This window comes from Biomphalaria glabrata, chromosome 6, assembly GCF_947242115.1.
Source record: "Biomphalaria glabrata chromosome 6, xgBioGlab47.1, whole genome shotgun sequence".
In the NCBI taxonomy this organism is placed as follows: Eukaryota; Metazoa; Mollusca; class Gastropoda; family Planorbidae; genus Biomphalaria; species Biomphalaria glabrata.
This window is the reverse complement of record NC_074716.1, coordinates 15,646,249-15,890,041: the sequence shown is the minus strand read 5'-3', so window position 1 is coordinate 15,890,041 and position 243,793 is coordinate 15,646,249. Positions and strand designations below refer to the sequence as shown.

Here is a 243,793-nt window from a genome sequence, read left to right as displayed (position 1 = left end):
AGCCAGGGGGGGTTTGAGTTTAAAACCTCCTACCAGGGGATTATTTTTACAGTTAAATCCCCCCTCTTCTACAAAACAAAACAAATATTGTAAACGACAATTCTCAAATTCCAAGAGCATAGCTAAGGAGGGTTCTGATTTTAAAACCCCCTCCGAAATTTACGATAAACCCCTCTTCAATATAAGACTATCCATACATCAGTCACCAGATTCTATGATCGTAGCCAAGAGGGGTTTTGTGTTTAATAAAACCCCCTCCGGCGGGGTTTGTAGCTAAAAACCACTCTTCAATATGAAAAAAACAACAAATTACACACTAAAAATTATGAGCGTAACCAAAGAGTGTTTTGAGTTTAAACCTCCCTCCGGCGGGGTTTGTAGCTAAAATCCACCTCTTCAATATAAAAAAAAGCAAATTACACACTCAAAATTCTATGAGCGTAGCCAAAGGGGGTTTTGAGTTTAAACCCCCCTCCTCCAAATTTTTTTTTTTAAATTTAAACCCCTCCAGATGGTTTTGAGCTTTAAATCCCCCTACAGAGAGTTATGAGGTTGAAAACCTCTCTCTTCAATATTATTCTAAAGCAAACTAAATTCATCAAATTCTATGAGCGTAGCTAAAGGGGGTTTGAATTTATAAAAAAAAAAACTCCAAAGATTTTTTAGTTTAACCCCCCCCCCAGATAATTTTGACGATAAAACTTCCCTTTTCGATATAAAATCTAAAGCAAACTACAGTCACCTAATTCCAAGAGCGTGGCCAAGAGAAGTTACAAATTTCTACCAGTGGCTGGGCTTCATTAATAAAGTGCAGTGAATTGAAAAAGACTAAATGTGGCTCAACAAAGATGTCTAAGACGGATTTTAGGAGTCAGTTATAGAGATCTGGTCTCAATCAAGAAAATCCTATGCCAAACTGGGAGTCGACCCCTTAGTAAGGTTGTGACAAAGCGTTGCATGAGGTTTCGGGACATGTTCTCTGACAAAATGAATTACGCATATTAAGAGTTGCGATGACATAGAGGCCATTACGAGGAAAGCGCAAACAGGAAAATCATTGTATAACTTGGCGCCACACTTTCATAGAGGACCTCAGAATATGCATTTTGTTGGCTTTCAATACCGGAAATAGTGTTTGGCGGCGGGGCTCCGCCCCGAACCACGTTGGGTGGGGAGTCTACAATTTTCCCACTAACTCCAGAAAGAACCTATTCTAGGATACAATAAACGTCTTCCGAAATAATGAAGGGTCAGAATGTAATAAAGATTAATTATGTATACACACTTACGTCAGGTACCCATCAGAGCATGAGGGTGGACCGAGAGTCGCCATAAAGGTCTTTAAATTAAAAATCCCAGTTTTCATCGAGATTTGAATCCAGGACCGCCGTTTGGAAGCCATATAGTATATATAATATATTAAAGGTAGGCATTAATTAGATACTATGGGTGCCGTTGTCACAAACCGCCTGTATATAGAGGTCGCTGTGGGTGGTTGTGTAGGTCATTGTCTAGTGGTTGGATTGCTGACAAGCAACTCCAAGCCTCAGTTCAGTCTTTTGATGACAGGAAGACAGGAACCTCTATCTAGCACTCATCAAGAAGACTCAACTCAATCAGATATTTAAATAATTTATTAAACTACTGAATATATGTACATGAAATTCAATAATGTTCATTAGATAGTCCTACACCGCACTACTCAGTTTCCTATCTCAGAAAAAAAACAAAACCAACAAAAAACTTCACTACAATAACTTAAAGAAAAACTATTCTCTCGATAAAATCAAGTCACTCACTCATAGCCCTCTTTCCAACTAACTCAAATTCACTTACATAGGTCACATTCATTTACTACCATTCACGCCCCATGTTGACCAGGATCTCAATTCTCATGATACCCATGGTCAATCATGAAAATAAAGGAGGTCAATTGAACACCCAAATTTTAGCCCAAATATTACTACATAATTATGATTAGTGACACCGTTCAGCATATAAGGTGGAAAGCTCTCTCCATAAAAATCCGTCATAAGCAACTTCCACAGCATCTTCCCAGCTAGTGATTTGGATTTTAGCTCTTCTAAGAAAAAGCGACACCATGTTATATATGGACGGCCCTATTAGCTCTTTTCAGCCACGTTATGGCTGTCTTTGGTAAACATGCATCCTCTCATCTAAGGATATGTTATGCGAATTTTAAATGATGTTTGGTACTCAATCCCTTTGTGGGTGAGTGCCAGTGCTGGAAAAGATCTCTCTATTGGTGACGACTTTGGTATGTTATTTCTAGGATCCTCTTTTCGACCTTCATGGATATTTCTAAGTCTCACGGGCATGGGTATTCATCCACATGATGTCCATCACATCCCGCAGATTCTAACGATGTCTCGCTGATAAGTGTCATTTCTTTCCGTTTACTGCACTGGTCCTTACATTCCATATGCCAAATAAGGTTCGTTTCTTTGCACTGATAAGTAATATTTTGGGCTCAATCATTAATACAAATTTATCTCATAAAGGCATTGTTAGTTTGGTTTCAAAACTGAGGGACTTTAGTTAAAATTCCATTGAAGGAAATAATTTGTGTGCATGTAAAGTAAAGGTAGATCATTTAAATTCATACTGGGCACAAAATAACCTTGTAAACTACTGTCTAAGATCATTTCACACTGGGCACACAATTACATTGGTGAACTGTTGCTGTGCACTATTTCACAGCACTTCATGAAACACATTAAGCATCCAATGCTGATAATTTGAGAATACTTTCCATGTCTTAAGAAGCATTTAGGTCTGAGCCTATTAATATATGAGTTAAGTGAAATTTTGTCAAATGCATTCTAGATAAAAGTTTTGGATAGAAATTACATAATAAATGTCATAGAAATTACATTATATTTTTTTCATTCATTTTGTTTTTTGGCATGTTCAAACTATCATTTCAATATTTTCTCTTTATATATATGTAAATAAAAGCCTTCTATGCTTATACACTAATTATCTGATACCAAATCTAATACTCTGTATCTAGATTATAAAAGTGCATTCAGACAAGAATACTCATAATTCTGGTTATTAAAAAGATAGTTGGAATCAATTTCATTAGAACAAATACTAGATATTATACTTGATTTGAAAGATTTATTTTATAAATTTTTTTATTGATGTTGTTTTTTTTTTTTACTTCAAATGAAATTCTGTAATATTGTACCAGTATTAATTATAATACTCTCAGAGTGTCAATCACCATTAATTTCCCCTAGGTTCAAAAGTCATTCTTTTTTAACCTCCAAAATAATCTTTCCAAGATTCTGGTTGGACTCTATCATACTATGTGCTTTAGCAATGTCACTTAATGGAAAAACTTGCTCTATAACAGGCTTGAAGGTACCATTTTGAAACAAAGGAATAGCTTTTTGCATGAATTCTTGTATCAAATTTTCTTTATACTGAAAAACAAAAGAACAAAAATATACAAAAGAATCTCAGTATTTGAAGATTTGTCATTTATTTATCAATGTGTTTATAATATAAACTTTTATTTATCTTCACTAATTGATTTCATATGGTTCTGCAAGGTTGTCATTGCCGGAAGTGGTGATGGATGTAAGCACTTCACTACCTATAAAATGTTTCCTAATGACATGCATCTCAAATAGCCTCTGATAACCAGTCCAACTCCTGGCCTTCTCATATGGCTCAGATATTGAGTACGGTGGAACTGTTCTCACTAACAGGAGAGGGACAAAGGGGAGTAACTGGCGCCTTAACCAGTAAGCTTTGGGCAGGAGGGGCTCATTAGCTATGGCTGGCTACCCACCAGGAGAAGGAAAACTCTGAATTCAAACCTCTGTTGCCTTGCAGCTATACCCAATTTTGGGAATGGCTTTGGGAGTCAACCCTGAGGAAAAATTAGGAGCTGGCGACCCTAAGGCAGTTTGCAGCACTCAATGCTACATTTTGGTAGAACCTGCGACATCGCTGACCCCAAACTGTATCGGCACTGCTGTTCTTTTGGATACATCAGCTGCGTTGAGTGGGGGAAACTGATGTGTGGGTGACATTGTTCCGACCACAGCTAATGCCCAGGCATTCATCTCATTTCCATGAGATGATCCATAGTTGATTTGCGACTGAAGGAGGCCATATAATAATGATTTCACATGCATTTATTTATTTTGAACATTTAAAATTACCAAAACTACTTACATTAACAGACCGAGATCTCAATGTTGTAAAAGTCATAGTTATTCGTTTAGCTAGAAGTTTTCTAAGATCAGTATCTACTTGTGAGCCACCTTGAAAAAAAACAACATCTCAAATCAATTTTACATAAAAAAAAACATTTTGAAACGTTTTTTGGCATGTTAAAACTATATCTAATTTTTTTTATACTAAAGCATTCTATTACCTAAAAATCCATAGACTACCCATCTGCCATCCAATCTGATACTTTTGAGATTATCTTCAAACATTGAAGAGCCAACACAGTCTAATATCAAAGTTACTCCTTTGTCTGAAAAGATTATCAATTAAATATTTTTAAAAAATATTTAAATCAATGATTGGCAACTATATATATTCTTTTATTTATTCTGATTTAGCTGCTGAAAGTGAAGGCAGTATGTACTGAACTTATAGATAAGTTTAATTATCTCAAATCTTATCTAAAAGCCATAATCAATTAAAATGCTGGGTGTAGAGATCACAGTCTTGTAGCCCCAAAAATATTTATTTGTGTCAAGTTATTGAAATGAATATTTTGTTTTGATTGAGTGTAATTCTGGTTATAATAATAATTTTACTTCAATTAAAATAATGCAGAAACAAATCCAGAAATAAAAATTCATAAAACTTTTATCTATAAATCCAATCAGAATACTTTTACAAATTCAAATAGTAATAAAAACAATAAAATAAGTATAATTGTTGAGCCAAAAAGATCTAGTATTGAACAAACAAATGAACTTTTCCTCCTCTCTAGTAGGTTGAATAAACATGACATGTAACATACAATAATAGCAGAGGTATGGTGACAGGATTTAGTCTGGTACCTGCTAGCTGCTAGGTGATGGCGCCGGGTTGGGGTCAGTGGTTTGAATCCTCGTCTGGTCCTATCTTTTTTTCACCATATTTTCTTCACCTTCTTCTCTTAATAATGTTGGAACTTTATTTCTGATATAATTACATATTACATTTCAGGTTTATTCATAATTTGTTTCAGCACTAAAAGCTTCAAACTCCATTTATGTTTCTCCAGTAGGTTGCTTTCCCATGTAGATGAGTTGACTCGAAATTACTCAAATGGAAATTTCAGAAACTCTGATGTATATATTCTTTACTATTCCATTAGCCACTCGAAAATCAAATAAGTTCAAACCAATCTAGTTAAACCTAGAGATTTCTTTAGATAGTAAACACTTCTGATCTAAATTTATCTACATGAGTTGATTATTTTTTTAAAACCATGAACTCAAAAGTCTGCAGTACTATAATTCTAATTAAAATTAATTAAACTAATTTTGAAAAAATATAATTAATATAATATATATGAAATTAATTTTAAAAAAAATTGAAAAAAAAAAAAAAACACAAAAAAAAACTTACTATTGGTATGATGAAGAACTTTCTCAGCAATTTTTTCAGTTTTATAATTGATAGCTGCATCAGCCCCTAGAAATGTGGCATACTCAATTTTTTTATCATTTCCAGCAGTTGCAATGGCGACAGCTCCTGCTCCTTTCACCAACTGAATAGCTGCTGTGCCCACTCCACTTCCACCAGCATGTATTAGCACAACATCATCCTTGTTTAACTTTCCTTTTTAATTTGATAAAGAAGTATATATTTTCTTTGGAAATACAAAAGTTGTTTAAACAATGAATATTTTAATGAACTAATGAATTATAGGAGATTATAATATTATTATACATCCTACCACTTCTTTAAATTTGATTCTATCTCCTTTAATTAATTAAAAAAGAAGTTGTAATTTCAGTTTTGGAAGACTGTAAGAAACATTTGTCAATATTTTGCATTAGTGAACCCAGTTTTCAAAAGCACTGATTGTTTTATGTAATGTGAATGGAAAGAGAAAACAACCATGCAGTCTATAGGGCAGATGATGTAAAAGTTATCTGTCTCTGTGGCCCACAGTTAATGAGGGTGTCATATAGCCAGCGTAATGACCAACTGCCTTAACTTTTCCTCAACTAATGTCAGGTAACCATTAGTGCTGGGTGGACTCAGAAGCGCCCTTGAGATCCCAAAATTAAAAATCTTAGTGGTACTAAAAATACTCACCAATCAAGTAGAGCAGCTGAAAAGCTGTAAGCCACACTTCTGGAATTGCTGCAGCTTTAATGAAGTCTAAATTTTCAGGTATTGGGATAAGAAATTCATGTCTGCAAATGACATATTCAGCATTCCCTCCACCTAAATAAAAAAATGTTTCAAGGTAAATAAAAATATAATAAATCTCTGGTTGAAAATTCATTGACATTTGTAGTGCTTTTACTACAAGATTGCGCTCACAATGAGTGTCTTAAATATTGTAATGTGAAAAAAAATATATTGTTATATTAGCTTACCAAAGATAACAAATAAAATGACACACACACACACACAAAGTATGAAAATATATTTCCATTGGTCTGTTATGAAATTCTAAATAACATTCTAAATTGTGTCAGACAAAAATATTCAGAAAGAAGTATCTGAATCTTTATTGTTTCCACTAAAATGTTCGGATAAATAACTTATATTGGTAATATTTGATATATAACCAATAATCGATAACAAGTCAAAACACACAATCTTGACCATTTTCTCTCACAATGCACACCATGAAAAAATTGCTGCATGCAATGCATACAAATATCTTCATGTCACTAATTTTAAGTGCATGCTCACTGGCGTACTTGAAACCAGGTTGTTATATAAAGAATTATGCATAATAAGTTTAATAAGTAGATCATTTTAATAATAATTTATATACATTCTATTTAGATCTATATTCTATACCTGTAAAAAATATCCTGTTGCCTAACAATCACAAATTAAATTTAAAAAAAAATTAGATAATCTTCTAGTAACATATTTCAATTCAACAGAAAGATATTTAAAAGAACCTTGGAGATAGACAAGCAATCAGTTCATCAATCTGTACTAAAATGTTAGCTGCTCTAATTAGTATCTGAAACTTTATTATTTCCACTAAAATGTTAACATAAATGCCTATTATTGGTAATATTTAGTAAATATTTTTTGTTTAGCTTTGATGGAAATCAGTAAAAAAAAAAAAGACAGTTGAAACAGAAATACCAATGCCACTTACCAGTTAGAAGAGCCATAACCCTGAGGCCTTTACTTAAATTAGTGGGACAGCCTGGTCCTAATTTATCTATAACACCTGCAGCCTCCAGACCTAATATGGTACTAGCTCCTTCTGGGGGGTCATAATGTCCCATTCTCTGTCAAATTAAATTTCCAGAATATATACTTATTCTAATATGGGGATAGCTAATTTTAATAGACAAAATAATTGATATCATAATGACAAAGGGAACTGAGGATTATGAAAACCTAATTGTCTTAGAGGTCTTTAGTAAAATATTAATGTTAGTTGATAAATGTTCTTGCATTGAAATAGTATTGTCTCATAAACACATCAATGCCAGGGTAACCAGAGGACAAAGGAGGACAAAACCTTACAATGGAGGACAAAAAAGACAAAGTAAACTGGATATATTTATTTGATTAAACCTAAATCATAGGCTATAATGCAACTTTATCACATATATTTCTCAGAAGAAAGGACTTTTTTTAGTAGTTCGCGCTAACATACCCATGAAACCCCAAAGACGAAAAAAGACGAAAAAAAGTTTTGACTTGATGAAGAAGCATGCGATGATGTTCTTATCATGTTACAGTGTTTTTTGCTGGCAACATGACATTCTAAGTCGGTGCTGCCCTTGTTTACAACCAACAAGTAGAAATCACAAAACAACACACTTAGATTCATTTTCCCATCAGCAAAACACAGATACTTAGTCTTGATTTGATCTGAGAATTTACTTTTCCTCTTTTTTTTTACTACTATCTCTGTTAGCTGACATCTTGAATACAAATTCTAATTATTAATTACAAACATTACAACAGTGAGCATGCAACATTGATTGGTTTTATCGGTCATTTATCATGTCACTCATTACATAAAGGTTATACTTATCAACACTGTTAACATGCATTATGCAGTGAAGCTTTACATCTGTTGATTTTTTAATGTTATTAAGGGAGTGTTTATATTTAAACCAGAAGATATTAAGTATTTAATTCAGTTAATAGATTGTATACCATTACAGTAAACAAAAATGAAAAAGCCGGACATTTTGATACTTTAGAAAGACACAACACGACCCCAAAAAGGAGGACATGGCCTCATTTTGCAGAATTTCTGGTAACCCTAATCAATGCAGACATTTTTTTAAATGGTGTATAAGTAACAAGCAAAATGATCTAAATACTTTTTGGGTACTTGGTATTTTTAGAGGGAAGTAAGTACTGTTAGGTAAGTTTTCCACTATTACCTATCACTCTATGAAGCAGCAAATGATTAAATAATGATTATCTACTTCTGTGGCCAACAAATTATAACAATGTCATGTGGTAAAAACTACTTTCCCAAGGAATGCTTACTTGAGCTGCATAAACTAAACAATATCTTAAAAATTCAAGCCTTCATTGCAAATGAAACCCAGATATGGAACTTGTGATACACTGGAAGTGTACTGGGCAGCATTACTGAGACCAGAATAAAAAAAGGAAGGTTTCAGCTTCATAGAAAAGATTCTTAAACAATTCCTATATCAGGATGAAGCATAATTACTTTAAAGGTCAAGATGAAGTAAATGTATGTATGTTAATGCATTATATCTACTTTGAATAAATTAAAACTGTAGTGGCTATAAATATAATATATTAACTACCACCCATGAATATAATTTGTCATAATTTTCTTTTAACACATTTTTCTTAAGAACAGACTGGAATCAAAAGATTTAAATTAAAAATAATAGCATCATACTTGAAGTGTATCTGCTCGGTTTATAGCAGTAGCATAAACTTGTACACGTACTTCCATTTCCCCAGGTTCAGGAATTGGAACCTGTGACACATACAAATTCTCCACTCCACCAGGAGTGTACTGAGCAGCGTTCATCATTTTTCTGCAGATAATATTTAAAAAAAAAATAATAAAGCTAATGTACAAAAGCATAAATTTTACATGAGTCTATAGTCAAACAAATTACTAAATCATATATCTTCACTTCATACTCCTCTTGTATTTATAAAAAAAAAATTGCTCTAATTAATATACATATTTTCAATGTTTAAAAACATAAACAGAAGGTTTTAAAAATAAAATAGCTTTTTTTTTATAGTCCTACAAACACCTACATGACCAAACATGACCAAGATTAGATGATACTATTACTAGGAGCTTATAAGGAGCAAATTATCTTCTTTGAAAGAATATCTAAGAATAAATCTAGAATCTTAGACTTCAACTTCAATGAAATTCAATCAAGTGCTTTTTAACATAGATCCATCTAGACTAGATATCTATTCTAGGCTTTAACTACTAGGGTCTAGATCTAGAATCTAGATTTAACTAGAATCTAGACTAGATGAGTAGATCTAGATCTAGATCTAGTAACAATTACAATCTAGTTAAAGTTAAAGTCCTTAATATTTATTTTCTGTTAGTGTTACACTTTGACGGTGACAGTGACTCATTGAAGTTTGACTCATCACTGTGATGGGTGATTTCATTTATTACAATAGGGGATCTGGAGGGAGGTAGATTTATATTATATTATAATAAAGACCTACATTTAGTCTTTTAGATCTAGAGTCTATAGTAGGATAGTATTCTAGAATATTCTAGATCTAAGACCTATTTATTCTATAAAAATATGTGAAGTGTTTTGATTACAGAGTGCAAAGGTTAAGCTCTTCATTCTTTGAAGTTCAAAATAAAACTAATCTGTGCTCTCTCCTGTAAAGTGTAAAGAAATCTTAAATGCTCATGTAAACAAAAGTCAATGAATGGTCTCAAGACTCAACATACGTGCGGTCTAGTCAGTCTAGATCTATTTTATTATAGATCTACCTTTTACATTAAATCTAGATCTAGTAATACTAATACTATATATAATAGTATAGTAGTATTATATTATTAATATAGTCAACATAGATAGATCTATACCTTTTACTTCACGCTAGTTGACTTATTTAAATTTTAAAGTTAAGCCAGCCAGTTATGACTCATCATTATGATTATGAGTAATATCATAAATATGAGTTAAGCCAGTTAAGGCCTTAAGGATTAAAATTAAGGGTAAATGAAACTTAACTTACCTTGTAACCTTAGGCTTAGGCTTAGTCAGACGCTTAGACTTTATTTTAGACTTTCATATACTATACTATATAGATTCTAGATTAATACTTGTTACAATTAGATGAGCTGAGATAATTCTAGATCTATATAGAAGCAAGAATGACTCAATAAAATTGGTCTCAATCAGGTGTTACAGCTTTGAATATTTATTACTTTTAATTTATTTAATTTAAAAATTATCATGTTTATCATCTTATGAGACAACATAAAAATCACATGTTCATGTTATAAATTACTTAATTTTTCTTTCTAATTGTGCTGGCTAGGGCTAGGCCAAATCATAATGAACATCACAGCATCTAGATCTACTTCTCTTTATCATAAGGATGGCCTCTCTTATTCCAGATGCTAAGACAAATTCGTTCAAGTGCTCCTTCTTCCCTAGTGTCATTAGAGACTTGAATGGGTTGCCTGAGTCAGCCAGTAAAACCAATGGCTTGGCAGAGTTTTAGTCACTGATTAACATGCATGACTAGATTGACACATGAAATGCGTAGGACATAATTATCTTCTTTTTTTGAAGTAATGTCTGTAATTTATAAGATATGATAAGATATCCTGCTAAGAACAGCTGCTGACTGGGAAAAGTGTTGGTAATGGGTTACGCAAACTGTTACAGCACCCCTACATTGAAATTCAAGGAAAGATGAGATTACTCTATAAGCTTTATTGGTCCCTTTCTTTGCTACCTTTTTTTCATCTTTTTTTTTCTTTATTAAAATTTTGATAAAGCTGCTGAATATAGATTTTATAGACTTAAATGAGAAAAAAACAACTTTGAAATATATTTTTAAGTGTGTGTGTTTTTTTTTCTGTGCAATCATTGCAGCTATGAGAAACCCTGGTCGTTGTGGAAGGCATCGGAGGCAAAAGCATAACATTAAATCTGGTATGTGCATAACCTACTTTGTTTCATAATGAAAATCACAATATTAATAAACTAAAACATACTTTTTTTTTAATGTCTCTCCTAATTTATCTTACCTTTCTCCCTACTTTCAATACTAAATATCATATGGAAATCTGGAAATAAAATCCTATTAACTAAAATAATTTTTTTTTTCTTTTTAATCAAACACTGGAGTGCTAGATAAAAGAGACCTTATCAATGTATCTTATTAAATGAAAAGTAATACATATGTTGTATTATGTTCATTTTCTAACATGTTCACTCTAAGAGGAAATTAATTTTCATCAACACTAGAATTTTTTTAGATAAATTAATCATTAAAGATTGTTTTAATAACACCTTCAACTAACCCTCTATGCTGGCTGTGCTATGTTGCATGCCCTTAATCGTTGTAAGTTATGTCATGAAAATCTTTTTTTTTTAGAATATAAATCTTGATCCTAATAGAATATAATACATTTGAATCAGAGGTAGACTATTGGTATCAAAGTAATTTAATTTTCAATGCAAAATTTGTTTACTATGAATGAGAAATTTTTCTTAACTTTTTCATTTTTTCTAATAAGTTATTTCAGAGTCTCATTTACCTGAAATCATTAGATTCCAACAATGGATGAAACATTCTTTGCCTGGAAGGCAACATAGTGATTGTAAAACTCACTTAGAGCCAGCCCACTTCACAGGTTTAGAGCTTTATGAATACATATTCTTATTTTTTTACTGTTTTTTTTTTCTAATAATATTTAAGAAAAAAAGCTCTTTAAAAAAAAAAGAATTTTTTTGTTAAAAAATTTCATCTTACAGACACTGGCAGAGGCTTAAAATGTCTCTATCGCATTGAAGAAGGTGATGTTGTTGTTTCAATACCATATCATTTGCTGATTACAACTAATTTAGTCTTCAGCAGTGACTTACAACCTATTATTGAAAGGTAAGAATTTGAAGTACTGTAAATGTAAATATATATTTAATGGTAATAATAATAAAACGGTTATTTAAATACCTAAAAAATAAAAATAAAATCTAGTTAAAATCAGCTAATCTTTTATGTACAAATTAATCTATACTACTTTTAGTCAGATTTAATTTTATAGTCTTTTTGGGGGCGGGGGGGGGGCATAGTGTGCAAGACTAAGTCTGAGATAGTGCATTTCAGACCTCCAACAAAAAATAGTTAATGGGGTGGGGTGGTATTCTTCTTTTATGACTAGTGAGCTGGTTTACAAGTTATTCTTACACTTATTTTTCCCAAGTCAGGATACCAAAAGGGGGGGTTTAAAGGCCATTCGTTCTTTTTGTCATAAAGAACAGGTTCTGTTTGATTTACTTAATAACACATTAAGACCAGGAGCTGGATTTTATTGTTTTTTTCGAGGCATTTAGAGGAAAGTGGGAGCTAATCCCCACTTCCGACTCAGGCATTGACAGTCTTTGTAGACCAAGTAATTAAAAAAAATTTTTTTTTCAGAGTTGGCATCATGTTCACACCACAACAGCTTCTGACGGTCTTTTTGATTAGTGAACTATTCAAAAAAGAACATTCTTTCTGGCATCCTTACATAAGCTTACTTCCAAATGTATATTTTTCTTCTGTTTATTTTTCACCTGAAGAAATGAAATTACTAACCAAAAGAGCACATTGTCTAGCTCTTGAGTATAGAGAAAGGTAAGTGTAATTTACAGAAATGGTAAAAATATTTTAGAGAGTTAAAAAGAACAATTTTGGCTTAAATCCATATGAAATATTTTTATCTAGATTTGAAGGAGCAAGAAAAAAAATTTTGGAATTCATCAACACACATGTCCCATGGTGTGAAGGCAAAGTGAGTCTAGAACACATCAAATGGGCATGGTCAACAATTGACACACGTTCAGTGTACCTACTGACAGAAGAACATCCCTTACTGGTTATTGATCCAGAGGAAAGTCATGTTGCTCTTGCTCCATTGCTTGATTTCTTAAACCACAAGGATACAGCTCAGGTTCAACGTTTTGACTATGTAGTTTCTTGAAATGAAAATGATATATAGATATTACCTTTTACCTTTACCTATCCCTTAGTCTGTTGGACCATTGGGGCATCAGTCAAGATTTATCTACTGTCTTTCTCCATTCCTCTCTGTCTTTTGCATTAGTTAGAACTTCTTTCAATGGCAGGCCCGTCCATTCTTTTATGTTGTCTTCCCATCGCTTTCTTTGTCTGCCTCTTCTTCTTTTTCCTGGTACTGTTCACTGGTATTACTACTACTATACTTTTAGAATATACAATGCTCTTATTTCTTTTAAGTTCTACAGAGTACCATCTTTGGCTAGTGCTTATTTTCTACACATTCTATAGGTAAGGGCTGGCATAAACCCAGGATCCCTCAGCTATGAGATAATTACAGATGATAAATACAAGAAATATGAACAAGTGTTTATATCATATGGTCCACATGACAATACAAGACTTGCTATCAATTATGGATTCACTCTGCCAAATAATATTCACAATGTCTTTCATTTTTCATTAGGTAAATATTTTATATTGTGACCACTTCAAAAGCAAATAGTTAAATTATAGAAAATTATTTAAAGAAAAAAACCATTTCTAATATCTCTCTTTGTTAAAAAAAAACATAAAAGAGGATATCAAGGCCTGTTTAAATGTAGATAGTGCAAGCTTGGGGAAAAAACAAGCAATTATTCAAGAAAATGGATTTGATCTGTAAGTAATATATTTTACTATCATATGCTTTGCTTTACCTTAGTAAAGAATTGTATATATAGGTACTTATATTTATACTAAGGTTTACTGGCTACATAGTAGCTGTTAAATGTTTAACAGTTTGAGTATTTATTGTGTTAAAAATCTATCTATATTTTTTATTGCAGCAATTTGTTTTGCAATAAAGATGGCCTGAGCTGGTCTCTGATGGTTGCATTAAAAATTTTTACTATTCCAAAAGAATTTTTGTAAGTCAGATTTTAAAATTATAATGTACACAAGAATTGAAACATTTGGTGAAAACAAATTATTTTTTTTATTGCTAAAAAAAAATTATAATAATAAAACAATCTTATCACTTACAAATAAAAAGATTTTAAAAATTATTTGTGTGTGATGTTTTAAATTCACTTTCAAAGTTGAATCCATTAAGATTGGTAAATGTAATTATGAAAGAATGATCTAAATGAAGTACAGTCAAACTTTGATATACTGGACTTCTTTAACTATTGGTCTTGGTTATTTTGAAGGTTTTCATAAGTCTTATTGTAATTTAGAAATAAAGTTAGGTAAGAATAATTTGTTGGCATTTTTTTCTCTATCAAATTTGTATTTCTATAAATCAGTGATCACAAACAATAAAATATAAAATTAACACTAGGTAAAGAAGCTCTAGAAAAAAAAAATTGACAGTCCTACATATCTTGGAGTCACATATGACACGAGACTAACTTGGAAAAAACAAAAAGAAAAAATCCAAAGATTATCCCTTGTGAAAAAATTAGCTGGCAGCGACTGGGGAGCTAATCACAATCTAAAAAGACATACAACAGTTACATCAGACCCACTCTAGAATACGGTGCCACAGCTTGGGGCTCAACAGCCAAAACCAACTTACAGAAAATAGACAAGGTACAAAATATAGGCCTTAGGATTATGACAGGGGCTATAAAAAAAAACACCCATTAGAGCTATGGAGGAAATAACTGCCCTGGTCTCTTTGGATGAACGAGGAAAAAAATAAAATCCTTAGACATGCACCCACTCATATCTAAAATACACAAGACTGGCACCCAAAATTGACTAAAAAGAACTCATTTTGTTTAGGATCACAGAACCTTAAAAAGAAATACCATTTAGGAATTATCACTATTGAGTCGATGAAGCAGCATAATGCTTTTCTTCCCAGAGTTCTCTCCCTCCTATAAGAGACAACATTGAAAGCATAACCAAAATATCCAATCACAACCAAAGAGAGTTCAAAGAATTAGTAAACTCTTTTAAAAACCCATTACCCCAACAACCAATGGGTCAGAGTCTACACAGACGAATCCTCCCAAAAACCCAATACAAATGGAGGAGCTGGCATACTTATTGAATGGCCCAATGGAGAAAGACTTGAAAAGTCAATTGCAACTGGCGATCTCTAATGGCCATAGAGCAGAAAGGCAAGCACTAGAACTAGCAGCTACCACACTAAAAAACAACCCATTTACACCTAACAGCCAAATTCTCTTACTGACAGATGCCAAAACAGGCCTTCAAAGCCTGAAAAACTCTGATACTTCTTATATACAGCAACTCAGGACAGCCCTAGTAAACCTTAACATCTAAAGCAAGGAAACTGTTCTTCAATGGATCCCAGCACACATTGAACTAAAAGGCAATGAAAAAGCAGACATACTGGCCAAAGAGGGAAAAATGAACAAATTAATGAATATCCCTCTCTACCCAGAAGAAATGGTGAAAATAATAGAGAGTAAAATAAATAAGAATTGGACCAGCTTCAGATCAATTTTATTAAGTTTTTGTATCTTTTTCATCATGACACCAGTGTTGGAAATTAAAATGGCCCACATCCATTGGTGATTCTGTTGGTAGATCGTTAAACAGTTATGATAATTATTAAATAGTTTATTCAATCATGTTAACTATTAAAGACAAGATAGCACCACAAGATGTGTAAGTTAAGCTGCCAGCTATACAATTTCTAAATTTTTTTGTTTTATTCTCAAAGTATATAATCAAGTACAAAAAATGTATTCTCAGTTATATAAATGTATACGCTTTGATAAAGTCTATTTAGGTTTGTGCCATCATTAGGACCCCAAAGAAACCTAGGTGTTATGTCAAATGTGTGGATTTCACATTAATTAAAAGATGCACAAGAACACTATTGTTGAATTGACTAGAATACTTTAATAAAATAAACAGTTGCATCTCTGTATTAAATCAATTGTAATAGTTTCAATAGGACTAAAATTATCAATCCAAACAAATAAACAAGAGCAGAATAAATAAATAAAATCTGCTATCATTTTCCTACTTTTATTTTCTAATTTTATGCTTATGGATAATTATAATGGCCTTAAGATAAAATATGGAATTTCCTCAGTTTATCTAGCATTCCTAAAACTACTCGAAGATGTGAAAACATCATACTAGTCTAAATGTTCACTTCAAACAAAGTAATATAAACCACATTACAATACATGCCAATTTGTCTTGTGACGCTAGGTATTAGAAAGGATTTCTCACAATATTGAGGAATAAAACAATATTTACTCCTGAACACTGAGTTCTATACATTATATTATAAGAAGCACTTATTCAAAACTTATATAACAAACATTTATTTGGTGAGAAATATACATTTTTATGCAATTTTATTGATCTCGTTATTCTATTAATGGCCATTGTAGCAAAGGATTTTTTTTATGCAGATCTTTATGGAAGACAATATCTCATGATGCTTCAACTTCCTCAGAGTACACTAATCTTGCTTCTAAGTTGGCAATAAGATTATTAACAGAAGCTCTTTTGAAAGTTCAACATCATCTACAGTATGTGGTATGTTAATTTCTGTACAAATCTCTTACATTTTTAAGCACTAATTTTCAGTGTAAAAAAATACATAACATTCTCTCAAACAAATGTTTGTTTCTTGAACTTTGAAGGTGATGCAGCCGAAATCAACACACTTTCACATTGCAGAGAAGCTTGCATTGGATGATGTACATATTTTACAGGCCTCTTTAAAAGTAGTTCAGTCACAATTCATTTCTTGAATAACATGGCAATGTCTACAAGAAAATATAACAAAATACAGCTTAAGGGACATTTTTCTCATGGTAAAAAAAAAGTTTAATTTATCTAAACAAGATTTAAACCTAAAGCTTGTAGTTTAGCCTAGTAGTTTAATGATTTGCTTATTTGTAAAAATTTGTGTAATTATGACTGACATTGTAATATATATTTGACAGTAAAGAATGCCACATTGAAAACATTTATTTAAAATAAAATTTACAAACCATTTTGAAATGTGTGCAATTGGTGTGTTGAAAAAAAAATATTTTGTTGCTTTTTGGTAAAAAAGAAAGGTAAAAAGATAGTTAACAAATCTTGATTATTTTATTTTTTTATATATTGCTAGTCAATTATTGAGCAATATGCTGCAAAAAAAAAAACCCATAAAAAACATTAATCTCTTTTTTATTTCACTATTACATAACTAGCTAAGTGTAAAACCAAGCCATTCTTAGTTTAAAAGTACCTAGCAATGGCAATATCAAAATATGTGTCATAATTACATATTTTTCTGCTGCTGCTGTAGGCTCTATGATGGCCTGTGAACATTTTCAACAACTCTTAAGATGTTTTTAGCTTGGCGCAGCAAAGGCATGTCTATCATTTGTCCTCTAAAAACAAAAGCTCCCTGGAAATAAACAATACAAGCCCTTAACGAAATTGTTAAATGTAAATAATTATGGTTGAAACTTTTTCTATACGCTAATATGTTAATTTAAAAAAAATATACAGAAAAACAAATAATTTAGAATGTCTAGTGTGATTTTGGGGTCCTGGGTTTGAATCTCGATGAAGACTGGTATTTTGAACTTCGGGATTTTTAGGGTGCCCTTGAGTCCACCCAACTCTAATGGGTACCTGATTTTAGTTGGGAAAGTAAAGGCAGTTGGTCATTGTGCTGGCCACATGATACCCTGCTTATTAACCATTGGCCAAAGAAACAGATGACTTTAACATCATTTGCCCGATAGACTGCAAGGTCTAAAAGGGGAACTTTCCTTTTACTTGTGATTGTGTGACCAATGACAACAAATTTTACTACAAAAATTAAAGGGATAAGAACTAAAAGTAAACTAAAAGATGGAAAACACTGAAACTTTCAAATAAGATAGTAACAAATATTCAAGATAGTCCAACTGTCACAGATTACATTATAGAATTGTTTGTACATTTCACATTTAAAAGAAATATAAACCCTCGACATAAGTCTCGGGATTTACCCCTCAAATCTAGACACTTGTCAGCACGTCAGGATTTACCCAAGGGACGTAATTATGATGTTTTAAATCTATTGGTTGATTTGAAATTAAACAAAGACATTTTTTGAAAAGAGCGCCAGAGAATTGGCGGGGTAGTAGAAAGGGGAGTCGATAAAATTATGTCCTTGTAGACAGTCACGTTTCTGAGAGCTCTGTTTTAAAAGCCTTTGTAATAAGTTTCATGTTTATTGATTTGTAATTTGTACATAAGCTGTACTTACGTTATATTTAAATAAAGTTCCAGAGTTTTGTTTTATCAAAGAATTGTTAATTGTGATTCTAGATCGTCATTTATTCAACTATTGAATTCAAGTAAAATCCCCGGCATAACAACACATCGTAACATCGAGACATCTAAATGTTGTTACATCTGGCACGCCTGTGTTGTTACATATGGCACTCTCCGACAAATAAAAGTTCATGGACAACTTTTAACGAAATTTATTCAAGATCTAGGACCAATTTCTAAAACTCTTCAAAGGAACTTCATTCTTATTTAACGGAGGACAGAATTTCTGTGTTTAACAGGTCAGTTGGTTATCGATAATTCTTTTATAAAGATTTTCGTTAGAGTTACGTCTAACTCACGAAATCTATTATTATATGTAATTGGCAAAAGGAATAAGACCAATATACATAATAACTGGCAATATTAAAAGACCAGTAAAGCAAATAACTGGCAATAAAAAAGACCAGTAAAGCAAATAACTGGCAATATAAAAGACCAGTAAAGCAAATAACTGGCATTATAGTCATTATAAAGAAGACCAGTAAATAATCATTTGTGCAGCACAAAGTAAACAGAAGACCAGATTTAACCAACTGTTAAACCAGTAAAAAGTACATCGGCTCAATAGATCTATATATCATACGACTCCAGTAACTACAAGTCTACTGTCAAGAATTTATTAGCAAATTGAGGCTTCAAGAACTTTGTCACTAGATCTATATTATTATTAGATTCTATATCTGAGATAAAGCCAAAATCCAGATATTGAACATTTTGCTCCAATACAAGAAACTAACAAAAAAATTAAATATGGCTTCCAGTTCTAGAACACAACGATTCTTCGAATTGATAGAATTAGCCAAAGAAAAGCACATCCCAAAGCCAGACCAGTGGCAGTGGGCAGAGAAACAAGAAGAAAAAGAATATCAAGAGCAGGAATCTGAAAAACAAAGGCAAGAATCTGAAAAACGCATGCAATTAGAAGAAAAAAAATTGCAAGACGCCGAAAAACAAAGGCAAGAATCTGAAAAACGCATGCAATTAGAAGAAAAAAAATTACAAGACGCCGAGAAACAAAGGCAACATGAAAAAGAAAAAATGGAATTCGAAAAACAAAAGAATGAAAATAAAGAAAGCATTCCAATTCAAGGTCACTCAAATATGTTTGACAAATACAGATTAATGAACAAAATATCGGCTTTCAACGAAAACATTGACAATATGGACTCGTATCTCATAAGATTTGAAGAAATAGCTACAACATCCGGTCTACCTGAAGCACATTGGTCGAGCTCACTCCTCACCCATTTGACTGGCAAAGCTGTCAACATTTGCTCACAACTGTCCATCAATGAACGCAGCACTTACTCTGATATCAAGGAAGCTCTACTGCGTCAATACGGAGCAACTTCAGCCAACTATAGAAAGAAATTCTATAATGAAAGGCCACAGCAAAATGATGATCCTCAAATTTTTGTAGCTAATATGTCAATGTGGTTTGATAGATGGGTATCCATGGCCAAAATAGAAGAAAGTTACCAAGCTCTTCGTCAACATATTATTATCGACAACATTACCCATGCTCACTCAGAAGATATTCAATCCTACATTATAGAGAGAAATCCTACTGATATCCAGACATTAACCAAGATCATCAGACAATATAAAGCAGCCTATCCAAACAAGTCAGTCAAACCATCTGTTGAAGAAAATTTTGTCTGTTTTGCTCAAGACAAAAATGCAGGATATAAGTCAGATGACAAAATCAAATGCAACAAATGTCATAAACTAGGGCATTTCACGTCTCAATGCCGCAGCAGAACCACAGAATGTTCATATTGCCATAAAAAGGGTCACCAAACTCATGAATGTTGGAAAAAACAGGCAGTCTCCAAAAATCAAAATTTTGATAGACCCACATCACCAACTCAAAGATACAGCAATAGAGAGCAATACAATCTCAACAAAGCACCTGGAAATAATAAACCAGATAACAAACCTCGCTACAGAAGTCATTCACAAGACTCCAGACCACAATATATGCCAAACAGAAGCCCATATAACAGAAGCTATTACAATGAGCATTCAACTATAACAGTCATTGCAAAATCCAATGGTCTCAAATTTTATCCAGGCTTTGTAGGAGACAAGAAGGTGGAAGTTCTTCGTGACACCGGAAGCACGTCCACATTAGTACATGAACGCTTCGTACACGCAAACCGTTTCACAGACAACCACGTCCAAGTCACTGCATTCAACGGAACTGTCAGCAAGTTACCTGAAGCCATCATTTATGTTACTACACCATTCTTCAGTGGTCAAACAAAAGCATTAGTAACACCCAATCTACCAGTGGACCTAATCATGGGAAACATAGAGGGAGTTAAAGAATGCACTCCTCGAGAACTTACTGAATGGACAAATGCCATAGAGCAAGGTCAAAAATGTTTAGCAGTAATGACAAGATCCATGTCCAGACAACAAGAACATTTGGCACATGAACAAGTTAGCCAAAATAATCACATGGCTACCTCAATTACTCAAGCTATGCAGAATGCAACAGAACCAGTTAATAGTCCAGTAGCCAGCAACAATCAAGAACATTCAACATGGACACCCCCAGTTACATCATGTCCATCACTGCCTACTACATGTCCATCCCTACCTGACAATACAAGCCCATCCCTACCAAGTACTTTCCCATCCCTAACCACTGATGATGACTTCATACATCAAGACTTGAATAAGACTGCATCTGCATCAAATAATATGGTATGCATTGAACATTTTTGCTACAATCAAGACAAGTCTCATGAACCAGAAGCAGATACTTATATTCAATCAACTTTGGCTATACCAGACAAAAGTGAAACTATTCAATCTGACTCTACAACTCATACTAGTATTCCTCATTTGAAAGAATGTGAGTCAACTCAAGAAGCCATTACAACCATGAACATTGGAAGTCAAAGAATATTACAGGAATACATGAAAGGAGATCAAGTCAAATTACTGTTACCAGATTTCAGTAACAAGCTGTTCTACAAATGGCAAGGTCCATTTCACATCACCAGAAAGATTTCAGACCTGCTTTATGAAATCCACATCAACAAGGTTACCAGAGTATTTCATGTTCATATGTTTGAACATTACCATGAAACAGATAATGAAGACATCAAAGCAGAAGTTGATAATTTTACAAGCTTAGCAACTATTCCTGAGGAAGAAGAAGAAACATCATCAACACCCATTCCTGAGATAGATGTTTCATTACCAGCATCAAATCAAATTGACATTCCCAAGGTCATCACTCTGGATGACATAGCACTACAGCAAGTGAAGGACAAAGTGTTTACAGACCATGCAGATTTCTTTACCAGTGTTTCTGAGACATTTCCAGTACTGCAATTTGAAAGCAACTCAGAGAGCAACAACATTGACAACACCAAGTTTCATCCTCCGTCCACTCAAAGGGCAACTTTTCTTCAGAAAGGAACAAATGAACTTCTTCAACATTGCTGTATTGACCGATTGAACTCAGACATGTTCAGTCATTGCTCTATTGAACATTCTAATGCAAAGCATTCTGCTACCATTGTTCTACAGCGTCAAAGTTCATCAACCAGAAAATTGAGTTTTGGTTTCGGACAGTTCTTATTTTCACCAAACTCAAACGCGGTTCAATCAGACATTATCTGTGAGATCATTATGACATGGAGACAACAGCTTCATAAACTGAAAGACCTTTTCTTCAAGTTTAGAAAACGCACATGCACATCCATGTCGGCAATTCAGAAGGGTTCCGAACTTTACATTTCTACTCTACATATGTACTATAGCATATTTAGTGCCACTTGATCCATTATCATTCATACTCGTCAAGGAAGAACAGTATTCAGTTGTACTTAATCAATTAATTTGTCTACTCATTTTTCCACAGGAGTTCTATATCAGATGTTATATTTATTTCAGCACCAAGCAACCCACTGAGGAAGGTCACTCATTCAAGATACTTTGTTTATTATGTTTCAGCATCTTTGCATATGACATGCATTAGTCATTTTAATTTTTAAATCATGTACATTTTATTTCAGGTATTTTATTTCAGGTATAATATTATTGCATATATCCTATTATAATAGTACAGATACATGACAGACAATTGGAATTTTTCATTGCTTAACACATGTTGAAGTTTGTATCACATTGAGTATTATTATTCAGAAGATTGATCACAACGAGTATTTTCTCAGAAGATTGTCATGTACTATCACAATTATTTTTTCTATGTCAATTTTTCATATGCAATATATTTTTCCATGTACACATTTTCACAAATGAGTTATAATGTCATATTTTAATTTCATCATGAAGCTTCATAACTTATTCAATTCAAGATTTAATTTATCCAAGTATTATGCTTTGTACAACTTTTGATATTGTTCATGACAAGCATTGTCTCATTTTCATAACCACTTGAATAGTGAAACAGGTGTTCAAAGTCATCAATAATTTTTTATTGTTATCTCCAAGTTGACTTTATTTTTCAGAGCATTGTCATATGTTACCTCAAAAATTTTTCTATAATTTCATGTATGGTATTTTGTGTATATTTAAATATTTTTAATACATATGAGCATTTCTATTACCATACAAATGCTAGATGGAGGGGGGGGGTAATATGTCACAGATTACATTATAGAATTGTTTGTACATTTCACATTTAAAAGAAATATAAACCCTCGACATGAGTCTCGGGATTTACCCCTCAAATCTAGACACTTGTCAGCACGTCAGGATTTACCCAAGGGACGTAATTATGATGTTTTAAATCTATTGGTTGATTTGAAATTAAACAAAGACATTTTTTGAAAAGAGTTAGCGCCAGAGAATTGGCGGGGTAGTAGAAAGGGGAGTCGATAAAATTATGTCCTTGTAGACAGTCACGTTTCTGAGAGCTCTGTTTTAAAAGCCTTTGTAATAAGTTTCATGTTTATTGATTTGTAATTTGTACATAAGCTGTACTTACGTTATATTTAAATAAAGTTCCAGAGTTTTGTTTTATCAAAGAATTGTTAATTGTGATTCTAGATCGTCATTTATTCAACTATTGAATTCAAGTAAAATCCCCGGCATAACAACACATCGTAACATCGAGACATCTAAATGTTGTTACATCTGGCACGCCTGTGTTGTTACACCAACATTTTTATAAAATGATGTACTAAATAGAGAATAAATACTGAGAACAACTATTTTACTTTTCCTGATTTTTGATGCTGTTCAAATCCTTCGATCAATTCATGTGCCCACTTGACCTTGACAGGAGATGGGGTGAAAGCTTCTTGAACAGTTTGAATTTGTTTTGGGTGAATTACTTGCTTACCAGTATAACCCATTTTTGCCCCTTCAATTGATGTTCGTTTAAGGCCTTCCAAATCTGAAATTTTAAAAAACAACTAACGCACTAAGAAAACAAATCTAAAACTTCACACAATTTAGCTAAACAAGATTTCAACCTAAAGCTTTAAGTTTATTTCATTCAAAAACGCAACCAAGAAGCTATAAACACATCTTCTAAAAACAAAAAAGCTGTTTCAATTTTGGAAAGGTAGCAGGAAATGGTGTTCTATTACTGGTTGGTAGGTGCTAAAAATTATTCAATATATTCCTACTTGGTATAACCTCTAAGTGACCTTCTAATTCTAGTGTGTATAATGTCAACAAAAAATGAAACCTACCTTCAATATCAACATGAACCATATCAATAACTTGGAGTCTAAATGCTTTTGCAATGGCAATAATTTTCTGACGAGCATAAATCAGTTCTTTGGCATCAGATGTTCTGTCTGCACCTACATGATAAATTACTACTTAGCATACAATATAATCCAATAGAACTATCACAAGCAATAAAACCATTCACACACCTGTCATACACTGACCTACCTATGTCGGCTACAAAATCATCAGAGCCAAAAACAACACCATCCATTCGAAAAATACCTTCCTCAGAATATTTGGCTGCTTGTTTCATTATATCTCTCATATTCATTAACCCTTGAGTGCTTTCCACATATGTGATAAGATAAGGACAGTACTTGCGATTCAGTTTCACAGACTTCAACCTTTCTGTGAACTGAAATATAGCATCTAAGTAGGCTCAAAACAATGAGTTTGACATGTTTTTTTTTATAAAACTAAAATCCTCCAGAAAATCAATACAAATAAATGTGTGCATTATATGATACTCACAGTTACTAGCTCTTGAACATGATCAAGTTTAGGTAGGAGTATAGTTTGAGGGAGACGCTCAACTTTTGCAGGCTCTCCAATATCAGACCCAATGATGGCTCCTAAATCATCTTCCATCAGCTGGCTTGAACACGAGTTTACTCTTAGGGCAAGGTCCACATTTTTAACAATTAAATACTCCAAGGCTTCTCTGATATTCTTTCTTGCTTGAACCTAAAAAGCATAAAATTAAATAAGAACATGTCTACTTGTAAATAATAAATATACTTAGGTATGTTTATTACCCACCTTCATGTTGATAGCGACACCATCTTCACATTCTAAAACAGCACAATCTACTCCAAGATTAGGAATTTTTTTGAGTTTCTTTGGATCATGACCAGGGACGTACATCACTGTACGCCTAGGTATGTAAGTTTGATCAATATTTGACACTGTGGAGTATCCCATTCTAATCATAGAGATCACTCTATCTTTGCATCTGTCTTGAACAATTGTATTTAATTGTTTGCAAAAATTAATCAAAAATAAACTTTGCCTTGTTGCCATTATCTGCTAATAGAAAGCATATGATGTATAGTGATTTCTTACACATTATATACAAATTATTGCATTAGAATTGGGAAAGTTTGTTAAAAAAATTAATATGTTGTAATTTTTTTTTACATTTAATTGTGATTTACATTTAGGAGTTCTAAAAATTTGACTATGTCAGATATTATAAAGATAACTATACTTCACAAGTTTTAAAAACAACATTAATTGTTTCATAACCCAGCAGTATTGCTGGAGACAATGCTGAAGATAAACCCTCATTTATGCAAATTTCATTGCCAAAATAAATTTCATAGACTGTATACTTGTGTAATCTCAACAAATGGATCTAGATGTACCTTGAAATCAAAACTAAATCTTAACCAGGATTTAAATTTCTTGGTCCAGAAGCCAAGTGTTTTATCAAAAGAATCTAGATTACAGACAACAAAAAGAATTAGTTTTTAAAGAATGATAAAATCAGAAAGAAATGTCAATAAAGTCAAAGTCATAATTGCAGTATAGATCTATATAATAGTTATCTAATCTTATCTTATATAATATTTAATATAATACACTATAGTATATACAGATATTACATGATACACAGTATACACTAATTATAAAGAGTCAGTAAATGAGTAATAGCGGCCTTTGCGTCTAAGTTATTGATAGACTAATTTTATGCTTTCTGGATGGCTGCCTGGTCGTGCAGTTTGCGTGCTGGACTGTCGTTCGGATTTATCGACGGTCGAGGGTTCAAACCCTGCCCGCTCCCATCCCCTGTCGTCCTGCAGGAGGTTTGGACTAGGAAGTAAACTATCTTCAATTCTGAAGGAACATCCGAAACATGTAAAACATTTTACAAATATTTCTACATTGTTAGATAGTCTATATCTATATATTTACTTATTTACGCCCTATTCTACATCTAGATTGACTAAATTCTAATGCGGAAAATCAAAATGACTTGACTTGATGCATTAAATTTAAAAGGGTCATTATTTATTACATTATGATTATTATTAATCTGATTATTAATCTTTTTTTTTTTATGTCTATGTCTATACTAACTTTCTCCTGTACTGAACACTCTTTACACTAATGACATAAAAAGCATCTATGACTCGAATCAGTTAAACTCATTAAATTCGATGATGATACTGCCATAGTAGGTCTTATTTCAGTAGACGAAACTTGGTATTGAAGCTCTATATAAGAGTTAAAAAAACTAAAGAACTTACAACAGATTTCAGGAAGAAAAAACAAATGATACATGAACTTCAGATAAAGACTACATTGACAAAACAAGTGAAGTCATACAAATATCTAGGTGTCATCATTGATAACAACCTTTCTTGGGAAGACCACCTTGGAACTCTAACAAAGAAAACAGTCCAGCTGGTATTTTTCCTATACAAACTCAATAGCCAAATAGCTTTAAACTAAATAAGAAGATCCTACGGCGTGACTACACAAAATCTGATAACATATGAGATAACTTGTTGGCAAGGCAACGCTTCATCTAAACTGTTGCGCCTCTTAGAAAACATTATAAAAAGGGCATCAATAATCATACTATATGCACAACACTACTACATTTAAATGAACTTTTTGAACAAAAATGTCTAAAAATGCAGAAAAATTTTGGAAGACAACAGCCACATGTTCCATAATAACTACTTCAAGTTGTCGCGAAGTGGGCGACTTCTGTCAAATAAGACAAGAATAGAGCAGTACAAAAACTTGTTCGTTCCTTATTCGGTCAGACGCCACTCCTTGATCAGGAAACATGAATAGGACCAAGATGCCTGTGTGTAGTCGCTGAATGAATTCTTTATGTTGTGTATGTTTCTGTTGTGTTGTCTGTATATCATAGTATATGAGAAAAAGAGTCCTTGTATTCAAATCATGAACAAATCTCCATAAATAAGTCATAATGATATGTGATGATAAGTTATATATATACTAGTTATATAAGTTATAGACTAAAACTTAGACGACTTAGTCTTATTCAGTTATTGAGTTATTCATTGATTTATTCAACAGAAACTCACTTAGATTTTAAATCTAGACTCTATTAATCCTAATCCTTAATCCAAGCCTAGATCTAGCTATAAACTAGATCTATAGATGTCTAGATTGAGACTTTTTGAGTAGATCTAGTATTTTAGATCTAGATAGATCTAGATCTATAACCTAAATCTATAGTTGCAGGACATATAGAATATAGTCTATAGTCAATATAGACTCTAATGATATAATGTTATATAGGTCTAGATCTTTAAGAGATCTTTTAGATCTAAAGGTATGAAAAATATTTCTACATTTAATAATTGTTATAATTTAAATAATAATAATATATTTTATTAACGTTAAGAAAATATATCTAATTATTCTAAAAATATAAATAAAATATAGATCAAAATGTTAAAAATTATTTTTGTGTAAAAAATATATAAATTTCCTTTGTGTATATATTATAAAACATTTAATATGCTTTTATATTAAATATCACAATGAATGTTCCTTTATCAACATGGCGTCCATAGCGACAAAAATGATGTTCCTGTAAACACATTATAACAACAGGCTATAGGCTAGTATATGTTATATGTATTATGTATAGATCTATATTTGTGATTGTTACCATATTTAAATATTAATTAAGTGTAAGTTATCTGCATAAGGCACGGTAATTATTATTAGTTTTGTGTAATTATTCAGCTAGATCTAGACTTAAGACTATTTATATTCTTATTTATTGTTAAATATTTAGTCGCCATTAATAATTATTTAGTCAATTTAGATTAGAAAAAAATATTTTAGATCTAAGTAGTATGTCTAAGATTCACTAAATCTCACTAAATGTAATAAAATTAATACCATATAATACAGTATAATCTTCAAATACAAAAACAAAATTTAATAAAATACTCTGAAAGACACAAAGATAAAGGCACATTCCTCGTCCCATATGCTAGGACAAATTTGTACAAATACTCCTTCTTCCCTAGTGCTATTAGAGCATGGAATGGGTTGCCTGAGCTAGCCAGGAAAACCAGTGACTTGGCAGAATTTAAGTCATTGGTTAATATGCATGACTAAATGCATGACGCGTAGGACGTAATCATCTTCTTTTTTGAAGTAACGTCTGTATTATATAAGATAAGAAGATATTATTAATGAAATTATAATTATTCATTGTTCTATACCAGCTATAGCACTATAGTGACTATAGTGTCATCTAATGATCTAGAGATGTAATTTTACCTAAAGTTAAAAAGTTATATTATATACTATATATATATAGTCTCTATAGGATGATATAATTATCTTGTTTGAAGTAACATCTGTAATACATAAGATATTAAATTTATATTTATTTACTCATTTAATTATTTTAATATACAATAATAAATCCTAAATATTTAACTAAGGGATTAAGCATAGAATACATTACCAGATAATTTGGGAGCGAAATCAGGAAGCATGCCAATCATGGGAGCTATTAAAAATAAAAGGGCTTTGTTCTGATGTTGCCTAGCAAGGATGCTTTTACCCCAATTGTAATGGCACGATTAGAAATTTGGTGCAAAAAGTTAGTTGTTTCATAAAAAAGGAAAAATGTTTTACTTTGATACAATGATGTGACAAGTAAAAATAAGACTAGGATTTGAGGAAGAATAGCAAAAAAGTAAACAGACTACTTTTGATGGCTTTAGAGAGATCTAGCTTGACAACATTTGATGGTTCCTTTCAACTTGTAATTGACATCTATTATAATAGAGTACCTTATTTGTATTGTTGGCCTTTGGTTTGTGTTATTTTGCTATTTGAGTGTTACCTTCATTTAGACTTATCCACACAAGACACAGCATGGAGGCATCTAACACAAATATTGAAATAAGTATCTGTCTTTACAATAGAACATTTAAAAAAAAAAGAAAAATGGTCTTTAAATTTCAATGTGTTCTACGTAATTTCAAAGATTGCTCCACAATAGTTTTGTTAAGCATTTGCTCTAAATCCTACTTCATGCATATATGAATCTCCTTGTAATGTTTTGTTTCTTGCAAGATAGTATCATAAGTTTTTTAAAGGATTTCAATAATTTTTGTTTCAAATTGCTCTTCACAATTAAAAGTCTTTTTAGTGTTCCCACCTTTAACTGTAAATTTTCACTGATCCACATGGTGTTCATTGCTGAGAATGTCCTTTCAGTAGTAGCATTAATTCCTGGTGAAAACTAAATGAATTCAATAATCTTTTCTAATTCTCCATAGAGCACATAATTCTTCTGAAAATGAAGGAAAATTTCAACCCGCATCAAGCATTGATGGTTGTCTTCTGGTAATTCCAATCCAAAATGTTCTCTGAGTATGGGAACTTTGCCACAAAATTAATTTCATCAAATAATTATTTAAAATTGATCTGCATAGGAGGAAGTTTGGATCAAAATAATTTCAGGATTTCTGAAACATTTTCCTATGATGGAACATTTTTCAATTAATCCAACTTAATGAAGTCAAATTAAGCATTTCTTTCACTACTATTCTACACAATTTAAAAAAATGTTTACAATTCTAACCAACACAGTTTCTTTTCAAGTAAAAAGTCACATGATTTCTTCTTTGGGAAGGGACCATGCTTCTTTACTTTCATTTGTTAAACAATTTGTCGAAAGCAGAAATTACTTTGAGAGCAGAACTGTTGCATGGAATAGTGTCACAATATGTTATATAAAAAAATACAGCCACATCTCAGCCCACTGATTTTTTTATTTCAATTATGGTAGAGTACTTCTCTTGGGACAAGAAATAATATTTCAAACCAGGAAAATAAATTCCATAGCCTAAAATTCTTCTATATTCTAAATTGAAAGATTTTTTTTTAAAGATTCTATGCATCTGGGGTAAGAGCATAAGTAATAATAAATTTTAACATATGCTATCTCCAAAGTAATTGTGCAACAATTTTTAGCAATTTTTTTTAAAAATATTTTATACCATTTATTGTATGTTTTCATTTTAAGGTAATCACAATGTCTGAAGAGAAAAAAGAAATTCCAGATGAAGCTTTGAATGAGACTTTTAACCCAGATGAGAAAGAATTAACTTCCCAGCCACCTAACCAACCTCCAGATTTACCAAATATGTCTTCATCAAGCACATCCATTTCATCCCCAGTTACCCCAACTCCAATTGTCTTTAGTTTAAATCATCAGACACATCATAAAGTTCAAGTTCCAAAATCTACAGTAGAGCTTCAACCACCAACAATGTTTGGAAGAGTAATTGAAAATTCTGTTACTTTTTGTATTGACACATCAGGTAGTATGTTTAAATATCTTGATGTTGTTAAACAACATTTGATGGAAACACTGTTATCTTTGGCTGCTCGGGAGTACCAACCCATGTTTAATTTGATTGACTTCAACTCCCAAGTAACACGATGGGCTGATAAAATGGTCAAGTGTACCCCAGAAACTGTTGCAGTGGCAGAAAAATGGATCAAAGAACTCCAGGCTAAGACAGGAACTAACACTCAGGATGCTCTGCTGACAGCTTTGTCAGACCCTTTATGTGAAGCAATTTATCTGGTCACTGATGGGCTACCAGATCAATATCCAGAAGATGTTTTGGATAGCATTGTTGGAATTTGTGGAAATAGGAGAGTTCACTGCATATACATAACTGGGGAAACAGCTGATGAAACTGCTACAGAGTTTCTTGAGGATCTTGCTGTAGAGACATTTGGTTCATTTCATATTGTCACACTTACAACACATGGCTGTATAGAGCGAATCACACCCATATATCGATCTGACCATTCTCATGAAAAAATAGTTCAAACTGTGAATAACACTCTTAGGCCAAATATAAAAAGGTGCAGTATAGCAACATCATTGCAAATTAATCCAGAAGAAACCTTAAATATGGTCCCTTACACAAGAGCACTTTTGTATAACTGGGGCCCTCATATTTCACCACTAATAGGTGTTGGTCCTGCACGCTATTATTATCCATACTATTGGTCCAGATATCGGCCAGCTAAGGCATGGCTAAAAAGCCAGGAACAGTCTTTTATGGATCCATTGTTGGGTCTTTCACCAGCTGCAGGTAGTTTGTTGATTGGTAAAAAAGTAGTAGCCAGAAGAATTGATGATGGATTCTTTTACAGAGCAACTGTTCAAAGTCAGGTAAGCCTTTCATCATTCTTGTGTTGAGCTTTGTTCATTCATGTTTACTATGGGTATATCAAAATATTTTTCGGGTGGAAATATGATTGTATAAATATTTTCAGTCACTCTATCAAATGTATTTTCAAAATTTTCAAAGCTCTGATAAAGAATTTTAGGCACTGTATGAATTTCAATTATGTGCTCAACATTTGCATCAAAATTGTTAAAATAATTGCAATATGTTTCATAAAATTCTAATATGAGGCTATTTTGGGGATGACGCCAAACAAACAGAAATTCAGTATTTCAGCAAAATCTTTACCAAAACCAAATTCAAACATAATGACTCTTAACAAGGGAAGTAATTTTATTTATTTCCCTTGTTGAAGTGTAAATCTAACTCTTAGATTAAGGCATCCAGTTCCATATTACTTCAAATTAAGCACATTCATTTGTATTTTGAATACATTGTTGTATACATGCATAATTAATAAGTATACACTAGTATATAATCAACCATGATAAAATTTTGTTTTATACATTCTGAATTTAATATATTTTTTAAAATCAGAATTTGTCACTATACTGACTTATGCCAAGCTACTTTCTATATGCTTTGTAATTTTCAGAATCTAGATGAAAAATTTCTTGTTGCATTTGGTCCCTGTAAGCATGGAAAGTATTTACAAACAGAATATCAAGACACTTATGTTTTTGATATTGTTGATTACCATGATGCTTTGCATCATTCGATCATCACAGGTGATAATGTTTTGGCACCCTGGGAGCCAGATGGAGAAAGATTTGCACCAGGTACAGTTATTGAAGGCCATGAGAAACGACATGCAGAAGGTAAGCTAAACCACTTGCTTCTCAGATTTATATGTTGTATTATATTTATTGTTGAGTTTTTGAGTTAAATTTATTTTTAAAAGTCAGTTGTGATCCACACTGCGACTGAAGGGGACCCCATGATGGGATATTCCCTTCTTTCTGAATCATTAGTTACATTGATTAAAGGCCACCAAATCAATATAAGAGGACTGGGGACAAAATTTTACTAGCAAAGTCTCACATGCTGAAAAATTACAATACAGTACCGGTACATAATATAGTCGCCAATAGTACAGTACCTATGTAGGTACTATGATTAGAAAAAAATAATATGGCATACAGCACTAGAGGTGGACAGGCCCATTAGCACGATATGGTTGGGTATATGTAGTCTACACTTACGGCTCCTAGGCCTGTGTATGGCATACTTCCAGGGCCCCATATACTGTTAAGGCCTCTTCTGATAAAGGTTTTATGTAATGTAAAAGTACTACAGCAATTATCTAACATATGTTCTTCCATTACAGGTCCAGATAATGTACAATTGACAGTATTATTTACTCATGGTATAACTGAAAAAGTTCCTCTGAACACAGCAGTTTGGATTCCACCATCTGTTTATGACAGGTTATCTTTGGAGCTACAGATGCCAAAGGAAGCTCGTAAAACGTTATTGTCCTGCTCTGATAATTATCCTATTGATAATCTGCCAGGTAGAGAAGTCTTTTTCTATCTTAAGATTTGAAATTGTAAAGTTACTGGTAATTCTGTTGGTATTTAGGAATGATTAAAGAAGTTACCTTTTTTTTTCTAAATCGAAAGAATATTTTTCAATACATACAGTTTTTTAATAATAAAGACACTTGTTAATGAATTCAAAATTAATTTATATCATTAGCTAGAAACGTTTGCCTTGTAATATTTTCACAGTGAAACTTAACTATCAATAGTGTACAATATTTTATATCACAGAAAATAATAAGAATTTTTTAAATTATGTTTTTGCAGGTTATCCTACATCCGGAACTTTAGGGGATCCACCAGAGTATCCAACAGCAGATCCTTTTATTGTCGAGTCAAATAGTTTTTTGTGGGATCAATACTTATATCGTTATCCACCATATCTTCCTGCTTACTACAGGCATTTCCCATTTGTTATTAGTAAACAAAGAAGCAAGAAAGAGGAAATACATGTCAGTGACACAGCTGAAGACCATTCAAAAGTTATCCCTGGAACCAATTTGACTAGGAAAGAATTAGATGACAGAGTCATGTCCCAACTAATGGAACATAGGCTTACCATGGAAGAAAAGGCTGACACTTTTGAATCCAAAAAAGAAGATCCTCTAAAACTTTTAACAAAGCGAGACAAAACTGATGAGAATCTTCTAAAAAGATCTGTACATTTCTGTGAAGAAAAAACTTCAGAAAACAAATATAATGAAGAGAAATATTTAAGGAAATCTGAGTTGGATGATTATGGGGACCATCAAAACATGATTGATTCCGGAGTGAATACAGACTCCAGCTTGTTGTTTTATTCAACTTCAGGTATTAGAGAGAGACCAAGGTGGAACTATTGGAGAAATGACCCCAGCCCTAATTACAGTGATGTCTGGGGAAGCAGTGCTGGAGGTGTGAATAGAGCTAGCAGTGTTGGTCCTTTTCGAGAAACTGCTCTTCAAGCACCTTTAGAAGCTAGAGATCAAAGAGAATATGCATTCAATGGTTAGTATTGTCTCAATTATACCTTAACTATAAAACAAATTATTATAACAATTCTATTTTTTCCTAATCTTTTTCTACTCAGTGTTTATAATTTTTCAAAATAAATAATAATAGCTATGTCATTTATAATTCCAGTAGTGAGCTCACCTATTTAGCCCATTTTAAATATAATATTTACATATTGTGTTCCCAGTAGGTTTTTCAGGCATTTGTAGGGACAAGGTCTACTCACTCATATTTATGTAACTCAAAGTTTATGTAGATCTTTGATGTCTTTATTTCAAAACAGAACAGCTGGATTTCATTGAAACCTAGCTTAAACTGTTGTTTTTTTTTCAGATATGCTTTTCAATTTTTCTTTTAATGGTTGTCTCCTTTTAGTCATTTCTTTTAAAGATGCTTCTGAATCAAAAAATATTTCCCTATCACTATTTTATTTATAGAAAGTTTCAAACACTAATTAACTATGCCATTGTGAGAGGTGGGGACACCAGAGTGAATAAATTTTTTTTTTTAAAGCAAAAAAAATATTTTTTTTTTTAATTGATAGTACCCTAGCTAGATACCTCACAAACTCTCTTCTGTAGCTTTTATGGCTTTAAATACTATAAATAATTTTACTAGAAATTTCATCAATGTGTACAAAATTTTACTCCATACTTTATATCACCTGCAAAACATAAAACAGGTTTTCGCAAATGTTGACAAGGGTGTGCAAGGTGTTTTTTCCAAGACAAATAAATCTGTAAATTCTTTTGCAGTTTATTTATAAATATGTATTTATCATTAATATAATAAAAATGATATCATTACTTATTTTTAATTTATGAATTTTTATTTCTTTCATAATGATTACATAAGAGCTAGGAAATGCAACAAGATGAATTCATGACATTTTTTTAAAAGAAGATACACCTTTGACAATGTCATTCTGGAGTTAACCCAACATTCTTATGTTGTCAGAACAGAACAGTTACATTTTTATCAAGTGGCATACCTACTATAAAATGTCTAGCTGAATACAAGCATGATCTTATGATGATCTAGTCCATTTCAAAAGTACATACCACACAGTCACAAATCTTTCTAACAGTTAAATATCACCTATCCAAGACATTCTTATATTACCATCTTTTTCACCTGAAATTTTCTTATTAGTAGAAATAGTACACTGTAGACGCCAAGAAAATGATTTTCATAAGCTCAGAATGCAGGAAGGAATCTGCAAGGAAAGAAGAAAGTGAGCAAACCTAGAGCAGATCAGTCATTAGTGAAGCTGAGGATACTGGAATGTCATGGGAGCAATTAAAGCAAGTGGCTCAGAACCGAGTTTGATGGAGAAGTATGGTTGCAGTCCTGGGAGTTCAGGGGATTAAGAGAGAGGGAGAGAGTGCAGGAAAACACTTAAGTGGATAATGGCTGGGGAAGGAGAGTGGCTAAAGAAATTTGGCCTAACAAGTAAAAAATTGAGAAACACTTGTTATCAACTTTAAATATGTAAATGCACATGGATTTCAGACAAAAAACTTTTGACATTGAAATTTTGATTTAGTAGGCTTGGCCCAATCATTTCTTGTGATGGCTTTTTTTTTTTAATTTAAGATATACATATTTTACTTTTTGTATGAAATTTTGAATGTCATCTATTCTATAAATAAATTTAAAATGTTTATATATAGTTTAATAATTAAATTTTTAAAAATATATTTAATTTAAGGAGAATGGCCAAGCTCTGCTTTTAAATTTGTGGATACTTTTGCAAAGCATGATCATTCAAGTACAGTTAAAACGTGTTTGATGGGACCTCAACCACCACCAAAAAACGAAAATTGTTATGAGCACCATAATTATACTGTACATTCAAAGTCTGTTGTCAATATGACAACTGAAGAGAAAGAAGAAGCCAGGAGAGCTAATAGGTAATACTACATAATTTTGTACAATCCTTTTAAGTATTAATATAAAAAGGATTTTTCTTCCTATTAACTTTGGTTTTTATATTCATGAAAGTCTTTCAGTTAAGTATATTTCAATGTATTCTGGGATGTAATTATTAATTAAACTAGAGATAAATATAATTCTAAATATTAACATATAATATATGTAAACTAAAACAAAATCTTTCTACAAGAGTGTAATTATAATTCAATGTTTACTATAATCTTTAGATAGAAGTTTAATGAATTCATTCAATATTTAAAACTAGACGCAGACGTGTTATAAAGAGGGAAGCAGACTGGCAAAAAAGGCTTGGAGAAGAAGACCACATAAAAGGACTAATGCAGGATCATCACAGAGAAAAAATTTTGATGCAAATGGAAAGAGATCGCCAGCGCCAAATAAAAGAGATGGCAGACATTCAAAGAGTGAGAGAAGCCAAAAAGAACATTAGTTCAGAACTGAGAGCTAAAATTGAAGCTAATCAGAAAGATGAAGCTAGTCGAGAAGAAAAGTAAGTTTTTATTAGCTGTAGTTAAGTTTTTCTTTAGTTTCGTTTTCAATTTAAGTATAAGATAATTATTTTTTTTTAAGGCGAATAGAAGCTTTAAAACGTCGACGAGAAAGAAGAGAACAAATCGACAGACAACGAGATAAAGAAATTGAAACAACTTTGGCTAGAAGAGAGGTAAAAAGGAGTAAATTTAAATTTAGATTGTATATAAAATAGTGTTTCTTTTTTGGCTTTTTTTTTATTAGAGTAATTTTTAAAATGTAACAAATTTTTACTATCCTATTTGACAGCTCATTAAAAAACAAAACAATGATGCTCGTCTTACTTCATGGACACAACAGCTGAATGAACAAGACTCTAAAGAGGCTGCTATTGAAAAGCAGCACAGAAATGCTAAACTTTTGCGTTTAAACCATTTCAGAGAACTGGAAAAAATAGCCCAGAAACAGAAAGATTTGAGAATAGCAGTCAAAAAAGATAGCCAGGCTTTATATAAGTCTCAAATATTTGCTTAGTATAATAAAGAATGCAACTACAGGTTTATTGCTAAGAAAGGAAGATCGTTTTATAGCTGCATATCACATATATAAAACTACTTTAGGTAATAATTTTTAGAATATTGTATTTTTAAGTCTTTTCTATAGAATAATATATATATATATATGTTTTTAATAGTGCCAAAATATTTGTATGTTTAAATTTCATATAAGTAATTACTTGTAAAAATAGCTGGAATTTTGGTAGTGCACTAATTTAATGTTGTTTTAAAGCACTTATTGATCCCTTCTGTGATATATTTGAAGTTAAAAATAATAACTGCTTATTATGATGATGTAAATGTTTCCACTTTTTTGTACTACTAATTTTATTTGTAATTTATCTAGGCTGTTACACATTTTAAAATATTTTCAAAATACAGTTACTGACTCTAGATATTCTGACCATTATAGGACCAGGGTTTCAGATTACCAACAATGGATTACTAGATATCTGTACTTCAAAGAATTTAACTGTATATGTCAAGAAAATTCTATTTATGATGTAATTAGATATTCTCTTAGACTTTTAAGTTTATAAAATAAACAACAAATATTGGTCTAAAAAATACAAGACATATGATTTCAATTTCACATACTGTACCAAATGAAATTAAAATACAATTGAAGCCTCCCTACATTCTAAAATACAGAATCAGTACACATTAATTAAATAACTTGATGTTGGTGCCTCATCAGATTACTGTGTGTATCTGATATGTGTTGAATTATCAAGAGTCAACTTTATATAATAATAGGCAAATCTGCTAATTAGTACACTAAAAAATAAAGCTCTGTTGTCAAAATTGTTTAAAATAATTTTTAGAAATAAAAGATTAACCATGATTGACCAAATAAAAAAATGTCTAAATAATAAATAATGAACTTATTTTGAAAGTAAATATATCTTAACTTTTGTACAATTCTAAGCACTGTTAATATTTTTTTTTTTTTTTTTTTGCATGTCTTTCACATTCTTGTATTTGCATATTTATCTCTGTTGAGGAGATCATTTACATGCTTGTACTTTACTCAGAACATAGCCAGTCAACGATGCTATTTTTTTTTCTCCTCATGTTTAATGAACTGTCTCTAAAATGTTTAAGCAATTATTTTTTTTTTTAATTTAAGTTTACAGGTTCTGATATTATATATGTATAGAGACAGTGTATAGGGGTATTCAAAATGAGATGATTCATTCTCCTCAGGAATTATCAAATGTAAAATTATTAAATATAATATTAAAATGTTAAATTAAATGTGAAGAAAAAATATTTTTAAGGGTAAAAAATGATTCTGCAGCTTGGCCATCAAGTAAACCATGCAAAACAAAAAATATGTATGTCTTTGACCTCTGTTACGAATAGATATATAAGTGTAATTAAGAAATGTAATTAATGTATTTATAGATATTTTTTGGATCCTATCATAACTATAAATTAATTTTTTTTAATGTATGGTTTGCAGAACAATGTGGAAGTTTCATTCTTATATCAAAAATATTAAAAGCTAAATATTAAGTAACAGTATCAATTATATAAGTTAGCTTATGTAATTGATACAATTGATAATTTTAAAAGTGAGACAGTGGTAAACTTAGACTATTTATTATTAATATATTTTTTTTTATATTCAACAAAAATCTGTAAACATGTAACACTTAATTGCAATGATGTTGATTTTATTTTATCGGTTGGCCTACCACGTAGGACCAATCACTAATTTTAATTAACTAGTGCTGGCACTGTTCTAATTGAATAATAATTTAGAAAATCTCATTCTACTTAAAATTTGAACTAAATCCAGCATGAAAATTATGTTTGAATGGTCAGTTATGATGGAAAAGCAAATTTTAAGTACATTAAAAATGTATAAGCCAAATCATTGATAAATATTGTTAAAAATATTACAGGCCTAAAATGATTTTTTAAATATTCTTGTTAAGCCTATACATTTAAAATATGTTAGAGAGAGACGTTTTGTTGGCCCCTTTCTTTTTATCAGGCATTAAAACATTTTTTTAAAATTAGGATACTTGAACTTCTATGAGTATGATGTCATTCTTTATAAATTGCATAAAATGATCCTCTTTCTAGCAATGATAAATGTTTTATTTATTTATGTATGACACATTGCAGCTAGTAAATTTTTGCACTTTTGTTTATTGTTTTAAAATAGAAAAATAAAAATATGCTTTAATATTTATAAATGTGTTATATAAAGCATAATTTTGTATTGCAATATTTATATGAAACTGTATGACAAACTGAATTACAAACATGTTTTTTTAGAAAAGAATCTACATGTAACAGGCATTGCATTACTGCTGCAGACAAATCTGCAGCAAAAAAAAGTTAAAATTGTACAATAAATTGGCAGTTAGTTAATGGTTTGGAATGGTTTGTAGGGTGCCGTAAAAGAATGGCAAAGCTGCAAAATGCTGGGTTGATCAAGATATCATTATGTAGGCTTGAATTTTTAGGCTTTAGGATGCAACTCGATTATAACCTCTGTTGAGAATTAGGCCTGACATCCTTAGGAATTCATTTCTTGCTGTCATCTTTCAAATCTTATTGAGAATATCATACATATTGCTGGCTAGCTTGGGCGCATGTACAAACAATGTCGAGTCAACTTCCACAAGATATATTGTAAATCCTGTCTACGCCCATGTTGTATAGTGATCTAATAAAGGACAGCTGAGCTGCAGGTCATCCACTTTTAAGCGCCACACAAAGCTCTTCAAAACTGACACCAACAGTTGGGAGAAAGAGGCACTGGATGGATCCATATGGAGAGCAATAATAAAGGAGGGATCCTGGATCACAGAAATATGAAAAGAAATGCTACAGTGTCTTGTGATAACAGTTTCCTAGTCTGTGACTGTGGACGTTCATCAAGGATTGGCCTCTTATGTCACATAAGAAGTTGCAAAGTGAAAAGATTCATCGTATTATAGACCTAAAATGCCATCGAAGAATATATACTGCATAATTAAGAAACACAAGACCAGCTCATTAGGTCATGTATTTTTAGCAAAATAAACACACTTTGTCTTTAAATTAATAATAAGGCTTCTTATATTCGAAACATAAGGTATGGGAGAGTGCAGTATTTTTTATTACAAAGCTCTGTCTGGTAAAAAGTTTATAGGCCTACACATTGTTTCTCCCATACCCAATCTATGATCAAGCTGAAATGTTGCAGAGCTATTTTTTGTTTACCTGACAAAACAAGAATCAATAAAATAAAGTAACCAATTAGTTAATTAACTAGTGGTAATAATTTTATTTGGTATGGAACAAGGGAAAGAAATTGTACTTGACAGGTGCAGTGGTTTAAGTTGAATTAGTCCCCTTTGTAAAAAAAAAAAAGGGATCACAAAAACATTAACAGAGATAGAATTACAAATATAAGCTTTTTTCTAAAAAAAAAAAAGTTTTTTTATGTTGTTCAGGGCTTTACCGTTTAGACATAAACAATCACATATCATGACTTAACACATGTCTCGTAAAATTGAATAGCTACTAGTTGTTTAATTATTATGTCATAAAGACCAATTTAAATACTAATTTATACAAGTGACCTAAAAATGGCTTAGGGGGAAGGAAGGCCTATATCACGCACATTATCGTGCATTACAACTTTAAAAAAAAAGTCTTACTGCTCTTCATCACTTTGAATATTATCTTGCTTATCTGGTCTTATTTGTCTATATAAAATGATGAAGTGTAAGTGTAAAATACAATTTATTATATTATCAGTCAATAGAAATGCCAAATTATAATATGTGATATAGGCCTATCATATAAAGTGCACAAAAACAAAGTAAGGGTAGGCTTAGTACGTAGGCCTAATAGCCTACATGCAAATAAATTTGGGATTTGTTTGACCATGGTAAAAAAAAAATTGTCATCTCATGCGCTTAAAGGTATCTAAGGTATATTGGTCACTCCATCCATGAAAAACAAATTTGTTACTTAAATGACAAAACTAATACTAACCCTAAATAATATTAAATTCACGACATTCAAAAATAAATCAACTTGTCACACAAATAATTGCTGACAAACCAATTAAATGACAAATGACATTTCCTCTAATTTTTTTTTTTTAAAGTTACATAACTACCTATTACATAACATTGCGACTATTTTTAAACCTAAGCCTAATATGGACAGTCCATTGGAAAAGAGATATGGTTTTTAAAATCAAAACTATATAAACACGCACATTACGCCTCTCACTAAGTCTTTTATTATTATTATAATACATCTTTTTTTTCTTATAATTATTTTGCAATTGTTTCGATGGTCCCGAATCCTTACTGCCGTCATGCAGTATCTTATACAGGCACAGGCGTTACGTTGATTACGAGTAGGTTATTATCAGGCCGTTAGGATCTTATCTTATATCATACAGACGTTACTTCAAAAAAGAAGATGATTACGTCCTACGCGTCATGCATTCAGCCATGCATATTAACCAAAGACTGTTCCTTGAGGTAGGCCTGAGTTTAATGTTATTGGTGTTGTAAATTCTAAACCTTCCAAACTGTGTAGTAGAGTAGTATAAAGATCTAGGCCATATGTCAGATGTAATAACAAATATTAGCTTTCCAAACAAGAGCGCGCTTTAAAACATTTTTTTTTTTTTACTTTATGATTTTTAAATGAACTTATTTGTATACTGATTATAATCTAATTTAAAGTTCGCATCATTGTAATTGATATAGGTCTGGATGTGTAAATCTAGAACTAGTCTAGATCAAACTCTTGATTCTAGACTAGAATAGATCTAGATTCTATATATTCTATAATCTATATAATATGGCATCTGGAAGCATATGATATGATGACTTCTATGAAGTCAAAACGGAGAAACAAATCTGGAAAGCCTGAATGTAGTTTCTAAAAATAGCATGTTTCGATTGTTTAAAAACAACAACCTACCTCTCTCTTTTTCTTTTGATAAATAAAGCGCTCTTGCTTTCCAGTCATTGGTTTAGTAGTTCCATGGGTTATCAAGACGAAGACTCATAGATCTGTATAGATTTAGATCTAGAACTTAGAAGACTGACTAGGGGTAAGGTGGCTAGACGTCTAATTCTTAAGTAAGTTTTAGTTTACTTAAAATTAAAATGTATAGTAATAGAGTCAATACGTTTTAATAATAGACGTCTATTACTATTACTTAGACTTAGACGACTTACTACTAACTTGACTTGTCTTATACTTATTAGCTCTAGATCTAGTATAATTTTAAATTTATACGTCACTATAATTAATTTATAAGTATACTATTACTAATCTATAATCTAGTATTAACTAGTAATACTAGACTAGTAGATAAATTTAGATTTAGATCTATCATCTATTATGTTATGTATTGTTACATTTGTATAAAAAATTAGTATAATAATAATATTAATAATAATAATATTTATTATTATTACAATAATAATAATTTATAAATCATAATAAATGAATAATAAATAATAACAATAACTTGTGAATAACTTTCAATAAGTTACAATAGATTCTAGATCTATATTTATATATTATTATTATTATTATTTTATATCATGATATCTACACTTGTCTCACTTGACTACACTGGACTACACTGAGTACAGTGTTACTACTACAAGCTCTATCTAACTATCAACTATAAAAAAGTAAACACTTAAAATATTTTAAAGTTAAATTAAAACTAGAGATCTATTCTATAGATCTAGTTATCTGTTATACTAGTCTAGATCTATAATATTTTAATACTGTAGACAGTGTAGTCAGTGTAGTGACAGTAGTGTATTATTGTATAGCTCAATAACAGTGTAGCAGAATCTTGTCACTCTTAGGTCTTAGTAAATCTACAATCTGAATCTACACTACATTGTCTACATTTAGTACATTAAATCATTAATATTCTACATCATCATGATCATCTACAATAACAATGGATTCTAGATAACTAGATCTAGATGATATATTGACAATGTTGTCAATATACTGCTTTATAGTTTCAAACCCTGCTGAAGGGGTTTTTAAACTCAAAGCCCTCTGGAGGGGTTCTAACTTAAAGCCCTGTGGAGGGGGGTTTATACACATAACCTCTCTTGGCTATGCTCATACTAGTATCTGTTGACTGTTGTATGCTTTAGTCTTATATTGAAGACGCTCATAGAATTCTTATATTGAAGAGGGGGTTTTATCACACACAAAAAATTCGGAGAGGGTTTTAAACTCAAAATCCCCCTTGGCTACGCTCATAGAATTCGGTGACTGTCGTTTGTATTAATTTTTGTTTTATAGAAGAGGAGGTTTGAACCTCAAAACCCAGTGGAGGGAGATTTAAACTCAAAACTGCTCTTGGCTGCGCTGGGGCAAGTGATGGTTTAATTTTAAGACACACACACACCCCGGCTACACCCATGCATTATATTTTTCTATTCATACTTATAGTCTCATACTTACTTGTAGTCAGTGCTTTTTTTTGTAAATAAATAGGTGCTGGTACTCAGTGATGCCTAACTTTTAACTATTAATAAATTAATAATAAATGTTAAAATATAAGAAAGGTAATAATTTTTTCCCCACATTGAACCGGTACCGTATGTACCCTCACAAAAAAAGCACTGCTTGTAGTATAAAAATAATCTCCATTCATGTCTAATCATGTCTAATGCATTTCTCAAACTGTACACCTCCTGATATTACCATATCTACATCTAAGAAGTAATTAGACCCTATGGCTGCAAAGTGGTATTTCTATTTTAGTTATAGATCTATGTTTTAATATTATTTGTCTAGAATTTTTTATGCATTATCTGTTCATGACTTTATGCAGGCTAAAAAAATGTCTGCGACAATATGTATTATTAAACACAGAGATGATCTTATAACAATCATGCCCATTACAGACATATGTGTCCTATATGTACCTTTTAAAAATGTTCTTCAGCTATTAGTATTGACCAGTGCTGCTTCCCTTTTATTTAATTCTTTATTTGACCTATGTATAATTTTGAATAGGAGAAATAGCAACTAAGCTAAGAGAATACGTTTCACATCTCTGATTGCAAAAACAGACTTTAATTTGCCTTGCCCCACTTTTTAATGATTTTTTTTATTAAAGGCTAAACAACTCCCCACTATTGTTTTTATGAATTGATGTTTTGAAGTACTCATGTTTAACAATTTATATTTTATGTAAACATTTTTTTAACAGTTTCACGTTGAATGCTGAAAAACATTAATGGAATTAGGAAAAGGAAGGATAAGAAAAGTTGGATTAAACAATTTGTTCCACGGTAAGATTTGTTTCTTTTACTTTTCATTTCAAAATCTTTTCATTACATCATCAAATTTTGTTTCTTCTATGACATTTTATGTTTATTTATGTTTCTCACATTTTTTTCATAGCCATTAAGTTGTAAGTAAACTAGTCATGAGCATTTTTTAAAATTATATATTTTTCAATTGTGGATTCAAAATGAGCCCATAATAAATTTTGTGAAATTCACTATTTGGGATCTCCAGTTTTAGTAGCCACTGTAGGAATTAGCTGCTTTTGTTTGTGTGTTGCTTGTTCATTTAAATGTGCAAATTTTATCCAAATGCTTTTATATCAATAACATTTTCAAAACAAGGATTAGAATCTTATATCTGCTTAGAAGGGGTATTCACCATAACTGGCATAAGCCAAGACCTAATAGTTTAATAAGTTTAAGATACTTTTGAAAGCATCCTTTTTTTTTTTTAAACTGAACATGCAAATTGTTTGAAACTACATTTTAATCATTTTTAAAAGGCAGTTCATGTTTTTTAATAGTTGTATGGGCTCTTATTTAAAATCCACAACTGTCAATGTAATTTATGTATAATATGTGTATGAGCCCAAGCTTAATCATTACTGGGACTGCCTGCAATACAAACTCATTTTGTTATAATTTTTAAACAATATATTGTTCATGGTTCTGGAATTCTCATTTATTGAATTAGAATTGATCAAAAAGGGATGAGATTACACTGAGAATTTTATAGGAACATGAAAAATGCACTTTACAAAAGCAGTAATTATAATATATATGAACTGATATCCATGCTTTGCTTTGCTAATTTAAAAAAAAAAGTTTGCATAGCCAATTTATTTCATGCAATTTGATTAACATTACAGTAGGCTGAAAGTTAAGAATTGGGTTTGGTGTAGTATGCTTTATTCTGTATCCTTCAATTGAATGTCCCTCATTATAACAAGCCTTCCAATTGCTCAATACATTTGAGTAGCCCTTAAGTTGAATTACTTTTTTTGGCTCCTTAACTTATATAAATATATACACACACATACACACGCACAAACACACTTATATATACACATACACATATATAATAGTTTGAAACTGACACATGACGCCCACCCCACCCCTTCCACATAAGCTGTAGCCCTTATGATGAAATATCTTTGTTGGCTCCTTACATTATAAATATACGCGCGCGCGCACGCGCACACACACACACACACACACTCTCTCTCTCTCTCTCTCTGTAAGGCACCTTGGGCAGGTTCCGGGGTGGAGTCCTGGTACCAAGAGTTTTCCTGCATTCTGGGTTGCATCCTCCTGATGTCATCCGGTCAGCTCATTTCAAATTAAGTCAGCACTGGTTGATCCTGAAAAGTGTGGGTCATTCGAAGCACATTAGTGCACGTCATTTCTAATAAGTAAGATCTTCTTAGCGTTAATCGTATCGTCTTACGATGCGAAAGTTTATACAGTTGACGTATACAAATCGTTGGTAAATGACTCGAAAGAATGTTCTGACCAGAGAAAGACTGGCAAACTCACGGTTGTTCTAGGAGTGGTATTTTGTTACAGACACATCAAAGTTTGTATATGTATCATCTAAAAGGAACTATGTTGTACTTATAATATGAAACTTCTCTTAATTTAATGTTTTTTTCAAACATCTCTAATAATTTTTTTCTTGCCCACAAATTATGGACTTATAACTACAACACAAATACAAGATGTCCCCCACAGGCTGAGAAACGGTGCGTTAGACCTTCGGTTATTGCAGTGTTTCCCAAACTTTTTCCTTCACGGAACACTTCGCACATTCTGAGTATTTAGCGGAATACTTTTTTTTTTTTAGAGATAATAATTCATGCAGTGGCCTATTGGTTAATAATTTCAGTAGTTCGTGGAACACCTATTCTGGCCTCATGGAACACTGGGGTTCCGCGGAACACAGGGAAACACTGGGTTATTGTAATATAAAGATAAACTTTCACCACTTTGCCCCCCCCCCCCAAGCCCTTTCATAATAAACAAACACATTCATACATATGATCCCTCAGCTACAATATCTACAGATAAAATACTGTTCCTTTTCTTATACGACGGAACAGTTCAAAAGAAAATTCCCTACCATAAAAGCCAAACACACAGACAAACACGCTGGGTCGTCAGTTCTAGAGCTTAGCTCTCTCCTTGAGGGGCTGTAAATGACATGAATACTTTGAAACAAAGAAAAATATCGATTGTTAAAGGACGAGAATTTCAAGAATATGGTAAATAGGTGGGTCAATCGCATTATTTGGATCGACCCTAAATTGGATGGATGACTTAGGTCTTCAATAAATACAATCTTATTCATCTCGACATCCAGATAAGATATTCCATTTTCTTTTAAGCGTTTAGTGACCTAATTATTACTTTCTTATAGTTTAATATATATATATATATTAGCGAGCTTTTTGTTGTAGGCTGTTTTAAGGAAAAGTAGCGTGTTGTTTTTTTAGTTGTTCGTCACAGCCATACAAAATGTTGGTTATGTTGGGCTGTAGTGGTAGTAGGGTCCGCATAAAATAAGGACATTAAAAAAGGCTGCGATTCACGGTTTCATAAGGGTGGGCACAGTTTCTACAAAGGAGTTGACGTTTGGGAATTATTCTTAAAATTTAAAGCTATGTGTCCTGTTCTTATTTGGAATATTGTAGGAGAGAGAAAATGTTTACTGTCCAGTTTGTTTGGGTTGCTCATTTCTTTGTAAATAGTTCGGCCTAAGCTTCTTAGCCCTTATTAGTGGAGTTACTCCTCTTATTGATTGCTGGCTAACATTCACTTCAGAGTGTAGTAATGAATTGGTCTGACCGGTTGTTCCATGGATGTCCATGCCTTTAATAGCCTTAGCCTTTTCATTTCCCATGATACCTTTGTTCCCATGGATCAGTTGTAATGTGGCTGTGATATTAAAAATCAAAATTATATGATCGGTTGTGATGGTTAATATTGTCAAATGAGATGCTGTTAGTTAATGCTTGAAGAGTAGATTGTGAGACTGTTAAGGCAACACTATCTGATGGTGCTTGTATTCCGTCATAGAACATGTTTTCTACTGTCACAGTCTGTAATGCATATATAGTGATTGCTTCAATTTCGTCCTGAAAATCTCACACCTTGTCTCCACACGGTGCACTTATCTTGGTGTTTATTTTCGGGAAGTACCAGTCGGTCACCAAGGCCAGCATTTATGGCTTGAAGTTTATCCATCGGTGCATATGTTGTTAGATGTTTTTGGAAAGCTTTCAATCGTTTCTAGGGTTCCTACTTCAAGTTCTGTTTTTGGGTAGATGGTGATTTTGCATTAGTTAATCTATAGTTTGTATCAGAGTTATTTGCTTCATTTGATTGAGTGTCCTACTTTTTGTGTAAGTAGTTTGTTAGGATGGTCCTCCCCCAACTCCCCCTATCTATCAATAGCCTTTAATGCCACCCTGTTACGCCTTAACTTAAGAGGTTCAATCTTTGAGTCTATTTCACGGGCTGCTGTTGGAGTAGTTCTCATACCTCCACTGATTTTTTTGGATTGTGTCTAATGATGATTGATAGGTTTTATTGGCAACTCTTTGTCAGGAAAGACAGTTGTCCATGACAGATCTGAAATATCTCAAGGATGTTCTTGTTGTGTGTTTTATTATATTTAGTCTTTGTGGTGCCTTTTTTTAAATCTGACAGAAAATATTTCAAAGGCGGTCTTAGATCTAATTTTACACCCAATCTTGTGGGATTTTCTTTTTTATTTATTAGCTGTGATTCTATTTTAAGATGTTTCTTTTTGTCGTTTTTGTTGCTGTGGCTAAAGATTGAATGAATCGAATTTTCTGTGTTTATTTCCATTTTCCATATTGTGGAATATGTAGATATGGTTGTAAAGGTTCTGTTTATTTTGGATCTAGTGAGTATTTCTGTGGTCCAAATTAAATGGTCATTTGCATAAAGTGCCTTATTGACCGAGATGAGGTCCGGAAGGTCATTCATGAAGATTAGAGTACAGCTTAGGGCTGTACCTTGTAGGAGACCTTCTTTTCAACTTTTATATACTGGAAGTGGCACCTTCGAATCTGGTTTGGATGGTTGTGTTTTTGAGAAATGCTGTGTTTATACTCTCTTCTTGGTTTGTAGCTCCACACAGCTAGTAGGACTAAACCGTTTAAAGTAAACTTGAAATAAATTTAAACTAGTTTATTTTAAAACATAACTGAATATAACTTTTACTGATAGATGTACTCAGACTCGAAAGTAGATGTAGAAACAAAAGTGAAATAAGAATTGAAACAAGTTGGAACTCTCTAAGAAAACAATATACGTCTTGCTGTCCACACGTCTCTTGCTTGTCTCCCCCTTTTCACACCAGTATTAATTCAGCTACCATTGACCACCGAGTGGTTTCATCAAAACCCACAGAGTTCACTTGAATAAAAACCTTTTCTTACGTGAACACTCCCACGCACACTTCATAACACCCTGATCCAGTTGTACATTCTTGTTTTCGTGGAATGGTAACAAATTTGTCACATACAAGTTACAATCAATAACTCCGTGTTTTTTTGTTATTCCTTCCTCTCTGTGTCATCAATTCTCTTTTTAAACCTGTACGATGCTATTGTTTTTTATTGCAAAAGATTTAGCGGAAAGTCTCAACTTTTAACAATTATCACATATTATAGGCCTATCATTCATTTTAGGTTGTTTATTCATATCAATATTTTGGCCTATCATTCATTTTGGGTTGTTTATTCCTATCAATATTTTGGCCTATCATTCATTTTGGGTTGTTTATTCCTATCACTATTCTCATTGACTATTGTGTGCAGGCTCAACGTTTTGTTTGTTTCTACCATCTTTGAGCTCCTATCAATGTTGTGAACTCTCTTGTCATTGCTGCTCTTTGGCCCATTAAGTGAACATGTTTGCCCTTCACATTCCTGCCTAGAGAGTCTTAGCACCAGGGTTAGCTCCGCCAATCAGCTGCTGATATTTTAATAGGACGTGCTGTGATGTCTTGCAGCTAGTTGTTGTTTGCCCAAATCAAACGTTGCTAATTGCTTATAGTTTCTTCTGAAAGGATTTGGTCGCAGATGCGGTTTTAGTTTTGTGGTGTTGGATTTGTTTTCTAAAGAAGTGTGTTCAAAAAGATTTTAATATCAGTTTTTAACTTTGTTTTTTTCTCTCTATTCCTTAGCATATGTGTGTTTGTTATACGAAGTCAAGATTTTAAAACATTTTGTTGTGTGTGTATCTTTACAGTTCCCAACATGTCTTGTTGTCTCTTTACATTGCTCACGTTCATGTGACTTATGAAGTTGTGGACATACAGGACCAACAAAACGTGTTCGCTCTTTCTGAAACAGTGCTCCATGTGTATATTACTGTATATATGTCTGTGTCATGTAAATATTGTATTCAAAATCCTTTAAGGAGAAAAAAAAATGGTAACAAATTCTTGGTTTATATACATTGAGATAGTTGGATGTTGAAGTACACATACTCTGAGATAGTTGGATGTTGAAGTACACATACTCTGAGATAGTTGGATGTTGAAGTACACATACTCTGAGATAGTTGGATGTTGAAGTACACATACTCTGAGATAGTTGGGTGCTGAAGTACACATACTCTCTACTCAGATGATTGTCTCTGATACCCATAGAACAGTCCGCGCTCTATTGCTACTGATCTCTGTGACTGTGTCTACACCAGTGTTTCTCAATCTTTCCATTTTCTTATAAATTTAGCGCAACCCTTCTCTTGTTTTAGTTTGTTTAAAAAAAAAGTATCATAGTTAAACACTATTTTAAATTTATTTTCAAAACTATTTTTAGTAGAAAGCTCTACTAAAGTATACAGACATCAGAAAAATGAAGGTTTAATTACAGTACTGATTGTACAGTGTTCTTGAAGAGCTTCTTGATATCAGGCATATTGATAAATGAAATTCTACTATTTGTAGGGGCAACAAGCCCCCTGTATCTAGATACGAGTAGATACTTTGACCTTGTTTCAACATAAAAACATCCTGCTTCTCACAAATAGATTGAAGGAGGCAGAAGTCAATTAGCATCATCTTGTTTTGAAATAGAAAGGTACTCTTCAGACAAAGTCGACCAGAAATCATTTAAAGCTTGATCTTTTTTTGTTTTTTTGTTTTGTTGTTTGATTTATTTTTGTTTGTTTCATATTAAAGACAGAACCTAGGTCAATTTAAAGCTCTAGTCACGGTGTTATAGTTTTGTTGTTTTTGTTTCGTTAGCAAGAAGTAATTTTTTTTCTCTTTTCTGTATACTTATGAATACTGTGTGTGTTGATGCTAGTGAATTGTTCCAATACTTCTTGGTACACCAATTCAAGGCTTGCGGAACCCTAGACATTTACTAACTCGTAACATTCGATTTCTGACGGTGACAGGTTGTCAGTGAGGGTAAGAGGATTTGTGAGCTCAAATAGGATTGTATTCATCGGATATTAGAAGTCAATGTATCACTGTTGTTCTGTTGCAATACAAGGGTGCTCACATTCTAGTATCTTTCGTATTCATCGGATATTAGAAATCAGTGTATCACTGTTGTTCTGTTGCAATACAAGGGTGCTCACATTCTAGTATCTTTCGTATTCATCGGATATTAGATTAGAAGTCAGTGTATCACTGTTGTTCTGTTGCAACACGAGGGTGCTCACATTCTAGTTTCTTTCGTATTCATCGGATATTATATTACAAGTCAGTGTATCACTGTTGTTCTGTTGCAACACGAGGGTTCTCACATTCTAGTATCTTTCGTATTCATCGGATATTATATTAGAAGTCAATGTATCACTGTTGTTCTGTTGTAATACAAGGGTGCTCACATTCTAGTATCTTTGTATTCATCGAATATTAGAAGTCAATGTATCACTGTTGTTCTGTTTTAATACAAGGGTGCTCACATTCTAGTATCTTTGTATTCATCGAATATTAGAAGTCAATGTATCACTGCTGTTCTGTTTTAATACAAGGGTGCTCACATTCTAGTATCTTTGTATTCATCTGATATTAGAAGTCAAAATGTCACTGTTGCTCCATTACAGTACAAATGCGCCCACTGGAGTCCCATAATTTAATAATCACCTTGTCAAATATTATTTCACTTTTGCTACCGGCCTTTCTGAAATTGCACACATTCATGGACATGTGAAAAATGTAAAGTTTGTTATTGCTATTTTTTTGCATGACGTGACTCTTAATACTTATGATACAGGAAGGTCAGTGTAAGTGTAACATCTACTAGCTCGTCACACAAAATGAAAAAAAAATGTTACTCGAAGTAACATCTGGAACATAAGAAGCGGAACTAAAAATAATATCACAGTGTTCTTTATAGCTACTAATGCATAATAATATAGGTAAGTGCAATTGCCCGCTCGCTCTCACTAGTTGAAAACCTACAAAAAGAATCTGTCTTGATTGCAGCCTTGTACATCTGCTTGTGACTTAGATTTTTTTTTTTGTAATTTCACTTATTCGTACGTTTTTTTTTGTTTTTTTTTTACACAAGAGAATGTCGATATTGGCTGTTTCCCTGGTAATATCGTATACTAAAGTTCATTCTCTTTTCTTTTTACAAAGCTGATATTAACCCTCTCTGGTTCAAATGTTGTACACGTTTTTTTCTCCCACTTCCCATTCGTGAATAAAGTTAAACATTTTGCACAATTATTCACAGTCGATGGCAATATATGAATCAATGAAAACAAAATTAACCAATTTAAGTTAATCAATTTTCGGTAATTAATTAATTGCGTTTTATATAGAAAAGGGAGTTGAACCTTGCAATATTGAGAGATATTGCAGTGAATTTGTGGTTCTACTCTTTGATAACATTTATTAAAATAAAGATGCAGGAGCTTGTTGAATGTAGAGCCGAGATTTTCCTTTCTATCTCTACTGTCTGTTGTTCTTTGACTTTTGTTTTCTAATTGTTTATGATTCAAGTCAGCTGTAGCTAGTGTTTGTTTAGGGCTATCACATTGTAGGGAACGTGTGGAGTGAACAAGTTATCCAGGGATAACATCAAGCTATGTTGATGTTCAATTTTGTAGAGAGCACACAATGCGTTAATTTAATAGAAATGTTATCGCTGGTGTATTTAGCGACAGCAAGAAAGTTTACCACTTACATGTTGAAAAACATAACGTTTTAAAAATATTTTTTTTATTTGCTAATTAGTGTTCGGCAATACTATAGAGAGAGACACGTATATAACACTGCGTTGGTAAAACAACAACATCTTATTAATTGTAGGCTAAGATTTGACAAACCATTCAGAAGTATTTTGGGATGCTATTTAGAAGTATAGCGAGATCTTATCTTTCGAGAACTGCTCAGCATAGCACCATGGAAATATGAAGAAGAGGGGCTGTTATGTTTAAAATATGGATTATGTTATTGTAAGTTAAAATGTCCTTATAAATAAAACAACGAAAACATAAAGGAAACAATGTCTCCGTTAGACATCTTATAGAGTGATCATTTTGCTCTTAATAACTAATAAATGTTAGATTTAAAAAAAACATTTTTACCCCCCCCCCCTTTTTTTTTGTTGTTTTTTTTTGTTTTCTACCTTAACCGAGAAAAAAATCCTGGTTAAGCGAATATACTAATGATAGTCTTTTAGATCTAGACTTAGAAGACATTATTTTTTAAAACATTTAATGATTAGGGCCAACGTGCGAAAATAACCGAAGAGGTAGAGTCTAATCAAGATAAGTAGTTTCTAGTCCTCTTGCCAAATTTAAATTATTTTTTTTTATACTTTGAAAAATGTATAACGGTCAAACTACAGTTTCCCAGTGTGGCCAAGTAGCTAGTAATTCTTTTCCCAACAATATAATTTATAGGCCTACATTAACTGTCTAATTTCTAGGACACTCGTTAGAGCTGTTTTCGAGAAACGTATTCACTCAGTAGATTCCAGGTTTCGCCCACTTCGAATGTGTGACGAATAGAGGTATTGTTTAAAATTTTTTTAAAAACAAATTCAGAGAAAACAACAACTAAAAATATAATAAAGGGACACAACTCGCCCCCTCCTTATGTATAAGAGTTCTCATACATACTATTGCACTCAAACTCACAGCTACATTTCACAAATATTTTGTGGTTTTACATGAACTGCATTTTTAAAACTTCATCTTTAGAAATGTAAGCATCGGTTTGGATAATGACGAAAGTATTACTGCATACATAGACCACTTTTACTCTTGTTTCTTTAAATGTGTATGTGAATGCGAAACATTTTACTACGGCGTCACACGGCTACAATAGTTACATGTACATTCTATTTTTAGAAGGTTACAAACACAGATCTGTATATATTATATCTAGACTGGACATGGAGATCCTTTAACACTACATAAAAATGTCGTAAAAACCTTTTTAAAAAACAAATGATACAAGGTCTTGTTTTATAAAGTACTCATATATGTAAAATGGTTTTTTTTTTTTTCAACCCTAACCCATGTAACATATAATTTAATGTTTAGATCTAGATCTAGTAATTGAACACTCTCGTCTCATAATTATTATTTTGCAAGGTAATCAATCAGTTTAAATGTACATAAGAGGATTAAAATCAACAGACGTGAATTAATTCGATCTAGTATTTTCGAAACATTATCTCAATGGAAACTAACAGAACATGGCTTTATTTCATATAAACATAGAGTTGAAGCTAGGTGCTGAAACAAATGTGATACATACATAGACTATATTAAACATAATGAATAGCAGCACCAGAGACCAAGTTTTTAAGAGAGAAAGTAGTGAATTAAAATGCTACGATAATAAGGGACTGCGCCGACCGAGGCTCGAACTAGTGACTCTGGAAACGACACCACCGCCTAGCGATAACGCACTAAGCGAACTTAACCACTATGCGTGAATATATAGTTTTGTGATTGATAGTCCATTAAAATACGCAAAATGGTATTGCATTATTTCTAAACTTTGAAAACTAAAGATCATTACTTTTCTAAGACAGAAAAGATCGATTTTCCCCGATTTGGGGCGACTTTCCTCACAGCTTGAAAAAAAGGACGTACATATCAATATATATATATAGGTCTGTGATGTTGATCATTATTGGATAAGTATTTGTTTCCGTGTTCCAGTCTGGGTCTAATCTATTTAGGCCTCTGGTTACAGCATACGCGGGCACGTTGCCCTGCCTCATCGTGGCGCCCGCGTGGAAACGGCCATTAGAGGAAGTGGCTAGGCTAAATGGGTAGCAACACAAGACTCCCGTGGGGATGCCCACGGGTAGACGAGAGTCCACCCATTGTACGGGTGGGGTTGTAAAAAAGTCCCCACGAACACGTCCCACATCCATGCGCTGTTCCTCAAAGGGACCGTTACATCAATGGCGGTACCCGCACAGCTAGCTTGGTACAACGAAGGAAAATGGCGGAGGCTCCCGGTGCCCTCGGCCTTCGGCCATGTGCAGCCAAGCATGCGTCGGGGCCAAAGGCATTGGAAACAGCAATGTTTTACATAGGCATTGACTCGGGTCTCTCTCAAACAGAACTGTGTTCTCACAGGTTTTTTTTTTTTTTTTTTACTGTTTGGCGTCCAAACAGGTTTTTTTTCAAACTTAGAGCTCGAAGAGCCTTCGGCTCAGCTCTTGGACATCAACAAGGTTACAGCATATGGTCAGGTCAGATTTCTTCGTGTATTGATAAATTGAGATTTCTGTGGGCTCATTTGTCAAGCCTTTGCCAGCTATGTAAATGGTCATGCTGTTAGAAAAAAAATATCATAACGGAATTCTTGAAGTTCTCGCCGTTCAAACAAAAGACATTTTTTTTAATTGTGATACAAAAGTTCTGTTTTCACCCCCGATCTTGTCCTGGCTATACGAAACTTGATTGTTATAGCTAGTAGTATCTAGTCAGATAGCATACCTATAGATCTTGAGTAGATATAAATCTGACACCTAGTTACCAAACTCTTAACAGTAATGTCCAGGTCCAGAGCAGGATTTAAGGGAGGGCAGACGGGGCTATCGCCTCGGGGACTCCACAAGAACCGGGACGCCATAAAAGAGAAAAATATATCGAAATTTCGATGGATGAGAAATTTAGTTTTTTTGTTTTGTTTTTTTTTAATTATTTTTTTTTTATCTCATTTTTAAACACTAACACTTTAAATCTTACGTTGGGTGGCAACAATGTCGTGATTGAAGTGCCCGCTGTAGTCGTAGCATGCACGGTGCAGCTCCGGATTTTCGACAGTGCATCTACCAAGGGCCTTACCCTCCACTAACTCAAACATATACACTTTTTTAAATTAAAATATGCATATTAATTTTTTTAAGGAAAGTAAGATTAAATTTACAAGGACTCTATTTCTTTCTTCTAAAATATAGCATGCTTTTAGATTGAAGTATTTTCATTCATAAGTGGATCTTTATTAAAGCTTTCGAAAGAGTGCAGGGGACTCAACAAAAATCTTGCCCGTGGCCTCCATATACTTCAATCCGGCCCTGTCCATATCTTACTCTTGAAAATACATGTACCAGTTCTTGATCCTTTTCATTTCAGCCTAAGCCGCTAATATCAAGTCAGCAATTTCTAGTTCGGTTAGCACAGAAGTTAAGATTCACTAAATATACAGATGTATGTTTATGGAAATAACAAATTATAGTCATCGTCACATTAAATAGGGATATTTACGATTTCATGTACATTACACTTGATAGCGTTGTGATATGCTGCTATAAGGCTTCTTTATTTGACTCACTTAAATATTGATGTTTTTTCTCCATGTTCATTATTGTTTCTTGTGTTCCCAAGTCTTGTCTTTAGTTTATTGAAATAACTTATTAAAAACTTTTTTACAATACCTCTAGTCAAGTCAGAACTTCATGGAGGGTGAGTGGGTGGAAGGTGGAACCTGGACGCTGATCTTAAAAACGGCTCTGTTTTTCTAGAAACTTAATAGTGGATGTATATCGCTGAGAAAAGAATTTCTAGCTCGTTGGCCACTCGGGGAAAACTCTAGCTTGACCGTCCTGGGATTTCCTTTGTAAGACATTATTGATTCAAGAGTTCAATAAACTAATGTTCAGAAAAAATTTGCACATCGTCTGTCATTGGATCATTATAAAGTGTAGTAGATCTATACATTCTCTTAACCAGGATTTTTTTTTCTCGGTGGGGGGGGGTAGCGAGGTTAAAAAAAGTTCCATTGGGTTTTTTTCTTTAACAGTCGCTCTATAAGTTGTATAAAGGATTATTGTCTTTCTTTAAAAGTACTTTTAATTTTTTTATTGTTTGTCATATTATGAAGAGTGAACATGATTATTTCATTATAATGTCCTATCTGCTTGCAATACATGATATGGGCTATTCTCTTCCGTCAGCTGTACATCCTGCTCATGGCGTGGTGTGGACTGATGGGAAGGCCATCTATCTAGCGCCTATAAAGCTACAAGGAAATCAGCTGCAAAATGCGGTCTCAGTCAAACTGGGCGAGTTCGAGTAAGTAACTTTTGTTTTTTAAACGTCATGACCCACACTGAACTACATTATACTTAGAACTAGTCTTATGTCTTCACGAGTCAGTCACGACCCACACTGAACTACATTATACTGTAGAACTAGTCTTATGTCTTCATGAGTCAGTCATGACCCACACTGAACTACATTATACTGTAGAACTAGTCTTATGTCTTAGGCCTAATGTGTATGGTAAAACATTAAAGGCGCAAAGAATGCTGCCTTGAGGAAAAAATATCAGGCTATAACATTGAAGTTAAGACTAGTTACACTATTATAAGGTTTCTTTTAATGTTTAGGAGGAGGTAATAATTCGTTCTGTTACCTCTGGACTTCAATATTTGCACATGTCATTCTGCTTTCTACCAAATCACTAAGTGTCCCATTTCGTTATTTCTTTGAACTTCGACATGAGCACAGACTTAGTCACACCGCGGGGCGTTCCCCTTGTGTTGACAAGGAATAAAACTAACCGCATTGCAGTGTTATACATCTGTATTTCAGTGTTAATCAGATTTTAAAAAAAGACATTATTACGAATGTTAAAACAATTAATTCATTAAATAAATGACGCCATTATATGTAAGTAGGACCTTTCATACTGTTTGCTCTAGAGACGTCTGCAACAAGATTGATTCAAAACCTTCTTTTCAAGAAATCTGAATACGCCTTCGCCAATGCGATTCTAGAGTTTATCAATTTTACTGACGTCAAAGCGATTGTGTTCCGACATTTAACAGATGGCATAAAAATATTATAATTAAAATAAATAGTAATTTTCTAAAATAAAGTTAATATTTTGCAATGCAGTGTGATACAATGCATTCTACAAAATACTGTGAAATATACGATGCAGTTTGCTGTAAACACGATAGCCCGAAATGAATGACACTCCTTAGAGTTATTGCATGTAACACTAACTTTTTTTTTTGTTCACATTGGTTTAAAACTAGTTGGTAAATAGTCTAGCTATGTAATTGTATATTACTAAAAAGAAGATTGAACAACGGTCCACCCCATGTCAAAAATATATATTCTAGTACCTGGAATATCTCATACCTTCACATTTCTATTAGTCTGTTTGAACGTTGGGGCACTACGCATGATCGGTCGACCGTCTTTCTTTATTTCTCTCTGTCTTTTGCCAGGATTAAAGTCTCTTCCACTGATAGTCCTCTTCATTCCTTAATGCTGTCCTCCTATCACTTTGTCTGCCTCTTTTTTTCCCTCCTACTGTTTCCTGCTGACAAATCTGTGCAAGCTTTGAGTATTTCATTACATGGCCGGACAGTATTCATCATAACGACCCAATCGCCATTGTGATCCTGCTGCGTTCGGATGTCCACGTTTGTAATATGGTTTTGGATGTGATAGATTCTAAGCATCAATTTACTATCACCCTTTCTGAATGACGTGATTTCTAGACTCTAGGCATCAATTTACTATCACTCTTTCTGAATGACGTGATTTCTAGACTCTAGGCATCAATTTACTATCACTCTTTCTGAATGACGTGATTTCTAGACTCTAGGCATCAATTTACTATCACTCTTTCTGAATGACGTGATTTCTAGACTCTAGGCATCAATTTACTATCACTCTTTCTGAATGACGTGATTTCTAGACTCTAGGCATCAATTTACTATCACTCTTTCTGAATGACGTGATTTCTAGACTCTAGGCATCAATTTACTATCACCCTTTCTGAATGACGTGATTTCTAGACTCTAGGCATCAATTTACTATCACTCTTTCTGAATGACGTGATTTCTAGACTCTAGGCATCAATTTACTATCACTCTTTCTGAATGACGTGATTTCTAGACTCTAGGCATCAATTTACTATCACTCTTTCTGAATGACGTGATTTCTAGACTCTAGGCATCAATTTACTATCACTCTTTCTGAATGACGTGATTTCTAGACTCTAGGCATCAATTTACTATCACCCTTTCTGAATGACGTGATTTCTAGACTCTAGGCATCAATTTACTATCACTCTTTCTGAATGACGTGATTTCTAGACTCTAGGCATCAATTTACTATCACTCTTTCTGAATGACGTGATTTCTAGACTCTAGGCATCAATTTACTATCACTCTTTCTGAATGACGTGATTTCTAGACTCTAGGCATCAATTTACTATCACCCTTTCTGAATGACGTGATTTCTAGACTCTAGGCATCAATTTACTATCACCCTTTCTGAATGACGTGATTTCTAGAATCTAGGTATCAATTTACTATCACTCTTTCTGAATGACGTGATTTCTAGACTCTAGGCATCAATTTACTATCACTCTTTCTGAATGACGTGATTTCTAGACTCTAGGCATCAATTTACTATCACTCTTTCTGAATGACGTGATTTCTAGACTCTAGGCATCAATTTACTATCACTCTTTCTGAATGACGTGATTTCTAGACTCTAGGCATCAATTTAGTATCACTCTTTCTGAATGACGTGATTTCTAGACTCTAGGCATCAATTTACTATCACCCTTTCTGAATGACGTGATTTCTAGACTCTAGGCATCAATTTACTATCACTCTTTCTGAATGACGTGATTTCTAGACTCTAGGCATCAATTTACTATCACTCTTTCTGAATGACGTGATTTCTAGACTCTAGGCATCAATTTACTATCACTCTTTTTGAATGACGTGATTTCTAGACTCTAGGCATCAATTTACTATCACTCTTTCTGAATGACGTGATTTCTAGACTCTAGGCATCAATTTACTATCACCCTTTCTGAATGACGTGATTTCTAGACTCTAGGCATCAATTTACTATCACTCTTTCTGAATGACGTGATTTCTAGACTCTAGGCATCAATTTACTATCACTCTTTCTGAATGACGTGATTTCTAGACTCTAGGCATCAATTTACTATCACTCTTTCTGAATGACGTGATTTCTAGACTCTAGGCATCAATTTACTATCACCCTTTCTGAATGACGTGATTTCTAGACTCTAGGCATCAATTTACTATCACCCTTTCTGAATGACGTGATTTCTAGACTCTAGGTATCAATTTACTATCACCCTTTCTGAATGACGTGATTTCTAGACTCTAGGCATCAATTTACTATCACTCTTTCTGAATGACGTGATTTCTAGACTCTAGGCATCAATTTACTATCACTCTTTCTGAATGACGTGATTTCTAGACTCTAAGGATCAATTTACTATCACCCTTTCTGAATGACGTGATTTCTAGACTCTAGGTATCAATTTACTATCACTCTTTCTGAATGACGTGATTTCTAGACTCTAGGCATCAATTTACTATCACTCTTTCTGAATGACGTGATTTCTAGACTCTAGGCATCAATTTACTATCACTCTTTCTGAATGACGTGATTTCTAGACTCTAGGTATCAATTTACTATCACTCTTTCTGAATGACGTGATTTCTAGACTCTAAGGATCAATTTACTATCACTCTTTCTGAATGACGTGATTTCTAGACTCTAGGCATCAATTTACTATCACTCTTTCTGAATGACGTGATTTCTAGACTTTAGGCATCACTTGGTGAAGCTTACATTGCTCCCCAAGGGTCACTTTCTGGCTAAAAAGGGAGGGGCGGAACGGATTTTTTTTTGGTTTTGTTTAGTGTGGAGCTAAAACACGAAAAAGGTTGAGAAACAACGCTCTAGCAAGTCTATGGTTAGAATGTGTGTTGCCGACATGCAGCATCTGCCATTCGGATTGGGAATGGCTTCATGTTAAAGTGTACATTCACGTGTATGTACATCCACAGCCAGGCAAACATTGCATTCATGGCACATTGACTTGTTTGCTTTGTTGCAAAGCTCGTTAATGTCCTCCATAACAAAGTAAAACAGATGTGACCTTTGGTGTGACATCATTTAAACGACCTTCCACAAAGAATGTGACCTTTGGTGTGACATCATTTAAACGACCTTCCACAAAGAATGTGACCAAGTGAAAACAGTTACTTGTCTGTTGTAGTGACTAGGCCTACATGTTGTATTAGCTTCATGTTTGTTGCACATTTTAGAGCTGTGTTGACATGGTGGCTTACTTCTGGGTTAGTGTACAAGAATGTTAACTGTTCCCCCCCCCCCCTCCCCAAACTGTTTCATGATTCATGCATTCAATACTCGGTACCTTGATGATCACGCACCAGGTGTTTCAATTCAGTTGTTCCCATTTGGGGGGGGGGGATAAGGAAATTGTAAAAGATCACCGTTCTCTAAATGCACGCGTGTGGTGGGGTCCTAGTCAGACTATGCGCGGTCCTGGTGATTGAATTATGTATCCTAAAACAACAACCTAATCACATGTTGATTTAATTTAACGTTATCAAAACATCTTATCTCTAAACGTCGCAGTGTTTGTGTGTCGCTATTGTCCCCGCCATGTTGCTATTGGCACCTCCATGTTTACTTGTTTGAAATTTATTTTTAAATTCGTGTCTGACACCTCGACCTTCTCTCCAATACATTTGTGTTGAGTCTATTCCTGTCGTAACGTGGGACGGAAGACATTGCCAGCAGCTCTTCTCACCCGGTATATTGAATGACCCCCCCTTCCCAAAGTCCACAGCCCTTTATAACTGAACGGATATTTTCTTCAATACTGTCACTCAACTAGACTTGTCAGTAAACATAGAACTAAAGGAATAGTGTCACTCAACTAGACTTGTCAGTAAACATAGAACTAAAGGAATAGTGTCACTCAACTAGACTTGTCAGTAAACATAGAACTAAAGGAATAGTGTCACTCAACTAGACTTGTCAGTAAACATAGAACTAAAGGAATAGTGTCACTCAACTAGATTTGTCAGTAAACATAGAACGAAAGGAATAGTGTCACTCAACTAGACTTGTCAGTAAACATAGAACTAAAGGAATAGTGTCACTCAACTAGACTTGTCAGTAAACATAGAACTAAAGGAATAGTGCCACTCAACTAGACTTGTCAGTAAACATAGAACTAAAGGAATAGTGCCACTCAACTAGACTTGTCAGTAAACATAGAACTAAAGGAAAGGTTAGAAAATGTTGAACATCACCATCAAGCCATTTGGTTTTCATTCTAACATGTTGTCGGCACTGCTGGACAGTTACACTCAACAAAATGCGTGGGTACTATGTGTCACGAGTCGAGTCTGTGACCTATTTCGACCAGTTTCTTGAAGCTCGAGTTCAAACCAGTGCAAGTGTCCAGCGTAAACAAGTTAATTTTAGGTATCCAATCAAAGAAAGGGGTTAAGGAAAAAAATAGCACACGTCAGCTTCTAGAAGGTCAAAGTTATTAAAATAATTAGGGGAGAAGTTTCCATGATTCTGGAATGTACGATTAAGAAAGGTATAAATTGAGGGAAAGTCAGTTAGACGGGGTCCTCGCTCAGTCCTCGATTAGTAATAAGTTTTGTGATATTAGCGGGTCCATTAAGTAAAGTTTTAGTAGTTGAAGTTGAAGTTATACTAAGTGAAGTTTTATGTATCTTTAAGTTTTATTTATGAAGTGTCAAGTTGTTATTGAATTAAGAAGTTAATTTGATGTGAAAGTTGAAGAAGTCATTAAAGAAGTTTGAAGAAAATACAGAGAGATGTTTCTTTCTTCATTTCATTGAATTGTCAAGTATTGATAATATAATCCCCGGCAAGTGTGATCGTCACACTATGTAAAAGAAAGTAAATAATGCTCATGTCAAAAGAACCTAGTTATGGACACCAATCGAAACTGCGTATTAGGGTTTGTTGCTGAACATAAAAATTATATATGTGTCAGACGCGAATAGCCCAATTTTCAGTAAACGAAATTACAAAAGTCATTTCTCTATAGAAGAAGTTACGAAGGCTATATAAAATACAACCACAGACCTATATATACTACAATAAATATAGGTTTTTGATTGCTAGTTACGATTTATTTAGGTAGGTGCTGTTTTACTATTACATACCAAGTATTAGAGTTTAGAAAAACCCAGGTTTGTTTCTTGTGCAACGCTATTAGCTAACACCTCATATCATCTCTCCATTAGTATATTTAGATCTATAATGTAATTCTAGTCTAGATCTATATATAAAAATCGAATAGATCTAGTAATAGTATAGATTCTATCTTGAGACTAGATTGCCGAGTCTATCCTATGCTATGCCTATAGTCAGTTTTTATTAGAAAAAGGTCTAGATATTAATAAAGACTAAAGTTTTTAATTGTTAGATTATTAGATATAGACATAAGACATAGATCTAATAATACTGTAATACGTATACTATACTCTATACTTAATCTACTAAACTAGAGATCTATCTATAGATCTATCTATAATCTAGTCAATCTAGATCTATACAATATTCATTATAATACTTCTACTTATAATGACTTATTTAATAAGTTAGTACTTAGACTTAGATCTATTATAGTTTATTAATAGATTTACTTTTCAATGCCTAGACCTAATAATAAAATTGCGAATGATGTCTATAATGACTGATTATTATTATTTTTTTTTATAATAATAGGCCTACTAAATCTAGGTCTAGACTCTACTTAAATCTAGTCTAAAATAATGACTGTCTAAGACTCTAGATGATTGAGAAGTTCACATAGAGGTGTTTTTAATAATACGGCATGTCGGCTGAAAGTAGGCTATATAAAGTGCTTTTTTTTTTGTAAAAATAAAAAAGAGGCTCCGGTACCTACTCAGTGATAGATTGCCTAACTTTCAACTAGTAATAAATTAACAATTAACGTTGAATTACAAGAAAAGTAATCATTTTTCCCGACATTGAAAAAAGGTGCCGGTACCCCGTACCGGTGCGTACCGTCACAAAAATATATGTATATCTCAATCTTCTTTCATTTAATTTTTTTTTGCGGGGTTATTGCTACTTAATACATAGATACCGGATCGATTTAAATAGGGCCTAAGTATACAAGCAGGATTTCGAGCATTGGATAAATTTATTTTTTAAGTAAAAAGTTTTATGGAAGAGGCAATATATTAGTTGTTTGAAGTTTGTAACTTCTTAAATTCAGGCTAAAAATATCGAAGCCTACATTTTTACACTAATTTCTAAACAATTAGAACAGATGGACTGACTTACAGTGTAGCTTGTGTACATCTGCAAAAACACAAACTCAGACTTTCAAAACTATTAAAAGAAAAACTTAGTGATTATTTTTACTGTATAATTCTATTATTATTCCTTATTAGAATTAGGATATAAACAAAAATTTGCCATATGACTTTATCTAACAGAAAAAAAATTAAACTTACGCCTATTTATACAGTTATTTTTAGTTACCTAGTAATATAAAATATATTGAACTAACACGTACATTCATCATAATGCCGCCATGCGATTTTTCGTTTATAAACATAGCATTATTTAGGACCAATATTTTACAAAGGCTGCTTGGAGAAATCAGGTATACCCATTAGGAGAAAAACGACCCCTTTACTCAAGAAAAATTTAAGAAACTAGAACAGACACAAAATAAACAGTGACATTCATAACAAAAGAATATTCAAAATTGATTAGAGTAACACCTTTTTAAGTAATCATTTAAAGTTTAAAATCACTACAATTTTTTTCAACAATTATTTTGTGTATGAAATTGTGTATCGGGTACATGAAATAAGCTAGTCCTAAAAAAAACAACACAGATCTTGTGTAAAATACTCATCAAATAAAGTACTGTAAATGTGTAGTTTCACGCGCTAGTTTCAGGTCTTTTCTTTTTATAGCCTCTATCGGGTTATATCCCAACTACCCGTATTTTTTGTGCAGAATTATTTTCTCTATCAGGTACACTTAAAATTATAGCATAATAATGTCAGTTTAATTTAAAAAGAGAACTGAAAAAATACAAAGATATATAGGGAAAAAAGCGACTTCCGGCCCAATACTTTTTAATCAAAGAAACGAAACGGACTAGTCCAACAAACCCTATTGCTGCTCGGCTAAAACTTAAAAATATGAATCTGAGAGAAATGGGAGAATAACATATTAGAAACGTTGAATGCTGTTATGATGGAGTTGTCTTGTAGCACAAGGCGATGGTGTCCCGATTAGGACGACATTTAAGATGTGTTCTTTATGATTAAAATAATTAGATATTTCAAAAAAAAAAATATATATAATAAACAATACAACTTTTTTCCACATTGGTTTAAAGAAGTTTTTAATTAGTCTGGAAACATAAAACGATTTCTGAATGAAGACTACAGATACAAGTTTCACCTATTTCTAGCATGATGAAGTAAATTCGTATTTTCAATAGCTTAATGGCTTTTTTTTTTTTTTTTTTTTTACAAATAAATGTGACAGACGTAGGGGCTGATAAAGAACACAAATACGAACAGTGCCGCTGAAAAAAAACAACAACAACAGCAGTAAAGATGTCAGAAAAATAGCTATTAGTTCATATTATATTTAGTAATATCACTTAGGCTAAATGTTTTCACAAGATTGTGTAGGCCTACTATTTGGTTCTGTTGTTTGTTACGGAGGGGGATAATGAATAATAATGTTAAAAACTTTACAATCGGCATGTAAGCTTTCAAATAGTTCATCATGCATAATAAGTTATTTGATAGACGAAAATAACTGTGTTGGATAGTTGTCCAGAACTTTGAATAATTATATATATAGACTTTATTGTTATTGTCATTGAAGGTACTTAGAAACTACATTCTCATTGTCACTAGCGAAGTACGAGATGGAATCAGCCAAGGGATAGATCTAGTCAACTGTGATTTAAGCTGTTTTGAAGTAGCTAACAGGAGTGTGTTGTACACGTTTAGCCCCCTGACCGCCAACATCATCGTTTAAAAGAGTCAACAAACATGCGCTAACCCGCTAGGCTAATAATAATAATAATACGTTTGTAAAATGTTCAGAAATACAGTAAGATAAAGGCACTTTACTTATTCCATATGCTAGGACAAATTCGTACAAATATCCTTCTTCTTTAGTGCCATTAGAGCATGGAACGGGTTGCCTGAATCAGCCAAGAAAACCAATGACCTAGTAGAGTTTAAGTCTGTAATTAACATGCACGACTAGATTTACATATTGATGTTAAGTAAAGTTCCCCTTTCAGACTTTGTGCAGATTATGTAAAGGTGATCTGTTTCGTGGCCTACGGTTAACAAGGGTGTCATGTGGCCAGCACAACGACCAACTGCCTTTACTTTTCCCCAACTAATGTGAGGTACCCATTAGAGCTGGTTGGACTCAGAGACGCCCGAAGATCTCGAGATTAAAAATCCTAGTCTTCACCAGGATTCGAACCCCGACCCCCAGTTCGGAAGCCAAGCTCAGCCACCGCGCCTCGTACACATGGATATGCGTAGGCGTTATTATTTTCTCCTTTGAAGGCACGCCTGTAATGTATCAATGATCCTAGCCGCATAAGTGTGAGCATAGGGCTGTTGACTTTCCACTGCCCAATCTAGATTGAATACTTTGGACATAGATGTTCTTTACTGTCATTGTAGTTTTGTTCTTCAATTTCTGAATCCATTGGTTGAACAGGTTCCGATGTTACCTAGGTCATTTATTTAGAACTATCTTTCATTGGATACACTGACCAAAAAAAAAAGTCATCTAGGAATGTTGATCTTTCAGCTTTCTCTGTCAAGAAAATGTCTCGTGTTTGCTTTATGTATTTGTCCGTCCATTCGTCGGTCTGTGACATGCACATTTTGAAAAAGGAATTTGGAGATTGATTGAAACTCTGACTTCGTTGTCGTTCTCTTCGTGATTGAACTATAGAACTAGATCTAGACTAGGTGCAATGGTTACTTTTGAAAAAAAAAAAAAGCAAGCCTGCATATGTACATATATTTAACCTACTTTAAAAAACGAAGTGAAAAGGTGTAGTCGAGGGTACTCGAGGCTTTGGCGCAGTCATTGTGGCGCGATTGTCGTTTTGGGGCAGCCATTAAGGCGTGAGAAGTTGACGACAATTTATAAAGCACATCTTTTTATAATACACATTTTTTTTGTTTCACTATACTGTACTGTAATGAATATACAGGGTGATTCAGAAAGAATGCGCTAAAACCATTTCGCTATATCGCTATATAGTATACGTTCTCTCTGTCTCTCTCTATTTGAATCAGCTTGTAGGAGGCTATTCATTCACGATTTCCTTCACCAAATTTTTTTATTTTTTTTTTTTATTTTGACTATTTTATGAAGGCTTATTGCGAAGTAAGGCTCGGGACATCTCTCAATGGACACGAGTTTGCACCCTTCTTGCTGAAATCCTCCGCCACACACATCATAGACCAATGTTATGGATTGAGCAAGACTTACACAACAAACTGAAATGGACACTATTAACTGTTTTTTTTTACAACAAAAAAATACGCTTCAACAAACACACATACAAAACATAAATATGTATCATTCTTTTGAAGGACATCATTAAAATGAAAATTTAAGGACATAATTAAAATGAACAGATATTGGCCATCCTGTGGATAAAACATCCCGCCCCAAAACGGCTGCACTAAAACGTCCTGCTTCGGTCGGTGTCTGGGATCTAGATCAAATCGTCTCGTCGTTGGAATGCCAAAGTTCATATAGGTGCAGCATCCACACAAGTTTGTTTATCAGTCAACACAAGATTGTTTATTTTTGTTATCATCAGACTGATTCTTCCGGCTTAATATTAATTCCTACATCATCTTTTAAAAGAACTCTTACAGTAGCATACGTTGTATGTACACTTATGATGACAGCAATATTTCCACATTATGACATCAGATGACCGAATGGAATGTAGCTCGAAAATGAAATGTTCACAAAACAAGTTGAGAAACAAAAACAAAAAAAAAAAGAACTTTGTTTTATTTAGTCAAGTCTTTGAATGAGGCCGCACACAAGATTGTAACAACTCTCTTTGTCGCCTGGTTTTTATTAGCGGCCCCCGAAAGGGGAAAAGACGCTATTAGTTTTGTGTGGCCTGTCTGTCCGTCCGTCCCGTTTAGATGTCAGAAACTAGAAGAGAAAATGAAAATCGGACATCATGATATTTTAGATCATTCAAAGTTCTGATGCAACGGCTACTTTTTTCTTTTCTGCAAGCGAAAAATCTAATTTTTAAATCAATTACGCAAGCAGTTTTTTCTTACACCATTTTTACAACTATTCACTATTAATAGTAACAAACACTGGAGGCTTTATAGTAAGGTAGACATCTATTTACCACATTTTTAACACATTTAGGCAAATAGTTTTAGATTTTTGATCAAAAAATATTATTTTTGACAATTGTATTTCTAAGTTATGTAAGTTCTATCATACTAAATACTACATTTACAAAAAAAAAATGTTATCTTTTTTTTTTAAAGAGAAAAAATATATTTACTATGAAAATAAGTTGGACATAAATTAAAACAACAATTAATAAGTAGTTTTTCATATTATCACGTGAACTGCAGGTTGCTATCAGAGACATGGAACACAAAACTGAAGGATTTTTTTTTACGGAAATGTTTTATTCTTGAGGCTTTGAATAAGAGATTGACTCATTACAAAACAATTAAATCAATTAGATACTCATTATGAGACATCAGTCAGGCCAGGTTCACATCTAACTTCACATTCACTTTCACCTATCCCTTGGTCTGCTGGATTTTGGGGCACCACACAAGATCTGTCAACCTTCTTTCTCCATTCTTCTCTGTCATTCGCCTTTGATAGAATTTCATTATGATATTCTTTCTGAAAATATTGAAACCTGCCTTTTTTCCTGCCTGGGTGGACCACTTCGGGGGGCCGATTTTTTTTTCAAATGGATCAAACTAGATCTAGTTAATAATCTCGCATTAAAAAATATTTTCAAATTAACATGGAAGGGAATTAACGCCAAACATTTTTATTTGTTCGAAAAGACTCTGACTGAATTCAAACATTCAATGTAATACCTTTGTGTATAAAGAAGGGAAGGGGGGGGGGGTCACTGGATGATCGGGAAATAGGGCGGCGTGGGGCGATGTTTCCCCTTCCTCCCTAGAAGGGTCTATAAATCTAGGCATCATGATGAATAGTTAAAGTGTCCCACAAAAAGGTGGAGTGAACATACCCCCCCCCCCCCCCGCGCTCTACCTTTCAAAGAGGACCGTGTCAAATTCAATTATTATTTTTTTATCACTTTGGTTTGAAAATATTTAGTATAATGTGAGTGCGCCATTTCCGAATATGTTCATTTATGACATCTCCACTCTAAAACAAACACACCCCCTTCCCCCGAGACAAACATTTGCTTTAGATGTTTATCGTAACTTGGTATGCATGTCATAAATATTTCCTTTGGTTTGTTTCAATGCGATTTGTTTAAAACTTTGGTTCGTTTATAAGCGTGATGCTTTGTTGTTCAACACCAACCCAGGACAGCTTGGTTTTCTGGTCTCTCAGCGCTCTACAGCCCCCCCCCCTCCCCTTTCACATAGTTTGGTGCAGAACATTCTTGTCTGCGTGTTTTGTACTTCTGTATGTGTACGACTGGCCTGCCTGTCAGTGTGTATACATATGTCGGGAGTGTGTGTGTATATGTGTTGTCTTGCAGTGGCCACCGTTAAAATGTCTGAACTGGTCTTGTCCCTTCTGTCAGGAGGAGACTAAAAGGTCATAAGGGCACGTTGAAGAGTTGACAGTTTTAAAAACAATTCTTTATGATGAGAAAAAAAAAAAGGCAATGACCTATCTCTAAACTTTTGGTGTCTTCACTGATGCTCTAGTCCAGTGGTCACATTTTCTTATATTATCTCTTAAAAATAAAATCCCCAGCCTCCTCCCTGCAAACATTATTTAAATAAAAGAGTATTTTAAAAGATTTTCACTGTAACCTACTGGTGCTGTCACAAAAAAAAAAAAAGCACTGGATTACATGATTTTGTAACCAATTATTTTTAGTAGTCATCACTTATTTTTATCAAATTATAGTAATGTTTTTAATGAATTTTACATTAATGAAAAAAATAATACATAAAAGTCCCCCTTTTATTTCCTACCCATCATATAATATTATGAACCAATTAATTGATCATATAGATATTACATGACAAGAGGCTATCTATTATGCTAGTATGTTTCTTGGGGTGAACATACATGAATAACCTGCCCAGTGTGCAGCCGGCATAAAACCCCAGTGCAAAGCCCTCAGCCCCCTGGTGGTCATCATCGAACAACGATGGACGAACTATATATCTATATATAACTATATATGTGTGAGCTTCATTAAATCATAAACCTAGATTAGATTAACTTGGATTTAATTAAAAAATAAACATTGTATTGATTAAGCTAAAGCTATTGATTTTATAATCCCGTTAAATGTTCAGTTCTGATTGTTTCCAGACATGTCAGCAGCATCCACTGGAGTCGAGATATCAAGTCAGAGTACTGCTACCTGTGTGTGGTGCACCTGCAGAATGTCACGGTGTGGAAGGTCAGCGGAACACAACCAAAACTTAGTTTCAAGCAAGTCAGGAAAATCAACGTCAAGCCCATACCTCAAGGTGAACAGTCATGCTAATTTGGTCAGCCTTAGAGATGACATAAACAATACCACATTCAAGAATATTGAAAAATGAATGTGACGTTGAAAGACAAATATTTTAAAATACTTTTATTATTTTTCAATAATTATGGTTACTGATTTGTGTAGCTCAAATTTGATCTCAATATTCCCATGCATGATGTTGGATGCTGGCTTGTGATGTTAGATGCAAGCTTGTGATTTTGGATGCAGGCCTGCAAAGGGTGTACCTAAAATAGCTCAATTTTTTTGTTCTCACTTTATGAAAAATTTGAATGTAAACCTAAATCAGATGGCTACACCATCCTTATGTCAGAAAACAAGTTATTTTTTTAATGCTTTTGTCAACAGGATGTCTTTGGAATCCTGTGAGTGATTTACTTTGCCTAGTCAGCAGACAGCAATGCAGTTTCTATTACAGACATGATCAAGATAAAGGGAGCTTTGGTTTTCCTTCTTTAGAAAGGTTCTTTATTTTTCTCTATCTATTAAAATGCAAAGAAGTATTTCAGTAAGCCACTTGTAGATTTGTATGCATCTAGCTTAATTTCAAAGTTGTTATTTCACACTCCATGTTTACATCTTTTCTTCTGCTTTACTTGGTGAAGTGTGTGAGAAAGAATCCTTATGAATAACAAGTAGAACAAGTTTCATAATCCTTGGCTTTTATTGAAAGTTTTTTTTTTAACCAACATTATAATGTCATTCCCCTGAATCACTGAAGTGTAAAATGAGCATTCATTACAGTCTATTGCTTGATGCAACTAGGCCAACACTGGAAGAGTGTTTCTCAATAAAGCTAATACTTAGGAAATAGAAATGTATTTAGTAGACATTTTATATTGTTTTTAGTTATAGTGTTCCCTCCATATATAATTAAGTTCCTTTTCTGAAGAAAAATAAGGAGAGGGGGGGCTGTAGATTATATGTTTTAATATGAGGGTAGCAGTAAGTTTAGTGTGTACAGAAAACATGAATTTCTTAGAATTTATTACAGTGACTTTCTAAGTCCTGCTTTACTTACAATGTATTGCCATCAAAAGAATTGTGTAGCTTTTATAACGGTGTACTGCAAACTATTTCTTGCAGCTAAGTAAATGTACATGAGAGCTTTGCCCCTAAACAGCAAGAACCCTGCTTGAGCTGTGCATATTTTAATTAATACCCTATCTTCTAAAAAAAAATAAACAATTTCAACTGCTTTCTTTTTTTAATGACTTCCTTATTAATTGTTCATTTCCTACTATGTGAACCTATTGTTGCAGCAATCAGATCTCATGTGGCTGCTGGTCTACTGATGGAAATAAACTTGTTCTTTGTGTAGGAGCTGTGCTCTTGGTATGTCTTTGTTGAAGTGTTTCTTGGGTTTTGATTTTGTTATCTCTAAGAAAAGTTGACATTGTTAGAAAACTTCTATGCTTCAACAGTACATCTAATTGTCAGAAAGCTGCTTTGCTACATATTTAAACAGCTAACATAATTGTATTAAACGTATGTGGAAAAGCTTATATTGAATTACAAAAACAAAGAAAACAAAGTGGATAGTTTTAAAATTAAAAATTAAACTTTTCTTTCCCCAACCTACCTTGAAGCCAAAAAAAAAACATTTTATATTTTGACACACACTGTTAAGTTTTTTTCTTCATTCTGCCTTACTTCCTATTCAGATATACAGATGGTCTGATGTCACTAAATCTATAGACAAGTTTGCTGCCACAGCTTGGCAAATACCAGGGTAAATCTGTATTTCTTATATAATTGTTTTTTATGAGATTTTGACTTCCATATTGCTTTGGCATAAAATATTTTATTTTAGCCTACTATTGTGCTGGTCTTGTATACCAGTACATATTATATTTTTATATAATGAATTGTATTGGCTTATCCAACATTTCTCAAATTTAGGACCAAAGAACTGTTGTATTTGCATTGTAGTTATAAATTCATAACTACAAAAAATCATATTACCAATGTTGAAAAAATTACAATAATGTATATATGGTGCATGGCAAGCCATTTTGATGACAGGTTAATACAACCTTTTGTGATAAACAATTTTTTTTACTATACTATAATAAGGTTTGTCTTCGAGTCCAAAGAATTTAAGATTAGTGAGGAATGCAGTATTTCCCGTGGCTGTGCAGCCCCTGCTGTGACCTACATATTTTGCCACACCCAGGGCAAGCATAACCATTGTCCTCGGGTGGTTGATTTAGATTTTATTTTCGCCGTCTGCGCCTGTCCTTTTGGTCTCAAAAGTGTATCCTGCAGCCTTTGTGAGTGACCTCCAGCTGTCTCGTTCTGAGGCCACATGCAACCTGGTGCTCTTTTCTATGTCAGCTAAGGCAAGTTGGCACCTAAGCTGGTCTTTGAAGCGTTTCCGTAGGACGCCTCTGTTACATCGACCACCTATTAGCTCATCAAAAAAGACTGTCTTTGGCATATGTTCTTCTCCCAAACGGGATATGTGCCCTGCCCAGCGTAACTGTCGGACTATAAGAAGTCCCTCTATATCCTTTTATACTCGTTTTGACAAGTCATTTGTGGGCTAATTACTGTATTGCCTCCAGCCTGCACAGAGTATTTTTAAAGTGATAATTGGCTTGTGCAGACCAATACCACTCTTTAAACTATACTATAGTATATAATTGTTTATAGTATAAATTATCATATCCCTTGCTGACTACATTTTATAAAACCCACTTAACTTCAACTGTTTTTTTTTTTTTTTTTAATATCAGACTTGATGGGCACATAATTTCTATCTCATCTGCAATGAAAGACTCAGTTGTTGTAGCTGCTGAAGTTCCATTAGAGGCATTATTCAAACAGCAGGATACACTCAAAATGCCAGGTATCTTTTCAATGGTCATTTCAAATCAATCAGATGATGTTTTTAGCAAATTGACTTCATCCAAGCTTGAAGTCTAAGTATAGAGTTTTCTGTAGATAAAACTTGAAAGAAAAGTAAAAATTATTTTCTTTCAACCTTGAATACAAGAACTCTTAGTACTAGTTACACTGATCCATCTTTATTGTGAAAGATGCGTTCCAGAACCAACTGCGATAAACTAAATCAGTGAAGAATAAATGGTATATTTATTAAGTATTTATACTCTATATTAAGGCTTTACAAACCCTCACACTTGCTTTTATGCTGCATGAACCTTAGTATTTTAATGTACATATGTGCAGGAGATAAAATACAGTAATAATTGAACAATAAAGTAACAAATCTCTCTCACGTGCACTGTACTGATCCAATCAGATGTTGGGATACAACACAAGGAACCAACTAATCCTGTATTATTTATAATTGTGGGTAGGCGCAAAGTGTCTCTTGTTAGAAATAATTTAAATTTATATATATTTTTATACATTTTGATATTTTTCATGTAAAAATTCATTTAAAAAATCTTCCCCACCAATTGAATTTAGCAGAAAATGTGATAAATGGGAGATTTGCATATTATTTTCCCCATATTTTTTACCTTTTTATTGGCAAAATAAAGAAGCTGTGATAGCTAATTGCAAACTGGCGAGGGATCACTGTAAATGTGTTCAAAACTATAAACTACTTCACCAAGTCTCTGCACATCAACTGAGACATGTAACATGCAGATAGAAATGGATTTTCAACTCGTGTATTTTTTTGTTTTAGACATAATAGGAGAGGCTCTGACCAAGGATGACATCATTCAACCCAAACTGTCTGTTACTTCAAGTTTATTTAATTTACAGTTCAATCAGGTACTGTACAGCTGTAGTTCAACCTATTTGTGCATTTAAAAGAAGAAAACAGAATCACAAAAACAATTTATAGAGTTAACACTGTTTTTTGTTTCTTTTTCAAAGACAGGAGCACAGACTGGTTCTAGTTTGAATTTAATCAATCTAATGGATGGTAATTCTGATCCAGTGTGTCTATCAAGTGTACCTCTGAAAGGAGTTCTCTCCCCTGATGTTATTCTTTTTGAAGTAAGTACTGTTATATTTCAAAATACTGTACCATACTCAAATTAAAGTGCCTGGTATAGAGATGTTCTAAGATAGCTGTATTTTTTTTAATCCTGAGATAATCATATAAAACAAAGTATATGTGATGTACTTCTTTAATTATTTCCTGACCTTTCAGAGACACAGCCAGTGTGTGGTAGTTGGAAGCAACAGCCAGAGTCAACTTCATATTTTTGTTTTACTAGATAAACATCTGGCTTACTGTGGGGATATTGTAAGTGAAATAAAGGATGTAGCTCAATCTTAGTCAATAATTTTATTATCAACTATTGCCATGCATTTATTTCTACAATATTGCCAACAAAATGATAGTGTAAACATTATTATTGAAGATTGTTCTTCTCATCTTATCTTATCTCTTCCTATGGATCCATCTGGTATCTGTATTCTTACCTCTGTGCCTCACATTTCTGGGCAGTCTCTTCTTCCTCTTTCTTTGGAGGTTCCAGGTGAGGTCTTGTCTTGGATGCATGCTTGCAAAACAGTATAGCCTATTCATTGCCAGAGTCTCAGAAACATCTTTTTCAATGGGCTGCTTCTTTTTTTTTTTTTTTTTTTTCTTAAATTGTATACTATTTAAAATCACTACTGATGAACTAACAAGCTGTTTGTATTGATTGTTTATTTAGCAACTAGAAAAGTCTCAAAGGCCCAAAGGTCTGTGTTCCATGTCCACCTATGTAGATGATCATGGTGCAGCATTGCTTATATTGGTTGGCCAGAGGGAGCAAGACGAAGCTGGTTTCCTCTCACCATCTTTAGATGCAGACTATAAGCTTACTCTCAAGTATATCATATTAAAATCAGGTGAATGTACTATTAGATAGTATCACTTGATAATTCTTTAATGACTCATACAAGATGATGTGTGTAATGTTAATTTTTAAAATTCTTTTTAGATCATGAAAGGGTTAGAAAGAAAGGTAACAGGACATCTGCCAAAAGCAAGTCATCGTTGGGTATAATAAAGGCTGACAGCATGCGAGATCAGACTTTTCATATAGATCCGAAATTGGTTCATCGCTGTAACAGTTTGAAAACTGACCAGCTTTCAGTAGATGATGACATTAAATGTTCACATTTGATCAAAGAAGACAACTCTTTAGTAGGTAAGGCTTGTTTTCATATCATTGTGATGATTGATACTATCCAAAAGGACCACAAAAGGTAACAGATAAAATGTTTTTGAACATAAACACTCTTATTGTGTGTATTCAGGACCTCTTACTTTTTTTTTAATTAAAGAAAAGATTCATTTTAGAAACTATTTTTTTATTGCACATTCACTTGTTTCATTTCTTGGTATTACCAATCTTCAAAAGCAAAGCCCTAAAGGCTTAAAACCCATCTGGTAAATTTTGAATAAGTTAATGCCTAATGGTGCATGGTTAGTATGTAAAACAAAAAGAGCTTCTGCCAAGTATTTAGAAAAAAATTATTTATATTTTACAAGTAAGTCAAAATTTCCTTTCTATCTGAAAGTTTCTTATTAAGATAGGATAAAGTTATTCTATTGGTCCAAAAAAATAGAAATTCATTTGTTATTTATGATTGTGCTTTATATTCTTGTACTTGGTCTATGGTTTCAATTGTTTATCTGTATCTCTGCAAGTTGGTCTTGATGCTTTCTAAAAAGCATTGGATATAAATTCCTTCTACTTGGTCTCTGGTTTGATGCTTTATGCTTTCTAAAAAGCATGGGATATAAATTCCTATGCTCCTCTTGCAGTGCATACATAACTTACTGATTAGACTTACATTTATAGTGAGAAAGGCTTTCCCTTATCTGGCAATATAGGTTCTGACAGAAAAGCCTGCTTCAATGCTTGCTCAGTCATCATTCCATTTGCAAGATGCTATAACTTTACTTTTGTGTTTTCGACATTCATTCTTGTTCTTGTCGATGAAGTGATTAATTCTAACAATGAGGTAAAACACTTTTAACACAAAATTATTATTATTATTTTTTAGATGGCTCCCAGTTTCATTTAACAGCACAAGAAGGACTTAAAGATAAAATGATAGAAGAAATAAATGACAGTTCAGAGCCACTTAATAGAGAAACACTTGAACTACAGACAGTTGATTTCTCCCACCATGATCCATGCTTCCATAATTCAAAATTACTATCTCAGTATGAATTAAATAACCCAAATGAAAGTGAAGAGCAACTACAGCATGTTTTTAATCAAGTCAACAAAGAGATTGGGACTGATCATACATGCAATCAACGGAAAGTGTCATCCATGGCTGTAACTTCTGATTTCAATAACTCTGAATGTCTTCCAACTAAAGAACTTGCTGCATCGAAATCTGAAGATTCTTTTGAGATAGAGATTAAAAGTAGTGACCTACCTCATGTCATTATTCCAGCTACTAAGTTTGACAATCATTTGTCTAATCTGATAGTGAATTATAATGATAGTACTTCCAAACTTCCTGAATTGTTATACAGCAATGTTTCTTCTGATTCAGCATTATTGGAGGAGATGAAACAGATAAACATGTCAACAGAGTTTTCACAGCAAAATTCAGCCAGTAGCATCACTGACAATAGGTCTATAAAAAATGATCTGTATACTTCTGAGTTTCAAGACGCTTTTGAACATACATTTCAGCAAGAAAGTTTAAACAATACATCTTCCCAGTCTGACAGTTTAGAACTTAAAACTCAGCTACTAGACAGTTTAGAACAAAGATCTCAGCTACAAGTCAGTTTAGAACATAAAACTCAGCTACAAGACAGTTTAGAACAAAGATCTCAGCTACAAGTCAGTTTAGAACATAAAACTCAGCTACAAGACAGTTTAGAGCATAAATTTCAGCTACAAGACAGTTTAGAATATAAATCTCAGCCACAAGACAGTTTAGAACAGAAATCTCAGCTACTAGACAGTTTAGAACAGAAATCTCAGCTACAAGAGAGTTTAGAATATAAATCTCAGCCACAAGACAGTTTAGAACAGAAATCTCAGCTACAAGACAGTTTAGAACAGAAAACTCAGCTACAAGACAGTTTAGAATATAAATCTCAGCCACAAGACAGTTTAGAACAGAAATCTCAGCTACAAGACAGTTTAGAACAGAAAACTCAGCTACAAGACAGTTTAGAATATAAATCTCAGCCACAAGACAGTTTAGAACAGAAATCTCAGCTACTAGACAGTTTAGAACAGAAATCTCAGCTACAAGAGACATTAGTCTCTGGTTTGGATGACATGGAGCTGCAAATTAAAGCACAGGTAATTGTTATTTTACATATTTCTTTAAAAGATATTAGACTATTACACTAAAGTTGTTTTTAAAAATAATCAAAGTTCACTTGTGTTATTATTATCTTAGCTAACCAACTCCATGCACAAATGGCACTTAGTTCTAGTTTGGTCCTAATCCCAGTTTGATCTATTTGTAAATTGTTTATTATGTGTACAGATTGTTTTAGTTGCCCTTAAACCTATTCACTAGGCTAGAGTTTAATGTTGCAATCCAATAATCCCTATTTTGTCTTTGCTGAAGTGATTTTATTAACTATTGATGTTACATCTATTGGTTTCATCTAATAGAAAGACTCTCTGAATGCTCTACACCAACGTCTACAAAGTATTGCTCAGTAAGTAGTCAACATTTCTAACAGTGATAAAATATACAAGCAAATATTTTATTAGTTATTGCCCTATTTTATACAGCCCCACACTTCTTAAACATAAGGGCTTATTTATTTAGGGCTATTACTAAATACAGTCATTATAGAAAATCATATACCAACTAAATACACATCAAACAAAATAAATAAATGCTGGTTTAATAATAGACTAAAGAAACTTTGTAAACAGAAGGAAAACCTATATAGAAAATTTAAAGAAACTAATGCAGAAAGAGTTTACAAAAAGTATATAAAAATTAAACACTTAACCCAAAAAGTAAGCAGACAGCTGCAGAGTGAATACATAAACAATGTAATATCTAAAGATAACAACAAAAACCTATGGTCATACATTAATTCTAAGAAAATGGAAACAACAGGCATAGCGCCATTAAAAGACGAACATAACATAATACATAATGATAATGAAACTAAAGCAAACATCCTAAACAAATACTTTGCATCAGCATTCTCAGCCCCAGTATCACTTACCAGCATCACATGTAAAATCCTAGAACACATAATATGTAGCAACATCATAAACCACTTAGACAAACGTAATGTCCTCACACCATACCAACATGGCTTTAGGAAATATAGATCATGTGAAACACAACTAATAGGACTAATTGATGATTTTTCAAAAGGTTTAGATAATAGTGAACAAATAGATGCTATCTTACTAGATTTTTCTAAGGCTTTTGACAAAGTTCACCACCATAGTTTGCTTAAAAAATTAAAATATTTCGGCATTAATGGTTCACTGCATCAGTGGATTAAAGATTTTCTGATAGGGAGAGAACAAACTGTAATAATAAATGGCTCTAAATCAACACCGATAACAGTAAACTCAGATGTACCTCAGATGTACCTCAAGGAACAGTCTTGGGTCCACTACTATTTTTAATTTACATAAATGATTTACCAAATTGCATTACCTCAGGAACAAAAGTCAGATTATTTGCAGACGATTGCATAATATATAGAACAATAAAAACAACACAGGACACAGATATTTTACAAAGAGAATTAGATGAATTACAGAAATGGGAATCAAATTGGAGCATGTCTTTCCACCCAGAAAAATGTCAGTTGTTAAGAGTAACAAAAAAACTAAAACAAATTAATTCCACTTATCTTATTCATGGCAAACCAGTAACACAGACTAAAAACGCAAAATACCTAGGTGTTATAATAAATGAAAAACTGTCATGGAATCCACATATTGATGAAACTACAAAAAAATCAAACAAAGCATTAGGATTTATTAAAAGAAATTTCTATAAATCAAATAAGAACATAAAACTAAAATGTTATTTAACCTTGGTTAGGCCAATAATAGAATATGCATCCTCCGTTTGGGACCCCTCAACTCAAGAAAACATTAAAAAACTGGAACAGACACAAAATAGAGCAGTGAGATTCATAACAAACGAATATTCACATTTGACTAGAGTAACACCTTTAGTAAAATCACTAAATTTAGAAAGCCTTCAGGACAGAAGGCTCAAAAGTAAAGTAGCAATCATACATAAAACACTGAACCATAATCTTCAAATACAAAAACAAAATTTAATAAAATACTCTGAAAGACACAAAGATAAAGGCACATTCCTCGTCCCATATGCTAGGACAAATTTGTACAAATGCTTCTTCTTCCCTAGTGCTATTAGAGCATGGAATGGGTTGCCTGAGCTAGCCAGGAAAACCAGTGACTTGGCAGAATTTAAGTCATTGGTTAATATGCATGACTAAATGCATGACGCGTAGGACGTAATCATCTTCTTTTTTGAAGTAACGTCTGTATCATATAAGATAAGAAGATAAGTCATTGTCTTTTTTTTTTTTTTTTTTTTTTTTTGCAATAAAAGTTGTTTAGGGTTAGTAAAAGGTTTTATAAGGTAAAGATTAATTAAGGCTAGTTTATCTTCATGTTAACTCTTTCTCTCTAAAGTTATTTCCCACATTTTGGTAGAACCATTCTCTTGGCTCAGTCATAGTGCACTATCATATTATGACTAAACTTCAATAACTTTTTTGGCTGTTATGTTAGGTGCAGAATTAAAATGAAATGCATGCTCTTTTTACACAAATTAATTTTTAAGGAACCCAAAATTATTTAAATTAAATGAAATTATAAATTTATAAATTATAACTGGAAAAGTCATCTAATTTAGATCTAGGTAATATTTTATGATCCAAATTGAATAAAATTATTTTTTATGATTAATATATTTTCACAAAAAATTTTCAATAACACATTTAAAAACACATAAAGTAAAAATTTTGACGCCTTTTTTTTTTAAATGTAATCTTATGTTTAAAAATAGACCATTTAAACACATTCTACTGAGTTCATTATGTTGAAAAAAAACTGGCTATTGAAGATAAGGTTTTAAGCAGTTTAAAACATTTTCAGGGGAAAAATGAAACAAAGAGTTAAAGCACTGACGATGGCAGCGTTAACTCTTTCTCTCCTAGTTGACGATGCCATAGTTGATTTGGCCTCATTAAATTAATTTTTTGGTTAATGAACTCTAATTTGTGCTATATAAAAAGAGCATGTATCCTTTTTTTATTTTATACCAAATAAAATGAAATCTGAAAACAGAGTTATAGAAGTTTAATCGTAACTAAGAAGTGAACTACAAATGAACAAAATGTATAATTCCGTCTGGTCATGGAAAGTAACTATGGAGAGAAGGAGTTAATCTAACAGAAATAGCCAAATTGATGATAAGGTTGTCATTCTGGACAGAAAGAGTGTCATGTAATAAAATGTGTCAAGGTTTTTCATAAACATCAGCACATTATCTTAGATTTAGTCTTGAAACTTAAAATATTTCTGGGTAAATATTTGAATTCAACAAAATTTGGATAATGAAAATAAACAATATTTTTTATAAGATTTCAAAAATCCCTGGCTACGCTTGGATGTTGAATCACTTAACATAAAATAAAATATATAATATACCACTCAACTCTAGTGTGAAAAAGAGTTAGAACCATTTTCAATATATTTTCTTAATTTTTACACTTGAAAGTGATCTTTTTAATTAGTATTATGATTCATTGCTTTTTGCTAGATCTGTAGAAGAAAGTCAAGTGAGTACAGATAGTAATCAGCGAATTGATCTTACAGGTAAAAATAGTATTGAGATCTCATTGGTCAGTTATTGGCTATTTAGTTTAAACTTTTTAATTAATGATTTTAGAATTATATTCATATTTTTTTTTAAATCTTATTTAATTATGGTAATATTCACTTTGTCATCCATTAAAAATCAATGTTAATTCTTAATTTAATAGTTTATAGTCTCAGATATATAAACATTTCACTATAACAGGAAACTTATCAAATAACATTTATTATTATTAATACAGTATTATCCACAGAAACTATTGAAATCACTTGTGAGAAGCCCCTGGGTGTTGAAAAGAAAATATTTCTACTGGACAATGGGCATTTACATTTGGAAACTGTCAAGTTGGCATTTGGTTTAGCAACAGTAGAGCTTGATTTAGGTCAGTTATCTTCTTTTAACATGTACAATTTTGACATTGTTTTCATATGCATTCCAATCTCAATAACTGCATTGTACAGGTTCGCCTACAGAAAAATAGCCTGCCTTACATATCCATGTGCCTCACTCTAAATTGGAATAAGCCAGGACAGGCTCATTAATGTGTGGTGTTTCACATGTGGGATATGGTGTCACCAGACAGATGGAAGGCAATAGGCTAGTTTTTTTTGTAGGTCACCCTGAATATTGGTTAAAACATATTTACTTTTGTAGTAGATCAATATTTGGCAATATTTTTAAAAAAATTTGTTTTTGTTTTTGTCTAGGTGGCTCCTCTTGTGTTTTGTGTGCTAATGTTGATGGATTTATTCCTCTCAAGTTTTCACCACACTCAAATATTAAAATTAAAGGACAAATCGTAAAAAGCTAGTAAAACTGTTATAATGATGAGATTATTACATTTATAGAAATTAATGTGTTCTAATTACAATATTTGTTGATTATTTTTATACATAATTAGTTTAACTGCTGAAACTGCTTTACAAAATATGCAATATTTGCCACTCCCTCTTAGCAACAGTTGTGTGTTGATGTTTTATGTGTATATTTCTATAAATAAACCATTTTTAAATCCTTGGCATGCTTTTGAAAAGTAAATTGTATTTTGTTTTCACTTTTTTGTGATGATTGCTATCACAAACGTATTTGAAACTCATGAATGAAATGTTGGTCATAACATTGATTTTCTAATAACCTTGTAAAATATTTAAATGTTGGGGTAGGCTACAGAACAACTTTAGCATCTTTTCTATTTTCACTAGAAAAGCATGACATAGCTAGCTTTAATCCATTTGATTTTTTAAAATTTGCTCTATATTTTCAATAATTTCAATTACCGGTATTTGATAAATAAAGTCATTGTGAGACTAAAATTGGTGCTAGTGTTGTTTTTAATTGTTTTTTTATCATGTAAGGAAGATAGTCTTGTCAATATTTAAATTGTGTCAGACAAAAAAAATTGAACTTTTACAAAGAAACTAAGGATAGTAGAAAGAGATAAGTCTTGGTTAAATTTAAATGCGCCATATTATTTGAATATCGATCACTCATTGTCAACTTATTTTGTTTTATGTATTCAGGTTGTTGTTTTTTACACAAAAATTGTTTTTTCTTAACACTGTGATAATTAAATACATTCTAATTAATAATAATTTGTTTAATCATTTGTATATATGTGCATGTCAATTATTTAGCCTATAGGCAAACATATCAAGCAACATGTCTACTTTTTCCAGTGTCCATCATTTCAACTACTATTAACTATATATTTTCTTGTTGTTGAATTACATTTGTTTTTGCATTTTATTCTTTTTTATTTTTCAATTGTTAAATTAAGAGACATAGTAACAAAAAATAAAATAGGAACCAATTATAAAATGAATAAAAGTAATTTCAAACTTTCAAATTTTGTAACATCCATAGCAATTATAAACAAAATTATTAGATTATTATTTAGAAGTCCAGGTTGCCTTGTACGGTATATGGTTTTGTATGGAAAGATGGTTCTCCCTATGAGATCATTGAATGCGTAGAAATCAGCAAATAGGTCTCTATTTTTCCATTGTTTGTGCCTGCACCATGTTTTCCCATGTAGATATCTCTACCAGCATTGTTTTTTTGCATTCAAATCACCCATAATAAACCTGATTGGGGGATTGTTCTAGTATGGACTGTAGAGCATTATAAAATTTCCTTTTTTTTCTTCCTGTGCACCAATTTTGGGTACATAACACTGGATGATAGTTAGTTTCCATCCCATTGCATTAAACCTTGCTGTCAGTAGCCATGAGGAAACTGGCTCCCATCCTAGCAAAGCTTTGATGCCTCTGATGACAGTAAAAGTGTATGATCTTCTTTCCAGAATATATAATGGTCTCACCAGATTTCAGTTTACTTAGACTGCTTCCATTCCAATGAATTTCACTGAGGCCTACCTAAAACCTTGATTTTGTACTTTCTCATTTCATTAGCCACTTAGTTAACTCTGTCCCTATCGTAAAGAGTTCCCTGGTTGTAGTCTTGGTCGTCAGAAGGTTTGTCTGTGTGCTAGCTTCCCAAAGGCTTTTACCAGTACACTTCAGACAGTAACCTTCCTGGCCAACTTCTAATTGATTGATGTATTTGTGGTTCCTATAGCAACAGTTAAGTGATGTGAGGTTGCTAGCCTTACAATCACCCCTCCTCCTTTGGGACTGGCAAGATAAGTTTACCCAAGTGGAGTTAAGCAATGACTTTATATATTCTTATTCTGCAGTTGTTTTCCTTTGGCTCCTTCAAAAATATTTTCATTTATTTCTGTTCTGTTTTTTTCCTACCATTCAATTCATTTATTTTTTTTTTAGAAAAATGTTTTTGATCACATTGTGAATTTCAGAACTGAACAAATTTATTAATGAATTGTGAAAAAGTTATCCCATAGAAAACTTACCACATTGTACAGGTATTAATATTTATATCAATATAATATAAAATGTGTTCATTTTATTATAACATAATGCTATATGTGAGTATTTCTCTTTTTAAACTTTGATTTGATCTGTTATATTCTGTTTAAACATTTTCTAAAATAAAAAAACGAGTGTTTTTTTTTCTTTCATTTTGTTTTCATGACACTATGTAAAACTTGTAATTGTAGTGGGTTTTTTATTTTTTAAGCTCATGACAGAATTGTTCCCTTTTTTATTTTGTTTTGCAGTTTGAAAATGCACATTTTAAAATATTTTTAAGACCCATTTCATTTTAAATGACACATAATTTTGATATTTTGTTTACTATTTAGTGAAATTCTTCTTTTTAAAACATGAATGTACATATGAGCTTTATAACCATTGTAGACCATAGGCCACTGAAATTAACTACACCCGGTTCATAGATCTCCAGATGTGTGGTATTTATTTACTTACTAATATCACCTTTTATTCCTGTTGAGATATTACATACCCAAAAAGCTTTCCATTCATCTGAATGTTTTCAGTGACAGATGCCCCATTTATATTTGTAGCCAAGTAACAATAAACCATTGGTGTTGCAGTCTTAGAAAAATTGTGTACTTAAAACACTGGCTAATAATTACCAAGCATACAAACATAAATGCTGTTAAATTGTTGTTAAGTGTTTTATAGATGTAATAATTAGAATCAAAATTATTCTTGTTACAATGAACATTATTGTTTTGTCACTGAAATAACTGTCAAAACTTACAAATAAAGTATTATTTGTATTTACCTTCTGGAACTTTTTTTTTTTAGTTTGATTTATTCACACATAACTTAAACAGTTGAAATGTATGTTTTCTCATACTATGTGATATTCTTGTTTCTAAATGTTGGTAAGAAATTTGTGGGTATTTTAATATTGGTAGGACTGACACAAGATGAAAAGGTGTGGATCAAGGTCCATGGCCTTTATCTGTGGCATTTTTCTTATTTTCTCATGTGACTAAATGGGCCAATCCTAGATACACATATGGCCTATATAGATGCAGGAGATTTCACTTGAGTGAACAAATTGATGAATAGCACATGTTTGAGGTGTTAAAGCAACATTGGAATCAATGGCCCAAGTAGAGTGCAAGAAATTTTAAACACTGTCAGCCCATAGGGATCATTGGAGAATATTTGGTGTATCCAATGTTGGTCATAGAGGTCAATCTCATCAACACAGGTCTGTGTGCTTCAGTGAGATGATACAATGACAAGTTGAATTTGCTAATGAGATTTTGACTCTGTGACGATGAGCATGAACTGTTCAGATAATGTGACCATGTTTTTAATTAGCAATAATTCTAAGGCATTGTAACAATACATACATTTTGCCATTGGAAAATCCACATTATTGTTTTAATATCATAATACATAATCATTTTAGGCCATTGAAGCCCACATCATTTATTAAAACATAAAGTTTTCATTGGAAGAAAGACTTCTGTTCAGTATTGCGAAAGCTTTAGAATAAAAGTTATGTATCAATGGTAAACATTGTCAGCTTATATATATATATATATACACACAAATGGAGCCCAAAAGTTGAATAGACAATGTTAGACAATGCCTTACAGTACTGTTTTGTCAAAATGAAACTACAAATTCGGGTATAGCGGAATTTAATTTAAAATATGAAGAGAAGGAAATAGGGAGTGACTTCCTAGTATTGTTAAGAGATTTGTATTTACACTTCTAGGGATTTGGACTGGAGAAAAAAACCTGATGCCATTTTATTAAGAACTTAGACAATTTTGATACAGCGAACATGTGGCAGAAGCGTAGTAAGGGATGCCCCGGGCGCCACCCACAGAGGGGTGCCAAAAAAATATTTAAAAGATTATATTCTGGAAATTTTCAATTTTTTACGGCTTTGTCTACATCAGATGCAGGAAAATATGTTGGTCACAAATGGGTCTGCGTAATCATGTCAAACATTTGCATTCTTAATTAATCTGAAACAAAGACAATGCCATTGTGATCGGAAATTATTTTTGTCTAAAATTGAGGATAGGGCCTACATGTTTAGCGTTTATTTCAGAAGTCCCCCAAACGATTCCTTTGATTAAAACATTCTGTTGGTAAAAGCAATATCTACATAGCTGAAGACTTTAGACATTTGCTCCGATGAGAGAACATAAGTCGAGTCAAATAAAGTTTCTAATTTTATTCGTTAAGTGCCACTTATTAATTGATTTTCTATGTGGATCTTCTTATCTTATCTTATATAATACAGACGTTACTTCAAAAAAAGAAGATGATTACGTCCTACGCGTCATGCATTTAGTCAAGTCACTGGCCTAACTTATATGTGATGTACATAGAAAATGGAGGGGGGGGGGGGGGCGCCAATAAAGTACATTGCCCCAGGCGCACGTTTTTCTCACTACGCCTCTGATATGTGATTACAACAGTGCCCCACAGTCCTGGACCTCCAAGTTATACAGCTGAACTCCTTCCTCTAGCTAGGAAAAATACACCATGTGAATTGGGCCAAATGCAAAACTTTAAATTCTTACATGTAACAGAAAAACATAGCTAAATGGTCCCAATCTTGAAAGTCTGAACAAGCAATATGATATACGAACTGCAGATAAACACTACATCGATACAACAAGTGAAGTCAACAAAAAGGATGGCTACCTAATCTTGCGGTTTGCGCGCTGGACTGTATTTTGGATTTATTAATGGTCCCGGGTTCAAACCCTGCCCGCTCCCATCCTCCGTCGTCCTGCGGGAGGTTTGGACTAGGAAGTAAACTATCTTCAACTCTGAAGGAACATCCGAAACATGTAAAAAAACAAACAAAACAAACCAAGTCGTATAAATATCTAGCGTTATAGCTGATAACAAGTTTTCGTCCAAAAAACCCACTTGAAACTATGATAAAGAAAACAGCTCAGCTCCTAAAGAAACTTAATAGCTTTTATTATAACTAAATAAGAAAATCCTGGATAATTTTTACTGCGTGACTATGCAAAATCTGCTAACATATGGAAAAGCTTGGCAAAGCAACGTTTCGTCTAAACTGTTGCGCCGCTTATAAAAAGAGGATACAAAAAAATCTCACGTACAACACTACCTTATTTAAATGAACTATTTGAACAAAAATGTCTCAGAAAAATTGGAAAAATCTTGGAAGACAACAGCCACCCGCTCCATCATAACTACGCCAAGTCGTCGCGGAGTGGGCAACTACTGTCAATCAAAACAAGAACCGAGCGGTACAAAAACTCGGTCAGACTATATCAACGCCACTCGTTGATCAGGAAACATGAAAAAATAAGATGTCAGTGTGTAGTCGCTCAATGAACTCTTAATGTTGAGTCTGTTTTATCTATGTGAATGTTTCAGTTGTCTTTATATGAGAAAAGATTTCTTATAATCACTACAAATTTCCATAAGGATCAATAAAGAAGACTTAGACTGATAATCAACTCATAAAACTGCTTTTTCTACTTATCTTAGGTGTTCCTTCAAGAGAAGATCTATACGCTTTTCAATGTGTTACTCTAGACGTGCATGTTAATTAGACACTTAAACTCTGCTGAATCATTGGTTTTCCTGACTGACACAAGTCAACTATTCCTTACCGTTTCATGCTCTAATGGCACTATATATATATATATATATATATATATATATATATATATATATATATATATATATATATATATATATATATATAAGAGATGCCTGTAGTGTTAAGTCTCGCTTTAAAAGCCGGCCGCAAACGTGGCATGGGCAGGTTTGGTCAATTGCCAATTGGCCTGCTTCTTCTCAACTTTTTGTTGGTTCGACGCTTCGTATTCTAATGGTACTAGGGAAGAATGAGCACTTGTAAGAATTTGTCCAAGCATATGAAATGTGCCTTTATCTTTGTGTTGAGTTTGTTTTTAATATTTATTTGTATGGTATGGTTCAGTGTTTTATTATTAGTGTTCCTTAACTACTCAACTTTTTACTTGTCAGAGGCTATTTGAGACGCACGCCAATCACTAAAAGGGTAAAGGCGACCAACTTGCAGAAAGGGCTGGTTAGCCTCCTTTGAGAAAGAAAACGCTTGAATCTAAACATCCGCTGCCTTACGGCTATTCCAAAACATAGAAAATGCTTCGAGAATCAGCCCTGAGAAAAAAAAAAAAAAACAGAGATGGCGATCCTTAGGTAGCGGCACACAGTGCTACAACTAGCAGAACCTGCGACACTACTCAAACTGTATCGGATACTTACCGTTCCTTTGTATACATTGGCTGCGTGGCGAGGGGGAGAACTGCTGTGAGGGAAACATCGTTTGATCATAGCTAATGCCCATTCTTTTACCTTGTAGCTCTCCACCATATGATGAACCATTCTACGACTAAAGGAGACCAACACATACACTTTTTTAGTCATCTGTCCTGAAGTGTACCGGGAATTCGATATTATGTTCTTGTTTGATTTGAACAAATATAAACAATAATGTTTTGTTAATAATGTCGTCAATATGGAGATTCCATGATGATAACTTTGCATCTATTCAAGGTATTTTGAGTTAGCCTTTGTACTTGGTTTACCATGAATTTTTTTTTTTTTTTACAAAGCTTATATCAACTTTGGTAAAAAGTTTGTAAACGATATTTCCCCGACACCCAATCTCGGATCAAGCTGAAATTTTTGCACAATCATTTCTTTTAACTGACAACATGAGAATCAATTAGAAAATTAACCAACTAGTTAATTAACTATTTTGTTTGGTATCTCGAACAAGGGAAATAAATTTTACTTGACTGAAGTGGTGGTATAAGCTGAAAAGGTCCAGCTAAGGATAGAATCATAGCGTATTTCACAAGAAATGCAAAGATACTTTCTTAACAGCCCCTTCCTATGACTGAGAGATGTTTGATGACCTGTTAGCTTATTCAATTTGTATTTTATTATTTTTTGAGGATCAACAAAATCGTATTTAACAAGAGGGCCTCACAATATTCCTTTAAAAAAAAAAGATTAAATTAAACTGATGTTTAAGTGCAAGTTGTCTATATATTCCCACTTAATATTCAGCTTTTTAGAAAAACCATTCAAAAGAAAAGTTCAGTGGATTATTGAAATTTAATGTCATATGATGCAGTCCTTTTGAAACAACTTTTACAGTTGTGCAAATGTAAACCCATTAAAATGATTGGAAGATTCAAATCAAGGAACATCAAGTAGATTCATGAATTAAAAATACTGTTCATAAAATAACAAAACATAAAGGTCATCCAATGATCAAATTCTGGACATAAATATCAAAACATACAGATGAAAAAAAATAAAATTTAAATATCAATAATATTAAAAAAAAAAAAAAATATTAAAAGACAACAATCAAAAACATCTTTTTAATGATGGTCTCAATTGCACTGAGCACAGATCAAAATGCTTTTATTTAAAAGATGATGAACATAGGCAAGTTGTATTGTCAAATTGGTCACCACATAAAATTTTTTTTTCAATATATCTCCACTGGGAAGATTTGCAGAGATGTTTCTTCTTGGCCTTCTCTTTTATGTGTCCTATTTACTTGATGGTCCAACAAGTTTATTAATAGGTTAGCACCAACCATGCTTCTGCTATCATTAATCTTTATTGTGATATCTCAACTTTTGTCTGCACTCCTTTGGGGCATTTCTTTTCTGCTCTTGGAATTTGTTGACAGATGACACCAGTAGGTCAGCACTTAAATGTTTGAAAGCTCACTAGTTTTTCATTTTCTTATAGTATTCTAGTTTCTATTTGTGTAAATACCAATCCAACTAGAACAAAATATCCTAACCAGAAAAGGAGTACCATTTACAAAACATTAACCTGAACAATATATTACATCATATCACCCTTAAAACTTTACACATCACAGCCAAACTATCCAAATGTATGCAGGCTATTAATCATATCATCATTTTTATTGTTTTCATAGACAATGTTGATTTTGAAAAAAAATGCATGTTAATGCATTAACAGTAACATTAATTTTTAAACTTCAATTATTTGATATGAAGTTCAAATTAATTAGGAGATATTGGTAAGCAGAATTTGGATGCAATTCAAAAGACCATCATTAGCAAAGTAATGAGAGAAGCTACATATTTAACAGGGAACCCAAAGAATAAATGTTGATTTCATCCAAATGAAGAGTTTCAATTTCAATGGAATAGGGGGAGGGAGAAGAAAGACATTTTATTATAAAAACATATTAATCCATCACCCCAAACTCATCTTTAAAACATTATGTTTTAGACAATACTTGGAAGTTAAAGGAACATAAAAAGACTTTCTTGTTTTACATAAATAATAGACTAGAAATTTATAATATAAGTCTAAAAATGTATTTTTAAATTGTAAAATAATAGAAATCTGGAAACAATTTTATTGTTTACAGTTTTTGTTTTTTTTGTAATTTGTATGGTAAACTATTGACAGAATCAATATTCCATTTTCATAAAAATTCATTAATATAGATTTTTTAATCAACAACACAAGAAGAAAAACAACACAAAATTGTTGGATACACTTATTTATCAAGGTATCTCAAAGAATGCATTATGTTTTTCTTACACACAACAATAAAACATCTAAAGTGTCATTTACCTTTTTGTTCCTTACTATGATTGTCATACTCATTATTATGGATATCTAATTAATCATTAATAAAGTGAACATGATTTTTGAAGAGAATTTCTAATTATGGCCAAGAGATCTTATTTATTTTCTTGATAGGTGAAGGGCTTGTATTCTGTGGAGTAAAAATGGAAAACTCACACTTTTTGCTAACATATATTTTGATCAAGTAAGTAAAGTAAAGTTATTCTTTCAGACCTTGAGATCTATGGTGCAGATGATGTGATGATCATCTGTTTCTGTGGCCCACAGTTAATGAGGGTGTCTTGTGGCCTGCACAAAGACCAACTGCCTTTACTTTTCCCTGACTAATGATTATGATTAGAGCTGGTTGGACTCAGAGGATCCCAAAGATCCAGAAATTAAAAGAAATCCGTCTTCACCAGGATTTGAACCTCTTATTTTTATAAAATAAAATAAAAATATTAGAATTATTCCAACCTAAAACTGTAAAAGTTTAAGAATTTGTTTCGTCCTAACCATATGTATACATCCCTTTGCAACATGGATAAAATCTAGTGTACAGAAATCCAGATTAACCTCATAATTTATTTTGAATTTTTATTTTTCATTATTAAAAAAATAAATAGGCAACCCTACAGGTCAGTGGTATTAAAAAAATATGTTGCATACAAACTTACAATGAACAGCAGTAGATTAACATAAACTTCCTTCTTTAAAAATGTTTATATGCTTCTGTATAATTAATGAGTGCAGATATATAAAAATCTTCATTTATATGTTTTAGTTGTTCCCTGAGATTTTAAGAGTATTACATCCTATCCCAAATCTCCAGCAGAACGGAGGGGAATGACAGTGGGGAATGGCAATGGGCAGGATTAAAAACCAGGACCATTGAGGCCATTGAAGAACAGACCTGAATGCAAGCAGACATATTTTAATTATCTAGTAAACTAAAATAGATAAGCACTTTTTAGAAGATAGATAGGTATATGTATATGTCTCTTATAGGCTAAACATCATTAATTCTATCAAAATACATGTCCTTATCTGCAAACTTGGAACATTTGTTCGGCTTCATGCATTTGGCAGGTAGAACTTCAATTTAATTCCTGCTTGACCTATTAAATTAAAACCATACTGCAAAAATCTACATTATATTTTATTGTTCTTTTGTTCAAGATCCATGTTCTTGGGATGCTACATAATTAATAGATTACCTTCAATAACTTGGACTATAAAATCTTCACCATAGAAATGTTGTTTGAACCACAATTGGGTTACGCCATGCATTCAATGGACAGTAATTTCAAAATATTTATGCTGTGATAATTAAAATGATGTCTGAAACTTCTATATGATAATTATATTTTTTTAAAAAGAACAAAAAATAACTACCAAGGAAAATCATGTCTACCTTTAAAAAAAATGACATTATATTCACTAAAAGTGAGCTCTGTATCCTCTGGCAATCTGTCTGTATTATTAAATATGTCACCTCTTATAAATCATTTGATACTAATTTAATCTGAGTAAAGTCTCTTTATTTAGGAAAGCTATGGGTAAATCTATGCCAACTATGTTACAAATACGCTTATTACAAAATGCTAGAATTGAAAAATAAATTATGATAATAAATGAAAAACATAAATTTTCAATGGTCTTAGGTGACCCTTGACAAATGGTCATTCGACCCCCCCCCCCCCAAAAGGGTCACAATCCACAGGTTGATAACCCCTGTTCTAATTGGTTGGAAAAACATGGTCACAGGCCGAACAACCAACCAAAGCTTCAAGAACAGTCAGGATTAGGAGATAGAAAATTGACAAAATAATAATGTTAAATAAATGAATTAATACAAAAATGTTTCATAAAACAAAAGACTTACAGTTAGCTGGTCAGAATGATTATCATCTTTAAAATGTCTCTTCCTGGAATTACAGCCCTGATTTTGGTTGTTAGAGCATTGTTTTCCTTGACTATTCATGTTACATTTTTCTTTGAACTCAGTCTCAGGTAGCTGATAAGTGTTCTTGGAATGACTCAGTTTAACAACTTTATTGTTGCCAGATGCAGAAGAAGGCGGGGGCTTGAGTCTATCACCAGAACCTTGAGCCATGGTAATCATCTGTTGTCTGAATGGAATTAAAATTATTATCTTTCAAAATCTCAGCACTCAGCAATTTTATGTTACGTATGCTTTACTAGAATCATCCTAGTATTTGATGCTTTTAATATTTTATAGTGCCACTGATAGTATAATCATGATAAGTAAGAACATTTATAATTAGAATTTAAAATATATCACTTCTGATATTAAAACTTTCTTTTTTATGTAAAATTTCATTGAAGGAAGGAGGAAATATTAAGCATGACAACAATAAGAATAAACGTAAGTCAACAACAAAATAATTTGTTTAGAGAAGTAAAAGACAAAAAGAAAAAAAAAAAAAAGAAAGAAAAAATCTAATTTTTAAAAAATCAGATAAATTATTTTTTTTAAACATTTTACTCTTGTTGCAAAAACTGTCTCACAAATAATTATTTTTGTTTACCTTTTTGCGGGTTGATCAGAGTCGTCTTTAAATTCTGAAGCTCTTTTCTTTGATGAAATTATTTGTTTTTTACACATTTCATTCCCTCTTCTGTTACTTCGATACTTCCTTTGAGGTAAGGGCAAAATGTATTGATTGTAAAGATCTATCAGGTCTTCTTTGTTAAGATTTTCCAGATCATAGTTATGTTGGTCTATGTAACGCTAGAAATGTAAAAAAAAATTCTAATAATTAATTTTTTAAAATATTAATATTCCTGAAATTCATTAATCATTAAATATAAATAATTTACTGTGAAAACTCTCTGATTTAAAATTTTTTCCCAATGCCAATATTCGTTTTCAAACATTCTAAAACTAGAACAGCAAAAACAGATAAAACTTTAACAATTCTGTGGAAGGGAGGGGTGGGGGTGTAAAAGCAAAAGTGCAATATAAACACTAAAAAGTCATAACTTTGTGTGTAAAAAAAAAAAATCATGATGGTTAAAGGGATATAACTGTTTTTTTTTTTTTGTTGAAAATTTAAGACTTAGTGTTATATTGCAATAACACAATAACAACAACATTTAAAAAAATAATGCTAGGGATCAAAATGTGTCTTTAAGATCACAATGATGAATGATACATTTGGCACTGGACCATTATTTTTTTGGCATAGTTTTCACACTTGCTTTAAAATCCTTAGACAGTGAAGCTGCAGTGATTTTCTTGATTCACTCATATTTGTAACTTGGTATACATTTTCATTAATTGCATTTAAGATCCAAAATATCCTTGGTAAAAAAAACACTTCAATAACTGAATTTATATATAAGTCGCTGTTGTTACTCAGTGTTAATTGCACAGGTGATTGCAACATCAATAGCCCCTTAATTCAGGGGAATATGCAAGTTACATACAGTATACAGACTACTAGTACTAGTATTTAGTATAATTTACACTAATTTACAGAGTTTACAGAGAGATAATCTCAGATATGGATCTAATCTATACACTAAATTTGACTAAATAAAATAAATTCACTAATAAACCAATAACTAAAAAAGTCAACTCAGTCAACACTCAAAGTAAAGTTAAATGTACTGAAACTCAAAGTAATGAAAGTAGTCTTTAGAGACTTTAGAACTGAAAACTCACTCTAACTCTAAGTTGTCACTCTAAGTCTAAGTTCTAATTCTAAGTCAAGTTTATGAAGTTAGACAGACAATTTATCCAACTTAGACTATAGGGAGTCTAACTAAGAAGTGAGTTCAGTAAGTGTCTAAGTGAGTCTAAGTCCTAAACTAAGTCTAAGTACTCTTATATAAAAAATTATAATATATTAAATAATAATAATAATAAGTCGTGAAAGTGTGATGACTAGACTAGATCTACTAACTAAAGAAAGTTAAAGTTAAAGTGATTGGACCCCAGATCATGCAGATGACCAGCTAACTATTGTAAAAAAAAAACAACGCAAAATAAAACTCTTTTGCCATATAACCTGTTTAAGAATATACAGCAAACCATCTTTTGACATTAAGTCTGGGTATAACCAATCTATTTTACTAGGTACTGAATTTGAAGGCAAGGTGTTAGACATTTTGATTTTATAAACATTGAGTAGGAGTTAAGTCCCATTAAGTAATCTAATAGAGTTCCGGTTTTTCTTTAGAAGAAAATAATTTTTCTATTAGATTATTGCTTTCGATTCCTCAATCTTTATTCGATATAACGATACCAATTTTACGAATTTTAACATTGAATACAATTTATATCTAAATAATTAAATATCAATCATGAAGTCTAAAATTAATACATATAGATGATAAAATAGACTATATTTCATTATGAAGTGCCTCAATATTTTCTTAAATTACTTTTTTTGTAATTGTTCTTATTTTCACCCGTAACAATAAAAGTATCGAAATTAGTTTTTTTTATAACTAATATCTATGATAATATCAACATACAAGTACTAAAAGCAGACGACGTGAATTTGAAATGCTCTAGTCTCTAGTAGATCTAAATTGACTAGCCTAGATCTAAACTATTATTTTATTAGAATTTATATTCTATAAGTATTAGATCTATATAGATCTAGACTCTATAGTCTGAGTTTAGAATAATCTAGATCTAGTTAAATCTAGTACAGGCAAAGGCCTTGAAAGTTGAAAAGCCTGAAAAGGTCAAGACGAGCTCACAGTAAACTTAAGTAAATAAGTCACTTGTACGTAGATCTAGATCTAGATAGGTTCAATAATTATTAGCATAGCTTAGCTACAGTATTAGCTAGAGTGGGGGGGGGAGGGGTGGAAATTTTAAAATCCCCCAAACGAGTGTTTATTACATTAAATATTGTTGTAATTCTCAAATGGCAGGCACTCAACGAAAGACAGGTCGACAGAAGTAAACGATGTATTTATTTATGATAAATGCAAATGAAGCATCGACAAATGGTACAGGTAATAGTAACTAGTTAGACTTGGACTTCGGCTATAAAGTCACAGGGAGTAATATGTCTAAGTTCTAAGAGTCCTACTTTATACCAGAACACAGAACAGACCACCGACACACTTCCCAATGTCGTTCCAGGTCTCCCAAACAGTTCTCTAGTATCACACAGGACAGCACTCAGCACCAGACTGTTCAGACTCCCATGACTTCTAGCCGGCTTCCCAACAGTCCTTCTTGTTTACGTTCACTAATGCGCTGGTGCGCACCTCAAGCACTGGTGCAAGGCTGGGTTACAACATTACCCCCACCTTAGTCTTTTCGTCCCGAAAAGAAACACGTTCACGGTTGATCAGTGCAGGTGGAGGTCGGTCAGTGGGAGTCACAGATTGCATGGAGTGTGCTTCCCACAAAGCCATCCACACTGTTCTCTGCAGATGCCGCTTTCTCCTTCTCCAGTTGACCAAGTTTCTCTCGACACGATGTCGCAAACGTGGCCTCTTCATCTTGACGGTCGTCGCTGGCGTAGGCCACCTGACACATAGAGTAGTAGTGACAGCTCTTGTTGTTAATGCAGTTGATTCAGAACTGCGCTTCATCATGCCCTTTCTAAGGATGACTTGTGAAAGAGCTGTAGACTCACATGAAGCCACGCTGTTTAACAAACTGTCAGCCTCAGCCGTCTCCGGGAGAATTGTCTGTAAGACACCACTACAGCGTTTAAGGTGCAAAAGTTCATCAGCTGCAGGGTTCTTCTGACAAACTTCAGGGCCTCTCTCGCTGGTGAAAACAGAAGTATCGAAGTCCACTGGTTTCAGACCCTCCTGACAGTTGCATTCCCCTCGTGAAGCACCGCATGTACAGTTATTGCTTACCGCCTGAATGCAACAATCGAAATTCAAGTTCCCCTCGTAGGCACTGGCAGATCGACAGGGGTCCTTAAGGTCCAAATTGACATGCTCTAATGCAGGCTCAAAGTTGTCCTGCTCTGTCCGGATCGTTGTGGCACTCAAAGCTGTTACAGCAAAAGTTTCAGTCGCGTAGCAGACATCTTCTATTGCTTCGACTGTCTCTTTCTGTTCATCTGTGTGCTTCTTATTAAGATTGGCGCATTCTTTGTAACTATCAGGACAGCCACAGTCCTGAATGAGTAACGGTTCATTGTTGTTGAATGATGTTGGACTCCTCTCTCTTACAGGATTGATCTGGCCTTGCATGTTACATATCAGTTTGTCCATAGAATGATTCATCGAATCCTGGAAGGTACAAAGTTCACGTAACCAGATGTGCAGCACCTCACCAATATCTGGTTCTACCTCAAAAAGGTAGGTCTCGGGATCCTCACCTTCATCAATCAAGTCCTGTCGAAGACTGGCTCTTATCTTTTCTTTGGCCCCAACGATCTTTAGCTCTCTGGCTCGGAGCTCCTCCTTTAACTGTTTGTAGCTCAGTTCGTCTAGCTTCCTCAGCGTTGTCATTCTTTCCTTTCGTTGAGCTACCTAGATCCCACTTCTGACACCAATTGTTGTAATTCTCTAAGGCAGGCACTCAACGAAAGACAGGTCGACAGAAGTAAACGATGTATTTATTTATGATAATTGCAAATGAAGCATCGACAAATGGTACGGGTAATAGTAACTAGTTAGACTTGGACTTCGGCTATAAAGTCACAGGGAGTAATATGTCTAAGTTCTAAGAGTCCTACTTTATACCAGAACACAGAACAGACCACCGACACACTTCCCAATGTCGTTCCAGGTCTCCCAAACAGTTCTCTAGTATCACACAGGACAGCACTCAGCACCAGACTGTTCAGACTCCCATGACTTCTAGCCGGCTTCCCAACAGTCCTTCTTGTTTACGTTCACTAATGCGCTGGTGCGCACCTCAAGCACTGGTGCAAGGCTGGGTTACAACATTACCCCCACCTTAGTCTTTTCGTCCCGAAAAGAAACACGTTCACGGTTGATCAGTGCAGGTGGAGGTCGGTCAGTGGGAGTCACAGATTGCATGGAGCGTGCTTCCCACAAAGCCATCCACACTGTTCTCTGCAGATGCCGCTTTCTCCTTCTCCAGTTGACCAAGTTTCTCTCGACACGATGTCGCAAACGTGGCCTCTTCATCTTGACGGTCGTCGCTGGCGTAGGCCACCTGACACATAGAGTAGTAGTGACAGCTCTTGTTGTTAATGCAGTTGATTCAGAACTGCGCTTCATCATGCCCTTTCTAAGGATGACTTGTGAAAGAGCTGTAGACTCACATGAAGCCACGCTGTTTAACAAACTGTCAGCCTCAGCCGTCTCCGGGAGAATTGTCTGTAAGACACCACTACAGCGTTTAAGGTGCAAAAGTTCATCAGCTGCAGGGTTCTTCTGACAAACTTCAGGGCCTCTCTCGCTGGTGAAAACAGAAGTATCGAAGTCCACTGGTTTCAGACCCTCCTGACAGTTGCATTCCCCTCGTGAAGCACCGCATGTACAGTTATTGCTTACCGCCTGAATGCAACAATCGAAATTCAAGTTCCCCTCGTAGGCACTGGCAGATCGACAGGGGTCCTTAAGGTCCAAATTGACATGCTCTAATGCAGGCTCAAAGTTGTCCTGCTCTGTCCGGATCGTTGTGGCACTCAAAGCTGTTACAGCAAAAGTTTCAGTCGCGTAGCAGACATCTTCTATTGCTTCGACTGTCTCTTTCTGTTCATCTGTGTGCTTCTTATTAAGATTGGCGCATTCTTTGTAACTATCAGGACAGCCACAGTCCTGAATGAGTAACGGTTCATTGTTGTTGAATGATGTTGGACTCCTCTCTCTTACAGGATTGATCTGGCCTTGCATGTTACATATCAGTTTGTCCATAGAATGATTCATCGAATCCTGGAAGGTACAAAGTTCACGTAACCAGATGTGCAGCACCTCACCAATATCTGGTTCTACCTCAAAAAGGTAGGTCTCGGGATCCTCACCTTCATCAATCAAGTCCTGTCGAAGACTGGCTCTTATCTTTTCTTTGGCCCCAACGATCTTTAGCTCTCTGGCTCGGAGCTCCTCCTTTAACTGTTTGTAGCTCAGTTCGTCTAGCTTCCTCAGCGTTGTCATTCTTTCCTTTCGTTGAGCTACCTAGATCCCACTTCTGACACCAATTGTTGTAATTCTCTAAGGCAGGCACTCAACGAAAGACAGGTCGACAGAAGTAAACGATGTATTTATTTATGATAATTGCAAATGAAGCATCGACAAATGGTACGGGTAATAGTAACTAGTTAGACTTGGACTTCGGCTATAAAGTCACAGGGAGTAATATGTCTAAGTTCTAAGAGTCCTACTTTATACCAGAACACAGAACAGACCACCGACACACTTCCCAATGTCGTTCCAGGTCTCCCAAACAGTTCTCTAGTATCACACAGGACAGCACTCAGCACCAGACTGTTCAGACTCCCATGACTTCTAGCCGGCTTCCCAACAGTCCTTCTTGTTTACGTTCACTAATGCGCTGGTGCGCACCTCAAGCACTGGTGCAAGGCTGGGTTACAACAATATTATGCAAAATGCAGGGGCCCCCATAGAGGTCAATTTATAAAAGCCTCTCGGGCCCCCAAATGATTGCAAATCATGAATTCCTAGCTACGCCCATGATCTAGACTAGATAATATTTGTGAGTCAGTAGATTGTCTAGATCTAGACTCTGTCACTCTACAGTCTACTAAAGACTCTAGAATCTAGATTAGGTCCAGAGGCATAGCTAGCTATATGCAGGTGGTGCAGACCACACAGGGCATCAAACATTCTCTCAACATGTAGAATATTTATTTCCTATATTCCCTTGATCCTTTCAGGATAATATACTAGATCTACTCTAGACTGAATGAATTAGAGATTATTACAGATTGTCCTGTAGACATTACTGTTCTGTTGTCATAGATAATAATAATAATAATAATAATAATCTTTATTATCCGTAAGGAAATTTGTCTTACAATAAATACAATACTGTAGACATTAATTTTAATAATTACAATGAATAAACAGAGACTTGAGTTGAAACTACTATCAAAATACTATCAAAATTTTCAAAAGTTATAGAAATTCTGGAGATATTGATAGGTACAGATGAAAATTCTTGTATTTGATCTGAAGTAGGCAGATTGATAGCATTAGTTGCAGTGAGAATTTTAATTGATCTCCTCTACCTTGGAGTTTTGATCCCTTGTATTAATGGAAATAAACAACTAGCTAGTATACCTTATACCTTCAAAAAATAAAGGATTGTCAGTTCGAGAGCGCCTTTGAACTGAATAAGCATTAAAAAATTTTTTTAGAGATATTTTTAGCTACTAGTCGGAAGGCCAGTATTACCTTTTGTAATAGTACAGAACCATAAGAAAAATGTGTCAGGCTAAAAAGATGAGGATTCTTTATGACACAAGAAATACATTAGTAGGGAAATTCATTTTTCTTGGAAGTGGATTATTCAAGAAAAAAACGTTATGATGTGCCAAATAAATATAAATTTTTGTTGATTTCCCAACTTTAAAATTGAAGTCAGTCTCATTTGTGTTCCTATTGACATGGATAAAAATTAATTTAGTCAGGAACGAAAGAAGCTTTTAACTGATTTGAACAGTTTCTTCACAAACCTTTGAACTTCCAAAACAAGAGTCTACTGAGCTCTTGTGTTTTATAAAAATAAAAATCAGTTAGATGATTCAGTCCTGATTATCGTGATCTTGGTTGGGATATTTCTAACAAGTGAGTAAAGTGTAGCTACATGCGTGTTAAGTTTCTTTAGATTAATGCTGATTAAGAATTACTGGGCGTCCAAGTATGGCAAATTTATGGCTGGCTAGTTTGGTAATTTTGGCAGTTGAACAAGAGATGACTAAAAAATAGATTTTGAAAAAAATTAGATATTTTTGCTATCAAGAAAGCATGTTTATTTGTAATATCTTTTTGTCTGATTGCTTTTTTGTGTATTAGCAATGCTCTAACAATGAATACACGCTTCTTTGGGGGGTAAAATTTTGATTTTTTTTTTGTTAGGGCATCATGAGGAGCTGCAGCACCAGGCATCATATACTCTAGCTACGCCACTGTCTAGGTCTAGTCTAGTAAATCTATTTAATCTATGTCATGTCATATTCTCAACTTAATTTAAATATAAAAACCTTAAACTCTAAAGATAAAATTAGTTATCTTGTGTCAGTATCTTCCACACATGTTAAAGAATGGTAGTTTGGTAGCACTAGTAGCAGAGCTCCAAGAGCAAGCATTATCAATATTTTGTTGCCAATCATACTCATTATGATAGACTTTAGACCATTAACAATTGCAGCATTACTACAGCAAATTGAACTAAGAAGCATATGGATGCCTTTTTTTTTTAACCTTCTCTACTTTGATATGGGCATCGGAATAAATAGATCAAAGGATAATATTAAAGTTTTAATGGTCACATAGACATGCTTCCACTGTCACTGAGGCTCTGAGCAGACAACCATTGTCCCTTCTTCTATTCCTACTTGACTCTAAACTTAGATCTACACCCCCCCCCCCCCCCCCCGGGTTAAACCATCTGCATTAGTGCCATTAGTCATTTAGAGATGGCATTCCCTTAAGGATGCAATGAATTTTATATCAAGAAGGGGAATTAACAGTTTCAGGTTCTATAGTTTGAGTATGCCTTAAGATTCTGTGTCAAACATCTGTATTGTTGTAATAAACTAATCTTCTAATCTTAGGGAACTTAAGTTTGGGGGATGAGATATTGGGGAATGTGGTAACTATTCACTTTCTGACTATTGAGTCTGAAAATGAAAAGATAATGAAATCGTTTTTAGGCTTCAGATAAAATGTTACGAAGATGACATATTTCTAAAGGCAAACATGCTTTGGGCTTTCAGAAATTTAATTACATCTGTACTATGGCGCTTTTAACAATAAAGATTTTCATGCTACTAGATCTAGTACAAAAACAGAAATCTAGGATGGTTCTAAAACACTGTTCAACATTGTAATAATGAACTATATTAGAATAATAACTGCTTGAATACCGGTATTAAATGAAAATGTAGAAAACCAGAAGAGATTTAACCATCTTTTCAGATTTAACAATTGGACTGCATACAATTAGGTATGTATGTAATATGACATTTGCTCATTTGATTGACCTTAAAACAATTCACTTTTTCAACACATTGCAATGAACAGACAATGAGTGTGATGTCTGGTATGAAAATATCTCTTATCACACAATTCACTGAATTTGAAGTAATTTGTAAAAAAATACTTCTCATCGCACATACAAACCATCATACTTAAAAGGCAAGTTCTATTTTCCAGATTACCAAAATGAAGGAGAAACTTTTTGTCAAATTTAAGGTAAGGTCATACCTATTTGGATCACACAAAGGTTAAAGTCAGAATAGTGTGAAGTATAAAGAGTGACCATTTCAGAGCAGGATTTCTAAGTGAACTTGAGTAGACTCTCATAAAATCAGAAAGTATATGCCAGGCTGTGGAATGAACAGTTGCAACTTAAGTTAACATGACAAACCTGAAGTACAAGCTATGAAGCCATTTACTGCGAACTTGAATTTTAGGGGATTAAAAGCAAAAAAATAAGCTACAAATATTGTTGCATGCAACATATACCAAGTCATTGTCATAAAAATTTTCAATAAAATATATTAAATAATCATCAATGATAAAATTTCCAATAAATTAACTAAATGGACAATGCGAAGGAGTAAACCAACCTGTTTTATGATGACTTAATTGAAACTGCTTTTGAGGAGGCATATTAGACATCCTTGGCTTATCTTTTTTTTTTTTTTCCACAGAAAATATTCCAGTTCTTGAACTGTTTTAAAATTACATTTAAAAAAATTTTAAATAACGTTTTTGAAATAATCTGATGGAAGGTCAACAATTCTTTCAGTTATATTCATCACATGATAAGGTAAGATTATTTTTAATAATAATAAAATGTTATTTATTTTTATTTATTTATTTTTTTTTGGTTAATAATATTAAATTTAAAAGCTATGCTACATGCATGTTCTTAATTTACACATTTGCTTTATCTTTATTTTGTAGTGAAATTTCTTTATATTACTATTTAAAATATTTTTGATTGTGTAAATACTGTTTAGGTTCGAGCATCTTTGATTATGAAAGAGCAAAGTAAAGGTAAGAATACATCAATTCTCAAATTACAAGCTTTTAATTAAGCTTCAACATTAATTTTTTAGGTACTTATAAACTTTTTGTAAACTAAATCCCTATAATAATATAAAAAAAACGGTTAAATGTAAAATGTTTTTTACTTTATTTACAAAATTTACTTCTTTTTAAAATAGTGATCTTATGAAGCATAGCTCAATATTTACAATATGTATCTTACATTTTGATATCTTGTGTCAGTTGCGATCTCAATGAAATTGTTACAATTTTCTGATGTTTGCCATATACAAGTATCATATTATAGAAATTGAATGAATTATTTTTTATTTAAACTTTGATACATATCCGAAACATACTTTTTCATCTATAAAAGTAAAATAAGCATATGTTTAATTCAAAATACTATTAATTTCAATGGAACTAAGCATAGAGTGAAAAAAAAAAGAAACAAAAGTTGAAATTTGATTTCACATATAATGCTATATGTAATGTAATTACAACTAAATGCTTTTTCTCTTTCAGAAGCAAATCAAATGGTTTGCCAGAAGTCAAAATTAACATATCAAAAAGAAGATGTGTCCTCATTGCATTCTAGATTACAAAGAGAAGCTGATAGAATACGAAACTGGAGACTACAAATGGAATTGGAACTTAAAGAAAAAGTTTGTTGATAACACTTTTTTTTTCATAAACACTTTTTTTACAAAGCTTATATCAACTTACTCTGTCTGTCTATCTGTCTGCTTGCTAAATAGTTTGTACATATTGTTTCTCCTGACCAAATCTTGGATCTAGCTATTTTGTATAATTATTTCTTTTACCTAACAACACAAGAATCAATAAAAAAAATTAACCAATTAGTTAATTAACTATTGGTAATTAATTATTTTGTTTGGTATCTCAAACAAGGGAAATAATTTGTACTTAACTGAAGTGGTGGTATAATCTGAATTAGTCCCTTTTACAGGTCTTCATCTAAATCTTAGTGAACACAACATGAAAAATAGGACTAGACTATAGAAACAATAGATTACTATACAATCTTCCATGTTCATAGGATCTCCACTAGCAGAGTGGTTACCATGTTGGCCTGAGAAGGCTTGAGCCATAAGTTTGAATTCAGGTTGTTCCCCCTTTTTATTTTTATAAATGCTTTTTTATTGTTTGTTTGTAAAATGTTTTACATGTTTCGGATGTTCCTTTAGAGTTGAAGATAGTTTACTTCCTAGTCCAAACCCCCCAGGACGATGGGGGATGGGAGCAGGTAGGGTTTAAACCCTCGACCGTCGATAAATCCAAACGACTTTCCAGCGCGCAAACCACACGACCAGGCAGCCATATTGTTAGTCTATTACAAATTTATTTACATGACTGATCCAAACTAATTGACACAAGCACTTTTAATATAAGCTTTTCTTGTTTTCAAAGTGTACTGAATAATTTTCAGAATAACATTAAACTTAGTTCAAATTATTTTTTTTTAATATTTCAAAATTTCATGATAAAAATATTTATCTTAAAGGAAGAACAAATGGTAAAAGAAGTAATAAAGCACAATGGATAGAATGATAAATCATGTACTCACAAAGAAAAAAACATTATAAATCTTATAAATCTTATCACTGGGTTTTTAATTTGTATTTGTTTTTTTATTTCAAAGCCAAATTAGATATGAAATGATTTCATAGTAAAAGAAAACTTTTTTGTATTTATGGGAAAAGAAATGCATTGTTATAATTTACCTTTTTGTTTAGTTTTTTGAGCTACAAAAAAACAACAACACTTTTTTTCAATTACCTATTCACCCTTTGTGATAGAAAGATTGTTAATGATGGCCATGAGTTGGCTTAAAATAACTATTTGAAATACAGCTTTAATGGAATTAACTTCACACACTTTGCTATTTATTGCTTTTTAAAAATTTGTGTAATAAACCTAATCTCTAAAATTTATGATAAATAGATTGATTTATATTAGATAAAGGGTCTCAAACTTATGATCACCTGAGACATTAGCTATGCACTAATATTTCTCCAAAATTCATAAGTTATACCTTTTGAAAACATTAAACTCTTTTACTTTTACCTTTAGTGTTTTTAGCTGGATGATTCATGTTTTAGCCATCTTAATGTAAGAAAAACTTGTTCTATTAAAATTTTTAATTATTTTTAGGAAAAAAAAATGTTTGAAGCTTCATCACGCATGGAAGCCATGAAAAAATCATTACTAGAATTTCAGGTAAAAATGTTTTGTGTTGTTTAAATTGTTGTGATGTTATACTGTTCCTAACTATTTTAATAAATTGATGCTCAAATAAGATTTTAAAAGGCACAAAAATAAAAAAGAATAAGGTACCTTATTTATAAACCTGGCTTTTGGTATCTGGTTTGGACTGTCCTCACGACGACACCGACTTTAACCTTGCATGCTGTCATCCTTCTTCAATCCTTCAGTAGGTTTGGGCTAGCGTATAATCTCTGTAATGTCTGCTATGTCTGAAATCTTCAAATCAAGCCTATATTTTCATCAATCTTTTATTTTATATAGTTTATTATATTATATTATGGCTATATCAGCACCATTAACATAAATTTAGTTAATTCCTAATTCAATGCCTTATCAACAAATGTTTATTATATTAGATTTTGCTATATATTTTACTAATAAAGAAAAAAAAATTGCTTAAGTTAATTTTATGCTGTAACAATTTATAGTAAGTCTCCCTGTAAATCGCCTTAATTACTCTTTTTCAGTTAAAAAATCAAAGGGCATCTAGTAAGCTACAAGAAGAACTTAAAAGTAAAGAAGAGCTTTTAGAAAGGTAATTCCATAAAGTGAGTTTTACAGAAAGCAAGATTATGAATAGTATCACCTTTTTTTTGTCATTATTATTTATAAAGAATCATAATGAAACTCCACCCTGGGACGAAAGCTCCCTTCCTACTAAAAGAGACCATATTGAAAATATAAAAAAAAAAATCTGACTACATTTTAACAGAGCTCAAGGAAATAGTGAACTGTTTTCTACAAACTCATTATCCTAGCAATCAGTGGATCAGAGTTTACACGGATGGCTCATCCCATAAAGCCACCACAAATGGAGGAGCTGGAATACTCATCGAATGGCCCGATGGAGAAAAACTAGAAAAATCCATTGCAACTGGAGAGCTCTCTGACAGCTACAGAGCAGAAAGGGAAGCACTAGAACTAGCTGCTACCATGCTAGCAAATCATCCAAGTACCCCACACAGTCAGATTGTCTTTCTAACCGATGCAAAAACAACCATCCAAAGCTTGCAAAACTCTGATTCCTCCTATATAAAACAACTCAGGACAGCACTTATAAAGCTCAACAACAATAGCAAAAAAACTGTTATTCAATGGATACCAGCACATATAGAACTAGAAGGAAATGAGAAGGCTGACACACTTGCCAAGAGTGGGAGAACAAACTCACAATGAAACATAGCACTCTATCCATAAGAAAGGAATAAAATAAATGAGAAATGGACAAGCTCTCATCCGAATTACAAGAAAGATGATTATTATAAGCTATCCCGACAAGATCAACATCTAATCTTTCGACTTAGGACCGGACACAACAGAATGAGACAACATATGTACCGGAAGCTCAAAATTGGAACCAGTGAAATCTGCCAGTGTGGAGTGTCAGAATGCTGACCATGTCCTCCAGGACTGTTCTCTTTACCAAGAGGCCTGTACAAAACACTGGCCCCAAAACACCCCAATACAAGGAAAACTATATGGAGAGCTCCCTGATTTGGAAACCACTGCGCAGTTCATCTCATTTATTGGTCTAGTCAACTGAACACTCCAGTATAAAAATGAGAATGAAGAAGAAGAAGAATTTAGAAAGAAAATTTTTGCTCCAATCTAAACTCATTAAAATTTAAGACAAAAAAAAAATTACAATGCAGCAAAATATATCCTCTAAGATAAAATAAATGCACTAACATTTTTTTTTTTTAAGTTGTAAAATATACAAAATTCTTATTGACAATATAATTTGCATTTACTCTGTAAAAATATGTGTCCAAATGTTGTGACAGTAAAAATTGAAAATACATTTAATGACTTGACTTTGCTACTAATAAAGTACAGAAACTAAAACAACTTAGAGACAGAATATAATAAACAATTCAAACTAAGATTATTATCAGAATAATATAAAAAATTTTTCTCTTTTAAAAATAATTGTAAACTAAACTTTCATTGTGCATTATAGAGTGTATTTATGACATTATGTAAAAAAATATTGTCAGCTATCAGCTTGTACTTACTGGTGTAGAAAACAAATGTTTTTCAAAGAGACAGTTAAAGAACTCTCATGATGTCAACAGGACTTACAGATGAAATGGAAGATGTCAAAGACATGCAAAGACCATGAAAGGATTTCTTAAATTGACCCAGCAGTAATTAAGTGCCTTTGTTTGAATTGAATGTGGCAGAATGTGTAGGTCATATTTGGGTTTGCATAGCTACATATAATGCTGCACTACCTTAATATTTGGACTCAATGACAAGCCTAATTAATGACATCATTGTACTTAGTGCACTGAGTGAGTTGATTGCAAAATTAAACTCAAATGAATTGTAACTTTAACTGATATAGTAACTCAAAGAAAAAAAGGGGGAAAAAATGCAGTTTAAAAGGAAAATACAAACTGAAATGAATAAAGGAAAAAATTAGAAAAATAACAGTAAGAATCTTCGTCCATTTATTTAATTGAACATTTGCTTATTTGGGGATGCAGTAGACTCCAATTTATAAATAGGAATATGCAAACATTGAATACAAAAATACATAATAAGGTCTCCGCTAATGGGTATTAAAATTTACTTTAAAGAAAAACTACATTTATAATTTGGTTTTATTTCCTTATTTCTAGGGTTAATTCAACAAGAGAATTGTGTAATTTACTGAAAAATCATGCTTCGAAATTAGAAGATAAACTCAATTATTGTAAGTAATTGAAAATAAACTTTCAAAAATGGTAATTTCTTTTTTAAAGATAATCGGTATCTTTTTGTTAGTTTAGAACTTTCAAAAGTCTTTGTTGAATAAATTTATAGAATAATTTAATTTTCTTTTACTTTTTTTTTTCATTTTTCTTTCAAATGTACACATTCTTAAATATCTCAGTATTAGAATAAGGCCGCTCTTGATAACAATGAAGTAAGCTTCTGTGACATGAATGTTATCCATTAATTTTATAATAATAGTGTTAAAAGTAGCTAGATTTTAGAAAGATCTGCATTACCACCATTATTTTTTGCCAACATTTATTTATAATAATCTTTAGGTCCATTATTCTAGTCTTGTTATAAAAATAAATTGAGATATTTAACAATATTTATTTAGTTGAAAATACAAAGATGGAGCTACAGGAAATCGAAAAACAATACTGTGACAATTTTGAAGTAAGTTATCTGTGGAAGTTGCTGTTACAAATGTATATATGCATTTCTTATTTCAACTTTTCTTTGCTTAAATTTTTTACTTTTGCATATAACCAAATGAGACTTTTGAACATTCTTTTACTTATAATATTTTTCTAGATGTTGAATAGCAGATTAAAAAATTTGCAAATAAGTGCTCAAATTACTCAAAAGAAATTGGAAAGCCAAGGTAATTTATGCTTAAAAGTAATGCTTCTAAATTTCCACATTTTTATTTATTTATCTTTTTAAATCTTTTTTTTATGGATGCAACATGAAATTCTTGTTGGTTAATGAACATGTGGCTAAATTATTGTTTTTGATATTTTTTTCTCTTGGATAATATCAAAATGAATTAAATACCAGTATAAAATATTAAACTTAGATCCTTCTGCACTGTTCAGAGAATTGGGGTGAAACTTTTGGTATGCAGGATTCATTCTATAGGAGGACATGCCCCACTAACTCAGGCACAACCTTTTTAATTGTTTGGGTGCTGGTTTGGCATAGGATTTCTTTGTTTGTGACCTGATCTATGTAACTGAATCCTAAAATCCATCTTAGCCATTTTTGCTGAGCCACATTTATTTTTTTACAATTTTGGTAGATGACTTCCATGTCTTGCAGGCATTCTTAGCTGTTGGGTTGACGATGTGTAGGTGTATTTTTTCCAAACATGCTGCAGCCTTTGGAAAATGGCCCTTGCCTTTCCTATTCTGCAAGCTATGTCATTATAGGCATCCTCATCATTTGCTGTGATGCTGCCTAGGTATGTGAACTTATCAAGCTTTTCAAGCTCTGATTACTAAGTCTAAAGGGGTTACCATTTGTCTTATATCCCGCTCGCATAATTTTAGTTTTATCAAAGGTAATGCAGAGGCCAATTTTGGGTGACTCTCTAAGTGCTCTGTAATTTCTTGTATGTATTTACTTGTACCTGAGTAGTGCAAAACTGATCATTAGCCATTATTGGTATTTGAGACTTTGTCTATGATATTTTGCAGAAGGAAGATTCAGTCCCATTTATTCCACCAGCAACTTCTCTTTACTTTTGGATCTACTTCTTATAGGCTTCCCCTACTATGCTGCAGTCATGTGCTGTATTTTTTTGGTCCTGTCTACTTTTGGCATCTTTCCTCTCATTGATCAGTTTCAATGTTTTGTCTTGTATCCACTGTTCTCTTGGATAATATGAATCTTACCTCCTTACAGTGTCTTCTGTACACTCAATAGTAGTATCTTTAAAGTATCTTTAAAGCTGACTTCTTCTTGAAGTGCCAATATATTTCCAAGAACAGTTCTTCCGTTTCAATTGGAACTATTCTGCAATATTGCTATCTTTGAGCTTATCCATGTTAAACTGTTGATGTCATGTGAGTTGTTTTGTTTGGAGTTTGCATTTGTTTGTTTTACATGTTTCGGATGTTCCTTCAGACTTGAAGATAGTTTACTTCCTAGTCCAAACCTCCCGCAGGACGACGGGGGATGGGAGCGGGCAGGATTTGAACCCTCGACCATCGATAAATCCGAACGACAGTCCAGCGCGCAAACCTCACGACCAGGCAGCCATCCACTGACAAAGTAGTGTTCTGAGTTAATATCTCCTTCTCTGTAGATACGTACGTGCAATGATGACCTCCATTACTTTAAGATGCAAATATATATATTTATTTATCTATCTATCTATCTATCTATCTATCTATATATATATATCTATATATATATATATATATATATATATATATATATATATATATATATATATATATATATATATAAAGAAGTATAAAATATACACAGCAGAAAATTGTTGATGGTTTTAGAATTTAAAAAGGCATAACATTTATTATTAGCAAAATTGTTAATAATTTTGACAGATATATACTAAAAAAAACACCATGCTCATTAGAGATAGTTGTGTAAGTTTTCAGGCTTACCTTCAGAAATTTAGTTGCATTTTGCCCTAACCTCTTGCTGTATGGCAGGGTTCCAATCCAGTACCATCATGACAGTAGTCTGGAGTGCATACTACATTATCAAGAAATCATTTTGATACATACCTAATATTCAACTTTGTTTTTATGCTTAAACTATTTTTATATTTATTATATTTACACTTTTGCCTTAGTAATGTACTATATGAAATTTAATATTCTTGTTAATTTTTCAAAAATTTATAATTCTAAAGGTGATTCCATATGTTCTTTTTTTTTTTTAAATTCATTTCTGACAATATTTCAAATATAATTTTAGTTACTGAATCTTATAAATGACTTTATCAAGTAATACATAATAGTAATACATAAATACAAAATAATTTTTGCATTTTATGAGTTTATATGAATATTTTGTTTCAATTCAAATATTTTTTTTTTTTTTGCTAATTATTTTCACTTAATGCCATTAAGTGAATACCTTAAAAGAAGAAAACGATCTGAGGGAACAAGAAATGTCTAGTAAATTAAATGCATGTGAGCTTGAGGTATGTTAATATGATTGTGTATATAGTAGTTTCTATAACCTAATTATCTTTGAAAATAAAATGTATGTTCCATTAATTTGTTCAAGCTCTATCATTTAAAGAAATTTAAATGACTCAACTTTCCTAATTACATCATGTACTATTTTACTTTAAATGAAAAACTTGAGCTTTGCTAAGTTATTTGTAATCATTTAGTATATTGCTTAAGGCTAGTCCCACTGAGTGTTTTTTTTTAACCAACATACAGAATCAAAGGTTCAAAAATCAAGTAGAAGATGCAAACAGTTCAGTTCATAAACTTCAAACAATTTTATCTGTAAAGAACTGTGAATTACATGATTTGACTACTTCTATTGGTAAGACATTTTCACTTTTTTATGAAAAATGGTAATTGAAAAATTAATACATTTTTTTTTTAGTTAAAATAATTTACATTTTTAAAAAGTTTACTTTTATGCAATAATTGTTACAGTGTTTACATTGAATAAAACCATGTTTATTTTATACATTTTTATTTAGATACACTTAATGAAAAAACTGCTAATCTGTCTAAGCAACTAGAAGTTAAAGAATTAGAACTGGTAGAATCGTCAGCAAAAATGTTAAATCTTCAGGTGGGTCAAAATGCAGGACTTACAAAAAAAATGAATAAATTGTATATTTCTTGTTGAAATTTACATATAAATGTAAAGTTTTCCTTTGAGGCAGTGGTTTATATCACAGGGTGTGTTAACTATGACCCATGGACCATATGATTAAACCATGATTTCTGTCAAAAACAAGAAAAAAAATCTTAATGATAGTTTCACAAACTTTTGGATAAATGAAATCTGCTTGCTACACTGTCTTGATCTTAAATGGGTACAATTTAAAAAAAAAAAAAAAAGCAAAAATCTTTATATATTGGGAGCAATATAACTGATAAAGAGAAAAAGAAAATGCCTGAAGTTAGTAAAAAAAAAATAATTTAATTTGAAAAATAGGTACCAGTGTACAAGAAAGCACAATTGACATTTCTAAGGGAAATTAATAACTGTTTCCATCTCACAGAAGAGTTAGTATTGTAAAAGATTTTTTACATGTTTCGGATGTTCCTTCAGAGTTGAAGATAGTTTACTTCCTAGTCCAAACCTCCCGCAGGACGACGGGGGATGGGAGCGAGCAGGGTTTGAAACCGGGACCATCGATAATTCCAAAGGACAGTTCAGCGCGCAAACCGCACGACCAGGCAACCATCCTAGATTTGAGTTAGTCAAAAACAATACTGCAGATCAGAATTTATTATATGCTTTTGAGAATTGTACTTAAAGAACTAAAATAAATTATTCTCAGCCATCATGCTAGTTTGGCCTAGGCTAAACATTAGTGTAGGATCTTAAGGAAAAGATAGTTATGTTCCTGGAGATAATGGTGTCTTGATTAAAAACATCAGTGACCTAGAAGTCAGTTCTTCTTCAGGATTTCATGCTTTGTTGCCTGAAAGAGCATTTCAAATAATTACAAAATTTGCTGACAAGTTTTTATAATAATTAGATTCACAAACATCTGTCAGCATGCATTTTCTTGTCTAAAAAAAATCTCATTAAGAAGAGGGAAATGATAATTAATAGGAATGAAGTCAAGAAAATCAGACTATGATATAATGAATTGGTTTCACAGTATAAGTACATTATACAGGTGTTTTTGTAACATTTTTTATCCCCCCCCCCCCCCCAAAAAAAAAAAAACAAAAAAAAAAAACTTTATAAAGCTACTCAAGAGTATATAAAATTCTAGTTTGGTGATACAGACCCAGATATGGTCACATTAAAACACAGCAGTCTAGTTACTGGATCTAGTTAGAGATATGATATACATCAAAACTTAAAAACATAAAAAGATAGTAGTCTAGACTAGAATAGTGGATCTAGTTAAAGATGTGTAATAAAATATTCTAGCATGGCCATATTGATTAGAAACAAAAAGATTTTCACATAAAACAGTGTGTAAAATGTTCCGGAACTCATTAGTAAAAATAATCGTGAATTTCCTCTGATGAAAAATAATATCATTCAAACTAGAGCTTTCCCTATGTGGCCAATTAGCTAGTAATTTTTCCCAAAGATATACATTACCTGTCAAATTTCTAGGAAAATTGTTAAAGCCATTTTGAGATCTTTGTCCAGGTTTTGCCCATGAAGAGTTAGCTGATAAGAATTTTTAATTAGAAACTGCTAACATCCCAATGCACAAAGGATGAAGTAATATGCAAGTCTAAAGCTATTTGTTTATAAATCAAATTTGATTGTTTTAATTATTATTATGATTCATTCATATTTGTACATGTATGTATAAATGAAGTAGACTATGTATGCAGCCAGCAATAGCAACTAAGTTTTAATGTTGTCTTTCATAAAAAAATGTTTACCCACCCATCATGTAGCTATTAAATTCAACTCTAGGGTGTTACATGGCCATCACAACATCCTACCACCTTTTCTTTCCCTTATAAGAGTTAGTTACCCATAAGTGCTGGGTAGAAGTATTAGCTACCTATTAATGCTGGATAAACTCAGTGAGGTCATAAAATCCCATCTTGAGCAATTGTCTTGTAATATGTAGTTCTAGGTTGAGGTCTCTTATGGCTCACCTCCATTAAAGTACTTAAGACTAAAAGGATATGGCTCTAATGCTACAGAAATGACAAGCCCCTGAAAGTCCACAAAAAGTTAACATAAATCATAAATGTTTTTCAATGTTATACATTAACAATACAACAATATATTTGACTTTGCTAGACCTATGAACTAAAGGTTGTTTAAAAAATATTAATAATTTACAGGAAGATAAAAACAATCTGGAAAATAGGCTACAAATATTAGAAACGGAATTAATTACCCAGAAAACAAATAATGATAGAACATCATCTGAAATGGTTCAGTCAAAAGAAGTACTGGAAAACAAACTTGAGAAAGTTCATGAAGAGTTTCAAACATCCAAAGAAAAACTAGATGATATTCACCATCAGTATGTATATGTTTTTTTATATTAGTTGATGCTTTCAACTTGATGTATTCCACACACAAAAAAACATATTAGGTTTAAATATTTTGAATTGCTCAAGCAATGTAATTATGTTCTTTTCTTATTAAAGCAATTAATTTCCCCCCAAAAAAGAGATAATCAAATTGTACTTTTATATTGCTATTAATTAGATTCATTGTCATATTATTTTCTCCCACTATGTCTAGTCCTGTTGTTTTCATTTTCTTAGATTTAATGGTATCCTTATATAGTAACCATTCATTCTTTATACAGCTGTCTACTGAGTTTTGGGGGGTTATATTTTTATTATGGTTTAGTTTCTTAAATTATAGACAACTATTTAGCTTTTGTATTAAGGGAATTCTTAAATGGTTGTTGTTGTTTTTAATTTAATCCCACATTTATTTATATTATTTTGTTGGGATTAAATAATCCAGAACTTTTAATTTAATTTAAGTTAATTTCTAATGCTATTCTAAGTCATGAAATCTTATTTTGTTAGAAATAAGAATTGAAACGTTAATGTAGCCTGATGTAAAAAAATCTATTTGCTCTAGAGGAATAGTTTCTCATTACTCAGTCATTTTATTTGGCTATTTATAAACAATATTATAATCTAATAGTTCAAGAATGATTGTCTAAGACTAGATTTTTTTTTAAGTTCTATAAAATTCAGCACTTTTACACATACTTAAATTCCTGGTACTTTTAAGCTAAGCAGAATGTCTTGGTCAGAGGAATTGGCTTTGATTTTGAAGAACTCACAATATTCAAATGTGAATAAGAATCTATTAGATTTGTAACCTTAGGGTAAACAATATAATACACTATAATACGTATATATATAATATATAAAACACTATAATACTGTCCTATAATTGTTAATATGAGCAAAATATTTTAGAATAAAACATTCACGAAAAAACTTTCAGTTTTGCTCTTTGTACAAACTTGTATATATTTCATGAGTTAAATGTTTGTATATGTAAAATTTGGATGAAACAAAAAAAAAAAAAAGATTATTAAGTGTGAATTTAATAAAAAGAAAGAACTTAAAAAAACTAAGTGAATTGATCATTTTAACAACCTTTTTAAGCATTTTTTACGAAGCTTATATCAGCTCACTTTGTCTGGCTGGTAAAAAGTTAGTACACGTTATTTCTCTCACACCCAATCTTTATCAAGCTGAAATTTTACACAATTATTTCTTTTAACTGACAACACAAGAATCATTTAAAAAAAATAACCAATTAGTTAATGAACTATTGGTAATTAATTATTTGTTTGGTATTGAACAAGGGAAAGAAATTGTAGTTGACAGATGCGGTGGTCTAAGTTGAATTAGTCATCATCTGAGGCTTAGTGAACACAAACATGAAATAGAAACAATAGATAACTATACAATATTCCATGTTCATAAACTCATGCTATCAGAGTGGTTAATGCGTTGGCTTGAGAAGTCTAAGAAGGCTTAAGTCCACAAGTTCGAATTCTGGTTGTTCCCCATTTTTTTATATACATTTAAAAAGCGATCACCCATATACCCCATTGTTTCTCCCCCTACCCCTTTCCAACTAGTCCAGATAAGTGATAGGATCATAGCGTATTGAGAATGCTAAAAGCATGAAATTGTGCTAAACAAAAAATATTGGTAAAAATATATCCCTACTCACACAGATTTATAGTCTAGATCTATACTAATTTAATTACATGACTTATCCAAACTAATTAATACACTTAATATAAGATTTTTTTTTTTTTTTTTTTTTAAGTTTTTTTTTTGTATTTTGCTTGTTAGAAACATATTTTAATTTTCAGACTTGACACCTGCAAACAAAAATTGGCAGAGACATTAACTATAGTTGATAATCTGAATAAGACTAATGGTAAAGTATGCAACATTTCTATTTATTTAAATCTGTTCTAACTAAAATCTAGGGGGTATTCAGAATCCAAGAATGAATAGAATCCAGAATTTAATGGACTTGCAAAATACAATGGCCACCAAGCCTATTTTTGTAAATGAAAAACTGCTTATTTTTATCTAGAGATACATGTATACTCCGTTTTTCTGTTATATATTGCTTCTTTTTGTCTCAGAAGGCAATGCATGTGCCCAAATAAGTCACTGGTTTTGGTTTTGTCTTGTGACGGGGAAGAATCTGGTGTGGCTAATCAAGCCAATTCTAGAGCGACAGACTTTGCCATGATTTGTGCATGTGTATGCATCTGTTTCAGGGCTAGCTGACAGGGCAGCTTTCTTTTTTTTTTCTCTTGATTTAAGGCCGCTTCATTTATTTTGTTCTTAGCAAGGATTGTCCCAGCATGCACAGTCTGTCTCCATGCAATCCAGGTCTTTGGCTATTTCTTCCCACATACTTTCGTTGATGTCTGTGGCTCTCATGTCTTGCTTGCAGACATCTCTATAGGTTAGTCTTGGGCAGTCCTTGAGTCTGACTCCCTCCACAAGCTCAGCATATAAGATATCTTTCGGGACTCTACCATCTGGCATGCGGGTGACCTGTCTGAGCCAGTGTAGTCTTCTTTGTGTCAGGAGAGCATACATGCTGTGCATATTGGCCAATCTCAAAACTTCGTGATTGGAGATATGGTCACTCTAAGAGATGCGCATTATGCGTCTCAGGCAGCGCAAATGGAAACTATTCAATCTGTGCTCTTGGTACATGTATGTTGACCAGCTTTCACTGCCATAAAGAAGAATGCTCACAACACAGGCATTGTAGACAAGGATTTTGGTTGCTGTGGTCAATTTGGCATTTTCCCAGATGGGCTTGGAGAGTTATGCCAATGCTGTAGTAGCTATTACTATTCTTTTTGTCAGCTCAATGTCTAAATCTAGGTTACTGGCAATTGTTGATCTCAAGTAGGTAAATTACTGCACCACCGTAAGGGTGTGGTTTATAAAATACTTATGTTATACACCCTCTAACATTCACCTATTGCTAAGGTTCATATTAAAATGGCAGCCAAGACTTAACTAATTATAAGGTCACCAGACGTCTTGACTTAGACGTGAAAGTCACGCTTTGAACTGTCTGTCATGCTTCTCATAAAATGTCTTTGCAGGACAGCCAATGTCCCGCTTTTATTTTTAAAAAGTTGATCAATGTCACTCTTTTGTTTTAAAATCTTTCTTAATATTATAAGCCGCCATTAAGCTACTTCTTCAACATTTAAATCAATTCACAGCCAGTAAAGGTACTTTTGTCTATCATATAGTTTTCCATAATAACAGTTTCCAAACAAATGTGAAGCAATCGTTACTAGGTTAGTGATGCCCAGTTTTTGACAGCATTGACTGATGCTTCCAGCCCACAATAAAGTGAAATTGTTTCCCCTAATGATACAATTCTTTGCACCTCTCTTCGCTGGAAATCTTTAAAAAAAAATTGTCAATTTAGATTTTAGAATATAGCAGAATTTGGGCTATGGACAGACCAAGTGGTAAGTTCTGAAGCCTTTGGTGGAGAGACTATTAAAATTATATCCTGCTTATAATTCATATTTCTTTTCACAAGAGAAGTGTCCCACCATAATCAAAAGCTTTTTTGAAAACCAGTGTACTGAATTGTGGGTGCAGTTTGTACACAAGATTGTGACAATATTCCATGCAGAAGGCCTACATTGTGTGTTTAATATTTGTATGTATACATTGTGATGTATTTTAAATTGTAATAACATCTATGTTGTTGAAATACTACTTGAAAAAATCTAAGCCTGTACTTTTTATGTCCCATAATCAATATGTGTCCTGCATTCGCTCCCCAAATATCTGGTCACCTTACCAATTATCAAGGTGCTCCCGTTTTTTTTAATGTAATTGACTTTTAATATATTGCACTCTTTCCTTTTTATAGATAATCTTTTATTAGAGAAAATCAACTCTGAAATGCAATTGGATATGCAAGATTTTCAATTGGTAAAATATTTACGATAAGTATTTATCATATGTTAGGTTTATTTGTTGTTTGTTTTTTATTTTTCCCCATTTAAAGGGAGAAGATTAGATTTGTTTGATCTATTGTCCCTCTGTCACATTAAGATCTGAAAAAATAGAAAGTTATTGAAAATCCTATTTCACTATATATTTTGTAGCTTGGACAATTTAAATGCAATTGCTATTTTTGTTCTTCTGAAAGTCAACCATTTTATTTTTAAAATAATTATGAAAGCCTTTTTTAAACAAAAACAACATAAAAATACTTTAAAAAAAAATAAGCTTATATTAAGTGTAAATGCATCAATTGGTTTGGAACAGTCATGTAATTAAATTTGTAATAGATCTAGACTAACAATAATAAATCTGTGCCATTTTTTTGCCAATTAAAAAACTATAACTGTATTCTTCACTAGTGGTCTCTGTACTCCTATATGTTTGTGAAATTTGGACACTGAACACTGAAGCGGAAAGATGAAACCAAGCTTTTGAGAGTAAATGCTAAAGAAAAATGCTAGGTATCAGTTATCAGGAGAAGAAGACAAATAAGTTTGTACTTTTACAAGTCAACACTCTGGCTGGCAAGAGGGAAGAACTCCTCAATACTGTGAAGAGATGAAAGCTGAGCTGGTTCAGTCATATTGTAAGACATGACTCACTATCAAAAGCCATTCTTCAAGGTACAGTGGAGGAAGCATGAAGAAAAGCTGGCTGGGTGACATAAAAGAATGGACCTGCCTCTCTCTTCATATCCTGCTTAAAAACAGCAGCTGATCAGGAAATATGGAGGGATTTGGTTAGTTGTACTGTCACAGCATCCCAACAACGAAAGTCAAGGAACAGATGAGATGACATGGTGCCCATTGCCTTGGCTATCCTGTTGTTGTCTTTATCCAGTAGCACATCATTAGAGATGATGGAGCCAAGATAACAAAAATGGTCCACAATTTCCAGTGGTGGCCATTAATAGTCATGTGCTTGTGTTCTGAACTAGTATTTTGGTCTTGGTTTGGCATACAGCAGATTGTTGCAATCACTCTGAGCTCCTTTGTACTAGTATATTGTGACTATATTTGCGTAATGCATGTCCTGTGGGGCATGACCTTTTTTCCCAGCAGCATCAAAGGAGATTATAGAATTCTTGGAGCAGGAGTGTTTGGTTGGCCTTAACTACTACTGTTAGAATGCCATCTCTCCCTGGAGATTTTCTATTTTTCATGCTATTTATTGCCTTTTTAAGATCATCAGGGCTCGTTAGTTCATCTAGGCATTCCAATACTGGAAGATCTGGTAGACTGTCTTCTGTAGTGTTCCGTCCATCGTTCTAGCTGCTCGTTTTGATCTGTAATTTTGTTTCTTTTTGCAAAGCTTTGTGGCTTTGTTCTGGTTTCCTTTGCCAGTAGAATGTAAATTGCTTTCTGTAAAGAATATACTGTCCGTCAGTCTGGTTTCTTGCAGACAGGGCACATCAACGTTTAGTCTGCTGATTTCTGTTTTCTTCTTCTTCCACATTCTTGTTATTATGTTGAAGCGTTCTGATGACTAGACCAATACACGAGATGAACTGCTCATTGGCTTCCAAGTCAGGGAGCTCTCCATATATTTTTCTTTCTATAAGGGTGTCTTTGGGGCTAGTGTCTTGTTCAGGCCTCTTGATAAAAAATGCAGTTTTCAAGATTATTGTCAGCATTCTCAGGTGACACTCCATATGGGCAGATTTTAGCTTCTGGAACATATGTTGTCTCATTCTGTTGTGTTCAGTTCTGAGGCGAAAGATTAGACGTTGATCTTGTCAGGATAGCTTATAATAGGTGTAGTCTTTCTTGTGCTTTGGATTAGAGCTTATCCATTTCTCCTTTAAGTTCTCTGTCAATTATGGTAGTTTGACGCATGTCATAGACAACTTCTGGATCAGTATTAAAGCCAGGACACAATGTCTGTATGTTCCAGCTTGAAAATTGCATTAATGTTGAGGGTTTTCTTTTGATTGTATTGGCAGGTGTAGGTGAGCAGCTTGCATTATTTTTTTGTCTTAGCACAAAGCACCCAGTGCAAGCTTTGGTGAGATAGCATTTTTTTGTCTGCTCAGCTTAAGGCAGGCAGTAACTATCCAGTGAGGCTGAAGAACCCCTCCTACCTTTGAGAGTGGTCCCTGTCATTTCAGCTTATGCCAATCAGATAGGAACTTATCACTGTAATTACCACTCTCCATGTTTTTTCAGAGACATTACTGTCTGATGGAGTGACATCTGCACTGCTGGGTGAAAGCCTGAGTGGTAAATTAGTAAGTGCTGGGCTGTCCACATGTCAACATTTGCCTCTCTTCCATACTGACAGGAGCAGTATTCTTACCACTGTACCCTGCCTATGGAGCTCCAAAACCAGATTTTATTTTTTGTTAGGGTTTACTCCCTTAGCCTTAGACTTTACAGGGACACACACAAGGCAGTGCAGCTATTAACCTATAGCTAAGGGATTGGTTTGTGGAAAAAACAGTATGCCACTGATAACACACTCACTTGGATTAAAGTCTTAGAAGTTGTTCTATAAAGTGGGTGTTATAGTGTTTCACAGTAAATTAATATATTATTTTTATAAATCCACTATCTTCACTGTCTTTTTATTTCTGTCCTTGTTTATTTTTTAAAAATTAAATATAATGGTTTTTTAAAACACTGATTTCCATGTCTAAATTATATTCAATCATTATTAATTTTTGTTATTTAATTTTTAGAATAATTTTAAAGTAATGATTGCTGAGGATAAAGAAGAGATTCACAGACTAAATGGGGAGATAAGCGACTTAAATGCCAAACTGGATAGAGAAAATCTGTGTAGAAGTAAATATCAGGTTGGACTATTTTTAACACTATTTAGTTATTGTATTTTGTTGCAATTCAATTTTTTTTAATCAAAATTAATTGTATGGGTGTTTTTATATATTTATTTATTTTGCAGGATGAAATACACACCTTGCAGATAAAAATAGATGAATTGCTTCTAGAACAAGAGGAAAAAGTTGAAAAAATAGATAGCCTTACAAAAGAGCTAAAAATTGCTCAAGTAAATTATTGATTATTTTAGCTTGATTTTAAAAAGGGTCTTTATAAAATATTGTTTATTTTAATGTTATTGATAGGGGAATTCAGACACAATTTTCAAGAAATAAATAAGTCTCAGAATTTAATAAATTTAATCTATTTTGGAATCACTGAGAGGTACAACTTGAGTGAAATTTCTGTAAATCAAATAAGAACATAAAACTAAAATGTTATTTAACCTTGGTTAGGCCAATAATAGAATATGCATCCTCTGTTTGGGACCCCTAAACTCAAGAAAACATTAAGAAACTGGAACAAACACAAAATAGAGCTGTGAGATTCATAACAAACGAATATTGACATTTGACTAGAGTAACACCTTTAGTAAAATCACTTAATTTAGAAAGCCTTCAGGATAGAAGACTTAAAAGTAAAGTAGCAATTATACATAAAACACTGAACCATAATCCTCAAATACAAAAACAAATTTAATAAAATACTCAGAAAGACACAAAGATAAAGGCACATTCCTTGTTCCCAATGCTAGGACAAATTTGTACAAATGCTCTTTCTTCCCTAGCGCTATTAGAGCATGGAATGGGTTGCCTGAGCTAGCCAGGAAAACCAGCAGTGACTTGGCAGAATTTCGGTCATTGGTTAATACGGATGACTAAATGCATGACGCATAGGACGTAATCATCTTTTTTTTTGATGTAACATCTGTATCATATAAGATAAGATATGAAAAATATAAACAATTTTATGGAAAAAAAAAACAACTCTTGACAACAGTAAAAATTATTTGTTTCTATGTGGTAACTAATTGAATAAAAATAATTGGTGAATTGGTGATAGTAATGTAATTGTAATTAACTTGTTTAATAATTTTTTTCTTAAATTACCTAAACAAGTGAAAAATGGAAATAGCAGCTTTCTATTTTAATAGTGCTTAAGTTCATCATGGTTGCATGATCATTCAAAACTGAAAGTTTTCCCAAAACATTTTTTTTAATATTTGTATTCTCTAGGTGATTGCTATTCATTATATAGTTATTGCTACTTATAATTTAGTGTTGTTTTTTTTAACAAATTAAACACATCAATGATCTATATATACACATCAATAAATACTTTTGTGTTATAGTTTGTTTATTTCAACTTGCTAAAAAATAATTAATTGAAAAAAAAAAAAATTAGTTTCTCTCTAACTTTTATAATGCAGAGGTAAATTAGGTTTATTTGTTTCAGTTGCTCATAGTTTAAAGCTTTGACATACAAAATCTATTTGATTTTTCACCAGACATATTAGATATGTTGCCTTAATGATTGGTATAGTAAAATCTGTTTGTTATTTAAGTCAGTAATTAGTTGCTGTGATATCTAAATATAGCCCTAGAAGTAGATTCTGACTACACTGGTAAAAAAGGCATTCAAAATTACTGAGGCTAATGCTAAAAATTTATTCTCGTCATTCCTAACTAGATTGTAAAATCAGTAGCAATCTTGAATTTTTTTTTGTTCATGCAATAATCTGCAAATAAACAGTTTCTATGCAACTGGATGATTTAACTTTTAACAGATAATGATAATATACCAAGATATCTATATATACATGCTCTTTGTGTTTTTAACCTTTTGTTTTTCATGCTTTCAGGAAAGAAACTCATTATTAGAAAGAACTCTATCAGAAAAAGAAAATCACTTACATAGTGTTGAAAGTGGAACTGGAAAACTAGAACAAAAGGTTAAGGATAAAAGGTTGTTTTTTTGGTTTGCTTAATATTTAAAAGTTTTATGGACTATTCATCCCTAAAAGTATTGATATTAAGAAATGTGGTTAGATCTTTCTCATTTTTAAAAACTATCTTTATTTAGTTTATTTATAAGCTATTCTAAAGCTAATAGAATTTGGACTTTTTGTAATAAATAAAGTTTCCTGCATTATTTCTCAACCCCCCCCCCCTTCCCCCTCCTCCTTATAAAACAGTTTGCAAATACAAAACTTGAAGGAGCAGTTACTTGATTGTGAAAAAAAAATTCAAAAAGCAAAAGGAGACTTAGACAGCAAATCTAAATTAATTAATGACATGACAGCTACTATCAAGGTATTTATATTTATTTTAGTTTACTTTAGTGTCATTAAAATAATGATATGCTTCAATTTGTTTGATTTTTGGTATTGTTTTGTAGCATTTGATATATGACATAATTTTTTCATTTAGGAGCTCAAGTCATCCACATTACAACAAAATAAAGAATTAGAAACTAGTGCATTAAAATTGGAAGCTTTTATGTAAGTATAAAAAAAAATAGCCTGAACCTTTTTCTTTTTTGTTAGAACTAAACAAATTTTCATTTAACAAATGACTCTTAAGATTTACTACACTATTTTACATAGCATTAGAGAAAGTTTTATTTTTTATCTAATAACTGATAACCTAGTTTTAAAGAGTCTGAACAATCAAGTGAAATTCAGAAATTGTCATCAATAGTAAAAGAATTAAGTGAAAAAATCACTGAAAATGTAGGTATAATTGTTACAACCTGTATTGTTATTTTCTTTTATATTTAAATTTTTGGGATTCAGGGTTTTAAACACACACACATACAAATCACATTAGTGTGCTGTACAGTACTTTTAAAAAAATCAAACATAGGCAATTACAATATATCTAAGTTATCAATATTTTTTTCTATCATGTCTATCTGTGTATCTTTCCCCTTTAAATTGTCTAAAACAGAAATATCCAGACATTTTTCCCTAAGGATTATAAATTTATGTGATTATCTAACTCCAAGTAGAGAGTAGTCATACTTGCTGGTATCCCAGTTTTACAAAACTTAAGAAGTATTTTAAGTCTAGCAATATTGTTTTCTGTTCAAAGCATTTCATAAAACAATCTTTAAAAGTTACCCTAGCAAACTAAAAAAAAATATTTAATATTTTGAGTAGCTGAAAAGTGAAAAGCAAATTGTCCAGCTTTTAATTATTACACATGGGGCTTTAGCTTAGATCTTTAATTTCTGTTAACAAAAACGTATAATAAATTTTAAATGTCACAGTCTTTATTTTATTTTGTTGTTGTATTAGTTGTTTTTTTTTTTGTTATATTATTATTGTTGTTTTTAGCTAAAATAGAACAAAACTGATTATTTTAAAAGCAACTTGATTGTCAAAAATTCAAATATATTTTTTTAAAATCACATTTACAATCAAAGATTTCAAATTGGAATTTACTGAAGTTTTTTTGTATTTATAAATCACCAAGGTAACATTATAGTTTTTGTCATCATAAATTCTCTTTATGAAGGATACATGAGGTTAATAGCATTGTATGGAACAAATTTAGTATGTCAAAAAGTCTTTTAATATTAAGATTTGATTGTAATTTTTTTCTATCAAAATTTTAAATGTATAATTTTACTTAAGATGTTAATAATTATATTTTTCATTAGGAAAATTCCTTAGAAATACAAACGAGCAAAATAACAACATGTTTAAAGCATAACAGAGAATTAGAAAAACAGGTAAGTGTATTTGCTAGGTTACTATTTTTCATATCATTATTAATAACTAAGTTCACTACATTAATGTTTTACTTGTATGCTCACTATTCTTGGGTCAATAAGCTATTCAGTTTTAGATGCTTTTGAACCTTTTTGTTTATTATGTTATCCAGAATCATTCCTGCCAACTCAAGAGATTGGTCAATGATCAATGAAGGTGTAGCTCTTTCATCTTTTTTTTTTAATTTTTAATTGAATTTCTTTTTATGCTGATGATAGGTCAAGTATTGTCAAATTATCTCAATAATTTCACTTGAAACTCCATTTTTGCTAAGAACTTTCTTTATTTTGATCTCTACCAATGAATAGTTTAGTTCTTTTAAGAGCCGTAATATCTTTTTCCTTTGTATTCTCCTTTTCATCATTAAATTATATATTTTTTTAACTTCTTTGCTTCCTTTTGATTATGTGTTTGATGTTTTAATATAGCACCTTCTGTATACTGTATTCCAAACTCTAAGGTTTTGATTAGAGTGTTTATTGGGACAGTTTTGTGTCTATTAAGTTTTATGTTGTTATTTTTAGTTATTCTCATTTATTCATTTGGCTCCCTTTTATTCCAGAGCTGAGGTCATTTCATTTTCACTACTGATAGCTTTCTTTGTCACAATTTCTCTCCATGTAGTGTGGTCTAGGGCTATGTCCTTTTCAGTAGTCAGCATCGATGTCTACTGCTTTGAGGGTTGGTTTGATTACATCCACAGGTGGAAGTGACAAGTTTTTCTTGTGCCTTTACCTGTCATGAGGTTCATCCTCCATCCACTGGATATGACTAAGTCAATGCAGGCAGTGTTGTCTGAGAAAACTGAAAATACTTGCATAAGTGTTACATGACTTTCTGCCATGCAATATCTAGTACTAAAGACATGTTTGGAAAAATGTAATCAAGTACTTCTTCTTCCTTAGCACCATTAGAGCATGGAACGGGCAGTCTGAATCAGCCAGGAAAACCATTGACAAAGTAGAATTTAAGTCTAATTAGCTTGCATGACTAGATTAACTTATGGTTAGAATGTTATTATTTTTGGAAGGAACATTTGTGATTTATAAGATAGGACTCTAGCTTCTCAAAATAGTCAGCTAGTATCTGGAGTTTTGACTAATTTAATTGAAGTTTTAGGCTCTGTAAAAAGGTTAAATGGTGTAATGTTGAAGAATGCGAATGTCGTTGAATGCTGGGTTCGTGCTTCCTGGAGTACTCCTGACACGTGACAAACATATATATCACAAATTGACTTAAGTCCGTTTCAGCAGACAAATATAGAGTTTATTTGACAACAACAATAATAATACTGCACTCCTTGTTAGTGCTACAAGTCAAGAAAATTTTATCTGCATAACAGCGGTATCAAAAATATCCAATATGTTAAACTCTCCAGAGCATATTACAAATCCCGTCCGCATCTCAGCGGGTAACACTGTACAGAATAATCCAGAATAATAATACATGTCTCAAAAAGACCACTGGCATCAACTGCCCAAAATATACTTCAAGTTACAACTCGACTAAAAAGCTACTACTCAAATCATATTTGAGTGCCTCGTACAGAGGATAACACTTGACTGACTTGACTGAACTCAAAGTCAACTTTATTCATTCTACTTCCTGTTTTCTACATCAGGAATTTCACGTGTCTTTTAAACTCTTAACATGACGTGAACATTAAATCAGGCAATGTCAACTGAGACTGTGACAGGCTCTATAGAAAAATAAGGGGAAGGTCATTTTGCATCTAGATGAGTTCAAACAACCTGACCTGTATTTCCTCTCTTATGGTATCCGAAACCACGTGACTTTAAGCAATTGAATTACTATTCAAATCAATAACTAATCTTTGGACAAGCCTTATTATTAGGATAACCACTTCTCCTTCATCTATCTACTGGTTCTTTGAAAAGTCTATCAAATTATTTTTAATAAATAATGTGATGTGTTTAGATGTCTCTGTATGCTGGATATGTCAATTAGTTTTCTTTGAAAAAAACGAAAACTCATTCTTTTAAAAAAACGAGAACTCATTAGTCTTTATTTTTTCTATAGCCCTTCTAAATTCCATTTAATAATACAAATAGGGGCAATAGGACTTCTGATGTCTAGTAGGTACACTCTGCATATGTCTTGTTTGGTAGAAACTTTAATTTTAAGCCAATCCTGCATGGTTTTGGTGTTTGAGAATGACAACATTGTGTAATCAAGATTTGTATAATTCGGTAAACTATTTTATGGTTGTGTGTGTGTTTCTTCGTATATTCCTCAATACAATCCATTGGTTTCAATTTTAAATGGACAACATAGTTGCTGCCTTGTTGGCTATGCACTCTTCTAGTAGGCAATATTTGACTTTTCTTTTCTCATTGTTTAATGTCTGGATTGCTAGTAAGAATATGAGTTGTCTGTAGATAGGTATGCTAGAAAAATAAATTGCTTATTCTTAAAAAACGTAAAAAAAAATGAGTCTGCTATTTTGAGCTGCAAGTATTTTCAAAGTTCTTTTACTCAATCTTTTTTTTTCCTTCTCAGTGCTATCATCTCAAACAACCAGTCTTTATTATTTGTTGTTATAGGTTCTCTTTATCTATTTTACCTTTTTTTTTGGGGGGGGGGGGGAGGGTACTCATCTTTGCCTGAGGTTTCATCATGGGCATAGGCCACCAACCAGCTTCCTCCAGGCATCTCAGTTCTGAGAGTCCATCTGCTTGGCATCTCTTTCCAAGTCTTGGCTCTATATATTTCTGGGCCTCCCCTCTTCCTCTTTCCTTGAGGATTAAGGTGAGAGCTTGTCTTGGGATATTAGATGAAGGGTTGCAAAGGGTGTAGCCTGTCTATTGCCAGCATTTCTGAAAAATATCTTCTTCAATAGACTACAACTTTGTACTTTGCCACAGTTCCGCATTAGGGGTCTTGTCTGGCCAGCAGATCATAAGAATTTTCCAGAGACCAGCATTAATGCGTTTTCAGTTGTCTGTTATGCAATACTCTTCATATGTACTCCTGATGTAATTTTTAGGCACTACTTAGTGTCTCAGAAGTCTCCATGCTGTCATATGCTTTCTCATAGTCTATGAAACTGACATATAGAGGAAAGTTCCAGAATAATGTGTAGCTTCATGATCTGTGCATGATCCTTTCTTTCCGTCTTGTTGGTCATGGATCTACTGCATTTTCATTTGGTTCAGCAGGATGACACTTTTATTGGAATGGACAACACTGTTATCCCTCAGTAGTTAGTTAGAGCAGGAACTAAGGTTGCTTTTCTTGGGGAGTTTGATGAGGTAGCCCTCCTTCCACTCTTTTGGCAATTCTTTTTCCCATCATGCAGAAGAGTGGGTTGAGTAGCTTCATGCTGGTCTCTTTAGCACTTCTGGGATGCTATCAGGTCCTGCAGATTTGTCTGTCTTCAACTGCTGATTACACTTATGATCCCTTCTTTATAGTGGGAGCACTGCACTTGAAAGACAGGCAGCTGGCAGTCTTTCAGCATGAGGATTTTTGTAGTGATGGCATTGGCTGGATCATCTTGTTCAATTCTTTTTCAACTTTAGTTTACAGTTAAAGAAAAGTTTGGGGAAGATTTTTTTTATCTGTTTTACAAGATCAGCCATTAACAGTAATCACAATATGCTGTATGATTTGATTTCATGGTTTGCTATAATTTACTGTCTTGTCTGCTTAAAAAGAGCAAAGTAAAGTACCTCTTATGAAGTTTTGAATTTGATAGGTGTATTTCAGTATTGTTTTTTGCCAGATGATACATTTGCAACTTGGTTATTCAATCCATGTAATTTTAACAAGGCTGGACATCCTGCTACTATTTGTTTAATTGATAAGCAACCTTCTTGTTAATTAATCAGCATTGTCCCCTATTAATGAATGACACCAAAAGTATAAAGCAGAATGTGGAATTTATTGCAATGAGGAACCTCCTAACAGAAATTTTGATCTTAAGTATTTTAGTCACTTTCTACTTATAGTTTGAAACTAATTTCTCCTTTGAGTTTTTTTTATTTTTCTTTGCACTTTAAAATAGTCCTTTGTGTTTTGAATTCATTTCTTCAAACCCTTCCAATGCCTTACTAGAAGATGACAACTTAGTCCTTTGTAATATTTTGACACATTTATCAATGTTGAAAAACAATAAAAGATCTATATAATTGATTTCTTCTTCTTCTTCTTCTTCTAGCCAGCTTTATTGCTGCTGAGCTGTGAGCTCTTTTGCAGACTGTGCCAAGGAAAAAAAGTGTGCTGTTTTCTTCAGTTGTTCAGCACTGCCATACAGGGTGTTGGTTATGTTGGGCTGTAGTGGAAGTAGGGTCTGCCTAAGGTGGATTAGGGAGGGGCATTCAAAGAGGATATGGTTTATGGTTTCAAAGGGGTGGGCGCAATGTCTGCAAAGGGGTAGTTGTGTGGAGTTTATTTTGTTCAGGTGGTAATTTAATAGTGGTGTGTGTCCTGTTCTTAGTTGGAAGATTGTAGATTGTTCTTTGCGGGGGAGGAAGTTAATACTGTCCAGTTTGTTAGGCATAGTCATTTCTCTGTACATGGCTCTGCCTGTGTTTCCTGATGCCCATTGGTTGAGCCACTCCTCTTTGTGATTGTTGACTAACATTGACCTTAGGGTGAGGTAGTTAACAGGTCTATCTGGTTGTTCCATAGATGAACCTGCCTTTGATAGCTTATCTGCCTTTTCATTTCCCATGATGCCAATGTGTCCAGGGATCCACTGTAGTGTAATATTGATATTTAATTTTGATATCATCTGGTGGATTATCACAATGAGTGTTGTCAACTCTCTTGGGCTGTTTGAGGTGCTGCTGTTAAGTGCTTGCAGAGTAGATTGTGAGTCTGTAAAGACAACAATATCTGATGGTGGTTGCACTCCTTCATATAATTTGTTTTCCACTGTCTGGAGTGCTATGGTAATTGCCTCAATTTCGGCTTGGAAGTTTGAGCAGTAATCACCACAGGGTGCGCTTATCTCAAAGTGTTTATTTAATAATTAATAGATCTATATCATTGTTGATTTTGTCTAATAATTTTCCATCATAAACATAAAATGATTGTTAAAAAAATAGATTTGAAAACCTTTTGCTGCATCTTTTGTCTTATAATTCAGCTAAAAAATGTTAGAAGTAAGCTGGAATGTGAAGAAAAGACTAATATTGAAAATGAAAAACTGATAAATAGGCTGCACAATGATCTAAAACTAATTATGGAGAAAAAAGAATCTGCTGAAAAACTTAACATCAACTATAAACAAGAACTGGAAACATCTATATTGGCTCTTGCAAAGGTAAACTAGTTTAGAGAATTACTTTTAAAGAAATTTAACTTATTGTATATGCATTTAGAAACATTCTTTAGTTTTTGTTTTGCAAGAATGACTTAGCAATTTTACAAGTATTAATTGAATTTTAAAAATGTACTAGATTTAAATTTATTAGGTTATTGCAAATGAGTGGAAAAATATATTTACTTAATAGAATACAAATTGAAAGTTTTTATTTTATGTTTTTGAGGAACAGGGATTTTAAATTTTAAAATAGCTTTCATAAAATAGAAATATCTTCTTAAAAGAAATTGTCTTATGCTTTTAAATTAGTCTGATAATTGTATTGTACTACAGTGAATTACCTTCATTAATGTAATATATCTGTTTGATTTATTTTATTCTGTATTCAAATTACCTATTAAATTATTTTTTAGTCTTTTAATTTGTATACTTTAAATTTTTTTTTTTAATTTGACATGTAACATGTTTTTTTTTGTTTCATATGATTTTGGTTGTTTTTTAAAAGGCAGAAAAAAAGTTGGAAGCTGCTGTAAAGGAGAAGGAATTGATGATTGCAAAGACAGACTGTCAGTTAGCTGCTATGATGGCTACTTTAGAAGATTATAGACAAAATAATCAAAATTTAATTATTGATAGAGATAAAGAAATTCAGACACTAAGAGTGAAACTACAAAATGCTGAGATTATAGCTCAGGGAAGTACTTTTTTTTAATAGCCATTAATACTTTGTGAAACTTGTTATTGTTGTTTTGGTCATTTGACTTGAAGACTTGAAATAAACATTTAGATTTATATTTATTTTTCAGGAACGAGACAAAGCTTTTACCGAGCTGAAACAAGAAATAGAAAAAAAGAAAACTGAAATGTTTTCAAGAGTAAAGACAGAGGTATTAATGTTTTTAATTGTAGATATTGAATGTGAACAAATATGTAAAGCATTCATTATCATCATCAAACTCCATTTGAGTGACAGCTTGAACGCTTCCAATACTAGATTTTCATATATAGATCATGCCATGTAAGAAAAAAAAAGGAAATAATTAGATTTATATTTATAGTAAAGTGCGAAGCTCAAACAGCCCCGATTTGTATAGAGGTTCGATCGGTTCACTTTTTATTGCTAAAACTATTTTATTTGAATGTTTACAAAATTACTACTATATTGCTACTGCGCATGCACCTTTTTTTCTTCACTTCCGATACATACTTTTTCTTTTTCCTTGTAAAGGCTAAGTTCATGATGAGGTCAAACTCAAGAGGTGTGGAATTATTTTTTTTTACTATCCAGTAGTGAAGGAAATGGGTCATGGGCTTATGGCTATTTTAAGTCTGATGGCTCATCAGCTCAAAGAGACTATTTGAAGTGGAGCATGAGAAAGGTGGCAGTAGATGGTGTTATTGCACTGGAGTAAAAAGAAAATGGCTTCATAGTTAAAATTGAAGATTAAAACATGTTTTAAATATATTTTCTTTGATCTGCTCGAGCCTTCCATCTGCCCGATCGAGCTTACTAACTAGGGGAGAAATCCGATCAAGGAAAAGTATTGTTATAAACCTGGTGGTGGCACAGATGGGGGTAGTGGTGTGAGTGTAGTCAGACGACGCAAATCGCCCCAGGCCAGCGCTAGACGAGCGGTCTACCGTGACGAGTTACGACGGTCAGCCGAGTCGTGTGTCAACAGGATGGTTCGGGAAGGATCGCCGTCGTGAACAGAGCTCAGGAGCGTCACGAGAGTTGTAGTCATCTGACCACCTAGAAACGTCGAGCGGCGTTCTGTCCGGTTCGAGAAGGCCAGTAGGGACCCTATATAACAGCGGTGGTGTCGCAGTCAAGATGGTTCAGAGAGGAGGTCCACGACAAGAGTTCAGAACACGGTCGACTACAGCACAGTTCAGCGGTGTGGTTCTGTACGGAGCATTACGACGGTTCAGTGCGGAGTACTATCAAGTACAGTTGAGACGAACGGCGTCTTGATCTTGGTCTGTGATCGAGTCCGACACAACGAGCCTAGTGTGTGAAGTCAGTCCTGAACTGTTGAACCCAGTGCAAGCCCGGAACAAGACGGAGAAGCCAGTGCAAGAGTTGATACGGTGGAACGGTGTTATCGGAGAGATATTTGTACAGTGTACGTGTTGCCAATTGTACAGTATTGGCTGTTATTTATTCAACTATTAAAGTGTTACGTTACTTTGGAGCCCTGAGTTGTCAAGTTCTTTAAGTTGGTGGTGTAAGGTGCAGTTTGCAGAGAGCCTGGATAGTGAGATTCGTAACAGTATGCTTGGCAATACCCACCCTACACCTTTTTTACTTCATATTTTAATTTTAACTAAGCCTAGTGATACATTAAATCAGTTTAATTTTTATAGAGAAAAGGACGAGAAATTCAGTTACCATCAGTTTTTTCATAGGTCAGACCGTTACGGTGCTATAAAAATCCAAACGGGAAAATTACTGCCAGTGGGCTTAATGCGATTGAACTTCACATTTTACCATATATTGTTGTTGTTTTTTTTTATTATTTACTAATTTTTTTAAAACACTTGAAATAATTTTATAGGAAACTTTAGCTCATGGGCGAGACATGAAAAAAGTCGATGGTGAAACTCTTACAAAAATAAAAGCATCATATTTAGCTGAAACTCCAGAAATATGTGTAGGTTTGTTTAATTATTAAATGTACAGTGGTCCTTTGACTTTCGTGGTTCCAACTTTTGCAGTAGGGCTTGTCTTAATATATTAATTGAAAAAAATTTCTGCATTTTTTTGTTTACACCATTGGGAAAAAAACTTGATGTACAAATTTGTAGAATGTGACATACAGTTCAGTACTGTATGGCACTTACTATTTAAGGAGTGTTTTAAAAGAAACAGCATAGAAAGGTTATTAAGGGAATGGGAAACTGTTATTTCAGGGTTTAAAGTGTTAAGGATGTCCTGCAATACTGTTCATATTCATACCCAAAAGTAGTGTACCTATATGAAATTAAATACAGGGTCTCTACTTCTCTGGAATTGAATTTTACAGATGGTATTGGAACATCTCTCCTGTGAAGTCGAGGGAAAACAGTATTATTTTTTACTTTCACAATTCAAATATATGCTTTAAAATTGTTCTGGATTTTATATGGCTGTTTTAAAAGAAACCACATTTTTTAAAATCATTTTTCCTTTTTTTTACTGCTGATGGAAAGGAATCACTTGAACATTGTGCATTTTTCTATAATTTGTAATTAGTTTTTTTAATTTAAACATTTTATCTGCAACCAATTTTTGAAAACAATTTTGATGCCTTTTTTTTTTTTAAATTTTGTACACCAAAAGCTCATTGATAGTTTTACTTAAAATGATTTTAATCTTGATCTTTCCACCTATGCTTTGAAGGTATTGTTTATTTTTAAAATGTCTCACTTATTTCTATGAGATACATTTCATTGGTTGGCTGCCTGGTCGTTCGGTTTGCACGCTGGACTATGGTCCCGGGTTCAAACCCTGCCCACTCCCATCCCCCGTCTTCCTGCGGGAGGTTTGGACTAGGAAGTAATTATCTTCAACTCTAAAAGGAACATCCGAAACATGTAAAACATTTTACAAACAAACATTTAAAACAGAAAAAAAAAACAAAAAAATTCTACTTTCTTCAAATTTTATTCCATTAGATCAATTTGAAATATAGAAAAGTTTTTTTTTAAGTTCTTTATTGATTTTCAAATCATACATCAACAAATATTATTGTAAGGAAAGTATCTTTTTATGAATTTCTTTCTTTTTTTTTTCTTTTCAGAATAATTTCTCTAACCATGTAAAAGATAGACTAATGACTCCACAAGTGCGTCTCATTCCTAATTGGGAAAATCAAAAAACTCCACAGCATGGTATCCTACGAAATCATAATCCTATTTCTAAAAGAAGAAAAGTAGCTTTTACACCCAAAGAGAGTCATTTATCAGATGATTCTGATGTTGTGGAACTAGATGTATGAGTATATTATCATCTTAATGTTAGGTTACTTTTTTTTTAATTTTTGATAGCTAAAGAGACATTATTTGTCAAAAACAGTTCCTTTTTTTAAATGTTTTTGAGTGCTAATTCCTTGAGATGTTATATTAAGGATAAACAAAAACATTAAAAAGGCACTGTCTTCAAGTTGCAATTAATGAAGGATGAAGTATTTTGTGACTACACAAGACAATAGAAAAAAATCCTACTAGAGAGAACAAGACAACGTACAACAAATTGACAGGGCTTATAAGATACAAAATTAAAACAGAAAAAAAGAAAAAGTGGACCACAACATGCGAACAACTAGATCTAAACAAGGATGGTCGAAAGGCCTGGACCCTTCTGCACCGGCTAGCAGGAAAGAAACAAATAACAAACCCCCAACCTATAAAAGACACTGACGACATAATAACAGAAAACCTTAAAAAGGCTGAAACCTTCAATAAATATTTTGCCAGCATTAACAAGTCAAAGCCAAGAAAACAATTGGACCAGGCCTTCAGTAATATCTTAAAGAAAGAAGAAAAAGCTCCAACAGTCAACTGTCAGATCTTTGACACTCCCTTCACTCTACATGAGCTCAATACTGCCCTAAAAAGCCTCAAGTCAAGAAAATCCCCTGGACCCGATAAAATAACAAATGAAATGATTCGGGGACTAGGACCACAGGCCCAAAACTGTATACTTAACTTTATCAACCATACATGGAAAACTGGAGACATACCACAGGAATGGAGAACCGCAAACATAATACCCATCTTAAAGAAAAATAAACCACCTGGAGACCCAAAAAGTTATAGACCAATATCTCTAACATCCAACATTGGCAAAATGGCAGAAAAAATGATCAATAACCGACTTTATTGGTGGCTAGAAAGTACTTGCTCACTCCACAATGCACAAGCTGGCTTCAGGAAAGCAAGTAGAACAGAAGACCACCTCTTTCGTTTTATCCAGGACACAGTAGAAGGGTTTCATGAAAACAAGCACACTACAGCAGTATTTATAGATTTGCAGCAAGCCTATGACAGAGTGTGGAGAAAAGGTCTATTTTTGAAGATGAAAAAAATGGGCATCCATGGAAAAATGTACAGCTGGATCAGAGCATTCTTAAAAAACAGAACCATCCAAACCCGATTCGAAGGTGCCATCTCTAGTCAAAAAAGTTTGGAAGAAGGACTACCACAAGGTTCAGCCCTTAGCTGCACTCTCTTTCTAATCTTCATGAATGACCTCCCGGACCTCATTTCGGTCAATAAGGCACTTTATGCAGACGACCTTTTAATTTGGACTACAGAGAAATATCCAGTGCTGACTAGATCCAAACTAAATAGAGCCCTCACAACTATCTCCACATATTCAAAATTATGGAAAATGGAAATAAACAAAGAAAAGTCAGTTTATTCAATCTTTAGCCACAGCAACAAAACAGCAAAAAGAAACTACATCCTAAAAATAGACTCTCAGCCAATAAATAAAGAAGAAAATCCAACATATCTTGGTGTAAAACTAGACCAAAGACTGTCTCTAAAACACTTTATGGCAGATTTAAAAGAAAAGGCATCACAAAGATTAAACATAATAAAACACCTAGCAGGAACATCCTGGGGAGCTGAAAAGAAAACCTTAAGACAGTTATACACTGGATATGTCAGATTTGTAATGGATAACTGTCTCTCCATACAAGTAGCTGCCAACAAAACCTATCAATCATCATTAGATACAATCCAAAACCAAGCCTTGCGGTTAATTAGTGGAGGTATGAGAACTACTCCCACAGCAGCCTGTGAAATAGACTCCAATATTGAACCTCTTAAGTTAAGGCGCAACAGAGCAGCATTAGAAGCTATTGAGAGATACAGAAGGTTGGAGGACGATCATCCAAATAAATTACTAACACAGAGAAATAGGAAAAACAACCAAAAAAAGCAAAGGACTCTGATCCAACTTACTGACGAACTAGCCCTAAAACACCACCTACCCAATAACAGAGAAAAAATTACCAGGTTTTCAAACATTACACCCGGACTAAACTACAAACAACCAACCATCAAAACACATTTACTAAATAACACCTTAACAAAAGAATCAAATCCACTGGAGCTCAAAGTAGGCACGCTTGAAACAATCGAAAGCTATCCAAAAACAGCTATCCATATTTATACAGACGGATCGGCTTTCAAAGCTACCATCAATGCTGGTCTTGGTGCCTTCTTGGTCTTCCCTAAAAATAAACACTTTGAGATAAGCGCACCCTGTGGTGATTACTGCTCAAACTTCCAAGCCGAAATTGAGGCAATTACCATAGCACTCCAGACAGTAGAAAACAAATTATATGAAGGAGTGCAACCACCATCAGATATTGTTGTCTTTACAGACTCCCAATCTACTCTGGAAGCACTTAACAGCAGCACCTCAAACAGCCCAAGAGAGTTGACAACACTCAGTGTGATAATCCACCAGATGATATCAAAATTAAATATCAATATTACACTACAGTGGATCCCTGGACACATTGGCATCATGGGAAATGAAAAGGCAGATAAGCTATCAAAGGCAGGTTCAACTATGGAACAACCAGATAGACCTGTTAACTACCTCACCCTAAGGTCAATGTTAGTCAACAATCACAAAGAGGAGTGGCTCAACCAATGGGCATCAGGAAACACAGGCAGAGCCATGTACAGAGAAATGACTACGCCTAACAAACTGGACAATATTAACTTCCTCCCCCGCAAAGAACAATCTACAATCTTCCAACTAAGAACAGGACACACACCACTATTAAATTACCACCTGAACAAAATAAACTCCACACAACTACCCCTTTGCAGACACTGCACCCACCCCTCTGAAACCGTAAACCATATCCTCTTTGAATGCCCCTCCCTAATCCACCTTAGGCAGACCCTACTTCCACTACAGCCCAACATAACCAACACCCTGTACGGCAGTGCTGAGCAACTGAAGAAAACAGCACACTTTTTTTCCTTGGCACAGTCTGCAAAAGAGCTCACAGCTCAGCAGCAATAAAGCTGGCTAGAAGAAGAAGAAGAAGTGACTACACAAATCTAGCAGCAAACCACATTTAATGCAGACAAAGCCATTGTATACTATGGGATCAGTTTAAGTTGTCTTCAGCAGCAGCTTTTCTTTGGGTCTTATATGTATGTTTCTTAGCCATTGTAAGAGAAGCTGTATGCTGCTAGATGAATGGAAATTAACACCTGAGTTGGTCTTTAAAGCATTTCCTTAGAGAACCGGTTACCCTTTCCTCCATTAAGGTCTCAAAAAAAAAAAAGATTTACCCAGTAAAAACATAAGTAGTGCCTTAAACACACCTGAGTCCACAGAACATTGTTATTAGTAGTGTTTTGTCTAAGTATGCCCATTATAGAGGACTAGCATCTTTAATTGTAAAAGCCTAAGTTTCAGGTTTCAGAGCTGCACAAAAAAGGATTGTAAGAACCAGTGCTTAGTAGATATGATTCTTTTTGGAGACAACGCCTTCTTCGCCATACCCATATTTGAAAGCTATTAAAATCTAGTTAAAACAAAAAGGTTTCTATTTCTCATAAATGGCTAAAACTTGATTTGTTCAAAGATAACAATTACAAATCTTACAGCTTTTAAGAAATTCTCTTTTCAAGAATAACTGTTCATATAATAATAAAGTAGAAAAAAAGACATAATGTATGAAGCAAAGCATCTGATAATTTATGAAATAAACAAAGTATCTAGATATTAAGTCATGTGTGTTGAGTCTATTACAATTAGAAACAGACTTAACATAACCTTAACTTATTTCCTTTGACTTTAAACAGCAACAGTAAAACATTATGCTGTGCTACGCTGTGACTACCATCTAGACCAGAAAATTTACTTTTGACGCCTCCTTAGTCAGCAGTTGGTCTGAAGAGCCCTTAAAGCTTCCACAGCAGAGTCCAAGGCAGAGCCTCGGGTGCCAAACATTAGAAACTCATTCTTCTTAAGCCTAGCTTGTACTGTTCCTCCTAGTAAAAAGATTGCAGGTCACAAAATTAAATTACGATTGGGTGGGACTATCCGTATCTGAAGTGTGAGAGTCATCAGACTTCACCTGAGGCAAATGAGCTGTGTTTCTGAATCTTTTACCGTTGGTGACCTGCATAATGTTAAGTCTTTTTCTTTTCAGAAATAATGTTGTTTTTTTAATTATTGTTTAGCCTATGTGAGCAAACTTTTTAAAACTCCTAATTTTTTTTTCAGTCGCACGTAATGAATTATGTTAAAACTCCCATTAGGCAAAACTGTTTATCAAAGGAAGAACTTTTAAAGACACCTGATCAAGTAAAAAGAACTCCAAGTCGGTCATCTTTCAACAAAGGATTTAGAGATCTAGATAATGTATGAGCCTCACAAAACTTTAAAAAAGAATTATTTTGAATAAATTATAAGCAAGTAAATGTTTTAAAAACATGCTTGATAAAAACTTTAAAAATATCTATAATTCAAAGGCTTTCTTTAAAAATGGCTTTTATATTATGCATCTCTCATGCTTACAACATGCTCATGGTCTCTTTTGTGGACCAGTGTGCAGAGTGGGTATCTGAGAGAAGGTTTCTATGCTGCCTTTAGACCTTTTGTTAGGTAGCCAAGTGATTTTGACCTCTTGTGTAGCCACGCTACATTTTAAATTGTCTACTCTGTATTCTATTTATTTCACTCTGCTTTTATATTCAAGGTAAAAATAATTGGCTTCAAAATTGTCCTATTATTGTGGTATGCGATTATTTCATCTTTCCTTAATTACTTTGATCCACCTAAGGCATAATCTTCCTGTCTTATGATCTGTTTTGCTGCAGAGAGGAAATTCTCTTTAATTGATTTTAATTTTTGTTTTCTGTGCTATCTTTTTAATACCCCTATCTTTGAAATTTTACTTATGTATGTAATCAACAGGATTTTCAAAGAAAGTATGTCCACGTTGTTAGTCTTATTTTTTAGAGCTTACATGGATTCTGATTTAAAATAATACATCTATTAAAAATATATAGACTAAACATTAATATACAATTATTTTTCTAAATAATGTTATAAAAAATATATATATATTTTGTCCTAATTGTAAAAATGTAAAACATTGTTAAATATTAATAGATCTTATGTGATAAAAAAATCCTAGGTTTGCTTTTTATGTTTCCTTTTTTTCAGGGGGCTAAAAAATCTGTACCTAGTGAACTAGATCCTAATGTTGCTCCATCTAGGAAAAATGTAAAACATACAGAAAGCGAGGTAATCCAAAAACAATTTGACCATTTATTCATCAATGGCGTCCATGTAATAGGAAAAAGCATTTTGAAAAGCTACTGTTAGTTTTGTGTGGTCTGGTCGCCAGCCCACTTGTAACCTGATGACTAAATATTTTAATTTAATTTTTTTGTTTCATATCCTGATGACTTCTGTGACAAGTCAACGATCAATTCTTATCGAAAAGAAATTTCAGTACATCTTTGCCAATGGGATTCTTAAGCTTAAATGTCTTTCTTATGTCAAAATAGTGAAAGCTCTCCAGAGTGGCATACCATTGTTCTGTTGACATCATTTACATGAACAAAAGGAGAAGTCTTGCTGAACACTAGGATAATCTTAGGATGATCAAGCCCATTACAATAGTTCATGGTCTAGTGTTTCAATCATCTCTCACATTTCCGTATAGGCTAGTCCTTTGCCCTTCTTAATTTATTTATTTTTATTTGACCTGAGGCCAGAATGAATGCAGAAAATGTCTGAACTAGAGCTCCACCAGTATAATGCCTTTCTGAAGCTTAGTGACCTAAATCTTGCTGGCAGAGCTAACAGCACTCATCTATACCCTATAGCAGGGTTAAAGAGGGCACAAGCATAATATTTTTTTTTATGGGGGCATCTCTAGTAAAAGAGAAATACTGTTTTACTTAATGATTTTCTTATGGACATTCCTAATAGATAATTAAAATAGGTTTTCAATATTTTCATTGTGTTAATTAAGTTTTAATGTTTTCTAAGGTTTTGGAAGAAGCAAGAGTAAACTTCAGAAAAACACCTTTGAAAAAGACATCAAAGTTTTTTAGCACATCACCTAAGAATAAAGCAGTAGTTACAGTGGTAAATAGAAAATTCAAATCAAAACCTAACTGCAATGAGGAATTAGCTTGGTTTGAATCAGATTCTGTATACGGATTTGTTTGTGAAGATTGATTTTATTTGAATATATTAGCTGTTATTTCAATAATTAGTGATAGATTACTATTTATTATCTCATTAAGGTAATGTGTATTAAATGTTCAAATTGTAAATCTTGATCTTGAACTACATCATGATGTTTATTGAACAATATTGTTGTTAAAAAAGATCCTAATAAGAAAATATTTGCTAATATCACTATTTTCCATTTATTAGTATGTCTCTATGGCATATTTGTAAAAGTAGGTAGTTACTTATATGTATTAGTTGCTGTAATTGTGCACAAATTTTATTTTTTTTTTCATCATAAGATTTTGGAAGAGTGCAGTATGTCATTTCACTTATTTTAAGAGTCTTGTTGCTGTTTATCATTGCAGCATAAAAATGAAGTTATTCTTAGCACATTTATTTTGTGATATTTATTTAAAATTATGAAATCATTTTATGTCAATATTTTCTTTTTTGTTATTTTAGGTTTAATTAAAAGTTTTGCTTTAAATGTATTATTAAAAAATAATTATAAAAAGCTTGTTGACTTTTTACAATTTATATACCTATATGGATGTATATATTTATGGATTCTTAAGATAAAGGTTTAAAATAGTTTTAACATGACCTAGTTAATTTAGAAACAAAACAGACTTTGAAGGGATAATAACAAATGTATGAATGTTAAACCCAAAAAAATTGAAACAAAACTTTTTTTTTCTTGTATTGTTAATAAAAAAAAATATATTAGTAATTTTTATTTCTCTTTATGTCTGTGTTTTTATTTTCCTGTTGTTTCATTATTTATCATCAATAATTTATACAAATCAACACTAATAGCAGTGGTATCAGGTGTACTTCAATGAGCAGCTCATAGGCCCATTAGTGTTTCCATGCTAAGAGAAAGAAAAAAAAACAACTTATTCGTGGTAAACCAGTTACATAGACTAAAAACTCAAAACATTTCTAAGTCTTATAATAAATGAAAAGATATGGAATCGACATAATCAAAACACTAAGGTTTATTGCAAGAATTTTTTCCCAATCAAACTAAGCACCTCTGTATTGGTTGAGCCTAAATTGTTTTGAAGGCTCTTCTAATGGTTGGATTGCTTTCGAGCCATATGCCACACCCTAATCCAGTAATTTAGTGACTGATGTTTTGCTTTGATTTTATTTTAGGTGAGATTTTAATACTAAACCATCACTTGACCCAGCGCAGCCAAAGGGGGGGGGGGTTGAGTTTAAATCCCCCACTTCTATAAAACAAAACCAAAAAAAAAATGATAATCCCCAAATTCCAAGAGCATAGCTAAGGAAGATTTCGATTTTAAAACCCCTCCCGAATTTACGATAAAACCCCATCTTCAATATAAAACTATCCATACATCAGTCACTAGATTCTATGAACGTAGCCAAGAGGGGTTTTGTGTTTAAACCCCCCTCCAGCGGGGTTTGTAGCTAAAAGATACCCCTTCAATATAAAGAAAAGCAAACTACACACTCAAAAATTATATGAGCGTAGCCAAAGGGGTTTTTAGTTTACCCCCCCCCCCCTCCAGCAGGGTTTGAAGCTAAATAATACCTCTTCAATATAAAAAAAAAGCAAATTACACGTTCAAAATGCTATGAGCGTAGCCAAACCAACGGGTTTTGAGTTTAACCCCCCCCCCCCCCCGAAAACAATTCTGGCTACGCCCATGATCAGAGGAGTAGGCTACGGAAAAAGTTTGAAGGGGGTTCGCGTTGATTTAACAATTATAGGCTGATTTTTAAAAATAATATTCATTTATTATGTTCAGTTTATAAATTTAAATACAAATCAATTAGTTTGAAATCTCTCTGTAACCATCATTGACATGGCTAATAATGTGAAACCCGATAGCCATTATGTATTACGAGTCGCTAAGTCCACTGATATTGCGAAATTCGCACAGTTTTTGCTACTCATTAAAAAAGAATTCCTGCCGAATGTTTAATTTGCCAGCCTTTACTAGGTGACACAACAGATTAAGAGAGATTAAAGTCATGAATAAACGAATGCAAGAGAAAAACATTTATTGTAATAGAAAATGTATAGAAATAAGCATAAAACGACCAAAATGTATCGACTCTTAATTCAAAATGTTGCACTTAATTAGGCCAAGTGGCGTAGCAAGGTACCCGTGGGCCCGGGTTCAAGAACAGCCATTAAGACAAATTTAGTGTGTGACAAAAATGAGTAATCTAAATGTAAAGACATTCCAATGTAAAGATCGTACCTTTTTTTTAAAAAATAAGTAATTCGAATGGATGGTTTTAAGATCATACGATATGAATGTGTGGGCATAGCATCGCATTGGTTTCAAAATCAACCACCGCTTGAAAAGAAAACAAACAAACTTCGAATGGATGGTTTTAAGGTCATACGATGTGAATGTGTGAGCATTGCATCGTATTGGTTTCAAAATCAACCACCGCTTGAATCCACTGTCGGAATAATTTAAATCGGCACTCGCTGAACCTCCAAGAAAACATTTAACATTTATATTTTATTTGTCCTTGACAAAAATTGCTTAGTATGGGGATCGAACCCAAGACTTGCGTGTCAACAACCAGTCATTCTAATATGTGCAGCATTTTGTTTTTGAAATAAATGATTCAGTCTTTTACAATAGGCCTACCTAGATCTGCATGTGTCTAACATGTTGGTTCTAGAATCTATTTTATTTCTTTCTGTTCTGAAACAGATGTTGTTAAATCTGAGTTAGTGCTTTTGGAGATTATGGCCTCATGAACAATCTACCCGCTGTCTCGCGCCCCCCAGCCCCTCTCCCCACCTCCGAGGTGCTGTCGGTGATAACGTTTAGAAGCTTAACGTGTAGGACAAAGGGTTTGTTGTGTCCTGCCCGAGGGAGAAGGAAAACTCAGAATTCAAACCTCTGCTGCCTCCAGATAAATATGATTTTTAGATCAAGGCATATTTGATATGAAATCCAGTCCGCGCTTTTTTTTTCCTCGGCGCTATTTTAAAGACACCATTTTGTCAGCGCTACTTTGTTGTACGAAATTTTGGCATGTAACCCAATTTCAGTTATGTGTGATTCTTAAAACAAGATTAATTATAGGTAGTTCTATTTATTATTCAAGTCTATCTTTGTTCGTCCATCCTCGGTATGAGCGTGAAAAGAACACGTAATGTTGCTGTCTCCTTGTTTCAAGTCTAAAACTATAAAATCATATAGGTCATGTTCACGTCGGATCTATTCAGACAAGGGTTAGCAGGCAGGACCTTTTGCTTTGATTGTAAGATATCGCAGCAGTGCCGGATTTAAGGAGGGCAGAATAGAGACGCTTTGACTCGACGACCATTTTCCCTGTAAATAAATGTTTTAACGGTTTACTAAAGCGATATCCAGTTCTTCCAAGAGCGTCTGAAAAGCTGTGCGGACTCGCATGTGTGTTATAACTCTTCTTACTCTTGATTGGAGCCTAACAATTTATCCAATGTGACAGCAGTCTGAGTGATAGCATAAACATTAGAGACTGAATTAGACATAGCTTAAGGAACTATCCGAAGGCTCTTCGAGCTCTAGGCATGTAAGCCTGTCTGGAAGAGATCCAAGTCAATGCCTATGTAAAGCTTTGCTATTTCCGATATATCTGGCACTCCGGGCGCATGGACTAGACTGCATGGCCGAAGGCCGAGTATACCGGGAACCTCCGCCATTTTCCTATGTTGTATCAAGCTAACCGTGCGGGACTCGCCGTTAGTGTAACGGTCCCTTGAGGAACGGCGCATGGATTATTGACAGGGACGTGGAAGCTCTCTTTCAACTCCGCACCGTGCAATGGGAAAGCTCTCGCATTCCCTTGGACACTCCCACAGGAGTTTTGTTTTGCTATTCATTTAGCCTAATCACTTCCTCAAATGATCGTTTCCACCCGAGTGCCACGTTGAGGCAGAATAGCGTACCCGGGCAGTACTGCGAGGATTATAGGACGTAACCACTGCCTGCTACACAAGTAAATATCACACTAGTATGTGAGGACTATTGGACGTAACCATTGCCTGCTACATAATTAAATATCACACTAGTACTCCGGAACATCTTGATGGGCTCCTCTCCAGCCAATAAGACAAATTTAGTGTGCGACAGAAAATGAGTAATCTAGATGTAAAGACATTTCAATGTAAAGATCGTACCTTTTTCTTAAAAAAGTAATTAGGCTATGTCATAACGTTTGATTCAGTTAGGACTGCATATAAGTTATAGTGTCTTAACAGAGTTTAATGACTTAAAAAGTGTTTCAAATGAACAAACAAATGTTCTTCCTACGTTCTAATGTGGGCCCTAACGGGCCATGAGTCATGGGCCCAAACGTAATGAGCTCCTTCGCGCCATGGTTGCTACGCCACAGCTGTGGGCCCCTATTGCTTGTAGGCCCGGGTTCATTGAACCCCTTCGCGCCATGGATGCTACGCCACTGCTTAGGCCTATTTAGCATACTTAGCAGATAAGTTTTCTGTTTTAAATTGCCTCGCTTTATCGTTACAAGGCAAAGACATTCCATTGTTTTAAGTTCAAAATAAAATGAACACTGCCATCAGGAAACAAAATTTACGGCAAAAGAGAGTAATGGAGAAGTGGACTCGTTTCCCTCTTCATAAGTTCATCAAAAGTTCGGATACTAAAAGTGATACTGATACTCTGAATTGATACAAAGCATTTTTAGAGTTTGCAAATGGACTTTTAGTAAGTTGTTGAAGTCGAATACAATTTATTAAAACTAAATTACCGTGTTTACGAATGAAACTTTGAGAGCTTTTTACTCTTTTTTGTTGGGTCTCCGCATGCGCTCCCCCAAAACCTTCCCTTTGCGAGGAAAGAGTCACGCTTGGCTTCCGGTTGGTCGTTGTGCTGGCTACAGAAAAAGATGACCTTACGAAAATTATGGAAGGGGTACATATATGTCAACAGTTTGGGAAACACTGTATTAGAGGATGGAATGTGTTGCCTGTGTCAGACAGGAAGACCAATGACTTGGCAGAATTTAAGTTATTTCTTAACATGCAAGACTATAGATTGACCTAGGAACACAAGACGTAATCGTCTTCTTTTTTGAAGTAACGTCTGTATTTTATTCATAGACTCTCTCTCTATCATGGGCGTAGCCAGGGGGGGTTGGGGTTCAACCCCCCCCCCCGAAATGAAATCCCCCCCGCAGGGGGGGATCAGAATTTAGTGAATGACTTTTTGCTTTGATTTTGTTTATTTTAGGTGAGATTTTAATACTAAACCATCACTTGCCCTAGCACAACCAAAGGGGTTTTGAGTTTAAAACCCCCTACCAGGTGTTTTTGCAGTTTCTTCTTCTATAAAACAAAACAGAAAAAAAATGCAAACGACAATCCCCAAATTCCAAGAGCACAGTTAAGGAAGATTTTGATTTTAAAACCCCCTCTAAAATTTACGTTAAACCCCCTCTTCAATATAAAAAAAGCAAATTACACACTCATAATTCTATGAGCGTGGCCAAAGTGGTTTTGAGTTTATCCCCCCCCCTTCAGTAGGGTTTGAAGCTAAAGAATACCTCTTCAATATAAAAAAAATCCTCAAAAATAAGAAAATATTCCTTCAGTTAAGTGTTCTACTTTTAATTTTCAGCACTGCAGTTCAAGTGATTATATGAAAACCTACTTATTAATTGTTATTTTAAATTATGTCAAACTTATATGCATACTAAATAGATTTTTTTCTCTTCAAAAAAGGAAAACATTATTTTTGGGTAAATGTAGTAGTTAGTAGGACGTAGCAATACAAATTTAAAATAAATATTTTTAACAAAAGTCTAAAACCATTTGCATAAATGTGTTTAAAAATATGGTATTTTGCTGCTTACCCTACTAAAGAGCTTCCCATGTTTGTTACTATTAATAGGGAATAGTTGTAAAAGTGGTGTATTTTTATGTAAAAACTGCTTGCATAAGATATTTAAAAAATTAGATTTTTAGCTTTTAGAAAAGAAAAAAGTATCCAATGCTTCAGAATGGACTAAAATATTATGATTTCGGATTTTCATTATCTGTTCTAGTTTACGAGATCTAAACGGGACGGACGGACAGACGAGAGACGGACAGAAATTTCACACAAAACTAATAGCGTCTTTTCCCCTTTCGGGGGCCGCTAAAAAAAAGCAAATTACGCACTCAAAATGTTATGAGCGTAGCTAAATGGGTTTTGACTCAGTTTTGAATTTAAACCCCCCTTCAACGGGGTTTGAAGGTAAAAAATACCTTTTTAATAATAAAAACAAAGCAAATTATATACTCTAAAATCTATGAGCATAGCCAAAGGGGTTTCGAGTTTAAACCTCCCTTCAGAGGGGTTTGATGCTAAAATATACCTCTTCAATATAAAAAAAGCAAATTACACACTAAAATTATTTGAGCTTAGCCAATCCAATTGGGGGTTTTGAGTTTAAACCCCTCTCCTACAGATGGCTTTTTAAAAAAAGTTTATTACCCCTCCAGATGGTTTTGAGTTTAATAAAATCCCCCTACATAGCGTTTTGAGGTGGAAAACCTCTATCTTCAATATTATTCTAAAGCAAACTACAGTTACTAAATTCTATTATCGTAGCTAAATGGGGTTTTGAATTTAAAAAAAACAAAAAACTCCAGAGATTTTTTAGTTTAATACCCCCAAAAGATGATTTTGACGATAAAACTTCCCTTTTCGATATACAATCTATATCTAAAGCAAACTACAGTCACTTAATTCCAAGAGCGTATTCAAGAGAGGTTACACATTTCTACCAGCGACGGGGCTCCATTAATAAAGTGCAGTGAATAGTCATCTGCCGAAATTGAAAAACACTAAATGTGGCTCAACAAAGATGGCTAAGACAGATTTTAGGAGTTAGTTATAGAGATCGGGTCTAAATCAAGGAAATCCTATGCCGAACTGGGAGTCGACCCCTTAGTAAGATTGTGACAGAGCGTCGCATGAGGTTTGCAGGACATTTTCTCCGACAAATGAATTACGCATAAGAAGAGTTGCGATGACATCCTAGTACAACTTGGAGCCACTGTAATAAGAAATAAAGAACACTGAAGAGTAACCTAAAACAAGGCTTTATTAAACTAGAACGACACATGAACTGACGATAGAGACTTGGACAGTAGCACACTAAATCAATGTTGTGAACACATTCTCACGACCTAACACAAACATAAACAAATAGTAACTATTTCACCACATTCACCCCGCCTAGAATTAAAATAGCAAGTATAGTAATATAGTAGGCCAATAGCATAAATAAAAAGAGAATGCCAGTGCATGTAATACAAAAGATCAAAAACGAAAAGATTCAAAGATGGCGACTGGAGCTTAGTTGTTTCCAATATGACGTCGTATATCGACCCGGGAAACAAAACGCTGCGGCGTATACCTTTTCAAGGAACCACTTTGCGTCAGCAATGACTGGAGAAGACCTCAAACTGTTACACAACAACCTCTGTCACCCAGGGGTCACGAGACTCCTCCATTTCGTTCGGACTAAGAACTTACCTTTTTCCTGCGAGGACGTCCGCAAAGTGGTAAACCAATGTAAAACTTGCGCTGAACTGAAGCCTAGATTCTTCAAACAGTTTTCAGGCACCCTCATCAAGGCTACCCAACCATTTCAGAGAGTAAGCATTGATTTTAAGGGGCCACTCCCATCTGCTACTCACAACAAATACTTATTAACAATGGTGGATGAGTACTCACGCTTCCCATTTGCCTACCCATGTCCCGATATGTCCTCATCTACTGTCATAAAGTGTTTAAATCAGCTGTTTTCCTTAGTTGGGATGCCAGAGTACGTCCATTCTGACAGAGGTACGTCCTTTATGTCGAGGGAGGTGCAATCCTTTCTGCACGAGAGGGGAATAGCTACAAGTAGAACAACAGCTTTTAATCCTTCAGGCAACGGACAAATTGAACGACTAAACAAAACTCTATGGAACGCTGTTACTTTAGCACTGAAAGACCTCGATCTCCCGATCTCAAGATGGGAGCTTGTCTTGAACCAGGCCCTATACTCGATTAGATCATTACTATCTACGGCAACAAACGAAACTCCACATGAGAGAGTTTTCCGGTTCAACCGGAAATCCTCCTTCGGGATATCTATCCCCACTTGGCTATCTAGCCCAGGTCGAGTGTTGCTGAGAAGAGAGAACCGATCTTCAAAGTATGATCCTCTCTCGGAGGAAGTCGAATTGCTGATGTGCAACCCCCAATATGCCGTCGTACGGTTGCCCAGCGGTAAAGAGGAGACGGTCTCTCTAAGACGCTTGGCTCCCACCCCCTCCCCATCCACAACAACAAGTGAACCTTCGTTCTTCCCTCAGAGTGAGGATAATGAATATCCTCCAGAAACTCAAAACACGGAAGTACCAGCCAACACCCCTACGGTGATACAAGAAAGGAAAGAACCCCTGGTAGGCTCTGAGGACCTCCGAGCGCTTCCTCTTGAAAATACCCCACTTGACGCTCAGGAACTCACTAGTGACTCCCAAACTGTAGAACAGGATAGTCAACCCCGTTACAACTTAAGAGAGAGAAGAACCAGGCCGAACTATAGAGTCTAGAGTTGTTCCTATATTGCACTACTTATGTTCTACATAAACTGGCATTGTTTATCTCTTGCTACTGATACTAGAGTTTACTTTTCACTTACTTACGTGCATGTTTACTTACTACACTATTTGTTAATACTTAAAACAGAAACTAGTAATTGTTTATAAGTCATACAACAGATACTGGTTTTTAGGTTTCTTTGTATCACCATTTATTAATGTTTACAAGAGAAATTAATATTTCGACACTGTTTATTGATCTATTGTATTACATGCACTGGCATTCTCTTTTTATTTATGCTATTGGCCTACTATATTACTATACTTGCTATTTTAATTCTAGGCGGGGTGAATGTGGTGAAATAGTTACTATTTGTTTATGTTTGTGTTAGGTCGTGAGAATGTGTTCACAACATTGATTTAGTGTGCTACTGTCCAAGTCTCTATCGTCAGTTCATGTGTCGTTCTAGTTTAATAAATTGTAATAAGAAATTCATTGAGGTCCTTAGAGCAGGTGGGAAGAGGCTTCGGACATTACCAGTGACAGATTTTTGTGGAAACAGCTTGAAATGCGCCGAACGGCGCGGGAGGGTCTAAGTCAGTAAGAATGGCACATTAGGTTTTTGAAATAAAACATTTTAGTAGCAGGAAAATGCATTTAGTTGGCTTTCAATACCAGAAATAATGCTTGGCGGCGGGGCGAAGCCCCGCGCTGGAGGAGCTCCTAGCGCTCCCCCAGACCCCTTTGCTGGCAATGGCGGGGAATCTTTAATTTTTCACTAACTCCAGGAAGAACCAAATCTAGGGCACAATAAACGTCTTCCGAAAGCATGAAGGGTCAGAATGTAATAAAGATTATGTACACACACACATACATAAATACATATAAATATTTTCCCAACCCCCCCTCCCTCCCTCCCCGAAAAAAATCCTGGCTACGCCCATGCTCTCTCTCTATATATATTTTATTCATAGACTCTCTCTCTCTCTCTCTCTCTCTCTTCTATATATATATATAGTCTATGATTTGATTAGCTAAGTCATGGAACTATAGGCTACTAAGTCATGGAACTATAGGCTACTAAGTCATGGAACTATAGGCTACTAAGTCATGGAACTATAGGCTACTAAGTCATGGAACTATAGGCTACTAAGTCATAAGACACGATCAAATCTTCCTTTATTTTGTTCACCGGATAGACACAAAAAGCTAGCTATTTATAGCTGTTTCCGCCATTATAATACAAATATACATTGAAACAGAAGAAACGCTTTAAATGTGTGCACGCGTCCATTCGGAATTTTCCTTTACAGTCAACACTAAATGCTCTGAATCATCATAATTTTTTCATTAAATATAGAGATCTAGATTATAGGCCTAATATTAATTTAATTATAGTCACAACTTTGGATAAATGCTAAATGGAACTAAGAATAAAATCTACAGTAGGCTACTAGACTATATATATCTAGATCAACATATGTGAGTACATCTAGATGGTATATTGCTATATGTTTATTTAAATAATTAGGCCTTGATTTAAAAAATAATTAAATGATTAATAAATCAAATCTAGATCTCATCTACATAGTATGCCCTACGCCTAAAAAATTTGAGGCAAAACAGCACTCACAATGTCAACATGCTGGTAACAGCAAAGTAAGAAATTCGACTCTGACCATTTGAATTTTCAGACAAAGCAGAAAAGGCCTTTTTTTAAAAATCTCCTACATTGCATAGCTGCCTCGTGTTTGAGACCAAAAGAAAATCCGCTGCCGAGGACAGACGCAGACGGCGAAAAGAAAATCTTAATCGACTACCGGCGGACAATGGATGTGACAAAATATGTAGGTCACATCTGGGGCTGCACAGCCACGGGAAATACTGCACTCCTCATTAATCTTCGGACTCGAAGACAAGTCTTATTATTTGTTTAGGCATTCTAATAATAATTAGTAATAATAATAATAATAACTGAAATACGAAAAACCGAAATGGAAAAAAAAAAAACACGAAAATATGGGAACCTAAGCTTGGAGATCAAGCGGATATGGAAGTTGTCTAAAGTAACAATATATTCTGTTATTATATCAACGGGGGGGATAATGATAACTGACCTCACAGATAGCTTGAAGGCCTTTAACATCCCTAAGAAGATTCTCGTTGCCTGTCAGAAAGCGGTAGGGGCCTACTGCTGCAGACCTGCCACATCACCAGAAAATTTCTCAGTGAACACTGTTAAAGGGACTACAATGAATTATCATATCTTATTTTATATAATACAGACGTGGCTTCAAAAAAGAAGTTGATTACGTGACATTACGTCCTACGCGTCATGCATCTAGATCCAGTCATGCATGTTAACCTATGACTTAAATTATGTTTCTCTTTTACGAAGCTCGACTCTGGCAGTGCCAAAGATGGAATATTTGTTCTTTTTTTTCACAAAATAAGGCCTAATAATAATAGGCCCTAATAAAGCTTGTTCGAGTCCGAAGATTAATGAGGAGTGCAGTCATTCACGTGGATACGCAGTCCCATCGGTGACCTACATATTTTGACACAAAAGAGGCTTAAGTTAACTTATTTGCCCAATGTTGTAATTTTTTTCTGCCTCGATAGAGTTAATTAACATAAGCCTATTTTGTGTCAATTATATTTGTCTTTTTTTAGCTGCCCCCAAAGGGGGAAAAGACGCTATTAGTTTTGTGTGGCCTGTCTGTCCGTCCGTCCGTCCCACTTAGATCTCAGAAACTAGAAGAGAAAATGAAAATCGGAGATCACAATATTTTAGATCAAAGTTCTGATGCAACGGCTACTTTTTTTTATTTCCGAAAGTGAACCATCTAATTTTAAAAATTATCTATGCAAGCAGATTTTTCATAAAAATACACCACTTTTACAACTATTCACTATTAATAGTAACAAATACGGGAGGCTCTTTAGTAGGGGAGATGACAATCTACCATATTTTTAACACATTTATGCAAACGGTTTTAGATTTTTTGTCAAAAAAAATATTTTTTTTTTACATTTGTACATTTGTAAGTTCTGTCATACTAACTACTACATTTAGGCCCATACAAATTTTTTAAAAACTATTTTTAAAGAGAAAAAAATCTATTTAGTATGCATATAAGTTGGACATTTAAAACAACAATTAATAAGTAGTTTTTCATATTGCAAGAACTGTACAGCGACACAAACCATGCACACACTCAGCCAAATGGAATTTTTTTTTTACTTGAGGATTTGAATAAGAGATTAACCCTTTACAAAACTATTAGATCAATTAGATATTAATTATAAGACACCAGTTTCACATCTAACTTCACATTCACTTTCGCCTATCCTTTGGTCTGCTGGACCGCTGGGGCACAAGATCTGTCAAACCTTTTTCTCCATTTTTCTGTGTCATTTGTCTTTGATAGATTTTCATACTGATGTCCTTTCTGAAAATATTGAAACCTGCCTTTCTACCTGCCTGGGTTTCCACACAAACTGTCTTTGTAACCTTGTTTTATTTAGCTGGTGAAGGTCTCTTGGTCCAAATGTTCTTTGATTGACTTGACCCGGCATGTTTACATATATGCATGTTTATTGTATTTTCTATACATTCTATAGAATGTCAGGATTTTGCACTTTGCTGGTAGCCTAACATAAACCTATAGGCCTATAGTTCTAATATATATTTCATGTTTAATGGTTACATGTTTTTCATTTGTTCAAAAATATTTTTTTTGGGGGGGGGGGGTAGCCTGAGCCTTCATCGTATGAACTATAAACTAATCATTGATATTGACCTGTTATAGATACTTTGAATTACACCGAGGAACAAAGAAACACACATTTAAATAACAACGAGAATGGCCAGCCCCGAAAGCTTCCTAGCCAGATCGGGTATTCTTCCCGGGCGCAAAAGCCGTGTTCCGAGCTTGCTTCAAGAAATTCAGATGGACATTGTCAAGATAAAAAGAGTTTCAAGCGACACTTTGGCGTCCCCGATGCTTCGGTATGAAAAACGTAGTAACATGAAACCTCAGTTAGTTCTGACCTCAAAACTAGCAAACAAGGTAGGTCAGCATCACTTGATCAATTTTTTTACTTTGTAGGCCCAGAGATCTACATTTGGTGGGCACGCAACATTTAGGCGTGAGAATTTCTGACAATATAATTTAAAGAACACAGCTTTTGATCATAAACATTGTGTTTATTTCACCACACTGTAGTCTATATATAGCATACATTCTCCGGCCCCCTCACACCAAAAAAAAAAAAAAAGGTTTTAAACAATTTTGATAATTTCATTAACGCATACATATAGCCCTAATTTAGTAATTATACAACATTAAATATCTGATCTTGTTAATTTTTCTATTTTAATTTGTCCTGTATTCACTTCATTTAAATACCTTAATTACTTGTGTTAGCACTGACTTGTCTAAGAATCATAATATATATCGAAATCGTACATGCAAAGTGCTTCCATTAAGGGAGACAGCGGAGATTTTAATTGATAAAATTTTCTATGGCTGGTGAGCAGACAAAGACTCGAATTAAAATGTTTGGAATTATTATGATTGAGTTCTCTATCCTGGACATTCCTGGAATGACAACAACAAAATAGTAACTTCCAATGGAAAAACTTTATACAAAGTTTTTTTAAACGTTAGAATCGACACACAAATATATATTTTCGATGGTCTTAGGCGACCCCCGGCAAATCGTCATTCGATACCCAAGGGAGTCGCGACCCACAGGCTGAGAACCCCTGTGGTGCTAGCCCAAACCTCCGATAAGTACGGCGGGGGGTGGTGATAGCGCATACAACACAACCAGACAGCCATCCTTTACCGGTTTAGTAATTTTACTCTTAATTTCTTTAAAATCTGTAGGTTATATTAATAATTTCCCTTCAAATTGTTTACCTTTTCGAAATATTTGAATTGAATATTTTCTTATTTCTTTATAGGGCCTTAAACAAATGCGCTAAATTGTCCGACTATAAGATCAATTACCTACATTTTGCCATTTTTAATCCTTTTAATTTTGCTTTTCAACAAACACTGTGACCTGAAGTCAGCACAGAATGACGTTCTAGGGAAGACATCACTTGGGAAGACATCACTTGGGAAGACGTCATCACTGAGCCTCACTGAAAGTAAACGTGTGCTAAGCAAACAACATTTAGACAATCAAACAACTCATGGATTTCGATATCATTCAAATGGCGATGAACGTTTACCAACTAGACGCTCAGAAACTATAGATTTGTCTCGTGCAAACAGATATTTCCCCAAGTTTCCATCTGATGGGAAAAGAGATATTTATTTGGATAGCCGGATCATTTCTGAATACATGCAGAACAGCTATAGCGTTCCAAAGTTCAACAGAACATCTAAAAATCCGTCGAATTCTGTGATTGATGACTTTGAACAATGTTACAGGGATGGTTTTAGGCGGAAGAGTGAGCCTATTCTTAGACACCTGTCTCGGCTTTCAGAAGAACGATTTCTTAACGAAAAGGGCAGACTGCACCAGCCGTTAATGCAGTTGACCAGGAACATTGGTTACAAAGATAAGTGGATTTACAACGTTAAGGCACAGCACGAGTTCCACTGCGATAGCATTACTCGTAGGAAAGGCAACGCAAAGGGAGCACGCAACGGCCGAGGTACAGCTCTGCAACCAGCACAAAGTTCTTTTAATATGCGATACGGTGTTTCTTCAAAGCTGCTAGCTTCTAGGAAGCCAACTTTGGAGGATTGCAGAATGCATGAGGTAGGTATTTTAAAAACAAAACAAAACTAGCTGGAGGCTTCTAATTGTTACTGATATTTGTGTATATCCCTGAGTTGGAGCACTTGAAATAATGCAATTAAGAAATTGTTAAAACCTATTGCTTCTAGATCAAATAATTAAACTTTAGGCCTTCTGCGTGTCATTTACCGTCTCTCTAGTGAAATACTAAATGATATGCTTATATTACTAGACCTACTTATTCCTAAATGACATAAAATGATGCCCCTCTCCCCATGTTGCTTTATCCAGCAGAAATATAGCCTACCGGTAACAAAATGCTTAATTACGCTGTTACGTTGCAGTGTGTGTGTGTGTTGGGTTGTCCTTATAGAGGAATTGTTTCCGTGCTACACACAGAACTGAGAGAGTGCACACAGTAATCATGACCTGAATGTCAATTCAGCCAAATGTGTCACTCACAGGACTGTATTTTTTTGAAACTTTCTGCAAATCAAACAGAATTGGCTTAGCAGCGGGCTCAAAGTAGCAACACATCACAAAATACTTTACTATAGGTCTGCTTTATACTGTAGGCCTATATATTGTTTGTTTGCTGTTTTTTTCTTTTTTTTTTAGCAAAAGTAAATAAATTTTTTAGGCTATAGTAATAAAGATTTTTTTTTCAAATTCCGGTCATATTTAATTAGACGGACAGACGCTGATATTGTACTATGTAGGCATATCAATGTAATAAACTTTATTATTATGAATTGAGTTTTTCAACTACAAATTCCACCTGAATACCGGTACCCATTTTCGAAGTTTTGAAACTACCAAGATAGTTTTGCATTTTTCGGTTGTTTTTTTTTGTTTCTTTAGTTCTTGAAAACTTTTTATTTTGCGACTGCTGTTGTGAAGTGTGACCGTGTGAAGTCACAATAAACCTAATTGATTACTTTCTACCTGCCTATTGTATAGACTTTCGAGCATTAATAGCAAACCTCAAAAACAAATATTTTTGATACTTTTCATTTCTTACAAATTATCTGCAGCTGGAAGAGGTGTCAAAGTTAAAAGGTCAGATTGACACATACACCAAAAGTGTTGAAGACCTGAAACGCAAGCCAAACAGCCAGGACATCATGAAGATCTTTTAAAAGTGAGTCGCAGAATTGTAGTTACAAAACTGGAACACGTTCCACAACTTTGTACCACTCATAGGTTGAAGAGTTCTGCAATACATTTAGAGTTAAACAATAATATAGCTTCCCATTGACTTATTATGTGTTTGAATTCCTTCTGGTATGTCATTAATAAAGAGCACACAGTTCAGAAATCTCAAAATAGTTAATAGTTATGCTGTCATAAAATAGTTCATGCTTGTGTTACGTATGTACCGGGCATCATTCTTGTGAACTGAACAACCTTGCTCATTATGCTGTCTCAGAGAATGCAGCCCTAGATGTCAGCATGATGTTAGGCTAGGCGGTCTGAAACTTAGAAATCAACTCATTGGTAGACAAACAAAATACATTGGTGGGTGCAGACACAGCATTTATTCCTTAATTCTTGATAAGAACATAATCATCAAAACAATGGACATTTATGTTTAGTTCAAAGTACATTGACAAGAACACACAGCTCTACGGAGTACATTGACAAGAACACACAGCTCTACGGAGTACATTGACAAGAACACACAGCTCTACGGAGTACATTGACAAGAACACACAGCTCTACGGAGTACATTGACAAGAACACACAGCTCTACATAGTCAATGTAATTCAGTGAATGATCAAGCAATGAGACATAAATGGAGTAAACAGACAAAGTTACTTAAAACAATATACCGTATATATATTTCTAGTTGAACAAATGTCGTCTGAAGAGAAAGTCTGACTATAAAGACACAAATGTTGGGAAAGGAAATGAGCTTCAAAGAGACACACACACAAACTTGTTACGAGACATGGGCACCTAAAGAACAAGCTAACCTTTTAAAGACTATACAGATATAGAAGAATGCACCAAGTTCCTTGAACAGTGTGAATAAGAAAAGAGGGAGGGGCCTTCTATAGAAATCAACAACTCGCTTCATACAAATGTTGGTATCATAGAAAGGCGTGATCAAGAACTGAGCATTAAAGGTAAATATATATTAGGACGCGCTCTATTAAAGCGCTGTCCCAGGTTTACATTAAGACTATTTTTGCACAGAATGAGCTTCATTAATATTAACTTGATAATATCCAATCGCTTTTCGTCCATTCGTGACTCACTAAAAGCCAGGTCTTCGCTCTTGCGAAAAAAAGTTTTCAAAAGTTCATTACCGGTAGTAAGTTCGAAAAGAACTAATACGAACAGCTGAAAGTGGATCTAAGGGCATACACTAATGTAACGCTTAAAACGAATTCCCTCAGCTTGTACAGAAAAAGAAAGCTTCTTAAGTTTGTATATCAACTTATCTAAGACATTTTTCCAGATTTGGTCAAAAATATTAATAAGTGACTCCCAGGTATCGGTAGCCCGTAGTGAAAACGCATTAATACGGTACCCATTCCTCCATTTTTCTTCGTACTAGTACTTCACTTGTGAATCAATGGAGGGGTGGTGTACGTTAAATCAGACCAGATCACATAGTTCCAAATCGCTAGGAAAACGCACAGGACTTTCGGTACCGTATTTGAAAGGAGTCTTTCTAGCGACAACAAAGTTCAAGATCCACATTAAAAGTGCAACCTCATTATTTACACACACACGCAGAGGCCGACTCACTATTTTTTTTTTTTTACTAGACTGGAGATTTGTATTTGTCCACGAAAACTATCTTTGTAAGCAAGCATATTCCCTTAAAAACTGTACAATTCTTAATTTTGTGCTACTGAATTTAACTTTGTATAGGTAGCCTATTGGGGAGGGGGGGGGAAGAAGGAGGAAAACCTGAATCGAAACAATTATTAGCGTAGATGTTTCACAAGGTGCATGAACAAAGGACATACCGCTAGAAGCACTTAGATCAAGATCCGTATGTCAAGTCTGCCACATAATTGGGTGAAGAATAAAATAGAACTTGGCGCCTGTCACACAAGTTACAGCTACCGGAACTAACAAACGTAAACTTGGAACTGGCTGTACAAAAATCCATTCGGAATGAGTTAAGGTACGGTACCGGTAATTTAAAAAAAAAAAAAAAAGTAAAAGTAAATAAAAGAAAATAGTTGGAGCGAACATAGAATTACAATCAACATGAACAAGATTAAAAACAAACTTGATCGCGCAACCTTCCTAAGGAAGCATATCATTCAATACAAGGCTAATAATAATTACTGTTCATTCCTGAAGTAGAAGCTGTTATTTCCCCAACACTATGTGTCAAACTCTTCCTCTACGCGCAGTACAAATATCAATTTTAAAAAATAATGGTGCCGGATACCTTTTTTTTTTTGGGGGGGGGGGGGGGGGGGCGGTGGCAACCTTTCTGTCAAAAAAAAAATAAATGTATATCTAATAGATTTAAGACAGAGACAACTGTTTTGATAGAGACCAAGAACGACACGTCGTGTTTTTATGGAGGCACTAAATATTTAGTTATAGCAACTCTATTAGATTTGAGGGATTGTTTACCCGCACCAGCATGCATAGGGAGAATAAAAATAAAACAGTTGGCAGAATAGTATGGTACTGCATCATGCAACTTTTTCGTATCCCGGGGTCCCTAATCTAAATGGAGGGTAGAAAATTGAGGTTAATTCTTAAGTACCGTAGACTACTGGTAACATTCAAGCACTACAGAACTGAACAACCAAGCAACAGCTCTGAGCACATTAGGCCCAGGCTGATACATACCTGGGGCCGGGGAACCAACATCTCTAAACAAAAGCTAGCAGGAAATCGTCCAGACATAGGCCCCCAGCCCCGTGGTGCTGAAGGCGACTTCCGGCTAGCAGCAGACGATGGTAGATGTCTGGTGACGCATTAGGTCACAGTAACTAGTTATGTGTAAACTTACCGTTAGTGAACAGATGCACAAGAGAGAAAGGAGAAAATGTATTTGTCAAGAGAGTTGCGTATCAGAACAGCAGAAACACTGGATTAATGGGGAATAACAAAGACCGAGCTTTATAACATTATTATTTGTGCCCGCGATGCTAATGGAGGATCGGTGGATCCCTGTTTTCCTATAATTTATTAAAATCAAAAATTGTGCAGATAAAAAAAAAAAAACTTTTATCATCCAGTGGTAAAAGTGCAGGGGGAAAAAAAAGGTGAGCTCAGCATTCTGTGAAATTGTTCTATATGTTAAACCTCAAGAAAAAATGTCCCAATATAACACTCCCCTCAACTTGTTAAATTGTATGAACTTTTTCAACACTGCATTGCTATTTACTCATTCAGTACATCAACACTCTACTAGGACATGAAAGAGATAGACCTACCCATGTCATCCCAGCTCCTATACATATTAAACTAAAAAGTTCAAATACACAAGCATTAAAAAGCATAGACTACAAAGTAGTAGTTAGGGTCCTGAAAGAATATGGGAAGCTTCAGTGACCTTGATAATGATGAAATGTGGAGTAGAAGGGTCAGAAAGCATCCCACCCTGTTGTTTTCCACACTAAAGAAACATGTATGGATGCACCTGTAACTGCAGCTCATACTAAGACATTGCAAAACAGATGTCCATCTGTCATGCAAGGATTGTTTTGCTTGACAATATTTCATTTCAGCAACTAGTAATTAGGGCAGATGTTTTGAATCTAATCAACACAAAGTTTTAAAAAAAAAGTTACTCAATATAATCATAACACTATGTTGACAAACTAAGAGACTATAAAATTTAAAAAAATACCAAATTTAAAAATTCAACAGGATTATATAATTTCAACATGTGGTCTAGTGATTCAAAAAATAAATCACTTTAAAGCAGTCACAGTCAAATAATCATCTTCCATATTTCATAGAAGTCAATGGATCAAGCACTGTCCTTCACACCTCAATATGATGTAAGATATACAAGAACAATTTAAGTATAAATAGATATCTAATTCAAGAGTGAGCAAATTCTATCTCTGCAATACACGCTAAAAACAATGATCTCAACAACATAGTCCATGGCCTTATCTCTGCTTGTACAGTTACACAACAGGAAATAGTACAGAACATATTTAGAATCTAACTTATTAAGATACACTTTCTGAATCAAGGTTGGCAGAATCACTTTCATCAGCAATCAAAGGAGTCACTTCTTGGTTATCAGTAGCCCCAGAAGAAACCAGTACTGGTAATTCAGCTTCCATAGGCAGAACTATTGGTATATCAGACTTATTAGTTGGCAAGCTGCTGGGTGCGTCAATAGCATTGTTGACATCGATAGCTGGCTGCTGTACTTCAGAAGCAGCTGAGACATTTTGAATGCAACCATCTATTTCTGGAACAATACTTGGAGCTTCTGTCAAGGAAACAGATGCTGAGTGTTTTGAATTATCTTCAGAACCTGCAATTTTATTTTCATCACATATTTTAGAGGATTCTGAGAATGATTCTTCATTGTTGTCTACATTTGACCACCTGCTAGGGCGGCCAGAAGAACGACCAGTGGCTTTGGGGCGCTCATCGATATCAACCCTCTCATCGCCATCTTGCTGAACTTTTTCTTCATTTACTCTTCTTTCATCTAAATCATTTATCAGAGCTTTTCTTTCATCAACGTCTGAAGACTTAGGTTCTTCTTGATCCATCCGAGGTAACATTCTGCGATCATCTTTATCCTCTCTTTCATCTTGATCTAAAAATCCTATGGGAGGTCTCAGTGCCATTCCAAACCTATTGCCAAAGGATGGTCTTTCCATGCCAAATCCAGGTCCCATGAGAGGTCTAGGCCCACTAAACCGTGAGAAATTTCCTCCTTGTGCCCCAGGGCGTACACCCAAGAGTCCTGGGCCACCCCTGGGTCTAATAGTCATGGGGGCGAAACCTCTACCTAAAATAGGGCCACCCTGTTGGCGATTGCCACCCTGAATTTGCATTAAGGGCACAGGACCTGGAGGGTGATTACCCATTAAATCTTCATCAGAAGGCTGGGGGATGTCAGGGTTTGAAATAGTTATGTCTGGACTACCAGCAGCGCCCACAATAGTCAAATTAGAATTAGGCAGGCCAGGCCTGGTCATGACAACTGAACCATTTACACTGACAGAAACAGGAAGAGATCCAGTAGAAGGTGGAAGTAACCTTGGAGATGGAGCCGCTTGAACCAAACCTGCCCTGACTCCAACAGCAGACATAGGCATTCGTACCCCCCCAGGAGCCAGAGTGAAACCAGGACTAGGGCCAGTTTGTACAGCAAGGACAGATTGTTGCTGGCCTGGTGGCAACATTCGCAAAGATAACAGAGAGGGCATTCCAGCATTGGGGCTCTGAGCACTGGATATTTGTAACATTTGATTAGGTGGCCTTTGACCTGGCACCATAGGACCTGGTCCTCTAAATTGAAGGTTAAGTGTACGTGGATTATGCAATCCTGGCCTTGACAATCGTGGCCCATTTCCAGGATTCATCATTATCCTTTCATCTGAATCCATGTCTTCATCTGGTTCATCTTCAGCATTGACCTCATCATCTGGAGGCCACTCCTTGGGCTCAGCCATTCCTCTTAAGTCTCTATCTCCCATACCATTTCCATCATTATCACTGCATTCATTGTTGTTGAAGAATGGTCCTCGTATTCCTCCTGGTCCTTGAATGGGAAATCTAGGCATAGCGCCAAACGGAGGAAAGGGTCCTCTAGGACCTGGTGAATTGATTCCCATAGGAGAAGAATGCATGTCCATCCTGGGACTAGGAGCCCCACCCATTCGAGTGCCTTGTCCTCCCATCATCTGATTATTCAAAGGACCCTGAGAAGAATAAAAAAGGTGATACATCTTAAAAACCAGATGTAAGGAAATAAGGTTTTGAAAAATGTAAATTTAAAATCTGTTGGTCTTTTGAAAATGAAGTTGAGTATCTTTAGATAGAACCAGTAGTACTAACCATTGCTGCCTCTTCATTGGCAACAATGAATTTTTTGTTTTTCTTATCCATGTATCCCCAACAACTTTTTTTTTCCATTTAAATTAATAATCATATAAGTTTTGACTCTAAAAAATGTACTTTTCTTAGATTTCAAAAGATAACATACATTTTACTATGAATCTGTGAGTGGCACATAGCTGCTCACTACAGAAAATATTTTTCAGTATTATTGAATGTGAATAATACAATATAAGTAATGATTCTAAGCAGAAAATTACACTTCAAGTACTGAAAACAATATCAACAACAGATAAACTACCTAAGAAAAGTTAGGCATGAAAATATGGAAATAAAGCATTCCAATATATTGTGGGTCATCCATTTAAAATGTGCACAACCTCCTTTCCCCCATTTATCATAACCATTGGCATAGTAGCACCATTTAGAGGAATGATGAAAAGAAATCTAAAAATAGATCAATTAGTATGAAAAAACATTGCTTTTTTGAAGAGTGTAGCTTCTGAAACTATTCAAACACGTTTTTTTTTTTCAACAAAGTAAAGTTGTTGCTGAAAAGAATTTTTTTTACCAAAGCTTTGTATATATACATATAAATTGAAGATTTTCTTTTCAGAACTCAAACATGTCATGCATATAAGCCATAAAATCTGCATTGGACCAATGTTTAAGATAAGAAAGTCTGAAATAGTCTTAAAAATTATCATCCTAGTATATTTATATATATATATAACTGAATTTTAGAAAACTTAATTTTTAAAAAAAATTATTATGATTTTCTTAAGTTGTTTATATGAAATATTTTATCCCCTTACAAAGAAAGGAAATACAACTAAATCAGAATGAAAATACACATACAACAGCTGTGACTATCTTAAGTCCTTAAGATGTATACAAAATCTAATAGAACATAGTGTAATAGCCAATAGCTATTGTATTCTTTCAATCCTAATAAAAATAGCAGACAAGCTCAGCATTGTGCTTTAGAATTTTTTTTCTTTTTTTAAATCAGAATATCCAAAATGAGTCAACTATCTGAAAACCTTGGATATATCAAAACAGTTTTCATACCTGGGGTCCAATGTTTATTTGTGCTGGTCTGATACCAGCTCCTAAAAGTCCAGGCCTTGGTGCACCAAGTCCAGAGATCACATTCATGTTAGGTCCTCCCATAGCATTTGGGGCTCCAATGTTTTGTAGATTCGGTCCACCCATACCTGGTCTTATTCCTAATGGTGGGGGTGCAGACAACATTCCTAATGGAGTGTTGGGTCCCATCATATTTATTGGACTGTGACCTACAGACAAAAGAACAATCTATTTTAAAGAAAATAAATCTTAACTCAATAGCTACTAAGCCGCATCTCTCTTAATACTAAGCAAAGGGAGATAACTCCAAAACAGAAATAGATTGACTTTACAAAATCTATCTATCTATAATTCTCTTCTTCCCTCAACAGTTTAGATGAGTAGTAAGGAGTAAAGGAAAGATCACTCTCTTATTTCTGCATATAATCCATGAGAAAACAAGAGTAGTGTTTGGACTAGGAACTAATCTAAGTAATCTACTAGCCTGGCATTAACCGCGGCCTGCAGGTCTAAGTTTGTTTGTTTGTTTGTTTTACATGTTTCGGGTGTTCCTTCAGAGTTGAAGATAATTTACTTCCTAGTCCAAACCTCCCGCAGGACGACGGGGGATGGGAGCGGGCAGGGTTTGAACCCTCGACCGTCGATAAATCTGAACGACAGTCCAGCGCGCAAACCGCACGACCAGGCAGCAGTTTGTGTTTACTAATGTAGTGGATTGGATTTAGATGTATGTTAAACTTAGCTAATGATCCTTTCAAGTTATTTCTCTTTCGCTACCAAAATAAAATTACCTTTGCGAAAATGGGTTTACCCGAAGCCGATACATACATATCTATTAAAAACTAAAAGAGCGATAGATTAATAGTACATTTAAATCGGGTTTATCCAATTTGTTAAATGAATGGGATTATAAAGTAAACAATAAAACTAATTAATTTTTAGTACGTGATTCATGAATCAATATAGGCCTATCTCAACATGGCTTCGCAGCTTTCGGAAACGAATGTATTAAAAATGTTTAGAAAACCAAATTTGAATGTTAATTTGAGCAAAATATGAAATGAATGGACTATAATTAGTATGTTCATGTGTTAAAGTATAAAACTATATGTGCCAAGAGAAGTTTTAGTATCTCAGAGTTAAATTAGAGTTTTAGACCTAGGCATGGAAAGATGAGTAACATTACGGTATTGTCTAATGAAAGAATGTTCGTCAGGAAATCTGTAGTCACAGATATAAGGAACTAATTTATGTAAAAAATGGTTTTGAAACACAAATTTGAAGGTTAATTTTATTATACAATGAAATCAATGGACCTTCTTTTGTATTTTCATGTGTCAAAGTAAAAAACTATCTGCGCAAAGTGTATTTCTTAAAATTAGATCTAGATATAAATCCTTTCGATCTTTTCTCATGTCAACATTGTAAACATGGCCTAGATCCATAAATACTATAGCTGTAATAGAGTCGGACAACTTTATTTTTTTTTAGGGTCTTAAGTTTGTTTTACGGCTACAATACATACAGTATGGTCTAAGTTAGTACCCAAGGAACATTCCTGACAAGTTTTATCAAGATTGGTAAAGCGGCTTTGATTTCTATTCGTCACATACATACATACATACGCCTTACTTTATACTTTATAGTATAAGATATATGTAAATAGCAGGGCCGGACTTACCCATTGTGGGGCCCTATGCGAAATGGATTTCACGGGACCAAGTTTGAGTAGGGAAGCGAAAAATAAGTGAAATTAAAGAGTTTGTATTATAAAATGGTTTAATTTAATAATATCGACACCTTGAATTAGAGCGGGCCCTATGAAAGTGCGGGTCCCACAGGTTGCAGGTGACTAAGTCAGGCCCTGCAAAATAGCGGCGCCGGTCAACTAGTATATTTTAAAAAACATAAAACAACATCTATACGAAAATTTGTTTGAGTGCCTCATTTTTTGAAGACTGGTGGACCCCCCCCCCCCCCCCAATCAGATCTGTAATTTTTGGTAACCTTTAACATTTTCCCAAAGACCAGTAATGTTTATAAGTAGGAATTTAGTAGGCCTATACAATAAACATTATGCTTATATATAAAATCTGTATATGTCTTGGGTATTTACTGACTTTCACTGGGTGCGCGTGAGGCCCTTAGTTGCCTGAACATGGCATCATGCTGATGTGGTTCTGCATGTGTCTCAGTTTTCATTACTTCTAGCATAACAAAGTAAAAGTAATCAAACCATTGTCCACACCAACGTTGGTACACCCCCAACTAGATCTATTTCATCAAAAGTTTTCATGTGGTAAATAAAAACTGTTCAAAATATCAGTCAAAGAAGTTGAAGATTCATTGATGCTAGATCCAGAATAGTCTAGATCGAGACTAGATGATAGATCTAATGTTTACTTTACTCTCTCTCTGAATCGGACTAGATCTAAGTCTAAATGTAGCCCTAAATGCTAATGATCAATATCAAGTTCATTATTAGCTGTATTTAGTGTATTATTTGCGATAATGGGTCTAAAAATTGAAAGGTTATTGAGAAAATGGCCTGCGCAGCTAAGGAAAATAAAAAATAAATCACCGAACTTAAAAGGCCCATAGAAACTGAAGCGAAACATGTAAAAACATCCGGTTTTTTTTCACGAAACAATCTATATTTCTACTATTTAAAAAACCCAGCCAGCTCAAAATAACACCACGCGTCGCACAGTAAAACGAGAGCTACGCAAGTTACGCTGTGTGTGTTCTGTGGAGGGCGCATTAGTAGCAAGTGGGGGATGGGCACATTTGGTCGCAATAGTAGCTAATGAGTTAAAAGAAAACTTTAATAATGCATTATCTAAGTCCAAAAAATAGTTACCTGGCATTGGAAAGTTGGATGGTTGATTTGGCATGTTCATAGACATCTGTTGTTGTGACATCATCATGCCATCATTCATTTGGTTTAGCTGCTGGGGCTCTTCCACTATGTCTTCCTCTCCTGTATTGATACCTATGGAAAAAATGTGTCACCTTTAAAAATAATGGATGGTAAACACAGTTCATCACTGGAATGAAAATTCATCTTTTGCCTTTTAAGTGAAGTAAAAATAAATGGATTTTGTGTTTTGTTGTTGTTTTTGTGAGAAGTTTACAGCACATAGTACAAAATATAAGAAATTTAAAAAAAAAAGAAGGTAAAAATTAAAATTTTGCTTCAGATAAACCAAAATAAGATATACACTAAATGTAGAATACAAAAAAAATCTCACAGCAAAAGATTATTTAAGAAATTGTACATTTTCTGTAGTATGTCAAGTAGTAATGGACATCAATCACAAAAATGAATAAAGCGTTCACATAATGTCCACGGATAGGTCTTAAGTTGTATAGAAAAGATGGGGAAGCATGTCACATTAGGGTTGTTTGTTAACAATTGGTTTACAAGGTCCATTACATCAAACACATGGATTTTAATGCAATAAAACCATGTGGTCTGAAATAAGTAAATCATATTTAAGCTAAAATTCTGGATATGTTTGTGAAATAAGTTGTTTTTTTTTGTGCCTAGTCCTTCCATTGCCATATTACAATTTTAATTTAAAAAGAAAAGAGGTGTATATGTTGCAGGAAACAATTTGCAATGGGTTGTAGAAATGTGACACATCGTTAATGACACTCTGACAGAGGCAGAACAAGAAGCTATAGTTATGGCTATAGCAGCACTATAGAGCCTTGTGATAATATTGCAAATAGCTAAACTTTTAAAACTATGAAACATTAATTAATTAACCATGTTACATTAAAAATGATTCAGCTATTTAGTAGATAGCAGAGGTGAATTCTTTCTACCTACTTTAAAAACAAAGGGTTTGGTAGATTACTGATAAATTTCTAACAAATGTTCAGCCAGACAATAACATACACACAGTCAGTTAAGTTCAAATGTGTGGTTAAAACAAGTCAAACATAGAAAAATACCTTTTTAAAATCCTCACTTACATTGAGTGAAATAGATAGCATCAAGTATTTGGAAGCAATTATGTCATTAAATTTTAATGACTCAAAATTAAAAAAAAAAATACATGCAATACCATAAAGGTTTGTTGTCCATAAAGGATAAACTATTTGGTTTATCAGTGGACTTGTGTGCAACTGTTTGTGATTATTGTCACTGTTATTTCTCACCAATTCAAAATATTTCCATATAAAAAAAAAATTAATTGATTATGACTAAATGATTATGTAATTGGTTAATTTTTTGTATTGATTCATGTGTTGTCATCAACTATGAAGAATTGCGCATTGTTTCAACTTGATACAAGAAAGGGAAGTACGAGAAAAACTAGTAAAATAGTTTGACCAGAAAGAGTTGATCCAAGCGCTGTTCCTCAAGGGGACGTTACATAAATGGCATGTCCCACAAAGTTAGCCTGGTATAGAAAAGGAAAATGGCGGGGGTCTTAGTGTACGCAGTCTCTTGTCGCGAGTCTGATCCACCTGTCAGACAGAACAGTGTACACTGTTCTCATTCAGGCCGGTGAGAGGAAGCTCTTGTTCACTTTTGCTGGCCTAGAGTTCCAAGAGCCGAAGGCTCAACTCTACCTGACAGTTTAAGAAGGAGAAGAAGATACAAGCGACTCAATACATGAGACCAGGTAACATTTGTTTGTGTTGAAATACATAGTGCAGGTTTATTATTTATACAATAGAAAGGATAAATGGTTTTTAAAAAAATATTTATATTAGAAAAAAATATTATTTCAATCACAACTCTAGAAACTTAAAATTTAACAAAATATTTAGCCATACCTTTTAATTTTTCAGGTAAAGTGTCCACGTCTACCATGCCTCCAGCAATATAGGGAGTTATATCAGCAGGCAATTGATCCCATGGAATGTAAGTCACTCCCTGTTCAACATCCCATAAATCTTTGAAAATAGATTCTTTTACACCTATGCCTGGAGCCCATGCTACCTGTATGTCAGACAATTAATGTGGTGAAATAGTTAGTATTTGTTTATGTTTGTGTAACGTCGTGAGAATGTGTTCACAACATTGATTTAGTGTGCTACTGTCCAAGTCTCTTTCGTCAGTTCATGTGTCGTTCTAGTTTAATAAAGCCTTGTTTTAGGTTAATCTTCAGTGTTCCTTTATTTCTTATTACAATTAGTCTTTTGTTAATCATTTTCATATACACACAAAAAAATAACAATAAGAAATCTTTGTAACTCTAGAGAGACAAAAAAAGTGTCTATCTCCACATACCTTTAGAGCATTACCATTCACTTTAACTCCTTTCAGCCTATCAAGTGCTTTAAATGCATCCTTGCGCTTTGTTAAACAAACAAAGGCACAGCCTCTAGGAGGTATCATCTAAAGGGCAAAAGATTTTAATGCATACTAAATAATCCTTGAAATGATTTTCTTTTTTTCCCTACAATGTCTTAAGCAATATATACGCACAAAGTGACACAGTCTTAAATTTGTGTAATTCTACAGCTAAATGCACATTTTATCCAACAAACGTTTTCTAACTACTTACATTTATTGTTTTGATAGTACCATATTTCTCAATATGCTCTCGTAGTTCTTCTTCAGTTGTATGTTTTGTTAAATGGCCAAACCAAAGGGTCATGGAACAAACTTTAGATAGACATTTTTAAAAGCTAAGTATTTTTTTAATAGCTATTATTTAAGAAATGATAATTCAGCACAATGTACTTAAGGAAACATTCATATATATATATAAAAAGTTTATTTCATCAGAGTATAGTAAACAAAACACTTTATTCATAAGACTTACTACTGATATGGCGATCTTTTGGGGAAGGAAGTCCTCTTTTCCTACGTTCTCTTTCTTTCTCTCGATCTCTTCTTTCTCTATCTCTTGATCTGATAAGGAAAAAAGGCATTAACTATTATAAATATGTATAAAATGCATAATACCTTAATTAATGTGCATGAGTTTCTTTTTGTATAAGTAATTCTAAATTTACAAAAAACTGCATTACCTAGACCTTCTATGTCTATCTCTTGATCTAGACCTACGCCTCTTTTCTCTAGATCTTGACCTAGACCGCCTGGGCCGCCTTCGTGGGGACCTTTAAGTAAGAAATAAATCAGTATTTATCAAATGACAACAAATGTAATTTTAATATAAATGTCAAATAACAAAATAAAATAGTTACACTTATTAACCTTGATTCTTCCTTAGTATCCCTTTGCCTTCTGCGGTCATTTCTGTCTCTATTATCCATATTTCTATCCTCCTGCTCTTCCATGTGTCTGTTATCTACATCTTGGTTATTGAAACCTTCTTGCATTCCTATCATTGTAGCCTGTCAAAAAAATAAACTTAATTTCATTGTCTTGAAGAAAACTATTTACAGGGTTAGTAGCACTTTTCCATGACAAAATTTTAGGAGATTTTAGGAGGTTTTTTAAGGATGATATGTGTGTGTGTGTTTCCCATCTGTTCGTGTGATACATAGCAAAACATACACAAAACTAAGCATTTATCAAATCAATTATTATTTGATTTTAAAAATAATAAATATCTTGCCAATATGCCACAAAAACAATGTCATAGCATAAACAGAGCCTGTAGGCCTAATATATAGAGCAATATAGGCCTATTTGAATGTTTAGTTGGCATTTGCTTACTAAAAAATGGCTTTTGGATTGGGGGACGGGGGTTAGGTTTTTTTTCCTAGCAGAATCTTTTTAACCATGTCGTTTTCCTGGCTTTTACGACTGAAATAATTTGTAAGGACTTTTCACAACTGTATGCCAAATATTTTCATATCTAGACTCTTGATCTAAGTCACTAAAATTCGCGGACTTTTCATGACTGTGAGAATTATCTTCACTGAATTTACAGTAGATCTAGACTCTAGATCAAAGTCACTAAAATTCGCGGACTTTCCACGGCTGTGTGAGAATAATCTTCACATCTACCGTAAATCTAGATCTAGAATCTATAGATTGTAACTCAAAGTCACTAAAAATCGTGGACTATTCACGCCTTTGTGCGAAATATTTTCGTTACATCTATCGTAAATCTAGACTCTAGATCTAAGTCACTAAAATTCACTGTGTTTTCAGGCTAGGTGCGAATTATCTTCACTATATCTTAGATCTAAAATCTTACTCTACATACTGTTACTAGCTAGATAATTTATGGACTTTCCATGCGAAGTAACTCTTATTTTAGGTGAGGGAGGGCCAGGAGTGGTGTAGCCAACACATCAGGCTGGTAGTTGCTCTAATTATAGAGCCAACAGTCACTACACACTACATCTAGTGTGTCTTCAGTCGTAACAATGAAAGGAAACAATCATGTCTACGCTGCCTTCAGAAAAATAATGCCAGGTGAAATACTTGCTTGAGCCAAGGCCATCTTCAATCATGAGGTCGCGCTTCACAAGAGTGTGAAAGGCAGTGTAGACGCGTCACTGGTCAGCTCATTAACACAGCCAGCCCGTAACATCATGCGAACAGAATGCCTAGTTACACTGTTGTTTTTTCCCCCCACATTTTTAGCAAGAAATAAGCAATATTATATTTTTAAAATATATTGGGTAAAAATTTTAGGAGAGTGGACAAAATTTAAGGAGAGTTCTGGTAATTTTTTAGGAGAATTTTAGGAGACTTTTCATTTTTTTTTAGATTTTAGGAGCGCTTCGAACCCTGTATTTAATACTTTCAATTATTAAAATAGATAACCCTATTCTTACCTGCTAAGATCACCCTACTATTACCTGCTAAGATAACCCTATCCTTACCCGCTAAGACAACCCTATCCTTACCCGCTAAGATAACCCTACTATTACCTACTACGATAACCCTATCCTTACCTGCTCAATTTCTCTATCAAACTGTTGTTGTTGCTGTTCAAGTAAGCGTCTACGCAACAGATCCTGGGCCCCTATTTCAGACTGGAGCTGTTCCTGCTGCTGAGACATTTGTTGAATTTGATGAAGCAGATCAGAGTCAGGCATTAAACCAGGGATTCCTCTGTTGAAATATCATATTCACAAAGTTTTTAAACAAATAAATGTAGAAAGTTGAAAACAGTTTTAAAACAGATGTGAATGTATCCTTACTGGATCAGTGATGCATAACCTTGCTGATTATTCACCATTGGCTGACGTTGTTGTGGTTGATGCTGAGGTACATGGTGGTGGTGATGATGATGTTCTTGTCTGTCTTCATCTTCATCACTGTCTCCATAATCAAATTCCAAAAGCTTCTGCAATGTAAAAATATATGGAAACATTTATGACCACCAGATTTTAACCTGAAGTTTCTAAAAACAAAACAAAAAATGATCTTTATAAACTTCTGTAGTTAAATCAAAATAAACTTTACATTTCATTGCAATCGAGAGAAATTAATACTATTGTAGTTCTGTAATCACCTTATTAAAGAGAGGTTCTGCTGGTTTCTGAAGTTTCACAGCATCCCCTGAAGAGTCTGTTCCAGAAGTTTTAGACAGCAACTGATTAGTCAACATTTGTATCTGAGCTAGAAGATTACTATCAATAGGAGGAGTGGACTGTTGAGGTTTTGATATTCGTTCAGTTTGCATGACCAATTGCTGCTGTAGATGTTGAAGCTGTTGCAGCTGAGATTCTGGAGCAACTCCAGTTATAGATCCCTAAGATATAAAATATTTTGAAAATAGATAAATTCACAAATGTTTGCAGTTAATACACTTAGAAAAAGAATATATAAATATATATATATATATGTTTGAAGTGGTTAAAGCTAACCTCTTGAGCCTGCTGCAGTAGTTTTGTGATTGTACTTAACATTTCAGTCTGTTGCAATAACTGATTTGAGCTAGCATCACCAACACTGGAGTTAGACTGTATATTTGGCAGAGGTACTTTCTGTGTTACACTGACTACAGCATCAACTGATCTTTGGGCTGATTAAAAAAATAAAATAAAGACATTTTGTTAGAAATGTCAGATTTAATTTTTAAAAACTTATACTTACTATATATTGTATAGTTAACAAACCTGCCGTTACTAACTCCATATTATTAGGATCAGCAGCAAGATCAAGGAGGGGTTGGATGACTTCAACTGGAAACACAGCATTTTTCTGCCACAGGTTTAATACACGAACTACACGGCTCTAAAAATAATTTTAGCAATTGTTAATGCATAGAAATCAAAAGTTATTTAACTTATTTTAATCAAATCTGATTCTTTTTTGACTTACTCTTTCCTCCACAGGACATTTGAACAGGTTTACAAATGTGTTGACAATGTTTTTAGTAAATCTTGGGGAAAAAACATCCTTTTCTGGACCAAATTGATGCCTTGATTGACGAACAATAGAATCAATGACATACAAGCCAGGCACCTTGTACTCTGGCTTACACTGAAAAGAAATGTATATTTTACTGCATTGATACTAAACTATTTGTTCTGTTCAAAGTCTTAACATGTGTTTAAAATATCAATCCTATTATAAGACAAAGAAATACCTTTTGGATAAATTTCTCCACACTCTGTACTACATGTTTGTAAAATTTAATAGCTTTAATAGCACATTTGGTGACTTGAGCCATTTTGGCCCTTGACACTGGTGGTTTGCCTTCATAGAGCGAGGATAACTGAAAGAAAAGTATGAAGTAAAAAGTAAATACCTAGCTGCTGATATTATGATTTAACTCCGCCATATGCCGGTCCCAAGCCCGGGTGAGAAAGGAGGAGGGTTTGGCGTGGGGCTAGCGACCCCACCCTGTAAAACCACTATTGCTACAGAAACGGCAAACTCGACACATAATGAAAACTATACATGCGGCGAGGGCGGCCAAACCCTGATGACGGTGTTGGATCAAAGCCAACTGGAAGTCCAATACCCGATACATGGCAAGCCTTTCAACGCAAGGAAACCGACTCTTATAGGCACGTGGAATGTAAGAACCCTGAATCAATGCGGTAAACTGGCCCAACTTTTAAGAGAGTTTGACTCTTACCGGCTGGACATCCTTGGGATCTGCGAGATGCGGTGGACATCAAGTGGACAAATAATCAATGATGGCAAGACAATAATATATTCAGGACATGACAAGGAGCACATTGGTGGTGTAGGAATCATCATGTCTAAAATAGCAGCTTCAGCGCTAATTGCTTGGAAGCCAGTCAGTGACCGCATCATTACAGCTCGACTCCAAACAAAGCAAATTAAAATCACTACCATCCAAGCTTATGCCCCTACAGAGGATGCAGAAGATACCATCAAAGATCATTTCTATAATCAACTACAAACCACTCTTGATGAAATACCTACTCACGACCTAATTCTACTGATGGGAGACTTTAACGCCAAAATCAATCCCAACCGAACTGGCTTTGAATATGTAATGGGACCATATGGCTCTGCAGAAAACATCAGTGATAATGGCGCATCCAACAGCCTTTCAATTGGAAACACGTATTTTAAGCACAAACAAATACACAAAAAACATGGCGATCACCAAATGGAGAAACCTTCAACGAGATAGATTACATTTGCATCTCCAAACGATGGAGGTCATCTCTGTTAGACGTGCGGACCCGCAGAGGAGCTGATATCGGCTCAGACCACTACCTTGTCAGTGGCAAATGTAAGCTCCGATTGAAACACCAACCAAAACGAGCCACACGACCCCGCCTATTTAATGTAGAGAAGCTTAAAGACGGCAATACTGCAGCACAGTTTCAATTGAAACTAACGAACCGCTTTGAGGCTCTTGCAGATATATTGACCCTTGAAGAAGAGTGGGCCAACTTCAAAGATACCACTATTGGGTGCGCGGAAGAAGTTATCGGAAGGAGGCGAGGTTCATACAAGGAACGGTGGATACAAGACAGAACATGGAAATTGATAGATGAGAGGAAAGAGGCCAAATGTAGACGAGATCAGAAAAATGAAACACAGGATCGCAGCCTAGCGGAAGAAGCCTATAGGGAAGCAGATCTGAAAGTAAAGAGAAGCTGTCGGCAAGATAAACGGGACTGGATTGAGCAGAAGGGACAAGAGGCACAAGCAGCTGCAAGCAGAAATGACACAAAAACCCTCCATCGTATTGTCCGAGATCTCACTGGAGCAAAGAGTGGACATGGGGCACCAATAAAAGACAAGCAAGGCAAAACTTTGTTAACGAAAGAAGAACAGGATGCAAGATGGGTAGAGCACTTTAAAGAGACCCTTAACCAACTGTCGCCAGACCTAACTTACATATTCAAGGACCCCTCTCCAGACAATGATCTCAAGGTCAAGACAGACCCAATAACTGCTGAGGAGGTTACCATGGCCATAGCAGTGCTAAAGAATAACAAAGCACCAGGACTAGACATGATATCAGCAGAAATGCTAAAATATGGGGGACAGTGCATTGTTAACAGAATGACTGATCTCTTAAATCTCTGTTGGCGAACTTCAAAAGTCCCAGAGGACTGGCAAAAAGGAGTGATTGTAAAGCTTCCAAAAAAGGGCAACTTGGCAGACTGCAACAACTGGAGGGGCATTACTCTCCTCTCTGTTCCAGGCAAAGTTTTCAGCACTGTTTTGTTGAGACGGCTTCAACAATCTGTAGATGAAAGGCTCAGAGAAGAACAAGCAGGTTTCCAAAGAGGCAGATCATGTACAGAGCAGATTTTCGTTTTACGAAATATCATAGAACAAAGTCTTAAGTACCAACAACGGCTAACGATCAGTTTTGTGGACTTCAAAAAAGCGTTCGATAGTGTCCACTGAGAATCACTATGGAAAATAGTTAGAGAATACGGTATCCCAGAAAAATTCGTCCAGATCCTACGACACCTTTACAGTCAGTCTAGTTGCTGCATTAAAACAGAAGAGGGAACAACAGAGTTTTTTACAATCGAGACAGGTGTGAGACAGGGGTGCATCTTATCTCCCTTCCTTTTCCTCCTAGCCATCGACTACATAATGAGGAGAGCAATGAACCAGACTGCCTTTGGTATTCCATGGCATGAACAACTCTGATTGACGGACTTGGACTTTGCTGATGATGTTGCACTACTCTGGGCTACAAATAAATGCATTCAAGAAATGACGGAGAGCCTAGACAGAGAGGCACCCAAAATTGGCCTCCGCATAAACTTGGATAAGACTAAAATTATGTGAGTTGGATATAAGGCAAAGGGTGTCCCCGTCAGACTTGGCGAGTCAAAGCTTGAAGAGCTGGACAAGTTCATGTACCTTGGCAGCATCATAACAAATGATGGAGATGCTTACCATGAATGTCGAATAGGAAAGGCAGGGAGCATTTTCCAAAGGCTGCAGCCTATTTGGACTAGCCAAGCCATTGGACTCGAGACTAAAATACACCTTCTCAACACAATCGTCATTCCAACTGCTACATATGCATGTGAGACGTGGAAGTCATCTGTCAAAATTGAGAAAAGACTAAATGTGGCTCAACAGAGATGGCTGAGACAGATTTTGGGAGTCAGTTACACAGACCGGATCTCAAACAAGGAAATCTTATGCCGAACTGGGAGTCGAACACTTAGTGAGATTGTGACTGAGCGTCGCATGAGGTTTGCGGGACATGTTCTACGTCAAAATGAATTACGCACACCAAGAGTTGCGATAACATGGAAGCCAAAACAAGGAAAGCGCAAACAGGGACGTCCTCGTATTACCTGGCGACACAACTTCATGGAGGACCTCAGAACAGTGGACACCAGGTGGGAGGAGGCTTCAGACATTGCCAGTGACAGATCATTATGGAGACAGCTTGCCGCCCAATGCGCCGAACGGCGTGGGAGGACCTAAGTCTAAGTAAGATATTATGATTAAATTCTGTTTATGTAATCATAATTTTACTTTATATGTAATTTTTCATTTATTTTGTGTGTGCAGCTAGACTAGATAGGATTACTATTACTAGTCTGTTTTGTCTCCCATATATTACAGTCATTAGTATTAAACTAGTCTGTCTTGTCTCCCATATTACAGTCATTAGTATCAAACTAGTCTGTCTTGTCGCCCATATTAGTAAAATTTAATCTTTTCAATAAGGGCAGTTGACATGGTTGCAGTTAAAATCATATAGAAACATTTACTCTCAGAATCAACATTTATTATGGTAATGCCAGTAAAAAACTTACTCTGAAAATGCCATTATTGTTACTATAGGACAATGTGGGCATGAAAAGTGGAGATAGATTATAATTTTTAGACAAAGTGAATAGGTTAGGTTAAATGACATTGTCACATGGCGCTAACTGATCAAATGTGTTGAAGTTTTGTAAATGAAAACAAAAATGGGAAAATGATGTAAACTTTAAAAAATATGATGTATAATCCAATTAGGTATAATATTTTCTCCCATTTCATAATTACATTCCTAAATCAAACAGATGACTATTTTCATAACTTGTTCATGTTAATGAGAAGGATGTGTAACAAGTCTTTACAATGATATGTACAATGTCTTTTTTAATACTAGATTAGTTTTCTATTTTTATCATTTGACCAACTTCATAAAAATACTACAATCAGTATGGGGTACATGCCATGAACAAATTATGCACCCTTTATTCCAAGACTATTCAAGACATTGAGATACTTTATTAAATTAGTGGGCAAGTTAAACTACAGCACTGAACAAAGGACACTTCCTTATAGAATTTTTTACTTTTGACTGGCAATGGGTACATAAAATGTTCTACGCTAACTTAAAATGGCTATTTAATTCAAGCCAGAGTATCCAAGTACTCTTAACCAATACATACAGATTAGCTTTACTGCAGTATTTTTTAACTATGACATTTATGACATTCAAATGAGAGAAATTGGGCTTCTGAAGACTTCACTCAAGAGTTTGAATAAGTTTTCTTAGAACACTTTTTAAATAAAAAAAATACAACAATAATTATTTAATTTCTAATTGAAATATCTCCCAAAAAAAATAAATAAATGACTAACATTTTTTTAGCAAGCTTTGAAGAAATATATCAGAAAAAAAAAACATTTCTAAATTTTCAAATGACACACAAAAACTATAGGCATAAGTTACTAATGGCAATAGGGCCAGAACTATAATATTTGGTCATTCTTCTTACTATTCCCTGTGATTGTCGCCATTATTGTCTGCATTAGCTAAGATTTTCTTTTGCTATTTAAAACTGTTCAGTTTGTACAAGAAAAATTGCTGCTGTTTGAATTTCTTTGCTAGGTTTTCAAGATGGTCTTCCCACAAAAAAAAAAGAGCACAATGACAACCAGATATCAGCATGAATAGACTTACGGTATACATAATAAATTATAAAATTAAATACATTTATCTGAAGTTCGTGTATTAATTGCTTTTTCATTCTGAAGCTTATAATGTAATTTATATAATACATTTTAATAAGTTTTTCTTTCAGTTCCAAAATGCACAAGTGTGTCAAGCCTTTATTAAATTTCAATATTAAATGTCATTGCCTAAATAAGACTAATCAATGCAGTGAATTTAACAAATTTAACTTACATATATATGTTATTTGTGTAAAGAATGTATACCAGAAAGGTACACAACATTGTTGAGCCCCTGTAAATGGTAATTAACTTTTACAAACTGGTGATGTTGGATTAAGAAATATTTGAATTCCTTGCATATTCAGAGAAAAGAATTGAGGTCACATTGGTTGAGTATGTGTGGTTCCTTTCAATACTTTGAATACTTCCTTCATATGCTGATAAAACTTATTATTTTCTGTAATAAATAATCCATCCTTTAAGTCATTTCTTATAAACTATACTCATCTATACACTCGAGTAATTTCACCCTTTAAGTCAGTTTTCAGATCGATATCTATTCAAGTGACTTTTTATTGGATATGACATCCTTTACTGATGAATTGTACTTAAAAATTTCAGGCGATTTACATGAATTTTTCCTATAGTTACTATTCCTTTATTCTGCTTGCTAATTCATCTCTGCAAAAACACTAGAACCTGGACATGGTTGTCGAAAACGGTTCTGATAATTTTTCTATAAATTCAACAGTTGATGTATATCTTTGGGAAAATAATTACTAGCTAATTGGCCACACTGGGAAACTCTAGTTTAACCATTATAATTTGTAAAAATCTTCCAAAACTAAATTTGATCTTGAAAATCATTATCTTGGACAGGGCATTCCTAAAAAAAACAAAAACAGAACCACCCAAACCTGATTCAAAGGTGCCATCTCTAGTAAAAAAAAGTTTGGAAGAAAGCCTACCACAAGGTTCAGCCCTTAGCTGCACTCTTTCTAATCTTCATGAATTACCTCCCAGACCTCATTTCAGTCAATAAGGTATTTTACGCAGGTGACCTCTTAATTTGGACTACAGAAAAATATCCAGTGCTGAATAGATCCAAATTAAATAGAGCTCTCACAGCTATCTCTATGTATTCAAAATTATGGAAAATGGAAATAAATGAAGTCGAATTAAATTCAATCGTTAGCCACAGCTACAAAACAGCAAAAAGAAACTACATCTTAAATAAAAATAGACTAGAAGTCAATAAATAAAGAAGAAAATCCAACATATCTAGGTGTAAAATTACACCAAAGACTGTCTTTTAACCATTTTATGGCAGATTTATAAGAAAAGGCATCACAAAGATTCGTCAAGATCCCATGACACCTATACAGTCAGTCTAGTTGCTGCATTAAAAAAGAAGAAGGAACAACAAAAAATCCTATGCCGAACTGGGAGTCGAACACTTAGTGAGGTTGTGACAGAGGGTCGTGGGACATGTCCTACAACAAAATGAACTACGCATACCAAGAGTTCCGATGACATGGAGACCATTACGAGAAAAGACCAAACAAGGAAATCGCAAACAGGGACGTCCTCGTATTACTTGGCGCCAAACATTCATGGAGGACCTCAGAACTGTGGACACCAGGTGGGAGGAGGCTTCAGACATTGCCAATGACAGATCTCTATGGAGACAGCTTTCGCCCAATGCGCCAAACAGCGCGGGAGGACCTAAGTCTAAGGGGTCTTCTCATGGAAACATCAAAACATCTAGCAGGAACATCCTTGGGAGCCAAAAAGAAAAACGTAAGACAGCTATACACTGGATATATGCGAAATCTGTCATGGATAACTGTCTCTCCATACAAATAGCTGCCAGCAAAACATATCAATCATCATTAGACACAATCCAAAACTATGCCTTGTATCTAATCAGTGTAGGTATGATAACTACTCCTACAGTAGCCTGTTAAATAGAGACTGTTTGGAATTTAAATAATAAATTTTGGCCTAAAGTTTGACTTTGACAGCGCATTATAAATGATTATTTGATAATGGTCTGACATAGAAAAGAAAATGAAGTACCGAAATCTTCCTTAGTTTAACTCTTTCAGTGCAGCGCTACTCTCAGTGAGTAACTTGGTTTATATAATTTATTTCACTATCTTTTTATGTTAAACTTTTTTATTTCTCTTTTTTTTTTTTTCATTTTCTGGATGTGGGAGTAATTGTTCTTTGTTTGGTAGTACATTTGATGCAGTATCAACATGTCTTTTTTTAATAAGACAATATTATGTTAATGGTTTCTCTTTTTTTAGTTTATTTACCAGGACTCGAAAAATGTAAATACAATTTCATAGTGCTTTTTTTTCATCTTTTATGATATCTGAAGCCATTAAATGTGTTTAGTATTGTGATTTTTCAATATTTATGGATTAAATGTTTAATTAAAAGGTTTAAAAATCTTTCAGTATATCGATTTTTTAAATGAATTTTAAAAATACTTTCTTTTTCCGTGCCCAGTTTTAAATTAATAAAATAATAATTTTCTTGAATAATTAATTTTATTTATTTTAATTTTGTAGCCCATTCATTTTCCTTTAAAATAAAATAAAATATGTTAGATTATTTAATAAAATATAAGTTATTTTAGTTTTAGTAACTCTACCACAGTTGAAAATTTGTGTTCAATCCGGAAAAGGAGAATAATAAGAATTAGGATGACTACTTATATCTGTACCCCTAACCTACATATTTGTTTTTATATTTAAAGTAAAAAGAGGCCATGTGTGTCTTCATTTAATCCAAACAATTTTTTTCAAGCATAGCTACTCACATGGAATCATAACGATGTTTTCAAATTATACATAAATACAAACACACAAAATAAAAATGAACACACTTATTCTACCTTAACTAGGTCACTGACTTTTAGACTGTTATTTTATGCTTGCATGATTAATTGTGTATTAAATGTTGGTGTTTTTTTTGTTTTTTCTTTTTACAAATTTCTAATAGTAATGCAGATGATAACTTGTAACTCTTGTAGCATAGTACAGGCTAGGATGGCCATTCTTGCCTAAATAGCTGAATCCTCTATATATTAATTTAATAAATCTAGATCTATTAGAGTACTACTACTAGTAATAAGTAGGTCTAGAGTCTAGATCTAGACTCTAGGCATTTGACTTCATTCAATGTATCGAGCTCAGTCCAAACATTTGCCCATTTAATTTATTCTCTATTGAAAAAAACAACAACAACAAACAAACAAATAAATCAAAAGCAACATTTATTCAATACAAGATGACTAACATTAATGTCCAAAACTGGTTGTACTGGATAAATTTTGCCCATTTTTGCAAGAAAATCTTAATTTAATACAAACACCCTATAGTATAGATTTAATTTTTTTTTGTATGAAATTGGCTTATGAATCAAATAAATCAGATCCAAAAACAGAATCAATTTTGGCAGGCTTATTAGCATAGACTAAGTACTAACCAAAAACTATCTAGTATATATATTATATTTATATAGATTATTTTTATAGATCTAGATTGAGTAGGACCTAGGAAGAAGTAAAGTCATTCTGGTAACATAGGAAATAAACAACTTACAAATTTAAATTCTTTTTTCTTACATAAAAAGACAGCTAAATGGAAGGAAATTGGGTCAGAATACTTGGAAAATGGACACACTCATAATCATTATACTTATTATATACAGTGCGCTAGTTTCATAAATATTTATATTAAACATCAAAATAAAGATATAGAGTCTATGACCACAAAAACAGTTACAGAGAGAGTTGTTTAACTTGTTAAGAGAGTTGTTCAGATTCATGTAAAGACTAAAGTCTAAAGTAATGTCCAGAATAAATAAATTACTCTAGACTCTAACTCTAGAGTCTAGAGTGTTAAGTCTTAGTAATTGTTAATTGTTAGAATCTGTTAGTAGTGTTAGTTTAGATCTAATCCGCGACCGTCTAGTCAGAGTCAGACACTAGTCAAGTCTAATCTAGTATTTTTAGTATGTAACTTCTACAGAACTTCTCAGTTCTAGAAATCTAGACAAACTAGATCTAGAGATTTAAGTCAATTTAAGTTTATCAACTTACTTAGTTAACTAGTCTTAGTCATACTCGTAAGTGACGTAAGTCAGTGTAGTGTTACCATGTCCAAGTTGATATTCATATTGACAATTAATTCAATTATTGAATGATATTCTGATAACATTTTATTTTATTATAAAAATAATAAAAGGCGGAAAACAGATTTCCTATTGAAAATGCATTTTTGTAGTTCAACATTCATTTTCTACATAAAATAGACCATCCATGTAAAATTTGATTTACTGGTGGATAGATCTATGTTTATGGAAGCTTCATTAGCAAAATGTTTTTGAAATACGTTTTTATAATGAATTTGTGCGTTTGTGAATACCGGCAAGTATGCAAAAAACAATGGACAAGATTTACTTTTGGATTTAGGTGCTCCCGTTTCAAAAGGTAAGAAACATATTTTTTCTATATTATCTATGTATAAAATACACACTTACTATTTAAAAATGGTTGCTACACGCATAAAAGAAAAAAAAAAGTGAAAGAAATGGTTTGTTTGTCCTAAATTTTGAAAAAACTAGTCCTGACATCATGTCCTATTTTTATCCATCGCCAAATACCCTGTACATTATTTTTAAAATAACATTTAAAAATGATCGATTTTAGTTTTAAAATACATCTTTTTTTTATTTCAGTAATAATAATGTATTATTATTTTTATTTTTGGTTATTTAAAAAAAAATAATTTTTGTTTAAATCTCGTTTTTTTTTTAACCAATCGGAATGTCTAACGCCAAAATCGAAGGTCAACCAAATTTTTTCAACGTGTGTTTTAAAAAAGTTATTCACTCAGAGAAACTCCGAGAGGCAACATATAGCAAAGGCAATAGCTGAGTTTAGATAGCACAGACAGTTTAGTTTAGAATATTAACTTCTTAGGTAATTTTTATGCTTTAGTAATCAGTCCATCGGCTTTGGTCATTTGAAAGGTCACTATTTTACGCCATAGACTGTAACAACGCGTATGTATGCGAGCGAGCGCCCGGTGAGGAAAACAATCGTTTTGATATTAGATCTAATCTAGATCTAGAGACTATGATATTATTATTTCTAGACTCTAGATCTACTATATACATTTCTATTCTATAACTAGATCTATTCTAGATCTAGAACATCAAAATTTAACATTACATTAGATTTGATTAGATCTAGAGTCTAATTCTAGCGATACCACGATAGCCATCGCGTAATTGCGTACCGTACTGTATTTCTTCTATTAAATTGTCTACCACTGATATTTATGTTTAAAAAGTCATAATCTAGTTATTATTTTAATTTAGACTCATCTAGTAATTGCGATATTTGTGTAATCTATCTAGATCTAGTAGATCTATAAGTAAGACTAGACTTAGACATCGTTACTCGCCAGTCGATCAACAAAGTCGCGAGCTTGCCGTAGGTCTACATCTACTGTAGGTTATTTCTTCTATTGTATTGACTAGATTTTTTTAGATTTAGATCTAAATTAATCTAGATCTGTTAATTAGGGACCAGATTTAAACCATATTTTTAAATTAATCTAGCGAAATGCTTAGACTTAGATCGATGTCTAGATCTTGAATAATCTTGATTAAATACTAGATCCATTCTCTAGAGTTAGGGTTAGAGCGTCTTAGCGTGAAATCATTTAATATTTGACTACTTTAAAGCAATTCTTGTGTAATCTGAAGATTAGATCTAGTTAAATCTAATAATCTGATTATTCTGATAGACCAGATTGGTAAAATCGTGATTCTAGATCTAGATCTATATTTAAAACCTATCCCGTATTTCTTACTATTTTCTATTGAACTATTGTCTACAACTACCAGAACCATGGAATGTACCAGAAACTGACAGTTTTGTTTAAAATTTAAAGTAAAAATAATTGTTAACCTTTTGATCAACTAAGTCTAGATCTAGACCTTAGATCTAATGAATTCTAATAATATGTAGTATTTGACTTGTTTGTGATGATTAGGCTAGATAGATCTAGACCATTCTAGACTCAAGGACTAGTTCTGGTGTTGGTGAATGTAGAATCTAGACATTGGAACTTAATATAAATATAGAATAAAGATCTACTTATGACCTATGGACAAAAACAAAACATAGATCTATAATAAACCAAATAAATGTTGTTTTTATTTCTTTTATTTCTTTTCTCAGCAACCATTACAACAAAAACAAAGACAGAGATTAGTTGAAGAAAATAAACAAAAAACATCATGCACCATGCAACTCTTAATTAAGTTAAGCCTATTATTAGGCCTAGAACTAGATCTATTTATCTTTTATTTAATATTAGATCTTTTCTAGTCTAAAATTGTACATCAATCTAAAATTGTTATTAATAATATGTTAAGACATGAAGGAAAGAAAAAAAAAGTGACTTTTCATGGTAGGGTGGGCCGAAGAGGGGGCTTATTTATATTAGTTATAAATACATTTTAAAGTTGTTTGTTTGTTTTTTCAAATGTTCTATAAATATACTTTACTTTGTGACACAGTTTTATGTTAATAATATTGTGAATTTGTGAAATTCATGGAATATTGGACATATCTTCTGTGAACGGTGGATTTTTCATTATTAGGGGTAAGTGTGTTTGATCTCATTTCTTTATGTTAAATACTTGTCTGATGATAATGAATTTACTTTTTTTAGATTCCTCTGTTCTTGTGCATTAAAATTGATACATAATATGTCAAAACTGATAATGGTTTTGTTATTCATGGTGATGATAAAGTATAATTTACAACCGAATTTTTAACGTAGGTGGTGGGGTCTGATGAGGCTCAATTAATAGGCATAAATGTTTTAATTTAAGAAACTAGTTTTTATTGTTTTTTTCAAATGTTCTATAAATATACTTTACTTTGTGACACATTTTTCTGTTAATATTACTATGAATTTGTGAAATTTATGGATTATTGGACATACCTTCTGTGAATGATGGATTTGTCATTATAAGGGGTAAGTGTGTTTGACCTTATATTTTCATGGGAAATAATTGTCTGCTGCTTCTGATTTTATTTTTTTTGAATTCCTCTATTCTTGGGCATCAAAAATGATATATAATATGTCAATAAAAGACAATTTGAAATTGGTCAAAAAATTGGTCCCAAAAGTAGAATGTTGAGAGCTCAATCTGTTTTCCGCCAAAATCAACTTTTGTCTGAACTTTTTACTTTCACTTTCATTAGAATCTTAGGAATCTAATAATAATAACTTAGACTCTAACATAACTCTAAGTTAACTAACTTCAATTAGTATTACTAAGGCTTAAGACTAGTCTAACTCTAAACCAGCCTCTAAGTTAAAACTTAAGTAGATCTAACTAACTCTAAGTCTCCCAAGTCGGGCCAAGTACTTTCTCACTTTCTCAGACTTTCTGAGACTCAAAATTTCAACTTACCTCATTGTTGAAAGCTCGTACCGCTTCCATGACATTAACTGAAAATAACGAAATACACCTATTTTTAAGCAGCACAATAGAATCTAGACCTAGATCAAATAATATCTAATCTAGATCTAGATCTATATCTAAATCCAGAACACTTCAATCACAAAATTTAACACTTTTTAATCGCGTGGAAAATGGCCTCCAACCAGTCCTTTTTACTGAGGTTTTTGAAAAATACCCAGAATCTGGGTAAAAATGTTTTACATGTTTCGGATGTTCCTTCAGAGTTGAAGATAATTACTTCCTAGTCCAAACTTCCAAAGTCCAAACCTCCCGCAGAACGACGGGGGATGGGAGCGGGCAGGGTTTGAACCCGGGACCATCGATAAATCTGAACGACAGTCCAGCGTGCAAACCGTACGACCAGGCAGCCATCCAGGGTGGTAAGATAACAGTTTATACACAGATTTATAGTGGACTATAAAGTAATAATTTGCTAGATATATCATCTGGTCTTCTTCTTCTTCTTATATAATACAGACGTTACTTCAAAAAAGAAGATGATTACGTCCTACGCGTCATGCATTTAGTCATGCATATTAACCAATGACTTAAATTCTGCCAAGTCACTGGTTTTCCTGGCTAGCTCAGACAACCCATTCCATGCTCTAATAGCACTAGGGAAGAAGGAGTATTTGTACAAATTTGTCCTAGCATATGGGACGAGGAATGTGCCTTTATCTTTGTGTCTTTCAGAGTATTTTATTAAATTTTGTTTTTGTATTTGAAGATTATGGTTCAGTGTTTTATGTATGATTGCTACTTTACTTTTGAGCCTTCTGTCCTGAAGGCTTTCTAAATTTAGTGATTTTACTAAAGGTGTTACTCTAGTCAAATGTGAATATTCGTTTGTTATGAATCGCACTGCTCTATTTTGTGTCTGTTCTAGTTTCTTAATGTTTTCTTGAGTTGAGGGGTCCCAAATAGAGGTCTTATATATAATTATGGCCATACCAATACCATAGACTTATATATTATATAAGTCTATGGGCCATACATTTACAGAAATTTCACACCAAATAATTTTTTTTTTTTTGGAAAATAGAAAGTAACATTGATATCTAGATATATACATGCTTTTTTGTTAATCTAAAGTAATATAATGTAATATGTACAATTTGTAAGAAATATGCAAAATAAAAATATAATATTTTAAAAATTAATAAAATAGTTAATCAATAAACATGTAGGCCCTAACCTACGCGACTTTTGGACAGTCGTCACGATGATCAAGTTAAAAAAAAAAAGAAGTATTTTTCATTCTAGTTATACATTCGTTTAAGTCGGTGATGGGCGAACTTTTTGATGAGCCGTCCAAAAACTTTAAGAAAAAATTTTGCTAAACTGGATTTCGCCCTCAAATTGTCTCAAATTATCTTCATAAGTCCTGATATTGTCTTCCTTGAAATTAGAAAATGTATTCCCGTGATTAGTATTGAAAAGAGTATTCCAAAGAGGGTTGGGGGCCAGGACATACCCTTGTTTGACTTCGCTGTTCTCAGTATCACTCGAGCAAAGACTTTGACTATAATGTTTAGGAGGGAGATTCCGCTTAGTGTAGTTTTGCATTGTTTTAGAAGATCTGGGGGCGGGGTATACCGTCACAACCAGGGGCTTTGCCGGCAGCCATGTTGTCTATGGCTTTGTTTAATAGAGTAGCTACTTCGTCTTGTTCATTCATTGTGCGTAATTGGTTGATAGCTTTAAAGGCTTAGGCAGAGACCCATCTGTGCATTTGTCTGTGATCATTTCTCCAGTGGCTGATTTGAGAGGTGCTGACTTGTTTTGGGCAGGCTCTAGAGCCTTTTTGATTCCTTCATACATCCCTCTTATGTTGCCTGCTTGAGCAGCGAGCTGAATATTTTCACTGAGCTCTATCCAGTATTCATATCCGCGCTGTCCTTGTCCTCTGCACAGAAGTTCAAGCTTCTTTCAGAGTTAACAGGTTGCATTGGGCAGGTTTCGTCTTGTATGTAGTGAGTGCGTCTCTCTTTGCTCAGATGACAGGTGTTAGTATTGTTTATTTAGAGTCGAACCAATCGTTTCGCTTTTTAATTTTTCATCCAAAGATTCCAGGGAAGTCTTTTGTATGGTGGACTTGAGGTGTTCCCATTTTTCTATTGCTGTATTTCCAAAAGCACTTTTGTAGTCGCGTTTAAAAGATTGCGCAAACTGTATCTGGAGATCAGGGTGACACATCTTGCTGACATCCAATTTGGGTCTTCCAATCTGCTTGGTATGGTGGATTTTTTTAGGGAAGATTGATCTTACAACATACCAAGGAGTGATCTGTGTCGCAGTCTGCAATGAGATAGGTAAGCTTGACAAATTTTAAGCACTTGTGTCTTACCATGATTAGATCTAGTTGGTGCCAGTATTTGGAGCGAGGATGCCGCCAAGATACTCTGTCTTGTAGTTTAGTCTTTCTGACACAGAGGGAGTGTAGTGAGCAAACCTCAAGGAGCTTTGGTCCATCTTCATTTACTTTTCCGACACCAAAACGTCCAATACAGCTGTCCCACACAGAGTTGTCGGATCCAACGCGTGCATTGAAATCGCCGAGGATGATAACCTGTTCAGTATTTGGGATATCGCTGAGAGCATACCAATATAACCAATGTTTTTAAAAAATATAATATTTTTAAGAAGAGGCGTCGCTTAATTTTCAAAATAATGACCTTTTAAAATGTGTAGGCCTACCGTTTTGTCGAGAGACATCTGCAACAATATCGACTTTAAACTTTTTGAAGAAGACATTTCAAAACGTCTCCGCTAATGCTATTCTCTCGACTTTCTCAGGCCATAATGGTAGAATTTCCCCTAACTGTCGTACATCGTTATTTGATTAGCCTACTTTTGTGTATCCAAAAAAAAATAAATTCCTCAGCAAGACGTCTTACTTAATACAAACATTATCTTACGACGATCTTCTGGTTATTGAACTGCTTCAGGCTTGCTCGTAACCAGGATTTTTTTTTTGGGGGGGTGGGGGAATTAATATTTTCCTTTACACACACAAACACATATACACTATACTAGTCAACCCTCGGCGTAGCATACGCCGCTTCGTAATGGCCATGATCCAAAGGACCGCTAAATAGAAGGGTTATGGATAGACGTCGAGCTATATATATTTATATGAGTGGGTGTGTAAGTAATCTTCATTACATTCTGATCTTTCATTCTTTCAAACGTTTTTTTCTTCCCTAGAATGCTCTCTTCCTTTAATTGGTGGAAAGATATTACACACCGCCAAGGACAGATAGGGTGAGGAGGGCTATTATTTCCGTTATTTTAAGCCTTTAAAAAATGCATATTCTGATGTATCTTACCGTATCTATAGTGCAATTAGCTTGCTACTCTTCCGATAAAAAATTCAAACACCAAATCTGCTATTCACTGAACTTAATTAATGGTTATACTAAGCATAAGTTTGACATTAATTATAATTGTAAAAAGATTGAATTAGATCTAGAATTGTTTTTTTTTATAATTAAATAATATTTTTTGTAAGCTGTGTAGTATTTTTAAATCTATGTTATCAAAAATAAATAAAAAGAAAACTTACTTTTTCTTTACAAATCACAAAAAGTGTCACCCATATTGAGCTGTTAATAAGTTGGGTGGTTTGCAATTTCGCGGCTGTGTATGTGTTAAAGTTAATTTCTATTAAATATTGTTAAAAAGCTAATTGTCGCCACTGTTTTATTTTTGCTGCGTTGTATCAATGTTTTCTAACTTAACCTGTCTCATCCCTCTTTTACGATAACTGTCTATGAAACCATCAAAAGATGGGGGAGTGAAGGAGGAAAAACAAATGGGAGTGTAATCAAACGTCCATGCCGACAGCAAAATGATTAGGCCAAACACAACCTCGAAGACATCAAAGCAGTGTTGAAGTCCATGACGCTCGTGCATACCAAAAAGTATGGCCTTACGTTTGGCAACTAAATGATAATACATACGGTGTATAGTGTACATCTTTTGATATTTTAGTTGAATTTCAACCAAAATTAATTGTTATAATAAAAAAAAAAGCACTCAAGAAAACATGTTCCGGCATCTGTGTCTTGCTGCTGTCACTTTTTTAAAAAGTTGTCTGCATTAAAAAAAACCATTTTTTTCTTCGGTCGCGACCAGACCGGCCCATTTGGTACCGGCTCACCGGGCATTTGCTCGTTTGCCCATATAGCCAGTCCGCCCCTGGCTTTAAGAGAGTTCCAGGCAAAATAAACATATACAAACTATTTCAGACGTAGCGTAGTATGGGAATCATCAACTAAAAATCCTCTTGAATTTTTAAAAGCCATTGGCTACGCTTATGGAATTTGATGACTGTAGTTTTCTTTTCTTTTCTTTTTTATTTAAGAGGCGCAAGTTATGGTTTAACATTAAAATGTCCCATACAATTAAAAAAAAAAACACAACAAAATGTCACCCCATAACGGGGGGGGGGGCTCATTTCAAAGGAGTTTGAACCCCTAACTCCTTATCCGGCTACACCCATAGCTTCTGGACGTCTAGTGCAAGTATCCATCAGAGTCAATACATAGTTGAGGTTTTTGGTTCATTCAAAAGATATTGGTCTTATTAAGTCGATTGATATGTTTTGATATGGCTTGTCTGACAGTTCATCTGTTTGTTTTATTGCTACTTGAACTTTGTTACCTTTAAAACCTTTCATTTGGCAGACGTAGAAAAAGCTGACATATCTTTGTTGATGCTTGGCTAATAAAAATGTAATATTCTCTTCTTCGTTCTGGCCCATATTACCAGCATATGGTAATAATTTTTTCCCTGTATATTCTTTATATAGCCTTTATTTGAAAAGGCTTTTGATCTTGTCAGTAGAAGTTGTTTGTTTGCTGTAGACCTGCTGGAGAAAATTAGCTTTCCAAAATGATGTACAGGAACTCGTATGTTAGTCTTTAATGAAATATGCAGCGCACTATACAGTTCGACAGTTCTTCACCATGAGCAAGATAAATAAGGATGCGTTTTGGCTTCAACACTGTTTGACATCTTCTTTTTGGTTGTCCCTGCCAGTGTCTTTAAATCCCTGGAAGGTGGAGTATATACTGAAGCCGATGGAAAGCCTTTTTAACATGGTTTGGCTTAAAGCTAAAACGAAGAGACGGCGTATCCGCTATTCCACAAGCAGGATTGCAATGAATAATAATACCCAATATAAGTATCGGATAGCAGAGAATTAACACTTTTCACAAGCCCTGCCCTCCTGGAGGGATCGTGTCTTCAATCAGTAAGTTTTGACGTGTCTATGTTCTATGGACACAGAGAAGACTACGTTGGCTGAACATGTCACCACCATGTCAGTTGGAAGAATTCTCAAGGATACATGTGTTGAGCTTGTCGAGGGAATCAGACTCCTGGAATGCTCAAGACTAACATACAGAGATGTTTGCTGGCATTGCTGGGGTATCTCAGGCAGGACTAAAGACATCTATGAAAGTATGTTGGAAAGAAATTGTTAACAACACTGTACAGTAGGCCTATGGAGACAGACTGTGCGTGTTGGTACGACTGGCCGAGAGTAAAAAAAAATACTGAGGTGGCCTTAGACTTAGCAAAAGAAAGAGGAGGAAAGCTGACCTATTCGATAGCATTAAGAACATGGATTTGTCATGAACTGTTTGCCTAGTCAGAATAGGCTTTGGGTCACAAAAGTTTCTGCTCCTATTCAAGTAGAAGAAACACTAGTATTTCATTTTGGAGTATCCATTGTGAGCCATATAGCCTAGATAAATGATGGGCAAACTACTGCCCGCGGGCTACGTCCGACCCGCAAAGAAACTTTATCCGGCCCGACACATGTTTTGCATTAATAACTTAAAATAACGAATTTATACACAATGGAAAAATTCGTTTTGAATATGTGTTGAAACATTGAAGTAAAACATTGCTATAAATAAGCCTGTCTCATTTGCAATGAAACCGTGTCGTTCATAAGCACTATATCCCGATACTTCACTTCTAAACAAAACAACACTTTTTACGTCATGACCAATGACGAAAGAACATAAAGAATCTGAAGATCTCCAAAACAAAATAGATTTAATAGCAATTTTGACAGTAAAATCCTTTTAACTAATTTGATAGTGTTCAGGCAGTCGATACATATGCAAGTTATATTGTTCTGTATTTCTATAAGTGATACATAACACGTTCTAAAAACGACTTTGTTCAAAAATATATGATTCAAGTTTTCCAAGTTTAAATTCCTTTTGAGAAATAGGAAAATTTTTTTTGCTAGAAGTGTATCCAAAAATCCTTCTATACGGTTCAGAAACTTGGAGAGTCACTAAAACAAATATGGAAAAGCTCCAGACCTTTGTTAACAGATGCCTACGCCGGATATTAGGAATTAGGTGGCCAGAAAAGATAACTACTATTGATTTGTGGGAGAGAACTAGACAAAAGCCCATAGCCCAAGACATCACAAAACGAAATTGGAGCTGGATAGGACACACCCTGCGAAAACCAGCTACCAATGTTGCAAGGCAGGCACTTGACTGGAACCCACAAGGAAAGAGGAAAGTGGGCAGACCCAAGCAAACCTGGAAGAGGTCAGTCATCAGTGAAGCTGAGGGTACTGGAATGACATGGGAGCAGATGAAGAAAGCTGCTCAGAACCACTAGCGGATCCAGAACTTTGGAGTGGGGGGGGCGATTTTTTTCCAAACCCTAACCCTAACGCCCAGTAAACCCTAACCCTACGCATAAACGTGCATACAGCGCGCGCGCGCACGCACACACACACACACACGCACGCACACACACACATTTCTCAACCTTCGGCGAAAAACAAAACAACTGGGGCAGCGCTATAAGGTTCTCTGTTGAAGTTCGGGGCGAAGCCCCGACGCCATAAGCGTTTTCTTGCTTTTTTGACTGCAGATACGCATTCTCCTGACAAGTACAGATCATTCTTCACAATGTAGTTCGGGGCGAAGCCCCGACGCCAAAAGCGTTTTCTTGCATTCTTCATTGCAGAAACGCATTCTCCTGACATCTACAACTCATTACCCATAAATGAAGTTCGGGGCGAAGCCCCGACGCCAAAAGCGTTTTCTTGCATTCTTCTCTGCAGAAACGCATTCTCCTGACATCTACAACTCATTACCCATAAATGAAGTTCGGGGCGAAGCCCCGACGCCAAAAGCGTTTTCTTGCATTCTTCTCTGCAGAAACGCATTCTCCTGACATCTACAACTCATTACTCATAAATGGAGTTCGGGGCGAAGCCCCGACGCCAAAAGCGTTTTCTTGCATTCTTCACTGCAGAAACGCATTCTCCTGACCTTAAGCTCATTATTCATACTATTAAAAAACGACCTTTCAAATAATGTTGTACTTGAAAAATATTCTAATTTGAATTTATAGGCCCATAATACATTGCAAATAAAACCGATTTGTTCCTTGAAAAGATAGGATACCCCACGTATTTAGATTTTTGCTTTGAGGATCGCCGCCGAAAAAAAACTTATTCGATAAATAGTATTCAAGAAAACTCTAGTATAAATTTTGAGTAATAGTCCCAAATTTATTTAGCTAGAAAAATATCAGATTGAGTAAAGGTTGGTAAAAGGCGAATATGAAAATGTTATTTGAGTTTAGAACTCATCTCAATCATGACTTTTATACTGAAAAATTTCGTTTGAATTCTAACTTTTCCAATGCAAAGTCTTTCTTAAAATACTTATTATAACTTCATGTGAAATTACAAAAACTCTGTCTGGAAATGGGAATGGCGGTAGAGTGAAAACGATTAATCCTCGCTTCTTTACTAATTTCTGCTAAAGATTGCATTTGGCATTAAAGAATAGGTATGGGGCGACTCGATATAAGAATTTAATTTTTAGTATATGTGAGCGTGCGATCCTAGGTCTATTTGTTATCTATTTTTATCTGTATTTCGATCTGTTTACTTTATATAGGCCAGGCTAGAATAGTTTAATTTAGTGTCTTTTCTTCTTGCATAGGTCAGTGCTGTGTGTTTGTAGTTTCCGCTATTTATAACTTCTGCTAGTTTTAGTCTTTTTCTGTTATTTGTGTTTTACTTGTAGAGGAAAAGTAGTTTTAAAAATAGTTAACTAGCCTTAGAGTTGTTGGCACTGTTTCCATTTCTTTGTCCCTGATTAGTTCTACATATTTTTGTCTTTAGCGCTTAGGTTAGGTTAGTAGTTATTTTCTAATTTCAGTCTAAGTGTAAGTCTAGAAGCTGTATAGGGTCCCTGTACGAGTTTAGAACATAAATATCTTTCTTCTTCCTTTTGGTATTTTTGTAAGATTTAATTTTTAAGATTCTCTTTTTTATGCTGTTTGATTTGGTATATAATGATGTGTAGTCCGTGTCTTTAGTAATTTTCTAGATTTTGTTATAGCGTACGGCTAGGTACAAATTAGGGAAATCAGTAGTCCAGTTTAGTTTTAGGTAATTAGCGTGACGTCATGCTCTCCGATATGTTCGCGCTGACCAGTTATAGCTAGCTCCAGAACCACGTTGAGCCCTCTTTTGTCTTGACCAGTGGTCAGTGCTGACAGTGGTGCCGGTGTAGAGTTAATTGTGTGTAGTGTAATTTCAGCTGGGACCGCCTGTAAGTTGGAAAATGTTTTTATTTTTACTTCTTTAGTTTATATTTGTATTAGTTATTCCTACATCTACTGTTATAGTCTAGATGTAGACTGATTAGTAGTGATTAGTAGAGTGACATCACTGGCTAGTTAATTAGCCATGATTACCTCTGATGGAACCGGATGTTCCGTAAACTTGAGTAGCGTCACCCCCTTGCGTCATCCTTAATGATCCCCTTATTGTTTGTCCATGTGTAAATATTTTATGTCCCCTATGTATTTTTATTAATATCTTATTGCTAGGATAACCACTCCATTAAGTTGGCATGTTGCCGATTTTAATTTTTAATGTAGAAGATGGCTGCGTCCTACTCAACGCTCCATGATGGCGGCTTTGTTAAGCCAAATCTAGATTTGTTATTGTTGTCTAGCCCAACTGGTGTTGTGGCATAGACATTAACTTTTACTCAGATATTGCTTTCATTTTCATTAGCTTCAGGCTGATAGTGAATATTACCTTCTGTCTGTATTATTTTGTATGTGTTAGTCTAGATCTAATTCATTATTATTTTGTTATTATGTCTTATGTATTGATTTTTGCAGGCTATCCTTACTGTGGTTACGTCTACTGCCTGTAGGCTGTTGTTAGTCTACTGCCTGTAGACTTGTTAGTCTACTGCCTGTGGACTGTTGTTAGTCTACTGCCTGTAGGCTGTTGTTAGTCTACTGCCTGCCATTAGACTGACATTAGTCTGTTGTTAGTCTACTGCCTGCAGGCTGTTGTTAGTCTACTGCCTGTAGGCTGTTGTTAGTCTACTGCCTGTAGGCTGTTGTTAGTCTACTGCCATTAGTCTGCCATCGCCTCCTTGTACCTTTTTATGTTATATTTTATTAATTTTAAGCTTAGGTCTAGGGTAGTAATAGTAGTGATTTAGTTAGATAGTTGGTTTGGTTAGTCTGTTAGTCTTTGTAGATTTAGAGAGTTTTAGTTAGCTGCTGAGTTCAGTTGTAGTGTTAGTGTAGCTCTATATGTTATATTTTATTATTGATTTATTTGTGTATGTAAATAAAGTTTCTTTTTGTTTTATTTATCCTAAAGTAAAAGTTTCGTTATTGCTTTCTTTTAGTTAGCTAGATTAGTTTAGTTCAATTGTGCTGTCTGGTTGCTTAGGCGACTCTAGCCCCTTGGTCGCAGACCGAGGTGCACAGATTGGGCCCACCCAGTAGAGCTACCACCTGCCTACTGTTACAAATGAATTTAATGTTGAGCAGCAGGAGAGAATAGGCCTCACCACAGCTCGCGCCTGCCTGACCTGCTCACATTTTTGGTGTCAGAAGTGGGATCTGTGCTTAAGTAATCAGACACACATTGTTTTCTTAGGGATTAGGTTGTTGTTAGGTTTTTTTGAGGCTTTTGTTAGGTTGGCATTGGTGTTAGGATTTGGCAGCAGTGTTAGAGATTTTGTTTTGTTGTAGGTGACAGGAAGTTATTAGGATATGGATAGTCTAGTTTGTTGTTTTGAGTTTTACGTTGTGGTTTCCTTATAGTCGGTAAAGTTTTTTATTGTCGTTGAAGTGCTAGGCCTAGAAGTTGGTAGGATGTAGTTCTAGGAAGTTGTTGTAGTGCGTTGTGAGGTAGTCAGTATTTGTTGTTATGGGTTAGTGTTAGGCTTGCTAGGTTAGGTTAGGTCGGCAGAATGGCAGCAGCGGCAGGAAGGATGCAGCGGTCCCAGGCTGATGTGGAGGTGCCTCGGAAGAGTGATCCGAGAGGAGACAAGTCTGCAGCTCTCCCATGCCTGCGGAGAGGTGTCAGCCCAGTGTTGACAGATGGCGGGATGGCAGTTCGAGTCTTGATGGGTCATCGCCAAACTTGACTATTGCTGGTGTCTGAATGTGTGAAGCGATACTACCAAAACTTAGACAGTTCCAGCACGGGTTTTTTTTTTGCAAGTAGCCATGTACTGGACTGACAGAGGTGCCCCACTTCCACCTCTGTGTTATAAACAACTGGGCCAGTTTGTCCAATTAGGACGACTGTCCGCCCAGTTGCAACGTATGGTTTAATGGCCCTCACATCTTGAGGTCGCCACTGAAGAAAGCCTTCCACGTCATCTTTCTGTAAACCACATGGATTTCACTCCTCACTTACTGGGTGTCCTGTGTCAGCCGCTGGTCATCTCTACTGGACAGCGGTGGTGGACCGGCCAGAGATGTAGAAGTCGTCAAGAGCAGAGCAAACCTGTCGTGTCTTTTTCCCTTTTATTAAATGTTTTTTATATGTTCTTATCACACTGTTCATTGTGTGGCTCCTTTTATACTTTGACTTGTTTTAATGTATTTATGCATATTATTTTTAATTTGTATTTATGCTTTTATGTATTTTGAATAATGATTAATTTTTTTGAGTATGTTCCATGGGTGTTTGCATGTGTTGCAACCCAATAAGTTTTTTGTAAGTCTTTATTGGGCTCTCAAAAGCCAATATTGTGCTTGGTTGCTGTAGTAAAGTGCTGTATGTACGATTTTTCTAGTCATGTAATTTTCGATGTTGCCGTCAAGGTACTCGTTATGTTATTTGTCTTGGAGGCCATGACGTAGCTAAATGTAATACATTTTATTACAGTATTTTGTAGTTGCCTTTGGAAGGCTTGTAATGGTTTTTATAGTTGCCTTTGGGAGGCAGGAAATGTTTTTTTGGTAGTTATTGCCTTTGGAAGGCCATGAATTGTCTGACAGTGGTCCTTTTATTTTTTTATTTTCTATGTCTCATCACCACTGTTGGATGCCTGTGTTTTTGTTATAGCACTGTAACTTCAGGTTGTGTTATGACACTTTGAGTGTACCAGTTTTTTTGTGTTTTGCCATTTGGCTGAACATGTCAGCTATGTGGTGTTTTATTTTTTTAATGTTTTGGTCTTTGTGACCATTGTGAGCCTTCAGTGGCTGGCCATAAGTCTGTGTGACTATGGGCCTGTTGAAGCCTTGGTGGCTTTGTATAAGTCTGTGTGACTATGGGCCATAAGTCTGTGTGACTATGGACCTGTTTGAAGCCTTGGTGGCTTTGTATAAGTCTGTGTGACTTTGTTTTAGCCTGTGTGGCTAAGGAACTAAGTTAAGCCTTAAAGAGTTCCTGTTAGTCTGTGTGACTAAGTTTATCATGTTTGGCTAGGGCGTCATTTGCTCTAACCATGTAGTTTTCGTTAATTACTTTTTTTATCGTTCCATTTTTTTAAAGATGTCATGCACTATATTTTGTATTACCTGTATTTTTATTGTTTTCTGTTGAAAGCTTTGCCACTTGTGAAGCCATTTAGTACTGAGAGCTATGGTTATAGTTCTCCGTTCTCTTGTATGCATTCATTTTTATTTTATTTCTGCTGTATATATTTTGACGTTTTAGTCTGTATTTCGTTTTGCGGGGACGCAAAAGTTTTGAGCGGGGGTGAATGTGAGCGTGCGATCCTAGGTCTATTTGTTATCTATTTTTATCTGTATTTCGATCTGTTTACTTTATATAGGCCAGGCTAGAATAGTTTAATTTAGTGTCTTTTCTTCTTGCATAGGTCAGTGCTGTGTGTTTGTAGTTTCCGCTATTTATAACTTCTGCTAGTTTTAGTCTTTTTCTGTTATTTGTGTTTTACTTGTAGAGGAAAAGTAGTTTTAAAAATAGTTAACTAGCCTTAGAGTTGTTGGCACTGTTTCCATTTCTTTGTCCCTGATTAGTTCTACATATTTTTGTCTTTAGCGCTTAGGTTAGGTTAGTAGTTATTTTCTAATTTCAGTCTAAGTGTAAGTCTAGAAGCTGTATAGGGTCCCTGTACGAGTTTAGAACATAAATATCTTTCTTCTTCCTTTTGGTATTTTTGTAAGATTTAATTTTTAAGATTCTCTTTTTTATGCTGTTTAATTTGGTATATAATGATGTGTAGTCCGTGTCTTTAGTAATTTTCTAGATTTTGTTATAGCGTACGGCTAGGTACAAATTAGGGAAATCAGTAGTCCAGTTTAGTTTTAGGTAATTAGCGTGACGTCATGCTCTCCGATATGTTCGCGCTGACCAGTTATAGCTAGCTCCAGAACCACGTTGAGCCCTCTTTTGTCTTGACCAGTGGTCAGTGCTGACAGTGGTGCCGGTGTAGAGTTAATTGTGTGTAGTGTAATTTCAGCTGGGACCGCCTGTAAGTTGGAAAATGTTTTTATTTTTACTTCTTTAGTTTATATTTGTATTAGTTATTCCTACATCTACTGTTATAGTCTAGATGTAGACTGATTAGTAGTGATTAGTAGAGTGACATCACTGGCTAGTTAATTAGCCATGATTACCTCTGATGGAACCGGATGTTCCGTAAACTTGAGTAGCGTCACCCCCTTGCGTCATCCTTAATGATCCCCTTATTGTTTGTCCATGTGTAAATATTTTATGTCCCCTATGTATTTTTATTAATATCTTATTGCTAGGATAACCACTCCATTAAGTTGGCATGTTGCCGATTTTAATTTTTAATGTAGAAGATGGCTGCGTCCTACTCAACGCTCCATGATGGCGGCTTTGTTAAGCCAAATCTAGATTTGTTATTGTTGTCTAGCCCAACTGGTGTTGTGGCATAGACATTAACTTTTACTCAGATATTGCTTTCATTTTCATTAGCTTCAGGCTGATAGTGAATATTACCTTCTGTCTGTATTATTTTGTATGTGTTAGTCTAGATCTAATTCATTATTATTTTGTTATTATGTCTTATGTATTGATTTTTGCAGGCTATCCTTACTGTGGTTACGTCTACTGCCTGTAGGCTGTTGTTAGTCTACTGCCTGTAGACTTGTTAGTCTACTGCCTGTGGACTGTTGTTAGTCTACTGCCTGTAGGCTGTTGTTAGTCTACTGCCTGCCATTAGACTGACATTAGTCTGTTGTTAGTCTACTGCCTGCAGGCTGTTGTTAGTCTACTGCCTGTAGGCTGTTGTTAGTCTACTGCCTGTAGGCTGTTGTTAGTCTACTGCCATTAGTCTGCCATCGCCTCCTTGTACCTTTTTATGTTATATTTTATTAATTTTAAGCTTAGGTCTAGGGTAGTAATAGTAGTGATTTAGTTAGATAGTTGGTTTGGTTAGTCTGTTAGTCTTTGTAGATTTAGAGAGTTTTAGTTAGCTGCTGAGTTCAGTTGTAGTGTTAGTGTAGCTCTATATGTTATATTTTATTATTGATTTATTTGTGTATGTAAATAAAGTTTCTTTTTGTTTTATTTATCCTAAAGTAAAAGTTTCGTTATTGCTTTCTTTTAGTTAGCTAGATTAGTTTAGTTCAATTGTGCTGTCTGGTTGCTTAGGCGACTCTAGCCCCTTGGTCGCAGACCGAGGTGCACAGATTGGGCCCACCCAGTAGAGCTACCACCTGCCTACTGTTACAAATGAATTTAATGTTGAGCAGCAGGAGAGAATAGGCCTCACCACAGCTCGCGCCTGCCTGACCTGCTCACATATATATAAATTATATTAGTGACAGATTTTTTTAATTTTGTAATTTCTTAACTATAATACAAAAAGAAAAAGTATTGATTTGTCCGATGGGGGAAATGCGATTGCATGTATCGCCCCTCCCACCTGGTACAACCCTTTTTTATTTAAATTTACTAATGATACAATTTGAGATTAGAGTGTGGTACGACATATTTACAATGGGTCATATATCAATACGTAGTTTATATTATATAGATATTCAACTAATTTTATTCACAAACTATGATTCTCCACAAAAATAGGACCGCCCCCCCCAGCACTCAGAGGGCTAGAGTGGGGAGGGCAGTACATGCAATCGCCCCCCCCCCCTCACCCCACCGAATCGGCCAAAATACCAGAAAGGAGCGACATAATATAAAATGTATATATTAATTCAACTAATTTTGTTCACAAACTATGATTTCTCCATAAAAACGGACCGCCCCCCCCCACTCAAAGGGTTTAGGTGGGAAGGGCAGAAGAGGTATTCGCCCCCCCCCCCACCAATCGGCAAACAGGGAACGACATAATATAAAGATCGGTTAAAATATCAATAACAAGTTGCAAGGATATAGATATTTAATTGATTTTGTTACCAGGCTGTGATTTCTACCAATAAATTGGACCGCCCCCCCCATTCGAAAGTGTAGGGGGGGGGGGGCGGGATTGATACCATCGCCCCCTCCCGACCCCACCAAATCGGCCAACATACTAGAGGGGGGGGCGAAATAATATAAAAATAGGTTGAAATATAAATAATTAGTATATATTTTTAACATAAGTAATAAATTCGTATACAAATTGTGTGAATCCTATACTAAAGTTCGTCCGCCCCCCCCCCTTCGGGGGGGGGGTCGGCCGAGTGGGGGGGGCGATCGCCCCTACCGCCCCCCCCCCCTGGATCCGCCAGTGCTCAGAACCGAATTCGGTGGAGAGGTGTGGTTGCGGCCCTATGCTGCCCTGGGAGTGCACAGGATTAAGTCAAGTAAGTCAAGTATCCAAAAAAAAAAAAAAAAACTAAAACATCCAGAGTCGAATCAATACATAAAATTGTCCATCACAGTTGACTACAAAGATGAGTAACTTTAAGTTCTGGACGAATAATAATAATAATAATTTTATTTATAAAGCGCTCTTAACAAACAAAATGTAGGCTCAAGGCGCTGTAATAACATTACAAACACAAACACGACAGCTAAAATGACAATCTAAAAAAGATTTAAACAGATAGGTCTTAATGTTCTTCTTAAAAGTGGTGTAGCATGTTGTCTGTCTGAGATCAATGGGGAGTGAGTTCCAAACCTTTGGTCCAAACACTGGAAAAGTACTGAATGTTCTGATATAAATGATACTGCATAATTGGTATTATTTATAAGAAAAAAATTATGTTCCTGAAGATTACCAAGCTACATGCATTCCATGTGAAAAATTGATCTGCGGAATGCAAAATATTTGAAGATTTATGTATGGCTGTCAGATTTCGCATTTATACATCTTCTCTGTCACAGGAACAATTGATATTAAGAAACACTGCAAAAAAATCAATTTAATAACGACATCTGGGAACACCTTAAAGTTTCAAACACCTTTTTATTTACAAATCATCTAGCTAAAATGACTGGTCTCATTATATAACTGTAGAGTCACTGGCTGTTGTGAAGGAAGACAGGATTAGATATTATTAAGATGACGAATTAAAAAAAAAAATTTAAAAGACTTCTATGCTGTTGAAAAAGATGTAGATGTTTTCAGAATGCCATTTAGTGTGTACAGTAAAGTAGTGAGAACTCGGACTTGCAGCTTAAGTGAATTAAACTCCAAACTAATTATCACCTCAAACAATTATTTCTAAATATTCTAAAATAGAGTTCTTCAAGAGACTTATCGAATTCCGAGTGGGAACCTTTTTAAATCCAGATTTCGCTAGAAATACCAAGTATTAGAATTACTGTTCCTTACATAAAGTTAAATAAGCCAGAACAATCTTACTGCTAATATCTCTAGAAACCATTGCTAACAAGCTTATAGATTCTATAAACTAAAGCGATAAATGAATATTTAAGAATCTAGATCTAAATGTATTGTTTGTAAAATTTAATTATTAGAATTTAATATTTTCAAGGTTTATTACATCAAGTTTGTAAGATATTGTGAAATTTATATTTCTTCGTAGATCTAGATAGAGTCTATCTAGATCTAGAAGTAAAAAAAAATTGATTGATAAACAACAATGATTGATGAAATCAAAGTAGCAGCTAGATCTATCTATCTATCCATATAGATCTATATAGATTATTATAGTTCATTAGCCAATAGCGGCTGAATAGCCATTAGTATACTATTGTAACTATAGATCTACTAGAAACAGTAAACGCCTTCCAGAATAATAAAACTTTTTATGCATCATGCATAATCTCATTGCACTAACGGGCATTCAAGTCCGGAACTTAAATAGGCCGCCTGCAGACAACAGCTTTGTCTGAACGAGATGCAGAAAAATATGCAGGTCCCAACTCAACTGATTTTGAGTAGTCATTTATTGATTTAACTAGATCTAGTAAGATAATTAGAATTTAGTCATGATTGACATAGATCTAATATGTAACTGTAATGATAACACTCATGTAAAACATACTTAAGTTACACTGTCACTGCACATCAGATGAATTAGCATTCCATTAGCCATTAGCATATCATGTTCATCATCTAGCTAATCTAGGTAAATATAATATAATGTTTCTCAATCAAACTAGAAAAGATAGGGCTGATAATCATGGAGGAGTTCTTTTAGCAATAAAAAACACTCTTATAGCAGAAGAAATTACCTTACCTAACTCAAAAAATATAGAATCAACATTTTGTAAAATTAATACCACCTCAACATCCCTAATAATAGGCAGCATTTACAGACCACCAAATTCTAGTTTAGAATACATGCAGGAACTATGTAATCAGATTACGACACTTAAAGAGACAAATAAAAATGCAGTTTTTTGGATTATGGGTGATTTCAACCTACCTGATATAAATTGGAAAACACTAACCATAGATAAACACCAAAACCTTAAGGACATAAATGAGCTTTTCATAGAAACTTTACACAACCTAAGTTTAGATCAAATCATTAAAAAGCCAACTAGATTAAACAACACATTAGATCTCTTCTTAACCAACAGACCTGGATTAGTAGTTGATTATGATATTATCCCTGGTCTATCAGACCATGAGATCATAAAAATACACAGTCAGATAAAAGCAGTAGCCAATATAAAACCCAAAAGAAAAATCTTACTCTGGAATAAATGTAACCTAACACAACTACACCAAGCTGCATTAAACTTTCAACAAACATTCTTATTAGAAAAAGACATTAACCAACCAGTCGATGACCTCTGGAATTTCATTAAAAACCATCTTAAAAGCATTATAGAAAATCAAATACCAACTAAATACACATCAAACAAAATAAATAAATGCTGGTTTAATAATAGACTAAAGAAGCTTTGTAAACAGAAGGAAAACCTATATAGAAAATTTAAAGAAACTAATGCAGAAAGAGTTTACAAAAAGTATATAAAAATTAAACACTTAACCCAAAAAGTAAGCAGACAGCTGCAGAGTGAATACATAAACAATGTAATATCTAAAGACAACAACAAAAACCTATGGTCATACATTAAGTCTAAGAAAATGGAAACAACAGGCGTAGCGCCATTAAAAGATGAACATAACATAATACATAATGATAATGAAACTAAAGCAAACATTCTAAACAAATACTTTGCATCAGCATTCTCAGCCCCAGGAGACAAAGACATATTACTAAATTTGAACCAAGTAGACAACATAGAAGATATAGTAGTACAAGAAAATGGAATTCAAAAACTATTAGCCAACACCAAACCAAATAAAGCTTCTGGACCTGATGGTATTCCAGCTAGATTACTCAAAGAACTAAGTAATGAGCTAGCCCCAGTGTTCAAAATACTCTTTCAGGCTTCACTTAACCAGGGCAGAGTACCAAAGGACTGGAAAGAAGCTAATGTCACCCCCCTATTTAAAAAAGGAGAAAAATCTGACCCAGGAAACTACAGACCAGTATCACTTACCAGCATCACATGTAAAATCCTAGAACACATAATATGTAGCAACATCATAAACCACTTAGACAAACATAATGTCCTCACACCATACCAACATGGCTTTAGGAAATATAGATCATGTGAAACTCAACTAATAGGACTAATTGATGATTTTTCAAAAGGTTTAGATAATAGTGAACAAATAGATGCTATCTTACTAGATTTTTCTAAGGCTTTTGACAAAGTTCACCACCATAGTTTGCTTAAAAAATTAAAATGTTTCGGCATTAATGGTCCACTGCATCAGTGGATTAAAGACTTTCTGATAGGGAGAGAACAAACTGTAATAATAAATGGCTCTAAATCAACACCGATAACAGTAAACTCAGGTGTACCTCAAGGAACAGTCTTGGGTCCACTACTATTTTTAATTTACATAAATGATTTACCAAATTGCATTACTTCAGGAACAAAAGTCAGATTATTTGCAGACGATTGCATAATATATAGAACAATAAAAACAACACAAGACACAGATATTTTACAAAGAGAATTAGATGAATTACAGAAATGGGAATCAAATTGGAGCATGTCTTTCCACCCAGAAAAATGTCAGTTGTTAAGAGTAACAAAAAAACTAAAACAAATTAATTCCACTTATCTTATTCATGGCAAACCAGTAACACAGACTAAAAACGCAAAATACCTAGGTGTTATAATAAATGAAAAACTGTCATGGAATCCACATATTGATGAAACTACAAAAAAATCAAACAAAGCATTAGGATTTATTAAAAGAAATTTCTATAAATCAAATAAGCACATAAAACTAAAATGTTATTTAACCTTGGTTAGGCCAATAATAGAATATGCATCCTCTGTTTGGGACCCTTCAACTCAAGAAAACATTAAGAAACTAGAACAGACACAAAATAGAGCAGTGCGATTCATAACAAACGAATATTCACATTTGACTAGAGTAACACCTTTAGTAAAATCACTAAATTTAGAAAGCCTTCAGGACAGAAGGCTCAAAAGTAAAGTAGCAATAATACATAAAACACTGAACCATAATCTTCAAATACAAAAACAAAATTTAATAAAATACTCTGAAAGACACAAAGATAAAGGCACATTCCTCGTCCCATATGCTAGGACAAATTTGTACAAATACTCGTTCTTCCCTAGTGCTATTAGAGCATGGAATGGGTTGTCTGAGCTAGCCAGGAAAACCAGTGACTTGGCAGAATTTAAGTCATTGGTTAATATGCATGACTAAATGCATGACGCGTAGGACGTAATCATCTTCTTTTTTGAAGTAACGTCTGTATTATATAAGATAAGATAAGATAACTACGATCCACTGAGATGAAGATGAATCAATCATTAATCAATCTATACAGTTGAAATAACTTCTTTGCTTAAAGTTAATCTGATCTATAATTAGTATAATTTGAATAATAATCAAGTTGCCCCTCACTACTGTTTAACTATGTCTATTCAGTATTATTCTATATAATGACCCAACTTAAAGGTTTAGAGATGTTCTTCACTTGGATATTGCCAACTGGCTATTAAAACTTAAACCAATGCTTGAACAAGTTACCACAAATTCTTGCTACAAAAACATTCCAGATTTATATCCTGCATTATGAGTAATTGTAAAGAAGTTGTTGACTGCTCTCCCATCTTCTCATTTGATACGTTATGGATTCATTACTGTTTTCAACCCCGTCACAAATAAAAGAAACTGGCTCGAAATGTGTTCTCCTTGAGCTGGGCATAAATACACTCCTAGAATAACTATCAACCTCATCCAAGCCATCGTATTTTTAAATTTATCTTAAATAAAAGTTGTAAACCTCAATAATAACTCTTTTTAAAAAATTTGTTTTGTCGTTACTTACAATGTATATGCATTTATGTAGCTTTTTTACTTAAGGGTTTGTGGACAACTATATAAAGGGTTGCTCAGTGAGAAAAGCTTGAGAACCACTGAGGCATATCATCATAGGCGCCCGCGTGGGGATGGGGGGGGGGTGCAAGGTGGTACACATGAACTCAAACTTGAACAAGTAGTGATGTACAGTTGTAAGGATGTTGTAGTGGTCTAGCCTAAGTAAGTGCATCCTTCTTTTTTCTAAATGGCCAAATTGTAATCTTTTTTTTTTACACCTTCAAATCAATTAACTTCAAAGTAGCAGTTTAAGAAGTAGTGCTTCCACTGAGGTACAGTTGTAAGGTTATGCTATCATTGTAATACACTAAAATAGGCTAATCTGTAGTTGATATTATTGGCTTGCTATTCTTTGCACTATAAAGGGTGTGAAATAGTATGTTAGTTGTGACAATTTATTTTGATCATAGTTATTATTATTAGGCCTAGAATATGATAAATGTTGTTTGTTTGTTTTTGGCTTGGAGTAGAAATCCTTGCCAACTGTCTTTCAGTGTGATAAATGTGTAAGATTGAAGAGGGCAGTCATCTTGGTGAATGTATTGACGTCTTGCAGATTTGCGGTTGGTGTTAGCGCTCTATAAAATAGCTGGTTAAACACGTCCACCAGTTTACGATGGCAGAGGATATAAGAAAGTTCTTCACATGCCATCGTCTGAGTCAAAATGTGTATTTGTAACAACAAAGCACTTGCATCAGCAAGAAACAAACAAAAAATGAGCAACAGCATCATGAATTAACTGCATTAGCTGGGTCTGTTGGTGATGAAACTGCAGATATCTCAGGCCCTAAGAAGATGTCTTTGGGCATTCGGTTTGTTGATTGCAATTGTATTCAAGAAGACTTCATTGGTTTTGTTGTCCCTGTTGTTCAGAGAGATGCACTGACTGTGTCTAACGCCATTGTCAGCAAATACATTATGCATAGTCTAGACTTGGACAAACTACTTGTCCAAGGTTATGACAGCTGCCACTTGATGGCTAGCATTCAGAACTGTGGGAAAAGCACCTTAGTGTTTTGTGCGTCTCAACATTTCTTGGTAACACAGACTTAACCTTGTTATAAATGACTTGAATGACGTTTCAGATATACGTAATGCTGTTAGTGTCATCAAAATGACTATTTCTATTTCTGGTGTTAAATTTACCTTTTTGTGTGAGACACAATGGACAGAGAAATATGATATGAATCTATTTGTGCTTTGTCACAGCTTTGAGATCTTTTACTGTTTAGCGTATCTTAAAATAACGTGAAATAAAGTGAAACCAGTAAAACTGTACATGTGTAATCAGTGCCTGCTCTTCATGTGTTTCTGATTTGTCTTTTCCTTGTCGTCAATTATTCATCTGTTGAACCAGTTTCCCTAATGTTGCAGCCAGTTAGACTTAACATAATGGGAGCTCAACAGCACATCAGCAGTCTTATTGACATCAAAAACTTGACCATGCCGAGGAACACTTTAGGGATGGCATCCCGAGTAAGGTGAGACTGCTGGCAGACAAACTTGGTCGTGAGTTGGTGCTGCCTAGAATTTGCAGTTGACAAGACACACCTACCAAAAAACACTTTTTTTTATTTTGAGTGTTATAACAGAATAGAGCTTTACATTACGTTTCTTGATTTATCTTTATTAATATCTTGCTTTTCAAGCATTAATATAGCTAAGTTCAACCTGTTTTGTCTTCATCCTAAAACAATGCAAGAGCTAGAAGGTGAAGAGATTCTAAACACTGTGTACAATAAGCCTTCATTGCCTAGAAAGTAGAACAGACACAAAATATTCACATTTGATTAGAGTAACATTAGTAAAATCTTAAAATTTAGAGATTCTTCAGGTTAGACAACTAAGCAAGTAGCAATTAAATCTAAAATACTGGATTATAATTTTCAATACAAAACAAAACCTAATAAAATACTCAGAAAGACACAAAGATAAAGGCACATTTTCTTGTTCAAATTTGTACAAAAACTCCCTTCTCCATATTGCTATTAGAATATTAGAACAGGGAATGGGTTGCCTGAATCAGCCAGGATAACCAATGACTTGGCAGAGTTTAAGTCATTGATTAACATGCATAACTAGATCTAGATATTAAAAAAAAAAAAGGTGCAGTAATTGAGGATTTCTCTTGACTATTCAGAACTAGAGGTCTACTTGCAACCTGCATATTTTGCAACATTGATTCAAACAGAGCTGTTTGTCTGCTGGAGGTCTATTTACATTCTATTTTCATCATCATTCATACAAGTCATACAACTAAGACTAAGATATTAATAATTTTAAATAGTAGATCTATAGGTTTATATCAAACTAATAATATAAAAACTATGAACTCAAGTTCTCAAGTATTAAAACTGGCTGATGTTTAGCAGTGCATTTTATGAGAAAATTCTTTGACTGTTTTAACACAAGTATTCTTATATTATTTTTTTTCAGATGCTGAAGTCAAAGACCTTATTAGAACATAAGTTTTCACTCAGAATGAAAAGAAAATATATGATTTTTTTGTTTATTAGAGCAATTATTATTTTATCATTTATATCATTTATAGGCTTTACATATTATACATATGGCCTTGGTAATAAAATTATACTAGAAGAAACTATTGTTGGTAAAAAAGACTACCTTGATATTGTAGAATATCATAATTTATCAGAAAAGTTTCATGCTATTAGAGAAGAAATAAGAAATTTAAAGCAAGAAATACATGCATCTATTGTGCCTCAACATAAAATTAAGACTTTTCAAACTTATATCTATCAAAATAAAACAGGTCAAAACTTGAGTCAGGAAGAAATAACTCCATTGGTCATCAGTTCCAATGTACACATTTTTTATTACCCCTGGTACAAAAGTGAAATCTTTGATGGAAGATATGGTCATTGGAATCACAGAATGCTTCCCAATTGGAAAGTGAAGTATGAGCGTGTACAGCCACCACATAAGCCACCTGATGATATTGGCTCCAATTTTTATCCAAAACTTGGTCCTTACAGCTCATCAGACCCAAAGGTGTTAAATAAACACATGGAGCAGATCAAGTACTCTGGTGCAGGTGAGAGTTATGTATAAAGTAATATATTCTTTACTAGCTGGTTGTAAACTTTTTTTTTTCTTTTTGACTTTTAATTTCTTTTTAAGGCAAATTAGTTTCATTTTTTTCCACATGGGGCTTAAATTAATTTACTTCTAGACAGCATTTTATTTTTGGTATCTTTTATAAATCTTTTTATAAATATATCTTTTGTAATTCTGATTTCACCATCATCTTCAATGTGGATTAAAAATATTTTGATAAGTTGATGGCTATTTTTAATTTTCTGATAGTGCATTTATTTTAAATGGAAAGTTGAAAATAGCATGCTCACTTGCATTGTGACTAGTTTTTTCAGATAATGTTGCATTTAATTTAAGTATTATCTGAAATGGTAAATCTAGAACTTTTTTAATTGTAGGTGTCCTTGCAGTCTCATGGTATCCTCCAAACTTAGAACTTGAAAATGAAGAGCCAGTGGATAACATCATGTTGAAAATCTTGGATTCCGCTCAAAATAAAAGTCTGCAAGTAAAAGTCTTTGCTATTTTTCTGTTTGTGTGTTGTCGATTATCAAATATTTTAAATTTATTTTTGTTTTGGAATTATTTTTTTTTTATTATTTTTTGTATTTTTTATTTGGTTTATAAATTTGGAAAAAATAGCAACAGTATCTTGGTTGGAAACTAAAAAAATAAGTTAGATAAATGTAGATACTCGTACACTGTATTTATAAAATATATTTATTTTTATTTGCTATAAAATTATCATAGTCTTATAGTAAGTCATAGAATTATTAACTCATTAGCTCGTTGCTACTTCATACAGACTTATGTGGCAACAAGCTATTGATCTCCACTGCCCACAGGTTGCAACATTGCAGTTCAGTTTACAGGTCATCTATGATGATTGGTCTCACACCAATGCATTAAAACAGTGTTTCCCAAACTGTGTTACAGGTTCCTTGAGCTCTGAATAGGTGTTCGACAAACTACTGGAATAATTTACTAGTAGGCCACAATGTGAATTAATCTCTGTACAAAAATTGTAATCAAAATGTTCTGCTAAATACTGAGATTGTCCGAAGTGTTCCATTTAAAGAAATAAAAATTGGAGAAATACTGCATTATATAATGTAATATATATATATTATTATTATTATATTGGGGGACAGTGCCCGCCGACCTCCTCGTGGTGTCCTCTGGTAACTGGAGTAAGTCCACCCTTTGCTCTCAGGGTGGTCTGAAAAAGGCTAACGTTGCGGGAGCCCCAACTTTCCTAGCAGGCTCTCATGCTCTCCTGGTGCAGAGTTCTGCTGGTGAGGTCTGGGTAATGCTAAGATCTGATCAACATAACCCCTGCACGCTCGTATTGTGTAGGGATTTGTGTCTGTCGGGGTTCTAGCTAATGCTGAACTGATCAGCCGCCGCCCTGGAGACTAGTGGAGGGTCAAGCCATCAAAATTTGTGGGCCCTAAACTGGTGGCTTTAAAAAAAGGTCTCCTGCCTCACTCCACTTTCGTGGATTAAACCCTGCCCATACGAGCGAGTGGTTGAGTTAACTGATCTTTCGATCGATTCATAGTTCAATGTTCATGTCTGGACTGTTCTTCACTGCTCGCTCTAAGGGGCAACCCAAATCTCCTCCCCCTGGAGGAACCCATACAACAATGTCGAGTAAATTTACAAAGAAAAGCGGGTCTGAGCAGACCCTAACAGGCTCCGCTGGCCAGGTAAAGGGCATTAGGCCTGGCATCGAAAAATGTGCTACTAATCGCCTCGCAACGTTGGTACATAGGGAGAACGGGCCACGTTGTGAAAAAAGAGCTACCGTTCTTCCCAACACACAAACCCTGATAACATCCTTTTTCCCCCAAACAAACACTACAATTAAAAAACCAAAAGTCTCAGAAAAAATTAACCCAACACCAACACCTCATACTGGGAAAGTAAGTATCCCCCACACTAATTTAGCTGGAAAGATAAAGCAACATGATCCCCAAATTTCCAAATCTGATGCTAAAACTTTCAAAGTCCTTCAATGTAACGTCCGAGGACTTATTCCAAAGACACTTGAAATAACTAACCTGCTCCACAAAGAGTGTGTGGATGTTGCCTTACTACAAGAATGTCTGATAGGTGAAAAAAGAAGTGTCTCAATACCCGGGTACTCTCTTTTCCGCTGCTCCTGTGGGGATTGCCGAGGCCTGGTTACATTGGTGGCTAATGCTCTGGTCGCCAAGAAAGTGTCCACAGACTTGAGTCAGGGGAGGACAGACACTTTGGTATTAGAAATTTGGAAAAATAATAGACGCTTCAAGTGCATCAATGTTTATAATCCACCAAAACAAGAACTGGCTTTAGATGTCAGAGAAACAATAACTGTAGACACTATCATAGCTGGAGATCTAAAAGCCCATTCACCTTCCTGGGGCTATGATGACACTGATCAGTCTGGTAAAAAAGTTCATGACCTGTGCAATTCTACTAACCTTTTTCTTTTGCAAAATAAACACTCTCCTCCTACTCTTCTGCATGCTAGCAATGGTTCACTATCACGACCAGATCTTTCTTTAGTCTCTGCTAACTTGGAATCTGTCATAACTTATCAAGTACTAGGCGATATTGGTAGTGACCACCTTCCAATATTACTGACTGCCACTCTTTCTAAAATGAACACCAAGTCCACTAAAGAACCACGAAAGTGGTGCTATAGTAAGGCTAATTGGAAAGGATACGAGACAGCTGTCGACAATGCCCTTGAAAAAATCAATGTAGAGTCTAGCTCTGTCGACCTTGTGTACCGTCAAATAACAACAGCTATCCTGGGCATGGCTAAAAAGTTTATTCCTCGAACTTACCCTTGTAAAAAAATTCAAAAACTTTTGGACGGCTGAAATCAACAAACTTGTTATGGCTCGGAGAAGGGCATACAAAAAGGTCCAAAAGAACCCAAACAATCCAACACTCAGGCAGAAATACAACAGACTCAGCCTACTAGTCAAAACGTCTGTTAACAGGGAAAAACGAGAACGTTGGACCAACACCTGTGCAAGGTTAAACCTAAGGGATAGCTCTAAGGCTTGGAGTCTTCTGAGAAATCTCGAAAATGCTGGGCGTACGAAAACAGCAACCCCATTATCTTCACCGAGTGGGGTAACCATTTCATCGAAAAAGAAAATTGCCACCTTGTTGAACAAATATTTTGCCAAGATCAACAAGGCTGCCAAGAAGTCCCCAATGTCCAAAGCCATTGATAAAGCTCGCAAAGCTGATGAAAAAAAAGACCGAAAGGAACCACAGACCGAAAGTGCTGAGGGAACGATGAACTCCCCATTCTCGATAGGCGAGCTTAATGCTGCCATAAGGAAATGCCAGCTTAAAAAGGCTCCCGGGCCGGATGGTATTACCCCCGAAATGCTTAAACATGTAGGGGGGAAAGGAAGGGCTGTGCTCTTGGCATTCGTAAATAGAACCTGGGCAGATGGTCATCTGCCCAGGGCCTGGAAACGTGCCACCATTATTCCTATACCAAAAAAGGGAAAAGATGCTTCCACTGCTGAGGGCTACAGGCCCATCTCACTCACATCTTGTGTGGGAAAGATGGCTGAAAAAATGGTAAATGAGCGTCTGGTTTGGTACCTTGAGAGTGCCCGTCTTATAGCTCCAGAACAGGCTGGTTTCAGGGCTGGAATGTCCGCTATAGACCAAGTCAACATCTTTGTGCAGAGCGTAGCAGATGGATTCCAAAGGACCGAAAGCACATACGCAGTCTTCATTGACTTAAAACAGGCATATGATAAAGTATGGCGGCCTGGTTTGCTTCATAAGATAAGAGCCGTGGGGGTGCGGGGACGGATATATTACTGGATTAGAGACTTCCTACAAGAGCGTACAATAAGAACAAGGATGTACGGAGAAGTCTCAGGGGAAATGACCCTCGAGCACGGCCTCCCCCAGGGCTCCGTCCTGTCATGCGCCCTTTTCACGGCCTTCATAAATGACCTACCGGCTCAGCTAAAATGCCAAAAGCTGCTATATGCTGATGATATTGTCCTTTGGAAATCCGGAAGGAGCGCATCCTCTATACAAAAAGTGCTACAGGAGGACCTCCATACGCTCTGCTCATACACACAAAAATGGAGGCTAGAAATAAACACCTCCAAGACGGTCTATTCTCTGTTCACGCTCGGGACTGGCATTCTCGGGCAACCTTTCCAGCTCTCCCTCAACGGAGTGGCTCTCAGCATGGAAAAGCTACCCAAGTACCTTGGTGTAACTTTAGATCGCAAACTAAAAATGTGTGAGCACATCCAGGATGTTGTAAGAAAGGCCTCAGGGAAACTTTGCATTGTGCGGAAGCTGGCATCCACGAAGTGGGGAGCCCGAGCAGACATGCTCCGATCCCTGTATTTAGGAGCAGTCCGATCACAGATAGACTACAGCCTACCTGTGCAAATTTATGGCTCTAGGACTGCTCTTGAACAACTTGATAAAATACAGTCCCAAGCACTAAGATTTGTCTGTGGAACCTTTAGGACAAGTCCAGTGAATGCGGCTGAAATAATGGCTAATATAGCTCCACTAACCCTTAGGAGGGAAAGGTCAGTACTGACCTGCTATGAGCGGTATAAAAGGCTGGATGAATACCTCCCAGCTAGAAAACTAGTGGATGGTTGGAGATGCAGAAGACGTATCCAGATGCAGTCTTTTATGCATCATGCCACTAGACTATCTGATGAAGCTGGCCTCTCTACCAACCGACAAAACATTCAACGCTTTCATCCCCTTCCCCCTTGGTGTCGCCCAACAACCCCATACATACGCTTGAAATTAGTAGACCCTAATGCCACTCAGCAAAGCCGTTCATCTAACGACCTTCAAATCCTAGCTCTGGAGACCATTAATACCTTCAAGCCCAGTGCTATTTTTGCATACACTGATGGATCGGCATCAATAGATTCTGGAAGAGCAGGCTATGTAGCCTACATCGACTTTCTTGGCTCTCACACAGTCAAAATCTTTGGACCATGTGGTAGTGTTTGCAGTTTTGATGCGGAGACCATGGCAGTCTGTGAAGCCTTAAAAGTCATTGACTCTCAACTCGGCGAGGGACATTTGAGGGCAACACAGATTGTTGTGGTCACTGACTCAAAATCTGTACTACATGCTTTGCAAAGCCCCGGACCATGGCCCCCCAATATCAACACTGTCATCATGGCTTCACATAACATCAAACAACGCTATGGCACCCCTGTAATAATGCAGTGGGTACCGAGTCACATAGGTGTGACTGGCAACACAATCGCAGACTCTTTGGCCCACCAGGGAGGGCAAATTCCACCCACTGATCAGGCTGTAAGCTTTCATCAAGCCCTGGCTATAATACAAAAAACAGAAATGGAAAAGTGGTTTGAGTGCTGGGACAAGTCCCAAAAAGCCCGTGGAGTCTGGGAGCGCATGAGGCGCCCTGACCGCACTTCCCCGTGGTGGAGGCTGTCCAGGCCTGAGCAAGCTATTATAGCACAGTGCAGGACAGGCCACTGTCCTGTTGGCTCATATTTCTCGCGGCTATGGCCAAATTTCGATTCACGGTGCCCTCGCTGCGGGGAAGAAGAGGAAACCGTGCCTCATATTCTGTTTGACTGCCCCAGACTTGCTGATCTCCGTCTCGACAGGTCTGGGAAACCCAAAATTCTCGACCTGTATGGCGACATTCATGCACTACGCAAGACAGCAGGGTTTCTGTCCAGGGCTTTTGCAAGAGAGGATTTGAGCCTCTCAAGCCCTCACTCTAATGGAGTTTGATGATGATGATGATTATTATATTGTTTTTGTAGTATTATTTATTTAAATGATTTTTTTCTTAACAGGTTACTTTTCATATTGAGCCTTTCAAAAACAGAAGTGGGGAAAATATTGTGAAAGTCATAAAATACATCATTGACACATATGGTAGCCATAAAGCATTCTATCGCACATTATACAATGGGAAGTTACTGCCCTTGTATTACTTGTATGACTCCTATCAGATTTCTTCCTTTGAATGGAGCAAGGCACTTTCTCATGAAGGTCAGTTTTCTTTGAGAAATTCAAAATATGATGGCATCTTTTTGGGACTGCTTGCACGCCAAGATCACATGAATCATCTTGCAGCCTCTAACTTTGATGGTTTCTACACCTACTTTGCTATAGATGGCTTTGAATATGGATCAACATTTAGAAATTGGGCCCTCATCTCTGCTGAAGCCAAAAAATTAAAGTTAATTTTTATTCCCAGCATTGGCCCTGGTTATGTTGATACTAGAATCCGTCCATGGAATGATAGAAATACAAGGAAGAGATCCAATGGTCAGTATTATAGAGCAGCATTCCTTGCTGCCCTAGAGGTCAAGCCAAAGTTCTTGTCCATTACATCTTTCAATGAGTGGCACGAGGGAACACAAATTGAACCTGCAGTGCCAAAAACGTTTGGGAATTACAGATATGAAGATTATCTCCCCAGGTCAGAGGACTTCTATTTAAGACTGACACAATCTTTTGTTAAAGAATTTATCCAACAATTAAATAATAGCAGGCAAATCGGATGAAAACAAAATATGTTCATGACTTTATGTATTAATGTTGTTGTCTTTTGTGGAATAATAAAAGTAAAAAAAAATCAAAATTAAGTTGTGATTAATTATGACTTGCTGCTTTTTTTTTTCTACTGATTAAAACCTAAGGTGTTTTTTTTTTTTTTTGGGGGGGGGGGTGTTTACAAAATAAAGTTGATTTCCTACAATTTAGACTTTTGATGGACAAAGAAAGCATGAGTATTTATTGTTACACCATGTGATCAAGCATCAGTTCTAGCAGTAGTTGCTTAACATGTCGAAATGCAAAACAATTTGTCTTGGCTGTTTTTTTTTCCAAATGATTATCCTCAAGTATATTGCTGCGGTATTTCAACTAAGAACAGGACACCTTAAATCACCTTAACATTAAATCCCACCACTCTGTAGTCAATGTCTACAATGTCCCAATTTAATTTACCTTTATTAGCAGACCCATTTACCACTACAGCCCAACATAACAGCAGGAAAAAAAATGGCATGTTACTTTTCCTTAGGGGCGCGATGGCTTCCGAGCCCGAAGTACTGGCTTTGAATCTCGTGAAGACTGATTTTGAATTTCGGGATTTTTAGGGTGCCCCTTAGCCAACCTAAACTCTAATGAGTATCTGACCTTAGTAGTTGCGGAACGTAAAGCCAGTTGGTCGTTGTGCTGGCCACAGGACACCCAAAACATTAAATGTTATCCAAAGAAACAGATGACCTTAACATAATCTGCTCAGAGCCTGCAAACTCTGAAAGGGGAACTTAACTACTTTTCCTAGGCACAAATTTGCAGCAAAAATCTGGCTAGAAGAAGTAGTAGGTTATGTTGTCATTTGATGAGGTACACGGACAAATACAATTACCCCAAGGATGTGGTGGAATCCAAGAATTTCTATCTAGAATCTTGTCACTGCTATAACACTGCCTAGATCCTTTTAGTGATTTAAAAAAACGTGTTCTGGTGGGCAAGAGGAAAATGTAAAGCAACAACATTAATGACTCTTCAAATGTATTTTTTTTATTGAATGTGCAATTTTTTTCCGATTGTGTAATTGTAGATAATTTATTTTTTTTGCTCGGTATAATAGGCCTGCTCTAAATATAAAATAATCTTCGTGGAAAAACAAATCAAGAACAGTTACCTTTGCATTTTTGTGTCGGTTATTCCCCTTTCGCTGTTGTACGTCCTATGTGTATGTATGGATAGGGGTAGCTAAACGGATTGGGCTATCACACAGCAACAGTTTACAATGTGGACATAATCTCTATACATTCTCTAGTTAGCTTTCTGGAATCCACATAGCTTAGCTGTAGCCAAGTCCTACACAAGTCTGTGTCCATTACTGTCTTGTACTTTCTTACTTAGCCTACCATAAACATTACGCCTGAGTAAGTTCTACATTTTCCTTTCGAAATATTGTGTAACTTACATCTTTAATATGTTATCTAGTAAATTACAGACGTCACTTAAAAGTAGAAGATAATTACGTCCTACGCGAGTCAATGCAGTCGTGTCCTTTAACTAGAGACTCTACAAGAGCTAAGTCACTGGTTTTCCTGGCTGATGCAAGCATTCCGCTCCATGCTCTAATTCATATTGTAATATTTTACTAATATTCTACTTATAATATTAACTTATGCTCATTGATAGTACCACTGAGAGAAGAAAAACTATGGGTGGTTGTGTCTCTTACATTTCTGGTACCTTCATATAAATCTACTTCATCCATTGATCCATTGCCTTTATTTTGAATGGGCCCTTCTTTAAACTTAAAGTAACCAATGCTGTGTATAATTGTGTAAGGTTTAATGTTGCTGAGACGCTCAACATATTTGATCTTATAAATTACAGTTATTCCTTCAAACTAGATGATAATTACGTCTTACGGGTATCCATGCTTTTATCTAGTCGAGCAGTTTTATAGAGTTATAAGACACTGTTAAGTCATTGGTTTTCCTTGCTAATTCAGGCAATATATATATATATATATCGTGGGCGTAGCTAGGATTTTTTTCGAGGGAGGGGTTGGGGGGAATCCCCGCGAAAAAAATATATTTATAAGTGTGTGTGTATATAATCTTTATTACATTCTGACCCATCATTCTTTCGGAAGACGCTTATTGTGCCCTAGAATAGGTTCTTCCTGGAGTTAGTGGGAAAATTGTAGACTCCCCGCCATTGCCAGCAAAGGGAGTCTGGGGGAGCGCTAGAAGCTCCCCCAGCGCGGGGCGGAGCCCCGCCGCCAAGCACTATTTCTGATATTGAAAGCCAATAAAATGCATATTCTGAGGTATCTAAAGTGCTTTTTGCTGCTATTAAAAAAAATTATTTCAAAAACCTAATGTGCTATTCTTACTGACTTAGACCCTCCCGCTACGCCCATGATATATATAGTAGTTGGGGGTAGTCTGTATATATATACAGATACTATATTTCCAGCAGACGTTTAGTAATGAACATATTGAGAAATAACATCAAACTCTCATAAATTGATGTATGTTTAATCGTTCCTCTCCGTTCGTCTTGGTGTCACGTAACAAGTACAACGACTCTGAAACTGGATAACTCGTCTCTCAATCTGATTGCTGTTTGTGGGGGAATAGACTAAGGCATTGGCGTAGCTGTATTCTTGTTGACAACTTGAGTTGTACCTGGCAGATTGAAAGCAATATAGTTGTTACTTGACAGTTTATTAAGTTATGGTTTAAGAATGAACTCCAATGTGGCACAGACCTAAGTGAAAGGTTTGTTGTGTTTGTCAAAAGCGAGAGATGTGTGACAAAACCACTTAACTACCTAACAATGGGACTCTAGTTCGAATCCCGACTCAAGCAGATTTGTGTTTGCTGAGCGGCAGCACGGAGACCTTCTTCCAGATAACACCCCCCCCCCCGAAACTGGCTCACAGAGTTAAGAGATTAGACCATAACTTACTGAACTTGCTATAGGCATGAAAGATGCGCTAGATAAAAGCAATGTTTACAAAAGCGTGCCACAGAGATTAAAGGAGAGGACAAAGGTGTGTAGTGGCTTGTCTTAGTGACCACAGGGGACACTTTGAATGACTCTTTACTACTTGTTCAAAAAAATACTTTTCTTCCAAAAATCCTATTATATATATATATGCTATTTTTAGACTGTGGCTTGCATGTGAGGTGTATAAAATCCAATGTTTGCGACGAGTTACTATTTAGGCCCGTGTTTAATAAGCTACAACCCAACACGTGCGCCTACTGTCTCAACACTTTCCGTAAGTCAGTGTGCTCACTCCTTGCCCACAAACACATACACAAAGCGAAAAAAAAGGGGGGGGGGGTAAAAAGGTGGAAGTAAAAAAAAAATTGAATCATTAATTTCAAGGTAAAATATCGCACACAGTAGAGGCTATGGCTGGTGAACGCAGTTTATAGGACGATCCTCATATTGGCTTCTCTTTTCTCTTTATATTTCAAGAAGAAATGAAATATAAATGTTTAGTTTATTTATATATTGTGACAGTAGCAATTGATATTTTATTTTAAATTCATTTTTTATATATACTACATAGTATAACTATAGGGCATAAGTCTCTATGGTGTTGAAAGTTTTTAGTTCACATTTATCTTATATAATACAGACGTTACTTCAAAAAAGAAGATTTCTAGCTAGGTTTTTGTTTTTTCAATTCTGCATGGTTTTTTCTCCCCTTCGTATTTTGTTGTCTCTTGCTTGTTTTATCAACACAATGGCCGGAAATAGTTGCATCAATGACACCCGAGAGGATATATTTTATCCTGTGTCACGATCCCGATCATCTTGTCTCAACCAAGTCCGCCTGCTGAGATATGACGGCATGTAATCTTATCCCAGATTGAATTCACTGACTATCGTGTCTGCACTTTCAAATGTCTTTGAGCCATTGGCTGCCTGGTCGAGCGGTTTGCGGACTTATTGATAGTCCCAGGCTCAAACCCTGCCCGCTCCCATCCCCCGTCGTCCTGCGGGAGGTTTGGACTAGGAAGTAAATTCTCTTCAACATCCGAAACATGTAAAACAAACAAACATTTCCTCAAGTTTCTTCGCTCAATTTGTTAAATTTTTAGAAATATCTTTAAAATATTGCAGACCAACTTGTTTTTATAATGTAAATATTTTTATTTTTTAATTACCGCAAATCATTTCTAGAAAAATAAGTTCAGTGTACTTTAGCAGCCCTCGAAAGGGCAAAAGACGCTATTAGTTTTATGTGGTCTATCTGTCCGTCCCGTTGAGAGCGCACTAACTAGATTGAAAATCCGACGTCGTGATATTTTAGATCTTTCAAAGTTCTGATGCAACGTCTTCTGAAAGCCAAATATTTAATTTTTTAATTATTTAATTTTTAAATTTAAAGATACAAGCAAGTTTTTTTTTCTTAAACATGCAACTATTTTACTTCAAAGTAATAAATAGGGGACACTATATTAATAATGGAGGACATTATTTTGTATATTTTTATAACATTTTTGCACATAGGCCTATGTTTTTGTTTTCTAAAATAATGTTCTAAGAAATATCTGAATTGCAATTACTAGGTACTAGGGGTGCACCGGATAGTACTTTTTGATATCCGGCCGGAGCCGGATATAACCGGATAGTACAATTAGATATTCGGTCGGAGCCGGATACCTACATGACTCAAACAGCTCGTTTTACTGAAGTTTTTGCAAATCTTCTATATAACATACCTATATTCATATTATTTTGTTATTTACTTTCTTACTTTAAACTATATCACTGATTGATAAATTAAAATGAACAGCATTTTTTTTTCAGATATGCTTATCATAAACTAATCTTTGTAACATGAGATGGTGTGTGCGTATGTATTGTAAAGTAGAATGTGGGATAACTCATGCAGAATATATAAACATATATGTAACTAATGTAAATCTTTCAAAGGTAAAGTTCACTCTTGGTTTTATAGCGTAAATCTTTCTTAAGTACAATCTAAGTTGTATAGTGGGTAGATGTTTGTGTTCATGTATTTGACACCATCAACTTGTCATTAGGCTCGTGTTTTAAAGGCCACAAACCGCTTCTGGTTTGTATCTAATACAGATAATGGCTTAGTAAATATCTTAAGTACAGCAAATTTGCAGCCATTATTATTGCTATTTAATTTACTAAATGCCCTTGCAAGCCACTTTTATACCCGTGGCTTGTGTAACAAAATACTTGTAGGGATGTGTCATGTAGTTCAGCGCCCTAATTGACATTTCTCTCCAAGTAAACAAACTTAGTGTCATCATCTAGTGACCTCTAGACAGTGTCAATATGTCTTAACAATTTGGTTTGTGGACCAGACCCTTGATTAACAATCTATCTCATAATAAACAAACTCATACCAGATTAACCTTATAGAGATTTGGCTTGTAGTCCCGCCCCTAATAAAAATTCTACTCCAAGTAAACAAACTCAGTTCCCTCATAAGATGTGACCTCTAGAAAGTGTCAACACGTTGACATCTGGCTTAATGTGGTCAGCTGCCTATCCGTGAACTCAATGTTATGGACTAAACAAACAAAAGGAGGTGGGGGTGCTCATCTCTACCTCTGGAGATATACCCGCACATCTAGACAGATTATCAGCGTGACGTAGTTAAGGAATATTACGTGTTTGCAAGACCACTCAAAGGTCAAGACAAGCTTTTAAAATGTGCCAGACATCGCTGCTACGTATGTAATACGAATTTATAATGTAAAGTCTTGTCCACCCCCCCCCCAATAACAAACCTAGTTCCCTCGTGTGACCTCTAGAGAGTGCTTACGTCCATCGTATCTGACTTGGGGTCACCTGTCAATCAATGAACTCAATGTGATGGGCTAAACAAATAAAAGGGGAAGGGAGTTGTTCATCTAGAAATATATCTGGTTACATTAGAGGTGTGGCTCTTGTAGTCCAGCCCCCCCCCCCCCCTAATAAAGATTAACTACTAAGTAAACAAACTCAGTTCCCTCGAAAGTTGTGACCACTAGAGAGTGTCAATACGCTGACATTAAACCTACGTCCATCGTATTTAACTTGTGGTTACCCACCCATAAAAAACTCAATGTGATGGACTAAACAAATAAAAGGGGGTGGGAGTTGTTCATCTCTACCTCTGGAGATATACCCGCACAACTAGACAGACGTCTGGTCAGCATGAAGTAGTCAAGGAATGTAGCATTTTAACATGTTAACTAACTTACTCAAAGGTTAAGACAAATTGAAAAAAGTGCCAGCCATTGCTGCTCTGTATGTAAAGCGTATTTATGATGTAAAGTTTCATCTCTATTTATATTAAGTTATTAACACGCCTTGTCTTTATAATAAACGAAGTTTGGTGCATATTCATAATGGCTCTATTATTAAGCACATTATTTTGTTTTCATATAAGCATTAATACATTCTATAACAGACAGTAATGGAACGAGGTCCACTTTATGCATATTAAATAGGTGTATTTTTTACTATCCGGTTTACTATCCGGTAGTGATATCCGACCGGAGCCGAATAGCACCGGATATTAAAAAATGCCGGATATTCGGCAGAATCCGGAGCCGGAGGGACTATCCGGTGCACCCCTACTAGGTACTAAATTTAGTGTTTTTTCTTTTATATAAGGCACTAACAATTTTAATAAAGTGTTTATTTTTGCTTTAAAAGGAAAAAATGCATCAAGTAGCCTATGTATATAGGTCCGATTTATTTTAAAACAATATATAATAAACAGAGTGTTAAGTTTAGTACTATATATTACTTTTCATACAGTGCAGTAAAGTAAAAAAACAACAACACCTTTTTAGACACTTAACCAAAGGGAAAGACTTCTTCCCGAAGCCCTTGAATTGCCATTGTTGACCCTTCACAAACGATATGGCCTAAATTGTGAAGGTGTGCATAAACTCAAAACCCTGACCCTTCAGAAAACCTTTAATTAAATGATTATAATAACATCCGTCAAGCCAGGCTCATGCAGTGTCAACTGATTGAATACATTTGAGCTTTAGAAAAGTAATAATATCATGAATATATCTCCATACCCTGTGGTATCATGCCGTCCGTCGGCCTAAGAATAGGCCTACAATAATATTGGCAACGCTTTCGACTCGCACTCTTCTTTTTGCATGGGCGCTATCCCTGTCTACCGTGTTTGTTGTTTGTGTAATAACTTCTAATCTCTAATACAGTGAGGTATGGTCAACGCAAAGCTTTAATTGCCTTACTTTTGGGACTTTGATTAGTGCCTCATGGAAAACAGTGGTTCGAAGCAAGGTGATTTGATGCAAGTCAACAGTCTTATGTTTCTCAAACGTTTGCATGCATACTCCTGGCTACTAAATGACGAGAGGCATTCATTAGAACATAAAGGGTTTGAAATGGGCGTGACCTTCCTAAGATCATCTACGTTTTCAGCCAGACGTTTTAGGACGGCCTGTTTTATTCATGGACAAATCATCAACAGAGCGATGGTACTAAAAACGGTGTATTTTTTAGATTTTTAAATTGACCAATGTGTTATATTGCGAATCATGTAGCCAGGATTTTGTTGGGGGGGGGGGATTTTTGCTCCCCCCCTCCCGCAAAACAAAATGTGTGTGTACATAATAAATCTTTATTGCATTCTGAGCCTTCATTCTTTCGGAAGACGTAAAATGTACCCTAGAATAGGTTCTTCCTGGAGTTAGTGGGAAAATTGTTGACTCCCCGCCCTTGCCAGCTAGGTGTTTTGGGGGAGCGCTGTAAACTCCCCCAGCGCGGGGCGAAGCACTATTTCCGGTATTGAAAGCCAACAAAATGCACATTCTCAGGTATCTACAGTGTATTATCCTGCTATTAAAAAGTTTCAAAACCCCTTTAGCAACGCTCATAGAATTTGGTGACTGTAGTTTGCTTTAGAATAAAATTGAAGAGAGAGAGGGTATTTAAACTCAAAACCATCAGGCGGGGTTTTAAACTATAAAGAAAAGCCCTCTGGAGGAGGGGGGTTTCAACTCAAAACCCCCCTTGGCTAGGCTACGCTCATAGAATTTTTTAGCTTTTTTTTTATATTGAAGAGGTATTTTTTAGTTTCAAACCCTGCTGAAAAAAGGGGGGGGGGCATGGCTTTGATCATACCATTTTGAGTGTGTAATTTTGCCCATGTTGCGAATTGTTAATGCTACATTAAGATTTGTTAGACTGAGCGCTGTGTTACATTGAACAGTTTTACACTGAGCGCTGTGTTGTATTGAACAGTTTTACATTGAGCACTGTGTTGCATCGAACAGTTTTACATTGAGCACTGTGTTACATTGAACAGTTTTACATTGAGCACTGTGTTGTATTGAACAGTTTTACATTGAGCACTGTGTTACATTGAACAGTTTTACATTGAGCACTGTGTTGTATTGAACAGTTTTACATTGAGCACTGTGTTGTATTGAACAGTTTTACATTGAGCATTGTGTTGTATTGAACAGTTTTACATTGAGCACTGTGTTGTATTGAACAGTTTTACATTGAGCACTGTGTTGTATTGAACAGTTTTACATTGAGCACTGTGTTGTATTGAACAGTTTTACATTGAGCACTGTGTTGTATTGAACAGTTTTACATTGAGCGCTGTGTTGCATCGAACAGTTTTACATTGAACATTGAGCTCTGTGTTACATTGAAGACACAATTCCTTTTCTTAGCAACTAGGGGCGTACGACACTCTCTCATCTCCCTCTCTCAGTACCCGAACACGAGACTAGCGACACGTTTCTCCCCTACGCCGACTCGGATGTTGTACAGAGACTTGGGAGATTTATTGCCAACATAAATATTACATAATATAAAAACATAAATAATTAAAAGTGCGAATCTTGCAATTGACTAACGGTCGTCTTATTTCCTCTTCGCTCTGATTCAGTATTGATCCGAGCATAGACTATGTCTTTTAATTTCAAGCAAAACAAAGCTACATCTGTCAGTTTCGCTATTTATAGGCTAATGGCATTATAGATCACGCTTCTGGTCTGATTTAGATTCTATGCGTGTCAAGGACGTCATCTTTAATGTAGGTCTCTAAAAAAATGTATTGCGATACATTTCTTTTAAGTTTTGACAGCATTTTAATCAAAACATTAGATTTGTTAAATATATAAATATACAAGATCACGGAGAGTTTGTGTAAAATATAGAAGACGACCCATGGTAGGAACAAAACATACATAAGGATAAAATCAATCTTCAATGTCGCATTTAATTTCTGAGATGATTATGTAACTAGCGGCCTATTACATCTGTAATTATTATTATTGTGGATAACAGGAACAATCATTGGTCTCCTTCAGTCGTAGAACGACTATGGTTCATCTCAGAGCACACTTCCTCATGTGTCTGTGGAGCCCGATTTTGGAGAGACACTCCCGTCCACAGATAGCGCAGGTTAAGGTAGCTTTTGCTTCGGTGGTAGAGGGGATGGCCATTTTTCGGATTGTACGTTTTTCTTCCTGAGCTGAGACCCATGCACTTTCACTGTCCATAGCTTTATTGGTCACTGACTCTCTCCATCTGGTGCGCTCTAGAGCTATGTCTTCCTAATTGTCAGTATTGATGTTCACTGATTTGAGGCCCCTTTTATTACATCTATGTAACGGAGGTGGGGGAGACCAGTTTTTTTTTTCTTGAGCCAGTCGCGAGTTGTCCATAGATGATGACTTTCGAGATGCGCTTGTCCTCCATCCGGCGAACATGTCCAAGCCATGGATAACAGGAACAATGCACTACAATTTATCAATAATCACAATCCTAACTCCATACAAAAATGAACACTAAAAAAACGACTGCCTGCGATCACATCCAATGCAGGGCCTGTGAAAAAAATTCAAAGGTCTGCAGTTCTGACACTGCACGAGGTCCTGGTTGTCATCTGCCTGAATAAGTGCACAGTAAAGGGATTTTTGTGTGTCTGATAGCTGGTTGAAGCTTATGCTAAATCCCGTGTAACTATTGGCCAGAAGTACGATGCCCCCGGAAGCGATATAAGAATCAACTCAGGCGCCATTTCGGCCTCGCTGGCATAGACGGAAGTAACTGGCAATAGATTGCCCCTGAAAGAGAAAATTGGAGAGCTCTAGCCAATGTCGCGGGACACACATTTGAGGCCCAACTCTTGCCGAAGACATGCGAAGAGACGGAAAGAAAATTTAAATAGACCCAAGGCGGACAACGGCTTTGTCTGCATCAGGAGTGGCAAAATATGCTAGTCGCAACTGGGTTTGCGTAGTCATGTGTGTCAAGGTGGGTTTTACGGGTTTACCTAGAGGATGACAAAATTAACCGGGCTCTCCACCTCAACAGGCTAATGCAGTAATCAAAGAGCAACAGCAAACCAAGTTGCACAATAACTGAACAGTGAATAAATGGTAAACGATCATTGAACACGAACAATATTTAACTCTAAAGCTAAATACCAATAAATAATATTCCGAACATATAAAAATCATGGGTAATTAAATAATGCCTTTTTAATTAAACAAGTTAGCACACCTCACGCACGCACAACCAATTTCGTCCATACGGCTCGGTAGCTTCAAATACTACAATAGATCAAGAATCAGTCACGGCTCCTGGGGCGAGCTTAAGACTACACTCTCCACCATAGCCCCAAGCCTAACATCATGAAACAAAAGAATAACCTAGATCTAGCGATGTCGCTACATCACATCACGCGACACCCGTACCGAAATAACAACTTACATTTATGTACTTACGTACCGTTGAATCGGTGGAACAATAAAACTGTAGCTCAACCAGATTCTACAGCTAGAAAGCTCTCCCCGCTACTAGAACACTATGGGAACTAAGCGTGACGTAAACACACACACACAATATTCTTGCCAACCAAACACACCCCAATACAAACTACTTCCTAGACATAAAAACACAACTATTAAAGACGAAAAGAAAACATCACGACACACACGACAATGTGAAGAATTGCACTTATCCTAAATCTTCGAAATGGAAGACATTGCCTTTATTTTATTACTAAATAACATTAAATTTTGTTTTAATAAACTATTTTTTAATAAAAAGAAATGGCATATTTCCGGAAGACTTAAAGTAGCTGTTGCACCTAAAACACGCATGACATCGATGGACTATTAGTTCTTCAGAGCAGTATAGTAGATTAACTGTAAGAACAATAAAGTAAATTCAAACCTTGTATTGTCTATCCCAACGCAACAATTGAGATGCCGGCATGTAACAATCAGAAACATTTGTTCCGTTGAGCAGTAAATATCGCCCTGAACTAAATCCACTTCTGTACCGTTCAAGTCTATAGCAGTGGATAATCTCTGCCAAGAAACATTGGCTGGACATGCAGGTAAGGAAGACTCAACATCAAACGAACGTCTCTGAAAAAAAAATCATGATGTTATAAGCAATAGAAAGCAATAGAAAAAAAAGAATACTGTTAAAAAAACAACATTTATCTAAGGGAAAGAACCGCTAATTACTCAAATGTATCTGAAAATTACAGGGTTTATCTCCCATTCTGCTGTATAAAACAAAGTTATTTGTTAATTTTTGGATTGATTCGTTTATTATCATCGACTATGAATAATTAGGCAAAAGTTCAACTTCAACCGAGAATGGGAAGTGGGAGAAAAAAACATGTCAAAAAGTAATCAGTGTATTAAAAGCACACATACATCCACATCTCTCATTAAGTAGCATTTATTCCCCTTATTTCGATATAAAACCAAATATTTAACCAACAACAATTAATTAATTTTTTTTATTGATTCATGTCTTGTCGGGTTCAATGCATAATTGTGCAAAGTTTTAACTTGATCCGAGAATAGGAAATAGAAGAAAAAACATGTTCAAACTTTTTACCAGACAGACAGATAGACAAAGTTGATATAAGCTTTGTTAACAAATATAAAAATTAAATCTTAAATAAAAAATAAGATATAACAAATATCAACATTAGATCTCGAGTAGGGTCCATTAGAAGAACTAAGAAAAGTATGCTACGTTTATGCATTGTTAAGGCCTCCGCGCGGTGTTGATTCTTGGCAATCTGTCTAGTGTAGATCTGACTGGAAGTAACGCTGAACTCAACACTTCAGTAACACCGGCGAAAGGCCGAAACAATCAAATATGTAGTCGACGCTGATATGTTGTTCTACAAATATGTTTAATACTCAAAAAGGGAATCGTCCGATGTCAATTATGTCGTACTCAAGTCACTACTCTACAAGAAGCGTCTTCCTTTTAGCGTCACTTAGAGCGTTCTTATTTTTTAAAGATCTGTCACGTCACTTGTCGCTAATTAAAACTTTCCCCTTATTCCCGAAACAAATAACTAATTCCTAATCATGTCATAACAACTCCTCCCCCTCCCGCTAAAAAAAATTGCCTGTCAATTTTTTTATCTACTGTCTTAGTCTTACAATGTGCAAGGGCCAAAATGTAGGGAAACATAAAAGACAACACAACTTGAGTCTTGATTGCGGTTTCAACTTCTCTTCCTGTGTCCACAATCAAGTTCCTCTGAATAAATATTTCCCTCACGTGTCACTAACTGATACTGTCCAATGTGATGTGCCATAGGTGACCGCAGATATAGTTCGTTTACGCTGACACTCTAGGTGTGTCTATCTATACTTCATCACATCACGTTCCAGAGGTTATAGGCCTACCGCTCTCCCTCACACGTCAGGACAGACAATTTACCTAATATGACAAATCGACATTTATCAATACTCGTTCTCCCACTATACACCTAACGTTCTTTCGGGCATTTACAAGTGTATTTTATTTCCTCTCTCCACTTACTTGTCCCCACACGACCTAACTCTTGACTGATGTATGATCATGATCAAATACAAAGAATAAATTATAAAACTTACTTTTTCGTGATGTAACTACATCCTCGCCTTATAAATGCCCTTTCTATTCATACAAACATACATACAATTCATACATACTACCCGAAATCAATAACCAACATGAGCTAATCTAATAATAACGCAATAGCATTTATAACATAAATATCCTATTCAAAAATACCTTAACACAACCTAATACCCATCTAGTTATGACTACTAGTTAAGTCAATTACTTAAATTAAACAAACGCAACTGTGTCCAAGTTATATGTTCCTTCACCTATCTCAACGTAACTTGAGACAACATGTCCGCCACTATATTGATACTTCCGCTTATTGCCTTTATTTCAAACTAGACATATGTTACCCGCGACCCGCGGGTCTTTATTTGCGCATTACTGTCGATATAGTCACTGAGAGTGTTTTGTAAACAATTAAACGAAATAATAATGTAATAAGTAAAGCGAATGTGTCAATGTAAAAATAGTGTGAATGAAGCTATCAAATCAAAATAGCTAATAGGCTTAAATCCATTTTTTAAAATTAAAACATTTGCTTTTGAATAATCTAGTGGATTGGATTTAGATGTATGTTAAACGTAGCTAATGATCCTTTCACGTTATTTCTCTTTCGCTACGAAAATAAAATTAGTTTTGCGAAAATGGTTTACCCGAAGTCGATACATTCTTATCTATTAAAAACGAAAAGAGCGATAGCTTTGTTAAATAAATGGGATTATAAAGTGAACAATTAAACGAAATAATTTTTAGTACGCGATTCATGAATGAATATAGATCTAGGCCTATCTCAACTCGGCTTCGCAGCTTTAGTAAACGAATGTAGCTTTAGAAAACCAAATTTGAATGTTTATCTGATCAAAATATGAAATGAATGGACTTTAATTAATATATTTATGTGTTAAAGTATAAAACTATCTGTGCGAAGAGAAGTTTTATCATCTTAGAGTTGGATTAGAGTTTTAGATCTAGGGATGGGATTATAAAGTGAACAATTAAACGAAATAATTTTTAGTACGCGATTCATGAATGAATATAGATCTAGGCCTATCTCAACTCGGCTTCGCAGCTTTCGTAAACGAATGTAGCGTTAGAAAACCAAATTTGAATGTTTATTTGATCAAAATATGAAATGAATGGACTTTAATTAATATGTTTATGTGTTAAAGTATAAAACTATCTGTGCGAAGAGAAGTTTTATCATCTTAGAGTTGAATTAGAGTTTTAGATCTAGGGATGGGATTATAAAGTAAACAATTAAACGAATTAATTTTTAGTACGCGATTCATTACGGTATTGTCTAATGAAAGAATGTTCGTCAGGAAATCTGTAGTCACAGATATCAGGAACTAATTTATGTAAAAAATGCTTTTGAAACACAAAATTGAAGGTTAATTTTATTCTATAATGAAATCAATGGATCTTCTTTTGTATTTTCATGTGTCAAAGTAAAAAACTATCTGCGCAAAGTGTATTTCTTAAAATTAGATCTAGGTCTAAATCCTTTCTATCTTTTCTAATGTCAACATTGTAGAAAATGGCCTAGATCCATAAAATACTATAGCTGTAATAGAGTCGGACAACTTTATTTTTTTTGAGGGTCTTAAGTTTGTTTTAGGGCTACAATACATACACTACGGTCTAAGTTGGTACCCAAGGAACATTCCTGCCTAGTTTTATCAAGATTGGTCAAGCGGTTTTGATGTCTATAAGTAACATACATCCATACATCCATACATACACCACACATTCTACTTTATAATATAAGATTTGAAATTCTGCAGTATCAGGAACCATCTACATATTCTTCCATTCTTCATGCTTTTCTGTTGCATGAACTGGAGAGGTTTATGATCAGTGAGCAAACAAAATTCTTTGCCCAACAAATAACTTTCTAACTTTGTCACCACCTAAACTATAGTTCTCTCTAACTGGAGTTACCATCTCTTCTTACGCCACTATAGCCCGCGTGTGGCCTTCTACCTCGGTATGACTTGCGATTACCGCTACCACAGTCAACTCTTCTATCGTCACTGTCGGATACAGACCTGTGCCTCCTATCCGAACTCGCAATCTTCTGTTCAGACTGTTCTGCCCTACTCCAACAGTCTCTAGCGATGTGCCCGTGTTTATGGCAGTTGAAACAAATTCTGTCCTTTCTAGGTTTGTTTCGCCTCATGTTGCCATACCTGCTTTTCCAACTTCTAACCTGTTTGTCAGTAGCGGCTCTGACACCTGCTACATTTCCAAGTAACACATCTCTAGATAACCTCGGCATGGCTACCCCTTCGCAATACCCTGTGTATAATGGAGATCGAAGGAACACTTTGCAAGCTTCGAATCTCTTAACTGCGCCGTCTGCCAACCTGACTGATTTGGTATAGCCTAAATAATCCTTAGATTTCACTAATCCCCCTCGAACTGCGAGTGTACTGCTAGCTGTGTCCCGGATCACATTTACCTGTTTATTATTTATCATGCCTTTATATAGTTTAAATCTATCTTCCCCACAATCAACGTAATTAATTTCTTCATCTGGTTCACTATCTCCATTATCCTGCTCCCTACCTTGAATGTTCCTCACAAAATTAACCCTATCTGGTGGCCGATTATCCCTCTCTTGTCTACGGTTTTCTTGATTACCTCTCCTATCCCTAGTGCCACTATTATCCTGTGCATTTCTATTGCCAGCTCCATTCCCTCTATGTTTCTTACACTGGTATGCCATGTGTCCCTTTTCCTGACAGTTAAAACATGTAACATCCCTAAAGTTTCTATCACCCGCTTTAGGTCTATCTATTCTCCTATCATAACTTTCCCTGCCATTGTTTTCATTTTCCCAGGATCTATCTTTTATGCCCTCATAACTATCCCGAGCATTGTTCCCACGTTCCCTGGACCTATCATTTCTCTTACCATAATCCCTATCACTAACATCATTTCTCTTTACATAATTTACCAGGTCAATAACTTTTTTATGGTCGCTAACCGAAAGTGGGTTGTTTGGGTAAGCATTCTTAAAGATCCTAATAATTTCTACCAAGTCTTCAATTACCTTCGGGTTTCTTTCTTTTACAAAGGACTGTAGCTGAGGGTCGCACTTATTGATAAAGTTATCAATCAGAATGAAGTTCTTCAACCCCTCGTAGGTGTTCTCTACATTCTCGAATCCGAGCCATTTCGTGAAGAAGTCCTTCTCTGAGTTGATGGTTGTCTGTGGATCAACTTGGCTGGATGGAGTGTTTTCGTAATACTTCTTTCGGAATGTTGCCGCGTTGTGCCCGTATGCGTTTAGCAGTTCCTTCTTTAGCACCTGATAGCTGTTTTGCATCGAGTGGTCATGGTTTTGGCAAATCGTGAGGGCTTTCCCATGTACGAAGTCCAACAAGATTTCGGACCACTCCTTCTCCTGGACATTAAACTTTGCTAGTTTAATTTCAAAACGTTTTAGATAGTCGCCGATGTCGTCCTTGTCTTCTGCAAAAGGTTGGATTTTCTTTTTCATCCATGCGGCGCTACTATGGCTTTCTATGTTGGCACTATTGTTGCTGTTCCCTTCGGTGGGCACACTTACACCAGCCTCTATCCTCATCTGTTCAACTTGAATTCTCACTTTTCTGTCCGCCTCTTCTTTCTTCTCCCTCTCTACACGTTCCGCCTTTGTAACTTTTCCCTCTCCAACTTTTCTGCCTCTCTAACCTTTTCCCGCTCTATGCGATCTGCTTCTTCCTTTTCTTTTTCTCTGCCTCTAGCTTTCTCTCTCTCCAAGCGTTCTGCTTCTCTAATTCTTTCCTTCTCCAAGCGCTCTGCTTCTGCCGCCACCATCTGCTGTACATAGGCAGTTAGTTCTTTGCCGCGCAGTTCTAGTTCTGTCTTGGCTTCATGAATTAGCTTTTTTCTAAATTCTTCCAGGTCGTAACCTGAAGTAGTTGCCATATTACCTTTATGTTACTTTACCTCGCTTTTTATTTAAATTATCTTACACACAGGCCTAATAGCTACTATTACCTATGTTCTATAAATCAAATTACCTTTTGAGCGTAACCTCGCTCCGAGACTTCCTAATATCTCTTGATTCAAATGAATTAAATTCAACACTCTACCCTTGGCGTCTAGACTACCAACTCCGACTCATACTAACTTCTGTACTTTCCAAGATACACTTAGTATCCTTGGTACCAGTGTGTAGGCGTGTAGGCTACACTCTGACCCGACTGAATACGATGTGCGACACACGCACACTCCACCGACTACGTGTTACTCAACACGAGTCGCCGGTAAATAGACCAACCTGTCTATTTACAAATACTAAAATTACAAATGGGCAATCCGGCTTCACCTCGATTGTTCCCCAGATCTAGTCTAGATTACGCTAGATCTTAGTTACTTCTTACCTGCTTTCACAGCCAGGAGTGTATATAACTTACTCATACAAATAAACTATGAAAATAAACCTAAATACGATAAACACCAAACTATAGATCTAGTTCTAATGAATGAGACTTTCGTCTGACAGTAAGATTTAAGACGGGAGTATTACAAACAATTAATACACAACGTTACTACAACAAAAAAAATGCTTAACTAAATGATTCACATTCACATACAGGACGAATTAACAGCTAAACGTATATCTGAACCTCTTGCTAGATTACACCTAATTTTAAGGATATCCCCAATCCACCACGTTTAACCTGGTAGTGATAATCTAGCGAGTGGTCACTTAGCTACAGACTCTAATTATTCTAAGGAGAAAGTAGTTAAATAACACTTGACTTATCTGTCTAAGAAGCGGCGATAACTCCACAGTCAGTCTCGGGTCCACTCTTCCTACGCTAATGTCTGTCCCGGCGGCAAGGCTCACGGCGATGTCTTCCCTAGCGGTGAGATAAGGACAGCGAACGTTTCGGCTCTCCAAGGTCCTTCGGTACTGGTCTGCAACGGCTCCGGTTCTTCGGTGGTACGGCGTCTGGTTCTGGTTCACGGTGATCTGTCGTCTGGCTCCGGTTCGTCGGTGACGTAGAGTCTGGTTCCGGTTGCTGGTTTCAAGGCAGGTACGGTGGTTCCAGGTGGTCGTCTGTCCAAAGTGAAACTGGAACGGTCCAACAGTTGACACAGCGACAAAGTCAAAGTCCAGTGCTAAAATACCGGCTATCTTGCTATCTAACGTGTAGCACAGATTCAGCCGAGACGTAGATCAAATTAGCACTACTGTACTTAAGTGCCGTAGGCAGTAAGATGGCTCCTACGTCAAAAGTTCTTTGGCGTGACCTCAACGGTCGATCTTGGCCTTGCAGAGGTGACCTTAACGTTCGTCCTCACGATGCCGGGCAGGCGATATCTCTTCAATACGGCTTTGACAGGACGGTTTTCTTCCCTTCCACCAACTGTAGCCTTCTCGATACCGAACTACAGGCTTCAATACGATGCCCCAACGTATGGGCGTTTACAACTTACAAATGTAGATCTAGATCTATATTTCGTTACCTCCTAGGTCTACGAGTCCAGGGTCTCACTGGCTTTCCTTCGCCGACGTGGCTGTATAATCAGGGTCTAGCTGCAGACTAGGCCGATGACGTAACTTCTGCCTCCTCCTAACAGAGGGCTTCTATCCTGGATGTTGATGCCAGTGAGCTCCTAGTCTGGGGTCGCCACGTTGTTAAGGCCTCCGCGCGGTGTTGATTCTTGGCAATCTGTCTAGTGTAGATCTGACTGGAAGTAACGCTGAACTCAACACTTCAGTAACACCGGCGAAAGGCCGAAACAATCAAATATGTAGTCGACGCTGATATGTTGTTCTACAAATATGTTTAATACTCAAAAAGGGAATCGTCCGATGTCAATTATGTCGTACTCAAGTCTACTACTCTACAAGAAGCGTCTTCCTTTTAGCGTCACTTAGAGCGTTCTTATTTTTTAAAGATCTGTCACGTCACTTGTCGCTAATTAAAACTTTCCCCTTATTCCCGAAACAAATAACTAATTCCTAATCATGTCATAACAGCATAAATGCAATGATGTTATAAAAACGCTGCTGGATTTAATTCTTATCTCCGTATGTGATCTTATGTCATATAGTTTAAGCGGGCTCCAATGTGTATCAACCGTGAACCAACCAATGACAACCATTTATGTACCGAGTATAGCTCTATTTATTTGTTTGAAAAATGATTCTTTGAATCAATGAAACAATCGCTGATCTAGTGCATAATAATTATAGAAGTTATTCAGAGGCGTAGTGATAAATGGGAAGCATGATGCTGCGGGCGCCCCAGGCAGAGTGGCGCCAAAAGATTTTAAAAAACTAATTTTATTTTCTGGAAATTTTCTATTTTTTTAATTATTTTTAACTAACATTTTCCCAAAGAACTAATTACTTATTACATGACTTGATCTGTCTTATAAGTTAGCCATAGACATTTAGAGACCTATCAATAATGTGTCTGTTATCAAGAAGTGCAGAATAATTGAGTCTAATTCTGGAAAAAGTCCAAAAAATCTTTTTTTTTTCAATTTTACTTTATTTTTTTATTTTCTAAATAGTTTTATACTAAAAAAATAAATTGTTTTAAAATACTTTTATAAATCTGAAAGAGGAAGTAAGTATTCCGTCCAATTTTCCAAATGAACAAAGTTTTCCGTCGCAAAGTTTGGTAAACGTTTCTCTTTGAAACAGACGACAGAATCTCGACAAAGAAATAATTTATGGACTCCGTGTTAGTGAAAGGTTATGGCAAGTTCTACACGGGGCAGAAAACTTACCACAAAAGAATGGTATAGATTTCAAATAAACTCCAAAATTTTAGCTATTTAGTCCTTGTTACTAATGTTAATTTATAAATATCACTCACATTTCTGATGTCATATTCATTTGAGTTGATTGAATTTGATGAATAAAAATATCTTTCCTTGAGTTTTGGCTTCTCTGGTAACGGAGATAAAATAGTTTCTAGTTCCTGTCTGTGTGCTTCATGACGTCTTCTACTTCGTAGCGGGTCGTGCAGTGGTCGTCTGCGTCGTAATCTGGAATACTCTAGGAATTCATCTATAATGAACACAAAACGTTAGGCTATCTATCTATCTATCTATCTATCTATCTATCTATCTATCTATCTATCTATCTATCTATCTATCTATCTATCTCTTATCTAATCTATCTAATCTATCTATATATCTATCTATCTATCTATCTATCTATCTATCTATCTATCTATCTATCTATCTATCTATTTATCTATCTAATCTATAGCTTGCTATATGGCTAGATTCACTAATTGTCACTTTCTGAAAATTCTTGACGTACCGGTAACTAGAAGACAGCGTGCTCTAGAAACACTTATATGTAATTAATTTTTAGTAGATCTAGAGTCCTCAGTGGTTCCCAAACTTTTTTGTTATATAAACTCCTTGCCATGTTTTCCTGTTTTCAGTATACCCCTTCTTAGCTAATTATACATTTGTGAAATTTCATCAAGTTAAATTCACCAAACAAAATAATAAACACAGTATGCTATTTACTCTGATAGTATAACAGTTTAATATGAAAACTTTTTGGCTAGAGATGTCTATTTTGACAAACGTGCTGAAACACTTTTCCCACTAGATATGAAGATGGAAAAACAATGAGAAACTTTCTGGTGATATTCCATTATATCTAATAAGAATCAGGTGTAATCTTTTTGAAGCAAGAAAAGCTGATATCATTTTAAAATTGTACTTTAAGGTCTTCATTAGTTTTTGTTCCACTGTGGGTCTATTCTGAACTTTATATTGGGTGTTCAAAAGTATTTGAAATCCTTATCTGTTTTATTAGTGTGTCATCGTCTCAAATGATACTCAATCTTAGATTGTTTCATAGCGTCCATATTTAAAACTTAAAATAAATGCTATTGATTGTTCTACAAGGAACGAATGAAACCAACTTTTAAAAAAATCAACACTGCCTTAGATACATACATGTCTTTTCAATTCTGTCATATTTAATATTATTCTCATGTAGACACAATTAAGCTGATTTTTTAAAAATTCAATCTAATAACATGATTCTAACTCAACTGATTAGCTAAGGCATGGGCGTAGCCGGAGGGGGGGGTTCACTCCCCCCCCCCCGAAATGAAATCCGAAATGAAATCCCATACCCGCAAGGGGGGAGGGGTCGGAGTTTAGTGACTGATTTTTTTGCTTTGATTTTGTTTATTTTAGGTGAGATTTTAATACTAAGCCATCAAGGGGGTTTTGCAGTTGAATCCCCGCCTTCTATAAAACAAAACAAACAAAAAAAAAATAAGCAAACGACAATCCCCAAATGCCAAGAGCTTAGCTAAGGTAGATTTTGATTTTAACCCCCCCTCCGAAATTAACGATAAAACCCCCTCTTCAATATATGACTATCCATTTTTCAGTCACCAGATTATATGAGCGTAGCCAAGAGGTTGTTTTTTTTGTTTACCCCCCACCCAGCGGGGTTTGCAGCTAATAGCCACCTCTTTCATATAAAAAGAGAAAATTACACTCAAAATTCTATGAGCGTAGTCAAAGGGTGTTTTGGGTTTAAACACCTCCAGCGGGGTTTGAAGCCAAAAATACCTCCTCAATAAAAAAAAAAACCAAGTTACTCAAAATTCTATGAGCATAGCCAAATGGGTTTTGAGTTTAAACCCCCTTTCAGCGGCATTTGAAGCCAAAAATTACGAGTAATTAGTTAGCTCATTGGTTAAATTGTTTCATTGATCCATGGGTTGTCCTCGACAATGAATAATTGTGCAAAGTTTCAACTTGATCCTAGAATGGGAAGTGGGACAAATAACGTGTACAATATTCCACCCAGACAGACAGACAGTGAGTTGATAGAATCTTTGTAATTTTAAAAAACATCAAATAAGTGTGTTTCTCTCTCTCTCTCTTTCTCTCTCTCTCTCTCTTTCTCTCTCTCTCTCTCTTTCTCTCTCTCTCTCTCTTGACAGATGGCTGACCAAGACGTTTATAATTTATTGGGTGACTTTATAAATAGGACATGATGTAATTAGCGGCAAAGCTGATAAACTGCTTGTTAATAACTGATATATAGCACAAGGATGTAGGCCTATAGGGCCTGTGTTGTGTTTTGTTTCAACGTGACTTTTACGGGATTTTCTTTTAGATATTTAAATGTAGATAATACTAGACCTCGACTCTACATACGCCAATGCTGGACATGATAAGACACTGTGTCAACGTTTTAATTCCTCTCAGCATTAGATAATTGATTACGTGCCAGTAGAGAGAGCTAATTTAATCATGAAATAATATAATTTCTATAGGTTAGTGCCTTCTATAAACATGCTGTAACGTCGAGGCGATAAAAAAAAAAGAGTAACAAATCTGTAGGTCTACATAAGTCAAACAGTGTCAGACGTCAACAAAGTAAGAATGAATGATATGACAGGGACAACTAGGAAGTGACGCGATGTAATTGTATTTGTGTAGAGCAGTGGCTCCCAAACTTTTTTGGCTCGTAGATCCCTAGCAATGTTTTCCGGTATTTGGTAGACCCCCTGCTTAGCTAATATTGTAGACATTGTTGTTCGCTGATTCATGAACTTCAAATGTATTTTTTTTTAAACTAATTTCTAGTCTAGTAATGTGAAGACTGCAAAAGTAATAAATAACACATTTAAGTTAATCTTATAAAATTTATGAAACAAGTCTGTTAAATAGGCAATGTCCGAGTTTCTCTCGATTAAATTTTAAATCATCCAATATAATTTCGACAATGAAAATGCCAAATAAAAAAAATCAACCCATCTGTCTACATTTCACATTAAGATTCGGTCATGCCAAGCATTTGTTAACTGTAGATTAAATATATGAGGTATTAAAATTTACAATAATTTTTATTGAAATAATAGGATTGAGATTTAAAGTATTACCTGTAATACGTCATAGATCGTTTATATTTATATGAGATAATTGTTAATTTCATTGATGCGATATCAAAATTAAAATCACAAACTTCTCAAATGAGATCCACTAACATAGTAACAAGGACCCCCGTTTACATGACATGGATCCCCAATTATTTATTCCACTTTCGTAGACCCCTTGGAAGTCTTCGTAGACCACTGGGGGTGGGGATCTACATAGATCTAGACCATTTGGGGAATCACTGGTGTAGATGTTAAATAAGTAAGTCTGTAAGCTTTAATATTTAGTCTTGAAAGGAGTCTCATTCAGCGAAACTTAATTTTAGACTCCATTTTGTCTTAATGAGATTAAATTTGTTTGAGATCTAGTCTCTAGATCTAATATGTCTATCATTCAAATGGTGTGTTTAAATACAATAAACTCTTACTCTAATACTCTCTTATTCAATTCTTGCGTTTAAATGTTAATAAAGAATGTAAGGCTGAGAGAGTTAGCATAGCCACTGTATACATAGACCTACATCTTTCATATCTCTTAGAGTCTAAGACTTACACTTATGTCTTCAATTGTTTAGGTATCAAAGTCACGGGAATCAAGTGTGTACGTAGGAAAAGTTAGTCAAGAGCTGGCAGTCAGAGGCGGACTGGGTGTCAAAATAGGCCAGGGCATTTCTATATCATCGGCACATAAATTGTATATTATATGATGGACATTCTAGGTCTACCTGTACTTAAAATCCTATGTTAAGTTTGATAATGTATCGATAGCTGTACACGTCCATGAAGTGAACACTATATACTTATAAGGAGTATAGGCCTTTTGCTGCTTTTTTATTCACATAGTTTGTAGGCCCTAAAAAGATGAAGCCTACTAGTAGCACTGCCTACGGATGGTGGCTATTACATTATTTCGTAAAATGTATTAGATTAAATAAGTAGGCCTTAGTAGTCTGTAAAAGAATTTTTTAAGCACGTCGCTCAGAGGGCCCCTCTTACAATAGAATATGATAAAACCTTTAACAAATTACTACGTGCCAAAGTGGCATCCTTATCTTATAAAATACAGACGTGACTTCAAAAAAGAAGATTATGACTGTGACCTACCGCCCATTTGAGTATTGTCCCAGCGGGTCTATGACTCTTGGAACTCTAGGCCTATAGAAGTCTGCCTCCATCTGCCTGTCTGAACAAACTTCTGTCTGGGAAAGATCCAAGAGGATGTACATTATTACATCCCTATTACCGTGCAGGTGTCTACCATAAAAAAGGTTCAAACAGCCCCTCGAGGAACGGTTTGTGGATGTTAGTTGGGGCTTTCGCCCACCCCCCGCCAGTGCAACGGACTCGGCCCTTATACAACCGAACGGGGGTTCTTATTTGCTTATCCTCCATTTCCCCCCGAGCGCCACGGTGAGGCTGCGAAGCATTGCCCGGGAGTTTCATGTCGTAAGAACAGCCATTGTCTTTTTTTTTTTAATACAAAAAATTTAAAGAAATAAAATGATTTTTTTTTTAAAGTGCAATCTGTTAAAACCTTCTATCGCAAGTCCAGTGATAAATAGATGTTTAAACAAGCAGAATATAAAATAAAAAAAAAAAAAGAACAAGCCTATCTAAGGGGAAGAACTTTACATTTACAAGTACGCATCTCAATAAAATAGAGTTTATTTCCCTTATTCGATATCAAACAAAATAATTAATTACCAGTCGTTAATTGACTAATTGGTTAATTTTTAAAAAATTGATTCATGTTTTGTTAGGTACAATAAATAATTGTGTGAAGTTTTAAATTGATCAGAGAATGGGTGTAAGAGAAATCACGTGTACAATTATATAAGGAGATTAAAAAAAACAACACCTATTTAGCCATCTCTTAACACTGATGTTTGCCGCCCAATGCGCCGAACGGCGCGGGAGGACCTAAGTCTAAGAACGAAAGATGTATTAATTTTTTTTTGTTCTTATCAAACAAAATAATTAACAAAGGTTAGTCTGTTGACTAATTGGTCAATTCTTTTATTTTTTTTTTTGATTCATGCTTTGTTATGTGCAATAAATAATTGTGTAAGTTCCAACTTGATCCGATAGTGGGTGTGGGAGAAATAAACGTGTACACAGCTTGCACCAGACACACAGATCATATAAGCTTTGTACAAAAATACTTGCATCGCCTCCTTTCTAATAATATATTCAGTGTTTAATTGTATCAAAATACATTTTTTCAAAGTCTTTCTTCAAAACAATCCCCATATTTCCAGTGTATTACCCAATAGTCTCTCTCCCGTAACTAGTGCGTAGGATCCCCGCTTGTCAAACTCGGCAGGCTACCCTGGCAGTCTCTTCCCGAATTTTGACAGCCCTTGTGGGAGGTGACACTACGTGCACCAATGACGTGTCGGCTCAGTAACCTCTTCCCCTGAGGGGTGCTACAAGCAATCTAACAAATGTAGCCAGGGCATCGGTCTATTGCCAGGGCAAATCCATTTCCAAAGTGTTTTTTTTTTTATTTTCAGTCAAAGTTTCGGTGACTATTTGTGTGTCGTTACATTTGAGTCAGATAACTCATTGTGACATCACTTCCTTTGTGTGTTATTTATAGTCACAAAAAAAAAAGTTGATATTATTAAGAAAATATTTCCCCTTTGAAAGATGGACGTCGAATGTAATTGTATGACGCTTATGTCATATCGTCATGTAATAAAATCTCACAATAAAGGTCGAGGCGGTTGAATTTATTCAGATTAGCCAAATCCATCTCAAGATACAATAAAATAGTTAAAATATTAACATGTTTCAAATAATGTAAGGTGCACACCATTATACGAACTACATACGTACATGTGTCTACAACAGAGGATAATAGATCGTCAAGTTTGAACAATTTCTGAACAATGTTAACTTTAATTGGTTGGAAAACATGAAGCTTACGTTTTTGTCTAATGTGTTTTTGGCAATGTAAGCTTCTATATAATAAAGGAATTTCCAAAGGGTTATCCATCGAAATTATCTAGGAATATTATCCTCGCAGTCGCTGTATCTTTAATCACCTTCACCTATCTAATACTTTTTTGAACCGTTGGGGCACCACTTGAGATCTGTCGACCGTCTTCTTCCATTCCTCTCTGTCTTTTGCCGTGGATAGAGTCTCTTTCAATGACAGACATGTCTATTTTTTTTTGTCTTCCCATCGTTTTCTCTGTCTACCTCATCTACTTTTACCTGGTACTGTCCCCTGAAGGAGGGTCTTGGCGAGCCCTGAGTAACTTGTGATATGGCCATACAATTTTAGCTTACGTTTTTTGACAGTTGTTCTATCACACGACACATTGCGACACATTAAAACATTGCGCCGCAAAAATTGTTGCTACGGTACCAATACTGGTAAAGGTGAATTACAAGAAATACTTATCTTGAGAGGCTAAACTTGTCACTCTCTTTCTTTCGTTCTCTCTTCTCTTCTTTTTTTTTCTTAGCCCGCGATCATTATTTCCCTCTATATTTTTCTCTTTATCTTTCTCTATACATTTTGTTAAGCGCTTCCGCGGTGTCGAATACAAATAAACCAAAATGAAGTTAACACTGTACGTAATGCTGAAACTGATAACACCGGCTAAAGGCCGAACAATCAATAAAGGTAGTCGACTCTGGAGTTGAACATCAAAAACATTTAATAATCATGAAAGGAACCGTCGAATGTCATCTACTTCTAGCCGCTTATAAATGCTTCTTATTTCTACTTCTAGCCGCTTATAAATGCTTCTTATTTCTACGTTGTTAAGAAAGCGTCTTGTTGATGTCGACTCCTATTCCATTCTGACTTTTTAAAAACTATCACGTCATCATTACTAAGTAAAAACTTCTTCCCTGTTTCCGAAACAAATAACGAATTCCTAATCGTGCCATAACAACTTCCATATCCCATTATCTGTTTCTCCCCAGGTATGCCAGTCCCATCTATCTTTCCACTCTAGTATCACCGGGTCCAAAACCCGACGAGGCACATGTCATGTTTTATCGCGGGATACACATGACTTCCTGCTCAGATGACTGTCAGTTATAGAGACAAAAGATGTGAGATTTAGATACACACTAATTGTGCTCAGAAGAAAGAAATCATTTGTCATAGTTTTGAATGTCACGTCTATTTTTAAAATCCATGAAAATACTTTTTATTTTTCAAACGTGTTTTTTTTTTAAATTGTTAGTGCATTTATCACAAGAGTAAAATAGTTATTTAGGCTCTGTTAAAGATTCATTTTCTAGCTATTCAGCAATGTCAACGGGAAACAAGAGAAATAAATAAATAAATACTTTGTGCAATTAGAAGTATTTTTAACGTTTTTGTTTAGCGCAGTTTTATGCTTTTAGCTTTCTCAATACTCTATGATTCTATTTCTTGTCTGAACCAATTGAGTGATGGGGAGGAGGAGGAGGAGAAAGAAGGGGGAGGGGGCATCTGTATGAATGTTACCGTGATCGCTTTTTTTTTAATGCATTCTCGAACTTGAGGGCTCAAGCCTTATCAAGCCAACACACTAAGCGCTGTGCCAACTTTTAGCAACACATCGGTCAAATACAATTTCTTTCCCTTGTTCGAAAGCAAATAAAATAATTAATTACCAATAGTTAATTAACTAATTTTTTTATTGATATTTTTTATTTTGTGTTATCAGGTAAAAGAAATAATTGTGCTAAATTTCAATTAGATCCGAGATTGGGTGCGGGATAAATAACGTGTAGAAAGTTTTGACCAGACAGACAGACAGACAGACAGAGTGAGTTGATAGAAGCTTTGTACAAATATCATCAGGGAGGCAGTTGACCAGGTATTGTTGGGGGAATGGTCTAAACTCTCTCTAAACCATTTTGTGACCCGAAGCAGCATACTTTCTCAATGAAGTTATTGTTTAGTTCATGTCACATGCTGTGTTCCTCAGATTGCCAAGAGGTCTGGAAACTATTCTTTTGGGTTAAAAAAAAAACAGGATAATTTAGGACACTAAAAAAAGGTTGAAACACATTTACGTGTGATGTGTGATGTTGAAATAGAAAGTTAATGTCGTCTGTATGTTCTTAATTACAAAGTGATCTAAATATATCCTTTCTTTTAGCACAGGGGTTCTCAGCCTGTGGGTCGCGACCCCTTGGGGGTCGAATAACAAATTGCCAAGGGTCGCTTAAGATCCCAGGAAATTTGAATTTTTTCTCTATTCATCATTGAAAGTTTTTTTTGTTCATTCTAACGTGATGTAACAAACATTTTTGAACGTTACTTGCTATTCAAACTATTTCATATCTCGTTCTATTTGAGATTGTGTTGCGCCTTCTTCTTCCATCTCCAAGAACAAATCTTTGCGAAACAAGGTTGTCCAGCATGTCAGTTATAAAGTCCGAATTCAGAAGCAGACTCGAGGCAGAAAATGACATTCGTTGTTTCTAATGAATTCCTGATCTGGTGGAACAGAAACAAGCTCAACCTTCATACTACCGATGGCTGCAACATGTATAGTGTGAATACGCAATAGAAAAGTAAATAAATGCAAGTCTGAATAATATCACTTTTAAAAAATTATATTATGATCACAAATTTATTGATCTGTAAACGAAAACAAAATACGGTTGGGGGTCGCCGCCTAGTGGGAAATTATATTAAGGGGTCGTGGAACTAAAAAGGTTGAGAACCACTGTTTTAGCAGGTAAAATTAAGAAATGACACTTGTTTTCACAACCTTTAGACAATTCATCACCCTTTTTTTTCTCTTTGTAAGAAAAATATCTAAACGATGCAAGGTAGCACTCTTTCTCACGGGGGTAGGGAGAGCGTCTGGTTTTCGCTTAATAATAATAATAGGCCAAATAATAATAATAACAATAAAATGAGTAGAAGGGCTGAAGACAGCTGATTTTAGAGACATCTTTGAAGCCCTAAACATAACTGGGAAGATTATCGTTTCTGCTGCAGACAGCGGAATGAAGGCGTAGCTGGCAGCCTTGGTTAATGAATTTTGTTTCCCTTTAACAAATTTCGACGTTGGCGGTGCCAGAGATTCAGGGAATGTCTTTTTGTTTTTTTCTTTTAAATAATGATAAATTATAATAACAACAACAATAATAATAGTAATAATAAATATTTGTATTTTTATAACAATAAATAACCCATGTTAATGAAAGACAAACTGGATTTCGGGAGGAGGGAGGGGTGTCCTCTAGTTGCTAATAGTTTCACACTAAAGAACATAACTATGTACTAGTCGACGAGATCATTACTGTCAAAAGTAAGACTGTTATAGTATTTTTTAGCCTCGTAACTGAATGATTTTGTTTTAAGGATGATTGGAGCCTAAAACATTCTAAAATTACCCCCTCTCTTTCTTTTTTCTAAAAAAAAAAAAAAAAAGGCTCAACAGTTTTGGGTGGCTACTCTAAATAACTTCTCCATACAACAGGGAGCTAGGTTTACTTATAACCATTTCCAAGCAACCATGCATCAGATGGTAAGTCTCATTTTATCATTAGCCGACTGTTGAGTTGGTAGCCTGTATTTCCAAGAAGGTAACAAAGATTTTGATTACTAAGAACATTGGACTCTAACATTCATTCAGGTTCTTTGCCAAATCATTCTAAGAAATAATCATGTTTTATAAGAAAATCAAAAGATTAAGTTAAGTGAGAGGCGAATAATGAATAAGTATTCCTGGTAATTATTCAAAAACCATATCTATTTTCATATGGAGAGTGTCCATTAGGTTTAAAAATAGTAGAAAAGATTAATCAAGTGGTAATTATTTAACTCTTTAAAAAAGAGGGAAAATTGCCATTTGTTATTAATTGGCTTGTCAGCAATTAT

At 34.5% G+C, this 243,793-nt stretch overlaps 11 protein-coding genes across 30 annotated transcripts; 6 read left to right on the top strand and 5 right to left on the bottom strand.

The window, feature by feature from the left end:
• Nucleotides 1-1,619: 1,619 nt before the first annotated feature.
• Nucleotides 1,620-10,021, bottom strand: LOC106057590 (quinone oxidoreductase PIG3-like). 2 transcript variants are annotated; one of them, XM_056032275.1, is made up of 8 exons: nt 10,001-10,021; nt 9,089-9,230; nt 7,340-7,475; nt 6,307-6,438; nt 5,611-5,823; nt 4,415-4,519; nt 4,213-4,301; nt 1,620-3,452 (listed from the first exon to the last, which is right to left on the bottom strand). In XM_056032275.1, exons 2-8 carry the CDS (start codon nt 9,224-9,226, stop codon nt 3,276-3,278), a joined length of 990 nt encoding a protein of 329 aa, XP_055888250.1. In that variant the 5' UTR covers nt 9,227-9,230; nt 10,001-10,021; the 3' UTR covers nt 1,620-3,275. The 2 variants fall into 2 exon arrangements, with proteins under 2 accessions (XP_055888250.1, XP_055888249.1); XM_056032274.1 differs by lacking the exon at nt 10,001-10,021 and adding an exon at nt 9,898-9,988.
• A 362-nt stretch (nt 10,022-10,383) lies between these two features.
• LOC106057628 (SET domain-containing protein 4-like) lies at nt 10,384-17,403 on the top strand. The gene is made up of 11 exons (XM_013214920.2): nt 10,384-10,405; nt 11,295-11,354; nt 11,942-12,058; nt 12,180-12,306; nt 12,844-13,041; nt 13,132-13,357; nt 13,714-13,888; nt 14,001-14,082; nt 14,250-14,330; nt 16,806-16,932; nt 17,040-17,403. The coding sequence occupies exons 2-11, from the start codon at nt 11,297-11,299 to the stop codon at nt 17,148-17,150; spliced, it is 1,302 nt and encodes a 433-aa protein (XP_013070374.1). The 5' UTR covers nt 10,384-10,405; nt 11,295-11,296; the 3' UTR covers nt 17,151-17,403.
• Nucleotides 16,806-27,657, bottom strand: LOC106057630 (citramalyl-CoA lyase, mitochondrial-like). 4 transcript variants are annotated; one of them, XM_056032271.1, is made up of 8 exons: nt 27,504-27,657; nt 25,201-25,464; nt 24,913-25,125; nt 24,607-24,796; nt 24,399-24,512; nt 23,919-24,097; nt 17,636-17,797; nt 16,806-17,165 (listed from the first exon to the last, which is right to left on the bottom strand). In XM_056032271.1, the coding sequence occupies exons 2-7, from the start codon at nt 25,459-25,461 to the stop codon at nt 17,699-17,701; spliced, it is 1,056 nt and encodes a 351-aa protein (XP_055888246.1). In that variant the 5' UTR covers nt 25,462-25,464; nt 27,504-27,657; the 3' UTR covers nt 16,806-17,165; nt 17,636-17,698. The 4 variants fall into 4 exon arrangements, with proteins under 4 accessions (XP_055888246.1, XP_013070376.1, XP_055888247.1 ...); XM_013214922.2 differs by having other exon boundaries at nt 17,673-17,797; XM_056032272.1 differs by having other exon boundaries at nt 25,201-25,467; nt 27,504-27,655.
• Nucleotides 27,658-27,895: 238 nt separating this feature from the next.
• Nucleotides 27,896-39,389, top strand: LOC106057627 (uncharacterized). Of its 3 annotated transcripts, none has more exons than XM_056033001.1 (9): nt 27,896-28,045; nt 30,482-31,648; nt 32,260-32,482; nt 32,992-33,177; nt 33,473-34,192; nt 35,910-36,111; nt 36,399-36,644; nt 36,725-36,818; nt 36,935-39,389. In XM_056033001.1, exons 2-9 carry the CDS (start codon nt 30,491-30,493, stop codon nt 37,157-37,159), a joined length of 3,054 nt encoding a protein of 1,017 aa, XP_055888976.1. In that variant the 5' UTR covers nt 27,896-28,045; nt 30,482-30,490; the 3' UTR covers nt 37,160-39,389. The 3 variants fall into 3 exon arrangements, with proteins under 3 accessions (XP_055888976.1, XP_013070369.1, XP_013070370.1); XM_013214915.2 differs by having other exon boundaries at nt 28,029-28,141; XM_013214916.2 differs by having other exon boundaries at nt 28,031-28,118.
• Nucleotides 39,390-42,151: 2,762 nt separating this feature from the next.
• LOC106057626 (WD repeat and coiled-coil-containing protein-like) lies at nt 42,152-85,061 on the top strand. Of its 4 annotated transcripts, none has more exons than XM_013214913.2 (18): nt 42,152-42,293; nt 44,411-44,492; nt 56,915-57,032; nt 70,413-70,573; nt 70,945-71,059; nt 71,859-71,931; nt 72,261-72,328; nt 73,335-73,447; nt 74,255-74,343; nt 74,449-74,571; nt 74,729-74,824; nt 75,240-75,417; nt 75,510-75,719; nt 76,582-77,852; nt 78,174-78,220; nt 81,340-81,395; nt 81,650-81,778; nt 82,104-85,061. In XM_013214913.2, exons 2-18 carry the CDS (start codon nt 44,438-44,440, stop codon nt 82,205-82,207), a joined length of 3,006 nt encoding a protein of 1,001 aa, XP_013070367.2. In that variant the 5' UTR covers nt 42,152-42,293; nt 44,411-44,437; the 3' UTR covers nt 82,208-85,061. The 4 variants fall into 4 exon arrangements, with proteins under 4 accessions (XP_013070367.2, XP_013070364.2, XP_013070366.2 ...); XM_013214910.2 differs by having other exon boundaries at nt 81,638-81,778; XM_013214912.2 differs by having other exon boundaries at nt 42,155-42,265; nt 81,638-81,778.
• Nucleotides 85,062-89,389: 4,328 nt separating this feature from the next.
• LOC106057625 (ashwin-like) lies at nt 89,390-95,096 on the bottom strand. The gene is made up of 4 exons (XM_013214909.2): nt 94,958-95,096; nt 93,473-93,675; nt 92,806-93,052; nt 89,390-91,071 (listed from the first exon to the last, which is right to left on the bottom strand). Exons 1-4 carry the CDS (start codon nt 95,054-95,056, stop codon nt 91,021-91,023), a joined length of 600 nt encoding a protein of 199 aa, XP_013070363.1. The 5' UTR covers nt 95,057-95,096; the 3' UTR covers nt 89,390-91,020.
• Nucleotides 95,097-95,446: 350 nt separating this feature from the next.
• Nucleotides 95,447-140,863, top strand: LOC106057624 (synaptonemal complex protein 1-like). Of its 5 annotated transcripts, none has more exons than XM_056033029.1 (30): nt 95,447-95,472; nt 102,746-102,864; nt 103,058-103,094; nt 103,611-103,750; nt 105,261-105,326; nt 105,842-105,909; nt 107,999-108,072; nt 108,472-108,530; nt 108,669-108,738; nt 110,957-111,030; nt 111,278-111,386; nt 111,550-111,644; nt 113,852-114,036; nt 115,873-115,940; nt 117,933-117,994; nt 120,747-120,863; nt 120,971-121,075; nt 122,708-122,811; nt 123,041-123,158; nt 123,276-123,346; nt 123,496-123,577; nt 124,510-124,581; nt 129,735-129,911; nt 130,417-130,606; nt 130,719-130,798; nt 132,470-132,565; nt 133,694-133,885; nt 138,160-138,297; nt 139,105-139,185; nt 139,939-140,863. In XM_056033029.1, the coding sequence occupies exons 2-30, from the start codon at nt 102,820-102,822 to the stop codon at nt 140,128-140,130; spliced, it is 2,967 nt and encodes a 988-aa protein (XP_055889004.1). In that variant the 5' UTR covers nt 95,447-95,472; nt 102,746-102,819; the 3' UTR covers nt 140,131-140,863. The 5 variants fall into 5 exon arrangements, 4 of the variants coding, with proteins under 4 accessions (XP_055889004.1, XP_055889005.1, XP_055889003.1 ...); XM_056033028.1 differs by lacking the exon at nt 95,447-95,472 and adding an exon at nt 100,285-100,655; XR_008778561.1 differs by lacking the exons at nt 95,447-95,472; nt 139,939-140,863 and adding an exon at nt 100,283-100,655 and having other exon boundaries at nt 138,195-138,297.
• Nucleotides 140,864-149,963: 9,100 nt separating this feature from the next.
• LOC106057623 (uncharacterized) lies at nt 149,964-155,790 on the top strand. The gene is made up of 4 exons (XM_013214905.2): nt 149,964-150,194; nt 152,525-152,785; nt 153,792-154,493; nt 155,507-155,790. Exons 2-4 carry the CDS (start codon nt 152,579-152,581, stop codon nt 155,609-155,611), a joined length of 1,014 nt encoding a protein of 337 aa, XP_013070359.1. The 5' UTR covers nt 149,964-150,194; nt 152,525-152,578; the 3' UTR covers nt 155,612-155,790.
• A 3,504-nt stretch (nt 155,791-159,294) lies between these two features.
• On the bottom strand, nt 159,295-184,558 carry LOC106057622 (SR-related and CTD-associated factor 4-like). The gene is made up of 17 exons (XM_013214904.2): nt 184,349-184,558; nt 172,062-172,190; nt 171,794-171,955; nt 171,589-171,706; nt 171,337-171,494; nt 170,982-171,221; nt 170,668-170,813; nt 170,419-170,578; nt 168,761-168,900; nt 168,574-168,663; nt 168,366-168,454; nt 168,105-168,205; nt 167,828-167,935; nt 167,371-167,536; nt 165,440-165,571; nt 162,562-162,788; nt 159,295-161,354 (listed from the first exon to the last, which is right to left on the bottom strand). The coding sequence occupies exons 1-17, from the start codon at nt 184,376-184,378 to the stop codon at nt 159,639-159,641; spliced, it is 3,912 nt and encodes a 1,303-aa protein (XP_013070358.1). The 5' UTR covers nt 184,379-184,558; the 3' UTR covers nt 159,295-159,638.
• Nucleotides 184,559-200,504: 15,946 nt separating this feature from the next.
• Nucleotides 200,505-214,223, top strand: LOC106057620 (glycoprotein endo-alpha-1,2-mannosidase-like protein). Of its 7 annotated transcripts, none has more exons than XM_056032408.1 (6): nt 200,859-200,921; nt 200,954-200,989; nt 206,960-207,101; nt 207,297-207,578; nt 207,979-208,088; nt 213,430-214,223. In XM_056032408.1, the coding sequence occupies exons 1-6, from the start codon at nt 200,889-200,891 to the stop codon at nt 214,144-214,146; spliced, it is 1,320 nt and encodes a 439-aa protein (XP_055888383.1). In that variant the 5' UTR covers nt 200,859-200,888; the 3' UTR covers nt 214,147-214,223. The 7 variants fall into 7 exon arrangements, with proteins under 7 accessions (XP_013070352.1, XP_013070350.1, XP_055888384.1 ...); XM_056032407.1 differs by having other exon boundaries at nt 206,960-207,134; XM_056032406.1 differs by having other exon boundaries at nt 200,858-200,921; nt 206,960-207,578.
• A 2,418-nt stretch (nt 214,224-216,641) lies between these two features.
• On the bottom strand, nt 216,642-238,072 carry LOC106057619 (neurotrophin-3-like). Its single transcript, XM_013214894.2, has 4 exons — nt 238,051-238,072; nt 233,896-234,089; nt 225,350-225,546; nt 216,642-216,807 (listed from the first exon to the last, which is right to left on the bottom strand). Exons 1-4 carry the CDS (start codon nt 238,055-238,057, stop codon nt 216,657-216,659), a joined length of 549 nt encoding a protein of 182 aa, XP_013070348.1. The 5' UTR covers nt 238,058-238,072; the 3' UTR covers nt 216,642-216,656.
• Nucleotides 238,073-243,793: the final 5,721 nt, after the last annotated feature.

Bases quoted from the DNA above. Each gene is read 5' to 3' on its own strand.
- LOC106057590 (XM_056032275.1), bottom strand. From the start codon at position 9,226: ATGATGAACGCTGCTCAGTACACTCCTGGTGGAGTGGAGAATTTGTAT. The intron at 7,476-9,088 runs GTATGATGCTAT...TTAATTTGACAG, and splicing joins ACCGAGCAGATACACTTCAA to AGAATGGGACATTATGACCC. The intron at 3,453-4,212 runs GTAAGTAGTTTT...TTTGTTTTTCAG, and splicing joins TGAGATCTCGGTCTGTTAAT to TATAAAGAAAATTTGATACA.
- LOC106057628 (XM_013214920.2), top strand. From the start codon at position 11,297: ATGAGAAACCCTGGTCGTTGTGGAAGGCATCGGAGGCAAAAGCATAAC. The intron at 11,355-11,941 runs GTATGTGCATAA...TTTTCTAATAAG, and splicing joins AAAGCATAACATTAAATCTG to TTATTTCAGAGTCTCATTTA. The intron at 13,889-14,000 runs GTAAATATTTTA...AAAACATAAAAG, and splicing joins TGTCTTTCATTTTTCATTAG to AGGATATCAAGGCCTGTTTA.
- LOC106057630 (XM_056032271.1), bottom strand. From the start codon at position 25,461: ATGGCAACAAGGCAAAGTTTATTTTTGATTAATTTTTGCAAACAATTA. The intron at 25,126-25,200 runs GTGGGTAATAAA...TATGCTTTTTAG, and splicing joins GTGTCGCTATCAACATGAAG to GTTCAAGCAAGAAAGAATAT. The intron at 17,798-23,918 runs GTAAAATAGTTG...GTTTATTTCCAG, and splicing joins AGCATCAAAAATCAGGAAAA to GGAGCTTTTGTTTTTAGAGG.
- LOC106057627 (XM_056033001.1), top strand. From the start codon at position 30,491: ATGTCTGAAGAGAAAAAAGAAATTCCAGATGAAGCTTTGAATGAGACT. The intron at 36,112-36,398 runs GTAATACTACAT...ATTTAAAACTAG, and splicing joins GAAGCCAGGAGAGCTAATAG to ACGCAGACGTGTTATAAAGA. The intron at 36,645-36,724 runs GTAAGTTTTTAT...TTTTTTTTTAAG, and splicing joins GAAGCTAGTCGAGAAGAAAA to GCGAATAGAAGCTTTAAAAC.
- LOC106057626 (XM_013214910.2), top strand. From the start codon at position 44,438: ATGGAATTAGGAAAAGGAAGGATAAGAAAAGTTGGATTAAACAATTTG. The intron at 72,329-73,334 runs GTAAATCTGTAT...TTTTAATATCAG, and splicing joins ACAGCTTGGCAAATACCAGG to ACTTGATGGGCACATAATTT. The intron at 81,396-81,637 runs GTAAAAATAGTA...TTATTAATACAG, and splicing joins TCAGCGAATTGATCTTACAG to TATTATCCACAGAAACTATT.
- LOC106057625 (XM_013214909.2), bottom strand. From the start codon at position 95,056: ATGTCTAACACCTTGCCTTCAAATTCAGTACCTAGTAAAATAGATTGG. The intron at 93,676-94,957 runs GTTATATGGCAA...TTACATTTCTAG, and splicing joins TGCTGTATATTCTTAAACAG to CGTTACATAGACCAACATAA. The intron at 91,072-92,805 runs GTAAGTCTTTTG...TTTACTCCACAG, and splicing joins ATCATTCTGACCAGCTAACT to AATACAAGCCCTTCACCTAT.
- LOC106057624 (XM_056033029.1), top strand. From the start codon at position 102,820: ATGGAAGGTCAACAATTCTTTCAGTTATATTCATCACATGATAAG. The intron at 123,578-124,509 runs GTAGGTATAATT...ATTTTTCATTAG, and splicing joins GTGAAAAAATCACTGAAAAT to GAAAATTCCTTAGAAATACA. The intron at 139,186-139,938 runs GTAATCCAAAAA...ATGTTTTCTAAG, and splicing joins TAAAACATACAGAAAGCGAG to GTTTTGGAAGAAGCAAGAGT.
- LOC106057623 (XM_013214905.2), top strand. From the start codon at position 152,579: ATGGCCAGCCCCGAAAGCTTCCTAGCCAGATCGGGTATTCTTCCCGGG. The intron at 152,786-153,791 runs GTAGGTCAGCAT...TGTGACCTGAAG, and splicing joins CCTCAAAACTAGCAAACAAG to TCAGCACAGAATGACGTTCT. The intron at 154,494-155,506 runs GTAGGTATTTTA...AATTATCTGCAG, and splicing joins AGGATTGCAGAATGCATGAG to CTGGAAGAGGTGTCAAAGTT.
- LOC106057622 (XM_013214904.2), bottom strand. From the start codon at position 184,378: ATGGAAGCGGTACGAGCTTTCAACAATGAG. The intron at 162,789-165,439 runs GTAACTATTTTT...TTTTGTCTGTAG, and splicing joins ATCCAACTTTCCAATGCCAG to GTCACAGTCCAATAAATATG. The intron at 161,355-162,561 runs GTATGAAAACTG...TATTCTTCTCAG, and splicing joins AAATAAACATTGGACCCCAG to GGTCCTTTGAATAATCAGAT.
- LOC106057620 (XM_056032406.1), top strand. From the start codon at position 200,889: ATGCATAATCTCATTGCACTAACGGGCATTCAA. The intron at 207,579-207,978 runs GTGAGAGTTATG...TTTTAATTGTAG, and splicing joins GATCAAGTACTCTGGTGCAG to GTGTCCTTGCAGTCTCATGG. The intron at 208,089-213,429 runs GTAAAAGTCTTT...TTTTCTTAACAG, and splicing joins CTCAAAATAAAAGTCTGCAA to GTTACTTTTCATATTGAGCC.
- LOC106057619 (XM_013214894.2), bottom strand. The intron at 225,547-233,895 runs GTGAGTGATATT...TTTTTTTTTCAG, and splicing joins ATGAATATGACATCAGAAAT to AGACGTTCGTTTGATGTTGA. The intron at 216,808-225,349 runs GTTTGAATTTAC...TCAATCTGCCAG, and splicing joins GTTGGGATAGACAATACAAG to GTACAACTCAAGTTGTCAAC.